A 243,793-nucleotide genomic window follows, 5' to 3' on the forward strand; every position below is an offset into this window, starting at 1 on the left:
GCGGTCCAAAGCTATTTCCTGCAGATCATTTATGTCTTCCTTAGTGAAGACAGAACCAAAGTAGTTATTCAATTGGTCTGCCATGTCCTTGTTCCCCATGATCAATTCACCTGTTTCTGACTGCAAGGGACCTACATTTGTTTTAACTAATCTCTTTCTCTTCACATATCTATAAAACTTTTGCAGTCAGTTTTTATGTTCCCTGCCAGTTTTCTTTCATAATCTATTTTCCCTTTCCTAATTAAGCCCTTTGTCCTCCTCTGCTGGACTGAATTTCTCCCAGTCCTCTGGTAGGCTGCTTTTTCTGGCTAATTTGAACGCTTCATCTTTTGTTTTGATACTATCCCTGATTTCCCTTGTTATCCACGGATGCACTACCTTCCCTGATTTATTCTTTTGCCAAACTGGGATGAACAATTGTTGTAGTTCATCCATATAACCATATAACCATATAACAATTACAGCACGGAAACAGGCCATCTCGACCCCTCTAGTCCGTGCCGAACACATAATCTCCCCTAGTCCCATATACCTGCGCTCAGACCATAACCCTCCATTCCTTTCCCATCCATATAACTATCCAATTTATTTTTAAATGATAAAAACGAACCTGCCTCCACCACCTTCACTGGAAGCTCATTCCACACAGCTACCACTCTCTGAGTAAAGAAGTTCCCCCTCATGTTACCCCTAAACTTCAGTCCCTTAATTCTCAAGTCATGTCCCCTTGTTTGAATCTTCCCTACTCTCAGTGGGAAAAGCTTTTCCACGTCAACTCTGTCTATCCCTCTCATCATTTTAAAAACCTCTATCAAGTCCCCCCTTAACCTTCTGCGCTCCAAAGAATAAAGCCCTAACTTGTTCAACCTTTCTCTGTAACTTAGTTGCTGAAACCCAGGCAACATTCTAGTAAATCTCCTCTGTACTCTCTCTATTTTGTTGACATCCTTCCTATAATTAGGCGACCAAAATTGTACACCATACTCCAGAATTGGCCTCACCAATGCCTTGTACAATTGTAACATTACATCCCAACTTCTATACTCAATGCTCTGATTTATAAAGGCCAGCACACCAAAAGCTTTCTTTACCACCCTATCTACATGAGATTCCACTTTCATGGAACTGTGCACAGTTATTCCCAGATCCCTCTGTTCACCTACATTCTTCAATTCCCTACCATTTACCATGTACGTCCTATTTTGATTTGTCCTGCCAAGATGTAGCACCTCACACTTATCAGCATTAAACTCCATCTGCCATCTTTCAGCCCACTCTTCCAACTGGCATAAATCTCTCTGTAGACTTTGAAACTCTTCTTCATTACCCGCAACCCCACCTATCTTAGTATCATCTGCATACTTACTAATCCAATTTACCACACCATCGTCCAGATCATTGATGTACATGACAAACAACAGTGGACCCAACACAGATCCCTGTGGCACCCCACTCGTCACTGGCCTCCAACCTGACAAACAACCATCCACCATTACTCTCTGGCATCTCCCATTCAGCCACTGTTGAATCCATCTTGCTACTCCACCATTAATACCCAACCATTGAACCTTCTTAACCAACCTTCCATGAGGAACCTTGTCAAAGGCCTTACTGAAGTCCATATACACAACATCCACTGCTTTACCCTCATCAATTTCCCGAGTAACATCTTCAAAAAATTCAAGAAGATTAGTTAAACATGACCTTCCAGGCACAAATCCATGTTGACTGTTCCTAATCAGACCCTGTTTATCCAGATGCTTATATATATTATCTCTAAGTATTCTTTCCATTAATTTGCCCACCACTGACGTCAAACTAATAGATCTATAATTGCTAGGTTTACTCTTAGACCCCTTTTTAAACAATGGAACAACATGCGCAGTACGCCAATCCTCCGGCACTATTCCCGTTTCTAATGACATTTGAAATATTTCTGCCATAGCCCCTGCTATTTCTACACTAACTTCCCTCAATGTCCTAGGGAATATCCTGTCCGGACCTGGAGACTTATCCACTTTTATATTTCTCAAAAGTGTCAGTACTTCCTCTTCTTTGATCCTCATAGTTTCCATAGCTACTCTACTTGTTTCCCTTACCTCACATAATTCAATATCCTTCTCCTTGGTGAATACCGAAGAAAAGAAACTGTTCAATATCTCCCCCCTCTCTTTTGGCTCTGCAGATAGTTGGCCACTCTGACTCTCTAATGGACCAATTTTATCCCTCGTTATCCTTTTGCTATTAATATAGCGGTAGAAACCCTTCGGATTTACTTTTACCTTACTTGCCAAAGCAACCTCATATCTTCTTTTAGCTTTTCTAATGTCTTTCTTAAGATTCTTTTTACATTCTTTATACTCCTCAAGCACCTCATTTACTCCATGCTGCCTATAACTATTGTAGATATCCCTCTTTTTCCGAACCAAGTGTCCAATTTCCCTTGAAAACCATGGCTCTTTACAATTTTTACGATTTCCTTTCAACCGAACAGGGACATAAAGATTCTGTACTCTTAAAATTTCACCTTTAAATGTACTCCATTTCTCTTCCACATCTTTCCCATAAAACAAACTGTCCCAATTTACTCCTTTTAAATCCTTTCGCATCTCCTCAAAGTTAGCCTTTCTCCAATCAAAAATCTCAACCCTAGGTCCAGTTTTGTCCCTCTCCATAATTATATTGAAACTAATGGTATTGTGATCACTGGACCCGAACTGTTCCCCAACGCATACCTCTGCCACCTGACCCATCTCATTTCCTAACAGGAGGTCCAGTACCGCCCCTTCTCTAGTAGGTACTTCTATGTATTGTTGCAAAAAACTATCCTGCACACATTTTACAAACTCCAACCCATCCAGCCCATTTACAGAATGTGTTTCCCAGTCTATGTGTGGAAAATTGAAATCTCCCACAATCACTACCTTGTGCTTACTACTAATATCTGCAATCTCCTTACATATTTGCTCTTCCAATTCTCGCTCCCCATTTGGCGGTCTATAATACACCCCTATAAGTGTTGCTACCCCTTTCCCATTTCTCAGTTCCACCCAAATAGCCTCCCTAGACGATCCCTCTAATCTATCCTGCCAAAGCACTGCTGTAATATCTTCCCTGATAAGCAATGCAACACCTCCACCTCTTGCCCCTCCAATTCTATCACACCTGAAGCAACGAAATCCTGGAATATTTAGTTTCCAATCACAGCCCTCCTGCAACCATGTTTCACTGATCGCCACAACATCATACTTCCAGGTGTCAATCCAGGCTCTAAGTTCATCCACTTTTCTTACAATGCTCCTAGCATTAAAATATACACATTTAAGAAACCCACCCTCTCTTATTCTCTGATTATTTTCTTTTTCTTCTCTCTCCCCTACATTTTGGGTCAGAGTGCTACCATTCTCTGCCCCCTGCTTCACACACTGACTGCTAGCTTTCCCAATTTGAGTCCCTCCCCCCAACCATACTAGTTTAAAGTCTCCCCAGTAGCCTTTGCAAATCTCCCCGCCAGGATATTGGTCCCCCTTGAGTTCAAGTGCAACCCGTCCTTTCTGTACAGGTCGCACCTTCCCCAAAAGAGGTCCCAATGATCCAGAAACTTGAATCCATACCCACTGCACCAGTCCCTCATCCACGCATTTATCCTCCACCTCGCTCCATTACTACTCTCACTGTCGCGTGGCACAGGCAGTAATCCTGAGATTGTTACCTTTCCAGTCCTTCTCCTTAACTCTCTACCTAACTCCCTAAATTCTTCTTTCAGGACCTCTTCTCTTTTTTTACCTATGTCGTTGGTACCTATATGCACCACAACCTCAGGCTCCTCTCCCTCCCATTTCAGGATTTCTTGGACACGTTCAGACACATCCCTGACCCTGGCACCAGGGAGGCAAACTACCATCCGGGACTCCTGTCTGCGTCCACAGAATTGCCTATCCGACCCCCTGACTATAGAGTCCCCTATTGCAATTGCCCTCCCCTTCTTTTCCTTACCCTTCTGAGCAACCGGACCAGTCTTTGTGCCAGAGGCCCGGCCGCTGTCGCTGCCCCCAGGTAGGCTGTCTCCCCCACCCTTACTCAAACATGAGTACTTATTTTCAAGGTGTACAGCCACCGGGGTACTCACCAGTCCCTGCCTCTGCCCATTGCCCTTCCTAACTGTGACCCAGTTTTCTGTCTCCCGTGGTCTTGGAGTGACCACCTCCCTGTAACTCCTTTCTATGACCTCCTCGCTCTCCCTGAGCAGACAGAGGTCATCGAGTTGCTGCTCCAGGTTCCTAACGCGGTCCCTAAGGAGCCCCATCTCGACGCACCTGGCGCAGATGTGGACGTCTGGAGAGCACTCAGACTCCATGACCTCCCACATCTGACATCCAGAACAGTAAACTGCCCTGGCCCTCATTCTCCCCCTTATCCAAACACAATAAAGCCTTACAATTACAATACAAATACAATACAAGCCAATCAGCTGCTTCCTCTGATCCTCGTCCACCAATCAGAGGCTTCCACCAATCAGAGGCTTCCACCAGAATCCTTCTCTGGAAGTGAGATGGAACGTTACAGATTTGGGTACACTTACAGCTGCAGGTAAGTCCTCCTCTCGCCAACGTGCAGTCTTTAAATGCCTTCCATTGCATATCCACCGCCAACCCTTTAAGAATCAATTGCCAGTCAATCTTTGTCAATTCACGTCTCATACCCTCAAAGTTACCTTTCTTTAAGTTCAGAACCCTTGTTTCTGAATTAACAATGTCACTCTCCATCCTAATGAAGAACTCAACCATATTATGGTCACTCTTGCCCAAGGGGCCACGCACAACAAAACTGCTAACTAACCCTTCCTCATTACTCAATACCCAGTCTAGAATATCCTGCTCTCTCGTTGGTTCCTCTCCATGTTGGTTTAGAAAACTATCCCGCATACATTCCAAGAAATCCTCTTCCTCAGCACCCCTGCCAAATTGATTCACCCAATCTATATGTAGATTGAAGTCACCCATTATAACTGTTTGACCTTTGTTGCACGCATTTCTAATTTCCTGTTTGATGCCATCCCCAACTCCACTACTACTGTTAGGTGGCCTGTACACAACACCCACTAGCGTTTTCTGCCCCTTAGTGTTTCGCAGCGCTACCCATATCGATTCCACATCCTCCAAGCTAATGTCCTTCCTTTCGATTGCGTTAATCTCCTCTCTAACCAGCAACACTACCCCACCTCCTTTTCCTTTCTGTCTATCCCTCCTGAATATTGAATATCCCTGGATGTTCAGCTCCCAGTCTTGGCCACTCTGGAGCCATGTCTCCGTGATCCCAACTATATCATAATCATTAATAGCTATCTGCACATTCAACTCATCTACTTTATTACTTTATTCCTTGCATTGTGACACAAAGCCTTCAGGCTTGTTTTTACAACGCTCTTACCCCTTATACAATTATGTTGAAAAGTGACCCTTTTGTATTTTTGCCCTGGATTTGTCTGCCTGCCACTTTTACTTTTCACCTTGCTACCTATTGCTTCTACCCTCATTTTACACCCCTCTGTCTCTCTGCTCACATATTTAAGAAACCCACCACCTCTTATTCTCTGTTTATTATTTTTTTCTTAATTCCCCCCTACATGTTGGGTCTGAGTGCTTCCCTTCTCTGCCTCCTGCCTCACACACAGTCTACTAGCTTTCTCTATATGAGTCCCTCCCCCCAACCGTTCTAGTTTAAAGTCTCCACAGTAGCCTTTGCAAATTTCCCCGCCAGGATATTGGTCCCCCTTGGGTTCAAGTGCAACCCGTCCTTTTTGTACAGGTCACACCTTCCACAAAAGAGGTCCCAATGATCCAGAAACTTGAATCCCAGCCTTCTGCACCAGTCCCTCATCCACGCATTTATCCTCCACCTCACTCGCGTGGCACAGGCAGTAATCCCGAGATTGTTACCTTTGCCGTCCTTCTCCTTAACTCTCCTCCTAACTCCCTAAATTCTCCTTTGAGGACCTCTTCTCTTTTTCTACCTATGTCATTGGTACCTATATGTACCACGACCTCGGGCTCCTCTCCCTCCCACTTCAGTATATCTTGGACACGTTCAGACACATCCCAGACCCTGGCACCATGGAGCAAACTACCATCCGGGTCTCCTGACTGCGTCCACAGAATCGCCTATATGACCTCCTAACTATAAAGTCCCCTATTACTACTGCCCTCCTCTTCTTTTCCTTACCCTTCTGAGCAACAGGGCCGGTCTTTGTACCAGAGGCCCGGCCGCTGTTGCTACCCCCAGGTAGGCTGTCCTCCCCCAACAGTACTCAAACAGGAGTACTTATTGTCAAGGTGTACAGCCACCGGGGTACTCTCTAGTCCCTGCCTCTGCCCCTTGCCCCTCCTAACCGTGACCCACACCTGCCTCCTGTGGTCTTGGAGTGACCACCTCTCTATGACTTCCTCGCTCTCCCTGACCAGACGGAGGTCATCGAGCTGCTGCTCCAGGTTCCTTATATGGTCCCTTAGGAGCCCCCCCCATCTCAATGCACCTGGCGCAAATGTGGATGTCTGGAAGGCTATCAGATTCCTTGACCTCCCACATCTGACATCCAGAACAGTAAACTGCCCTGGCACTCATACTCCCCCCTTACCTAGGATACAATACAAAGTACAATACAATACAATACAAACTACTGGAAGAAATCAGCAGGGATCTGACTTCCAATCACCTGCTCCCTCTTGTCCGCTTCCACCAATCAGCGGTTTCCTCAAGCCCACTTGTTTTGAAATGCGAATGGAACGTTGGAACGTTACAGATTTGGGTTCCTCCTCCCTCTGCGACCGCTCCAACAGCTCCTGGGCCTCTGTAAAAAACAAGCCCCGCGCTCGGGTTTTAACCCTACCGCTCGGACGTTGCTCCTCCCTCTTGTTCGTCATCTGACAGTAAAGTTGGGCATCAATGGCACAATCCACCAGCATTCTCAGTCCACCAACACAGCCTGGGCAACAAATCATGGGCTGGCTCGTAAGATGAACTACCATCTCTCATAAACTGATCTTCCCACCTAGCATGTTCTGGACCATTATACACTTTTCCAACAGAGTTTTCATGCAGTCAGTCTTAGAACTGTTACTGATTTATTTTTTAATTAAAGAATTTGCTTCAATGACGTTAGGTTTTCCCAATTGCCATCCAGTTACAATCATCTTTCTGATATCATTAAAGAATTCATAATTATCTCAGGGAGAAACCTTTGTTAAAGTAAACAAGTTGACAGAGGGAGTTGACAGTGAAAATAGGTTTATTTTCCTTAACACTGGCGTCATTCGTCTTGATATATTCCTCAGGGCAAAAATGAAGGGGAAGAAATTCCCAAAAGATACAGGAAACCATGCCAATCATGAGATGTTCGGTAACGGAATCATTCAGAGAATTAATCAGATTGCACCATTATTTCCAGAGAACTCTCCCAAAAGAAATACAACAACAAAAATCTGTCACAAGACTTTTGCGGCATTACTGTTTGTAGATTTCTTCAAAAAGCAATGTAGGTGGCTGTTTGACAATAGAACAAGTCATTGCATGCGAGCGGCTTGGTTGCTTTGAACAACATGACATGATACTCTAGAAATGTTGCTTCTTTTGAAATCTAAATTGCAACTCCCAGCAGGAAGTTCTGTCTATTCTTCATCTCATTATTGGATTTTTATTTAATAAAGTTGAGCACTAATGCAGAACTATGCAATAGGAATATAATTTTGGAACACTCATGTTAGCATAAATCAACTGTGGAATCTGCTGCATTGAAGGTCTCCAAAACCTGGGACATTTATAGCCCCCTTTTAAAAAGTAATAATATATTCAGTTTGTACGAGTACAAGAAGTATTGTGTATTTTGTCACCTATCAACGTTACCATTATGCATTTTTTAGAGTTAGTCATGAACAGACTTCTACATATAAAATGTCCGTTCAAATGTCGCCTTGCACCGTGCAGCAGGAAAGGTATGTTCAAAGCTGAATATTTATAAAAGTGAAAGCTTCAATTTTCCTGTGCCGAACTCTCAGGAAGTTAAAATAATCTTAGCAGGATAAGGAAGGAAATTTAAACAGGAAGCTTTCTTGCCGGATAACAAAATCCTGAGCCACTTATATGACCCATGATGGAAATGTGCATTTGTCAGTCGAGTCAGCAGAAAAATTATCATCGCTTGGAAAACAGCTCTGCAGCTGGCTTAAAAAATCAACACTAATGGAATGCTTTTGTTTTTCTAATTTACTTCCCATAGATGCAAACTTCCTGTTTGTCATATTTCATTTCTCAAGAATCTGATAATATAGCCGGCAGCTTTATACAAGGGAGGCACGGTGGCGCAGTGGTAGAGTTACTGCCTTACAACGCCAGAGACCCGGGTTCGATCCTGTCTAAGGGTGCTGTCTGTATGGAGTTTGTATGTTCTCCTTGTGACCTGCGTTGGTTTTCCCTCGGAGCTCCGGTTTCCTCCCATGGTCCAATGACGGACTGGTTTGTAGGTTAATTGGCTTTGGTAAAATTGTAAATTCTCCCTAGTGTGTAGGATAGTGCTAGTGTGCAGATATCACCAGTCGGTGGGCCAATGGGCCTGTTTCCTCACTGTATCTCTGAATTAAACTAAAATAAAGACAAGGCGCAAGATGCCTATTATCTGGTCCAGGCTTTTCTTTATCCTAGTGTAGGGCAATGAGATTGTAAATTACTAAAGTGCTGGAAATAGTTTATTTGTTTGAAGTTTAATCCACAAATTATGGATGGTACACCACTGCTGTACACCATACATCTAATGCCTACAGTGATGTGGCAAAGGAGATTTGCAGCTTCTAGCCTGGTGTGGTAGTTACATCAAAAGTTACAGAAAATAACTTTGGAATTTTCAGTATCGCCTATCGTTTTTTTGTATGCTGTACAATCAAATATTAGGGGGAAAAGATCAATTTTTAATGCTTGAAAAATATTGAGAAATGTATGCTTAGCATATCATGAATATTGTATTGATATGTGTGTAGGTCATCTGGTTTGCACAATAATTTATAGCAATGAAAAACATTTGTCATTAATTGTGCAAAATCTGTGCATACAGTACAAGGTCCTCATAAACTGAAGCAGGTCTTTCCAGGTGGATTGATGCCTGTCTGACTAGTTATGGGGAGCCTTGATTGGCATCAAGTGTGTGTAGGCCAACTGTGCTGGCTCCATTCCTGTTTACCATCTACACCGCGGATCTCCAATATAACACCAACAGCTGCTTTTTGCAGAAATTTTCGGATGACACAGCTGTTGTCGGCCTCATCAAAGGGGGCAATGAGGACGAGTATAGAGACATAATAAGCAACTTTGTGGAGTGGAGTGCACACAATAACCTCCACCTTAACACCACAAAAACCAAGGAGATAGTTGTGGACTTCAGGAGGGGGAGGAGGAGGACTCAACCAACACCAATCACCATTAAGGGCACTGGGGTGGAGGTGGTCGCTAACCACAGGTACCTTGGTGTGCAGCTTGACAGTGAGCTGGACTGGAAGGGTCATATGGAGGCGGTGTACAGGAAGGGACAAAGTCGACTGTATTTTTTAAGGAGGCTGAGGTCATTTAACATCTGCCAACCCCTGCTGTGCAGTGTCTACCATTCAGTGGTGGCCAGTGCTCTGTTTTTTGCTGTGGCCTGTTGGGGAGATGGCACCCGCATACCGGACAAAAACAGACTGGACAAGCTGATCAGGAAGGCCGGCTCAGTGGTCGGGGCTGAGCAACGAACGGTCCAGCAGGTGGCAGAGGCCAGAACTCTGAACAAACTGGGTTCAATAATGACCAACCCCACTCACCCACTCCATGCCCTGAAGGTGATCAAGAGCAGCATCTTCAGTCAGAGGCTGATTGCACCAATGTGCAAAACTGAGAGACATAGGAAGTCTTGTATACCAGCTGCTATAAGGTTATATAATGCGCATAAATAACTGCACTTTTTTTTCATTCATTGTATTTTAACTTGTATTTTAACTTGTATTTTAATTTGTTAAGTATGGAAGCTATTTGAGGAAATGTGTGGTGTTATGTCTGTCTTGAAGCTGTCGTGGCACTGTAATTTCCTGTAAAGGATTATTAAAGGTATAATCAATCAATCTGATGAGGGGTGAGATTCTTCCATTATCCTTCAGCCAGATTTCCCTTTGTGGGGTTTCATTAATGTAAACGTTCTTTTCCAATACAGTACAATTTCTAATCCAATATTTCTTAAAAGATCAATTGAATCAACACAAAGTTTGCTGTAAGTAAACTCATCTGCAGGTAAACTAAACTAGTCTCCAAATGCCTCAATCTGTAACTCAGCACCCACCTCTGGAACTGAATCCGTGACGTTGTACAGACCCACAGACTGTAATCCGAGTATAGGCAGTAAAATCCTCAAGGTGGTGTCTTGCAAGGTTGCATTCTCAGCCCCTTACTGTATTGCCTTTGCACTCATGATTGTGAGGCTAAATTCTGCTCTAGCTGCCTTTACAAGTTAGAAGATGACACCCGCATAGTGAGCCGGTTCTTGAACAATGATGAGACATAGTACTGGAAAGAGAAAGCAAATTTAAAACAACAACCTCGTCCTCAATGTTAGCAAAATGAAGGAACTAGTCATCAACTTCAGCAAGCAGGGTGTTTGTTGTACATCCCCCAATCTACATCAATGTTGTTGAGGCAGAGATGTTGAAAGCTTGATGTAACAAAGTTGAAAACTATCAAGTTTCTATCAACTATCACCAACAATTTGTCTTGGTCCAATTAATAATAATAATAATAATAATTTGTTTATAGGGACAGTGCATATTAATGAACATTTGCATGTAAATATGCGAGATTGTAGCCAATCAGTAGCTAATTTCCGTCTCTAGTCCCAGGCAAAGGTAGGTGAAGTGTCTTGCCCAAGGACACGACAGTACACACTCCAAGCAGGATTCGAACCGGCCACCTTCAGGTTGCCAGCCGAACACTTAGCCCATTGCCCCATTGCGCCATGTATAAGTGCCAGGAAAGCCTCTACTTCCTCAGGAGAAGAAGGAAATTTGCTTTGTCTCCATTGACGTTTACCAATTTCTATTGATGCTCTGTAGAAAGTAATAATACCTGATCCAAGATGGCGCCCAACCCAGGCAACAATTAGTGTGCTAGTCACGGAAGCGGTTCTGTAATCACACATCACAATCGCTCCACACTTTTAAATCTCTACCCCTACAGCATTTCTTACTTTAACTGTGCTATCTGTGCACTGGCTCGATTGTAATCATGTATTGCCTTTCCGCTGACTGGTTAGCACGCAACAAACACGTTTCAATGTACCTCGGTACACGTGACAATAAACTAAACTGAACTGAACCAATACTTTATGTAGTAAATGAAACATTACAAATAGTACTTACAGACTGTTGATCTTGCCATTTTTTCTTACTGTCGAATTGGCTTAATGTTATATTCATGAATGCAGCTATACATTCTAAAAACTCTCCTGTGGTCATACATTGCAAAATGCCAGTTAATTTCACAGAATCCAAGAGTAATGACGAGATGAAGTACAGGAAGGAGATAGAGAGATCCGTAACAATGGTGGTGCCAATACAACATCCTCTACCTCAATGTGTAGGAAAGAACTGCAGATGCTGGTTTAAATCAAAGGTAGACACAAAATGCTTGATGCACTCAGCGGGACAGGCAGCATCTCTGGAGAGAAGGATGGGTAGCGTTTTGGGTCAAGACCCTTCAGCCTGATGTCAGGGGAGTGGGCGGTACAGAGATAAAATGTAGTCAGAGACAGTAATTCTGATAGGAGAACTGGGAAGGGGGAGGGGATGGAGATACAGGGAAAGCAAGGGCTACTTGAAGTTAGAGAGGTCAATGTTCATGGGGTGCAAGCTACCCAAGTGAAATATGAGGTGCTGTTCCTGTAATTAGCGCTGGGCCTCACTCTGACAAGTGAGGCACGGTGGCGCAGCAGGAGAGTTGCTGTTTTACAGTACCAAACGTCACCCATTCCTTATCTCCAGAGATGCTGCCTGTCCCACTGAGTTACTAAGCATTTTGTGTCTACCATCCTCTACCTCAATGTTGGCTAAATGAGCATTGCCATTTGGACCATTGTGTCCCTCACCATTCTTTGTGACTGTCATTTCAATCAGATCCACTTCCTTTTCCTAAGAGTGCTGCCAATATTTCCACCTCAAGAACTTCTATCCTTTCCAGTGCTAAAAGTCTCCTGACAATTGTCGCTAAAGTAAAGCAGTTCTCTGATCTTTATTAGACCCAATGCTGCCAGCACAGCTTTGAGTGCAGAAGCATGGCAGTCAAGCCAGATGGGGGGTGGGGGTGGGGGGGGCTCCAGGTGCAGCTGAAACAATGGGGATGCCAGTTCCACACCTCTGAATCCTCAGGACACTTCCATCTAACGTTTAATATTTTGAGAACAAACTTGAACAGCTTCGAACAAGGCTGCTATTTCAAAGGAATACTCGAAGGGACTACTGTATTCTTTGTTTCACTGAAACATGCTTCATCCTTGACTTGCCTGACACTGCTATATATCCTGTAGATTTCTCCATTTAGCATATATCCTCAGGCAAGGGCAAAGATAGTAGGGTCTATTTTTTGATGACTGCTTCATGGTGCACTGATGTGCAATGTTAGCTTAATTTTGCTTCCCAGACCTGGAATACATTATCATAAAATGCTGTAATTTCATCCGCTGGGGGACTCGCCACTAACATTCTGTCCGCGTTCTACATTCCATCCTAAGTCAATGCCAAGGTGACACTAGATAAATTATACCTAGTGGTCAATTCTCTTGGACAGCAAACCCTGATACCATGTTCACCATCACCAGTGATTTCAAATTTTGGGAGCAATTATTCCCCAAACACCAATAGCATATTTTCTGCCCATGCAGGTTGTTAACACACCTGACCACTGCTTCATTCGTCAAGTCAAGAGTCAAGAGAGTTTATTGTCATGTGTTCCAGATAGGACAATGAAATTCTTGCTTGCTGCAGCACAACAGAGCATTGTAAGCATACAGAACAGTTCAGTGTGTCTATATAGCATAGACCATATATATACACACATAAATAAACAGATAAAGTGCAATAGGCTGTTATAGTTCAGAGTTTGTTTGATGGCGAGTTTAATAGCCTAATGGCTGTGGGGAAGAAGCTGTTCCTGACCCTGGATTTATGAGATTTCAGGCTCTTGTACCTTCTACCTGATGGAGAGATGAGTGTGTGGCAAGGATAGTGTGGGTCCTTGATGATGTTGGCAGCCTTTTTGAGGCAGTGACTGCGATAGATCCCTTCGATGGTGGGGAGGTCAGAACCGATGATGGAGTGGGCAGTGGTCACAGCTTTCTGCATTCTTTTCCGCTCCTGGACGCTCAAGTTGCCGAATGAAGCCACGATGCAACCAGTCAGTATGCTCTCTACTGTGCACCTGTAGAGGTTTGAGAGGATCCTCCTTGACATACCGATTCACCGTAATCTTCTCAGGAAGTAGAGGCACTGATGTGCTTTCTTTATAATTGCTACAGTGTGCTGGGACCAGGAAAGATCTTCGGAAATATGCATGCCCAGGAATTTGAAGTTCTTGACCCTTTCCACCATGTCCTGTTGATGTAAACGGGATTGTGGGTCCCTATCCTACCCCTTCCAAAGTCCACAATCAGTTCCTTGGTTTTGCTGATGTTGAGAGCCAGGTTATTATGCCGGCACCATTTGGTCAATCGGTCGATCTCTCTTCTATACTCTGAGTCGTCACCATCAGTGACTCATCCCATAACAGTGGTGTCATCAGCGAACTTGATGATAGAGTTCGCACTATGTTCAAACCCTCAACACTGATGTTCCTCGGTGTTGATTGCTCAGTCACATGTTCTACTCCCTGTACACCCATGACTGTGTGGCCCAAATTTAAACAGTTTAAGTTTGCCGATTATATCATCGGCATGATCAATAACATTGATGAGATGGAATACAACAAAAACGTTAACAACCTTGGGACTCAATATAAGGACAATGACCTAGTCCTTAATTTCAGCAAGATGAAAGAATCAGTTGTTGACCTGAAGAATGGTGGTGGGGCTTCAACCTAATCGGTTTGTCCCACTTAGGCGACTTTTTAGACGCTCCACGCTCGCCACATGATTGCCACATGCTCGTTGAGGGTCTCTGATGAGTCTCCTTCATGGTCGCGAGGAGTTCCTGCATTCTGGGAACTAGTCGCAGCCTCAGTATGGTCGCCGCAAATGTTTCAACGTTGAAAATTTTTCTGCGACTAAAAATTGGTCGCCATGGAGAAAATCGATAATCCTGTAGTCATAGATGCAGATGTAATGGGGCCGCCATGTAGTTATAGGTAGTTGTAGGTCGTTTTAGTTAATTGCCTTTGCTGACCGATCATTTTCATTGGCTCATTGGGGGAAAAAAACGTAAGCAGGAGTTTTGAGAACCAAGGATAACCAACCGGTAATGCTAAATGTCCGCCGAACTTCACAGCTGTGTACCTCTGGCTTATTAAAAGTTGTCTGGCTTCTCCACTCCTTTCCCCCCCTCTCCCCCCTTCTCTCCCCTTTTCCCCTCTTGTAAAGGACTTACCGTACACTGTGCTAGCCGTCTTAATTGCAGCGTCAACCTTCTTGTTCATCGCTGTGTGTGTCTGTCACCTTGGCTTTGTACCGTGTGAATTTTAGACAGCGCTCCCCCACTTGCCCTGACCTCGCCTTTGCGATGTGTTTATGTGTGTGTGTGTTCCACTCTGATAGTTGCCGTTCCAGTTTCCAGTTTTTCAGGCGGCTGCCGGCAACTTGACAGTCGCCGGCAGTCCGCTGAAAAATCGCCAAAACCCTGTCCGCACCATAGAGATGGTCGACAATTTCAAGTATTTGGTCATCCATGTAACTAGCAACCTGGTCTCTTTATGAATGAAATACATCAACATCTGAGAAGATTTGGCATGTCCACAAGGACTTTCTTGAAACTCTATAGATGTGCTATAGAAAGCATTTGACAGGATGTGCCTCAGCCTGGCTTGGCAACTGCTCTGCTCTTGATGCCTGAACCTGCAGCATGGTGACCTCAGATTAGTCCATCACCGGACTCCTCACTTCCTACACTTAAAGCCCTGTCCCACTGTGCGAGTTCACCCAAGAGCTCTCGCGAGTTTTTAAAAAATCAAACTCGTCGTAAGCACGTAGAATGAACGTAGCGGGTACGTCGGAGCTCGGGACGTCTCTTAGCGCTAACGGCAGGTACTCGGGAAACGTGGTAACTTGTGAAATTTTTCAACATGGTGAAAAATGTCCACGAGTGAAATATACTCGGGATGTAAAAATTTGATACTTTTTAACACGTAGGCGCCCTGACACACCTGGATAATAACAACTCCTACATCAGGTTGTTGTTCATCGACTTCAGCTCCGCATTTAATACTGTCATCCCCACCAGTTTGATCACCAAACTCAGCAGACTTGGCATCACCACCTCCCTCTGCAATTGGACACTGGATTTCCTCACCAACAGACCCCAGTCTGTTAGGATCAACAACCTCACCACCTCCACTCTGACACTGAACATAGAAACATAGAAACATAGAAAATAGGTGCAGGAGTAGGCCATTCGGCCCTTCGAGCCTGCACCGCCATTCAATATGATCATGGCTGATCATCCAAATCAGTATCCTGTACCTGCCTTCTCTCCATACCCCCTGATCCCTTTAGCCACAAGGGCCACATTTAACTCCCTCTTAAATATAGCCAATGAACTGGCCTCAACTACCTTCTGTGGCAGAGAATTCCAGAGATTCACCACTCTCTGTGTGAAAAATGTTTTCCTCATCTCGGTCCTAAAAGATTTCCCCCTTATCCTTAAACTGTGACCCCTTGTTCTGGACTTCCCCAACATCGGGAACAATCTTCCTGCATCTAGCCTGTCCAACCCCTTAAGAATTTTGTAAGTTTCTATAAGATCCCCTCTCAATCTTCTAAATTCTAGCGAGTACAAACCGAGTCTATCCAGTCTTTCTTCATATGACAGTCCTGACATCCCAGGAATCAGTCTGGTGAACCTTCTCTGTACTCCCTCTATGGCAAGAATGTCCTTCCTCAGATTAGGAGACAAAAACTGTACGCAATACTCCAGGTGTGGTCTCACCAAGATCCTGTACAACTGCAGTAGAACCTCCCTGCTCCTATACTCAAATCCTTTTGCTATGAATGCTAACATACCATTCACCTTCTTCACTGCCTGCTGCACCTGCATGCCTACTTTTAATGACTGGTGTACCATGACACCCAGGTCTCGTTGCATCTCCCCCTTTCCTAATCGGCCACCATTCAGATAATAGTCTACTTTCCTGTTTTTGCCACCAAAGTGGATAACCTCACATTTATCCACATTATACTGCATCTGCCATGCATTTGCCCACTCACCCAGCCTATCCAAGTCACCTTGCAGCCTCCTAGCATCCTCCACACAGCTAACACTGCCCCCCAGATTCGTGTCATCTGCAAATTTGGAGATGTTGCATTCAATTCCCTCGTCCAAATCATTAATATATATCATAAATAGCTGGGGTCCCAGCACTGAGCCTTGTGCTACCCCACTAGTCACTGCCTGCCATTGTGAAAAGGACCCGTTTACTCCTACTCTTTGCTTCCTGTCTGCCAGCCAGTTCTCTATCCATATCAATACTGAACCCCCAATACCGTGTGCTTTAAGTTTGTATACTAATCTCTTATGTGGGACCTTGTCGAAAGCCTTCTGAAAGTCCAGATATAACACATCCACTGGTTCTCCCTTATCCACTCTACTAGTTACATCCTCAAAAAATTCTATAAGATTCGTCAGATATGATTTACCTTTCATAAATCCATGCTGACTTTGTCCAATGATTTCACCACTTTCCAAATGTGCTGCTATCCCATCTTTAATAACTGATTCTAGCAGTTTCCCCACTACCGACGTTAGACTAACTGATCTGTAATTCCCCGTTTTCTCTCTCCCTCCCTTTTTAAAAAGTGGGGTTACATTAGCTACCCTCCAATCCTCAGGGACTACTCCAGAATCTAAAGAGTTTTGAAAAATTATCACTAATGCATCCACTCTTTCTGGGGCTACTTCCTTAAGTACTCTGGGATGCAGCCTATCTGGCCCTGGGGATTTATCAGCCTTTAATCCATTCAATTTACCTAACACCACGTCCCGGCTAACCTGGATTTCACTCAGTTCCTCCATCTCATTTGACCGCCGGTCCCCTGCTATTTCCAGCAGATTATTTATGTCTTCCTTAGTGAAGAAAGAACCAAAGTAGTTATTCAATTGGTCTGCTCAGCCCTCTCCTCTACTCCCTCTTCACCCACGACTGCGTCCCTATGTATGGCTCCAACGCCATCATAAAATTCGCCGATGACACCACGGTGGTAGGACTGATCAGGGACAATAACGAATCAGCCTACTGGGAGGAGGTCCAGAACCTGGCAGCCTGGTGTGCCAATAATAACCTCGTCCTCAACTCTAAGAAGACGAAATAAATAATTGTTGACTTCAGGAAGACCAGAGGTGGCAGACATACCCCCATCCACATAAACGGGACTGAGGTGGAGCGCGTCTCCAACTACAAATTCCTCGGGGTACATATCTCAGAGGATCTGTCCTGGTCCCTCAATACCACCAAACTGATCAAAAAGGCGCAGCAGCGCCTCTACTTTCTGAGGAGGCTTAAGAAAGTTCACCTGTCCCCCCAGATCCTGTCCAACTTCTGCCGCTGTTCCATTGAAAGCATCCTGACCACCTGGTTCACGGTATGGTACAGCAGCTGCACAACAGCTGACAGGAAGGCACTGCAACGGGTGGTGAAAACCGCTCATCACATCATCGGTGCCCCGCTCCCTGCCTTGGATGCCCTCCACCACAAACAGTGTCTGAGACGGGCCGGGAAAATCATTAAGGACCCTTCTCACCCTAACCATGGACTATTTGCCCTCCTCCCATCAGGGAGGCGGTACAGGAGCCTCAGGTCTCGCACAAACAGGCTGAGGAACAGCTTTTTCCAAAATACCATTACCCTGCTGAACTCACAGGCCCGACGCTAGCTATCTTTTATACTCTTTTATCTGTATATATTTATTTGCCTATGTACTAGTTTAATTCATCCACATTGTACATATTGTTTTAACCAGTATTTTTACTACTTTGCACTCTGATTAGATGCTAAACTACATTTCGTTGTACCTGTACTCGTATTTGTGCAATGACAATAAAGTTGAATCTAATCTAATCTAATCTAATACCGTAGTAGCTCGTGAGTTTACCGTAGTCGCTTGTGAGTTTACCGTAGTAGGACCTGGTGTCTTATATCACTATTGTATGTTCATGATGGAAATAGGATTACTCAGTATATTCAGTATATTTGAATTGTAGTTTTATGTAATCCACCCATAATTTCTGAGTTCCATTTCACAATATCTATCAGACATACAGAATGTTGCAAGGTAATATTTTGCCCAAACTCAGTTGTATCTTTCTATCTCAATAAATATGACAAAATATAGAATGTAGGTTATTTGTAATCAGTCACCCCATCCCAGAAACAACAGTACTTAAAGAAGAACATTTGTTTTACTAATTTACAAGCATGTACCATATATAGTCCGTTGATCCATATCCAGCAAAATGTTGTGATAATTGCATAAAAGGTATTATTGTCTAAGAAATTTGGTGTGGAATGATAATCCATCTCAGTACCCATTTAGGCAGCTGAGTAAAAGATTGGTCAAATGGTAGGTTCAATGAAGATCGGACGACAGGGATTGGGGGTGGGAGTGGAGGAAAAGTATCTATAGCTTGGGACTTGCCTAAATTAGTAAGAAATTGTGATGCACTGTTGAAAATAGGTATCATCCAGTCATAAAGTGTAACCGTTGATTTTGCAATGGAATCTTTGCACTGTAAAATTGCCCTAAACTGTACCATCAATGGTGCATCGACATAGGTTCACCTCCAACATCATTTTCAAACTCACTAATCTGAAAAATAAGTTTTTATTTATTCACAACAATAGGAGGGGCAGGCACCAGGATATGTTTGAATTGAAGACAGCACTTGTGCAATACTCTTCCTTAGAGACATCTCCCTGACTGGCTCCTGCCAAACAAGACTCAATGCACATCTGAAGGGTCTCTGTGAGTCTTGCATAAAGAACCAGCTTTCTGGAGATACAATTCTTTACCAACCAGTCCAGTTCACTCTGATACCCTGGAAGCACTCTTCCAATTCTACTCCCTTTAATCATAAAGCAGCATCTTGCCTGAGCTGCTGGAAGTGTGTTGCTTAAGATAAGTTCCTGCCTAAGTGACAGCAGCTGCAACATTTTGAAATAGTTCGAGAAAACAGAACTGAAACTGACAGCATGGTATTACACGAGGAACCCCAACCATGGAAACCCTTGCTATTAAAAATTGTGATGATCATGTGACTTAAAATAAATAGCACGAGGAGTGATACACGCCACTGTTTTAATTTCATTAAAATGCAATTAAGCAATTTCTAAGATGTTGATTTACCGAATAGTGAAATAATGTTCAGAATGGCCCAGAACTGAATTTTTTTTTTTTAAGTTTCATTTTTAACACCATATATGCCAATGACGAGGGTGGACAGTCTATAGTCTGACTCAAAAGAAAGAAATCAAAAGTCAGAAAATAGTCCGTTTAAAGAACAGAGGAAACAGACAGTCTCTTCCGTAAAAACAATAACAGCTATATCGAGTGTGTATCTCATTTGTGCTTTTGTTACCTGTTGAACTTGATTTGCTCAATATGCCCAACGTAGTTCCCTTGTTCTACTTTCCTGCTACCTCAATGCTGACTTGCACCAAAGTCCCACTCATTCGATTCCCTTGTTCCTGCCAAACAAGGGAATTGGAGTTCAGAAGGATGAGAGGATATCTTATTGAAACATATAAGATTATTAAGGGTTTGGACACACTAGAGGCCGGAAACATGTTCCCAATGTTGGGGGAGTCCAGAACCAGGGGCCACAGTTTAAGAATAAGGGGTAAGCCATTTAGAACGGAGCCGAGGAAACACTTTTTCACACAGAGAGTTGTGAGTCTGTGGAATTCTCTGCCTCAGAAGGCGGTGGAGGCCTGTTCTCTGGATACTTTTCAAAAGAGAACTAGATAGGGCTCTTAAAGATAGTGGAGTCAGGGGATATGGGGAGAAGGCAGGAACGGGGTACTGATTGTGGATGATCAGCCATGATCACATTGAATGGGTGGTGCTGGCTCGAAGGGTCGAATGTCCTACTCCTGCACCTATTGTCTATTGGTTGCTGGTTAACCAGGCCTCAATTTTAAAACAATCAGAGTTGGTTTGAAGGCATTGCATGATCTCAATGTTACCTCTCCATTTATCGTAGTCCATTACAACTGTTTGCTTGCTTTAAGATGCTCCTCATAACCAACTTGCCTGAGCACATTTTTACTGGTATATCCAAATATCTCCCTATATTACTCAATCAGAAAATATACATGATGTACTAATGGCCAAATGCAATCGATACAATTAATGGGAACAATTAAGTGGGTGAGGGAAATGGTGAACCATAAAAGATTGGTACAAAACAATTGAGTTAAATGGTCTCTTTCTGTGTTGTAAATTCAATGTAATTCTTTATAATTCTCTTCAAACTCCGCACTAAATATTTATTAAATTAACCCTTAATTATTCACTCTCTGTATCCCCGCCATTGACTTGAGAATTAAGGGACTGAAGTTTAGGGGTAACATGAGGGGGAACTTCTTTACTCAGAGAGTGGTAGCTGTGTGGAATGAGCTTCCAGTGAAGGTGGTGGAGGCAGGTTCGTTTTTATCATTTAAAAATAAATTGGATAGTTATATGGATGGGAAAGGAATGGAGGGTTATGGTCTGAGCGCAGGTATATGGGACTAGGGGAGATTATGTGTTCGGCACAGACTAGAAGGGTCGAGATGGCCTGTTTCCGTGCTGTAATTGTTATATGATATGGTTATATGGTTATGTTATTTCATGACATCAAGATGATCCTTAGTTGCTTATCCAGAATTATTGGGTATTGTAAATATTCTTTTGAGTTTTGCCTGAGTAATTCTACTGCTGAACACATGCTATCAGTCTATTTTAGGTTTTATTGTTTATAAAGAAATGGATGTACATATTCACAATAAGCTAGTTCAGTATTTTAACTGTGCATGCCCTGGTCATAGGTCACTCGAGATAAACATTCTCGGCAGCTGAGCTGCTGCGTGTATACAGACCTGCGTTTCATCCGTAGTCAGGATCGAACCCGGATCTCCGGCGCTGCAAGCACTATTGAATCGCTACTGGAGTTAGATAATATAGAACAAGTGCGAACGGGTGATCTTACTACCGTCCCCATCCCCTCCCGAGTGTCCCATCCCTGTCCGGGGGCAGCCGGAGGTGTCCGGGGTGACGGGATACCAGCCCGGAGCAGTGGCGGCCCCAGGCTTACAGCCAGCGTGGAGAAGAAGTGCTAACTCCAGCTCAACCCTGCTCCAACTCCCAAGGAACCCGTTCCCCAACGGGCCGGGGACCGCCAGTTGCACCTCTCGCCTATTCCCGTAGCTGTTGATTATTATACAGGGGCGTACCACGCACCCCTCTCCTGCATAACCCCCTGGAGGCAGATTTGTGAGCGGAGTCTCACTACCATCCCCGTCCCCTCCCGAGTGTCCCATCCCTGTCCGGGGACGGCCTGAGATATCTGGGGTGATGGGACACCGGCCCGGAGCAGTGGCAGCCCCAGGCTTACAGTCAGCGCTAACTCCAGCTCAACTCTGTTCCAACTCCCGAGGAACCCGTTGCCTGACGGGCTGGGGACCGTCAGCTGCACGTCTCGTCTTATTCAGTGGCTGTTGGTTAACCCCCTCAGAGAGAGAGAGAGAGAATGTCCTCCAACGCTGCCGGGAGAGGTTCTGCGGAATTCCAGAGTGTGGGTTTGTGAAGCGAGATAGAAATAAGATCGAATTAATGTTCATAAAAGAGCGACGCTTGTCCGCTATTAAGTTGACATTCATTAAATTCACAAGATTAATTCATTGGTAGAATACTAGACAATTTATACACAGTTTATACTGCCAGCGCTTCGTTCGCTTTGTCTTTATCATGAATGACAAATCCCATGATTCCTTGTGTTTTTTGGAATACTGAACTCGCTTATCTGCTAACTTTCTGAATCAGCGCCCAGCATTATAATAATAAGATGTCTCTGCTTAATTATAGGGACAACTTGAAGCTGTTAATGACCAAAATACATCCTCATTTCATCTTTGCCCTCCCAACAACGTTATGAATCAGCAACTCTGAAACTAGACGGACTGCTGGATATATTTCAGATAATTTACTTTTTATATTAAAAGGAGTATAACTCAAAAAGTATATATGTGAAAATGTGTGTATTATTGGACATTACTGTTGGTACAATAGATTTTTGAAGTGCAAGATTTGTCAACAATGAACTATGATTTAAATAGAGCTCTTAAAGATAGTGGAGTCAAGGGATATGGGGAGAAGGCAGTAACGGGGTACTGATTGTGGATGATCAGCCATGATCACATTGAATGGCGGTGTTGGCTCGAAGGGCCGAATGGCCTACTCCTGCACCTATTGTCTATTGTAACTTAAATTACATTAAATAAAATTCACCATTATGTATGATGAATATTCTTGATGATAATTTAAAAATTAGATCCAATTTCTTATTTTTGATTGTATCAGCAGTGGTGTCTGGAAGTCTCCAAGTCCCTATAAAACTGAATCACTAAAAACTGAATAGGCTGAAGTGTGACAACAAAGATTTGACATTATTGGGTGTTCAACACCTTATAATAGAAGCCATGTCGTTGGTATATACCACCAGAGCAAAATATATATGCAAAGCTCATTAATCCACCAATTTTTGCGTAAATTAATTACATCAATTCCAATTATGCAACTGGTATATCTGAGATTAATAAATATTTATTTCTGGGATCTCCTTTCTGTCAGGTTGTCTTTACATAAAATGCTTATGATACTTGGGCTTTCAAAGGCAACCAGTCCAAAAGTTCTATTTCCAAGTGTTATTACTTGAATCTCAATGTGCAGCTTTTTAATAACATTGGCTACCAATTAAAATCCTTACAATCCCAGCATGACACAAATTATGCATTGGGACCACACAAAAATAGTTAATGAGGTGATTTCATATTTCCATGCAATGTAGGCTCAATGGAACATAGCACAGCAAGTGATAGTATCATTGTGTTATAATAACATAGTTAGCCCAATTATTTAGCTTCCTCAGAATAAAGCATTCCCTTGAAAAGGTATTTTTGCAATAGAAAAATTGTAGGTTAAAGAATCATTTATAGATTATTACATGTATGCAAACAGGGAGGTGGCAAGCTATCTGGATGTATTTAAATTGTAAGCATAACAGGTACAATGTTACTGTGCCTGGAGTCACATCTGTTTCTGTTTTCTATCTCATTTGTAAATTAAGATTGCTCATTAAATGGATGCTATATAAATCCAAAGCAAAGTAATTGTATTTCTTCCATCTCATCTCAATTGAAAAAAAAATAGTGTTTTTTGCTATTGAAATTATAAATTTGCCATTGCATCATTTGTGCATGCATGAAGTAATGGGAGTTGAAAAAATAAATCATGTTTGTTTACTTTTTTCTCATATAAATTATTTAAGAGCAAATTTTATTCTGAATCTCAATTTTTTGGAGAATGTTTTGTGAATAATAAAAGGGGGAATTTCCATAACCTGGATGGATGTATAGTTTTGTACTTGAATTCCTACATACTATTTGATTTTCTTAATTCCTTGCTGTGCCAGTATGTTAACTTTTAATGATTCATAAGCGTCCTGGTCCCTCTAACCACCACCATCTTTTCATATTCTGCTTTTTAAAATATTTTCTAGCAAAGTGCATAATCTCACATTTTCTCCAAATTGTGTTTCATCTGCCGTGCCCATACACATTCATGTAGTCTGCTTACATTTATCCAACCCCCTGGCCAAACCGAAGATAGACAAAAATGCTGGAGTTACTCAAAGGGACAATTCAAGTTCAAGTTCAAGTGAGTTTATTGTCATGTGTCCCTGTATAGGACAATGAAATTCTTGCTTTGCTTAAGCACACAGAAAATAGTAGGCATTTACTACAAAACAGATAAATGTGTCCATATACCATGATATAAATATATACACACATGAATAAATAAACTGATAAAGTGCAAATAGCAGAAAGTGGTTATTAATAATCAGAGTTTTGTCCGAGCCAGGTTTAATAGCCTGATGGCTGTGGGGAAGTAGCTATTCCTGAACCTGGTTGTTGCAGTCTTCAGGCTCCTGTACCTTCTACCTGAAGGTAGCAGGGAGATGAGTGTGTGGCCAGGATGGTGTGGGTCTTTGATGATACTGCCAGACATTTTGAGGCAGCGACTGCGATAAATCCCCTCGATGGAAGGAAGGTCAGAGCCGATGATGGACTGGGCAGTGTTTACTACTTTTTGTAGTCTTTTCCTCTCCAGGGCGCTCAAATTGCCGAACCAAGCCACGATGCAACCGGTCAGCATGCTCTCTACTGTGCACCTGTAGAAGTTAGAGAGAGTCTTCCTTGACAAACCAACTCTCCGTAATCTTCTCAGGAAGTAGAGGCGCTGATGAGCTTTTTTGATAATTGCGTTAGTGTTCTCGGACCAGGAAAGCTTTTCAGAGATGTGCACGCCCAGGAATTTGAAGTTCTTGACCCTTTGATATAAATGGGGCTGTGGGTCCCCCTCCTGCTCCTTCCAAAGTCCACAATCAGTTCCTTGGTTTTGCTGGTGTTGAGGGCCAGGTTATTGCGCTGGCACCATATGGACAGTTGCTCGATCTCCCTTCTATACAGGCAGCATCTCTGGAGAAAAGGAATGGGTGACATTTTGGGTCGAGACCCTTCTTCAGACCAGAGTCAGGGGAAACGAGATATAGACGGTGATGTACAGGGATACAGAACACATGAATGAAAGATATCCAAAAAAGTAACGATGATAAAGGAAACAGGCCATTGTTAGGTGGTTGCTAGGTGAGAACTAGAATCTGGTGCGACTTGGGTAGGGGAGGGATGGAGAGAGCAGGAATGCAGGGGTTACTTGAAGTTAGAGAAATCAATATTAATACCACTGGGTTGTAAGCCAAACCTCTCAGCTTTGTATCTTTGGGTGATGGTATTGCCACTGAGCAGTTTGGTAGGGGGTTGCAGCAATGAGATCCAGCAATGATGAAGGAATAGTGATGTATTTCCAAGTCAGGATGTCGTATCAATTAATGCAGAAATTGAAATTGGGGATACGTAATCGACCAAGCTTGGAGAAGTATAGAGAGGACTACATTGAAATGTCCTGGTCATTTTCACCCCCAATATTTTCAGTATGTTGCTGTATTTCTCTCAGCTGGGACTTTTCCGAAATGCAAATTCCAATAACTATATATTTAAGCAATATTATTCTATGTGATCTTGAGAACCGGAATGGATGATATTCATTACGTGGTTGGTTGCAGTCAGTATCAGCACAATTACTATATTAAACTTTGAATCTTCAGATGTCCTGGTTCAAGCTAAAACTAAAGACAAACAATAACCTCCTCACACATTCCCCTGCAAGTGTCACTCCTTTAAAATATGCCCCTTCTTTGAACAAGCTCTTAAACATCGCATCTGAATCAGTTTCCATCTGATTACACTCCTTGAGGATGTTCATCTATGTGTTCAATTAATAAAACAACGAGATTGGGGACATTTCTTTTCAACCTGCCAAAGGAATTGGGGGTGTGGGGGGTGGGGGTAAACAAACATAATAGTTGAATGACAAATGACAATAGTGCTACCTTCCCAATATTTAACTGAAGGAAATAATGGGTTATCGGGGCTTTACGTAGTGACAGACAGCCTGACACCTTGCATGTCATTTAAATATTACACTGATCCCATCCACCTGGATATTCCGAATTAATAAATTAAGGATTTATCAACTAATTACAAATCAGGCTAATTACAAATCAATAATATTAGCCAACTCCGAAACACGAAGTGCTGAGCATTGGGATCCAAACATCATGGACAACTGGCCTCAGTTCCCTGCTCACATCTGGCAGTGCTCTGTCTGAACCAGGGGCCACAGAGCATTTTTGAAAGTGGGGAGGCTGAGCGATCACTGATCACTGGCCTTGGGGATATCCGACGAGGGAGTGGACCAACGGAGTGGGGGGAGGGTGTGGAGGGGAGGGACTTTTTGAACACAGTAGGGACTTTTTGAATTTTGATGTATTAAAATCATGTTTGAGTGCATTGTAGAAGTATGATTTCAATGTTTTTTGTTTGAAGTATCGAACCCGGCAACTACCTCGATGATATCCTGGTGGCCAGCAGCTCGCAGGCAGAGCACGTCTGGCACCTCCGCCTGCTTTTCGAACGGCTGCGCGCACACGGGTCGGTGATCAACCCCGCGAAGTGCCAGTTCGATTTGCCTTCCATTTCCTTTTTGGGTCAGAGCATCACCTGCCACGGCGCACAGCCGCTGCCCGAGAAGGTTGACGCTATCTGTCGCTTCCTGAGGCCCCTATCTGTCAAGGGCCTACAGGAGTTTATCGGGATGGTTAATTTCTACCACTGATTCGTCCCGTCAGCAGCCGCCATCATGCGGTCATTGTTCCAATGTCTGGCCGGTAAGGCTAAGGACCTGATTTGGTCCAAGTAGGCGGAGAAGGCGTTCGGCTGGCATGGGTTACAGAAGCAGGTCGCAGCATGGGCCCGCTCTTGCATCGCCTGCCAGACTTCCAAGCTACAGAGACATGTGCGCCCGCCTGTGCAGGATTTCGCTGTCCCGGACGGCAGGTTCCTGCACATCCATGTCGGGTCCCTTGCCGTGTTTGCGTGGGGCTACTCACCTACTGACTATCGTGGACAGGTTTACCAGGAGGCGATACCGTTAACGGATAACTCCGCTGAGGCTTGTGCGCGGGCCATCGTCTCACATTGGATCGCTCGTTTCAGGGTTCCTTCCGATATCACTACTGATCGAGGGGCCCAGTTCACGTCCTCCCTGTGGAGTGGTATGGCGCAGCTGTATGGTGCGAAGCTGCACCAGACCACCGCGTATCACCCAGAGTCCAACGGTTTGGTTGAGCGTTTCCACAGGCACCTCAAGTTGGCGTTGAAAGCTCGGCTCACCGGCCCCGATTGGGTCGACCAGTTGCCTTGGGTTCTCCTGGGCATCAGAACCACGCCTAAGGAGGACTTCAACGCTTCCTAAGCCGAGCTGGTTTACGGCTCGGTTTTGCTAGTACCTGGGGATTTTCTGCCCGTCCCCCGGGATCAGGAGATCCCGGCTTAGGCAGTGTTAGGTGACCTTCGCGAGCGGGCGCGCACTTTGGTCCCGGTTCCCACTTCCCGGCATGGTTCGTCCGCAGTGCATGTGCCTACTCTGTTACGGGATTGTGCTTATGTTTTCCTTCGTAGGGATGCTCACCGCTCGCCGTTACAGTGGGTGTACGAAGGTCCGTACAGGGTGTTGAGGACTGGTACCTCGACGTTTACGTTGGACATGGGTGGCAAGGAGGAGTTCGTCTCCGTGAGCCGTCTTAAGCCAGCACACGTCGACGAGGATAGCCCGGTGGCGGTGGCCACTCCGCGGTGTAGAGGACGTCCACCGGCCATTTTGCTGCCCTCTGCACCTGTTACCCCCAGTTATGTTCCACCGGTCCCTTCTGTTATGCCCGTCCCTCGTTCGCGGCGTCCCTCCAGTTCTGTTTTGCCGGCCACTACTGTTACGCTCGCCTCGCGACCTCGGACTACGCGTTCCGGTCGAACCGTCCGTTTACCCGTGCTTTTCCGTACTGTGGATTCTGGGGGTGGGGCCATGTAACAGCGCCTGCTGGCGCACGCACACATCGAACCCGGCGTTCGGAAGCTGCGATCATGTGACTCGGGCGGGGCTGCTTGTTTTTGCGCGGTTTTGGTTTCGCGCGGCAGTTCAGTGCTGACCACCATTGTGGCCAGACGTGTTGTGAGAGCCTGTGAATAAAAATACGTTTCAAAACTCAGTTGTCGTTCTTGTGACCGCCAAAGGGCGCACTTTTAGAAAGGAGGTGAGGAGGAAGTTCTTTAGTCAGAGGGTAATTTGTGGAACTCTTTGCCACAGAAGGCTGTGAGGGCCAAGTCAGCAGAAATTATTAAGGCAGAGATAGATAAATTTTTGATTAGAACAGGTGTCAAGGGTTATGGGAGAAGGCAGGAAAATAGGATTAGGAGACTGAGAAGACTCGATGGGCCGAATGGCTTAATTCTACTCCTATAACTTGTGAACTCGTTTGAACTTGTAAAGAGAGTTGCACCAAACAAATAGGCTTATTTTGCCAGAGCAAGTCTGGCCATTTGGAAACACAGATCATGTAATTTTTCTGGGACTCGTGAGTAATGATGTAGAAACCCACCCACAGTTAAACCCCCTTTTCACGGGGCGAGTTGACGCAAGATGTCACCAGAGTGAAGAGGTCGTGGTCCAGCACGAGTCTCGCACGATATAACGGCAGTAGATAAAGAGTTCCCACGGTACTCGGCATTTATGTTATTCGTGCGAGTTACTTGGCCGTTTCCCGAGCAGTCGCGTTAAATCTTGAATGAACATCGTGAACTACACGTGACACAAATGATGTAACTTTTTTTTTCACACACTATATATATCCTCCCTTGGTTGAATCGGCTCATTTGGAGACGTAGAGTGGTGGAATTAAATAGAACTTCAAGCATTGGATGTATTCCGTTATATTAAAAGTTCTGAACAGTAAATAGAGCCTGCCCTCCGCATTTAATGTGCTATTTCTTGTGCTTCTTGGATACCTGAGCACAAGTTGGTAAATACAGATGGCCTTTTTAAAGGCAAGCATTACAAGTGAGAATTGCCTGCCCTCATGCATAATTCTTTTTATGGCTCTTTAAACTTCAAACACAGAGGGTGTAAAAGCTGTCTGCGACTTTTTTACTTTGCAGCTGCAGGGCAGACAGACAGACTTATAAGAGAAGTTTAAGTTTACTGCAAACACAGAACTTTTACATCAATAGCAATGTATGTTTTAAAATCTTGGATAACATTAAATGGTTCTCCTCTTGATGAACTTATATATCGTTATATAAACTCACATGAGCACTCGGGAAACTCGGCAGCCTTCGTCTCCAGCAGGTTCCTTTTCCTCTCCCTGTTTCTATAATCCTCTCTGGATTTATCGTACAGAATCTCGTTAAATTGGAACCATTCTACAAGTTCCCCCTCTTGTTCCCTGGTGAAGTTATATGGCTTTACCTTCTGCCATCTTCCCTTTACATAAGCGTCTGTAGAGGCTATTCCTACAACGGCTACTGGGGAGGCAATCTGAATTGCACCTTGCTCACCCTCTCCCTGCTCCAAGGAGCCCACAGGCAGTGTTATCTGTGGCATCTCCTGTTGCCTCTCCACCTGTCTCTCTTGCTGCGTCTCCTCCTCATTCTCCTGCATGGCAAAAACATCTCTGACCCGCTTTTCCCCCTTCCTTTGAGATTTTCTGGGAGCCATCTCTGCAAGTGTTCCTGTTAAAAAGATTATCCAACAATGACAATTAGGTGGGACGTCCTCGAAGGACACATGTTCCCATGTGTCCTTTTGAGACCACCTTTTTTAATCACCTTCTGTCCCCTCTGTCCAGCTTCCGGGTTCACCGTTCGCAGGAGTTCCCACGGTACCCGCAAGAGTTATTACGGATATCGCACGGATATCGCACTGGCCACTACGTTCATATAATGTTGCAATACTCAACCACAAGTGTACAAGTCACTCTTGGAGAAATTCCAATTTTCTTGAATTTTCTCCCGAGTGACCAAGTTACACGATGACCTGCCGTTAGCGCTACGGTGGTCCACGGTGGTCCACGAATGCCGCACTGTTATCGCACGAGGTTCCCACGATGTTGAACTCTGGTTAACTCTTGCGTCAAGTCGCCCCGTGTAAAAGCCGCATTACATTCTCTTTGGGCACAAGCATGTTTTGCTCGATTGGACTGCTGAGCACAGCAACAGCACCCAGAGAGCAGGGCGACACCAATTGCAACATCACAGACTGCCTTTTGTCCATCGGTCAGGTCACGTGGCCCGGCGCCCAGGGCGAGCGAGCGTGCGTGCGTGCGTGGTGACGTCAGGTCGTGCCGGGGCGGGGCGCGGGTCTCGGGTGCGGATCACGTGACTCGTGGCTGCGATCGCGACGGAGAAGATGGCGGCGGAGAGGGAGCCTCCTCCGTTCGGAGAAGGGGACCTGGAGGGAGAGGAGGAGGAGGACGCGGACGCCGACGCCGAGGCCGAGTTCAGGGAGCTGGAGGCCAGCGAGGATCTCTTCGTCAGCACCACCAGCACCTTGGAGGTGAATGCAGGGTCGCGGGAGCCGCCCAGGCCGCCAGTGATGTACATTTTTAAATGATTTCTCTCTCCCTCTCTCTCCCCGACTTTCGTTTCTGGTTGACGGAGTCTCGTTGCGATCGACACCTCTTGCCGCTGATGTGACGATGCAGGTGGTATGGTGCTGCTGAGCGGGGACGAGCTGTTCATCGCGCCGCTTCCACTGGATTAACTAAAAAAATGGCCCTTTTACTCCAAAAAAAGTGAACGCGGTGAACTTGGCCTGAGCAAGTTGCACTCGCCAGCTGATTCAGCGGCTACTTTCTGTCAAAAATCACTCGGGACACCAGCTTGCATAAAAAACAGTACTTTTTGTACAGTAAGAGTAAACCCTAATGCGTAATCATAAGGCTGTGAACCGAGCAGTGATATGTCTACAAACATATATTCTCTCAATTTGTTAAAAAGAAATCCATCAGGTTGGGGATCAATAAACCTTTTGACTAAATCCAATTTTGAAATGTCATACGAAATCCTGTCAAGGGAGTTACTTTCAAGAGTAATTGGCAGCTTCACCATCTTACACCTTCTGAGGGGAAGTGAGAAACTTGGAACAAGTCATTATGTAGCTATTTTGTCAACACTTCTAAGTTTCCTTATTTGCTTTTTTAAAAAACTTCATTTCAATTTTGCAATCACAGCTAGCAATCACCTCAAGCAATTATTTTAGCATCAACAATTTCATTAATTTTGTTGCTTCAGACTTGGGCAGATCTGAAGTTTAGAATCCTCCCAGAGAAATATGGCAATAACTGATATACAACCAAAAATACGAGAATGTCATATTCTATATTTTACATTTAGTATACTTTTGTTTAAATGATTTATTTTGTAAGTTGATTTTAAAGTTGCCTACTCTTTGTTCTTACTCTTGCTAAGATGAACTATAGCGATTACTTGTTTGTGTGCCTGATCTTGTTCCTCCCCAGTACTTTCAGTGGCTGGGATGTGGTTGGTGTTGGAGACCTCAGTCTGAAGAAGGGTCTCGACCCGAAACGTCACCCATTCCTTCTCTCCAGAAATGCTGCCTGTCCCGCTGAGTTACTCCAGCATTTTGTGTCTATCTTTGGTTGGTTCTCTTGGTCCTTGGAGGTTTTAAACCTCAAGTAGTAAACAAGTAGTAAATGTTTTGTGTTGAAACTATTGAATTACACCAGTCAGCATGTAGATTTGACAGGCATTGGGGATCACAATGTTAATTTAGTAACAGTTTCAACTGCAAGTCAAATGCTGCTGTTGCACATCTACCTTGAATATAGGCTCAGGTGTTTTGCTGAGTCTATTTATGGCAATATCACTCTGGCAACCTGTTTCTACAAAGGCTAAGTCACGTTGCAGTCAATTTGGAGAGAGCTTTACTGCCGTTTAACATAATGTGTGCGATGAGAAGGTACTTGATGCCATTCATGCATCAACATTCTATCTCCAAACACTTCAGTTTGGTAACAACAATGTGTTGTTTGTTTAAAAAAAGGCATATTTTCCAACAAGTACATAATATACCTGTTGAGCTTTGGTACTGAAGCAGTCCATCAAATGTTATAGTCGTTCTATTGATACAGCAGTTGCAAGCAAGACTTAATTTTTAAAATTTGTTACCAACTTTGTACATAGTAAACAGTTCCAAACCTTATATAGTTATGCTTAATTTTATAATTGGGTTAGTATTCCTGCTTTATGTACCCAGCAGTATGAGTATTGAAGGTACACAAAAATGCTGGAGAAACTCAGCGGGTGCAGCAGCATCTATGGAGTGAAGGAAATAGGCAACGTTTCGGGCCGAAACCCTTCTTCAGACTGATGGGGGGTCTGTATTTCTGCTGTATTCCTGATACCCATCCTGAAAATTATATTATCTTTATGCTATGCACCAATCAAACATTTATTTCTCCAACTGAATGTATTAGTGATTTTTGTATTTGCTTCAAGATAGGTTTAAAAAAAACTAAGGAATGTTAGTCACTAATGTTTGTTGTTAGAGTGTGAAACTAATTAAAGTAGACACAATAGACTCATGGGGGCAGCTGCAATGATCCATTACAGATAAACAACTTGGATGTGTAGCCAATTTCGGAGTATGTTGTACGTTTTAACTCAACAAATTTATTTCAATTTGAGATTTGGACAATTACAAAGGAGGATAATAACTCTCAATTTTAGTGAAGTACTTGTTGCTCGCGGGGGCAAACAATTTACCACATGCTTGACATGCAAAGTTGAAGAATTTTATGAATTAAAGTACAGAATATTTTTAGCAACAGATTATTGTGAGGAGTCGACATGAGGTTTGTAACTCATAGCCCATCAGCTGAGAGTGACTGAATTTTTTATCAATTCAGTTATTGGCTGCTGGTTTGTATCTGATTCAATCTGGCATGCAAACCATCTGTTAAACAATGACTCCACAACTAAGCTAGTCCCTGGCCCATGAGCCTCAAGGGTAGTACTCAGAATTTTGTGTCTGTGAGCATGAAACAGCTTAGCAAAACAGATGGGCCACTAAAACCTTAAACTAAGTGTGGTGTCTATGGATCCCATGTTGGCTTGTTCACTCTAGAAAATAAGTAGTTCTCCATAGGGCGACACAATACACAATAGGTGCAGGAGTAGGCCATTCGGCCCTTTGAGCCAGCACCACCATTCAATGTGGCACAGCGGTAGAGTTGCTGCCTTACTGCATCAAAGACCCAGGTACGATCCTGATTATGGGTGCTTGCCTGTACGGAGTTTGTATGATCTCCCCGTGACCTGCATGGATTTTCTCCGAGATCTTCAGTTTCCTCCCACACTCCAAAGATGTACAGGTTTATAGGTTAATTGATTTGGTATAAATCTAAATTTTCCCTAGTGTATAGGATAGTATTAATGTACGGGGATTGCTGGTCAGTGCAGCCTCGGTGGGCCGAAGGACTTGTTTCCACGCTGTTTCTCTAAACAACCATTTTGACGGACAATCAAAGGAGACTAAAGTGATAATTTTTTTAAACTTCCGGCATATGTATTTAAAATGTGTCTCTTAACACAAGCTAAGCAAACGTTGCTGTATTGTGTTCATATAATCTTAGCCAAAATGCCAATGTGTTTTGGGTGCAAGATTAAAATCTCTAAAATATGTGTTTCACATTTTGCCATGTACATGGATAATGATTGGGATTTCCTGCCTCATTATATGTCAATAAACCATAATTAGCAAAACTTCCTTTGTACTCATTTGATGAAAGATTGTATTTTCTGGTCTGCATTAAGCTGATTTAAAAAAAAACATGTTTTCAACTTTAATGCCTGAATAAACTTGCTGATATGTTGCTCTTTCAGTCTAGTCCTTCTTCACCTGATCCTGCAAGTCTTCCAGCCGAAGATATAAGTGTAAAGTCAAATGGTCCCAAATCTGAAGTTTTAGTGGATGATGACCACGAAGACCTCTTTGCTGGTAAGACTGCTGCATTTTTTTTTTGTTCTCTATTTTTGGCATGTCTAGTGGATTTGGTCTCCAGTATGAGTTTGTGTTAGTTCAGGTGCAGTTTCCTCCTTTTTGTGGTTGCAATCTGAGCCTGAGGTGCAGAATTTAAGTGCTTGTCATCAGTGCCTGCAAATTTCATGTTGGGAACAGAACATTTACTTCCTGCGTTTTTGTTTTGTAACGTGGGACCAAGTGCAAAGGTATGTTCCGGTGTGTCCTTATTGGGACAGTTAGGTTTGAGAGCATGTTGAGGATTAGCTCATGTTGGAGAGGCGGGGTCCTTGTGTAAATTTAGAAAATAATTGAGCTGTTGCTTAAGTGGGAGATGATGGCTTTGCTAGGAAAGGTAGATGGGCTGTATACATTGGGACATCAGAATTTTGTTTATTAAACCTTCAGTTTACTTAGGCCTGAAAGTGGGAGGTTGGCCAAGAATGCACAGAATTCTTTCCAGAGTAAATTAGTTTTATGTAAGAGTTTTAGCAACATGAGCAATGAAGTTTGAGTCAAGTATGTTTTTTTTCATATGCACTGCAAGTTGACGGGAACAATGAAATTCTTGCTGCAACTTTAAAGGCACATTAGACACAACAACAAATACACAATAAATTCAGTTACTCTGGGTGTACTAGAGCACGATGGTGCAAAAACCAAAGCATATAGAGCAACCGTAGTGCAAAGTCCCTCATGGTGTGGTACTAAGAGAGGGTTGTGCTGGGTAATTCAAGAACTTGATGGAAAGCAACTGTTCTTGAACCCGAAGGTCAAGGTTCCTGGGCTTCTGCATCATCTTCCTGATGGTAGCAGTGCAAAGGGAGTTTGGACTTGGTTCTGAGAACTGAATCCAGTTATTTAGAATTGTCCTGCATGTCACTTTATAACTTACAAGTGTGGAAGCAGTCGCATTACCCTTGTCCACATGTATTCAAATGTTTGCACTTTTGGGGCGTTGTTAGCAACATGATACTTTTGATGGTTCTGAAGCTTGTTGCCCCAAAAAATATGCAATGATTATACTTGTCAGGCAAGACTCTGTTCCCTAAATGCCTGATACTCTGAATCTCTAGTTCTGTCTCTTACTTTATGCTTCAGTTAATCAAAAATGGACGCTTTAGATTCTTATGGAAAAATTATTTTGGACACATTAAAAAAAATGTGCAGTAAGATAATGCACCCACTTGGTACATATGTTATTGCTTTGGTTTAATCCCCAAATTGTAGGTTTTAGCATGACATATTTTTAATCAACTAAGGATTTGATCATTTTTGTCATAATTCCTACAAACCGGATGCTTTGATGTTTAGTTATAGGTCTTATTCATGGCTTCAGAGAATAATATCTAAAATTTTGATGCCATAGACAAAAGACAATAGGTGCAGGAGTAGGCCATTTGGCCCTTTGAGCCAGCACCGCCATTCAATGTGATCATGGCTGAACATCCCCAATCAGTAACCCGATCGTACCTTTTCCCCATATCCCCTGACTCCGCTATCTTTAAGAGCCTATCTAGCTCTAGGTGTGTTTGGTTTAAATTGGACATTCTATTTGAACCTTGCCATTCTGTTGTATTCACAAGTTGTTGTATTTATCGTTACTGTATGTTTACAGGTATGTTACTGTAAAATTCTGTGTATTTGCAAATATTGCCCTGAAAAATACTTGTTGGTAATGTCTTATCAAATAGTCAGTGTAGAAATCTGAACGCTGTTTACCTTAGAATTTGTAAGCAAACGGGTACAAATGAATAAAAGGGGAAAATAAATATGTTGCATTGAATTTGCCTGTGAAAATTTAAGACTGTAGTTGATAAAGATTTTGGTCCTTGCTGTGAAAGAACAAATGTCAATGTTGCACAGTTTACAGTTTAGTAGAATCAAAGTTGACTCGCTATCAAGCTCAAAAGTTGGGATTTTAAAAATTGAGTAACCGCAGACGTAAATGGAAGTTGTACAACATGCCACTGTTGATCTAGCTACCCATTTGTGTATGCTTTATACTCGATCCAACTATTGTACAAACACTCCCCGACTTGTGTGATAGGCGACTTACATAAACTACCACTAGCATAACAATTTACAATTGTATATAAAATCATGAGAGGAATCGATCGTTTAGATGCACATAATCTCTTGCCCAGAGTAGGGGAATCGAGGACCAGAGGACATGGGTTCAAGGTGAAGAGAAAAAGATTTAATAGGAATCTGAGGGGTAACTTTTTCACACAAAGGGTAGAACAAGCTGCCAGAGGAGGTAGTTGAGGCTGGGACTATCTCAACATTTAAGAAATAGTTAGACAGGTTTGGAGGGGTATGGACCAAACGCAGACAGGTGGGATCAGTGTAGCTGGGACATGTTGGCTGGTGTGGGCAAGTTGGGTCGAAGGGCCTGTTTTCACACTGTAGCACTCCATGGCTCTAATAGGTGGTCTTGTTTCCCGAATTACCTGTGTTATTGCAATGAGAGAATGGCAAAGGATTCCCGTCCACTTCCTAGAAATATAAGCATAAGCTAGGCTCGCTGCTCTTCCAGTTTTGGCCATTGTTGGTGCGATGCTGGGGAGGCAATAGACTTTAAACGTTGAGATTTAAATTTAAGCTTTAGATAATAGTCTTTCTGCTGATTGGCATATCAGAAATTGTCCATGGAATTTTATCCAAGAGCAAGCAGTGATATTTGCAATAAATGTCCCTGCACTGTTTTTCAGAAGCTACAGAAGAGGTGTCTCTTGACAGTCCCGAAAAAGATTACCTAAATTCTCCAGAACCAACTCCTGCTATTACCCCAGTATCTCCAACACCCGTTGCACCACGAGCTGAATTAAAAATGTCTCATCCAAAGATGTTTGAAGTATCCAAGGAGGAGGTATGACTATATTTATCAAAGTTATTGTAAAGTAAATCAATATAATATTGTGAACTGTCTCCATAGTTAATGCACTTTTTACACAAATTATTCAAGTGCATTTGCTGAAGTACCATTTTTTAATCACTGCAGAACGTAGTAAAATTAATCAATTTAAGTAGAACAATGCAATATTGGCAGGACATAATGGGAGCTTTGACTGGGTCACTTTGCTCCAGTTCTCCTGGCATTGGGTTCCCTTTTGCCAGTGATGAAAGGTTGGGCATAGGCTTTCTTTATTGAATCCTGTTTTTCATATATGCCAACACTGTTGAAACTATTGACAATAGTTACTGATTTTAATAACTGAAAAATGATATCAGGTTTAAAATAATGAAATTGTTCTTGGGTTAAGGGTTTGGGTTTCAGGAAACTTCTGGTTCATATTTTAAGCACTATTCAAAATTTTGAATGATGGCAAACACTCAGTTGTTGGCCTGTAGTGGTGGGTGTGATCTAATCTATTTTCCCCATTTGTTGTTTTTTTTGGAAACCAAGCTCAATAGTGCCTTTAAACGTTCCCTCTCTCACCTTATAGTTATGCTCTAATGTTGGACATTTTCACCCTGGGGGGAGGGATGATTCTGAATGTTTACCTTTTGCTATAGATTTAATTTAAAATACTTCTCTAGAGTTTCCTCTCTACCTCCAACATTCCAGAAAAAAAAATCCATTTATCTAACCTCTCCCTGTAGCAAACCCCCCCCCCCCCTAATCCAGGCAGCATTCTAGTAAACTATTTCTGCACCCTTACCGAAACCTCCACATCATTCTGCTCATGGGCAACCAGAACTGCATGCAATACACCAAATGGGGCTTAACTGAAGTCCTACAGAGCTGTATCATGACTTCCTGACTCTTGTATTCAATGCCTCACGTAATGAAGCCAAGCATACCATATGCCTTCTTAACCACCCTATCTACTTGTGCTGCCACCTTCGGTGAACTGTGAACATGGACTCCAAGATCCCTCTGCATTTCAATGATGGTACGGGACTTGCTATTCACTGTATACACCTTGCATTCACCCTCCCAAAGTGCAACACTTCGCACTTGCTGAATGTGCCATCAGGCAGGGTAATAAACTAGAGGAGCAGATTTTCAAGTACAACTGTCTACTGTTGGAGTCCTAGATATGTTTTCATGGTTTCAAGGTGAGTTTATTGTCACATGTACCAATTAAGGTACAGTGAAATTCAGATTGCATACAGTCATTTTATATCCAATATCTAAATGGTTGAACTATTTATCCATTAGAAAATGCAATCTTGGAATTTGACCACAGTTTTAGTTTGTGAATTTTTTTATGATTGGGGTAAATTGGGAATAGCTTTCTTCAGCTAACCTGGCTACAAACTACATGTTATTGCAACTTGAAATTGGTACTGCAACTGACTTGTTTGTACAATTTTATTTTGCTATATCAAAAGAATGAAATGAGTTTGCATCTGGGCTTGACCAACTTCACCTGGACTGGAGGTAAAATGGGAACTGGAGTTTCGTAAAACCCGTGACCAGTTTGACCCATTTCTTCACCAGTCAAGAATGTTTTAATGTCATATGTACCAAAACAATGAAATCCTTATTTGCAGCAAATTCTTACCTGCTGGAGTCTTTGATAGTAATGCTTACTGCCTTAAATGCATTTGTGGTCTGTTGATATGATTTAATGAATGTCCATGTTCTTAACATTTAGTTTCTATTGATGTCCTAAACTGCAACATTACTCATTTGGTATATAATTAACGCAATGTTATTTTTTGACTGGATTGATTTACTGTTGTTTACTCCTAGTTTGTGCTTCAGCCATGAGGACTGATTTAAAATTTGAATTGAGTTCTTAGTTAATTGTCCTTTTAAATCTGGAAACATTATGCTACGGTCATTGCATTTGTGACTTTTATTGCAGCTCGAGGAAGAGGCAAACGGAGATGTATTTGACATTCAAGTGTCAGTTTCTGACCCTGAAAAAGTTGGTAAGGATTTTAAATAATATTGTGGAGATATATGAGTATTTCAGAGCCTATCCCTTTCTGGACTTGAATATTTTGATTAGTTCTAATCTTAAACTCCGTTCTTCCCTGGTAAATTCCCCTCCTGATGTTTGTTTTTTGTATTCCTGCCACTTGATCTGCATTAATATTGTTCTTGCTGTTTTTCTCTTTTCTGGAATACCGTATTTCCCAGCAATGAAGACGCTATTTGTTTACCCAAAAATAAGGCACGAAAATTTAACTGCGTCTTGGAGGCCGAAGGTTAGGTTGTTAGCCAAGAAAGATAGACTTGGCTATCCCTCAGTACAGCGACATCAAGAGCGATGTTGCTGTACTGAGGGATAGCCAAGTCTATCCCTCATTGCTGGCAGCTGTTGGGAAGCGGCTGTAAAAGGACTGCGCCGATGGGGGGGGGGGGGGGGAAAGTGTTCCTTTCACAGTGTGTGGGGAGTCTGGCCCGGGTCAGTAGGGCCTGGGCTGCACAAAGTGGTTGGGCCGCCAGGGGTAAAGTTGCGGGAAGGGCAGGACCATTGAGAAGGAGGGGGTTGGGGATCATGTCAGCAACTTGCTCACTCGCCGCAGCGCTCCGGGCGCGGAGCCACCGCATTGTGGCCGGGGAGGGAAGTAGCTCGGGTAGCTGTGAGCGGCCGCCACCTCAGCGCCTTCTGCTGGCCCGCTCATATCTGTCCGTGCTCTCCGTCTGAACACCTATCTCTTACCGCTCGCTGGCCTCGCTCATGTCAGCCGCTTCCCGCAAATCCTTAAATTCCGACTGCCGCCGGGAGTAGGACATGGCCTCACTTGCTGCGCTGGGTGACACTGCATGGCATTCACTGCCCAGTCCGTGTCTTTCAAAATAAATTTGCATGGGGACATGCTTTGGAGATGTGTGGCGGTTGTTGGTCAATTGAGAATAACACAGAGAATAAGAATGCTGCTGTCTTGTCAACAGACACGCACAAAAGCAGTTGGTATTAGCTTTGAAATTCTCGTTATCCCTATTTTTGACCTGGCTCGGAGATCGGACAGTGAGGGGACCAACTCAAGAGCAAAAATCATACAGCGGAGCGGGTCAGCGGGCGATGGATAACCGGACAGCTTACTCCTATGTTAGCACGAGTAACCTCAATTGGTCCCTTGAACTAGTATTGTCATTCAATAAGATCACAACTGATTCAACGTGTCCTGGTGTGCTTCCGTTTTTCCCACCATCTCTCCACCTGCCGTCACCCTCCACCCCCCACCCATTCATTCAGAATGGAGGAGATCTGGAAGCCTTGGGCAAATTGAATTGTTACTTTATTTATTTGTTTATTATTATTTGTTGAGCGTGAGAAATTCTACGTCCCGCCAGCCTTTTTTCAAAATTTAGCAACTCAAAATGGGGGTGCATCTTCATTGCTGGGAAATACGGTAAATAGAATTAGGTTTATTAGCCTCTTCTATTGAGTGGGTTTTCACGGTGTATTTTCTCCTGCCCTCAGTGCTTTTCCACTCTTTCTCCACCATTTTATTTTGGAACCCATACCATTTGAATAATAATTCAAATTTTTGGTTTACTTTGGTTTCATTATTGTGAATCTAATTGTGTGTTTTATCACTTAGGTGATGGAATGAATGCCTACATGGCTTACAGTGTGTCAACTAAGGTAAGGTAATGGGGTTAATAACATGGCTGTTCAGCAGGGCAAGTAATAGATAAAGTGTTTGTGATGATTTTTGAAGCTGGATTGCACTGGTTCTGTACTAAACTACTCCCACTTATAATTGAACAACTTAGGCAACATGTAAACAACAAGATCAGAGGGCTCTCTGCCCATTGCGGTTGTTGGCAAAAATGATAGTTGAGCTCTGGGACATGTGGCTTGCAGCAGCAGTGCAGGATACCTATGGCATTAGTTAAAGGCTGATTACTAGTCTTGTGTTACATTGATTGAAATTAATTGCAGTGGCAAGAATAACAAATCTGGGTCAGCAGCTTTAATTGACTGGTCACTATAGGTCAGATGATTAATGTTAGGTCCTTGCAGAGCTTGTGGTCCATGATCTGGACCCATTGTAATGAACATCCTAATTGTCTGATACTTGCTATAACGTTGACAGCTATGTGGGTGTGAACTATTATTTAAAGGTCTTTTAAGCCAATGCAGCAAAACTGCTGTTTGAAAGTTTATATGTACAAATTGGCTCTTATTCCAAGATCTTTGTTTCTCTTTTGCCTCAGTGCCTGGGGGAAGGGAAGATGGGGAAAAAAAATCTAGGCCACGCCAATCATTTGGTTACTGCTCAATAGTAGCTCAATGTTCACTTTTAGACTACACTGGAATCTTAGGATGGGTTTCTGAGATGCAGATTGGGAATCATCCAAGGTATTGAAATCAGTGCAAGCAAGATTCATGTGTGACACTGACCTATTAAATTTGAATTGTTTTACAGAACTTTAATGCATTAAAATGTGGTGTAGGTGTGTAAAGCTTTCCAAACATAATGGCATCAACCATACCAATTGGAATGTTAGGGCAGTATGGAGTAATGCTGGATATTCTTTCATTATACAGACTACTTTATCCATGTTCAACAGCAAAGAATTTGCAGTCAAAAGAAGATTTAGTGACTTTCTGGGTCTGCATAGCAAATTGGCTTCAAAGTATATACATGTGGGCTACATTGTACCTCCTGCACCAGAAAAGAGCCTTGTGGGTGAGATCATTTATTCAATTTGATAATGTAATATCTCCATTTGAGTGGTTTCACAGTTCATTCTGGAGGCTTTATTTCCATTTTAATATTTGGATAAGATTATTTTTTGGGTACATCATGATCTGCTTACAGAATTAGAGGAGCAAATGCCCTTTCATGTCTCATCCTAGCTAGCCATATTTTAAATGATTCAACATTTTGTTTTGACTGAAATATTTTCGAGTTGGGGAAAAAAAGATACTGCTTTTAACTTTCTCACCAACTAAACAAGGATCAAACTACATTATTCCTTGAGGATTTTTTCTTGCAACTTTACGAAAACTGATCTGTTTTTTTTTAAGAAAGCTGTCTCATGTTTGAGGATAGAAAGCTGAAGCTGGACAAGTTCTTAAGGTGGCTCTCTAGAAAAATTGGCTCAATTTGCAACGAAAGTGAGACTATCTAGTAAGTCTTGAACCCGACAAACTTCCCCTTTTCCAGTTTTCTCAAGTCATTGAACGATGTCAATAAACTTAAATTCTGTTAAACATCCTAAGAGAAGTGTAATTGTGATTTGAATGACCTATCAAAAACTATAATTCACTTTGTGATTTTTTGAGATGAGAGGAGCTAATGGTCCAAATTCAATAAGTAAATTAACATTTTTTTTTCATTTAACCACGTAGCATTAACAATATTGCCACTTCAAACATAACCTTGTCTCAATCTTCACTATTTACTAAACTAGTTAAAAAATAATATATAATGCTCTGGTTTGCTGTCTGAGTTCTTGCGGGATCAGTTGCATAACCTCACTACACAGCAAAGCTTTCCTTTATTGCACTGTCAATTGAGGAAAGGCAGAATCCCTATCACCAGATCTTTGGTCAGCTATGATCATCGTAAGGGATGGAGGTGTGAGTGCACAATCTGAGCCAATATTTATTCAGGTGAAAAATAGAAATTTGATGAAATTGTAGATTGAAAGTTGCTGAAAATCTTGCTTATAAACCATGTTAAAGCTCATTAGGACGGTACAAACATCGTCAAAGGAAACATGGTTCATGTTTTTTTTTTTGTCTAATTCCCTGATCTAATTGTAATATCTTGCCAGAATCATTTGCCCTTTATGTCCTGGTTAACTGTTCTTTCAATGTTTACTTCAAGTTCCTTTAAGAAATTGGTTCTACTAAATTTTAGGGCTGTGTATTTTATAAACTGCTCTTGTTTCTTGTTCTTTCACATTTTGCAATTAAACTGGCTAAAATAGTTAACAGGAAATTTAAAAAAAATCTAAATCTGGTTGTCCTTGGAACTTCTCAGAAAATTGTCAATTGTGGTAGTTCTTTATCCTTCTAACTGAAATATTACCAGAAAGCATACTTCTGTCTTAAATATAGGTGGCAGCTCTTGTGTTACCAAAAAATAGGATGTATGGAATTGTTTCCTGTGCTTTATAGTGATTTTCTAAATTGGGCTCCTCAGTTGATGGTATATCAGTTTTGAAATTGGAATATGTCTTGTTCTGAAAGGCATGACCAAAGTTAAAGTTGGAAAAGAAGACCCATCATCTGCTGATTTTGTGGAAAAAAGGAGGGCATCATTGGAGAGGTAAATCAATTTAGAATAAATGTGTTAACTTTTTAAAGAATGCTGAATATGTCTCAATGTTGAAGACTTGTGTTTCAAATGCTTGGCATTCTAACTTTGTAGTGTATTTCATGTGACATTAACTGATTTGTAATTGCAACCCTCCATGATTGTCATCAAAAGATGACAAGTAACTTTCTCATTCAAGGTTTAGAAACTGGCACTGAGCCTCTGGATATGTGCAATTGGCAACAAATTCTCCTCCCTTTTGTCATTACCGTTCTTTTCCTTTCCTTAACCCTCAAGCAGTATAGCACAGGAACAGGTCCTTCAGCTCATGTCTGTGCTGAACTTGATTGCAAATTAAATTATTCCCTCTGCTTGCACATAATTCATACCCCTCCATTCCCCACATATTCATTTATCTATCCAAAAGGCTCTTAAATGCCACTATCTGCTTCCACTACCACCCACTTGGCAGCACATCCTCTATACATACCACGTTAAAAAAAAACCTTGTCCAGCACATTCTCGTTTAAACATAGCCACTCTCTCGTTAATACTATACAAGTCAAGTCAAGAGTGTTTTATTGTCATATGTCCCAAATAGAACAATTAAATTCTTACTTGCTGCAGCATAACATAATGTAATCATAATATTTAATATTCACTGGTGTTTAACATTTCCTCCCTGGGAATGGTTGGAAAAACTTGATATTTACTTTTAATAGTGTACAAAGGCTATTTTACCAAGGCATATATGGGAGTTTACCAAAGTAAGCAATATATTTTTTAGTAAATGGACAAGCTAAGTTTACACGGCACACGTGTTTGAAAATTAAACCATGTACTCTCAATGTGTTACTAGATACAGCTTTTGATCTGCAGTGTAATTTGATCTACTGAAATTGTTTTTTTGAGTTGGAAGTGAATTAAAGGATGCAAGTTAAATTAAACTTTAATCATGGTGACAATTTGCTGTTTCAATCAAGGACTGCACAGAAAAGCGAAACCTGTGTCAAAAAATCAAAACACTTTTTTTGGGGGGGGGGGGGGGGGGGGGGGGGGGGAAGGCAACTAACTTGACCAGCACACGCAGATCTGTCATTGCAGTATTTAAACTATTTGCCTGCAATAGTTAGAATGAAGGAATCCTGCATGTACTTTTTGAGTGCATTTCTGGCACTTTACAAACTTGTTAGAATCATAGTCATAGATTAATACAGTGTGGAAACAGGCCCTTCGGCAACTCGCCCACACCGGTCAGCAATGTCCCATCTACCCTAGTCCCACTTGCCTGCGCTTGATCCATAACCTTTCAAACCTGTCCTATCCATGTACCTGTCCAACTGTTTTTTAAACGATGCGATAGACCCAGCCTCAACTACCTCCTCTGGCAGCTTGTTCCAAACACCCACCCACTGTGTGAAAAAATGATGCCTCGGATTCCTATTAAACCTTTTCCCCTTCACCTTGAACCTATGCCCTCTGGTCCTCGATTCCCCAACTGGGTAAAAGACTGCAATTTTGTGTGAAAAAAATAATATTGAGGTCTATCGCATTTTGATAGACCACTTGAGGCTATGGCAGGTAGTAAATTCCAAAATGGCCCTTTTGAATAACAGATAACAGACAATAGAAAATAGGTGCAGGAGTAGGCCATTCGGTCCTTCGAGCCAGCACCGCCATTCAATGAGATCATGGCTGATCATCCCCAATCAGTACCCCGTTTCTGCTTTCTCCCCATATCTTTAAGAGCCTGTCTAGCTCTCTCTTGAAAGTATCCAGAGAACCGGCCTCCACCGTCCTCTGAGGCAGAGAATTCCACAGACTCACAACTCTCTGTGTGAAAAAGTGTTTCCTCGTCTCCGTTCTACCGGCTTACCCCTTATTCTTAAACTGTGGCCCCTGCTTCTGGACTCCCCCGATATCGGGAACATGTTTCCTGCCTCTAGCGTGTCCAAACCCTTAATAATCTTATATGTTTCAATAAGATCACCTCTCATCCTTCTAAATTCCAGAGTATACAAGCCCAGCCGCTCCATTCTCTCAGCATATGACAAGTTGAAATAGAAATATTAAGCTCTCACTTCCTACAACTTGGAACACTTAACAAAACATGCTGGTAATACTCAACCAATCAGGCTGCATTAACGAAGACCAAAACACTTAAGGTTCCTGAAAGGTGAATGACCTGAACTTGTTTTATTTTTTGAAGCCTTTATCTTTTCCATTTTCCTTCGGATATAAATGAAAACGACCTGGCTCAGCATTAGACTTTTGCGTATTTAGTTTATGTAAAATTGTAGTTGCCTCTGGTGAGAAAAGCCTGTTTTTGAACTATTGCTTTTTTCTATCCATGAATTTTAATGTAATTCAGCTCCTTGGCCTACTTTAATTTGTCACCTATTCGTGCACTTATAATGGGCCTAAAGCAATAGAGGGAGTTAAATGTTTTCATGGTAAGTATCTGAAATTGATGGACATTTAATGCGTATTTTTGTTTGGATTAGAATATAAATCTAGTTTTAAAGTTGCTATTGGAGGAGTCTGCAACATTTTTTAAGTTGTGATCAATTTAAGGAAATCTATTCAGCTTAAAGAATTTTAGAACTGTTTTAAAGGACGTGCTTTTTTTTGTTGGTGTTTAATTGTTAAATGAGAATTTGTGCTTGTAGGATACAGGCCAATCACTTTTGGGGCACTGTGTAGACAATATTACCAATGGTCAATGAAGGTTTCATTTTTGCTCTAAACCAATAATAGAAGCTCAAATTTATCATTTAATGGGGTCAATGTCAATCTTTATATTGTTTTTCAAATGATAATGAGAGCTTTGGGATTTGCAATATCACTAAAAAATGCAGCTTTTTATCCCCATGTGGGACCAAATTAAAAATTAATTATAATGGTTCAAAGATTAATCATACTCAATGTAATTTAGCTGCAAAACTTTGTAGTCTAGATATGAGACCTGTCTGGTATTTATCTTGACAGTTTGATGCATGATATTTTGTGCACCTTGATGCACAGAATAAAAATTCAATTTTAGAGGAGTCTTGACATTTCTCTGCCCTTTTTTTAAACCTGTTGATGTATCAAAAGGTCGAAGTCATTAATGCCTGCGTATTGTTGCCATCAACCAGAATGCCTTGCATGAAAATCTAATTCTTGTTTTGTATGAAGAATTGTCATTTGAAATGCAAACATTAGATTTGGCAATCTGTACTAATTATGGACATTTGGATAACTTGTGTAGATTTTGATTACTATTTGTCCAGAGTCCAATGGATGTTTGTCAAATTTTAAATTGCAGGTATCTGCAACGCACAATAAAGCATCCAACGTTGTTGCAAGATTCAGATTTGCGGCAATTTTTGGAAAGCACTGAGGTATGTAAACTAATATTTCAATGTTTTTAAATAATTTATCAGACTTTTGTTTCTGTAATCCCCAGGTAAACTAGTGCATCGTATTACTCAGGCACACATTGGCTCCGAATCCTGGAACTGGTACCGAAAATTGGTTGGGTGTGGAGTTTTGGAATTGTGTAAATTGGTTGAAGGTTATTGCTACACTCAAAATTGCCTGGGAAGTTTTTTGAAAAGTTGCATGTCCGCTTGGCCAACCAATATTTGTGTTATTGTGTAGGTACTAGACAATAACAATATCTGACCATAAATATCTGATTTGTGATGGGGGAAGAAGTTAATGGACAGCAAATGTTTTGTGTGTAAGACAATTTAGCGTGCCACAAAACAACTATTTTTCGACTGTGCCTATAGGTATGAAAACTAAGGTTTAGCACATTCTAAACAAGAAATCCTTATTTGAGAAAAACGAATTGTGAAGGAAAAGGCGAAAGTACAGAATATTCCTTGGCAAACTTTGGACTAAATGACTTAGATCTTTTGAATAGGAATAATATAGTTGTACATTTGTGCATCATATCACTTGTAGATCATATAGTTTTATAGTTGGACCAGTATTGTGGTTCTTAAGGTACAAGCTACAGTGGGACATTTAAAGACCAAATACGATATTCAACTTGGGAATGTTTTTGTCCAACATTGCAATGCTCTGGCTACTACAGGCGACAATATTGTTTTTTGCCCATGTCAATTTTTAAAAATGAACGTTAAGTGGTCAGATAGTCATGGAGTGATACAGTGTGGGAAACAGGCCCTTTGGCCCAACTTGCCCGCATCAGCCAACATGTCCCAGCTATACTAGTCCCACCTGCCGCATTTGGTTCATATCCCTCCTAACTTGTCCTGTCCATATACCTAACTGTTTCTTAAATGTTGGGATAGTCTCTGCCTCAACTACCTCCTCTGGCAGCTTGTTCCATACACCCACTATCCTTTGTGTGAAAAAGTTACCCCTCAGATTCTTATTAAATCATTTCCCCTTCATGTTAAACACATGTCCTCTGGTCCTTGATTCACCTACTCGGGGCAAGAGACTTTGTGCATCTACCCGATCTATTCCTCTCATGATTTTATACACCTTTATAAGATCATCCACCTGTGGTCCAAGGAAAAGAGTCCCAGCCTACTCAACCTCTCCCTATAGCTCAGGCAACATCCTTGTGAATCTTCACAAATTGTACAACTCAACGTGACCTCCCAACTTCTATACTCTTCAAGCGCGATTGCTTTGCCTGGGGCCACCAACAAAATATACTTTGGCAAAGACCTATGTAGAAAATGTTACTTTTTTAAATGCAAAACCTCCCTCAAAACATCTAGCTCAAATTGAAATTTCATTCATTAAAGGAACTTAATACTTCATAGCAATTCCTTTGTGTCATCTTTCCGTACGACATCTCCCACATAGGCAGCAATGATGCCAGACTCTGAAAAAGCAGATTGAAATAAATCATTGGGCAGAAAGAAGAAAAAAAAAGAATTGAGGATTGTGCTTACAGCCTGCTTTGAAAAAGGGCTTTAGGTCTACCTCATCCGATATCGCATTTGCCGTACTTCCTGTCTTTGTCTATTTAGATTTTTAAGTGCTACTGTCAGCACACCAGCAACTAAAACAAATTTTCCTCTTTAAACCTAAATAAATCTGACAGTATGGCGGTGTTTTAAGTAAAATCTTACCTGGGTAATACCAGATCGTCTCCGTGCACAATTAATTAAGCCAAGGTTGCTTTCATCCTAGGCAATCCTAGTTAACAGTGAATGCAGGTTTAATGCTTTGTGTTCCTTCTGTGTGGAAATAGGATTGGAACTTGTCTGTTACAAGTAGTAATACTATATTTGGGTGTTTTATAGGGTTAAGACGCCATTTAATCGGAATGCTTGAGTAAGCTGCAGTGTGAGCTTGTCTGTATAGAGAAATGCATAAGAATAGAAAATTGTGTAGTTCTCCTTTAACCAGATACCTCCAAGGCTTTTAACGGGATTGCACACCCTTATTTGTCATTCAATTCTAGCTGCCTCGTGCGGTTAGCACCCAGGCTCTAAGTGGTGCGGGCATATTGAGGATGGTGAACAAAGCCGCTGATGCTGTCAACAAAATGACAATCAAGATGAATGAATCGGATGCAGTAAGACCTGATATTTGAACTTGATTAATGAGATGAATTAATGAGATTTTGCAGTTCTTTTCTAAGGGTAAAAGACAACAGGATGGATGGCTATTTGCTTATTTTCCTCTGATTCTCAGTTAAATTGGGCAGGCTACGGCCACAATTAATTTGTTTTCGTTTAAAAGTGGTTTACTGGTGGTAACATAATTTGTAACGATTTGTTCTTGCTAAATTAACTCCATTCTTCATCTGACAGTGGTTTGAGGAAAAGCAGCAGCAATTTGAAAACCTGGACCAGCAGTTAAGAAAACTACAAAACAGTGTCGATCTTTTGGTCTGCCATAGAAAAGGTGTGTGTATTTTGAGTCTTCCACGACATTTTCATTTGAAATTGGAACAAGGCTACCGCGATGACGTTTACAAATGGTAGTCGGATACGAAATTTCATTGTAATGGTTTAAATTTAAATTGTTGAATAGTGGAGTAAAATTAGCATTAATGGTGACCATGAAATTACTAGATTGTTCTCCAACCCAATCGGTCATATTCATACAGTATGGAAATAAGCCCTTCTGTCCATCTTGTCCATGCTGACCAAGCTGCCCCACCGAAACTGGTACCTTTTGCTTGTGTTTGGCCCATAATCCCTCTAAACCATCCCTATCAATGTACCTGTCAACGTCTTTAAATGGTGTTCTTGCACTAGCCTCAACTACTTCCTCTGGTGGCTTGTTCATATATCCATCACTCTGGATAAAGCTGCCCCTCGGGTTCCTATTAAATCTTTCCCTAGGAACTTTTCATAGGAACTATGTCCCTAGTTCTTGATTCCTTTACTCGTGGAAAAGGACTGCATTCATCCCATCTATTCCCATCATGATTTTATACCTCTTGATCATTGGCGACTAAACATTTGCATCTCTTGACTTGAAGGCATGTTTAAAACGGTCCAGTGCCTTCATTCTCTTTGCCCAAATAGCTACTTGTTTTTCTCGCCACTGATTAAAATGTCCCATGGCACGAGGTTTATACTTTGAATTGTAACATTTGCAATCCTTTTGTATCTCCAAAGATTGTGGCTAGCAATTCCACAATTTCTACATAGAAATAGACGAAACTTGTTACGAAATGCAGGCCTTTACACTGCCTGCTTTTTGACTTAATTTAGTGTTTGGCAAATTTGACCTGGTACCAGTAATATAAAAGTTACTTCAGTACAGCAGTCATACTATCTGCCTCTGTGGATCTTTTAGATTTTTAATATCTTTCTGATCCAAGGAATTGAAAATGTAATTGTTGTCAAATTTTTAGTTTGATGTGTATTTGGGGACATGCAATAATTCTGCAAGTTTTTGCAGGCATTTTAAATTGGTTTTATTATTTGGCATTTGCAAATCACCTTTTTAGAACTCTCAGTCAACACTGCTGCCTTTGCCAAGAGTGCAGCCATGTTGGGTAACTCTGAGGATCACACTGCCCTCTCGAGAGCACTTTCGCAGCTAGCAGAAGTTGAAGAGAAGATAGACCAGCTTCACCAAGAACAAGCAAATGCTGACTTCTACTTATTTGCTGAACTTTTAAGTGATTATGTTCGACTCATCACATCCGTAAAGGTAAACTGTTAAGCAGATCTGGAATTCTAGTATTTTTTTCCAAGTTAGATCTGTAAGACTTAGTGAATGTTTAGCACAATCCTTTCATACCATTTTGAGAAACAATATTCATTTAACATCTAAGACTACAGAACAGTAAATCTTGACTGAAATTCTCTGAATAATTTGAAAGCTATGAAACAATTTGAAGAGGTCAGTGTAACTTTTACCTTGGGCACTGAACATGTTATGGAAGCTGGTATAGGAAGGAACTGCAGATGCTGGTTTAAACTGAAGATAGACACAAAATGCTGGAGTAACGGTGGGACAGGCAGCATCTCTGGATAGAAGGAATGGGCGACGTTTCGGGTCAGGTCTGAAAATGAGTCTCGACCCGAAACGTCACCCATTCCTTCTTTCCAGAGATGCTACCTGTCCTGCTGTTACTTCTGCATTTTGTGTCTATATCTTATGGAAGTTGGTGTTCAACGTCTGATTTTACCAATGGAAATTTCAATTACAGAACATATTTGGATTTGAGGAAAAACTATCCATGAATATTATGTTGGATTGACTTGCATAGGGAATTTCTTTGGGACATATAGATGGAATAATTTGGGACCGGGAGATACATTTTAAGAATATAATTTTTAGCTTGAATAACATCTCGTAAAACCTGGAACAGTATAGCACAAGAACAGGCCCTTCAGCCCACAATGTCTGTGCCACACATTGCCACGACCAACAAGAGTTACGAAGTACTAACAACTATTCCTCCATTCCCTGCATACCCATATGCGAAAACAAAAGTCTCTTAAATGCCACTATCTCATCTGCAGCTCCAGTTCCTTAACGCAGTCCGTAAGGACCTTCAGCTGAATACATTTACTGCAGGTCTAGTCCTCCTGCATCCCCTAAATTCCAATATCTTGCTGGAGGAGCATTCCAATATACAATCAGTCATCTCTCCAACACCTAAACCTTGGAGGAATTGCACAAGAGAAGACAGACTGTTGTTACCCCAGCTCGGCCCTCTGTCCAAAGCCTCTTGAGCCAAAACCTCAGTATTGCACGTACTCTCAAACATAGCACTTCATCGCATTCACAGCCACTCTGCAAAACCTTCCCTTTATTGGTTGCCGTGCCTCTCCCTGAGCCAGTCAAATAAATATTCCTTCATTTAAAAAGCCTCTTTCCAATCAAGCTGTCTCTCAGCTTCATCTTAAAATATATCTCAGCCAATTTAATGGGGAAACATAATCTGAAAATTGGTTAATTTATGGAGGCCTTGGGTGATTTACCCTAGTTGCAAAATGCTATTTTGTATCCCCATTGTAAATATTTTATATTTCAGGGTAGTTGGATAATCTCTAACCTGTACAGTGCTTTTAAGGCATACTAATTTAATTTTTAACGTGGGGGGGGTTGAGTAGGGTGTGGGTGTTTATTGAGTTGTGGCTCAAAGTAGTACCTAACAGTGTGGGATATGAACTAATTCTTTAAAATACAATAGTTTGCTTAAAGCATTGGTAAATAAACATTCATGTGTCCCAGCATTTATATTGTAACAAGTCTTATTCCTAGCCGTAATTGCTCAAAAAGATGAATAGTTAGAACTTTTTTAGTCCAATTGTCTGAACAATCTCAGCAGAGATGATAATTGTCTACTACTTGACTGCCCCATCAGGATTCATATGCTCAAGGGCCTGTCCCACTTGGGCGACCTAATCCGCGAGTTCTGGCGAGTTTGCCCTCGACTCATACTCGCAGCATGGTCGACACGAGGTCGTAAGAGGTCTTCGTAACTCTCCTTCATGCTCGAGAGTGGTCTCCGCGTGCTCGAGGCCTCAGCTAGGTCGCGGCGGTTTTTCCAATATGTTAAAAAATGCCCGTAAGTTTAAAAAAAGGTCGCTATGGAAAAAATCGATACTTTTTTTACTCTGAGGTTTAGTCGTCGTAGGTCGGCATGTTATTCGGAGGTAATCGAGGGTAGTCGAAGGTAGTCGTAGATAGTCTTCATCATAGTCGAAGTGAGGTCGAAGGAGGTCATCTTCACTCTCCACTATTCGGTGTCCGAATTTTCCCGAAGTTAGTCGTAGCTAGTCGAAGCTAGTCTTCAACATAGTTGAAGGAGGTCGAAGGAGGTCTTCTACATAGTCGAAGGAGGTCTTCAACATGTCATTTTTTCAAACTCTTCTAAACTCGCCAATTAGGTCATCCAAGTGGGACAGCCCTTTCAACCCATCAGCTCTCATACTAGTCCTGTCAGTTGCAGAACCTGTAAAGCCTGGAGGAATCAAGTCATCCTCAACCATGAAGGACTGCCTCGGAAAGAGTAGCAGTATGTTAAACTAACGTGCAATACAACTCTTGGTAAGATAGTGTACAGGTTGAAGTGCCCATTCTAAAAGGAGATTGGTTGTTCTTGGGACAGTGCCATAGAGAATTTAAGATTTGTTTTTACTTTAAAAAATCATATTCAACAAATTGACCTCTGCAAATTTTTGATTTATTGTTTTGAAGCTGATGATAAAAGTTGTGGGTAGAGGAATTAGGGTATGTTCTAGTTGTCATACTTTTTCCACCCTTCTGGACACCAGAAAAGACTGCTTGTTTGGTGTCTCTCGTGGTTTGGTCTTTATTGCTCTGTTTTAGCCTCTGTTTAACAGCTTTTATTTTGCTACTAAACATTTTATGGATATCTACCTCTTCTTTTGGTCTCACCTTAAATACATTTTGGTTAATCCTTCCGTTCCCTAATCTGGTTTTTCCTATTAAATTAAACATCGAATCTTTTCCTTTTCCATGCGAGAACAGCTCCCAGCTTTGCTAGTTTCTTCACATAACAAGAATCTGTGCTTCTTCACTATGACAAGTTGCCCTAAATTGTCCAGTGCTGCTGTTGAGGCCTGACCTGAGGTTTAATGTAACCTGGTGTTCTATCCCATCAGCTTTAACAGCTTCTGTCCACTTCAGGTTTGTATATTTGTTCCTACATTCCTTTTGATGTCCCTGAAGGTATTATAGACTACTGTATAATTGTTGGATTTCTCACTTGCCTTTACAAATTTAGGTTTTCTTAAACATTAAAGTTGCCTTCCAAATCTCAACAGCTTGTATTTTTACTGCAGGGTGTTTTTGATTATCGAATGAAATGTTGGCAGAAATGGCAGGATGCACAGGCCACCTTGCAAAAGAAAAGGGAAGCTGATGCCAAACTTCAGTATGCAAATAAACCTGACAAATTACAGCAAGCTAAAGAGGAGATAAGAGAAGTAAGTATATTTTCTATTTGAAAGAATGCAATATTTAAAGGGAAATCTAGGTAAGTTGCTTTATAAATATAATCTTGTGCTTTTTAATAAATGAACCATCCTCGCGCAGGCAGCCAAAAATCCGTTAAAGTTTTTTCACAGTAAATGCCAAAATCAATATATTACCCAAAAAAATGGAGGAATGTTTAATAATGAATTACGAGATAAATGAAACCTGGGCTTAGCAAGTCCACTGGTCCTTCACCGGGGTTCTAAATGTTGTGAAGGTATTGATTGTAGTAAACTGATCATGAGCAGGAGCTCAGCAAATATCAACTACATCTGGTGCTGTGGCCCTGTCAGTTATAATCCATTAATAGAATAAAGTTCAGTTTGTGCTATTGATGCTGGGTCAGAAAGACAGTTGGAAGGTTGGTTTGCTAATGGATATGCAGAAATTGAGTTGTAGGTGGATAAATCACCTGGTTCAGTTTAAATGCAACCTAGTTGAGAGATGCAAGCGAATGATAGAAATTGTGGTACTGGCTGGTACGGAAACATCTGTAAGAAAAAGAGTGGTACATGTGTGGAGAGGTGTTCATATCACTTCCTTTCTCTCAAAATAAAGGATAAACCCAGCATCTACAGGCCAGTCCATGAAACCTTAAACTTCCAGAAATGATCCAGGTCAAAATTAGCAGATGCTTCGGCAAATGTGAATGATTTGTTAAAGCAGGCATAGTGTTAGACTAGAGCTTTCAAGATGTTGGATAAAAAGGAAAATATATTTTGGAAGGTGGACTTTCAAAAGACATTTTTAAGTGCATTATGGTGGACTTCCCACTAAATTTAGGCTTGTGCAATAAAATAATTAGTAGAATGGATAAAATATTGGTTAAGTGAATGGTTAAGTGTTTTTTTCTTTTTTTGTTTGACCACGTCAATGTACACTATTTTACCCTGGACTAAAGTCTAATATTGATATGGAGGATGCAATTTCTAAATCTTCAGATGATGCAACCTGAAAATGTGCGAAATTGAAGATGAGCAATGGAGATAATTCCTGGCTGGTTGAAGAATACAATACAATACAATACAATTTATTTGTTGTCATTTGAACCCAGAGGTTCAACGAAATTTGGTTTCTGCAGTCATACAAACAAGAAGAAGAACCAAGACACAACACAATTTACACAAACATCCATCACAGTGAATCTCCTCCTCACTGTGATGGAAGGCAAAGTCTCATCTCTCCCCTGCACTCCTCGTTCTCCTCCCGATGTCAGTCAAAGCCCCCAGCGGGCGATGGTAAATAAGTCCCGCAGCAATTATAAAGCCGTGCCGGGCGATGCAAGGCCATGCTCCGGGTCGTGGTGTTGGAGCCCCCGGCGTGCGCTAACAAGTCCCGCGGAAATTATAAAGCCGCGCTGGGCGATGCAAGGCCACACTCCGGGTCTTGGCGTTGGAGCCCCCGGCGTGCGCTAACAAGTCCCGCGGCCATTTAAAGCCGCGCCGGACGATGTAAGGCCCCGCTCCGGGTCGTCCTCAACCCAGCAACTCGGGCAGGAGAAGTCGCCGTTGCGGAAGCCCCGAAAGGAGGTCTCCCAGCAGGGACCCGCGGGCTCCCGGTGTCACCGTCCACCGGGCCGGCAGCTGGAGCCTCCGAATCTCCGGGGTCGGGCCGCAGCAGCTCGCCACCACGGCTTCTCCCGCTCCGAACTCGGCCAGTCCGCGATGGTGGGTGAGTCCGCAGCTCCGCGACTGGAGCCCCAGGTCGTTCCGGTTGGAGGCCGCTCCACGGTGCTAGGCCCAAACGACAACGGAGACCCGACAGAGAAAAGGTCAGGTTCTCCGTGCAGGGGAAAGATTTTAAAAGTTTCCCCGCCCCCCACACACATACCAAGTTTAAAAAAAATAAAAACTACTTTCAAACAAGACAAAAAATTTAAAAAAGACAGACGGACTGCAAGAAGCAGATAGATAGAGCACATGTTTTTTGGTTAACATTAAATGTTTGCATGCACATTTAATTGGGAAAGCAAATATTATGTTATATTTTTATTGTAAAAGGTCTGGTGTATTAAATGCACAGCATTTGAGACCAACTTGATAAGCTGTCTCTAGTTTTGTGCAGAGGGACATAGGTGGAGGCAGTGCAGTGTGTTTCCATCAGTATGTTCCCAAGATAACAGGTTGTCATGAGGAAATACTTAACGGTCCCAGTATGCTTTTATTTTAAGGATCTTGCAATGATTTAAGGTAGATACAGAACATCTGTTTCAAGGTGGAGAGATTGAAAGGAAACATCCATAAATTGGGGATTAAATAATATATACTATTGGTGCCAGATTAGAGGGTGATGAAGGCTTAATTTCAGTTGATCTGTCTGGAGGGTAGTTAAAGTGAAGAAGATTGAGAGGAGGCACATAGAAATCTATTAGAATACTCAAAGCAGGAATAACGATTAATGTTAGTTGCCCTATAAGGAACGATTATTTGAAATCGCACTGCAAAGTTAATTCAGTTTTTACCTCTACATTTGATTGACCAAAATTTCCAACATTTTTGGATTTCCAGCATTTGCAGTTTTTTGCCTTTTTGATACTAATGTTTCACTTGATGGTGGAGACTAGAACTAAGATGCATTTCTTGGGATAAGTAACTGAGTATTTAAGACCCAGCTTTTTTGTCAGTGTTTTGAATTTTCTGAAAGAGAGATCTAGATGCTAAGTATTCAAGACTGAGTTTTGGATTACATCTGATCTATGGTATTGGGAATTGACAGAAATGGTAAGGATTGGATCAGCCTTAATTTTGCCAAATAAAACATCTGCTTCAGTTTTGTTTTGCTTATACATGGATTTTTGAAACTTTAAATCATTTGCTCTACATTTAACGAAGCTCAAGTTGTTTGTCCTTGCATGGAGAAGGTTTTAATATTGTGCAGCGAAATGGGAAGAAATAATTACCTGCTAATTTATTTTGGCAACTAGATACAACTTAAACTTTAGGACTGCGGTTAGGAAAGAACATTTTTCCTGCTTACATGATAAAACTTGTACCAATGCATAATTGAGTTAAAAAATAAAGGTCTGAACATTAGAACAATTTGCATGCTCAAGCTAAAACCCGTAAGAGCAGAATCCTAAAATAACAAACTTTTTTTTGAGAATGCAGTGTAAGTAAAATTAAGTGGTAGGAAAAGATATTAAATGGTCTTTAACTTGTATAATTTTTGTTTTGTTTTGCTTCACGAGGAGATTGAGGAGGTAGGAAGATTTTTAAACTGGTTTGAGTGATTGCTACAGCTTGTGTAAAATCATTTCAGTGGTAATGTACTTTGTAATTTTTTGAATTCTAGCTGATAGAATCATAATTGCAATTAAATCCAATTTTAAAATCAGTAACTTTTTTTGTTTAAAATGTTTGCAGTTAATTTCTACCCATCTTTCCCTGAAGCTTTTTTTGTGGTATGGTTTAACTGGTGCCACTACTTTATCTTGTCCAAAGTCCTAATTGAAAAGATTGTCAGTTCACATGCTGAATAGGAAGGATCAGTGTTCTTGATAAGATTTGTTTACTTTGTACAGAAGACCTTCACCATGTGTGCTTGGGTTGAACTTGTTTAGCCCCCTCGGTTGTGCACTCTCATGTTTGTTAAACCACATGTTGGAATTTGGTATAAAAAGTAGATATATCCAAGAAGATATATCCAAGTAGATGCAAATGAATGGCTTAACAAGCTTTTGGAATGTGAGGTGTGGAGCTTCGAGAGTTGGCTGCTAATTGGAAACCTGTTGCAGTAAGCAGTATGGAAATGTGAACTTTGTCAAATGGTGTTCAACTGACATTCTGGTGGCTTGCCTGACTAAAAGGGTAGTAATTTTATGGAACTGCTTTTGAAATCTGCCTAATAATGAGTCATTGTACTTTTCTATGTGCATTGACACTTGAGGTCGTGCAAATTCATTCATGATAAAGTATCTACGCTTTATTGCATATTTTAGTGAGTGGGTCTATTGTGGTTATGAGCTTAACTGATCTCCAATGTGCTTTTAAACCTGAATTTGCCAAGGAATTGCACAAACCAATTGTCCATTTGATCATTTGAGTATTGTTCTTTTTGCTCCAGAATAAACACATTGATAATTGATGTTTGTCAACAGGAAAGCTGATGGTGCAGCTTGCATAGGCACATTTGGATACTTCCAGAGGTGAAATATTTAACAATAATAAAATGCCATAATAGGTCAACCCATTTACTGGATTGCCTATTGTATCCAAAATTTAGCATATGTTACTGCCAAGTTAGCAAATAACGGTGTACGGGGAAAACTCGTTTATCCACTTGACCCCTATGGTCAGATAAAAGCCATTCAAAGTGCAAAAAGCAATTTGGGTGAGGTATGCTGGGACATGAGAATATTGGACATGAGAAATGTAAAAAGCCAGATTCTATCGTAAAAATAGTTCTGGAAATCAACTTGTACAATGTTCTGTACAGTAAGTTGTCAACTGTTCAAGCAGGACTATTGGTCTTCACTGTTAATGACTGCTGCACACTTAGTAAACCAACTTTTAAGTGGCTGTTGGAAAACAAATTACAATCAATTGGTTCCTAATTTTTATTATTTGAGTTGAACAGAATATCTGGAATCAGCTCTTCAGCATTCTCATGACCTCAAAATCGTGGTTTAGAGCAACATTTATTCAATGCTGGGGTCGTAGCAGGAGGTGGGTGGAAGGAAGTTAAGTAAGAACTGAATTTGGCTGGCAGGTGTACATATGAATGCGTTCCTTTAATGTTGCATCATTTGGTGTATCAACAACATACCTGTCACCATTTATTATTCTATAAACTGAATCCCTTTGCAATAGATAAAGAATAATTGAGGATCAAGTTTGTATACTGCTTTGTGAAAATAATAAGACTTACAAATGCGAGTCTGATAAAGAGAGTAATTGGGTTTGGGGAATAATGGTAAAAGTTGTATTCCTAATCTCAATGTGTGCTTATGCCTCCAACAATTCCAAACATTTTGTGTTGAATGAAGGTGAAGTCATTTTTGTAATTGAAACCTTTTAAAATGCTTTTTTTTACACTATAGCACTTGGGAATGACAATGGAGTTCAGTTTTCAGTGATTAGATTTGTTTTGCTATGTGCATTTAATCTGTGGGAGCTTTATCTGAACTATAATTGAAGTTGATATTTCTTAAATTCTGATCCACCAAAGACACCGTGGTTGTACAAATTCCCATTTTAAGATCCATTTAGCAGGTTTTGCGGGGTTTTGGATCTGACCATGGCTAAAGATAGGTGAAAGTATTCAAGTGGGTCATTTATTGGGGATGAACAAGGTTCTGTTATAAAAATCTGAATAAAAGGAGTATTTTAATATTGAAAGAATAAATAGATTTTGGGCTGCAGAATTTGAAGCTGAATTTGCTTTGGCTGCTAAAGGGATCTGACAAATGGTATCAAATTGAAATAGGAAGGAAGATGAGATATCAAAGATATAGAGCTTTGATCATTCCAGGCAAGTGGTAGTTTTGACATTTCATGCCTTTTACATTTTATAAAGCTGTTGTATTTTTATTGTCAATTAGCTTTTTATAAAATTATGCAACAAGTATTATATTCCTAAACATACTGGTTTTGAAGTATGAATCGGTGTGCAAATAATGAGCAGTGTTTTAAATTGTCTTGTCCTATCTATTATTTAATACTGCTAGAACTTCCAGAATCCAAACTTGTAGTGGAATTTTATGGACGGATCTATTTTAAAATATGACTTCATTTGGAATTGTATTTGGTGACTGGCTGTGCAAATGTACAACTTTCAAACATTGCAATATGTGTTGGTTTAATAGAACTCCATTGGTTTAATAGTCAGTAATTCAGTAACGTTATATATTGCACACTAAATTTAAGTCTGAATATATGCTTGCAACTAGTTGTCCAATTTTAATTGTTTTGTTTTCAATAAGATTCAACTAGACTTGCTGTAAGCATTTAGTGACATTTTGAATGCTTAGCAATATAACTGAATCGACCTTTAATTTAGTTCATAAAACGACAAAATGTGGAGTAACTCAGCGGGTAATGCAGCATCCCTGGAGAACATGGATAGGTGACGGTTTAGGACAGAACCTTTCACACTGGAGAAGTGCCCCAACCTGAAACGTCACCTGTCCATGTTCTCCAGAGATGCTCAGTTTAGTTTATTGTCACATGTACCGAGGTACAGTGAAAAGCTTTTGTTGACAATACACGATTACGATCGAGCCATTTGCAGAATGCTGCATGGCCCGCTGAGTTACTTCAGCATTTTCTTATTTTTGTAAACCATATCTGCAGTTCCTCAATATTAATTTATTTCCTTCCATTTCCAGTGGGAGGCAAGAGTTCAACAAGGGGAAAGGGATTTTGAACAAATCTCAAAAACAATTCGCAAGGAAGTAGGCAGATTTGAGGTGGGTGAAATAATTGTTTTGTCAGTTTAGTTGTATATAAACCACCATAAGCTGTTTTTGATCATCTTTCTCTTCTATTTGTAGAAAGAGAGGGTAAAGGATTTCAAATCTGTTATAATCAAATACCTTGAATCTTTAGTACATACGCAGCAACAAGTAAGTGAATCTTTTGAGATTCTAATGTCAGAATTATGAATTATCTGTTAAACATGAACCTGTAGTAGTTTGTCTTGTTGTGCTTGTTTTAAATTTCTTTGTCGACCTTGTTTGAATAACTTGATCCTTGGGAATATCTGTCCTTTTTTTACTTGTGTCAGGTGCACTGATTTTCAAATGGTTGTCTGTAAAGTCATAGTTAATGTATCTGCCACATGTTTAAAATCTGGTAATATATGAATACATTTTTATAATTCTCCATTTTCTGCAATGGTACCCAGTATTTTATGCATGCTTTTGAATATGGGGTGGAGGGATGAAATGGGGAAGAGAAAGGCAAGAAACTGAGCATTTCTCCATGAAGGCCAATTTAATTTGTGTGTGTGTATATCTGTCTTGGCATGCACTACTGGGGAGATTAAATGTACTAAAGTTATTCATTCCCACTGTCATCCCATCCAATCTTGCAAGCAAGAATTACTTCACTGTGAGCTCAAGTATTTGTATCATGAAAGATACAAGATTTGCAGTAAATTGATATGTGAGGTATTACACACTAATTTTCTAAATCTGATTTCTAATCTATTTAATTATTTTTCAGTTAATTAAATACTGGGAGGCATTTCTGCCAGAAGCCAAAGCAATAGCATGAAATTCCAATGAAATGAAACGTGGCCTGTCTCTTGTTTACAACTGGTTCCGAACTCGGCACTGACAACAATTCCAACATAACCACTATATATATTTTAAATTGTAATACGGCATTACAAAAGTGGTTTAATACGTTCCTCTTGCATTTTGTCAACCAACTGCATGGCCTAATCCAATCAGAATGAACTGGATTGTGGAATGAAATTCTGCAGTAGTTGCTGAATTGAACACTACTGTGCAGCTTAATGTTTGCCGTGAAGTGAATTGTCAGTGCTGGAACAGATTTTGCTGTAATAACACTTTCATTCTTAAGAGATCTATTACTGAATTTTCATATAACTAATTGTAAATTGTGAAACATAAATTCAGCATTCCTGTATAGAAATCATGAATTTTGATCTTTGTTACTATAATAAAGGGATATACTTCATCGCTTTTGTTGTCTTGTTATGTTTGTTTTTAAGTTTGGGCTTTCCTGATACAATTCAAATTGCTCTTCTGTTTTAAGGGTTCCCTGTGCTATAAAATGTTTTGAATCATGAAATGTTTACCCTGTATGTGCCCAGTCAGAGAAGTCCTTCAGAATATGGTTGTTGGGGCACTCAATCCAGTCCTGGAACATTGTTGCTGCAATTCCTTGGAACAAGCTCTCACTATATCGTTCTCATCAAGTTTCATGCTGTCATGATCGTGAAATGCTGTTATTGGCTTGGTCTAAGACTCATCAACCAACCAATCCTGTGGGAATACTTTTAGAAAGATCTGTGATTATGGAGAAAGATCAGTGCTTTACTTTTGAGGGTAATTTGGGTTTTTTTTCAAATCCATTTTTTCGGTTTGATGAATATCCACTCCAGCACTTGGTACCTTAAAACCAAATTGGCGAACATGTGTCTTTTTATGAAGAGCTTTTTGTATACCATTTGAATGGCAATCTAGTTCTGTGACAACCTCCCCTCCTCTTTTTTCCTCACCCCTGTCTCTCCTAAATCTACTGTACCCCGGAAAATTGAGTTGCCAGTCCTGCCCCTCCCTTAACCAGGTTTCAGTCATGGCTACAACATCCCAGTCGCTCGCACCTATCCATGCCCTAAGCTTATCTGCCTTACCCGTCAGGCCCCTGGCATTAAAACACGTGCAGTTTAAACCAACCCTCCTTCCTCGCTCTCCGCCTTTCAACTGCCTATTCTGTCCACTAACCTTTCCCACACCACCCTCCATACCAACTTCTAGCCTCTCACATGCCTCTGTCCTGCACGAGATCCCACTCCCCATGCCAATATAGTTTAAACCCTCCCGTGTAGCATTAGCAAACCTTCCAGCTAGGATGTTGGTTTAGGTGCAATCCGTCCCTTTTATACAGGTATCCCCTGCCCCGGAAGAGATCTCAATTATCCAGAAATCGGAATCCCTGCCCAATGTACTAATTCCTCAGTCACACATTCATTTCCCCTATCTTCCTATTCTTACCTTCACTAGCACGCGGTACCGGAAGCTACCCTGCAGGTCTTGCTTTTCAGTCTTCTACCCAATTTCGTAAATTCTTGTTGCAGAACCTCCTTCCTTTTCCGACCTGTATCATTTGTGCCAACATGCACAACAACCTCCGGCTGCTCCCCCTCATCCTCTTGAGGATGATGTGCAGCCGCTCCGAGACGTCCTGGACCCTGGCACCAGGGAGGCAACACACCATCCTGGAGTCTCGCCTACTGCCGCAGAATCCCCAATCTGCACCTCTGACGATGGAGTCTCCCACCACCATGGCTCTGCCTGACATCACGCTTTCCCGTTGAGCCTCGGCACCAGGGTTGGTATCACAGCCCCGGCTACCACTCAATCTTGTCGTGTTATCCACTCTCAAGGGGTGTAACTGGTAGGTACAGCCACTGGGGTCTTCAGCACTCCACATTTTCTCCTCTTTCTCACAGTCACCCACCTTTGCTCTTCCTGGATCCTTGGTGTGACAACCTCACTGTCGGTCTTGTCCAGGAAACTGTTGTTTTCTCAGATAGCCCCGAGGTCATCCAACTGCTGCTCCAATTCCCCAACACATTTATTGAGGAGTTTTACCTGGACACAATCTTTGCAGGTGTAGTTTCCAGAAGCACCAGCAGTGTCCCTGACTTCGCACATCCTGCAGGAGATGTTACTGTGTGGAATTCACTGCCTCAGAGAGCGGTGGAGGCTGGTTCTCTGGATGCTTTCAAGAGAGAGTTAGATACTCTTAGAGAAAGCGGAGGTAAGGGATATGGAGAGAAGGCAGGTATAGGGTACTGATTGTGGATGATTAGCCACGATCATATTGAATGGCGGTGCTGACTTGAAGGGCCGAATGGCCTACTCCTGTACCTATTGTCTATTGAAACACACTGTACCAACTTGTCTGCCATTTCTTCAGTGGACAAAAAAAATCACAAATTGTGAATCAAGTGTAACCTCGTCGCGAAGACTCTCAAGCCAAAGAATCACGCTTTACTCACCAAGGCACTTCACCTTAACAAGGCCACTCCGCTACAGCTGCACTGCTTTATCTGTTACCTAACCAACTACTTTAGGGATAATTTGTAAATTACTCAAACCTGGGTCTTTGGCGTCTTTTTTAATCTTCTTTCCTTCTGACTCACCTACTTCCATCCAATATGCACTCTCGCTGCTTCTGGCTGCTGCTTCTCTCTGACCTTCAACTCATCTTTTTTCCAGCCTTCCCCCTTGTATTACATTTAGATTGAAGGGTCCCAATGTAGATTGACCTGTTGAGTTCCTCCAGCAATTTGTTTTGCTCAAGATCCAGCAACTGCAGTTTGTCTCTATGTTCATCTTAACTACTTGTTGGACCTGCCTACTAATTGACAATTCAACAATAATATCCCTGTTCACACAGAGTGAATATGGAAACAACCCTGTGTTCAAGAAGGAACTGCAGATGCTGGAAGATCGAAGGTACACAAAAATGCTGGAGAAACTCAGCGGGTGCAGCAGCATCTATGGAGCGAAGGAAATAAGCAACGTTTCGTCTGAAGAAGGGTTTCGGGCCGAAACGTCGCCTATTTCCTTCGCTCCATAGATGCTGCTGCACCTGCTGAGTTTCTCCAGCATTTTTGTGTACCATGGAAACAACCCTTGAACTTTTGCTCACCAAAGATCCCATTTGCCAATGTTTGTTCCATATCCCCCTAAACCAAGAGTTCCCAACCTGGGGCAAATTTACCCCCAGGGGGTGAATCCTGCCTACCCAGGGGGTAAATGTGTTGATTCTGGATTATTACATATTTTTTCTCATTGACTGACTGTGTTTGGTTCTGGTGTACAGGTATCTTTTCATCTTTAGTTGTTCATAAATGTGAAATAACATTGTTATGTGCTATTAAAGTTGCCAGGGGTAAACGGGACAAAAAAGGTTGGGGACCCCTGCCCTAAACCTTCCCTATCCATGCACTTGTCCAAACATCTTAAATGGTATCGTACTTGGCTCAATTATTCCCTCTGGTACCTCATTCAATATACCCAGCACCCTCTGGTTGAGAAGGCTTACCCCCCTCCCCTCTCCCCATTAAACCAATGCTCTCAAGTTAATGATTTTCACAATCTTGGGGATTTCCCCCACGTCATTTCATGCTCCTCTTAAGATCACCTCTCAGCCTTCTGTGCTTCAAGGAATGTGGGTCTAACCTGTTTAACTTCCCCCTGTAGCTTATCCCGTCCTGGCAACACCCTGGTTATTCTTCTCTGCACTCTTTCCAACTTAATGGCATCTTTCCTACAGCAGGCCGTACCAACATCTTGTACAACTTCAACATAACATCCAACGAGTTCAGTTCAGTTTATTGTCATGTGTACAGGTACAGTGAAAAGCTTTTGTTTACCATACTCCATTCTCTGCCTGAACGTCAGCATGTCAAAAGTTGCTTTTACCACCCTAACTACCCACTTTCAGGGAACTCTGCACTTGTACTCCTTTATCCCTCTGCTCAAAAACACTTCTTAGGGTCCTCCCATTCATTGTTAAGGTCCTGCTGTGGTTTGGTTTGACTTGCTGAAATGCAACCCCTCACTTATTCAAATTAAATGATTTTGCTGGGCTCACTTGCTCAGCTTATCTTGATCCTGCCAGAATTCTTGAGAACCATTTTCCACTAGGTTTAGTGACATATGCCAACTTACTAACCATGCCTTATACATTCAAGTCAAGTCAAGTCAAGTCAAGTTTATTTGTCACATACACATACGAGATGTGCAGTGAAATGAAAGTGGCAATGCTCGCGGACTTTTGTGCAAAAGACAAACAACCAAACAACCAAACAAACTATAAACACAATCATAACACACATATTCTTTTACATAATAAATAATGGAAGGAAAAACGTTCAGTAGAGTTAGTCCCTGGTGAGATAGGCGTTTACAGTCCGAATGGCCTCTGGGAAGAAACTCCTTCTCAACCTCTCCGTTCTCACCGCATGGCAACGGAGGCGTTTGCCTGACCGTAGCAGCTGGAACAGTCCGTTGCAGGGGTGGAAGGGGTCTCTCATGATATTGTTGGCTCTGGAGTTGCACCTCCTGATGTATAGTTCCTGCAGGGGGGCAAGTGAGGTTCCCATAGTGCGTTCGGCCGAACGCACTACTCTCTGCAGAGCCTTCTTGTCCTTGGCAGAGCAATTCCCAGACCAGATGGTAATGTTCCCGGACAAGATGCTTTCCACCGCCGCTGCGTAGAAGCACTGGAGGATCCTCGGAGACACTCTGAATTTCCTCAATTGCCTGAGGTGGTAAAGGCGCTGCCTTGCCTTACTCACGAGTGCTGAGGCGTGTGATGCCCATGTCATATCCTCACTCATTCTCATCCAAACTGATAAAAGATTACAAACAGCAATGGGTTCAGCACCTATCCCTGAGAGAAATCCCGTCACGTGCATGCTGTCTGAAAACCGATCTTCCAGCACTGCCCTCAGCTTCCAACCATGAAGAAAATTCTGAATTCAGACTGAAGAAGGGTCTTGATTCCAAAACGTCACCAATAAAATTGTTAAAGGCCTTGTATTGAGCAGATTCATAGAGCTGCACAGTATGGAAACATGTTTGATTAGATACAAAGCTAAAGTGGGGTTAAAATGGTGACATAGTTTAGAGACTGGCTGCCTTGTATTCTGTACACATGCAGTAGATCCCAGGAATATGGGTTAACATATGATAAGTGCTTGACGGCGCTGGGCCTCTACTCGCTGGAGTTTAGAATGATGAGGGGGGACCTCATTGAAACTTATCGAATAGTGAACGGCTTGGATTGAGTGGATGTAGAGAGAATGATCCCACTGGTGGGAGAGTCCAGGACCAGAAGTCATAACAGAATCAAAGGATGTTCCCTTAAGAAGGAGATACGAAGGAATTAATTTAGTCGGAGGATGGTGAATCTGTGGAATTCATTGCCATAGAAGGCTGAGGAGGCCATCAATTGATATTTTGAAGGCAGAGATAGATAGATTCTTGATTAGTACGGGTGTCAGCGGTTATGGGGAGAAGGCAGAGGAATGAGGTTGAGAGGGAGAGATAGATCAGCCATGATTGAATCCAAGATCATAGAGCGGAGCAAGAAACTCCACTCCTACGTAATCCAACGTACTGAGGCGTGGTACGTAACGGAGCTTCACGGCCGCCATTTATCAATGCAAAATGCGGCTTCCGTTATGCCTCTCGCAGTGTAATCCACTCTATCATCTTTGGTGTAATCAGTGTTGTAGTGGAACAGTGTGTGATATAGCTCATCTATCACTTCACATATTTTAGTTAATTTTATTGTGAATGTTTTCCCCGTTTCTGCCCATTTCCCTCCCCAGCCCCCTCCTTTGCGCAGTTTCCCTTGCATTGTACTGTGCAGTTTCCCCAGTAATAGTGACGCTTTAAATCAAAGTAGCTTCTGATCCATGAGAAGGAACTTTATCTATTGATCTCTAACTTGCCTCTCAGAAACAGGCACACACACACACATATATTTGATTTAATTTTGATTTGATTTAAAGCATCACTATTACTCTCTTTATCTTATTTGTCAGATGATGTACATAAACCATAAAGGCAATTATCTATATTACTAAAAGTCTGTTCTTGACCGGTTTTGGCCATCTGTGCTGCGATTTCCGAGAGAACGCCGCCACCTACGGCCGTCATTTTTCGCCACCTTGCTCAGAGCCCTCCTCCGCCGCATGTGTGCCGAGGATTTTTCCCGTCGATTAAAAATGACAGAGATATTAATGTTTTCACAAAATTCCCCACTCTCTCTGCTGCCCCTGCTGGCGGCAGGGGGGAGGGACTATAAAACCAGGAAGTGGTGTGCCTCACTCACTCTTCAAGATGGAGGAAGGCAGAGGGTCACGTTTCTCTGAGCTGTGAATAACACTGAACACATGTCTACTCAAATGTAAGTGCCCTTAGTGGTTCTAAAATGCTTGCAGAATGTGTCTATTGGTTCTAAAGCTTGCAAAAAAAGTGTCTATTGGTTCTAAAGCTTGCAAAAAATGTCTATTGGTTCTAAAGCTTGCAAAAAGTGTCTATTGGTTCTAAAGCTTGCAAAAAGTGTCTATTGGTTCTAAAGCTTGAAAAAAAATGACTATTGGTTCTAAAGCTTGCAAAAAAAGTGACTTGGTTCTAAAGCTTTAAAAAATGCCTATTGGTTCTAAAGCTTGCAAAACAAATGTCTATTGGTTCTAAAATGGTTCATACTAGCGCTCCAGAAAGCCCCCCCTCCCCCCCCCCCTGGTTGGCTTGGCTTGGTCTTGAAATTGAAAGGCACTACTTACTGCAAATGGTGGCATGAAGTTGAAAGGCACTACTTACTGCAGATGGTGGCGTGGGTGCATTGGCTTGAAGTTGAAAGGCACTACTTACTGCAAATGGTGGCTTGGGTGCTTTGGTTTGAAGTTGAAAGGCACTACTTACTGCAAATGGTGGCATGAGGTTGACAGGCACTACTTACTGCAAATGGTGGCTTGGGTGCATTGGCTTGAAGTTGAAAGGCACTATTTACTGCTAATGCTGGCATGAAGTTGAAAGGCACTACTTCCTGCAAATGATGGCTTGGGTGTGGCTTGAAGTTGAAAGCCACTACTTACTGCAAATGGTGGCTTGGATGCAATGGCTTGAAGTTGAAAGGCATTACTTACTGCAAATGGTGGCATGAAGTTGAAAGGCACTACTTACTGCAAATGGTGGCTTGGGAGCTTTGAAGTTGAAAGGCACTACTTCCTGCAAATGATGGCTTGGGTGTGGCTTGAAGTTGAAAGACACCACTTACTGCAAATGGTGGCATGAAGTTGAAAGGCACTACTTAATGCAAATGGTGGCTTGGGTGCATTGTCTTGCAGTTAAAAGGCACTACTGTAAATGCACTTACTTCCTGTTTGCACTGTATATTGATTTTAGATAAAACGCTACCACTTACGGCTGTGATTTTTGGCCATCTTACTCAGTCCCCCTCCGCTGAGCAGGTGCAGAGAATTCTTTCCATCAATGAAAAATAAAAGTGTTATTAGTTTTTTTTTAAATGTTGAGAATCTCCCTCCTGTCAATCACTCCATGAAAGCCACACCTTTTCCGGTGGGGGGTGGAGGGGTTATAAAACCCGGAAATGTGGGTGTGGCTCAGTCTCTGCAAGATGGAGGAGGGAGAGGTCACGACTCGCTGTCTTTTGTGGCTGTGCACCCTACTTCAAATGGTATGAAACTGCACTTGAATTTGGTGGCCTTATACCCTGCTTGAAATAGAATTTCGTCAACTACCAGCCCACCAACCGTGAGTGAGTGAGTTGCCAGCACAACAGGCTTGATTGACTGAGACGCCAGCCCAAGAATCCATTTGGCGCACAATTTGCATACTAGCCCTCTGGAAACCAGTCCCTTCAGCCCATAACACCCATACTAGCGCTCCAGAAAGCCCCCCCCCCCCCAACTGGCCACCAATATTAGAATTGGTGGGGAGGTGGAATATTGCGTTGGATGACCAGCCCTCCTGTGTGATGCTGGGATCCAACGGGTCCTACTTAGTCTAGTATACATATAAATATATGCATATATATATATATATATAGATATATCACAAAGCTGCACACAAAATATGACATATGGGGTCAAATTTCAAATTCCTTGATAAGCACTTTATTGGGTTCATGACTAACATAGTATCAACAACAAATATAAGAAATGATAGAACATTGATGGCAAGTTTCTGACAATGGCATCAGAATACACAAATACAGTTTGTGTAACGGTTGTCGTGAGGTGTTCACCATTGACCTGGTTAGCACAGTAAATTACGTATTTCTTATTCCTTTCTATGTTGATGAAAACCACATGGAACAAATAAAATTGCAAACACCATTTCCACTTCATTCACCTGATCATGTCTTGGAATACTGCATCCATCTGAGTGGACACCGTGTATGATCTAAACGGTACATTTCCTTATGGATCTGAGTGACATAGATGGCAGATGAGGCAGTGTGTTGCTAAATTGAAGATTGGCTCAGTTTCTTAGTTTTGATGATCAATTTATGTTAAAAAAAATGTGATATAGATGTATATATACACACATATATATATATTTCGCTCCATAGATGCTGCCTCACCCGCTGAGTTTCTCCAGCATTTTTGTCTACCTACATATTTCTCTAGTTTCTTTCTTGTGATTTCCTCTAATTTGTTTAGCAACCTTTTTCTTTCAATCTATATATATATATATATGAAATAATATTGTGAATAAAATATTCATGAACACAATGTCAAAAAATGTTTCCATTCTTTCATTCTATATTAGCGTAATACAATGCAGTGCATACATACCTACATATTTAGATTCAGCCGATAAGTTGGTCAAATAACAAGGGGACCTTCCTGCTTTTTTTTTGAGACCTGGATTTTTAAAATGTGAATGTCTCATAACGACACATTTGTGGGTCAGCAGTATATTGCACCAACCCCCACAATTTCAAATAATTCTAAATTGAACTTCATAAACAAGGAAAATACTTTTTATTTCCGTCATTCACGGTAATATTTACATAATTTACATCATTTTGTGCACGAGATATACAGGGCTGCAGTATTTTGCATATCAGCTAACCAATGAAAGCGGTGTAAAATTCAACATATTTCAAACAATGATAGCCCCACCCCTTGCTTACCCCAAAGGACATTTCCAACATGTACAATAATAAATAAATCGTCATTTGCACAATTGTGTGTGGGTAACGGGAGGTTCCCATTTTTCCTCGAGTAACCTGCGTTGGGAAAACAGACGTTTCGGCGGGTTAGTGATGTCAAATAGCGTTGGAACTGCATTCCAATTTAGCCTGTTATTGGTTTGCTCGTTGGAAAACCGGTCAAATTCAGTGTTCAGAGCAAAGACGGCAGGTGGTTGACAAGTACAGTTCAGTGTAGGAGATCTTGTTGACGAGTATTCTGGACCCGCTGTTGACATCTGAAATTACAGAACATATCATATAGGATTAACTAATAAGGAAAAAAAATGATTATAACCATACCTGCAGAATGGATGATGTATCACTTAAGTGCAATTGCTTTCAGTTGTGGGGAGAGATTTTGCCTTTAATAGTCAATTTACCTTAAATGTGAGAGGGAGAGAGAGGAAGGGAGGAGGGTGGGGGGGGGGGGGGGGGGGGGGGAAGGGGAGGGGGGGGGGGGGGGGGGGGGGATGGGGAGGGGGAGGGGGGGGGGGGGGGGGGGGGAGAGAGGGGAGGGGGAGAGAGGAGGGTACGATGACACTTTAAACGCGCAAGCACGTCCATTCTGACCGCCGACGAACCCCCCACTGCACCCTTCTTCACGGCAGCCCTGTGATGTCTTGGCGCTGACAATTCGAGGGACCTAAACCGGTATAACACTAAAGAGCAGCCCCGGGCCGCTGCGCTCCCCAACTCGAATCTGAGCTTGAAAAATCTCGTGATGGGCCTGATGTGTCCCGCGGGCCATATTTTGGAGACGCCTGCCTTACAAGAACAAAGACAAAAATGTACAGAAGTGTAAATATTGATTACTTTATTATTGTGGTAAGAATAGATCTATTAAAAAAAATCTAATAACTTTCTAATGTACCCACAAACCTAGTTTCCCAATGACTATTGATGGGGGAACAGAAAATAAAATTTTCAGGACAGAATAATATCGACAGAAAACAACAATATTTCCTCGCCTTTCTGTGTTATTGGGGAACATGGAAACATAGAAAATAGGTGCAGGAATAGGCCATTCGGCCCTTCGAGCCTGCACTGCCATTTGATATGATCATGGCTGATCATCCAACTCAGTATCTCATCCCTGCCTTCTCTCCATACCCCCTGATCCCTTTAGCCTCAAGGGCCACATCTAACTCCCTCTTAAATATAGCCAATGAACTGGCCTCAACTACCTTCTGTGGCAGAGACCCTGAAGAAAGACTGGTAGGGTCATCTACATTGGCGATTAGAGCAATTTATAGCAGAACATTGAGCTCTGGGTGTAGATGTGGACACCATGACAATATCTAGGCCGCCCAGTAAAATGGCGCCAACAATCACCCACGAGTAGCGTATCTTGCTGCGCTCTGTGATCTTTGGATTGAATGGCGGGGTAGACTTGAGGGGCCGAATGGCCTGATTCTGTTCCTTATGAATGGCCTGATTCTGTTCCTGGAACTTGTGAACTTGTTGGAACGCGGCCGGAGTCGCAGCATTCCAATGACCACGTGACGCGGGCGACGACATTCCGATCCCAGGATCACGTGGCGCGGGGCGCGCTCACGTGGCCGCTCTCCGCTTTGCAAATGGCTTTTGTCTGCATCTGATCGCTGCTGCTGCTGCTGATGCGATCCCGGCGCCAAGAACTTGCAGCTGCAAAAGTGGCACAGCATTAACCCCTTCTCGCCTTCGGTGCACGGGTAAACACAAAAAGTTGCAGTCAAAGGTTTATCGTTTTTGATCCAGTGATTGCTATTGCACGGCTGGGAGGACCTGTGCACCATGCACCACACGATAGAAGTATCAATCCCGTCCTTCCGATATGAGGAGAGCGATCTGGAGAGAGGATACACGGTAAGCCGAGAGACACGTCCTTCCGGGGCCGCATTACTAGCTGATGGTAACTGCAAATGCTCTGGCTGCGTTTTCTCCTTGTACATACAGCTCATCGATACATGCCTGCCATTGGATCCACGGGAGGACGGCATTGTAGGTTTGGCCGGCACCGTGCAACCCAGAAGCTCTGCACTTACTAGTTATTTATTGAGTAAGAGCTTTTCACTGATTGTGTGGAAATAGTTGCAGTTTTACTTCCAGATCTTGCTACTTTTGCGGAATATAAACCATATATACTCATGCACCTGGTTAAGAACCATTTAGGCAGTTACGTTGGCAGGACAGGTTTAGAGGGATATGGATCAAATGTAGGCAAGTGGGGCTAGTATAGATGGGGCATGTTGGTCGGTGTGGGAAGATTGGGCCGAAGGGCCTGTTTCCCACACTAAGACACGATATATAACACACTCATATATAAATGAGTTGTTTTGCCGTGAAATTCCACTGTCTTTATTTCATTTTATTTCACAACATCAATAAAATCATTAGGTCAATGTTTCTCCAAATGTGTAATCCCAGAGAGTAGGTGGCCTGATGTAACCGTTTAAAGTCCCAGGCATTTTGTTTATTATGTCATATGTTTGAAATTTATTGAAAGTTCTTGCGTGGGTTTGATTATATTGAATAATCTGAAACTCACTCTATTGAATACCAGTTTTCTGTGAAAAGTTAACATTGTTTTATGAAATTTTGATACAAAGTGAGAATATGGCCTATGATTCATAATGAAACAACCATCGCCCAGTTAGAATTGGGTGGGGATGCATTACACATTATTACACATACTACTCTCAATGATAACCACACATACCAAGGCGTAATATTAAAGAAAATGTATTTTCATGCCTGTTGTATCAATATTTTGGTGTGGAGATGGACAAGAAAACAGCGTGCATCTTTCCAATGCTTGGTCTCTTTTGGTATTTTACTTTAGCTTAGTTGTTGTTGAAAATGCATTTTTACGAATGTAAACAGAATGGAATAGCAATTCCAGTCAGCTAAAGTCCATTTTTGAAACTAACTTTGGGCACTCGTCACACTGCATTTAAATCTCAATGCCGATAGATGAGAATGGATCATGAATTTCTTCAAATGGATCATGAATTTCTTCACTTTCCTTTCTACTGATCAGTCAGAGAGATATGTTGCGGCTCTTTCGAAATTTGATTTTACACGGGATAATATAATTTTCCTTTAAAAAGTGACGCTTCTTTGTCATTATGCTGCTCAACTCATTGCCTCAATACTAGTTCCAAACAAATATACCAATTGTTCTTGCTTTGACATATTGTTTGAACAAATTAAAATACCTGTTTAACTTACTGCTCTGGATTCTGTTACTTTCAGTTGAAAATCTTTCACAGAAACCTAATTGTAAATGCAAGACCCGAAGTGAACCATTGTTTCTGCTTGTTCTTGTCCCACCAAAGTTATTTCCACACACCTCGATTCCATCCTATCCCCCCCCGGTCAAATCCCTCCCTGCCTATGTCCAAGACACCTCACACGCTCTTCGTCTCCTCCATGACTTTCGTTTTCCAGGTCCCAATCCCTCATCTTCACCATGGATGTCCAGTCACACTACTCCTCCATCCCCCACCAGGAGGGTCTTAAAGCCTCCCATTTCGTCCTAGACCACAGAACCAACCAATCCCCGTCTACTAATACTCTCCTCCGCCTAGCAGAGCTGGTCCTTACCCTCAACAACTTTTCCTTTGACTCCTCCCATTTCCACCAAATCCAAGGCGTAACCATGGGCACGCACATGGGCCCCAGCTATGCCTGCCTCTTGGGTACGTGGAACAATCCTTGGTCAAGGCGTACCGTGGCCCTATCCCCAACTCTACCTCCGCTATATTGACAATTGCATTGGTGCCACCTCCTGCACCCATGCAGAACTCACTGACCATCCATTTCACCACTTACTTCCATCCGGCACTCAAATTCACCTGGACCATTTCCGACATCTCCGTACCGTTTCTAGACCTCACTATCTCCATCGCAGGTAACAGACTACTGACCGACATCAACTACAAACGCACTGACTTCCATGGCTATCTGGACTACACTTCTTCCCACCCTGCTTCCTGTAAGGACTCTATCCCCTACTCCCAATTCCTCCGTCTACCTGCTCCCAGGATGAGGTGTTCCAAACCAAGGCATCGGAGATGTCTTCATTCTTTAGGGAACAGGGGTTCCCCTCTTCGACTATAGATGAGGCTCTCAACATGGTCTCCTCTATATCCCGTAGCTCCGCTCTCACTCCCCCACTCATAACAAGGACAGAGCCCCCCTTGTCCTCACCTTCCACCCTACCAGCCGTCACATACAACAGATAATCCTCCGACATTTTCGCCACCTCCAACGGGATCACACCACTGGCCACAACTTCCCATCTCCTCCCTTTTCAACTTTCCGCAGAGACCGCTCCCTCTGCAACTCCTTGGTTAATTCGTCCCTTCCCACCCAAACCACCCCCTCCCCTGGTACTTTCCCTTGCAACCGCAGGAAATGCTACACTTGTCGCTTTACCTCCCCTCGACTCCATCCAAGGACCCAAGCAGATGCGGCAGATGTTCTCCTGCACCTCCTCCAACCTCATCTATTGCATCCGCTGCTCTAGGTGTCAACTGCTCTACATCGGTGAGACCAAGCGCAGGCTTGGCGATCGCTTTGCCCAACACCTCCCCACAGTTCGCAATAACCAACCTGATCTCACGATGGCTCAGCACTTCAATTCCCCCTCCCATTCCAAATCTGACCTTTCTGTCCTGGGCCTCCTCCATAGAAACATAGAAAATAGGTGCAGGAGTAGGCCATTCGGCCCTTCGAGCCTGCACCGCCATTCAATATGATCATGGCTGATCATCCAACTCGGTATCCCGTACCTGCCTTCTCTCCATACCCCCTGATCCCCTTAGCCACAAGGGCCACATCTAACTCCCTCTTAAATATAGCCAATTAACTGGCCTCAACTACCTTCTGTGGCAGATAATTCCAGAGATTCACCACTCTCTGTGAGAAAAATGTTTTTCTCATCTCGGTCCTAAAAGACTTCCCCCTTATCCTTAAACTGTGACCCCTTGTTCTGGACTTTCCCAACATCGGGAACAATCTTCCTGCATCTAGCCTGTCCAACCCCTTAAGAATTTTGTAAGTTTCTATAAGATCCCCCCTCAATCTTCTAAATTTTAGCGAGTACAAGCCGAGCCTATCCAGTCTTCCTTCATATGAAAGTCCTGACATCCCAGGAATCAGTCTGGCGAACCTTCTCTGTACTCCCTCTATGGCAAGAATGTCTTTCCTCAGATTAGGAGACCAAAACTGTACGCAATACTCCAGGTGTGGTCTCACCAAGACCCTGTACAACTGCAGTAGAACCTCCCTGCTCCTATACTCAAATCCATGGCCAGAGTGAGTCCCACCACAAATTGGTGGAGCAGTACCTCATATTTCGCTTGGGTAGTTTACACCCCAGCGGTATGAACATTGACTTCTCCAATTTCAGGTCGTCCTTGCTTTCTCCATCCTTCCCCTCCCGTTCCCAACTCTCCCACAGCCCTCTGTCTCCACCTCTTCCTTTCTTCTTCCCCCCCCCCCACATCAGTCTGAAGAAGGGTCTCGACCCGAAACGTCACCTATTCTTTCGCTCTATGGATGCTGCCTCACCCGCTGAGTTTCTCCAGCATTTTTGTCAACCACGGTGGAGAATGTTAACTTACTGTTAACTGTATTTAGCTTATTCCCATCCGATTTCCATGCCTGTTGTATTGATACAAGCATTTTGGTGTGGGGATGAATATTGGATTAGAAAGTGGAGCATCTTTCCATTCATTGTTTGGGAATTTGTAACTATTGTAACTCAACTCAACAATCTTAGAAGTTTGGGGTAATTTTTCTCAAACTATTTTCTTAGAAGTGCAAAGATGCACTGATTCATTGACCAGTTGTTGAGAAATACCGCACCAGGCTATGGTAATCTGATTTCACTGTTGATTGAATATGTCCTTATAATTTAGAGTACTACAGTGGCTTGCAAAAGTATTCATACCCCTTGAACTTTTCCACATTTTGTCACGTTACAACCACAAACGTAAATGTATTTTATTGGGATTTTATGTGATAGACCAACACAAAGTGGTGCATAATTGTGAAGTGAAAGGGAAATGATACATGGTTTTCAAAAATTTTTACAAATAAAAAACTGAAAAGTGTGGCGTGCAAAAGTATTCAGACCCCCTGAGTCAATACTTTGTGGAACCACCTTTCGCTGCAATTACAGCTGCAAGTCTTTTGGGGTATGTCTCTACCAGCTTTGCACATCTAGAGACTGAAATGTTTGCCCATTCTTCTTTGCAAAATAGCTCAAGCTCAGTCAGATTGGATGGAGAGCGTCTGTGAACAGCAATTTTCAAGTCTTTCCAGAGATTCTCAATTGGATTTAGGTCTGGACTGTGACTGGGCCATTCTAACACATGGATATGCTTTGATCTAAACCATTCCATTGTAGCACTGGCTGTATGTTTAGGGTCGTTGTCCTGCTGGAAGGTGAACCTCCGCCCCAGTCTCAAGTGTTTTGCAGGCTCTAACGGGTTTTCTTCCAAGATTGCCCTGTATTTGGCTCCATCCATCTTCCCATCAACTCTGACCAGCTTCCCTGTCCCTGCTGAAGAAAAGCATCCCCACAGCATGATGCTGCCACCACCATGTTTCACGGTGGGGATGGTGTGTTCAGGGTGATGTGCAGTGTTAGTTTTCCGCCACACATAGCATTTTGCATTTAGGCCAAAAACTTCAATTTTGGTCTCATCTGACCAGAGCACCTTCCTCCACATGTTTGCTGTGTCCCCCACATGGCTTGTGGCAAACTGCAAACAGGACTTCTTATGGCTTTTTTTCAACAATGGCTTTCTTCTTGCCACTCTTCCATAAAGGCCCGATTTGTGGAGTGCACAACTAATAGTTGTCCTGTGGACAGATTCTCCCACCTGAGCTGTGGATCTCTGCAGCTCCTCCAGAGTTACCATGGGCCTCTTGGCTGCTTCTCTGATCAATGCTCTCCTTGCCCGGCCTGTCAGTTTAGGTGGACGGCCATGTCTTGGTAGGTTTGCAGTTGTGCCATACTCTTTCCATTTTCGGATGATGGATTGAACAATGCTCAGTGAGATGTTCAAAGCTTGGGATATTTTTTTATAACCTAACCCTGCATTAAACTTCTCCACAACTTTATCCCTGACCTGTCTGGTGTGTTCCTTGGCTTCATGATGCTGTTTGTTCACTATTGTTCTCTAACAAACCTCTGAGGCCTTCAGAGAACAGCTGTATTTATACTGAGATTAGATTACACACAAGTGGACTCTATTTACTAATTAGGTGACTTCTGAAGGCAATTGGTTGCACTTGATTTTATTTAGGGGTATCAGAGTAAAGGGGGCTGAATACTTTTGCATGCCACACTTTTCAGTTTTTTATTTGTAAAAACATTTGAAAACCATGTATCATTTTCCTTCCACTTCACAATTATGCGCCACTTTGTGTTGGTCTATCACAAAAAATCCCAATAAAATACATTTACGTTTGTGGTTGTAATGTGACAAAATGTGGAAAATTTCAAGGGGTATGAATACCTTTGCAAGCCACTGTATATTCAAGGCTCCTCTATGTGATAGAGAACAACGGCTTTAGGTTCCGGTTGCTATAGTTACGGGTTACTATAGTCAATGTTGAATTCATCTGGCATTTCCAGTTTGGATCAGATCTGTAAGGATAAACATGGAAGAGATCAGGAACCTTATGTCCTGGTATCAGAACAACAAACAACCTAGTCTTGAGATTTTTGCTAACACAACAAAAAGCTTTACACTGTACAATAAACTAAACTAATGTCAACAAGAATTATTAGATTTTTTTAAATTGCTACTGTAGAGATGGCCAACGGCTTCAAGTTCGTTGACATCCATATCACCAGCAACCTAACCTGATCCCTTCACACTGATGTGGCAATTCAGAAAGAACTTTTGGCATATAGAAAGTAAGCATATTTACTTTGGTATAACCATATAACAATTACAGCACGGAAACAGGCCAACTCGGCCCTACAAGCCCGTGTCGAACAATTATTTTCCCTTAGTCCCACCTGCCTGCACTCATACCATAACCCACCATTCCCTTCTCATCCATATGCCTATCCAATTTATTTTTAAATGATACCAACGAACCTGCCTCCACCACTTCCACTGGAAGCTCATTCCACACCGCTACCACTCTCTGAGTAAAGAAGTTCCCCCTCATGTTACCCCTAAACTTCTGTCCCTTAATTCTGAAGTCATGTCCTCTTGTTTGAATCTTCCCTATTCTCAAAGGGAAAAGCTTGTCCACATCAACTCTGTCTATCCCTCTCATCATTTTAAAGACCTCTATCAAGTCCCCCTTAACCTTCTGCGCTCCAGAGAATAAAGACCTAACTTATTCAACCTTTCTCTGTAACTTAGTTGTTGAAACCCAGGCAACATTCTAGTAAATCCCCTCTGTACTCTCTCTATTTTGTTGACATCCTTCCTATAATTGGGCGACCAAAATTGTACACCATACCCCAGATTTGGTCTCACCAATGCCTTGTATAATTTTAACATCACATCCCAGCTTCTATACTCAATGCTCTGATTTATAAAGGTTAGCATACCAAAATCTTTCTTTACCACCCTATCTATATGAGATTCCACCTTCAAGGAACTATGCACGGTTATTCCCAGAACCCTCTGTTCAACTGCATTCTTCAATTCCCTACCATTTACCATGTACGTCCTATTTTGATTTGTCCTGCCAAGGTGTAGCACCTCACATTTATCAGCATTAAACTCCATCTGCCATCTTTCAGCCCATTCTTCCAAATGGCCTAAATCACTCTGTAGACTTTGGAAATCCTCTTCATTATCCACAACACCCCCTATCTTGGTATCATCTGCATACTTACTAATCCAATTTACCACACCTTCATCCAGATCATTGATGTACATGACAAACAACAAAGGACCCAACACAGATCCCTGAGGCACCCCACTAGTCACCTGCCTCCAACCCGACAAACAGCCATCCACCATTACCCTCTGGCGTCTCCCATTCAGCCACTGTTTAATCCATCTTGCTACTCCTGCATTTATACCCAACAGTTGAACCTTCTTAACCAACCTTCCATGAGGAACCTTGTCAAAGGCCTTACTAAAGTCCATATAGACAACATCCACTGCTTTACCCTCGTCAATTTCCCTAGTAACCGCTTCAAAAAATTCAAGAAGATTAGTCAAACATGACCTTCCAGGCACAAATCCATGTTGACTTCCTAATCAGACCCTGTTTATCCAGATGCTTATATATATTATCTCTAAGTATCTTTTCCATTAATTTGCCCACCATTGAAGTCAAACTAACAGGTCTATAATTGCTAGGTTTACTCTTAGAACCCTTTTTAAACAATGGAACAACATGCGCAGTACGCCAATCCCCGGGGACTATTCCCGTTTCTAATGACATTTGAAATATTTCTGTCATAGCCCCGGCTATTTCCACACTAACTTCCCTCAATGTCCTAGGGAATATCCTGTCAGGACCTGGAGACTTATCCACTTTTATATTTTTCAAAAGTGTCAGTACTTCTTTTACTTTGAAACTCATAGTATCCATAGCTACTCTACTAGTTTCCCTTACCTCACATAATTTAATATCCTTCTCCTTGGTGAATACCGAAGAAAAGAAATTGTTCAATATCTCCCCCATCTCTTTTGGCTCTGCAGATAGCTGTCCACTCTGTCTCTCCAATGGACCAATTTTATCCCTCGTTATCCTTTTGCTATTAATATAGCTGTAGAAACCCTTTGGGTTTACTTTCACCTTACTTGCCAAAGCAACCTCATGTCTTCTTTTAGCTTTTCTAATTTCTTTCTTAAGATTCTTTTTACATTCCTTATACTCCTCAAGCACCTCATTTACTTCATGCTGCCTATAATTATTGTAGATCTCCCTCTTTTTCCGAACAAGATGTCCAATTTCCCTTGAAAACCAGGGCTCTTTCCAATTTTTACTTTCCTTTCAACCGAACAGGAACATAAAGATTCTGTACTCTTAACATTTCCCCTTTAAATGTCCTCCATTTCTCTTCTACATCCTTCCCATAAAACAAAATGTCCCAGTTCACTCCTTTTAAATCATTTTGCATCTCATCAAAGTTAGCCTTTCTCTGAGAAGATTTGGCATGTGGAAAGTATTTTGACAACTGCTCTGCTCTTGACGACAAGCCTGGTGATGAATGCTGCCCAGGCCTTTATAGGATTGTCACTTCCTTCTATACAGTCCATCTTCACAGTGCATTGCATCAGGACGTTTGCAAGTATCGTCAAGAATGCCTATCACCCTGCCTGTTCCCGCTTCCCTCTTCTATCTTTTGGGAGAAGATACATGAGCTTGAAAGATCAGATGTCCAGACTTAGTACAGCTTCTTCCCTACAGCTATCAGACTCCTGAACCAATTGCCTCTTTCATGTTCCATTTGTTTAGTTTGGAGATATATCATGGAAAAAAGGCCCATCGGCCCACTGAGTCCATGCAGACCTCAATCACCTATTCTTAAATGTGCTGCCATATACTCTTAACTCTACCTCATTTATATATTCCTTTATTGTACTTATGGTTTTTTTTGTGCTATTTCAGCTCGCACCACAATCTGTGCACTATTCTATTGTTCTCTTTGTTATTCATGTCATTGTTGTATGTATTCTTATCATATATATCATATTTTATTGTTGTATCTATTCTTATATATACTGCAGTTTAACAAAAAAAATCTCATCTGATCATTTTTACCTCCTATGAATTATACCTCTCCAAACAGATGTGATATAGTTTAACAAATCTTCCCTCCCTTTCAACCTCAACAGATACCAGGAACGTTTATTTATTGGTAGACACAAAATGCTGGAGTAACTCAGCATCTCTGGAGAGACCCTTCTTCAGACTGATGTCAGGGGAAAGGGACGGGACAGAGATAGAATGTGGTCGGGGACAGTAAGACTGGTGGGAGAGCTGGGGATGGAGAGAGAGAGGGAAAGCAAGGGCTATTTGAAGTTAGAGAAGTCAATGTTCATACCGTTGGGGTGTAAGCTGTCCAAGTGAAATATGAGGTGCTGTTCCTCCAATTTCCGCTGAGCCTCACTCTGACAATGGAGGAGGCCCAGGACAGAAAGGTCAGATTGGGAATGGGAGGGGGAGTTAAAGTGCTGAACAACCGGGAGATCAGGTAGGTTAAGGCGGACTGAGCGGAGGTGTTCAGCAAAACGATCGCTGAGCCTGCGCTTGGTCTCGCCGATGTACAGAAGTTGACACGTGGAACAGCGGATACAGTAGATGAGGTTAGAGGAGGTGCAAGTGAACCTCTGCCTCACCTGAAAAGACTGTCGGGGTCCTTGGATGAAATTGAGGGGCGAGGTAAAGGGACAGATGTTGCATCTCCTGCAGTTGCAGGAGAAAGTACCTGGGGAGGGAGTGGTTTGGGTGGGAAGGGACAAGTTGACCAGGGAGTTACAGAGGGAATGAGCAGAAATCAGAAAGGGGTGGAGATGGGAAGATGAGGCCAGTAGTGGGATCCCATTGGAGGAAGTAAAAGTTTTGGAGGATTATATGCTGTTGGAGGATTCCTACACATTTATTTATTGAATCCCTCCTGGTCTCCACCCTTTCATTGACTTTGGTCTCAACTGCTGGATGTTGCTCACATTCTGAATTTATTTTTGCTTTTGATTACCTAAATTAAGTTACCCAATTGAAAGGATGAGCATCTACCTTTATATGTTATCATTTTCTTTATATTGACATCAACTATTTTATGTTATTAAGTCTACCGGGGACGTAATGTGTATAATACATGGCAATATCTTTTATAAATTAATTTCTAACCTAAACTCTTTTGTGGGTGATTCAGGACAAAATTTTACTTTAAGAAAGTAAAACTTTGTCCTGAATCACCCCACAAAAGAGTTTAGGTTAGAAATTAATTTATAAAAGATATTGCCATGTATCTGGATGTAACAAGAAAAAAAGAAGTATAAATCTCACAATAATTTACTGTTTGGTAAAATTAATAGTTATTCTCAGTACAGCATAATACATATCACGTACCATTTAACTGGTAGAAAATAACTGATTTACCTTTTTTGCCCTTACACACAGGAGTACATCTTGAGTTCTTAAACTTTATTGTGAAGTACTAATTTAAAGTAATTATCCCATTTGGTGATGCTGTAATCTTTCAGGTGAAGATATTCCCACAATGTTATTCAAGAGGAGGTTCCAGGATTTTAACTTAATAATGATGAATGAATTACAAAATATTTCCAAGCAAGATGACTTGGAAAGGAACCTGCTGCAGCTGGTGTTCACTCAGAAGATGGTTCTTGCCCCGAAATATTACCTATCCATGTTCTCCTGAGATGCTGCATGAACCGCTGAGTTACTCCAGCACTTTGTGTCCTTTAGTGTAAACCAGCATCTGCTGTTCCTTGTTTCTACAAGTGTTCCTAAGTGTTTGAAGCCCTTTTCCTTTCGCTTACAGCCCTAGCTTCCGACGCCAACCCTGGCTCGCAAGATGCACCAGTGAACATTTCTTCACCCACCCCAAGTTGACATGGTTGTTGTTGAGGCTCGAGTTGTAGCCCCTGGGGACAGCGCTTTCTTCAGGCTGCCGCCACTGACCGGATGCACTTGGTCACTGTGGGGCTCCTGCCCCTCTCACCAGCTTCTGCATCTTCCTTTCCCATAAAATAAGTGGAGGGACAGGTAGTGTAGAGAAAGCAGGGTCTCTGCAGAAGAACTTGGACAGGTTAGGAGAGTGGGAAGAGAAGTGACAATTGGAATACAGTATATTGTAGCAAAGTATGGAGCCATGCATTTTGGTAATAGGAATAAAGGCGTAGATTATTTTCTAAATGGGGAGAGAATCCAGGAATCGGAGGTGCAAAGGGGCTTGCGAGTGCTGGTGCAGGATTCCCAAAAGGTTAATCTGCAAGTCGAATCAGTAGTAAAGAAAGCAAACGCGATACTAGAATTTATTTCGAGAGGGCTTATATACAAATACAGGAATGTTATGCAGAAGCTCTATAAGGCCGCAATTGGAATATTCTGAACAATTTTGGGCACCAAATCTGAGGGAGGATGTGCTGGCTCTGGAGAAGGTCCAGAGGAGGTTTACAAGAATGATCCCAGGAATGAGTAGGTAGAATAGTGAAATGCTTGGATAAAGTGGATGTGGAGAAAATGTTTACACTAGTTGGAGAGTCTAGAACTGGAGAACATAACCTCAGAATTAAAGGACATTCTTTTTGGAAGGAAATAAGGATGAATTTCTTTAGTCAGAGGGTGGTGAATCTGTGGAATTTTTTGCCACAGAAGGCTGTGGATGCCAAGTCAGTGGATATATTTAAGGCAGAGGTAGATAGATTGTTGATTAGTACATGTGTCAGAGGTTATGGGGAGAAGGCAGGAGAATGGGGTTAAGAGGGAGTGAAAGATCAGCCATGATTGAATGGCGGAGTAGACTTCATGGGCCGAGTGGCCCAATTCTACTCCTATCACTTATGATCTTATGGGCGCGTCTTGTCCTCTCCGCACTCCACCACTGCCTCCTCCTCCTTCGCCCCGGAGTCACCAACATACTCCACCTTGGAAGATGTTAGCGACTGCGGGTGAGAAGGAGGTGGCGGTGGTGGAGGAGGAAGGGACAAAGTGACAGCCGACAGGTGGAAGTGGCAGCTAGTGAGAGGGGAGGGAGTCCTACGGTGAACAAGCGCATCATGTCGTTTGCATGGGCCTGAAAAAAGCACTGACGGCCAGGAGCTTCAACATGAGACGCAACAGACCAGCGGTATCGGCTTCTAGTTTTAAGGTGAAACAGCACAAAGAGCTTGAGTAACTCAGCAAACTAACTCAGTCTGAAAATGTGAGGTTTACAAAGAGGGAGAAGGTTAACACCAGAATGATTTTACAATGAAACGTTGTTAACTATAACAATAATAAATAAATAAATAATCGACTTTAGTGCTGTGCATGGAATTTTATATATATTTTAAAGTAAAGGCTGGTAAACATATTTAAAAACTATATTTGTAGCAGCAAAAAATTGAATAGTACTGTAGTCCATATATCATGATTTAAATAAAATCATGTTAATCTGAGCTATCAGCTTACATTATAAATAAACCACAAACAATTAATCCGTCACCATTAATGTAATTCTTGGTATGTGAATCCGTGGAATTCTCTGCCACAGGAGGCAGTGGAGGCCAATTCACTGGATGTTTTCAAGAGGGAGTTAGATTTAGCTCTTAAGGCTAAAGGAATCAAGGAGTATGGGGGAAAAAGCAGAATGGGGTACTGATTTTAGATGATCAGCCATGACCATATTGAATGGCGGTGCTGGCTACCTATTTTTCTATGTAATGGGTGTGATTCTATGTATAAATGTATAAACAAAGAAATGGCCAGAAAGTCGATTGATTTCATGGACAATTGATTATGGGCATTGTGTTGGTATGGCACTAGCCTTATGGTACACAAACATAGAAATATAGAAAATAGGTGCAGGAGTTGGCCATTCGGCCCTTCGAGCCTGCACCGCCATTCAATATGATAATGGTTGATCATCCAACTCAGTATCCTGTACCTGCCTTCTCTCCATACCCCCTGATCCCTTTAGCCACAAGGGCCACATCTAACTCCCTCTTAAATATAGCCAATGAACTGGCCTCAACTACCTTCTGTGGCAGAGAGTTCCAGAGATTCACCACTCTGTGTGAAAAATGTTTTTCTCATCTAAAGGATTTCCCCTTTATCCTTAAACAAGGAAAAAAAGACACAAAATCACCCGATACAGTAACTATATTTTCACAGTATTATAATGAATGGTGTTGATGTATGCCTGAATATTTATTTATTGTATTCCCGACTTGTTACAGAGATACAGAATCAGATATCACACTCAATGAATGGTTTTGATGGCTTTGAAGTATCAGTGGATGTTACATTGTTTCTTGTCAGTTTCATTGTTGCTTATCAATTTCCAAAGCAACTACTAAAGGGCCTGTCCCACTGTAGGAGGTAATTCAAGTGTTCTCCCGAGTTTTCCCCGTAGGAGTTCGTGGATGTCTCGTAGCGGCTCGTACGAGTAAAAAGTTTTTTTTTAATTTCATCACGATTATTTTTTTACTCGTGGAGATTTTTCACAGTCTTGAAAAAACGTCAAGAGTTTACGAAATTTCCCGAGTACCTACCATTACTCGTAAAAGCCGTTACGAGACATCCACAAACTCCTACAGACCCGCTACGGACATTCTCCGAGTTCGAGTCGGGAAAACTCGAGAGAACTCTTGAATTATCTCATACAGTGGGACAGGCCCTTAAGTAGTCTGTCACGGTGAAGCTGGCAGCCTATCTACTTAGGAGACAAGGTGTCTAATTACTGCAGGGGGATGACATGCAAACAGTAGAATAAAGGAACTGCAAATGCTGGTTTACACAAAATGCTAGAGTAATTCAGCAAGTCAGGCAGCTTCTCTAGAGAACATGGATACTTAACGTTTCGAGTCGAGACCTTTCTTCAGACCGAAGGGTCCCAACGCCTATGCAGAGATGCTGCCTCACCTGTTGAGTTACTCCAACACTATATCTGACATGTAAAAACTACTTTTTTCAAGACTGGTTCTAATTTGAATTTAATAATATTTATGGGATTCTCTCATATGAGTGGGTGTCCACAAGTCGGGTATTTGTAACTCAGCGAGGGCTTGTTTGATAATTATGACTCTTAGGAAAAAATACGTATTGCTTTCAAATGAGCAATGAAATTGAAATACTGAGGTTAGAATTAAACTCAAATTATTTTAAATAAATTATTCAAAATCTTGCTTGAAAGCCCCGAGATCAAATTCTGATGTTACAAGTATTCACTCAAATGAATGAACAGAATAATTGAAAATAAAGTAATTCCTTAACATTTGCTATAATTTAGAGTAACATATGGAATGGGAATAATGAATTATGGGATAATAAATCCACTCATTTGGCATCCCTTGAAAAATTAATCAATGATTTTTTAATACTTATTTTAATGGTGCTGTTGAGTACATGAGGGTAATTTTTAAATGAACAACAAAAACATTTTTATATTTAAGGTTTCTTATGAGAAATAGAGGTGAAAACAATCATGATAAATGTGGAGAAAATCAACTTTTGACAATTTTGAACATCACAAGCAATGATTGGAAAGGCGCAGTTCACTTCAGGTCGCACATAAAACAGTACGGCACTGGAACACTCCCTTTGGCCCACGATGTCTCCGCTGACCATAATGCCAATCGAAAATAATCCCATCTCCCTCCCATTCCCTGCCTGATCACATCTGTCTAAATGCTTTGTCAATATTGCTATCGTATCTGCTTCTTCCACTTTCTTTGGCAGGCACCAACCATCGTCTAAATATATTTGCCTCCGAAATTTCCTTTAAACTTTCCACCTCGCACCTTAAACCTATGCCCTCTAATATTGGGCCTTTGCGCCTTGTGGGGAAAAATAATCTGACAATCTATCCTGTCCATGTACCTCATAAGTTTATGTATTAACAAACATCATCTCAGTGATTCTAATAGCACGTCAGAATTTCCCACTCTGGATCTTAGGCATTTCTTTGTCTATCATGGCGCTAATTAATTTTGTTTTCCTTTAACTCATTCAGCAGACACTGTATTACTGGCAATGCCAGAAGTTATTGCCCATTCCAGAACCAGAGGCCACAGTTTAAGAATAAGGAGTAAGCCATTTAGAACGGAGATGAGGAAACACTTTTTCTCACAGAGAGTGGTGAGTCTGTGGAATTCTCTGCCTCAGAGGGCAGTGGAGGCAGGTTCTCTGGATGCTTTCAATAGAGAGCTAGATAGGGCTCTTAAAAATAGCCAGGGGATATGGGGAGAAGACAGGAACGGGGTACTGATTGGGGATGATCAGCCATGATCGCATTGAATGGCGGTGCTGGCTCGAAGGGCCGAATGGCCTACTCCTGCACCTGTTGTCTATTGTCTGTTCTCAATTACTTTGGAACTGAATGTCATGGAAAGCAATTTCAATGGGAACTTAAAATCAGGCTTGCTGCTGTGGGTCTGAAATGATGCATGGGTAAGAGCATAGATTCTCTTCCTCAAAGAGTATAAATAAGCTGAGAAGATAAAAATAATAAAAACCCAATGGTTCAGTGGCACCTCTACGATGCTAACATTTTAAATCCAGTTTTATTTAATTCAGTGAATTTAAATTATCCAGTTGAAATGAGGTTCAGATCTGATAAACTAGGAGCAACATACCTTTAATAAAGAGATGTCTATCTGCAAACGGGGAAACAGCTGCACACATTTGACAGCACAGCATGGTGGCGCAGCAGTGGAGTTATTTCCTTACTATGCCAGAGACCCGGGTCCGATCCTGACAGTGGCTGCTGTTTGTACAGAGTGTGTATGTTCTCCCCGTGACCGTGTGTGTTTCCCCTGGGTCTTCAGGATTCCTCTCGCACTACAAAGATGTACAGGTTTGTAGGTTAATTTGGCTCCAGCAATAATTGTAAATTGACCCTAATGCGTAGGATAGTGTTAGTTTACGGGGATCGCTGGTCTGCGTGGATCTGGTGGGCATAAACGACTGTTTACACGCTATATCTTTAAACTATTGCTGAAAGAGTTTGATTGAGGAGAGACAGGTTCTGGGGTTGAATGGGACAGACGATTGTGGGAAATGTTATTTACCTCAAAGTATTCTGCTAATGAACGATTAGTCTACAAATCGGAAAATTGCATAGAGTACTTCAGAAATAAGCACAAGATAATTCAGTTAAATTAAGATTTTGAAAAACCTACCTTTCTGATGGCCATTAACATTCGTCTTGGGCTGTGCATTTGATGTACCTCATGAAATGTACTGATGCACTAGACTTTTATTGAAACAATTTATATTTATGTTCTTCCCCTGCATTGGCCATTGTATAATACAGTGAGCTTTTGTTTCCAGAGGAGTGGCAAAGTCAATTGTGTGTTTAGTGGTTTAGTACGATTTATAATTACTTTGAGTTTCTTTGTGGCTCATAATGTTAGTGATTATTTTTGTGAACAGTTGTATAATTTTTACATTTTACTTCGGAGTCACGTTAGTGACTACGTGAAGAACCCGCCAGGGCGCATGCGGTACATATCGCTACACGCATTGCGAAATGACACGCGGGGTGGAACGACGTTCCCCCGCAGCGGCAAGTTTAAAAGCCGGGACCGACAGGTAAGTTATACTCTGCGGTCTTTAGTGTTCCCATATTGTTCTACAGGTGGGGATGCGATGGACAAATCGAAGAAGTCAACCAGAGCTGCGACAAAGCTGGCGGGGGAGGACCGCGGAGTTGCGGGCAGCCAGCAGCGGCCTGCGGCACAGGAATCACCCGTAATGGGATCAGCTGTGCCCGACTTCGCCCCCGCACCGGCCAGATCAACACCGCGGCCGGGCGGGAAGGCAAAACAAAAATCAAATAAAGTTGTTGACTCTGATGAGTCCGACTTTGAGCAGCCGCGAGCGGCCAGCGACCGTGAGCGTTGGAGCCGGATGGAGCGGCTTATGGAGCAAATGCTCCAACGTGACAGACTCTGGGAGATGGAGGCTAGTCACCGTGGGTCATATAAAACACCCACAGCAGCACCTTATGTAGGGCTGCACAGTGCATCTCCCTCGTCAGAGGGGAGTACTGAGGGTCAATTCTGGGCTGACCCTGAAGAGGGGTTTGACGAACAAACTTCAAGTGTGCAGGGGGTGCAGGAAGGAGAAAATCTACTGGACATGGTGTCCAACTACATACAGCCAGATTTAACTGGACGAAACCTTGAACAGAAACTAGCTGCCAGCATTGATGTCCTGTCATTTAAGCAGCTACAGGAACAGGCTGTGATGGACACCACTGCAAAATATTTGGCTCCAGGAAATTGCGTATCCCTGAATGTTCCAGTTGTGAATAATTGTATCTGGAAACACGTCGGAGCTGGAGGTCGAAGCCTGGATGTAAAACTCCAGAAAATACTAAAGCTTCTAACAGCAGGGATGACAGCCTTCGCCTACACAGTGGATGGGAAGGAAATGTCACAAGAGCAACAGGATGCACTGGCACTATTCTGCAATACGCAGTTTGAAATCAATAGCATGAGAAAGAGTGCCATCCGACCTGCCTTAAATCCGAAATTTGCAGGCCTGTGCAAACCTGGAGACACAAAGCCACCAATTTTATTATTTGGGGGAAACCTGTCCAAGCAGGTTAAGGAGCTCGATGAGGAGGCAAAAACCCATGGGCTCATAAAGGCGACAACAACAAGGACTTCCTACAGCCGAAGACAACAACCTTATGCACCCACCAGCAGAACAAGAGAAGCTGGTTGCTGTCTTCGGCTGTAGGAAGTCCTTGTTGTTGTCGCCTTTATGAGCCCATGGGTTTTTGCATTGGTTGGGGTGCTACCAATTCCATCTCCAGCTGTGGAGGTAGATGGAATGCACAGGAGGCATCATTACTACAGACACTGGGCATAAACTACCTGGAAATGTTGGGTGCGTTCTATGGCCTAAAGTCATACTGCTCTGGAATATATCACCAGCATGTTAGACTACAGATTGACAATACCACCGTGGTGGCATATATTAACCATATGGGTGGAATCAAATCGACATCATGTGACAATCTGGCTAATACAATTTGGCAATGGTGTGTCCAGAGAAATATTTGGATATCAGCTACTTACCTACCAGGTAATCTAAATTCAGTGGCAGACACCAGGTCACGCAAATTCAATGAAAACATCGAATGGATGTTGGATTAAAAAGTATTTGCTGACATTGTAGCACGGTATGGAACACCAGATATCGATCTATTTGCATCTAGACTCAATCACCAGTTACCAAACTATGTTTCTTGGGAACCAGACCCTGGGGCAGCAGCAACAGATGCGTTCTCGCTGCATTGGGGGAAATTGTTTTTCTATGCATTCCCTCCTTTCTGCCTCATCAGTCGGGTATTACGCAAAATACAACAAGACTCGGCGTCTGGTATTTTGGTAGTGCCCGATTGGCCTACTCAACCATGGTTCCCTGTGATACTCGACATGGTCTTAGAACCATGTATCACCATCCTGAAACGACCAGATTTACTGGTTCATCCCGTAACAGGGGTTAGCCATCCATGTCATAATACAACAAACTTATTAATTTGTAGAGTCTAAAGAAACCTCTACTGCAACTGGGACTGACGGACCGACATTGAACATAATCTCAGCGGCCCACAGACAGTCCACCAAAAGACAATATCTGGTATATATCAGGAAATGGGAGATATATTGTCACAGAAACAGCATCACCTACAGCTCGATGAATATAACGTCTGTTCTGGAATTCCTGGCAGGCCTCCATTATGATGAGGGGCTCAGTTACAGAGAAAGGTTGAACGTTACAGAGAAAGGTTGAACGTTACAGAGAAAGGTTGAACAAGTTAGGGCTTTATTCTTTGGAGCGCAGAAGGTTAAGGGGGGACTTGATAGAGGTTTTTTAAATGATGAGAGGGATAGACAGAGTTGACGTGGAAAAGCTTTTCCCACTGAGAGTAGGGAAGATTCAAACAAGGGGACATGACTTGAGAATTAAGGGACTGAAGTTTAGGGGTAACATGAGGGGGAACTTCTTTACTCAGAGAGTGGTAGCTGTGTGGAATGAGCTTCCAGTGAAGGTGGTGGAGGCAGGTTCGTTTTTATCATTTAAAAATAAATTGGATAGTTATATGGATGGGAAAGGAATGGAGGGTTATGGTCTGAGCGCAGGTATATGGGACTAGGGGAGATTATGTGTTCGGCACGGACTAGAGGGGTCGAGATGGCCTGTTTCCGTGCTGTAATTGTTATATGGTTATATGGTTATATGGTTACAGTGCCATTAACTGCGCCAGGAGTGCCCTTTCAACATATCTATGGCAAGCATCAGAGCGACATTCTGTTGGGACTCACCCCCTGGTAACCAAACTTATGAGGGGAATTTTTAATATCAATCCCCCTAGAACCAGGAACTCTCAAATATGGGATGTGAGCATAGTCCTGACATTGCTAAGGAACTGGTCTCCAGCTCCAGCTCTGTCCCTGCTAACACTGACACTCAAAACAGTCATGCTGATGGCCTTGGTCACAGCACAAAGGGTACAGTCGTTACATAAGTTAAGGCTGGACAATATGACTTCTTCAACAAGAAATATAACTTTTCATATTCATGAATTAGTCAAACAGAGCAGACCGGGATCAACAGGCCTCAAAATTGAATTTAGGGCATACCCTATAGATGATCGTCTCTGTATAATGAGACACTTATTGTTATATATGGAGAACACCAAAAACATCAGAGGCAATAAGATGGCACTATTAATCAGCCATAAGCAACCCCACAAAAAAGTGTCGGTTCATACTATTTCCAGATGGCTGAAACAGGTTTTAACAACAGCTGGGGTGGATACTAACATATTCAAATCTCATTCCACCAGGGCTGCAGCTACATCGGCAGCTACGGATTTGGACGTACCGATGGACCAAATCCTAGAGACAGCAGGATGGTCAGGGGAAAAAACGTTCCAACAATTCTACCATAAACCAAGATACAAGATACAAGATAGATTTATTCATCACATGTGCCAGATGGCACAGTGAAATGAAATTCCCATACAGCCATACAATAAAAAAAAAGGGACACAACACACTATAGGGTTTGACATAAAACATCCCCACACAGCAGAATCAAAGTTTCCCACTGTGTGGGAAGGCACCAAAGTCAGTCTCTTCCTCCATTGTTCCCCGTGGTCAGGGCCTCCCCGTGCCCTCCGCAGTTGCTGCTACGGTCGGCCTGATGTTCAGGACCGCTCGCCGGGGTGTTGTAAGTCCGACGTCGGGGCTGCGGGACGTCCTCAGCGGCGTGGACACCAGAGTCGGCCCCCTCCTACCGGAGTCGGCGGCTTCCAAAGTCCGCAGGCCGCGCCGGGTGGAGACTGCTGCTGGAGATCCTCTGCAAGGCGCCCCAGGACTCCACGATGACGGTCAGCGCCGCCCGCGTTGGAAGCTCTCCGCACCAGAGCTCCACGATGTTGGAGCAACGGCTCAACGCTTCGGAGCTCCAAACGGCGACCCAGGTAGGCATCGCCCGCTCCGCGGTGACTCCAGCGCTGCGCTGCTGCTGTAGCAGCCCTGGTCCGGTCCCCGGCAGGAAAGGCCGCTCCGATCCAGCTGGTAGGCTGCGAGGTGGGGGGCGAGGACGCGACTCGGAGAAATAGTCGCGTCCCCGCCAGGAAGAGACTGGGAAACGGTTTCCCCCTTACCCTGCCCCCCTCCCCCACATAGAAAAGTAAAAGTTTCCCCCAACACACGACTTTAGACTAACTAAAAATAAAAAAAAGATAGAAGTAACAGACAGGCTGTAGGTAGAGGCTGCTGCCAGTGCAGTGGTTAAACCTGGAACTTTTGTAGAATCAATTTTAGGTTCTGTAATATTTCACCCCATAAAATAGGGGCTATAATTTGTTGTTAATAAATTTATCATGGATTTCAATGTCGGATTCATGTTTAAACAGGTTAACACAATTCCTCCCTCAGTCAATTAAGGCAGATGTGATGCATGGACTCGTTTCCACGACATGTTATCTGTGATTTCACACCACTGCTTTGAAGAATGGCACGCATGCGCCCTGGCGGGTTCTTCACGTAATCCCTCAACGTTACTCCTCATAAAATAACGATCAAACTTCGAACTGGTAAGTTCTCGTTTAATCTTACTATTTTGCCTCCTAATTCTGATGAAGGTAGATGCTCTTAGAATTCTATGCACCATGCAGAAAGAAGGAAGGGCAGTTGGAATCTTTTCTGATTGCATGAAGAACTCTGCAAGCGACGTGTATATATATATTTTTTTTAAAGTAGGTAAAAGGGTGACTGATGATACATGGCAATGAACGTATTTGCGAGATATGTTATGTTTGCTATTGTGATCTTGTAAGGTCACAAACATGGAAGAATTCAACACTTTGAATCGTCATCATATGCAATCTGCTTCAAACGTTCTGACTGAGTTTATAGCTGCCCCTAAAATATGTTAAAAGTTACTTTGTACAAAATACATACTGCAGTATCACTATGCACCCTCCCTTTTTTTGACCTACATATTAGGAATTTGGAGAATTTCCTAATTCTCACCTTTTAGGATCTGATATTTTGCGGTATCATCTGAACTAATGAACGATTAAAACAATACCTAGCACTAATCAAAAATGTTGATTACCCAGTGGAGTGATCAATGACTTCTGGAGAGCATTTATTGATTATATATAATGCTTGTTGTGTGAAAAGTGATCAGACAATTTTTCACCGGAGTTTGCTGCCAAAGTGCTGTATTGACAGTGAGATTGTGCAACTGCATCATATATATCAGAAATACATTAAAATGTCAGTGCATCATACAAGTATTTGCTGAGTTACCTTTTAGGACTTTGCTAGATTTATGAATGGCAGAATGAAATAAAATGAGGGCTATAATATAATCCAACTCTACTATGTACATATGAATCGCGCGTTTAAATACCATCGGGCGAATTTGAACTCAAGTTACACAATAAAAAAAACATGGAGAAGATAGCCAGCATCAGTATTCTTTTTTTTTTTTTTTTTTTAATATTTTATTTTATTAGAAGTAAGTACAATCATATGGCACCAAAGTGCCTAATATATATTTTCATAATACATTTTATGTACAACTTCTTTTTTTTTTTTTTGTTACACTGAAAAAAGATTAGAATAAGAAAAAGAAGTTAGATAGTAAAGGATAGAAAGATGTGAAATATATAGTGTGTGAAAAAAGAAAACGAGTAAATGAAAAAAGTTGAGAGAGAGAATAGAGAGAAAAAAAGAAAAAAAAAAAAAAAAAAAAAAAAAAAAAAAGAGGAGATCATTATTTATAGTCTTGACCAACCCTCGTCCAGTCCTGAAACAGTTATTTTTTACAATTGTGTTGCACCATATGATTCCAAAAAAACGACGAATGGAGACCAACTCGTTATGAATTGGTCTGATTTATCCATTAGGAGGAATCGCATTTCCTCAAGATGAGCGGTGTCCAACATACTTGCAATCCACATTTTAAGCGTTGGTATTGATGTACCTTTCCAAAATTTAAGAATTAATTTTTTTGCTATTATTAAACCATAGTTAAGGAATAGATTTTGAGATGTGTTCAATTTATTCCCATCTTCCATTACGCCAAATATAATCATTTCAGTATTAGGTTCCATTCTTGTCTTGAATAATTTTGTAAATATTTCAAAAATATCATTCCAGAATCTATAAAGTTTTATGCAGGAGACTAAGGAGTGTGTTATAGTTGCCTTTTGGGCTAGACATTTATCACAAGTGGCGGATATATTTGGATAAAATTTGTTCAATCTTGTTTTTGAGTAATATAATCTATGTACAATTTTAAATTGAATTAAATTATGTCTTACATTAATTGAACATTTGTGAATATATATCAGGTATTTTTCCCATTTAACCTTCGTAATTTTTATCATTAGTTCCCGTTCCCACTCTTCTCTAAGTACCTCTGTCGATGGTAGGTCTATATTTAGAATACTATTATATAAATATGATATTAATTTTTGTGAGTCAGCTTCAATATTCATTGCCTCTTCCAATAAGTCAGGAGTTACTTTTTGATATCCTTGTATATATTTTTTCACGAAATCGCAAATCTGAAGATATTTAAAATATTGGTTGTTTTTCAATTTAAATTTTAATTGTAATTGTTGGAATGATAGTAAGTTTCCCATTTCATACATATCCCCGATCCTTCTAATTCCGAGACTTTCCCATTGGTTATATGTCTTATCAATAAGAGATGGTTTAAATAAAGGGTTATTCGCTATTGGCATTAACAGTGATAGATTTCTTAATTTTAAAGATAATTTTATTTGTTTCCAAATTCTTATTGTACCATATATAATTGGGTTCTTCTTATATATTGTGTTATTCAGTTTTTTTGGGGAGAAGAGGATCGTTCCTATATTACTAGGATGGCAATCCTCCTTCTCCATTTTTATCCATTCTGTCTGTTGGGTAGCACTATCCAACCAATAAATCATATTCTTAATATGCACTGCCCAGTAATAATACATAAAATTCGGAAGTGAAAGTCCCCCGACCTCTTTTGGTGAACTCAAGTTACACAATAAAAAAAACATGGAGAAGATAGCCAGCATCAGTATTCTTTAGGTGTCATTTTCAAAATCACATTCTGATCGATGGTTTCCTTTAAGACATAGACATTTGCTGTTCTTGATTGGTTTGGCCTTTGTCACCACAATCTCAAGATGCAATGCAAAGGAGGTCTCAGAATTTGGGATTGTCTTTTATATTCCTCACAAAGAGGTAATAATGTAGGCCCAATATTTGGTAGGAAGAGAAGAAAAAAAGGATTAACTGATTTCAGGAGGCTAATTCTAACTGGACATTCTGTGATATAATTAGAATGCAGTATCAATAACCAGAATTTCACTTCTTCATTTCTTCACAGCTTCCGGTATTAATTATCTTAGCATCTCTTTGACCACAATAAAAGACCATAAAAGCCACAGCAAATCGCCATTCATAAACCTCAAATAGACTGGCTGTGACATCACTATTGGAAAGGATGAGTTGCTTACATTAAAACGCTGAGGAAGGGTGTGAAGGAGGAATTCCTTTCTGTTACATTGAGCACCTTAGTTCTGGGAGGGCTGTTAAGTGTATACATGGTAACTGGCATTTGAAACATCAAATCCCTCCCACAATACTAGCAGGCATTTCAGATGCAGGCCATTATACGGTTGGATCTTCAGATTGTGTTTATCATGCGACTGCCATATTGCATGAAGAGGTTTGTTAATTTTTGCTTCACTGCACCGCTGTTGCTGCTTTCTGAGCAGAAAGATTATCTTGTTTATCTGGAATGAAAATGATACCAGGGTGTGTTGAAGAGAGAGATGAGAAATAATCCAGAAGAGTTACATCTGCAGATTGGAAATTAGAACAAATTGTGGGATGAGGGAAAATTGTGATGTAAGGAGAAGGACGAGGCTTGAACATAGCATCGCGTTCAAAGATTGCTGCACCACAGCTGGCCTTGGACTATGTCACTGCTTCCTCAAGGCCAATACCCTCTTCACTGAGGATGACCAGTTGAGTGAAACTTGTCTCTTATGTTGCTGTGATTATGTGCCACCTACTCCTGGAAAGGAGACGGAATGTGTTACTGAGTTCTACATAATACATTTAATTGAAAAGCAGAAACAAAGAACTACTGATGCTGGTTTATTTAAAAAAAGGACACTAAGTGCTGGAGTAACTCAGTGGGTCAGGCAGCATCTCGAGAGAACACGGATAGGTGACGTTTTGGATCAGGACCTTTTTTACAGACTGATTGTGAGGAAGAGAGCTGATGTTTAATTGACATGTGGATCAGACTTGGAGTAGTGGTTATTTTGTGATGTGGTGAAGTATTTGAATGTTGAGTTCTATTCTTAATTAGTCAGTGAATAATGAAGATGTATAGTCTTGAGCAAATAGTGGTACATTTAATGTGGGATTGAATTTGATTTGGTCATTGATCCTGACCTTGAGCATGAGGTTATTGGGACACTGATCCAGATCCCTGGGGATTAGTGAACTGGTCTCTCTTTCTATTGCTGTTTCATTGTTCGCCACAGGGGCCCTTTGGGGAGAGATCCTCTATCTGCCTCTCCACCTTGTCTAGCGAACCTTCCAAAAATACATCTGAAAATGTGGCTGCTTGTTCTCATCTGCATTCAAGTCAGGCGAATGCAGGGGCGTACAAGAAGTCCAGATACGATCTTGACGAGGCCATCAAAAGGGACTTTCACTCTAATCTGGAGGATGATGCGGATGTTGAGAAACTGTGACAGGGCTTGAATGCCATCGCCTCCTACAATGCAAAATCAGGGGGCAGCTCAAGCAACAGCGGAGCATCACTCTCTGACAAGCTCAATGTGTTCTACGCACACTTTGATAGGGAGAATACCAATGTTCCCCCTATGCCCTGATGGTATTACAGTCACAGTCTCAGAGGCTGATGTCAGAAGATCCTTCAGGGAGGTGAACCCTCGGAAAGCATCTGGACCTGATGGTATACCCGGTCGAGTTTTCAAAACCCGTGCAGACCAACTGGTTGGAGTTTTTGCGGACATTTTCAACCTCTTATTATTGAGGTCTGAGGTTCCCACCTGCTTTAAGAGGGCATCAGTAATACCGGTGCCCGAGAAGATTAAGGTGACGTGCCTCAATGACTATCGACCGGTGGCACTAACGTCTGTGGTGATGAAGTGCTTTGGGAGGTTGGTTATGGCGCAAATCAACTCAACAAGAACCTCGACCCATAAACCTGTCTATATCGATGGGATGGTTGTGGAGAGAGTCAAAAGCTTCAAATTCCTCGGCATGCATATTTCTGATGATCTTTCCTGGACCCAGTACACAGTTGCAATTATAAGGAAAGCACATCAACCTCTCTACTTCCTGAGAAGCTTACAGGGATTTGGTATGTCAGAGAGGATTCTCTTGAACTTCTACAGGTGTATTGTAGAGAGCATGTTGACTGGTTGCATCACGGCCTGGTTCGCCAACTTGAATTCCCAGGAGTGAAGAAGACTGCAAAAAGTTGTGAACACTGCCCAGTTCATCACCGGCTCTGACCTCCCCATCATCGAAGGGATTTACCAGAGTCGCTGACTCAAAAAGGCAGCCAGCATCAGAGACCCACACACTCATTTCTCCCCTGCCAACGGGAAGAAGGTACAGGAGCCTGAAAACTGTAAAGTCCAGGTTCAGAAACAGATTCTTCCCTACAGCCATTAGGTTATTAAACACTGCAACCTCAAATAAGCTCTTAATTACATAGACTATTGTTATTATTGCACTGTTTTTGTTTGTTTTTTATGTGTACGTGTGCATGTGCATCCATCTCTTGATTGCGTTTATTGGTATTGATTAATTATTGTGTCATGTGCCATATCCATTGGTTTCCTCCTTTCAGCTCCTGCAGAGGTGTATATACTCTCAAAGCACTGACAACTTCATCATAATTTCCTAATGAAACAAAGGTTAACTTTGAGATCCTTGGACTTAAATTATGTAATTATGTTCATGGTGGTGATATTGAATTAGGTCACAGAGTTTCAAATGCACCAGGGATAGAATGAATGAAAGAAAGAGTGCAGATTCTAAACATTGAATAAAGGTATTGGTATATTTTAGCATAGTTTCACAAAATGTAATCAAAGCTAAAAGAAATAGTGGAATGTGGAGCAGCAATCCCAAAAGTTAAAATTCCCCTTCTCCTTTTCTCACTCTAGCCCTGCATCGCAATTCTCTCTCGCAACTGCCCCAACAACTCCCCATGTTCCTCAATAACAAGCTAGCAAACAGCTAACAATGGCCTGTTTCCTTTATCATCATAACCTTTTTGCATATCTTTCATTCATTTGTTCTACAGTATATCTACGTCATCGTCTATGTTTCTCGTTTCCCATTCCCCTGACTCTCAGTCTGAAGAAGGGTCTCGACCCGAAACGTCACCCGTTCCTTCTCTCCACTGCCTGTCCCGCTGAGTTACTCCAGCATTTTGTGTCTAACTCCCCTTTGATTTTTTTTTTTTGCCAGGAGTAATTTATAATAACCAATAACTAATGGCATGTCTTTGGGGTGCGAGAGGAAGCCAGAGATAGCCTCGCAGAGAGAACGTGCAAATTCCACACAAGCAGCACCGGAGATTGTGATCAAACCTGGGTCCCTAAAGCTATGCAGCAAGAGCACCAGATGCTGCTCAATTGCTGGCTTATTATAACGACCAAAGTGATGAGTTTTGTTGTTTTGTTAGAGTGGAAGTATTTTCATTTTTATGTGTCAGAACAATACAGCCATGATGAGAGCATGAAAATCTTTGAAGGTGTTGCCGACAGGAGACAGATTCCAATCGCACTCTCTGCCACAACAGAGTAATGGATCCACAGTAGTTCATTTTAAAAGCTGAACAATGAAGCACCAAATGCTGAGCTATGTTTTTATCTGCTTGTAGCTTGGAAGTTAGCACTCCATTTGTCAAAAGAGTTTTTGCAATAACTTGATAATGTTATCATACCATGAGTGAATGGTGTTTGGACTGACCTCGTACGTTGCTAGGCTACCAACAGTACACAGAATTATTTTGTCCATTTAAAAAAAAATGTAAACTTGGAAAACATGTTCTCTTCATCTGCTCAGATCTGCTTATTTATCATACAAAAATGAACAATATTTTACCATGTTTTGGTCAATGACTGTATGACCTTGCATCATCACCAGTATCCAAAAACCCAGATAAGAACAGGAAAATAATAAGAGTACAAGAGAAACAGCAGTAATTATTTGTAGCTTGTCAAGTAAAACCCTTAGGCTACTGATTCATATCTGAGAAATCTGCACATTTCTACAGGCTAACCTTAGCTAACATCAGACAAATATTGGCCATGTTCTCCGACAGTACTGAAATTGCATCAGTTTGTCATGCATGCAGCCTTTGAACAATATCATTTGCTTGCAAATAGGTCCTGGTGAGAAGTCCCCAGATGCTTTCTCTGGTATCTGACTTCTGCCCTGTGATTTGTCATGTCTCTTTTGCTATCAGTGTACAGTAATTTTAATAGAATCTGATGGTTTGCTTGTGGGATAGAGGAATGTAGATTGTGTCAACCTTTCCCATATATATTGTGCTAAGTTTTAAACGCTGATGAAAGCTAAGCAGAACAGAGTGGAGGAGGTTTTCATTCAGATTGTAAAACTTTCTTTTTATGAGCTGATTGCATCCTATTCAATCACATTAAAGGAACATTCATGTATAAACTGTTAGTTTATATTCTTTTGTAGTGTGCCTTTTGAAAGATAGTTTTATGTTTTATCTGTTTCACATTCACAGGGCTGCTTAATTTTTTTTAAACTTTTCCTACATCATCACATGTTCTATATATAGCTTTTACTTTGCTTTTTTTTTCAACAGTAAGAAAGAACAATGCTTTGAAGCAGATCCAGGGCTGCAACTAGAATTCTGAGTGATACCAAGCAAAGATAATTTAATAATCACCAATTGCTTTTCTGTACTTTTATAGATCTTTTATACAGAATTCTTCACCAGAAATGTGGCTAAATGCAAAATAGAAACCTAAGCTTTTCTAAAATGCAGATGTATTGTAAAAGACTACACCTTTTCTTTAAGATCCAATCATTTAAAGTGCATCTGAAGCTGGTGGTAAGCAACGCAACAAGCCTCAGGTCTTGAGTTAGACTGAGGCAAACTAGATACTAGTTCTTTAGCCCTAGGAGTGGATCTGGTGGTGCGGCACCTTTGGGCTTCTGAGCTGTATTTTTGGGGGAGACAATATCACTCTTGTCTCTTTGCCATTCACCTGTCTACCTGAGTCCACGTTGTTATCTCTATATTGGAAATATAATGGCCGATAAATAACATTAAAAAAATTAGGTGTTTATGCTAATTTTGAGATGATATACTTTCTTAAAAAGGCAAACCTTTAGGCACTAGATAATCTTGAGGATATGACTGGGTTATGTGGATGCAAATCTTCAATTTGATTATGTCTCCAAATGGAACATCTGAGAAGTTCTCAAATCTCCTCTCACCTTACAGCTATGCCCTCTAGTGTTGGACATTTCCACCCCGGGGAAAAAGGTTCTGACTCTCGACCCTATCAGCCTCTCCTAATATTATATATTTCTATCATGTTTCCCCTCAACATCCTTAATGTGGTCGGTTAGAGGAACAGTGTTTTAATTATGGGGTAATTTGATTGCAAATATTTTCTTCCCCATTTTTGGTCAATAACCTCTTATTGCAATTATAAATGTTTATTATTCTGAGTTTGCTAATGTGAACTCCATCCTCCATCCTGCTGCTTGAGCTGCCTAATGTTCCCAGCAGTTTCTGAATTTTTGATTTCCAGCATCTGTTTTAGATTTTGAGAAGAGTAAGAGGGAGTAAGAATAGTAAAGAACTTAAGAAATGTAAGAGGTTTGTTTATCTTATCAATTAATGCACTGAAATCTCTGCACTTTTGTAATGAGCATACATGTAAAATGGTTAACCCAGCACCTTCGATCTTTTGTACAGGAATGGCCAATCATCTGGATTTTTGGATATTATTCCAATTAATAATTTAACAAACTTTTTTTCGATGACATTGTAATGACAGGTATTGTAATAAATTTTCTAGCAAACCTAGGAAGTTTACTTGAATCATGAGAAATTTGGTCCCAGTGTGTGTCAAGGGAGCACAAGAAACATCCAAATGCGTTTCATGGGAGCATAGGAACAGGTTCCCAGGTGTGTCGGAGGGATAGAAACAAAATGCTCGAGTAACTCAGTGAACAGGTAGCATCTCTGGATAGAAGGAATGGGTGTGTTTCCGGTTGAGACCCTTCTTCCGTGGAAATTTGGGCACGACCTGTCGAAGGGAACGTTACAATCAGAGCCCCCTTGTTTTAATGGGAGCACAGGGATCATGTCCTCTGTGGTAAATAGTGTGGGAATGGACACCCGATGAGCTGTATGTCAAACTGAGGGGCTTCCGAGCAATCAGATTATCAGACTTTTACTGTATTTGGGAAACAGAAACACATAAAATAATGGTGAAAGTAACTTGACCCTAAACAACAATGGTAAATTTGTGGAATTCATTGCCACAGGCATTGCCAGATTCTTGATCAGTAAGGGTATCGGGTTATGGGGAGAAATGGGATTGAGAGGGAAAGATAGATCAGCCTTGATTGAATGGCGGAATAGACTAGATGGGTTGAATGGCCTAATTCTGCTCCTATAACTCTTGAACTAATGAAGATAGGTAGAGTGTGAACAAATATTTTTATGTACTGGGTGCCCCTGGGATTTGGTATGGGGCCACTATTTATCTTCTCATGTATAAATTACATATACGTAGGTAAATATTGTAAAATATCCAAGTTAAATACAAGATTTGGCAATATAGTGAACTGGTTGGTTAACTTCATCTTCAGAGGATTGGCAATACACGTAGAGCATTTAGTTTAAAACGGATTACACAGAATTTTGTTAACTTTTTAAAACATAACTAGACGAAGTGGGACCCATTGGGTCCCAGTCACATGGGAGACCTGGTCCCCCAAAGCAACCCATTCCCCAACGCAATATTCCACCACTAACCCGTTCCCCAAATGCAATATTCCACCACTCACCAATAGCCCCCAACTGTGCAGGGATTAGAGTCTCCGTTTTTCGTTTGGCGACATCTCCGACTCCAGGCCGGTTTAGGCCGCTTCCGGTGCCTCCGAAAATTGTGTGTGGTTAGAGACTTCCGCCAGCCATGCAGAGCCTCCCTCAGCTCCAGTAAAGACGCGATGGCGCACGAAGGGGCGGAGTGACAGGAGAAAAGATCAATCGACGATTGGCAGGAGAGTAGATCGATCTGTGCACGCGCGATTTTAAAACATCGCTATCTATTACATTAGACCACCGATCGGAACGAAACTGGGTGCAATCACAGCAGAGGAGAACGGTGAGTAAGGTGGCGAAAAATCGTAGCGATGCCGCATACCGTTTTTGCGCATATAGAATGACCGCACAAACCGGAAGATAACAAGATCAGAGTTTTAGTACAGATTTGTCAGTCTGGGGTACTTCCTTTTAAAGTTTCATGCATTTGTAACACAGAATATTTGCACCATATCTTTATTAAAATGCCTTGTCTACCATTACAACAGTCTGATTGGGTTTGTTCCTTCAAGGTACATGCGCATATGGTAGATGGGGGATGATTGGAGAAGGTGCAGATATTGGAGAGAGACTGAGATGAATGGACTTCTTGTCAAGACATGGAAATAAAACAGTGTGGATTGTTTCCATATGGAAGGCTAATGGCATTTGCTCCAGTGGGAAGGTTGGATGTGGCCTGGATGAGGGTCATCCTAGTCAAAAGCCAGGCTGATTAATAGTTGTTCTCTCGGGACTGGCTGGCTGAATACAGTGGTCAGATTGGTTAGATAATGTCTGCTGTATCATTTGGTCTAATTATCCACTGGGAAGTATGATTGAATTTGCTATTCATATAATTGGGTTCATGTAATAGATATTCTTGATTACAACAGATCAATTATGCTAGTGGGATGATTGAGCAAGAAATTAAATTGGAGTGTAATTTGAAATGAACTACCTGTGCTTGGACAGAGGTGCAGTGGCATTTGTTTTGCATCAGACCTTTGTCAAATTTAGGAGTTGGCTCTAATTTAATCTGAATTTACCAGTGTTATTACACCTGATTTAATCAATTGACGAGGCGGGTTGGGGTTGTGTGAATATTATTTTATTTTGGCTTTCACTTTGTGTGTTTTTCACGTGGAGTTTGTCCAGTAGGTGTCAGCAACCTCAAATCCTTTTTCACGTGGTTGGCAGTCCACGCAGTAAGATGGCATTTTATGTACTGATTGTGCATGTAGCAAAATAGCTTTCAGTTTGCTAATAGACAATAGACAATAGGTGTAGGTGTAGGCTCGAAGGGCCGAATGGCCTACTCCTGCACCTATTGTATATTAGCAAACTGGAAAATCAGCACAGTGCCATGAACATGGTATGTGTAAAATGTCACCTAGACAGAATTGCTTACTATGATAGTTGATTATCACTGTGTAATTGAATTGTTTCTGTTATTGCACTTGGCTCATTTCATGGGCTTACAAAAATGATGAATTCTTAAGAATATTTGTGAAATTGATTATTTGCATTTCTTGCTTGCAGCCGAGTTACTCAAAGTTCACTTTTCAAAATAAAGGAAGGTTGGCACAGGGCCAACCCAACAAACTATATTTCTGGGGTGTTGGAACTCGGTATAATAGCAGATAATAAGTGTTAAACAATTTCCATTCATAAATTTTAGTGCACAATGCTTTATTTTTATTATTTTTCTTCTGGCTGTTTTCTGTTTGAATAATAGTGCAAATATATTACAGATCAGTTAAAATGGAAATAGAATCAGAGTTCTCGTTTTTTGATTTATCTCTCCCTGCTATTCGTAACTTTGTGCCTTTCTGAGTACTGGTCCTGAAATGGCATTTTTCTGCATCGTGGAAAGCTCCTTGACTGAGCCTCTGGGATTATGTTTTGTTTTTTGCCAACCGTTTCAAAGATTCCTATCAGAATGTGTTTCGTGGATATGTATCCATATCTTTTTTTAATTTTGCATTATTTGAGTGGCATGTTGGTGTTCCAGGCTACTCTTAAAATATGAGCCTCTTGACATTACTTTTGATGCCTGAGCTTAATAGTTATTGTGTGTATAAATAACAAAAAATCAGGCATTAAATGACAAAAAAATAGATTTAATGCAAATATTAGCAGTGAATGTTCTGCAATTAGAAATGCCAGTCAGACTAGCTTGCTTGAGCAATTTGGTTGGCATGGACATTGGGCCAAAGGGCCTATTTCCATGCTGAAAAGAATCAGAATAAATTTATTGGCCAATTATGTATACATACAAGGAATTTGACAGTGCTTTGCTTGCATATGGTAAAAACACAATATACAGCAAACAATTAAATATACTTTATAATTTAAACATGTGAAAAGAAAGTATCAGAGTAAAAAGAGGCTACAGACTTTTGGCTGTTGAGTAGAGCTACTGCTCATGGCAAGAAGCTGTTTTTGTGTTTGGCTGTGGTGGCATTGATAGTCTAGTCGCCTCCCAGAGGGAAGTACTTCAAAGGGTTTGTGGCTAGGGTGAGAGATGATCTTACCCGCTCGCTTCCTGGCCCTTGCAGTGTACAGTTGCAGCTGTACACTTGCAGCCAACAACTTTCTCGGCTGATCGAACGATGCGTTGCAGCCTCCGGATGTCATGCTTGGTGGCTGAGCCAAACAAGACCATGATGGAGAAGGTGAGGACAGACTTTATGATGGTAGGGTAAAACTAGACCATCATTGCCTGTGGCAGGTTGTGTTTCCTCAGCTGCCACAGGAAGTACATCCTCTCTTGGGCCTTTTTGACTGTGGAGTCGATGGTGGCCTCCCATTTAAGGTCCCTGGAGCTAATGGTTCCAAGGAACTTAAATGACTCCACAGTTGTGACTATAGTGTTGTTGATGATGAGTCTGAATTAATGACTCTGTCAACCTTTTTATAGTGTGTTTTTCCTGTGCGTACAGAAAAGTTACATATTCTGGTATACTTGTGTATTAGGTGAAAGTTGGTGAACTTTTAACTTCTCATGTATTTATCAATACAGTTCAATGCTCTTAGCCCTCCATTCATAATTGCGTGAATAATCCCTTCCATGTTGCTTCCTATCCCCATCTCACCCACACAGCCCAGTAGGTACCAAACCAATGGTTCATTAATCAGTTCCATGAACTAATTTTTTTTTTAATGGGTCATTACAGCATTTGAGCATGAATTGTATCTGACGCATAGAATTTTTAATTTTAGAAAGTGTGTCGAAGTGTGCACAATCTTTCCGGGCAGAACCTGTCTCACATCATTACATTGATTTGATTGATTTGATTTTATTAGGGACAGTGCATATTAATAAAACATTTGCATGTAATATGCAAGATTGTAGCCAGTGGCTAATTTCCATCTTTAGTCCCACACAAAAATAAACACATCCCAAACAAGGTAAAAAAACAAAAGACAAAAACAAAAACAAAACAAACAATATGGTTTAGCCTGCAGTCATAACATAGAATAAATAACAAACACTCAACACAGTTTAAAGTCCAAAAGTCATTGTCTCTTCCCTCCTTGCTTTCCCTCTGCGCTGAGGCAATCCAAGCCTCCGACGTTGTGACCCCGCCGGGTGATGGTAGGTAAGTCCCGCAGGCTGAATCCGAGCTCCGCAAACGGGCCGGTTCAAACTCCGCGGCCCGGGGCGGTCGAAACTGCCAAAGCTGCCATCCTCCAGTCCAGCGGACGCAGCTGTAGTTGCGGGAGCTCCGGAAAACAGAACTCGAGCTCCCGATGATGTCGTCCACTGGCCCACTGGCCGAGCCTCGGAGGCTCCAAAGTCGGGTCGGAAACCGAGCCGCACCGCAACCACAGCCCCGAAGTCGGCCAGGCTCACGTTGGTAAGTCCTGGCTCTGCTCCACAGCCTCCACAGCCTCGAGGTCGGTCGCAGTTGGAGGCCGCCAGCTCCGCGATAGGCCTCAGCGCAGACGGACACGGAGACGGGGGATACGGCAGGAAAAGTCGCATCCCCCCCCGAAGGAAGTGCCAAAAAACACACCACACCCACCCCCCCACACACACACAGCCAAACAAACCGCAAAAACAGGACAAACGAAAAACAAAAAACAGAAAAGACAAACGGACTGCAGGCGAGCCGCAACTGCAAGGCAGCGCCGCCACTCCCATGTGATGCTGTCTTAAGTTGCACTTATTTATCCAGTCTTGATTCAAAACATCAACTGTATTTTGTGTAGGAAAGAACTGCAGATGCTGGGTTAAAACAAAGGTGGAAACAAAATGCTGGAGTAACTCAGTGGGACAGGCAGCATCTCTGGAGAGATGGAATGGGTGACGTTTTTGGTTGAGACCCTTCTTCAGACTTCAACTGTATTTTCCATCATTAATACTACCTGAACCGCTGAGTTAGACAACAGACAATAGGTGCAGGAGTAGGCCATTTGGCCCTTCGAGCCAGCACCACCATTCAATGTGATCATGGCTGATCATCCCCAATCAGTACCCCGTTCCTGCCTTCTCCCCATATCCCCTGAGCCCTATCTAGCTCTCTCTTGAAAGCATCCAGAGAACCTGCCTCCACCACCCTCTGAGGCAGAGAATTCCACAGACTCATCACTCTCTGTGAGAAAAGGCTTACTCCTTATTCTTAAACTGTGGCCCCTGGTTCTGGACTCTCCCAACATTGGGAACATGTTTCCTGCCTCTAGCGTGTCCAAGCCCTTAACAATCTTATATGTTTCAATGAGATCCCCTCTCATAATTCTAAACTCCAGAGTATACAAGCCCAGCTGCTCCATTCTCTCAGCATATGTCAGTCCCGCAATCCTGGGAATTAACCTTGTAAACCTACACTGCACTCCCTCAGTAGCAAGAATGTCCTTCCTCAAATTAGGAGACCAAAACTGCACACAATACTCCAGGTGCAGTCTCACTAGGGCTCTGTACAACTGCAGAAGGACTTCTTTGCTCCTATATTCGATTCCTCTTGTTATAAAGGCCAACATGCCATTCGCTTTCTTCACTGCCTGCTGTACCTGCATGCTTACTTTCATAGACTGATGTACAAGGCCCCCCAGATCCCGTTGTACTTCCCCTTTTCCCAACTTGACGCCATTTAGATAGTAATCTGCCTTCCTGTTTTTGCTACCAAAGTGGATAACCTCACATTTATCCGCATTAAACTTTATCTGCCATGCATCGGCCTCCAAGTTCCTCCAAGTATTTTTTTGTGCTCAAGATTACAGCATCTGCAGTCTCTTGTGTCTACAGTTACAGGTATTTGTAGTTTATTTTGTTGTGAGATACAGTGGCTTGCAAAAATTTTCATACCCCTTGAACTTTTCCATATTTTGTCACGTTACAACCACAAACGTAAATGTATTTTATTGGGATTTTATGTGATAGACCAACACAAAGTGGTGCATAATTGTGAAGTGGAAGGAAAATTATACATGGTTTTCAAATTTTTTTACAAATAAAAAACTGAAAAGTGTGGCGTGCAAAAGTATTCAGCCCCCCTGATTCAATACTTTGTAGAACCACCTTTTGCTGCAATTACAGCTGCAAGTCTTTTGGGGTATGTCTCTACCAGCTTTGCACATCTAGAGACTGAAATGTTTGCCCATTCTTCTTTGCAAAATAGCTCAAGCTCAGTCAGATTGGATGGAGAGCGTCTGTGAACAGCAATTTTCAAGTCTTGCCAGAGATTGTCAATTGGATTTAGGTCTGGACTTTGACTGGGCCATTCTAACACATGAATATGCTTTGATCTAAACCATTCCATTGTAGCTCTGGCTGTATGTTTAGGGTCGTTGTCCTGCTGGAAGGTGAACCGCCGCCCTAGTTTCAAGTCTTTTGCAGACTCTTAACAGGTTTTCTTCCAAGATTGCCCTGTATTTGGCTCCATCCATCTTCCCATCAACTCTGACCAGCTTCCCAGTCCCTGCTGAAGAAAAGCATCCCCACAGCATGATGCTGCCACCACCATGTTTCACAGTGGGGATGGTGTGTTCAGGGTGATGTGCAGTGTTAGTTTTCCGCCACACATAGCGTTTTGCATTTAGGCCAAAAACTTCAATTTTGGTCTCATCTGACCAGAGCACCTTCCTCCACATGTTTGCTGTGTCCCCCACATGGCTTGTGGCAAACTGCAAACGGGACTTCTTATGGCTTTTTTTCAACAATGGCTTTCTTCTTGCCACTCTTCCATAAAGGCCCGATTTGTGGAGTGCACGACTAATAGTTGTCCTGTGGACAGATTCTCCCACCTGAGCTGTGGATCGCTGCAGCTCCTCCAGAGTTACCATGGGCCTCTTGGCTGCTTCTCTGATCAATGCTCTCCTTGCCCGGCCTGTCAGTTTAGGTGGACGGCCATGTCTTGGCAGGTTTGCAGTTGTGCCATACTCTTTCCATTTTCGGATGATGGATTGAACAGTGCTCCGTGAGATGTTCAAAGCTTGGGATATTTTTTTATAACCTAACCCTGCTTTAAACTTCTCCACAACTTTATCCCTGACCTGTCTGGTGTGTTCCTTGGGCTTCAAGATGCTGTTTGTTCACTAATGTTCTCTAACAAACCTCTGAGGCCTTCACAGAACAGCTGTATTTATACTGAGCTAAGATTACACACAAGTGGACTCTATTTACTAATTAGGTGACTTCTGAAGGCAATTGGTTGCACTGGATTTTATTTAGGGGTATCAGAGTAAATGGGGCTGAATACATTTGCGCCACACCACACTTTTCAGTTTTTTATTTGTAAAAAAATTTGAAAACCATGTATCATTTTCCTTCCACTTCACAATTATGCGTCACTTTGTGTTGGTCTATCACATAAAATCCCAATAAAATACAGTTACGTTTGTGGTTGTAACGTGACAAAATGCGGAAAAGTTCAAGGGGTATGAATACTTTTACAAGCCACTGTATAGTTTCTTCCGCTTTTTATTATGTACTAGACCACGTGCGGACCTGTTGGGCTCGTCCCCCAAGGCAATATTCCACCACTGACCCATAGCCCCCAACTGCGCAGGCGCGGTTGATGGGTTCCCGTTGTGACGCCAGAGATCCCCGTTGTGACGCGAGCCACTGCTGGAAAGTGGGAGCGCGACTGCAACGTTTTTATAGTTCAAAATGGCAATAACCTGTACAATATCAGATCAATGTGAACGCATCTCACTCCCTCTTCAATCCCTCCCCTATTCCCTTCCTCCATTATCCTCCCTCTCCCCACCCTCCACGAACCTTCCTCAGCTTCCTCCCATCACCTCTTCCCTCCCCCTCCTCTTCACCCTCCCTCTTTCCCCTCTCCTCCTCACCTCCCCCTCTCCTTTCCCCTACCCTAAGTCACTCACTCCCTCCATAACCCCTCTCCCTTCCCTACCCCATCCTCTCCCTCTATATAACCATATAACAATTACAGCACGGAAACAGGCCATCTCGACCCTTCTAGTCCGTGCCGAACACATAATCTCCCCTAGTCCCATATACCTGCGCTCAGACCATAACCCTCCATTCCTTTCCCATCCATATAACTATCCAATTTATTTTAAAATGATAAAAACGAACCTGCCTCCACCACCTTCACTGGAAGCTCATTCCACACAGCTACCACTCTCTGAGTAAAGAAGTCCCCCCTCATGTTACCCCTAAACTTCAGTCCCTTAATTCTCAAGTCATGTCCCCTTGTTTGAATCTTCCCTACTCTCAGTGGGAAAAGCTTTTCCACGTCAACTCTGTCTATCCCTCTCATCATTTTAAAAACCTCTATCAAGTCCCCCCTTAACCTTCTGCGCTCCAAAGAATAAAGCCCTAACTTGTTCAACCTTTCTCTGTAACTTAGTTGCTGAAACCCAGGCAACATTCTAGTAAATCTCCTCTGTACTCTCTCTATTTTGTTGACATCCTTCCTATAATTAGGCGACCAAAATTGTACACCATACTCCAGAATTGGCCTCACCAATGCCTTGTACAATTTTAACATTACATCCCAACTTCTATACTCAATGCTCTGATTTATAAAGGCCAGCACACCAAAAGCTTTCTTTACCACCCTATCTACATGAGATTCCACTTTCAGGGAACTGTGCAGTTATTCCCAGATCCCACTGTTCACCTACATTCTTCAATTCCCTACCATTTACCATGTACGTCCTATTTTGATTTGTCCTGCCAAGATGTAGCACCTCACACTTATCAGCATTAAACTCCATCTGCCATCTTTCAGCCCACTCTTCCAACTGGCATAAATCTCTCTGTAGACTTTGAAACTCTACTTCATTACCCGCAACCCCACCTATCTTAGTATCATCTGCATACTTACTAATCCAATTTACCACACCATCGTCCAGATCATTGATGTACATGACAAACAACAGTGGACCCAACACAGATCCCTGTGGCACCCCACTCGTCACTGGCCTCCAACCTGACAAACAACCATCCACCATTACTCTCTGGCATCTCCCATTCAGCCACTGTTGAATCCATCTTGCTACTCCACCATTAATACCCAACCATTGAACCTTCTTAACCAACCTTCCATGAGGAACCTTGTCAAAGGCCTTACTGAAGTCCATATACACAACATCCACTGCTTTACCCTCATCAATTTCCCGAGTAACATCTTCAAAAAATTCAAGAAGATTAGTTAAACATGACCTTCCAGGCACAAATCCATGTTGACTGTTCCTAATCAGACCCTGTTTATCCAGATGCTTATATATATTATCTCTAAGTATTCTTTCCATTAATTTGCCCACCACTGACGTCAAACTAACAGGTCTATAATTGCTAGGTTTACTCTTAGACCCCTTTTTAAACAATGGAACAACATGCGCAGTACGCCAATCCTCCGGCACTATTCCCGTTTCTAATGACATTTGAAATATTTCTGCCATAGCCCCTGCTATTTCTACACTAACTTCCCTCAATGTCCTAGGGAATATCCTGTCTATCCCCCTGCTCCCCCACTCCTCACCTCCCCCCATCCCACCCCCCACAATAAAAATTCAGTTGTGTATGTTTTCATTAAAATTCTCAATGCACCCTAGTTTTTCTGCTCACCTCCCCCCCCCCCTCCCCCATGCTTTGTGAGCAGCTACTCTTCTCTCCTCCCCAATCATTGAGAATAACCTCGGGTAATCACCAACGGAAAACCTGTGTGTGTCAATGTAACTGTTTAACCATTAGACAAGTAACCAGGTGGGTCAGGCAGCATCTCTGCAGGACATGGACAGATTTTGGGTCAAATCCTAAGGCTCATTGTAGTGGGGGAAAGAAAGGTGGAAAAGAAGTAAGGTTGGGACAAACCCTGGGAAGTGATAGTTGGATACAGGTAAGGGACTAGGTTGTTTGATTAGCAGATGGATGGACAAAGGCTAGAGATGAAAAAGAGACAAAAAAGGACTATAATAGACAAAATGGTGTTGATCAGGAGAGGAGGAAGGAAGAGCAGTGAAATGTTAAACCAGAGGGAGGGAGAAAAGATGGAAAGGGTGGGGGAGGAAGGGGGGAGGATATGGGTGGTCTTGGTGCATATCAGGGTCAGTAAATGGGAAGGAGAAGAAGAATGAGGTGGAGTCTTACATAAATGTAGAGAATTCAATGTTCAAACTAATTAAACATTTAACTTTATTTATTGTGTATCTATGGTCTATAGACACACACTTAACTTTTATCTTCCGTTTTGTATTATGTTTACGTATTCTGTTGTGCTGCAGCAAGTAAGAATTTCATTGTCCTATCTGGGACAAGTGACAATTAAACTCTCTTGACTTGAACTCTTTTTCTCCTCTTGCCAACCCACGATATCATCAATGACTGCAAATTACTAAAGTCATTTATTTGTTTTAAAATAAAAAATCTGTTTCTTTAAAACTTTTCAGTCTTTCTTTTGGTGTCCCAAGTTTTATTTTGGCATCTACAATTAGTTAGCATCATGAAAGAACAGTGATTTAGTATGTGACCAAGTCTTTGGACAAAGAGGAACATTATGAAGGCTGGCAAAGATAGACAAATAAAGAGATGGTAATTGAGAAAGAATGGCAATAAAACTAAGTTTCAAAGAAGCTAGTTTGTTAAAGTGCCATTTCACTAAAAATTAAATGTTATGTTCACATTGGTAATACTTAGCAGATACACCTTGGAAGAAAAGTGAAGCTTAAGCCATGTTTCATTTTTCCTTTATGCCATTGCAAAACATTATTTGCCCGTCTCGAATTTTCTATTCCAGTATACCTGTTGTGAGCAAAAATATATTTAATTATCTTGTGCAAAACGCAAAGTGATGGAGGAATTCAGTGGATGAGGCAGCATCTGTGGAGGGAATGGACAGACAACATTTTGGGTCAGGATCCTTCTTCAGGCTGATAGGAGTGGGGTGAGAAAGCTGTAAATAAAAGTGGAGACAGGGAAAAGCCTGGCAAGTGATAGGAGTGGGGGGGGGGGGGGGGTTGATTGGCAGATAGGTGAAGTAAGTGACAAAGGCTAAAGGTGAAAAGGGGATATAAGGAAAGAAGAGGAGGTGTAAAATGTAACACCGGAGGGAGGGTTAAGGGTGGAAGGGGACAGGTGGGATGGAAAATGGGGGAGAATTAATTATCTTGTCCAATTAAGATACAAAATAATTTGTCTGCCTTTTTATTAAAAGGAAAGGATGCCTTATAACAAGTTTGACTGTGCAATACCACATTTCAGATTTAACCTTTATAAGCTTTCAAAGAAGCTTATCTGTTTTGGGCAACTTTCACAAGATAGCAACAGCTAAAGGGAATAATAGAAGAAATCCATTACTTGGAATCCAAGCTTGCTTGTTAATTAAAGGCCGACTGTACAGAATGGAAAAATTGATTACTGGGTTGAGATGGCATATTGAATCATGGTTTGTCAAAGTTGGGAAATCTTGCTGGGAAGTAGTTTTTAGATGTTTATTAAGATATTTGATATTAAAGATACTCTTTTGTTTCCGTTCTTCCATATCCTCCTCTTGCACAGTTGTCTGTTAACTCGTTTGCAATTTACCAGTGATCACTAGACACAGTTTAGAGCCTTGGCTAGTTTTCAGTGTCATATTTTATCCTGTGAACAGAGTAGAAACAATTCCCCACACAATACTACAGTTAAAAAACAAAACTCTGCCTTTGGCTAACTGTTAGACTTTTTACATGACTGCTTTGCTAGCCAATACTAAGGTCAGAAAATCGAGATACTGCTATTTTGAAGTTATTGCTTTAAGTTGTTTCTTAATTAAATTGCAGTAGCTACTTAAAAATGGAAAGATCAGTACGTATCACTCAATCACCTGTTTTTTAAATGATTGATAATTTATTTTCTATTCAAAAAAGCTTGCCTATTGAATAGATGTTGACTATCATGTCCTGTCCTGGAGATGAGAAGAAATAGGGAGAATCTGTTAACCTGATTTTTAATTTTCTTTGGTCTGTTATCCCCAAATTATCTTCAATGTGTAACATATTGAATTTCATTATAAGCACATTATTTAAGAATGCAAAAACGTTGGCACTTTTGCAGTTTAAATAATCATTAGGCAAATTTGTACGTTGTGCATCAATTCCGTCATGTTTTTTACTTGTAAAATGTATGCTACATGCACTTATTCCCTTTCTCTGACATATGTAAAATGCACCTGTGTATGGAATGTGTGCTGTGTTTGTGCTTCAATGGAAATATGAATTTGGCCCCTGAGATTTCGTACATACTGCAAAGATGTCATAGGTCAGACTTGAGAGGGCTAAGACAAATTAGCTCTTTGTTTGCTGTAGTTTTGTTGCAAATAGAGGGCTTGTTTTTTGTGCTTTTGATATTGTTTTCTCCTTCTAGAATTCATTTTACCAAATGCCAGACGAGAATTCTTGGTCACTTTTATATCTAAAATCTTGTCCTTTTAAAGTCACATTAGTATTCTGCAGAATTTTACATTTCAGCCAAGGGTATTTCAGTCATGACACTGCGGCAGCTGACTTTAGGAGGCTGATATTTGTGACATATTGAAGAGGACTGTACACAGCACTATACATGCAGAATGATCAAGAGATCTTTCAAGTGATTCAAAAACTGGAGGCACGGGATAATGAAGTTGTGTTCCATTAAACTCTTGTGTACAGCTAAGCATAATGTCATCACCCTTTCTGTCATATCACCTCATCTGCAGGCTCAAATAGTTTTTTCTAATCAATAAGCAGTTTTCTGTGGCCTTTCACTGCTGCCAGATGTCATGAAATGATGTAAATGGGCATCAGAATAGCAGCTTGACAGCTTGCCTTTCCTAAGGAAAAAAAATCACTATAGATGATGCCATTGACAGCTTGCATCTATAATAAATTTGATGTTGTTTTTCAAAATATTATCGATTTTTTTCCCCCTTACTATGGTAGAAGCAGGAAAAGCAGCTAAGTTCTCATTAGAATACACTGCAAACCTCATTTTATGCTCAGCTGTCAGTAAATGAAGAAAATTTAAAAATTCCATCAGAAAGTATTACTGCAGACATTATTTTAAAGCTAGGATATTACTTTGTTGGGTTTTGAATTCATGCCTTTTCCCCAGAATATTGATGTACAGAATATTCAGAGGATTGTGTACTTTTTCTTTAACATTTTGGGTGATAAATTGTTTTTTTGATTAGTTAGGCGGTTGGATGCCTAACCACAGCAGAAAGCTTCATTGTGTTTTTTTCCACTTCTTTCCCAGATTCAAGATAGTGGGACCAATTGAAGCATATCAACTGCATGTAACTTAGTACAAAAACAGAAATAAAATTTGAATATACCAAGTTGGTTAAATAGCTATTGCGCTGATAAGATTCAAAGATCATGACAGGAGAAAACTCAATGCATAGCAGCGGAGGATAAAATACCATGACCTTGTGTATGGCAGATACAAAGAAATAAACTGCAACTGGACATGGAGGGTAGTGAAATTACAATGGATAGATGAAGATGCTATGGCAGCTTGAGATCAAGAAGAGGATAAGTTGAGTTTCTGGAAGACTATTAAGATGGATAAATCCCCAGGATCTGATGGGATCTAATGCAGGTTATTGAGATGTACAAGAGGGGAGATTGCAACGGGCTTGATGAAGATCTTTACACTCTCTCTAACCACAGGTGAGGTGACGGAGCACTGGAAAATAGCCAATGTAATTCCTTTGTTCAAGAAGGGAACTAGAGATAATCCAGGAAAATATGGAAATGAGCCCAATATTTCTTTGGGATAGAATGTACTAGCATTTGAAAGAGAATGGTCTAGTTGAGGTCAGTCAGCATGGTTTTGTCTCAAACATGTCATATGTTACAAAGTTCACCAGGGACGCCGAACATTTTGCAGCCCCGCCAACAGTCTGTCTGTTTTTTTGTCTTTTAATTTTTTTTAGTGCGTTTTAAAACGTGTAAATGTTCTCCGGTTTGTTTTATTGGGGGAGGGGGTTGGGGGAAACATTCTTTTCAGCTTCTTACCTTGCTTGAGATGCGATTATTTTCCGGATCTAGTCTCCGGTCGCTCTGTGGCCTACCATCGATGGAGCTGGGGGCTGGGGGCCTCCTCGGACTGACCTTGAGCGCCACCGCGGGGAATGGACTTAACATCGGAGTCGATCCCTTGCCTGGGATGGCTCCAACCGTGGCCTGCGGACTTTACCATCGAGCTCCAAAGAAAGCAGAGGCTCGACCAGCCCCGACGGGGGGTTCGATTGCCGGCGCGGGGGAGCTGACATCCCCCCGATGCAGGAGTTGATCGCCCCAACGTGGAGGGCCCGCCGCCGGCTACGGGTCATGATCATCCCGTCAACGGAATCTGAAGGTTTGAATGCCTTGTCGAACCTCATGAAGGACCTTTCTCAGAATGTTCTTAGAATGCATAAGACATTGGAGCAGAATTAAACTGTTCGGTCCATCGAGTCTACTCTGCCATTCGATCACGGCTGATCTACTTTACCCTCTCAACCCTGTTCTGCTGCCTTCTCCCCATAATTTTATACACCCATACAAATCAAGAACCTAACAATCTGCTTTAAACATACCCAGTGTCTTGGCCTCCATGGCTGTCGTGGCACATCGGATGGCTGTCGCGGAACATCCTTTCCACGTCCACTATCTTGGCTTTTTATTATGCGACCACTCACCTTTATTGCACCTGACACCAACCTGAGCTCATATCTGCTGGAGAGCAGGAGTGAAAATTGATAGTAGGAGACAATGCTTAAAGATTGCACCCAACGTTCTTTGGGAAGCATCTACAATAGTAAGTTGGAGGGAGATTTGAAGCGATTATTTGTGAAGGGAAAACGCGTATCTGATCAAGGAGGCTACTGGTTCCATAGTTTGGTCACAAGGAACTGCAGGTGCTGGTTTACAAGAAAAGAAAAGAAAGACGCAAAGAGCTGGAGTAACTCAGCAGGTTCGTCAGCTTCTCTGGAGAACATGAATAGGTGACATTTCGGGTTGGGACCCTTCTTCAGACTGATCGTAGGGATGGGGGGGGGGGGGGGATGAAATATAGTTTCCTTTGGTTCCATAGTTTCTTTCCTGTCTGAGATGTCAACCGTTGAAACATTGTTTTCAGGAGGAACTATGAATAATTATACGTAAAGATGGTCATATCATGGCAAATATTAAAATAGAACAAAATAAAATTTATTTTCACCTATAAATTGTGCCCTTTGAAAGGTCAAGTTTCATGTGGCTAATGCGGATGTCTGAATCTTTGCTTGATATTATCTTTGGGACTTGGAAGTATTCAGACATAAATTTCACCCCAGAAAATTGATAAAGCAGCTGCTGAAATTAGATTATGTGCAAGAAAAAAATTAAAACATTAGACTGGTTCTTTCACAGTTCATTTACTTTGAAGTGTGTGCGTGTGCGTGCGTGAAATCATCCTGAACTAATTTTTCCCTTCCCAGCCATGATCGTATTGAATGGCGGTGCAGGCTCGAAGGGCCGAATGGCCTACTCCTGCACCTATTTTCTATGTCTATGTTTCTATACATTGGCACAGCTTCTGGAATGTTTCATTTGTGAATAGAATCTTTCTCATTTGGCAGTTTTGTATTATTTTTAGTAAATTCAATGAGTAATTGTATTAATGTAACCAATCATTTATTTTAATGTAAGCTTTTTCGTTATCTTCTGGAACAAGCTCTTTTAACAGTGACTCATTAAAACATGTCAAAAATGTTTTGTCTGAATTGAAAATGGTTATAGTGAGTGCCTTGAAAAAATGTTTTGCTAAAGTTTCTGCCTGTGACCTTGGATATTAATTTGGAGAATTTCAAATGAATTTCTTTGGTGCTGAAGTGACTCTTAAGCAACCCATGCCAGTGGATATTTTTTCCTGCAGAATGTCTCATTTTGGGATCAGATGCATTTCTATTCACGGCCCTGTAAAATGAAAATCCATCGACTCTCAGGTTTAATTTGAAAGAACACTTTTTGAAATGAGCAGTTAACAGCTTGGGTCAGATTTGGCACCCTGTACACATCAACAGTAAAATATGTTGATCAGCATCCCAGAGTACTGACGGGAAGTGGTGTTACTGCCCATTCTCTGTCGTGCTGTTCCTGAGTCTGGTATTTATCACCAGTTCACCCCCCAGCATCTGGTCCAGATTGCTGCCTTTGAAAACTGAGAGAAGGAAGACAATGTCGGAGGATGGAAAGAATGCAAGGCGAAGGCCAGATAGGGGAACTGCAAGGGGAGGGCATCGGAATGCATGTTAAAGCAGAAATGTTTGAGAATAAAAAACAGGGACTAAATGTATGTGGAGACACAAGGAACTGCAGATGCTGGTTTACCAAAAAAGATGCAAAGTGTTGGAGTAACTCAGCAGGTCAGACAGCATCTCAGGAGAAAGTGGATAGGTGAAGAAGGGTCCTGACCCAAAACATTATCTAACCATGTTCTCCAGTGATGCTGCGTTACTCCAGCAGTTTTTGTCTTTCCGTTTACTAATGTATGTGTTGGCTCTTGGTTGCGTGTGCGCATAAAGGGAAAGTGGAATGGAAGCAAAAAAGTGACATTTAGAATATAGACTAGACTATAGTGACATTTAGAATATAGTCCCACCTCTCCACCAATTCCAATATTGCTGGCCAGTGGGGGGGTGGGGGGGGGGGGGCTTTCTGGAGCGCTAGCATGGTGTTGTGGGCCGAAGGGACTGGTTTCCAGAGGGCTAGTATGGACATTGTGGGCCAAATGGATTCTTGGGCTGGCAGTACAATGCAGACTCACAGTTCAATTGATTCAAAGCTTAGAATGAGATTCGTGGCCTCTCCCTCGCGATCTTGCAGAGTGACTGAGTCACATCCAGGCATCCGGGGTTTATAGTCCTGACCCCCCCCCCGGAAGGGGCATTACCTTAATCACGGTGATTAACAGGCAAGAGGATCTCAATGCTTTTTAAACACTCATAACTTTTTTATTTTTCATCAATGGGAGAAATCCTCGGGGCCTGCTCAGCGGAGGAGGACTGTGAGTAAGATGGCCAAAAATTATAGCGATACATGATAGCTTTTTTTCTAAAATCAATATACAGCCCAGACATGAATTGGTCAAGATGAGACTTTTAATTATATAGATAAGCAGATCTCCTTATACCTTTTGGAATGCAAATATTATTATAGTTTCCAGAGAGCCAGAATGAATCAAATGATTCAAAATCAAGTGCAAAGGGAAAGCTGATGATAAGGTAAAGAAGCCTTGGATGACTAGAGAGGTTCTAAATTTGGTCAAAAAGAAAAAGGAACCATGCCTAATGTTTAGGAATGTGTAGGAAAGGACTGCAGATGCTGGTTTAATTCGAAGGTAAACATAAAATGCTGGTGTAACTCAGCGGGACAGTGAAGAAAGCGAATGGTATGTTAGCTTTCATAGCAAAAGGATTTGAGTATAGGAGCAGGGAGGTTCTACTGCAGTTGTACAGGGTCTTGGTGAGACCACACCTGGAGTATTGCGTACAGTTTTGGTCTCCAAATCTGAGGAAGGACATTATAGCCATAGAGGGAGTGCAGAGAAGGTTCACCAGACTGATTCCTGGGATGTCAGGACTTTCATATGAAGAAAGACTGGATAGACTTGGCTTATACTCGCTAGAATTTAGGAGATTGAGAGGGGATCTTATAGAAACGTACAAAATTTTTATGGGGTTGGACAGGCTAGATGCAGGAAGATTGTTCCCGATGTTGGGGAAGTCCAGGACAAGGGGTCACAGCTTAAGGATAAGGGGGAAATCCTTTAGGACCGAGATGAGAAGAAACTTTTTCACACAGAGAGTGGTGAATCTCTGGAACTCTCTGCCACAGAGGGTAGTTGAGGCCAGTTCATTGGCTATATTTAAGAGGGAGTTAGATGTGGCCCTTGTGGCTAAAGGGATCAGGGGGTATGGAGAGAAGGCAGGTACGGGATACTGAGTTGGATGATCAGCCATGATCATATTGAATGGCGGTGCAGGCTCGAAGGGCTGAATGGCCTACTCCTGCACCTATTTTCTATGTATCTATGGAGAGAAGGAATGGGTGACGTTAGTGAGGGAGGCAAGTTAGGAGATTGGGAGACTTTGATGAAGATCTTTGTAACCTCTTGATTCAAAGGCAAGGTAAATCTCATGTCAGTGGTAGTAAATCTACTGGAGATAATTTTTCCGGATAGGATTTACTCGCATTTGGAAGAGAACGGACAGCAGGTCATGCCTTACAAACTTGATTGAGTTTTTTGAGGATATGATGAAGGTGATCGATGAAGTTAGGGTAATTGATGTTGTCTACATGGATTTTAGTAAGGTATTTGATAAAGTCCCTCATGGTGGTCCGACTGAGTGAATTAAGATTCATACGATACGATAAAACTTCATTCATCCCCGGAGGGAAATTGGTCTGCCAACAGTCACAACACACAACAAGGCACACAAAAGTTGAAATTAAAATGAAACAAAAAGTGAAGTGTTGGCTGGCTGCCTTCTGCACAGCGCCTTAATTGGAACGAACAAACGAACAAAGAAACAAAAGCAGGCTTATCCCCTGGGCAGAGGATTCTAAAACTAGAGTGCCCCCACACCCCTCTTCTACACCGGGTCCCCTTTTATTCTCCACCGTCAGGTCCTCCATTGTTCTTCATGGGGGTCCCCCCATGCCGGGTCCCCATTGTCTTACTCTACACCTCCCCCCCCCCCCCCCCCCCCATGCTCATCGACCGCTGATCGCGGGTCGATCGCAATGCCCCCCGCCACCGATGTTCAGTGGCGATCTCATGGGGTCGCCATGGGACCAATGGTGACTTGGTCGTTTGGGTTCAGAATTGGTTTACTCCCAGACGATAGAATGTTGTGGTGGAATGGTGTTATTCTGGTTGGAGTCTATGTCCAGTGGAGTTCAGCAGGGAACTATGCTAAGTGCTTTTTTTGAAATATATATAAACAACTGACATAAAAATAGATATAAATATGGACATAAATATAGCTGGATTGGTTAGTAAGATTGCAGGCGACACCAAAATATGGGGAGATGGAAACATTGAGGAAGATTTTCAAAGTATACAGCATGATGTTGATCAGCTACAGATATATGTTGAGATTTAGCAGATGTAGTTGAATTCATTGTTTTCTTTGGAGCGTCAATAGTTAACGGGAGACCTGATGGAAGTATATAAAATTATGAAATGTGTGGATAGGGTGGATGGTCTGGACATTTTTTCCAGGATGAAAATGTCAAATACTAGAGGCCATGGCTTTAAGCTGAGAAGGGAAAAGTTTAGAGGTAATGTGGCGATCAAATATTCTACCATGAAGAAGGTGGGTACTTGGAATGCGTTGCCAGGGGTGGTCGTGGAGACAGATACGATAGGGCCATTTAAAGCGTTTTTGGATAGGTAAAAAGATATGTAGGGAACAAAGGGATGTGGATCAGGTGCAAGCAGAGGAGATTAGTTTAACGGGATGATATTCACCATGGAAATTGCAACTCAAACAACAGATTATTGCCAATCATGTATTCAATCCATTTCAAGAGAACTTTCAAACTAAACCACTTCTCTGCTACGTGCTTTGAAAAGCTTTTTTAGCACTGTCTGCATCTTCAACCTTTCTTCATTCTTCATACCACCACAATCAATGTTTCTATCTTAACTCCTGTTACCTTTGCTTTTCTGCTTTCTGTCTTATTAAACATAGGCATTTTTATGTGAGGAGTACATAAAAGATAATTAAAGTAAAATTAATGGCCATTCCACCATGGAAGGAAAGGATATTAATTGTGCAACACAAACATTTTATTTTTGGAGGCAATGAAATGATGTACTTTTAACGTGAACTGCTACCAATTAATTTTTCTATTTAGAGGTTTCACGGTAAAAAGTCTTGACAGCACTATCTGTCCTGGGATCATTTCCATTTTTCTGCTGGAGATCAGAATCTTCTGTGTGCAGTTTTGACAAATTACTCTGATTTTTGAATTTGCACAACTATTTCATCCCAGTCACAGTGCAGGTACTAGCATTACAGGATCAGTGTTGAAGTAAATTGTAAGCACCAAGCATGTGAATTCTTGACCTATATCATAATTAGAATGTACCCAGGAGATGCACGAAACTGCAGGTGTGGTGATCTTGGGCAAAAAAAAAACCACCAAGTGCTGGAGGAATTCAGCAGGCATGATCTTTGGAGGGAATGACCAGACGACATTTTGGGTCGGGACACTATTTTCCAGTTTTTTTTGCTTAGAATGTATCTTGTTGTGATGACTTTACATGTGTCACTGAGTCATTACCGAACTATGACTATTTTGTTTTAGAAATTTGACATTTTTTGCTACCTTAGATTTTCAAATTGTGCTATGTAATTTTATTATCATTCCTTCGTCATCAGACTTGAATGTTATTGATAAGCCTCCATCTCACCTGGAAGGGCTGCTGGGATCCCTGGATGGGTGTGAAGTAGGAGATGTCGGCACAGGAATTCCATCTCCTTCATTGGCTGGGGAAATCCCAAGAATAAGCAGGTTTACCTATGATGAGCGTTTGTCGGCATTGGGCCTGTACTCGCTGGAGTTTAGAAGAGTGAGGGGGGCCTCATTGAAACATACAGAATAGTGAAAGGCATGAATATAGTGGATGTGGAGAGGATGTTTCCACTAGTGGGAGAGTCTGGGACTAGGGGTCATAGCCTTAGAATTAAAGGACCTTCTTTTAGGAAGGAGATGAGGAGAAATGTCTTTAGTCAGGGGGTGGTGAATCTGTGGTATTCTTTGCCACAGAGGGCCGTGGAGGCCGTCAGTGGATATATTTAAGGCAGAGAGATAGATTCTTGATTAGTACAGGTGTCAGAGGTTATGGGAAGAAGCCACGAGAATGGGGTTAGGAGGGAGAGATAGATCAGCCATAATTGAATGGCGGAGTAGACCTGATAGGCCAAATGGCCTAATTCTTCTCCTATCACTTATGACCTTATGAAAGTGCCGGACGAATAGGGTGGTTTTGGTGGGAAGAGATGAGGGAACCCAGGAGTTGCGGAGGGAGTGGTGAAGGAATGGGTGAAGGGATGGGTTTGGGAAGATGGTGCTGCTGGTGGGATCACATTGAAGGTGGCAGAAATGTCCAGTTTTGAGTTGGTGGTTAAAAATTAATACAGAGTGAAATCATAGGTTAAGTATTAAAGTCAACAATATTTGTATTTGGTCACTGATATACCAATGTACCATTATAATCCCATTAGCTTGATGACTGTATATATTGTCAAGCCACTTTTTTTTTCACATTGTACTGCAAACCAAAGGCATACATCTTTTTAAACAATATTAAATGGGAAAGTTGTGTTTTGAGCTCCAAGCCACCTCTTATTTCTGAATTGCACCTGTATAAAATAATATTCTTGAGAATGTTTGGCAACTACTTATCACTTTCAAAGTACTATTCCTTCCGTTTCTAAATGAACCTATTTCTGTTCCCCTCCTGCTTGTCTCGGAGCAACTTTTTGGTGCTTATTAAGACCTCCAAGATACAAGTAATTACAAAGTAATTGCTTTCTTGAATCTGCCTTTAATAATTACACCTAGGAAAGCTGTTCTGAAAATTAGAAAGGCAGAGACTAATGGAAAACTAGATTTTTCACTGAATTAGAAAGCTGGACAATCTATATATTGACAACATTTCAAGTTGAAAGAGATCAGGAAAACTGCTTTGGACTGTCCATGTGAAGAAGGAAACAGAGGCTTGATGTACAATGGCATGTACATTTTATGGAGCTGGAAATGCTGAAACAGACTTCATAGAACAGATAGCTTTAGCAGGATTGCCCGAAATGATAGCTGATAGAATGTAGCCTTGTCACAGACTAGAAACAATATATGACCAGAGGACCAGTCTGATATGTTTGTCTGCAAAAATAAAGGGATTATTTGTGTAATTATATGTATTAAAAGCAGGCAAATGTTAACAACTATGTTTTTATTTGATTTTTGAAAAACGTTCATAAATTTTTTCAAAGAAATTAATGCCTAGTTTTAAATATGCTTTTCAGTATCGTAATGATGATGATGATCAAAGGTGTAAGTGCAACTTTCTTATTTAATAAATAAAATGTGCTGTACAAAACATTACTTTTTCCATTCTGTACAATCTGATTTTTCACTGCATATCTGCCTATTTTTTTTAACGGACTTCACAAATCATGCTTTTTAATGCATGTTCTTTATCTCCTACATCTTCATTTATTGTATTATTTTTATTTCATCCACCAAACCTTTTTCCATTTCCCAGTATTAAGACGGATTAGAAGGCCTAACTAGATAAGGAGAAAAGTCTGCCAAAATATACAGAAATTTATCATTGTTTGAAACCTTTGGCTTTGAGTGTAAAATTTAGACTACATTAGATTTTCTTAAGTAATCATGGAAAGTTATATCACATAAAGAGGCCATTCAGCCCATTCAATCCAATGAAGCTAAAAGTAAATTCTAAATTTAGCATGGCAACAGTACAGCACAGGAAAAGGCCCTTCGGCCAATGATATACGTCAAACATGATGCAAAATTAAACTAATCCCTTCTGCCTGCACAAGATTCATATCCCTCCATTCCCTGCATAACCATGTGCCTAACTAAAAACCTCTTAGACACCACCATCGTATCTGCTTCTATGACCACCTATGGCAGTGGCTCCATGGCACCCACCACTGTATGAAAATACTTGCCCTGCAACTTCTCCCTTAAACAGCCCTCCTCTCTCCTTAAAGATATGCCCTCAAGTATGACATTTCCATCCTGGGAGAAAGGTTCTCGCTGTCTTCCCTATTTGCGTCTCTCATCGCATCGCAGGGCGGGACACTCCGGGATGGAGGGGTGAACGAGGAGTGGCGGCGACTGCCGTTGCCCAGCGAGAAGGGTGGTTCTGGTGCTGGAGTGAGGGCCGAGCACGGGACATGGGATGGGCAGAGACCGGGGCTGAGAAAGAAGGACGAGCCTGGGTCTGGGCTCAGGGACGAGCCCGGAGATGAAGTAGGCGCCTGCACTGGAGCCCAGGTGGCGGCCGAGCTGACGGCTGGAGTTTACAGCCAGGGCCGGGCCGAGTTCAAGGCCCTGGCGCTGTTCTACCACCTGGGCAAGTGCTGGAGCAGGGAATGGGAGTGAGGGAAGGAGGATGAGGGAAATGAGGAGGAGGGAGATGGGTGGGGAGTGGGGTGGTAGAGGGAGATGGGGGGGGGGAGGGGTGGTGGAGGGAGATGCCCCCTCCGTATCCACCCTCACTCCCAACCTCTCTACCGCCTCCCTCTCTACCCCCTCCCTCTCTACCCACCTCCCTCGCCTCTCCCTCTTTACCCTCCCCCCCCACTCTACCCCTCTCTAGCCCCTCCCTCTCTCTCTACACCCCTCCCTCTCTCCCTCTCTACCCCCCTCCCTCTCTACCCTCTCCCTCTCAACGGCCTCCCCCTCCCTCTCTGCCCCCCCTCCCTCTCTGCCCCCCCCTCCCTCTCTGCACCCCCTCCCTCTCTGCCCCCCCCTCCCTCTCTGCCCCCCCTCCCTCTCTGCCCCCCCTCCCTCTATGCCCCCCCCTCCCTCTCTGCCCCCCTCCCTCTCTGCCCCCCTCCCTCTCTGCCCCCCTCCCTCTCTGCCCTCTCTACCCCCCCCCCCCTCTCTCTAGAGATTGAAGAGGGAGGGTGAAGCGGAGGAGCAGCTTGCTTTTGGGGAACGGGTGAGTGGTGGAATCTTGCGTTGGGGGAGCAGACCGAACGGGTCTGCACTTGGTCTAGTAATTTTATAAAATTCTATCAGGTCTCCACTCAGCCTCTGACATGCCAGAGGAAACAATTCAAATTTGTTTAAAAGTCAATCTTCGTCTCATCTGTCCACAAGACCTTTTTCTAAGACTTTTGCCTCCATCACAGTGAGGATGTGCTTGGTGAACTCACTGTGGTGGATGTTTAATTTGTGTTTATTGTATGTTTTGTTTTTTATTGGTTCTGTGTATGACTGCAGGCAACATAATTTCGTTCAGACCAAAAGGTCTGAATGACAATAAAGGAATCTAATTCCATAGCTGTGGTTGCTCTTTTAGGTACTTCTTGGCAAACTGTAACCCGGCCATCCTATTATTGCGGCTAACCAGTGGTTTGCATCTTGCATCAGGCATGTGCCGTGAGTAATTACTCAAGGTAGGCAGTCAGTCGGATTTAAAAAAAAATCTTAAACCGCGCATGCGCAGATTGTTCTCTCCATAAAAAATAAAAATAAGTAACAATTCAATTTTCCCAAGGCTTCTAAATCTCCTTCAATTTTTAATTACTGAATGGGTGGGGGACGGAGGATGAAGGCAGGTGGAGAGATGGTGGGAAAAACGGGAGCACGTTGAATCAGTTGTCATCTTATTGAATGACAATATTAATTCAAGGGACCAATTGGAGGGAGAGTTCCTTTCACAGCGTGTGGAGAGTCTGTGCCAGGGGTTAAAGATGCGGGGAGGGCAGGAGTGTTGAAAAGGAGTGGGTCGGAGATCATGTCAGACTCACCGCTGCCGCAGCGCTCCGGACACGAACAGCAGAACTGGCCGCCATTTCCGGGGAAGGAAGCAGCTCGGGTGACTGCGAGCGGCCGCCGGGACCCGACAGCAGAACCGGCTGCCACTTCAGCGCCTCCTGCCGGTCTGCTCACCTCTGGCAGTGCTCTCCGTCTGAACACCTCTCACCTGCCGCCCGTCGGCTTTGCTCATGTCAGCTGCTTCCCGCAAATCTTTAAATTCCCACAGCCGAGTAACCTCAATCGGTCGCTTGACCGCGCTGTCGGAATTTAAGGATTTGCAGGAAGTGGCTGACATGAGTGAGGCCAGCGAGCGGCAGGAGAGAGGTTTTCAGACGGAGAGCACTGCCAGAGGTGAGCGGGGACCGGCAGAAGGGGCAGTCCGGTCCTGGCGGCCACTCGCAGCCACCCAAGCTAATTCATTCCCCGGCCACAATGCGGTGGCTCCGTGCAAGGAGCGTCGCAAGCGGGTTACTGGAATGATCAAGATCCCCTCCGTCACAACGCTCCTGCCCTCCCCGCAACTTTACCCCGGGCCAGACTCCCCAAACACTGTGAAAGGAGCTCTTCCCCCACCCCCCACGCACCTCGGGAAATACGGTATTTAGAAACATAAAGCACCAAGAAATGTACTTACCACATTATTGACACACAAACTCCATTCTTCTCTCTTTGTTTCCTAAGATACACTTAAAATAATGGCAATCCATATTTGAAAACCCCGCCAAGAAATTCACGCTGTGCATGCGCAGTGCTGCAAAGGCAGAATTTTAGCTGTCTTCAGCCCCGCTTGAAACTGACGGCTTGAAGCAGCGCCCACGGCACGTGGGCTGCACAGACCTTCGCATGTTACAAGTGCTGCGGTTGAAAGGCATGGAGAATTATGCCTACCTAAGAGATCGATCTCTTCGATAGGCATAATTCTCCCATGTCTTTACTATTTATATATTTATACTTCTGTCATCAGCTGTGGAGGTCTTCCTTGGCCTTTACGATCAGTAAGCTCACCAATGCTCTCTTTCTTCTTAATGATGTTCCAAACAGTTGATTTGGGTAAGCCTAAGGTTTGGCTATGTCTCTAAGTCTTATTCTTGTTTCTCAGTCTCATAATGTCTTCTTTGACTTTCATTGGCACAACTTTTGGTCCTCATGCTGTAAACAGCAATAAAAGTTTCCAAACATGATGGAAAGACTGGAGGGAAGATTATGTACTGAGAACTCTCTTTTACCTGTATTAGGGAGGCATTTAAACGCATCTGAGCAATTACAAACACCTGTGAAGCCATATGTCCCAAACATTATAGTGGCCTGAAATGGGGGGGGGGGGGGGGGGAACTATGTATAAACACAGCAGTAATTTCTACATGGTGAAATCAAAATGTATAAAAATATCCTTTCATAAAATCTGCCAATGTGCACTTTAATCACATGTGATTTTTTTTCTATTACAAATCTCAAATTGTGGAGCACAGAGGCAAATAAATAAATGATGAGTCTTTGGCTCTAACATTATGGAGGGCACTGTACTCTATAGAACCTGGAGGTAATGGTTCTCTGGTTCCTGCATCGTCTTTGTAATGATAGCAGAGAGATGAGTGTGTAGCCTGGGTGGTGTGGGTTCTTGATGATATTAGCTGCCTTTTAGAACACAGAACATAGAAATGTACAGCACAGGGACAGATCCTTCATTCCACAATGTCATGAGTCAGCACTTCATGTAGATCCAATACTCATGATGGACTGGACAATGTTCCACAAATCTCTGCAGCCTCCTTCGTTCCTGAACATTCAAATTACCGAGGCAGGTCATGTTGCAGTGATCGGTATGATCTCCACTGTCCACCTGTACAAAATCAATAGCCTATTTGGCAACATGCCAAATCTCCCCAACTCTGCGGAGGTAGAAATGTTAATTTACGTCCATCACAGTCTTTCTCAGCTCATCAACAAATTTCAATTCTTTCATTCAAACAAATATATGCTTCAAGAGTTCAATTATTACTTCTTCACCCCGTCTAACCGTGCCAGTTTTTGCCCTATCAGTCTTTCTCAGAACATCCAAAATGTGTACCACAGGGCAATGCACACAAAGTGGTGTACTGCTTTGTGTTACACGTGCTGATCAGTTTAAATTTGTCTGAAACTACATAAATGCTTCCTTAATTTAGATGGAAGAGCTTAATGCCAATCAGTCTCAAAGCTGCATTTAACCAAATCCAGTGTTACGAACCCAAGGAGCACTGAGGCTAAAACAAAAATTCACCAGCACCTAGAGACCTATCAGTCACTAAGGGAACAGATGTTGCCACTGAATCATCAGCTCTCTAGAACATTGCTGAACTAGTTCCTCCTGATAGCTTCCTCAGTAGCCATGTGTCCCAAATATGGTGCCCTGAAATTAGGGCACTATGTACAAACACAGCTGTAATTTCTACATGGTGAAACCAAAATGTATAAAAACACCCTTTAATAAAATCTGCCAATGTGCACTTTAAACACATGTGATTTTTTTTTTCTATTACAAATCTCAAATTGTGGAGTACAGAGGCAAATAAATGAATGATGGGTTTTTGACCCAAACATTACGGAGGGCACTGTAGGTCTAAAATGGAATGGAATTTATTAGTATAAAGGGGCTGTCCCACTAGGGCGACCTAATTGGCGAGTTTAGGAGAGTTTAAAAAAAAGTCATGTTGAAGACCTCCTTCGACTATGTAGAAGACTAGCCTCGACTAGCTACGACTAACTTCGGGAAAATTGGACACCGAATAGTGGAGAGTGAAGACGACCTCCTTCGACCTCCCTTCGACTATGATGAAGACTATCTACGACCACCTTCGACTACCCTTAATTACCTACGACTAACATGCCGACCTACTACGACCTACTATGATCTACTACGACTAAACCTTCGATTAAAAAAAGTATTGATTTTTTTCCATGGCAGCCTTTTTTTTAAACTCGTGGGCATTTTTCAACATGTTGAAAAATACGCCGCGACCTAGCTGAGGCCTCGAGTACATGGGGACTACTCGCGAACATGAATGAGAATTACAAAGACCTCCTACGACCTCGTGTCGACCATGCTGCGAGTATGAGTCGAGGTCAAACTCGCCAGAACTCGCGGATTAGGTCGCCCAAGTGTGACAGCCCCTTAAAAATACTTCATTGCATTTGCCTTGAGCTTTCAAGAACTTCAACGAATGTATGATGAGTGATAAGAGAAATAATTGTAGTCCTTCTATGAAGATTATAGTTTTATCTTTATTATTATTTCCTCTTTTTTGTTATTTCCAGAATGCTATATTCTGGGCACAGAATAACCACAAATTAACCATGACAGTGATAGGACATTTAAATAAAAAAATAACTACATCACATATCTATCTGTGTCTGAGCATCTGTGTGTGTACATTTTTGTGTTCTTGGATGCTTTGTCATAGAGTCATAGAATGATCCAGCGTGGAAACAGGCCCATCGCCCACACTGGCTAATGCTCCAGCTACACTTGTCCCACCTGCCAGCATTTGGCCCATATCCCTCTTGAGTAATGTCTTGAGTAATGTTTTCTTCAACACTACCCTGGGAGGCATTTTTTAATTTAGCATCTATTATTTCTATTTAAATGGGAAAAAACACAGATGCCATCTGGTGGTTGCAGTGTGTATTTGTTTTAATTGTTCAATAGTTTGTCCTGTTCTTTCAATACTACCAAATAAGAGAGGCAGCACAGATCCAATTATGCCTGTTTGTATTTCTCACAGTGTTTGCACTTAACTGTGGCAAATACCCCAGGGCTCTTGTCCTTTGCTGGGCCCTCTCTCCAGTGAGACACCACAGAATTGCAGAATGGCTGATAGAAAACTGGGACAGGGAGAGGTGCATGCCTCTCCCCTTCCTCCCCATGTATAGATCCTAACACAGATTCCAGGTGGAAGAAATCTACATCAGGAGGGTGGATCGGTGTTCCAGGTAGGCTAGGATGTCTTCATGATCTTATAGAATTTTTCGAGGATGTAACTATTAGTGAGTGGATAAGGGAGAACCAGTGGATGTGTTATATCTGGACTTTCAGAAGGCTTTCGACAAGGTCCCACATAAGAGATTAGTATACAAACTTAAAGCACACGGTATTGGGGGTTCAGTATTGATGTGGATAGAGAACTGGCTGGCAGACAGGAAGCAAAGAGTAGGAGTAAACGGGTCCTTTTCACAATGGCAGGCAGTGACTAGTGGGGTACCGCAAGGCTCAGTGCTGGGACCCCAGCTATTTACGATATATATTAATGATTTAGATGAGGGAATTGAATGCAACATCTCCAAGTTTGCGGATGACACGAAGCTGGGGGGCAGTGTTAGCTGTGAGGAGGATGCTAGGAGGCTGCAAGGTGACTTGGATAGGCTGGGTGAGTGGGCAAATGCATGGCAGTTGCAGTATAATGTGGATAAATGTGAGGTTATCCACTTTGGTGGCAAAAACAGGAAAGTAGATTATTATCTGAATGGTGGCCGATTAGGAAAGGGGGAGATGCAACGAGACCTGGGTGTCATGGTACACCAGTCATTGAAAGTAGGCATGCAGGTGCAGCAGGCAGTGAAGAAGGCGAATAGTATGTTAGCATTCATAGCAAAAGGATTTGAGTATAGGAGCAGGGAGGTTCTACTGCAGTTGTACAGGGTCTTGGTGAGACCACACCTGGAGTATTGCGTACAGTTTTGGTCTCCTAATCTGAGGAAGGACATTCTTGCCATAGAGGGAGTACAGAGAAGGTTCACCAGACTGATTCCTGGGATGTCAGGACTTTCATATGAAGAAAGACTGGATAGACTCGGTTTGTACTCGCTAGAATTTAGAAGATTGAGGGGGGATCTTATAGAAACTTACAAAATTCTTAAGGGGTTGGACAGGCTAGATGCAGGAAGATTGTTCCCGATGTTGGGGAAGTCCAGAACAAGGGGTCACAGTTTAAGGATAAGGGGGAAATCTTTTAGGACCGAGATGAGGAAAACTTTTTTCACACAGTGGTGAATCTCTGGAATTCTCTCCCGCAGAAGGTAGTTGAGGCCAGTTCATTGGCTATATTTAAGAGGGAGTTAGATGTGGCCCTTGTGGCTAAAGGGATCAGGGGGTATGGAGAGAAGGCAGGTACAGGATATTGAGTTGGATGATCAGCCATGATCATATTGAACGGCGGTGCAGGCTCGAAGGGCCGAATGGCCTACTCCTGCACCTATTTTCTATGTTTCTATGACCTATAACCAAGCAAATGGCAGCTGAGCCTTCTATCACCAGTGAAAATCCATGCAATGTGGAGTAACATTAGAAGAAGTATCATGACCTTGCAAGGTGAATCAAGATGAGAGCACTACTCCTTCTACCTGCCTCAGTTGCTTTGCTGAGTGGTGAGTTGATTTTGCTTCCTCTGGCAGGGGTTCTGGAACTCTGGCCCACACGGAGCCAGCAGATCCGTACCCATAGCCGACTTCCAAGGTCGACTCTGTGGGCGGTTATCTTGGCTCCTGGGTGACCATTCTGGGACCGTTGGACTCCTTTCTGTTGGACCGGCAAAACAGATATTCCAGAAAGGCTCTGGAACCAAGGGTGTTGAAAATTCGGTGGTGAACCTGTACCAGCATTGGCTCACAAAAATGCCTGCTCTCTGTAGATTTCTCTAGCCCTGGGGTTGCCTAATGTAGTACTCAGTGTGGTGCTTAAAGTAACATTAGTAATTTAAAGGTAGACAAAATTGCTGGAGAAACTCAGCGGCTGAGGCAGCATCTATGGAGAGAAGGAATAGGCGACGTTTCGGGTCGACCCTTCTTCAGACTGATGTCGGTGGGGGGGGGGGGGGGGGGGCGGGGGCGGGAAAAAGAAAGGGAGGCGGAGACAGGCTTGTGGGAGAGCTGGGGAGGGGAAGGAGGCAAAAAACAAGGACTACCTGAAATTGGAGAAGTCAATGTTCATACCACTGGGGTGTAAACTACCCAAGCAAAAAATAAGGTGCTGTTCCTCCAATTTGCGCAGGGCCTCACTCTGGCAATGGCGGAGGCCCAGAACAAAAAGGTCGGATTCGGAATGGGAGGGGGAGTTGATGTGCTGAGCCACCAGGAGATCAGGTTAGTTATTGCGAACTGAGCTGAGGTGTTGGGGGAAGTGATTGGCAAGCCTGCGCTTGGTCTCACCGATGTAGAGAAGTTGACACCTGGAACAGCGGATGCAATAGATGAGGTTGGAGGAGTTGCAGGTGAATCTCTGCCGCACCTGGAAAGTCTGCTTGGGTCCTTGGATGGAGTCGAGGGGGAGGTAAAGCGATAAGTGTAGCATTTCCTGCAGTTGCAAGGGAAAGTCCCACGGGAGGGGGTGGTTTGGGTGGGAAGGGACGAATTGACCAGGGAGTTACGGAAGGCGCGGTCTCTGCGGAAAGCAGAAAGGTGAAGAGATGGGAAGATGTGGCCAGTGGTGGAATCGTTGGAGGTGGCGAAAATGTCAGAGGATTATATGTTGTATGCGATGGCTGGTAGGGTGAAGGTGAGGACGAGGGGGACTCTGTCCTTGTTATGAGTAGGGGGATGGGGAGTGAGAGCGGAGCTACGGGATATAGAGGAGACCCTGGTGAGAGCCTCATCTATAATAGAAGAAAGGAACCCCCGTTCCCTAAAGAATGAGGACATCTCCGATGCCCTAGTCTGGAACACCTCATCCTGGGTGCAGATGAGGCCTAGACGGAGGAATTGGGAGTAGGGGATAGTCCTTACTGGAAGTAGGGTGGGAAGAAGTTTAAATGACGTATTTCAGAGGTAAGACATTTGCAAAACCTGGTTAAAAACTATTCAACGCAGAGAAAGTCCGTGGTCCATTAAAAAGGAAGGTCTGCAGATTTTTGCCTGAGCAGTTAATTGTACTCAGGTGGAACTGTGAGGTGGGTTATCCAAAAAAATCATAGGCAATGAAATGGTCTTGGATTATGTCCAGGGAGTGCATCCTTCTGTGTTGTATCCCACAATCTTTTACCTACTTGGCTGTGTTGATCTTCTACTGTCAGGATTGTCTTGTGCCTTCTGACGCCTCCATATCGTCTGAACCTACCCCTCATGACACTACCTAGAGCCCCTGTCCCACTTACGTGTCCTTGGCACGCTACTTACGCGACCTCGTGGTCGCGTTGAGGGGCGACGGTCCTGCGAAGGTCGCGCGCGATTTCATGCGTACGCACAGCCGTCTGGAGCGCATGACGTCATTTGAAGATAGACACGAAATGCAGGAGTAACTCAGCGGGACCAGCAGCATCTCTGGAGAGAAGCAATGGATGATGTTTCGGGTCAAGACTCTTCTTCAGTCTGAAAGAAGGGTCTTGACCTGAAACGTCGCCCATTCCTTCTCTCCAACGATGCTGCTGGTCCCGCTGAATTATTCCTGCATTTTGTGTCCATCTTCAATTTTCTTGGCCTCGCTCTGGGAGTAGAAGTGGGGGCGGGTCCAGACCGCAATGGCCGTGAGCCCCAGGCCGAGTTCGACGATCGTTTGCCTGCTTCTGCTGCTGTTGGAGGTGAGACGTTGCTTCGCGCCAGGGTCTTGGGCCTGTCCCACTTTGGCCGTCAGTTACGCGACAGGCCGTTGGCGCGTAAAGATTTTGTTCGCTACAAAAATTTCAGAGTCCCGCGCGATGTCGCGCACAACTACATACCCCTCCGCGCTTCTCAGTGGGACCGGCCCCGCGCGGCCATACGATGCCCGTGCGCCTCAACGTGACGACGAGGTCGCGTAATTTGCGTGCCAAGGACACTTAAGTGGGACAGGCCCTAAAGTCGCCCACAAAATTGTGTAGCCTCAGAGCAGCAGTGGTATTGAAATTTGGTTGGATTGTAACAGTGTAACAATATTTATACGTTGGAACAGCATCTGCTTAAAACTCCTAATGCGGCTTTTACACGGGGCGACTTGACGCAAGAGTTAACCAGAGTTCAACATCGTGGGAACCTCGTGCGATAACAGTGCGGCATTCGTGGACCACCGTGGACCACCGTAGCGCTAACGGCAGGTCATCGTGTAACTTGGTCACTCGGGAGAAAATTCAAGAAAATTGGAATTTCTCCAAGAGTGACTTGTACACTTGTGGTTGAGTATTGCAACATTATATGAACGTAGTGGCCAGTGCGATATCCGTGCGATATCCGTAATAACTCTTGCGGGTACCGTGGGAACTCCTGCGAACGGTGAACCCGGAAGCTGGACAGAGGGGACAGAAGGTGATTACATATTATCTTCAGTGGGATTGAATTTAAAAAATAAATAAAAATAAAGATTTACATCCGCATATGGACATCAACTTATTCATGAGTTATGTTAATGAGATTCAAGAAAATAACTATAATCTTTAAAAGGGACTTTAAAAGGGACTTTACTGAAAGGTTACGCATTTTTATGGTCCGTGAGATATTTTTCACATGTACTTCTTTGAGAGATACAGGTCGGAGTCCTCGGGTCCAGGGGTCCGGAATGCTACCAATCAATGTTGTGCAGAGACCCGTGTAAGGAGTGAACTGCACATGCTGGTTTAAACCGAAGACAGACACAAAAAGCTGGAGTAACTCAGCGAGTCAAGCAGCATCTCTGGAGAAAAAAAGCTGATGTTTCGGGACGAGACACATCTTCAGACTCAATTCCGATCAGGATGTCTGAAGAAGGGCTCCGATTCGAATCGTCACCTATTCTTTTTCTCCAGAGATGATGCCTGACCCGCTGACTTACTCCAGCTTTTTATGCTTTTCTTCCCAGATCTGACTTACCTGCTGAGTTACACCAACATTTTGTGTCCTTCTGTGCATATTAACCAGCATTAACCAGCGTCTGCAGTTCCTTTAGACATTACATAACTTCAGATTTTAGAGATATAGCGCGTGGGAACTCCTGCGAACGGTAAACCCGGAAGCTGGACAGAGGGGACAGAGGGTGACTAAAAAAGGTGGTCTCAAAAGGACACATGGGAACATGTGTCCTTCGAGGACGTCCCACCTAATTGTCATTGTTGGATAATCTTTTTAACAGGAACAATTGCAGAGATGGCTCCCAGAAAATCTCAAAGGAAGGGGGTAAAGCGGGTCAGAGATGTTTTTGCCATGCAGGAGAATGAGGAGGAGACGCAGCAAGAGAGACAGGTGGAGAGGCAACAGGAGATGCCACAGATAACACTGCCTGTGGGCTCCTTGGAGCAGGGAGAGGGTGAGCAAGGTTCGGCAGCCTGGCCAGCTGTTCGACCTTTAGACTTTCGCTTACCGCCGACACCTCCAGCCCTCCTTCTCATGGCCGATCATCGGTTCATGAGTTGGATGGGGTGCCGAATATTCTCCGGTGCCCGGGCCAAAACTCCTCAGCTGGCCCACCGGCTCGGTCAACGAATTGCCGTCGGCAAATTTGTCCCTTATTTTGACCCTTTGACCCTTATTTAGGAGTGAGAAAGTTGTCAACCCTAGTTGGCGTGGGCAAGTTGGGCCGAAGGGCTTGCTTCCGTGCCCAATTACTTCATGACTTTGCACAAATATGGTTAGAATTCTCAATTAATGCAGATAACTGTCTTGCTCTTCCGACCCCTGTGCATGCCTGGCACGCTTGCCAGATGTGGGCTTGGCGTGCAAGCGGCTGAGCAAATAGGGACCCATCTAGCAAGCCAGAAGGAGCTCAGAGGGTGGGTGATCCACCGAAAGGGTCACGTGGGGAGAAGGGGGGGGCGGTTGATTGACAGCGGAGGCGACCATTCGCAGGCAGGCGGCGACGACGTCACAAAGGGAGGGGTCGGGGAGGGAGCGGGCGGGCCAATGGGAGCGGGCGAGGTGGGCGGGACCATGCCCCCTTTGTTACTGTAGCGAGGGAGGAGCCGTGGGCGCGGGGGCAGCAGCAGCAGCGGCGCCGCGGCAACAACAACAACAACAACAACAGCAGCAGCAGCAGCAGCGGCAGCAGCGGCAGGAGATGCCTCTGGTTGCACTGCTTGTGCTGCTGCGCCCTGCTCTTCCTCCTTGTGACTCTGCAGGTCAGGCACTTTCTTGCTGCTCTGTCCCATTTGGAGACAGAGGCCCTATTGCCACCTCCCTACCCCCCTAGTCTGATCGGAGCAGATCACGGTGCAGGGATGGATCATCTGCGAGGCAGCAGTAAACACCCTCTCTGTAAAAGGTCATGTCCTTCCTTCACATCGTTTTTGCATTCACGTCCACGTTTTTAATGCAAGCTCCGAGTAAACTTGCACATTCCTGCCAATGGGTCTCTCTGCCCATATACTGCCAATGAACTTGCATTTACGTGGCGCCTTTCACCACCTTGGAAGATCATAAAGTGCAATTCGGCCAGTAAGTTAGGTTTGAAGCATTACAAATCAAAGCAAGTACTGGAATCACAGCATCTGTGGTTACTACTGGATAGATTAATAAAGGCACTCCCGTTATAAAAGTAAAACGAATTCACGAATTGAAAAGTTGACTGGTAAATGTGTGCACATGTAAGATTTTTATATGCATATGTGCAAGCTTCATCTTTATGAATAGCGCCTGGGATAAACCATAGTTTAGACATTTAAATGATCGCCATACAAAAGTTATTAATTTATAAAAACTATTTTCCTCCATTTAAGTTTCCCATTCATTTAAAATCCAGTTGCAAACATTTTGATGGCTACGTTGCAATTTACTTTCTTGCCATAATACAGAAGACATTTGAGCCGATTCAACCAAGGGAGGATATATATAGTGTGTGAAAAAAAAAGTTACATCATTTGTGTCACGTGTAGTTCACGATGTTCATTCAAGATTTAACGCGACAGCTCGGGAAACGGCCAAGTCACTCGCACGAATAACATAAATGCCGAGTACCGTGGGAACTCTTTATCTACTGCCGTTATATCGTGCGAGACTCGTGCTGGACCACGACCTCTTCACTCTGGTGACATCTTGCGTCAACTCGCCCCGTGAAAAGGCCCTTTAAAACTGTTGGATAAGTACAGAGCCAACAGCAAACATGTCTTCAGTACAAGCATGCTTTGTGCTTGTGACATAATTTGTGACATAATTGTGCTTGTGACATAATTTGACCTGGAAATACAGGTGCACAACCTTTTATCCGGAGTTCCGGAAACCGAAAAACTCCGCAAAACGGCCATTTTTTCCAGGATGTCGTCTGCACACCAAAGCTCGCGTTTGGCGCCAAACTTGACCCAAAACGACCCACGGTCAACCCAGGTCTGTACTACTGTAGCGGCTGCCTCCTCCCCGGAGACCGGGGAGACACTTAAACATCTGTAAATCATTGCTTAAATGTTAGTCAGTTAGTTTGGAGGGCTTTTATGTGAAGGGGGAAACTTTAATTCTTAGTCCCCTACCTGGTCGGAGAGGCGGGGAGCGGTCAATGCCTTACCGGGTCGCCGTGCAGTAAGCTCCGGAGCGATGTGGCCGCCGACTCCCAGCTGGGGCTGCGGGCGTCCGGCCGCGGGCGGCGCCTGTTGTAGCTCCGACCCCGGCAACTCTACCCCTGGCTGTGCGGCGCTCCAAATCCAGCGCGGCCCGCGGCCGGACGCCCGCAGCCCCAGCACCGCTGTGGCCGCCGACATGTTGTGTGTCGGCGGCCACAGCGCTCCGGAGCTTACTGCACGGCGACCCGGTAAGGCATTGCCCGCTCCCCGCCTCTCCGACCAGGTAGGGGACTAAGAATTAAAGTTTCCCCCTTCACCCCCCCCCACCACATAAAATCCCTCCAAACTAACTGACTAACATTTATGCAATGATTCCCCGGTCCCCGGGGAGGAGGCAGCCGCTCCAGACTTTTCAAGCCGCCCGCGCTACCTATCTAATCTACGCTAAAAATCTTCCATTCGGAAATCCGAAAAATTCCGAAATCCGACAAGTGTCCGGTCCCAAGGCTTTCGGATAAAAGGTTGTGCACCTGTAGTTATAATCGTTGTAAAATCCAGCATTATGTTGAACTAAGTTTGGTCAACAATCACTTGTGAATAAATTTATGCAAACTATTGGGAATCGATGAATGCGCTGAATGTTGTCAGTTGATTGTATTACTTAGGGGGAAAATTAATATAGTTTTATTTTAGCATTTACTCAATGATGAAATCACTAGGAGCCACAGTGGTACAGCTAGTAGGATTAATGTAGGATTGGTGTAAATGGGCAAAAGGATACAGTACTAGAGTGACTCAGCAGGTCAGGCAGCATCTCTGGAGAACATGGAAAGTGGCATATCGGGTTGAGAACCTTTTCCCGAAACATCACCTATCCATTTTCTCCAGAGATGCTTTCTGACCCGCTGAATTACTCCAGCATTTTGTGTCTATCTTTGGTTTAAACCAGCATCCACAGTTTCTTATTATTATATTTTGAGTGCTTAAACCAAATCTAGTAGTACGTTTTCCCTAATTGTAGCAGCACTGCAACAGAACCACAACCTGATCTCCCGGTGGCTCAGCATTTCAACTCCCCCTCCCATTCCAAATCCAACCTTTCTGTCCTGGGCCTCCTCCATGGCCAGAGTGAGTCCCACCGCAAATTGGAGGAGCAGCACCTCGTATTTCGCTTGGGCAGTTTACACCACAGCGGTATGAACATTGACTTCTCTAATTTCAGGTAGTCCCTGCCTTCTCCTCCCCTTCTCAGTTCTCCCTCAGCCCACTGTCTCTGCCTCTTCCTTTCTTCTTCCCCACGCCCCACCCTCACATCAGTCTGAAGAAGGGTCTCGACCTGAAACGTCGCCTATTTCCTTCGCTCCATAGATTCTGCCTCACCCGCTGAGTTTCTCCAGCATTTTTGTCTACCTTCACTTTTCCAGCATCTGCAGTTCGTTCTTAAACACAAGACTATAAAGTAATTAGAATCATGGTTGCTATGTTCTCCCAGTATTAATTGCATCTGAGCCTTTACCCAGGGTGCGAGTTGATTACTAACTTGCATTTCCTAGCCCTGTTTATTTTGCTTTGAGATCAGGTATCTTGGATACTTCTGAGGAAAGGACTGTTCTTCATTGCAGGAGCGTGAGGAAGATTGTGTGAGATGAAATAGCTACTCCACTTTACCTCTCTGCTGGTCACCAGCAGGAGGATGGAAAGGAACAGAGTTACATGAGTGTTGGCAGGGACTGATGATTTGTGCAGCAAAGTGTGATGGCGTATTGATCAGATCAAATTGTTGAGAGCTGACTGAAAAGTGATCCTTCTACAGCTGATATTCCATCAAATGTGCACCTTGCAGTGGTCAATTGGTGCAATAGCTCATTATGGTCCTTATTTGGAGTCTCATGAGAGATTACTGTTAGCTGGATAATTGTAAACTTCACATGCTGAACTGTCAAGCGCTCAATACATCTGCTTAACTATTGAATGGCATTTTGATCATGATGTTCAATGCTTTGGTCTTAACTGCTTCAGTTACAATGCTTACTGCGACCCAAAATATTGCTTATCCTTGTTGTCCAGATATGCTGCTTGACCCGCTGAGTTTTCCGGCACTTTGTGTCTTTTGCAGAGGAAGTGTGTTTTGTACAGCCATCAGTTAAGCAAGGGAGGTCAAACTGAACAGAGAATACAGATCACTGCTATCAAGGGAATTATGTTATATAGGATCAGAGAAGCATTCATTCAAGTGTAATATAGAGCAGGATGTAAGGACCTCCTCTCCCAGAAATATCACCAGCAGCCTGCAGCGGTCGCAAGTTGTTTGCTCCAGTGCAGGTCCCCGCACCGTCTTCTGCTTGGAACCCAGTTACCAGAAATGCAACAGGGCCAAATGCAGCAAAAGGGCTGTGTTACATCAGGATGGCAGCAACTGGCCTGTCAAGATGGCTTTTATAGCTAGTGACACCCCCTGCAACATTCAGTGGGATCAGGTCACTGAAAGTTTCTAAATACTATCAATGATTCCATCGTTGCCCGTGTAGTCAAACCTTCCATCTCCAGTCTGTTGGGAGGTAAATCTGGTATCCCAGTGAAGTCTATCCCTGGTACCCCTTCTTATCCCACCAGTCTTGCTGTTTCCATGCCTCGTGCCACTCAGCTGCAGGTCTACATGCTATACTTCTATTCTTAGCTGTAGCTTCATATTGCAAGGTGGTGCAGCATTTAGCATCGGACAATAAAGTCATCACGTCGGCAAGCATTGCAGAGCAAAAAAAACAGATGAAGGAACCAGAATCTCATTATCAAAGCACCAATGTTATTTTCCACAACAATTCTGGTGATTATCAAAGGTTCAAAGGTCTTTTATTGTCACGTGTACCAATTAAGGTACAGTGATATTTGACAATGGGGATCTTATCATAGCAGTGCTCAGCTACGCTTGAAAGACTAGGACCAGGTGTGGGGGGGGGGGGGGGGGGGGGGGGGGGGGGAGGAAGTAGGGCAGATGGCTTGTAACCTTAGCAGTATCTGTCATGTGAAAATACCTGCAGTTTGCTCTCCCTAAGAGTAGAGGTGTCATGTATGTTTCCCAGAGGCATGGCATTCACCATCAGAAAAGTATTTTGATGATTCAACCACCTGCATGCTAAGGGAGTGGAAATCCTTTTTGTTGAAAAGAATGTCCAGATTATTAAAGAGAAGTTTCATGGGCACATGTGCAGTCAGTGGCGGCCAGAAATGTTGACAAATCCCACTGCCCAACTTGTCACCTGTTCCACACTGAATCCGAAGAAGCAGAAATAATCCCTACGCAAGTGCAGTGTTTGTTTGACATGCCTTTAGCTGCTGGGAACTGCGTATATAAAAACCTGGCTGAAATCTGTTGCAGTCACTTGGAATGATCCTGTGGTGAGGAAATTGAGAGTCAAAGTGATCTCTATCGAGGGAACAGTCCAGGAACAGTTTCAGGGCAGCACAGTGGCACAGCTGGTAAAGCTGCTGCCTCACAGAGCTAGAGACCCAGGCTCAATCCTCGCACGCCTTCAGGATTTGGGAGGAAACTGGAGCACCCAAAGGACACCCACGTGGTCACATGAAGAATGTGAAAACACCACATTGACCGTGGGAATTGTCTGTGTGGATCGCATGGGTTTCCTCTGGGTGCTCCAGTTTCCTCCCACGTTCTAAAGACATATGGCCTTGTAGGTTTATTGACCTCTGTAAATTGTCCCTAATGTGTAGGGAGTAGAGAAAGTGGGATGATATAGAACTAGTGTGAACAGGTGATCGATGGTTGGATCTTTCAGTTCTGTTTCGTTTATTGTCACGTGTACTGAGGTACAGTGAAAAGCTTTTGTTGAATGCTATCCAGTCGGCATGGGGGGGTGGGGGGGTTGCTAGTATGGGTGTTGTGGGCCGAAGTGACTGGTTTCCCGAGGGCTATTATGGACATTGTGGGCCGAATGGATTCTTGGACTCAGTCCACTCACTCAAGGCTGGTGGACACACAATTCATTCACTCAGGGCTGGTGGACTCACAGTTTACTCAGGGCTGGTGGACTCACAGTTCACTCACGGCTGGTGGACTCATAGTTCACTCACGGCTGGTGAACTCACAGTTCACTCACGGCTGGTGGACTCACAGTTCACTCACTCACGGCTGGCGGATTCATCCAACACACACACACACACACACACACACACACAAACACACACACACACACACACACACACACACACACACACACACACACACACACACACACACACACACACACACCCTCCATCTCACACACGCACGCACGCACACACACACACACTCCATCTCACACACACACACACACACACACACACACACTCCATCTCACACACATACATACACACACACACACACCCTCCATCTTACACACACACCGTCCACTCACAGGAAACAAAGAGTAGGGATTAACGGGTCCCTTTCAGAATGGCAGGCAGTGACTAGTGGGGTACCGTAAGGCTCGGTGCTGAGACCGCACCTATTTACAATATACCTCAATGATTTGGATTAAGGGATTCAAAGTAGCAAATTCATTCCTGGTGGAGAATTATATTTCTAAAGTTAGAAGTTGACAATGACCCACACAAGAGATTAGTGTGCAAAATTAGAGCACATGGAATTAGGGGTAGGGTATTGACATGTATAGAGACAGGATGCCAAGAGTAGGAATTAACGGGTCCTTTTCAGAATGGCAGGCAGTGGCTAGTGGGGTGCAGCAAGGCTCAGTGATGCAACCCCACTTTATATTGTTATTTAAAATATATATTAACGATTTTGACGAAGGTTTTAAATGTAACATCTCCAAGTTTGCGGATGACACAAAGCTGGGTGGCAGTGTGAGCTGCGAGGAGTTCAAGTTCAAGAGTTCAAGAGAGTTTATTGTCATGTGTCCCTGATAGGACAATGAAATTCTTGCTTTGCTTTAGCACACCAGAACATAGTAGGCACGAATCCTGAGCAGATCAGTGTGTCCATATACCATTGTATAAATATATACACACATGAATAAATAAACTAATAAAGTGCAAATAAACAGATTATGGGCTATTAGTGTTCAGAGTTTTGTCCGAGCCGAGTTTAATATCCTGATGGCTGTGGGGAAGTAGCTATTCCTGAACCTGGTCGTTGCAGTCTTCAGGCTCCTTCCTGTACCTTCTACCTGAATTGAATTGAATTGAATCCTTTATTTGTCATTCAGACCTTTCGGTCTGAACGAAATGTCGTTGCCTGCAGCCATACATGTAATAATAAACAACACACAATAAACACAAATTAACAAATGAACAGTGAGTTCACCAAGCACCTCCTCACTGTGATAGAGGCAAAGGTCTTAAGGTTACTGTCTCTTCCCTCCTCTTCTCCCTCTGCGCTGAGGCGATACCCCACCAAGCGATGGTAAGTCAGTCCCACGGTTCAAGCTCCGCGGCCCGGGGGTGGTCGAAGCTGCCGCCCTCCAGTCCAGCGGACGCAGCTGCTGCCACGGGAGCTCCGGAAAACAGGCACCAGCCTGAGACCCGCGAGCTCCCGACGATGTCGTCCACTGGCCCACGGCCGAGCCCCGGGATCAGGTCGCCGCCGCCAGAACGCCGCCTCAGCCACCGGAGCACCGTCTCCGCCCCGCACCGGGCCGCTCACACGGGAGCGTCTCAGCCCCGCACCGGACTGCCCACACGGGAGCGCCTTCCAGCCGGGAGCCGGTCCGCCCTCACGGGAGCGCCTTCTAGCCGGGAGTCGGTCCGCCCTCACGGGAGCGCCTTCTAGCCAGGAGCCGGGTCGCCCTCACGGGAGTGTCTCAGCCCCGCGCCATCCGCCGTCACCAGAGCGCCGAGTCGTGCCGCTGCCTGAACGTCGCCGCAGCTCGGAGACGGCCAGCTGGCTCAACCTCCGGAGCCTCGAGGTCGGTCGCAGGTTGGAGGCCGCCAGCTCCGCCATTAGGCCTCAGCTCAGACGGGGAAGAGAAGGGGGATACGACAAAAAAGTCGCATTCCCCCGAAGGGAGAGACAGAAAACCCTGAAGGTAGCGGGGAGATGAGTGTAAGGCCCGGATGGTGTGGGTCCTTGATGATGCTGCCAGATTTTTTGAGGCAGCGACTGTGATAGATCCCCTCGATGGACTGGAGGTCAGAGCCGATGATGGACAGGGCAATGTTTACTACTTTTTGTAGTCTTTTCCAATCCAGACAACTTTTTGTAGTCTTTTCTGAGGAGGATGCTATGAGGCTGCAGGGTGACTTGGATAGGTTGCGTGAGTGGGCAGATGCATGGCAGGTGCAGTAAAATGTGGATAAATGTTAGCTTCACAAAAATGCTGGAGAAACTCAGCGGGTGGAGCGAAGGAGATAGGCAACGTTTCGGGCCGAAACCCTTCTTAAATGTGAGGTTATCCACTTTGGTGGCAAGAACAAGAAGGCAGATTATTTTCTGAATGGTGTCAAGAGAGAGTTAGATATAGCTTTTAGTGCTAATGGAATCAAGCAATATGGGGAAAAAGCAGGAACGGGGTACTTATTTTGGATGATCAGCCATGATCATATTAAATGGCGGTGCTGACTTGAAGGGCCGAATGGCATACTCCCGTGCCTATTTTCTGTGTTTCTATGTTCCTATCAGATATTGCGTTTCTGCTGTTGCTTTAGTTAAACAATATTTTCCAGCTATGATGTATTTTAGATTTGTTTTACTGATTATAGGCGGTCTTTCTATTTAATTGTTTATTCTTGACACTATTTAGGATGTCTGTGTATATTGGGTCAAGATCCTATTGATTTTTGATAGGAAGTGTAAATTTTCTTCAAACCAGATCCACTACAGTAAGACCATTTCACTTTAGAGAACACATTGCTTCTAATTATATACAACCCTAGGAGGAGGTATGGGAGGTACGAGGTCAATGCTGATTGATTAGAATATTGTACTGTGCTGTAACATATTGCACAATAATAGTTCCAACAAAAAAAGCTGACATTTGATCTTTTCAGGAAAGGTTTTTCTGTTTTTGTTAAAATCCTCTATCTGAAATATTCTCCACTTTTTTTGCAAGTCAACATATTTTTTGAATGGTATTCTTCAGCTGTTGAAACACTAGTACAAATTACCTGATTATGATGTATCATGTAACCAGAGAAAGACTCTTTGTTCGGAAAAAAAATCAATACTAAGCCTCTTGGAACAGCTTTTTCCCTTTTTGGATGTCCACGTAGAAGTGGTTTGGAACTGCTGATCCTACATTTTAGACCGACAGTGATTCATACCATGTTGCTGTCCATTCTGGTCTCTAACATACCTGAGGGCCCTCATCTGACATTTCATGCATGACTTTGGATAAGGTTAAGGAATCTTGGATTCAGGTTGTAGGTAGTGTGTAAATGGGAATATACCTTCACTGAACAAATCCAGTATATTCCCAGAGTGTGTCTATAATGTTACTATATAAATAAACTTATGACAATTTATGTAAAAGTACAGAAAATGAATTAAAAAATAAACAAAAATTGCGTGATAGAATACTTCGTAACAGCCAACTTCCCAATTGACCTTATTTAAGTTTCTCTTGCTATTCTTTGATGTGACTGAATCAGGTGCTGTCTCAGCCACTGTTGGTTGAATTATCTCAGATGCTGAAGGTTAGTGCTGGAAGCCAATTCTGCATGTGGCATTTGGAGGATTTATTAATATTACTCAGCAAAAATAAGCACTGAAACCAACATCTTAAATCTAAACAAAACAAAAATGAAGTTACAGTATGTGTAAGTTGACAATGGTATATTTGGAAAGAACATTAAAATGTATGACAGCAGACAAGAAGCAGGTAACACTTAAAGAATTAACATTTAAAGACCACAAAAAATACATATCCTTTCAAAAAACATAAAACATGTAGGAAAAGTAGTGCAAACATGGTTAACAAGAAAAACTTGCTCTTGTAATTGTAATTGTTAATTTGTTAATTTGTGTTTACTGTTGTTTATTATTATATGATGTATGTATGACTGCAGGCACGAAATTTCGTTCAGACCGTAAGGTCTGAATGACAATAAAGGGATTCAATTCAATTCAAGAAAGGAAAATATATATTATAATGTTGCCAATTTGAGATAGTTTCAGACATCAGCAAAGGAGATGATAAGGAAATCGGGATCCAACAATAATCTAGCTATAACATAAAAACAGACTGTAAAGGCTGAGGGTTTTTCATAAAGTAAGACCTGGAGAAATTATATTGGGAATAAAGAAATGGCGACAAAGTAAAACAAAATTTTCAGGACAGCCTTCACAATAGATTACATTTAAATAAAACCTTGCGGAAAATAATGGAAAACGAGTTTGGTAGGAAAGAGAAGCTGAAGAAACTACCATCAGTAAAGAAGAAGAAGCATCAGTGAAATTAATGGTGCTAAAAGTCAATAAATCTTCAAGATCTGATGACCTGCAACCCAAGTTTTTAAATTCTGCAGCTTTGGAGATTATAATACTCTGGTTGCCATTTTCCAAAATTCCTTTGATGTTAGCATGGAAGATAGCAAATGTTACAATGCTATTGAAGAAAGCAGGAAGAGAGAAAACAGGGAAGTATATAATAGTTACTTATTGTTTTCTCTAGAGCTTTGGAGGCCCAGGGAAGACATGATATAAGTATATAAAATTATGAGAGGCGTAAATAGCGAACCTTTTCCCCGGGGTTGGAAATGTCTAAGACTAGAGGGCAGAGTTTTAAGCTGAGAGGGGCAAAATTTAAAGGAGATGTGCAGGGCAAATCTCCTTTAGAGTGTGATGAGTGCCTGGGACGCAGGGCCAGAGATGGTGATGGCAGCAGATACGATGGTGGCATTTAAGAGGTTTTTGGATGGGAAAATGGATATACAGGGAGTAGAGAGATATGGATCACGTGACAACAGAGGAGATTAGTTTAATGTTGCATCATGTTCAGATTGGACATTTTGGCCCAAAGGGCCTGTTCCTGTGCTGTATTGTTCAATGTTCTATGTTATTCTGAGATTAAAGGCAGAAGAAATATTATAATTTATTTCTAAGGAGGTGATATTAGGGAACTTAATATCTGATGGGCGATGGTTTGCTCTCAGTGAATACAAGACATTTTGAGCACAAGAGTAAAGATATGTTACTAAATTTATAAAGAACTATGGTGAGACTATGCCCATGATATTCTCAATGGTTCTGGCCTCCCTTCTGAAGGTGTTACAAAGATTTGGCAGGTTAGATTCCTGGGAATGATAAAGAAGGGTCTCCGAAATGTCGCCTATTTCCTTCGCTCCATAGATGCTGCCTCACCCGCTGAGTTTCTCCAGCAATTTTGTCTACCTTTGATTTTCCAGCATCTGCAGTTCCTTCTTAAGCAAACTGAGTCTATAATTTTGTGATGGAAGTTAGGGAGATGATATTGAAATGTATAAAATTATTTGTGGGCTTGAGAGGATAGATGCAAAGATGTTATTTCCTCTGGCTAGGGAATCAAGAACCAGGGTTCACCATTTCAAAATAAATGGCTGGCCATCCAAGACTGATTTAAGAAGAAATGTCTTCACCCAGAGTGTGAACCCTAGGAATTCTCAGAGTATTCCTCGAGGGATGTGGAGGCTCAGTAAATTTGAGATGCATGGAAGAATATTAGGATTCAAGCTTAATATAGGAAAATGGTACAAAGGTAAAAAATAGGCCGCAGAGGTCAGAATGGTCTCCTCCTCCATTTTTCATGTTCTTATTATAGAATACTCTGAGAATCTTGGAACCATATTAGCAGATATTTGGACAAATGTGAATGGTGTGGTTTTAAGGATTACATTAAAAAAGGAAATAAGGTCACTGAGGTTTAGGAAGAGATTTCCAAAGCTTGAGCTATCTGAAAGAGCAACACTGGTTAAAGTGTTGATTATACACCAGGTCAGAATTGGAGGTGCAGACCTATTTTGGAAGTGTGTAGGGCTGGGGAGGAATTTGCTAAAAACTGGGATGATTTGAAAATAATAAAAATAATTCAAAATTAAGGTTTTATTCACAGGATTCTGTGTGGATTGAACAGATGATGAGTAAATGGCATGGTGCGAGTTTGGAAATAGACAAAAATTAGGTGCAGGAGTAGGCCCCTCGGCCCTTCGAGCCAGCACCGCCATTCAATATGATCATGGATGATCATCCACAATCAGTACCCCGTTCCTGCCTTCTCGCCATATCCCCTGACTATGCTATCTTTAAGAGCTCGATCAAACTCTCTCTTGAAAGCATCCAGAGAATTGGCCTCAACATTGGGAACATGTTTCCTGCCTCTAGCATGTCCAAACCCTTAATAATCTTATATGTTTCAATAAGATTACCTCTCATCCTTCTAAATTCCAGAGTATTCAAGCCCAGCCGCTCCATTCTAACAACATATGACAGTCCCGTCATCAAATGGACAACAGAGACTTGAATGAACTGTTACTTGAGGGTGGATTGTTACAATCCAGCCAGGAATGCATTGTGGTATTTAAATATAGATTGTCTTATTGAATGGGCTGAGGCATGGGAGAGTCAAGAAAATTTAATGGATGTGTGAGTCATGATCTCAGAAATGTAGAATCCTGCTATCATAAATCATTCTGCTCTTTCAAAAATTAAAAATACAGCAGACCTTTTTAAAGGAATATTTATGTTTCTCTTTCATCAGCAAATGCATGGAAGATATATGATGGTGCATAATACATTTGCATCTAGCTTCCTGTATGTAGAGTTATAGAGTCGTATAGCACAGAAACAGACCCTTCGGCCCAACTTGCCTATGCCAACTATTCTGCCCCATCTACACTAGTCCCACCTGCCAGCATTTGGCCCATATCCCTCCAAATCTTTCCTGTTCATGTACCTGTCCAAATGTCTTTTAATGTGTACTTATGGAAAGTCAATTAAATGTGCAAGATAATATTTTACAATTAAATAAGCACTGTTGGGATAGTTAGATAGGAAGTAACTAAATTTACCCACTATGAACAGCAACACAGACTTAATTAGTCTCTCTGTTCTTGGTTGCCTCTGTATAGAGATAAACAAATGAAGGGAATAGTTTTGTTTTAACACTTTCTTCTGCTGTGGTTGAATATTTGGATCTAATGCATGGAATTGACATATCCCATGGGTTTAATTTAATGAATCTGGGATTCATGATGTACTTTCACCTGGATGCAGAGCTGTCGCAGACTATTGCTCATGGGTAATGGAATTTTAAGCTACTTTATTTTCATTTGCCCCTGAGTAATTGTTATGTAGGGAAATATTTGTTTTATTCTTTGAACTTTTGTTTAATTTGGAGTTTGGGTCAAGCTATATCATTGGGTGGAATTAAGGGAGAAGTCAAATTATCTTGGATTCATTCATTTGGCAACCTTCTTCTCAGTATGAAGTCTATTTGTGTTTTAAGAAAGGAAGGAAAATAAGGGAAAAAACAGTTGCACTCCACATTAATTCAGCATTTGAACTACATAACTGCATTTGTATTTCAATTCAAAAGGTTGTGACTATTCGATTTTCAGCCAATTACGAAGTTTTTTATTTTATTGGATGATTAAGATTACTGGATTTTGCTTTCATTGGATTAATCACTGCTACGGCAGTACATCTGAAGATGGTTAATAAATGGATAGAGCTTAAACTAGAAATACTGTGATTGAGGGAGTACAGGAGGAAAGTGAGTGGAGATATTTTGCAGGGACTGTTCTAATTTTTTTATAAACTATTCGTAATTGATATTGTGGAGTTAATTTTTCAAGCACAAGCTTTGTCACATGTCAAGTGCAAGGAGGATTAATAATACCATTAATAATACTGGACAGATTAAATGAATGGGCTGGGCTTTGCCAAATATAAGATCAGACATACCAGAGAAATACATTTTAAATGTATATTTAGTGAAAGGTGACTGTTTGAAGAGTGTTTAAATGTGGTTCTTATCCACTTACATTTAAATTTTCAGCAAATATGTCTGTATGAGTGGGAATGCATCTCGGGATAATGTGTGAAACACTCAGTATTTTACTTTTAAAATGCATCAGAGTAATTCAGAAGTACGTGTTAAGAATGTTGCACTATTTATCGGTTCTTCCATATAAATTAAAGTATGAAATTCATTTTAAATATGAATCAGTTGGAGATGAACGAGACAAATGCAAAAATTGTCCACTGGTTTAGCTTACATGGGAGCAATGCAAGCCCTTGTAACCTCAAGGTCTCCTCTAACATTCTATAAAACTATGGCTGATCTGAACTTGGTCTCACTCCACCTGCCCACCTGATCCGCATAATGATTGATTTTCCCTGTACTTTACTCCAAAAAAATATTTTCAAATATATCCAACAGCTGTCTTGGAATGGACAGCTTTATGTCTTGGATCATAATGTCGCATGTGTTAGGAGTGGAATTAGGCTATTTGGCCCATCATCTCCACTCCACCATTCAATCATGGCTGACCTATCTCTCCCTCCTAACCCCATTCTCCTGCCTTCTCCCCATAACCCCATGAGTTAGATAAAGCTCTTAAAGATAGCAGTCACGGGAAATGGGGAGAAGGCAGGAACGGGGTACTGATTGTGGATGATCAGCCATGATCACAGTGAATGGCGGTGCTGCCTCGAAGGGCTAAATGGCCTACTCCTGCACCTATTGTCTATTGTCTAACCTCTGACACCTGTACTAATCAAGAATCTATCTATCTCTGCCTTAAAAATGTCTACTGACTTGACCTCCACAGCCTTCTGTGGCAAAGAATTCCACAGATTCACCACCCCCTGACTGATGACATTTCTCTTCATCCCCTTTCTAAAATAATGTCTTTTAATTCTGAGGCTGACCTCTAGTCCTAGACTCTCCCACTCATGGAAACATCCTCTCCACATCCTCTCTACCCAAGCCTTGTGGTAGCCTCCAGACGCTTGTTCGGAGGGAATATGCAACGTAACAGTTGCAACGTATTCTACACATGTTATCTTTTATTGCTGAAAAGAGTTGTGTTGTGCAAGAGCAAAATCAAAATTCTCTAATGCTTCAGTAGAAAATCTGATGTAAACAAGATAATTTGTCTTGTTGAAGTAGTGGGAATCCAAAATGGAGACACAAGAGATTCCAAATGTTGGAATCTAGAGCAAAAAGCAAATTGGTGGAGGAACTCAACAGGTTGAACAACATCTGTGGAGTCTCTTTGTATCGACAGATGCTGCATGACCCACTGTATTTCTCTAGCAGAGTGGATCATTTATAGGCTGAGAAAGTGTCTGCAGAGATAGTGAACTCCAAGACACATGTGCAGGAAATGTTTTAATCATCTGACAAAATTGGTAAGGATGAGTACAGGTTCCCTTTTAATAAATTTTCTAAACTACGAGGTAATAATTTTTTTCGCTCGCAACTCCACGACTGAACCAATCATTTTCCCTTATCAGGTGGCAAATGGCAAATATCTCAGCCCACACAGCGCATTCACATCTTGTTGCCTTCACAGCAGCCTTTGTTGTCACAGAAAAGCTATTGTGAAACAAGGAATTCCCCTGGTGCTTTCCTTCCTGCTTCGTGTTCATAAGTTATAGGAACAGAATTAGGCCATTCGGCCCATCAAGTCGACTCTGCCACTCAACCATGGCTGATCTTTCAGTAGACAATAGGTGCAGGAGTGGGCCATTCGGCCCTCCGAGCCAGCACCGCCATTCAATGTGATCATGGCTGATCATTCCCAATCAGTACCCCGTTCCTGCCATCTCCCCATATCCCCTGCCTCCGTTATCTTTAGGAGCCCTATCTAAGTCTCTCTTGAAAGTATCCAGAGAACCGGCCTCCACCACCCTCTGAGGCAGAGAATTCCACAGACTCACAATTCTCTGTGTGAAAAAGTGTTTCCTCATCTCCGTTCTAAATGGCTTACCACTTATTCTTAAACTGTGGCCCCTGGTTCTGGAATCTCCCAACATCGGGAACATGTTTCCTGCCTCTAGTGTGTCCAAACCCTTAATAATCTTATATGTTTCAATAAGATTGCCTCTCATCCTTCTAAATTCCAGAGTATACAAGCCCAGCCGCTCCATTCTCTCAGCATATGACAGTCCCGCCATCCTAGGAATTAACCTTGTGAACCTACGCTGAACTCCCTCAATAGTAAGAATGTCCTTCTTCAAATTTGGAGACCAAAACTGCACACAATACTCCAGGTGTGATCTGACTAGGGCCCTGTACAACTGCAGAAGGACCTCTTTGCTCCTATACTCCTCTTGTTATGAATGCCAACATGCCATTTGCTTTATTCACTGCCTGCTGTACCTGCATGCTTACTTTCATTGACTGATGAACAAGGACCCCCAGATCCCGTTGTACTTCTCCTTTTCCCAACTTGACACCATTTAGATAATAATCTGCCTTCCTGTTTTTGCTACCAAAGTGGATAACCTCACATTTATCCACATTAAACTGCATCTGCCATGCATCTGCCAACTCACCAATCCAGTCCAAGTCATCCTGCATTCTCATAGCATCCTCCTCACAGTTCACACTGCCACCCAGCTTTGTGTCATCTGCAAATTTGCTAATGTTACTTTGAATCCCTTCATCTAAATAATTGATGTATATTGTAAATAGCTGCGGTCCCAGCACCGAGCCTTGTGGCACCCCACTTGTCACTGCCTGCCATTCTGAAAGGGACCCGTTAATCTCTACTCTTTGTTTCCTGTCTGCCAACCAATTTTCTATCCATGTCAGCACTCTACCCCCAATACCATGTGTCCTAATTTTGCCCACTAATCTCCTATGTGGGACCTTATCAAATGCTTTCTGAAAGTCAGGGTACAGTACATCCTCTAGCTCTCCCTTGTCTATTTTCCTAGTTACATCCTCAAAAAATTCCAGAAGATTAGTCAAGTATGATTTCCCCTTCGTAAATCCATGCTGACTCGGACCGATCCTGTTACTACGGCTATTTCATCTTTTATAATTGACTCCAGCAACTTCCCCACCACCGATGTCAGACTAACTGGTCTATAATTCCCTATTTTCTCTTTCCTGCCTTTCTTAAAAAGTGGGATAACATTAGCTACCCTCTAATCCACAGGAACTGATCCTGAATCTATCGAACATTGGATAATTATCACCCATGTGTCCACGATTTCTAGAGCCACTTTCAATCCCATTCTCCTGCCTCCCCCCCCCCCCCCCCATATAACCCTGACACCCATACAAATCAAGAATCTGTCAATCTCCACCTTAAAAATATCCGTTGACTTGGCATGCCTTTCACAACCAAGAATGAAAATACTTGTATTTACAAACTACTTTTCATGGTTTCAATATCCCAGAACTTTACAGACAGTAAAGTAATTCTGAAATGTCATTATTGTAGGAAGTATCCAAGGTGCAATGAGATTCTGCCAAAATGAAGTGACCATAAATGAAAAGTCAACCTGATTTAAGTCATGGGTAATCTGTAAGCAGTCCTGCTTTTAACTAAAGAAAGTAGACAATAGTGCTGGGGAAACTCAGCAGGTGAGGCAGCATCTATGGAGCGAAGGAATGGGTGATGTTTTGGGTCGAGACCCTTCTTCAGTCTGATGAGGGGGGGGGGGGGGCGGGAGGAAGATAGAAAGAGGCGGAGACAGTGGGCTGTGGGAGAGCTGGGAAGGGGAGGGGAAAGAGGGAGAAAGCAAGGACTACCTGAAATTGGAGAATTCAATGTTCATACCGCTGGGGTGTAAACTACCCAAGCGAAATATGAGGTGCTGCTCCTCCAACCTACGGTGGTACTCACTCTCGCCATGGAGGAGGCCCAGGACAGAAAGATCAGATTCAGAATAGTAGGGGGAGTTGAAGTGCTGAGCCACCGGGAGATCAGGTTTGTTATTGCAAACTGAGCGGAGGTGTAGGCGAAGCGATCGCCAAGCCTACGCTTGGTCTCACCGATGTAGAGCAGCTTTTAACTAGGTTCTTTGCCTTAACGTGTAAAAAAAGAGTGTTTCCTCAACTATGGTCATTTGCAACTCCTGTATCTTATTCACTCTCTGCAGCAGAATAGGGTGCACAGCGCAAGAGAGGGGTGTGGGGCCAGGGAGTTCATGTAACGTTATCATTTTCTCCTGGTTGAAGAAGCAAGCTCCCAACATTAGTGACCCTCTTGAACAGTCTCTGATGGTGTATCAAATTGATGCTCCTCTGAAGATGGTGCTTATCTATGATTTGTGCCTCTGTGTACTTCATAGCAAATTCAACCAGTTTACAAACATTGTAATCTGTCAAGAGCTATTTATTACCCACTACCATGCAGCCCCTGTTCATGATATCCCAACTTTGGTCACTGAAATATTCTGGGGTAAAATTCATTGTGGAGAGGGAGAACCCTGTTGTAGCAATGTTACAAAATTTTGAGATTTTAAAAATCAAGTCTGCAATTTATCCCATCAGATAAAGCATAAAAAGAAGTTTAATTTGACACATAATTCACTTTAATATCTCAAGTATTAAAAAAGTTATGGCCATTTTCACTCGGAAATTGGCATCTTGTTGATTTTCTATGGACATAACAAAAAAGCTGTGATCGTGGACAGTCAAAAGCCCGTAACTTTCTTAAAAATTAAGAGAATTGAATGAAATTTTCAGTTATCATAGATTGATGCATTCTGAAACAAATATAAAACAATCTTACTTGGATGACCTGAAATTAAAGCATATAATTAGTTAGTTACCCAATTGTAGCTAATTCCAAACTTCAATTACTAGATCTAAACATCTGTCCATTTCTTAAGAAAAGATTGACATTTTTAAATAGCCTAAGTGTCCAAATAACATTCACAAAGAATTCACAATAAAACATGATTTTTAGATCTCATTTACATTAATTTATAGGCCAAATGGAAGGAATTTAGTGTTCAATTGCTGTAAATTAATGGCCATTTAAATCAGCTTTCGAGTGGGATCCTGTGGAACGCGCTGGTTTAGAACGTTCCCATTGCGGTAGATTTGTACCCCAAATGCCCAGAAAAATACTGTGGGATTTAATGGGGCCCCAAATTAGCTACTCGCAACATAAAACTTTGTATAAAGGGATCTTAAGAAGCCCTTTTTAATGTAAAAATAAACAACCTAACTTCCGTTGTCCCCTGTATGAGATTCTGCCCATGGTCGGCGGTCGCGGGTATAGAGGATAATTTTTAACCTATAATAATTAAATAAATCCATTAAATGTAAAAATAACTCCAGCGAACAAACCTCCAAGCGATTTTTCGTCAGCAACTAAGTAGACTGAACAACCTCGATTTGAACAGCCTAGCGGAAATCGCGTTTTAAACCCGCCCCCCTCTCAACGGCGCCAAAATCGCACACATGGGCTTGGACAGATCTGCAGCGACGCTTAAGGTAGGTTTTGCAACATACCTACCTGTTGTGGATGTATGATCATCTGCGCAACCATTTTTCGCACTGAATGGAGATTGACCTCATAACTAGATGAGAGGGGATCTTATTGAAACATATAAAATTATTAAGGAATTGGACACGCTAGAGGCAGGAAACATGTTCCCGATGTTGGGGGAGTCCAGAACCAGGGGCCACAGTTTAAGAATAAGGGGTAGACCATATAGAACAGAGATGAGGCAAAACTTTTTCACCCAGAGAATTGTGAATCTGTGGAATTTTCTGCCTCAGAAGGCAGTGGAGGCCAATTCTCTGGATGCTTTCAAGAGATAGTTAGATAAAGCTCTTAAAGATAGCGGAGTGAAGGGATTTGGGGATAAGGCAGGCACGGGGTACTGATCACAGTGAATAGCGGTGCTGCCTCGAAGGGCCAAATGGCCTACTATATGTCTATTGTGGCGGCTCCCAAGGGTCGTGCCACCATAGTGTCGAACCCCTCGGCACAGGAGTGGTTCAGTCCGGAGGCGGCCCTTAGCCGGAGGCTTTAAAGGCAGGGGTTTGGGTGCCATCTTCCTCTCGTTTGGTCTTCCCTACAACCGGGAGGAACTGAATAAAAAGTGTCTCTCAAAACACGACTTCGTGCTTAATTCCGAGACCCACGCACTACACTATTGTCTATTAGGAAATGTTTTGTGACTAAGGCAACACCTGAACAGAAGCAGGTAGTGAACATAGAGGTGTCCTGAGCGGCCATAGATGTACTTGCTAACTTGCAGAATTGAGATGCAGACTTCAGGTGTCCAACTATAAAACTAAATCTATTTTTCGCATTCAAGCAGTTAATAGCAGATATGGAAGGAAAAAACAGCTCAAGGATTGTAAGCCTGTCTGCTTTCATCCCGCTTGATGTGATTTGCATTTCATCATCTCTCTTCAACAGATCTTGTAGCCAGCTTCAAATGGGTTTCCACAGGGTCTGCCTTGCAAGACCTGGGAGGTTTCATGGAAACTTAAATTTCAGCCATCCAATCATCAGCAGCACCTTGAAGAGAATAATGGACCAAATAATAGTTTACAAGATGTTGTTTATCTTCTGCAATCCACGTCTCTATTGATCATTGCGACTTTCAAGTCGCACCGCTAAACAGGATCAAATGTTATGCCAGTGTACCATTTCTCAGGAGAAGACATTGCTTGGATAGAATCTGATCAAGCAGATTATATATGCTAGTGTAGCGACACCTAGTGGTGGGGTGGGGAGGTCAGAACCCTCGTCATTGGTCGGCACGGTCATGTGACTGCGGGGGTTCGTTCGCGGGCTTTTAGCCATTTATTCAGCGCTCCTCCCAGCGACAGGAGCTGTTTTTGTTAGCTAAGTCAGGCACGCGGTTTTCACGAGCTTTAGTTCATTTTCTTCTGTGAATAAAAATTACTTTGCTCAACCTGCCTGGTCTCGCTTCACTAGGTAGACACAAAATGCTGGAGTAACAGCGGGACAGGCAGCATCTCTGGAGAGAAGGAATTGGTAACGTTTCGGGTCGAGACCCTTCTTCAGACTGATATATATATATATATATGCTGTTGTGAAGGAATGTAAATTCAGATTTCTGAACTATACTTGCATGAATGCAGAAAATCTCATCATCTCGAGTATTAGGAGATGGCTAATTATTATTTTTTAAGTTTAATATCGGAAGTATGTGCTTCCCCAACAAAATTATTTCTACAGCGCCAATTTACAGTAGCATGAAGCAAAATGTTACTTTTTAAAATTATGGGATTCTCTAAGGGGCTTTGTTAGATAATTACCAAATATGCTGGTTGCAATAAATAATTGAACTTTTAAAAATATACCAAGGTCTTCATCATTTCATATTGTTGGGAGAGGGAGACGAGTAAACAAAATTAAGCAATGAATATACAGGTAGCATTCGAAAATGGAAAGCAATTTCACGCTTAAATTATTTTAACATTTTATTACTTTAAATCCTTTTATATTTCTTGTAAGTAATTTTTTCATTTATGATTTGCGTTAGGACATTGTGTGTAATGAAAGTGTTAAAACTTCTATTGGTTATATCTGTATTTTCTTTTTGCATGTGTGGAAGCTTTTTTTATTGAAATGTGATATTTTTAATATTATTGTTAAAATATTAGTTTACAAAATTGCTATTATGTAAGGAATAAAGTGGATTGACCAATCCATGTGATCTCCCCTCACTCTTTAAATATTTAAAAATATTTGAATGCTTCTGTGTTAGTTTTATTTTCAAAATAAAGATATATGCTCTTCATTTTGCAGCTCCAATACACAGTACCTGTGCTTTGATAGCTACTTTCTCCTATGTTCTTTATCATCCATTTTTCAGACAAATTCAGTGACCCTAGATTCAGGCAGTGACATAGTGCAGGGTATTAATTAGCACACCCAGAGGCTTGATATTCTGGCCTTTCGACCTTCCGCAGACCAGTGAAAGCAATAGAACCTGTCATATTTGTCTTGTAATGAAAATGAACTTTTGCCATCCTTCATTGTGCTAAAGCAGACTGAAAATGTCCAGCTGAGGTTTTTTTAAACAAATATATCTGTAGGTTAGAAGCAAATTGGCTTGCAGCAGTATTAGGTCTTAATGGTTTCTGTTTTTGCATAGAACAATAAAATGTAAACTTGTATTTTAGTGATGCACTCTACAATGTAATTTGATGCAAATTCTAGGTGTTAGAAATCTCAAATACAGATATTTGTCATGACACTGCAGGATGTCATAACCAATTTAATTTTAAGGTATTTTTTGTAAATTTGGTGTGACACACCTCTGTGCCCAAAATGATAAAAGTTTAAAAATAAATAAATAACCCTATAATTGATGGTGAATAAACTTGGTCATTGAACTTTTATCAATGTCATCATGAGCCGATGCTTCAGTTATGCAATACTGGAGACTTTTTAATATCATGCAGGAGCAGTTTATTGGCCACATGTGAAGATGTATTAATTCTGATTTACATTTTTTTTAAATTTTGTAGGTGTTTAAAATTGAAGTACTCATGAGTGGAAGGAAGCACTTTGTAGAGAAACGGTACAGTGAATTTCATGCACTACACAAAAAGGTAATTTCTGTCATTACTTCACAATCTTCATCTTCCCACCATCCCCACGCAAATTCTCCTCAACCTGGTATCTACTAGCTGTAGTTTACTGCTATAGGCCCACGAAACAAGTGGGATTGTTAATCATCAGCTGAAAGGGCATCCTTTGGGTATTTACCGAGTAAGCAGTCAGGTTTTGCCGGAAACTTGAATTGTCTTGAATTTGCCTCTATTCATCTGAAGAGTTCATTACTCACCTGGCAGTGCTATCATGGAAGGCAGCAGCTGCGATGATGACTCTTTGACTGCTGTTGATGGAAGGATTCTGCAACAAAATATTGTTCACAAATGCTGTTTTCTGAGCCGATGCTGAGTACAACATTTGTAACACTTTGGTTGGCCACAGTCCCAATTAATCACTGGACAATGTGGCCGTTTATACACTATGCTGCAGAGAACCATATTTTTGAAGATCTGTTATCTCTGCTACCTTGTTACGGGCAGTCATATGTACTCTGCACAGCAGGGATGGAAACCCCCACTGTTGAACGTATTTTGCACAGTTTTGTCAGTTGCTAGTACTGTATAATCGGAGTTGGCTCAAATGTATTCCTTAGAGATATTCTTTGCTTTAATTTTTTCCCCCTCCGAGTCATAATAGGCATAGATAGAACCTTTTTTTATCCAGTCCAGGCATCCAACGCATCAGACAAGATGCTTGCAGGGAGGTGTTTCCACTTCAAAACCCCAGCAATGTCTCTTAACCACAGCCTCATCTGAGCTCTCATTACTGCATTTTAATTAATTCATTTTCATCCTACATCATCAAAGTTTATGATTCTCATTTTGTGTCAAGATGTGATATTGTTGTGTGAATCTTTTCCACGAGATGCTGTATAAATTATGTTAGGCCTATGTAGCTGGCAAAGAAAATGCAATTTAACTCCAGTCATTCTGGTTGAATTTGAACCCTGATGTCAAAGGTGAAAGATGTGCGCTATTCAGTCCCCAGTGGACCACCCGTTTTTTGTTTCCAGTTTTTCATCTCTGTTAACGACATGCAATGCTGAACTAATAGTGAACAGAAATTGGGGAATAATGTTGTTGAAGTATAATAAATATTTTGAGTATTAACACCTGCCAGTTAAAAAATCTTGCATATTTATCTGCGGAAATCAAGTGATGAAATATATTTCCATTTTGTAGCCAAATAATGGACCACAATTTGCTGAAATGTTGGGGTGGATTTTTGGCAAGTGGGGATGAGGTGGTAGCTGAGATAAGGAAGGTCACAGCATTCATTTATAACCATTGTATCTGCATTTCACAATCCTTGTGCTCTTTTATTTTAATATTAACCTTTCTCTCAATTATAAAATAGATTATTTAGTATTTCTCTACAGTATACTAAACTCTAAGCTTACTTGTACTGCAATCTTTCATGAATTTCAACATATTTTGTTAAGCTTTCTAGTTTGGTGCTTTTGGCATGCTTTGATACAGTTCTCCTCCGATGCCTAAATCCATCTACATTTTATATCACCTAAGTAAGACACAAATAGTGGCCCCTGTGAACTGCCATTCATCGCAACTTGCCAACCTGAATGTTCACTACCTGAACTGTGTGGTTTTAGTGTAATTGCTTTGCTTTTATCTTAAATTCCCCTTTACTCTTTATGCCCAGCCTCTCTTGTGTTAACTTTACCAAAGCATTAAAAAAAATAATTTAAACCATTTTAGTGTCATGTCTTATGCTGTGTTTCTGGCTTATCCTCTGTCTGCTTCTGACTTGCCCTTTTATTTTTAAAAAGGCATCAAACTAGTTTGAATCCAAGCATGACAAATGGTAAGATGGCATGAAAGCTGACAAGAAATATAGTCAAAGTGATCAACTCATTTTCTCCAGTTGTAATTAATCAAAAAAAACCCCCCTATATTTAACTTTTTATATGTGCTGAGAAAAAGGTTTCTCATTTAAGTGATTTGATCATGTTATTCTGTAAATCTATGAACAAAATAAGAAGAAGCATACAAAATGAATATTTTAACAAATATCAACTTAAAGTGGCTTTAATTTTTGCTAATTTCTGCGACATAACTTTATTTTCTGAAAAGCTGAAGAAAAGCATCAAAACGCCTGAAATGCCTTCAAAGCACGTGCGAAACTGGGTACCTAAAGTCTTAGAACAGCGACGCCATGGTTTAGAAGCCTACCTCCAGGTAAACTCACTAAAAATGTTTTTTGAGTAGGCATCTTGCCTCATAAATCAAGGTTGCATAAATGTGTTCTGCATTGGGAGCTTCTTTCCAACGCGTGTAAATGAGCATTTGCGCTGAGTTGCCCTCAACGATATGTAGCCTGTTAAATACATCATAGGTTTCAACCCTCAATACATATTTCAGCTTTATTCTGTCATACACCTTTTGAATTCTGCTATGAAATATCGATTTATCAGATCACAGGGCACTTCACCGCGCAGAGTGTTGATGCCAAGAATTCTGACATACAGACTACACAAAGATAATGGCCCATTTCTGTCACTGTCATAGCAGTAAGAGAATATGAGGCCACTTAGACTTGCAATGTATACTGTTAGATAAACCAGTATTCCTTTCTGATCTGTTATAAAGCTTATTACCACATTATTATTATTATTATTATTATTATTACACAATGCTTTTGCTCTTATACAAAATACTAAACCATTGATCTTGTAAGTTTTGACTTTTTTTATTTTAATAATAAAATAACATTTATAAAAACAAAGAGAAGCAATTTGGAATAAAAACAATTCAGACGTGAAGGTTAAAAATGTCCAAAATGTGAATTACCTATGATCTGAACCGTATTTCCATGTGTTAACAGTCAGATGTAAATATAGCTCAGTGCAAAGATGTATGTAACGCTCTCTTTTTATTAGGAGGCTTCCGGCTGGTCATGCTGGTCGCCACAGAAGCAGTCTGCCGGCTACTCGCTCTCTGCAGGCTCTCCGCGGGCTGCACGCTCCCCGCGGGCTGCACGCTCCCCGCGGGGAGCGTGCAGGCTGCTCAACACTCTGCGCAGGCTGCTCAACACTGCGCGGACTGCTCAACACTCTTCACGGGCTGCGCGCTCCCCGCAGGCTGCTCAACATTCTGCGCCCCTTCCGCTTTTTATTCTCCTTGCCGCGTTGTTGAAAGCGGGTTCCGGAAGGGGCGGTTTTCACAAATTTAAACCTTTATAAAGAAACATAGAAAATAGGTGCAGGAGTAGGCCATTCGGCCCTTTGAGCCTGCACCGCCATTCAATATGATCATGGCTGATCAACCATCTCAGTATCCTGTACCTGCCTTCTCTCCATACCCCCTGATCCCCTTAGCCACAAGGGCCACATCTAACTCCCTCTTAAATATAGCCAATAAACTGGCCTCAACTACTTTCTGTGGCAGAAAATTTCACAGAGAATATCTTTTGTACTATTTCACCGATCGGAACAAAACTTATTTGACTTGCAGCAGAGGAGAATGGTGAGGAAGGTGGCGAAAAATCGTAGCGCTATGGGGGATCGTTTATGCGCAAATTTAATTACACCGCAGACTGGAAGTGGTCAAGAGGAGAGTTTTAGTAATAGTATAGATTTAATTGTCCATGGTTGTTTTTAATGATTTATGTAAAAAATAGTATATTTCGTACTAAATAATGAATTTGTCCAAGAAAAGGTCAGGATGATTTGCACTGCCAAAGGAAACAGCAGCTCTTGCTTCTTGAAGAATGCCCAGGATGACAAAATATCTCAGTGGCCTTTATAATACCATAAAATTGACTGTCGTGATGAAGCTGAAATGTAAAAGAATCAAATAACATTTTTAACCGAATTTAAAAGAATTTGAAAGACTAGAATAATTTTAAAAATACAACCTAGGCCTATTTTCACTAAATGTGTATGTCACTGGCAACGCCAGTATTCATTAACATCACTAATTACTCCTTGAGCAATCAGGTTGAGTTTATTGCCATGTGCACAAGTATGGTGAAGGGGTTACAATAACATTCTTGCTGGGGCAGCATCTTGGACACGTCGACTCAGACAATACACAAACACATAAAGTATGAAATGTGAAAAGAAAAGTCAGTAAAAAAAAAGACCAGTACAAAAATATGCAATTGGAAACAAATTCAGTGGTAGTGCAAGAGGTGGCATGTACTTTTCCATTACCAAGATAGGATAAAGGTTGTGCACATTGGTTCAAGAACCTGCTGGTTGGCGGATAGTAACTCTTCCCGAACCTCGGGCCTTTGCTCCTCTTGCCTAATAGTCACAGCGAAGTAGAGGGATGGCCCTGATGATGAGGATCCTTGATGATAGATGCCACTTTCTTGAAGAAGCACCTCGTAGATGATTTTAATAGAGGAGAACGCTGTACCTGTGATGGGCCAGAATGAATGCACCTTTCTCTGTAGTCTCTTGCATTCCTGTGCATTGGAGTTGCCGTACCAAGCCATGATGCAACCAGTCAGGATACATTCTTGCAGTGCATCTGTTGAGGTTGGTTAGAGTGTTTGGTGACATTCCGAATCGCTTTACATTGCTAAGAAAGTAGAGGAATTACATAGTTCACATATCACTTTAAGGCCAAACCACCTAAAAACGAGAGACCTTTTCCTCCCCTCAGTAAATCAGCAAATTTTCTATGATAATCACTACCGGAAATTATTATTACCTCATTATTACTGATATCAGTGTTTTCTTTAAATTCCCCTGTTCCAGTACTGTACTGGGATTCAAAGTTCCCTCTAGATTGGTGATCCCAACTTCTGAATTTGTGTCCAGTTGCAGCCACTCTGCTACCAAACCCTGGACGAAACTCAAAATTATGGCACTGTACTGTACCGACACAAAATATTTAATCTATTGCCAGTATTTTATTTTCAAAATCTCCCATGGTGGTATCTGATAGAAATTCTCAATACTCATTTTGTTTTGAAAGTCCTGTGTTACTGTTTATCTCAGTCATTCTGTTATATCCCACTTCTGTTATGCTGCCTATTTATATTTAAGGAATTGCTTCTGGTGCAAGGCATGGATGGTGTAGCAACAACTTGCATTTTATAAAGCATCTTTAATGTGAAAGACTCCAAAATAACACTGAGCCAATAAGGAGATGTTAAACCACATGGTCTGGAGGAGAGGGAAGGGAGTCATTTCAAGAAGTGCCTTAAAGAAAAGGGAGTGGCAGATTGGATTTGGGAAGGCATTCCTGTGGTTGAGCAGGTAACTGGGAGCATAACACCCAGACTTGAGACTCGGGTAAATTTGAACTCGAACAGTACAGCACAGGATTAAGCCCCTATGTGTTGTGCTTAGTTTAGAGATACAGTGCGGAAACAGGCCCTTTGGCCCACCGAGTCCGTGCTGACCAGCAATTCCTGCACACTAACACTATCCTACGCACACTAGGGACATTTTACAATTTTTTCAAGCCAATTAACCTACAAACCTGTACATCTTTGGAGTGTGTGAGGAAACAGGAGCACCCGGAGAAAACCCGTGCGGTCACAGGGGGAACGTACAAACTCTGTTCAGACAGCACCCGTGCTCAGGTCTGGGTCTCTGGAGCTGTAAGGCAGCAACTCTACTGCTGCGCCACTGTGCCGAACACAATGCCAAGATAAACTAATCTCACCTGCTTCCACGTGATCCATGTCCCTCCATTCCTTCCATGTCCATGTGTGTATCTAAAAGTCTCCTTTAGATAGGCACAAGCAAGGATAATATATTGTTTTGTACTCCATTGACTATCCAGTGTATCAGTCTTGCTGTATGTTGGTTGTTTTACTTTTAAATATATTTTGCAAATTATGCAAGAGTATTTTAATTGCATAAGGCTTTGCTTGAAATGTGCTTTCAATCACTGAGAAAGTTCTGGACGTGAATGGGTCTGCATAGGATTGAGAAGTATTTCACTGTGAGAGGTTATATGCTGGCAGTTCCTTTTCAAACCATCAGCCAGAACTACACATTTTCAGCATATCTGTTTTTTTACGGTGGGGGGGGGGGGGGGGGGGGGGGGGGGATAGTGCAGTGATGAGAAAATACATTAAATTATATTTTTGAATCCTTGCTAGTAAACAATTTGAAATCACTTAGACGATCAAAACCTAATTAGAGATACAGTGTGGAAACGGGTCCTTCGACCGAGCAGCAATCACCCTGTAAACTACTGCGATCCGACACACGAGGGCCAATTTACAATTTTTACCAAAGCCAATTAACCTACAAACCTGTATGTCTTTCGGATATGGGAGGAAACCAGAGCACCCGGAGAACGTACAAACTCCAAACAGGCAGGACCCATTGTCAGTATGAAACCCAGGTCTCTGGCTTTCTAAGGCAGCAGCACTACTGCCGTGCCACCCTGATATCCATTCTTTTCTGCAGCAATTCAGAGAGGAAAATGCTTTACTGAAAATAGTGTTTATAGTATTTTAAAACATTTAAAATTAATTATGTATTTTCTTCAAGGAATTGCAAAACAATATCTTAAAATATATGGAGTGCTAAATCTCTCTGAAAGTTCTTGAACACAAATACTTGCTATGAGAATGCAGGGTGACTTGGACAGGTTGTGGAGAGTGGGCAGATGCATGGCAGATGAAGTTTAATGTGGATAAATGTGAGGTTATCCACTTTGGTATCAAAAACAGGAAGGCAGATTACTATCCAAATGGCGTCAAGTTGGGAAAAGGGGAAGTACAACGGGATCTGGGGGTTATTGTTCATCAGTCTATGAAAGTAAGCATGCAGGTACAGCAGGCAGTGAAGAAAGCGAATGGCATGTTGGCCTTTATAACAAGAGGAGTCGAGTGTAGGAGCAAAGAGGTCCATCTGCAGTTGTACAGGGCCCTAGTGAGACTACACCTGGAGTATTGTGTGCAGTTTTGCTCCCCTAATTTGAGGAAGGACATTCTTGCTATTGAGGGAGTGCAGCGTAGGTTTACAAGGTTAATTCCCGAACTGGCGGGACTGTCATATGCTGAGAGAATGGAGCAGCTGGGCTTGTACACTCTGGAGTTTAGAAGGACGAGAGGGAATCTTATTGAAACATATAAGATTGTTAAGGGTTTGGACACGCAGAAAACATATTCCCGATGTTGGGGGAGTCCAGAACCAGGGGCCACAATTTAAGAATAAGGGGTAAGCCATTTAGAACGGAGATGAGGAAACACTTTTTCTCACAGAGAGTTGTGAGTCTGTGGAATTCTCTGCCTCAGAGGGTGGTGGAGGCTGGTTCTCTGGATACTTTCAAGAGAGAGCTAGATAGCGGAGCCAGGGGATATGGGGAGCAGGCAGGAATGGGGTACTGATTGGGGATGATCAGCCATGATCACATTGAATGGCGGTGCTGGCTCGAAAGGCCGAATGGCCTCCTCCAGCACCTATTGTCTATTGTCTACATTTTATTTTAAAACAATGTCGAAAGCAACATTTTTAACACTCAAAAATACTTTATAGCTGGTAATTGCCTCTAATTCAATAGTAATCATTCTAAATTGAGGTCATTACCATAGTATTTACAAACCTATTACAAAAACAAAAGTGTCGAAAGGCGAAAAGTGCTTAAAATCGCTCTTCCTGTGATTGTCGACTTAGTGCTGTTAAACAATATTAATGACTTGGATTGTCAGCATGTAACTGTGCTTTCCTTGGTACAAGTGATTTTATTGATCGATATGGATGCAGACCACAGTCAGATTACTCTACTCTGATTTTATCTGGGCATTAACTAAGTTTATTAGTACCAAAAGTATCTTTAGGTAGATCTAGATGATGATGTAGATTAAGAAAAGCAGAATACCATCCATCATTTTCCTTTGTGCTAATAACTTAAATCCATCATTGTTTATATCTGCTAGTTTCAGATCCCATTGTGTCTTCTGGCTTTTGGTAATGGCCTAAGTGAACCCCAGCAATTTTCCCTCCAGTGGCAAAACTCTCCACTCAATTGTCATACTGGTTTTTAATTAGAATTCAGAAGTGTAGGTGGTAGGAACTACTTCGGTTCTTTCATCTCCAGGCACATCTTTCTTTACCTGTCATGCACGGTGGTAAAACCATTTTTTTTTTTTAAAGTGACATAGTTTTGAAAAATAGCTTCTGAACCCCCAGCTCAGCAATCATTTCATATATAACACATTGCTGAATTCACAGATTTATGAGTTAGATGGTTCACTTTACCTGTGCTGCATTGACTGTAATCTATTTTCAATACATATAAATCGAAATTGCTCTCCTTTCCTTTCAAAATTATCATTCTAGAACTACAATTCAAATTAATTTGGAATGTCTATATTGTCATCTTCCCTGTTAAATGTTATGTATAAAAGGGAAAGCACCTAAAATCAGACATTTCAAAGTGTGTCTCATAGCAAAGTAAGCTGTTTCAGCTATTTCATATGTGTCAAATTTGCTTATCTTGACAGAATTTGCTGATCTGATGTATGATCCATGTAAGGCCACCTGCAAGAGATCCAGTAATATTTTTAGTAATCTGCAACAAATATACACAACAAATTTTATTCACTGCATAAATCTTTTTTCAATATTTTGTCTTTTTTCAATATTTTGTATAGAAAACAAAAGCCTCTTTGTTACATAGTTACATTGCAGATGCTTTAAGTTAATTAAAATATTTTTCATGACATACCTCTCAGCTCTTTTTGCCCAGTATTGGATTTTTTACACACAATTTCTAATTTTGTTTAATTTGCTTTTTCATTTTTATCTATGTTCTATATGATGTTATTGTTATGTTGCCCTTTAATTGAGAAGGTTGAACAATATGGCTCCCTAGTATCTTCAGATTATTAAATGGTGGCAAATTAATTTTACAATTAATACACCAATATAAGATTATCAAAATGATTGTCCACAGTTGTTTACCCCTTCTGAAATACTATATTAATAAAAAACAGCCAAGTATAAGTCAGGGCTGACAAGAAAACAGAGGGAAATTGTAAAGTTTTAAATGGCAGGCCAGTTTTCTACTGCTCTGGTTGTTCAGGCTGCCCTTTATCACGATCATTTTTCACCTGTTTATCTCCTTCTGTTATCAACTTTAAATTAAAATTTGTGCGAGACTGAGGGTGGTGGAAAATTTAGGAAAATTCTTGCTGGGTGTGCAGATCAACGAGATTACAGATGCTGGTTACTCTGTTGCTGTGACTCCATCCAGATTAAACAAAAGCGAAATACAATGAAGGTGGGACAGCTAAAAATGCCGTAAAACACTTGGCAGAACACACATCTGTGAAGTAAGAAACAATTGATGTTCAAGTCGAGAATATTTTGCCATTACATTAGAAATGTTGGTAATTACCGATATTTAAGTCCATAAAGAGTAAGGCAATCTTGGGATTGGATAGACACAAAATGCTGGAGTAACTCAGCGGGTCAGGCAGCATCTCTGGAGAAAAGGAATAGATGGCATTTCAGGTGAAGACCCTTCTTCAGACTTTCTTCAGAGCTTCAGAGCATCACATTGAATGGCGGTGCTGGCTCGAAGGGCCGAATGGCCTACTCCTGCACCTATTGTCTATTGTGTCCTGTTACATAATTATGCAAGTGCCTTTAGTACCATCATATAAAAAAAGAAAACTGCAAGGTCTGTGATAAAGCAAGTCTATTGCATCCAAACTGAAAAATAATAAAAAAAATACTATCTTCAACATTTGCGCAAAACTTTTGTGAATGATATGTATATAAAGAGACCATTTAAAGATGTTCTTAACATGTTTTAATATTCTCTTGCAAATATAATTCATAGCTGAAATAAAAACTGGACAACGTTGGACTTAACTGTCAGAGAATAAGCAATGTAGTCTGGAGAAAAATGCTTACAAAACCATTATATCATAGAACACTAATAACAAATAGTTTCCCTTCTCCATGAATAACAATAATAATCCAAAGTGACATCTTGCACCATTGATACCTTGAGGAGACCTCATGCTATTAGACTAGAATGTACATGGGAATCTAGTGGTTGGCCGACCCACTTTTTGGAGCTCTGCTCTCAGACTTGCATATGGAACACTAAAGCTTTTACTTGCACTTCCTGTTGGGCAGATGAACACCCTTGGTGCAGGTGTCGGAAAATTAGTACAAAGGCATCTGATAAATCTCACAGGGCCAGGCTCCTTCATGGAGAAAGTCTTGAAAGTCCTTCAGAAGGATGAGAAGCAGGTCTGCCTTCTCTTATGATGAGGATCACTGCACGGGAAGAGATGATGTGATGGAGTTTCTGACTCTGGGTTGGAAAAAATGTCATGTTACCTTTCAAGCATGGGCGGCACGGTGGCGCAGCAGTAGAGTTGCTGCCTTACAGCACTTGCAGTGCCAGAGACCCAGGTTCAATCCCGACTACGGGTGCTGTCTGTACAGAGCTTATATATTCTCCCCGTGACCTGCGTGGGTTTTCTCCAAGATCGTCCGTTTCCTCCCACACTCCAAAGAGGTACAGCTTTGTAGGTTAATTGGCTTGGTGTAAGTGTAAATTATCCCTGGTGTGTGGAGGATATTGTGAATGTGTGGGGATCGCTGGTCAGTGCGGACTCGGTGGGCCGAAGGGCCTGTTTCCGCACTGTATCTCTAAACTAAATGATGTGTGGACTTCCATTTTTATTAACCGTTGTCTGCATCATCATATTTCCAACACTATCTCAAACTGGCCTTAAATTACATACATATTCAAGAGATTATTTCTGATGATCGTTGGTCCATTTAACAATTTAATTTTGTGTGCTATTTTTGTTCATCTCATTAAGAAAGCACAATGTCCAGATATAAATACATGTTGCCCCAGTGGTCGGCTATAACATTTCAAACTGGTCTTTCACTCGAACCTTAATCGTAGAATAACATAACTGATCCATAACTCCCTGTTTTTCTTTTCTCTCTCATGTTTCCTAAATGGTAGTGTGACATGCACAATTTTGCATTCTAAAGGAATAATTCCTGAATGGCAATACTTTAGAAGGTTATGTGCAATCTGCAACGTTCTTCCCTATTTGCTTTAAAAATCTGGGATTGAAATACACAGTTTCTGTGAATCTGGCACTTTTTAGTGCTTTTATTTCCTTCCTCACAGCTATTTAAATCATGATAATTTTGCCACGTGTTGGTTCCTGAAATTAAAGTAGTTCCTACCAACAATCCAGGATGCTATTTTTCTCCTTTATTATAAATACTGACAAACAGCAATATGATGAATGATCAGCTGAAATATGACAGTGATCTTGATTTGGAGATGTTGTACCCGGAACACTGAGAGAATTTCACTGTTTTCCTTCAATAATGCCCTGGGACCTGTCACGTTTATCTGGGAGAGTGGAGGAGTTTTCAATTTAATGTCTCATCTGAAAGTTAGTGCCTTCAGAATTGCTGCTCTTCTGCTGTACAGCATTGACATGAAGGTGTGAATTACGTGCTCACGTCTCTAGAAATGGGCTTTGAGTGTATGACCTTAAGACATGGGACTGAGGGCTTGACCTTTTAAGTTGTTGCTGATGCATAAATGTTTAAAAATAAAACAACATTTCTCCTTGGGAATGCAAAATCATTAATTTGATAAAAAAAGAAACTGTGGAATGAACAAGATTAAACTCAGCACACTGATCCCACAAAGAACCATTCAAGCAAATGAACCACATAGTAGAAAATGAATATATAACAGCGTTGAAGGCAGGTTGGTCCATAACCATTATAATATTGATTTCTGATGCCTTGAACCACGAGGTAAAATACTGTAAGCTTAACAAGAGCACAATTGAAAAGCAAGCAGGTAAAGTTCAACTATCACAAACTTTTACATATATAAAAGCTCACCAGATATAAATGTTAATTATAACTGCTGAAAAGAGAAATCTTGTATCTTTAAATTTAAAAAAAAATCTGTCAAGCAAAAGATTGGTTTCATTTGCAGTTAGAATAAAGGGTCATATTCAATCCTGTGATACAGTTAATACACGTAATATACATAGTTTACATCACTTATTTGGAGTATAGGTGATTTCTGTAGGTACTGTTGGTATGCCTCTTTGATGCTGAAGTTATCATTGTGATCTGCAAAGTCATGCTTTTTATGGTAACCAATGAAGCAACAGCACTTATTTCCAAAGAAAACATTCCACGAAGATTTGTAATGTCATTGTTGTGGGCATTATTTTTGCCAATGTAGTTTTCTTCGGACGGTCACAGAAGAATGGTTTCATCAAGCAGGCCGAGTAGCCATTGCTATTGAAGATTTTTCATAAGCAAGCCAGGAAATAAAAAGCACATAATTTCAATATTGCCCAATATTTCAAACCTTGTACAGAGCAAAATATGAAAATGGCAAAATAAGCATGAAATTAAGTTTGATGCTGAAATTTCAAAGTGCTTCAGAAAATATAATAACTTGAAAGTATAAAATCCATACATTTTGAAATATTTACCTGAGGGAATTATATACCACATATTTAATATCTAAGTTTAGGATAGAGCATACTGTTTTGCTTTCCATATTTAGGGATTTGTTTGCAGTGCAGAGTAGGTTCACTACATTGATTACTGGATAAAGAGGTTAACATATTTTTTTTAAAAGAGTTTGGCCTATACTCACTATAGTTTAAAAGAACAAGAGGAGGCCTTATTGAAACATTAAGACAAAATTGTGGGTGAAAGACTGGGTAAATAGAGAGAGGAGGAAATGAAGTGGGAGATTTCCTGCAATTATAGAAAATAGGTGATGAAGATACTGTGATTCTGCATTGAGATATATTTCGATTGAATAATTAGGTGAAAATCTAGCACATGGATTTTAATGTGAGGTCCTGCGTTTTGTACGAGGAATCAGCAGGCATATCATTATCTAAAAGGAGGGCAAATGCAAATGAATTAAGTTCAGAGTTATGGTATTCTAAGTGCATGAATTGGATCATGTAAGTGGGTAGATTCAACAGAAGATGCTTAAGAAGGTATATTAACCTTTATTGCAAAGAGATGGAGTTTAAGAAAAGGGAGATAAACACAAAATGCTGGAGTAACTCAGCGGGCCAGACAGCATCTCTAGAGAGAAGGAATGGGTGACGTTTTGGGTTGAGACCCTTCTTCAGACTGATGCCATGAGTGCCATGGTACATAGATAAGGAAATGTATGGATAAGGAAGTGTAAGGTGTGAAAACAGGACAAAGGGAATGGAGATCAAGGGAAATGTAGAATAAATCATTGTTAGTTCGGAGAAGGTAACAACAAAGCAAACAGATAAAATGTTGTCAGAGACAGTAAGGTGGACAAAAACAGTAAGACTGGTCGGAGAACTGGGAAGGGGGAGGGGATGGGGATAGAGGGAAAGCAAAATAAGCATGAAGTTAGAGAAGTCAATGTTCATACCGCTTGGGTGTAAGCTGCCCAAGCGAAATATGAGGCGCTGTTCCTCCAATTTGCGCGGGGCCTCACTCTGACAATGGAGGAGGCCCAGGACAGAAAGGTCAGTTTGGGAATGGGAGGGGGAGTTAAAGTGTTTAGCAACTGGGAACTCAGGTAGGTTTAGGCGGATTGAGCAGAGGTGTTCAGCGAAACGATCGCCGAGCCTGCGCTTGGTCTCGCCGATATACAGGATATACAGAGAAAAGAGAGGTTCTGTTACAGTTGCACAGGATGTTGATGAGATCAGACTTGAAATTTTGTGCACTGTTTTGGTTCCCTACCTAAAAAAAAAAAAAAAGCATTGGAGGTTGTCATTGGATATTTACCAGGCTAACTTCTGGAATGAAAAGGTTGTGCTATCAAGACAGGAATTGATAGGAATCTGAGGGGTAACTTTTTCTACACAAAGGGTGGTGGGTGAATGGAACAAGCTGCCAGAAGAGGTAGTTGAGGCTAGGACTATACCATCACTTAAGAAACAATTAGACAGGTACATGAATAGGACCGGTTTGGAGGGATATGGACCAAGCGCAGGCACGTGGGACTAGTGTAGCTCAGACATTGTTGGCTGGTGTAGGAGAGTTTCCACACTATCACTCTATGACTCTAAGATAGACAAGACAATTTTGGTCAGTATTCCTTGGAGTTTAGCAAAATAAGGGAACTTGACAGGGTTCATGGTGTAATGTTTTCATTAGTGAGAGGGTTATGATATGAAGCCATAACTGCCATGTAAGGAGAAACCCATTAAAACAGAAGTGCATAGACATTTGGAGACACAATAGAAACATAGAAAATAGGTGCAGGAGTAGGCCTTTCGGCCCTTCGAGCCTGCACCGCCATTCAATATGATCATGGCTGATCATCCAACTCAGTATCCTGTACCTGCCTTCTCCCCATACTTCCTGATCCCTTCTCTCCATACCCCCTGATCCACAAGGGCCACATCTAACTCCCTCTTAAATATAGCCAATGAACTGGCCTCAACTACCTTCTGTGGCAGAGAATTCCAGAGATTCACCACTCTGTGTAAATTTTTGTTTTTTCTCATCTCAGTCCTAAAAGATTTCTCCTTTATACTTAAACTGTGACCCCTTGTTCTGGACTTCCCCAACATCGGGAACAATCTTCCTGCATCTAGCCTGTCCAACCCCTTAATTTTGTAAGTTTCAATAAGATCCCCCTCAATCTTCTAAATTCTAGCGAGTACAAGCCGAGTCTATCCAGTTTTTCTTCATATGAAAGTCCTGACATCCCAGAAATCAGTCTGGTGAACCTTCTCTGTACTCCCTCTATGGCAAGAATGTCCTTCCTCAGATTAGGAGACCAAAACTGTAGGCAATACTCCAGGTGTGGTCTCACCAAGACCCTGTACAACTGCAGTAGAACCTCCCTGCTCCTATACTCAAATCCTCAGATGGTCACAAATCTTTAAATTCCTTTGCCAATGAGAACCAGTGAGGCAGAGTTAATGAAAATGTTCAAGGTGGAGATCGGTAGACATTTTAAACAACACAGGAGCAAACAGATATGGGAAAGAAAGGAAAGTATTATTAAGGCTAAGACTGGATTGGTCACAATCTTATTGAATGGCAGACTCAAGGGACCAATTGACGACCTCCTGTTCCGGTTTCACATTTTCTTAACAGTGACCAATCTCAGTTCATTCAATTCTTAAAATTGGAAACATTTTGTGTATCTTAAATTTTATGAAAAGCTTAAAAACAAAATAATTTTCTATATTTTGCAGTGTTTGATCAGCTGGTAAGAAGTGAGGTTGACAGCGGTCAGTAAGGTAGGCAGAATAATGTGTAGCAAAAAGCCTTAAAATATCCTTAATTGTTTTTTTTTAAATATATATATTAGTTTGACTTGTAATTCAGCCTATATGAATTATTTTCTGAAATGTGGTCGTGAGTTATAACACTATAACCAGAGGATGAGTTGGTCTGTGCCATTTTCATGGACTGCAGATTCTATTTAAATCTACAATGTATTTCCACAGCAGCGAACCAAACTATTACTAGAATCAACACACATGAGCTATTAAACCTTTGTGACTCCACCATGGCCACTCATTATTCTATTTGTACTCAACTCAATCAAGTTTGGAGTTCATTGTGCAGTTACTATTCTATTTGCATTTGCTATTGTTAAGCTTTGGTTGACCTTCAGTTATTCTACAATTAATTGAATGCAATTAATCTGTTTCACCATTTGATGACTTGCTTATCAGATCAGCGAAATGTGGACAAATGGCTCACAGTAGAAAGGAGGTTCTTTTTAATTGGAGGTATCACGGCATTTACCTCTACCTGTGCTCTTATAATTAAGGACAATTTGGAAATGCTTTTTACGATTGTCTCCTTGATTGGTTTTGCGAACTATCAGATTCTATAAATAACAGTCTGCCCAACATTATCAGTCAGAATTTAAAAACAAGCCAAACAGCCAAATTACTTGCTGTGAGAAATGTTAACACAACTCATCAATTTTCCAATTGTTTTTTTAAATTTGTTTCACATGTATTGAAGGTAGAAGCCAGCTAAAAAAGAAATTACGCTTACAAAATGCACCTCAGTACTTCTACTTTCTGCAATTATAGTCTGGTCATGTCACCACGTCAACACTGGAAGGAATTATTTTTCTTGATTAAGCGCCTTCAGTTCTCCAGAGATGAAACAAAGCAAACAATTAATCTTTTGTATTTGTCCTCCGAAGCAACCTCAGAACTCAAATGCAAGATAGCAGAGGTACCTGTTAGAAGGAGACTGCAGTAATTAGACTTGGGCTGAAAATGAATGGGCTCCAGTCAAAGTCCTTAATCTGCTGAGGTTTTCTGGCAGAGGCAGGGTCACACTGGTAATGGACCCTGCAATAGAATTATATATATATTTTTTTAAATAGCTAAATAGCTGCAAAATAATTAACAAGGTCTGGGAATTAATGTGAACTGGACGATAAACAGCATTAATCTCCAGAGTTTACTGGTTACATTTTATTTAATGAAATTAAATTTGCAATTCCTGATTCCGCTGACTGAATCTGAACATTAATTAATTTAGCTATCTGTCCTTGCTGGGGTAGGGAGAAACCTGTACAGTTAGCCATACGGTCACAATTAAAATGTATATATTAATATGAACTAGTAATATAAGAAACAATAATGTCAAGCAGAAGAAATATCTTTATAATTCAAGTTACTATTTTAAAATGTTGTCATGTGTGAAATACATCAGTTATGCCTTATTTTCAAATTAATTTACTTTATGCACAATTACCGTATTTCCCGGCGTCCAATACGCTATTTTTTACTCTAAAATAAGGTCCGTTAAATTTACCTGCGTCTTGGAGGCTGATGGTTAGGCCGAGCAATGCCACTCTCGTAGCGACTGCTCCACAGAACCTGCCACGCCTTCGACCCTGGAACTGTGTGAAGTGGGAAGCGGCTGTAAAAGGACAGCGCCGCTGGGGGGGGGGTAGAGTTCCTTTCCACAGGCAGCGTGTGGGGAGTCTGGCCCGGGTCAGCACGGCCTGGGCTGCACAAAGTTGTAGACTTGGCTGGGCCGCCAAGGGTAAAGTTGCGGGGAGGGCAGGAAGGAGCGTTGAGAAGGAGGGGGTCGTAGATCATGGCAGCAACTCACTCACCGCTGCTGTGGCACTCCGGGTGCACAGCCACCGCATTATGGGCGGGCAGGGAAGTAGCCGGGATCGGACAGTGGAACCTGCGTCTTCTGCCGGCCCGCCAGCACAGGCGCAACCGGTGGAGGTGGTGGTTGGCGGGTAGCTACTGGGCGGATGGCTGGCTGCTCCGTCCCAGGCTCGCTCTCTCTGTCTGTCTCTCTCTCTCTCTCTCTCTCTCTCTCTCTCTCTCTCTCTCTCTCAATAAGGGTGCGTCTTCGACGCAGGTGCGTCTTCATTGCCGGGAAATACGGTAATCATGATTCTTGTGTCGGAAAGAACTGCAGATGCTGGTTTAAATCGAAGGTAGACACAAATTGCTGGAGTAACTCAGCGGGACAGGCAGCATCTCTGGAGAGAAGGAATGGGTGACGTTTCTTCAGACTGATGACGGTAGTGGGCGGGACAAAATTAGAATATAGTCGGAGACAGTAAGACTGGTGGGAAACGGCGAGGGGATGGAGTGAGAGGGAAAGCAAGGGCTATTGGATGTTAGAGAAGTCAATGTTCATACCGCTGGGGTGTAAGGTACCCAAGCGAAATATATGAGGTACTGTTCCTCCAATTTGCGCTGGGCCTCACTCTGATGGAGGCCCAGGACAGAAAGGTCAGTTTGGGAATGAGATGGGGAGTTAAAATGCTGAGCAACCGGGAAATCAGGTAGGTTAAGGCGGACTGAGCGGAGGTGTTAGACAATAGACAATAGGTGCAGGAGTGGCCATTTGGCTCTTCGAGCCAGCACCGCCATTCAATGTGATCATGGCTGATCATCCCCAATCAGTAACCCGTTCCTGCCTTCTCCCCATACCCACTGACTCCGCTATTTTTAAGAGCCCTATCTAGCTCTCTCTTGAAAGCATCCAGATAACCTGCCTCCACCACCCTCTGAGGCAGAGAATTCCACATTCACCACTCTGTGAGAAAAAGTGTTTCCTCGTCTCTGTTCTTAATGGCTTACCCCTTATTCTCAAACTGTGGCCCCTGGTTCTGGATTTCTCCAACATCGAGAACATGTTTCCTGTCTCTAGTGTGTTCAAGCCCTTAACAATCTTATATGTTTCAATGAGATGCCCTCTCATCCTTCTAAACTCCAGAGTGTACAAGCCCAGCTGTTCCATTCTCTCAGCATATGACAGTCCCGCCATCCCGGGAATTAACCTTGTAAACCTACACTGCACTCACTCAATAGCAAGAATGTCATTCCTCAAATTAGGGGACCAAAACTGCACACAATACTCGAGGTATGGTCTCACTAGGGCTCTGTACAACAACAGAAGGACCTCTTTGCTCCTATATTCGATTCCTCTTGTTATAAAGGCCAACATGCCATTCGTTTTCTTCACTGCCTGTTGTACCTGCATGCTTACTTTCATCGACTGATGCACAAGGACCCCCAGATCCCGTACTTCCCCTTTTCCAAACCTGACGCCATTTAGATAGTATTCAGCAAAACGATCGCCAAGCCTGCGCTTGGTCTCGCCGATGTACAGAAATTGACACCTGAAACAGCGGATACAGTAGATGAGGTTGGAGGAGGTGCCTCTGCCTCACCTAAAAAGACTGTCAGAGTCCTTGGATGGAGTCGAGGAGGGAGGTAAAGGGACAGGTGTTGCATCTCCTGCGGTTGCAGGGGAAAGTACCTGGGGAGGGGGTGGGAAGGGCCAAGTGGACCCGGGAGTTGCAGAGGGAATGGTCTCTGCAGAAAGCAGAAAGGGGTGGAGATGGGAAGATGTGGCCAGTAGAGGGATCCTGTTGGAGGTGGCAAAAGTGTTGGAGGATTATATGCTGTGTGCGACAGCTGATGGGGTGGAAGGTGAGGACAAGGGGGACTGTCCTTGTTGCGAATGGGGGAAGGGCGACAGGAGTGGAGCTGCGGGATATCGAGGAGACCCTAGTGAGAGCCTTATCTATAATGGAAGAGGGGAACTCCCGTTTCCTAAAGAATGAGGACATCTTCGATGATGTAGTATGAAAAACCTGATCCTGGGCACAGATGTGGCATAGACGGAGGAATTGGGAGTAGGGGGTAGTCTTTAGATGTCTTTTCATGATTCTTTATCCTTATCCTGATAATCAAAGGTAGGATTTCTTTGTAATTTGCCGTGTTGATGTTTATCCATTGAACTCATTGCATTTGGACAATAACAATAATTATTTTAATTCAGTATTAAACTGGTAATCTTAAAGAAGCCATAGTACAAAATATATAATCCTTGTGCATAAGGGTTTACTATGGGTGAGTGGTGGAATATTGCATTAGGTGAATGGGGCTCAACGGGTCCCACTTGGTCCAGTAACTTTATTTACATCACAGGACAATGGTGAGTAAGGTGAGCCAAATATTGTAGCGCTATCGTGTACCGTTTTGGGATCTCACACGCACGCATACAAACAAACAAACAAGATGAGAGTTTATGGTCTTGAGGATATGGCCTTTCTTTCCACAGTTCTTAAATGATACTCATATCATTGGTTACAATGCCTATGACGATCCACAAAGAACAGAAAAAAAACAAATGTAAAAAGCATGTTACTTATTTTAAATTATTCCAATATGTTACCTCTTCATAATACAGTCAATAACGTAGGCCAATACAACAGTGAGAGAAATTTGTTGTAACCCAATGAGGATCTTAAACATATTGGTACTGTATTTAAATCCAACAATTTCATTCAATCTTGTATACCCTTCATAAATATACATTAGATCATAATTTAATTTTTCTAAATATAGTTTTATAGGAAAGAGAAGTAGAATGGATCTTTTGGCTTCTCCTTTTGCCAACTAACATGCCATTTGGGTGAAGATATATGTGATCAATTTTAGCATCATTATAATCTCCTTTATAAGGAAATATATTTCTATACTCCACATGAGGTGCTCCATAAATCTCATATTTTCTGGCTGTTAGAATCAGCACCAGAAACATAAAACAAAAATGTTTTGTATCCTATGCCACTGCATGTGACAACAGAAAACAGACTTTTTCTCGTGCTGGTCTTGATGTCTTCTATTGGTCTTGGAGGTAATAGGAAGCTTAAGTGTAGTATATGTCATGTGATCTGCATAGATTTCTTGAACCGAAATGTCACCAATTCCTTTTCTCCAGAGATGCTGTCCCGCTGAATTATTCTAGCTTTTTGTGTCTATCTTCATAGATTATAGCAAGTAATTTCACAATATGCTAAGTCGTGAACTGATAAGAAAAGTAAAAGCTCTTGAGACTCCATGGAAAAGATAACATGGTATCAAAATTTGGCTCAGCTTTTTAGTGTAGCAGAACTAAGAAAGCTGCAGCCGCTCTGTTGTGTATGCACATTGTTCTGCAGGGTGCAGAACTGAATCCCAAACTTTTTAAAGTATGTGTCAATGAAATCCTTATCTTTTTAAAGTCTGTATGGACTTGAATGTAGGGGTTGTAGAATTGTGTGCACAGAAACAGGTCCTTCAGCCCACCACACCCTTGCTGGCCTTTGTGCACATCTACATTCATCCCATATGTTCGTATTTGGTCTTCATTCATACCTACTATGGTGCATGTCTAATTGTTTCTTAAATGTAGTGATTCTATCTGACTCCACCAACTCCTCCAAATATCAACCACTCTCTGTGTGTTGGGGGACTTTCTCCTCAAATGCCTTTTAAAACTCCTTCCTCCCACCTCAAACCTATGCCCTTTTGTGTTTGTTACCTTTATCACGGGGATAAGTGTGAAAAAGATTCTGATTATATTTCCTATTTATGCTTCAATATTTTGTATGCTCTTTCTCTCCAGGGGAAACAAGCCCAGTCTCTCCCCAAACTAAAGGCCTCCAATCCAGGCAGCATCATTGTGAATGCCTGCTACACTCAACTACCTCGTCTGGCAGCATGTTCCATATCACTGAGTGAAAAGGTTGCCCTTCGGATTCCTGTTAAATCTTTACCATCTCACCTTGAACTTATATCCTCTGGTTCTTGATTCACCTGCTCTTGGTAAAAAACTCTATGCATTCATCCTCATGATCTTATACACCTCTATTAGATGTCAGAGGTTATGGGGAGAAGGCAGGAGAATGGGGTTAGGAGGGAGATATAGATCAGCCATGATTGAATGGCGGAGTAGACTTGATGGGCCGAATGGCCTAATTCTGCTCCTATCAAAAGATCTTATGATAAGATAACCTCTCAGCCTCCTGTGCTCTAAGAAATAAAGGCCTAGCCTGCCCAACCTCTCCAAATAGTTCAGGTTATGGCAACGTCCTCATAAATCTTCTCTGCACTCACTCTAGCTTAATGACATTATTTCTAAAGCAGGGTAACCAAAACTGAACACAGTAGCCTTACCAACATCTTGTACGACTGCAAAATGATCTTCCAACTTTATGCTCAATACCCTGACTGATGAAGGCCAATGTTTCAAAAGCCTTCTTGAACGCTCTATCTGTGACATCACTTTCAAGGAACTATATACCTGTACTCTTAGATCCCCCTGCTCTACAACACTCCACAGAGCCCTGCCATTCCCTGTGAAGATCTTGCTCTGGTCTATTTTCTTCATCTTGAAGGCAATGTGAAACATATTTCCACAGTTTCAATTAAGCTTCACACTTCAATTAAGCTTTTTCAACAAGGAATTGAAATGAGATAATTCCAGAGACAAGTTAAAAATTATTCCCTTTTACATTGAGGCACAATTTGATTGAGTGGGGCACCTAGGAGCCCTTGTAAAATTGAAGTCACTGTGGAACTCAAAGCAAAATAAAAGTTGAGCTCAGAGTTGCAGCTGGAGCATAGGAAAGTGGGTGGTGGTTGGAAATCAGTCATCTCGGCTGCAGATCATTACTGCATTAAATCTTCAAGGCAGCATCTGAAGGCACGGCTCGGGCAAAACATAGAACATAGAATAGCAAGCTGTTTTTTTTTTAATTAAGTAGTATTCCAAGATACAATCTGGCAACATTTTAGTTTGGTTGATAAAGCTTAAAATGGTTTTATAATTTGTGCTAATAAAATATTTATTATTTGACAATGGGTTTTTTTAAAAACTATTTTAAAATAAGGTAAATTATTTGTAACATTATTCTATTTCCACTTTATACCAGAAGGAATGCACTGCAAGATGGAGAATCTAGTGCTGGATGGCAGTGATGAATGCAGTCTTGAACTCTGATCATGCTCATTTGTCATTGGCATGAAAAAGGTTAATCAGTGTTCAGTGAACAAGTTTGATTATTTATTTACAATAATTGTAGTGTTTGTTGGTTTTATCAAAGCACATCTCTGGATCTTTACATGTCTGTTAACAGAAGACAAAATAAAGTACTCAAGATTGCACAAAGATTGTATTTTTTGCCATTTCTTGTAAAAATACGTCAGATTATTGCCTGGGGTGCTTAAAATATGTAACGGGACAACCCCGGTAAGAAAAAATCAATTGCAATTCATATTTCATAAGTCTATAATTGCCTCTGAAAGTGCGGCGGCAGTTGGTTCAGAAGACTGCTTGTGTTTCGACTTTCCTGCCAGCTGTTCTGAATGACAGCAAATGGGAGAGCATATAAGGTTTACTTCAATTTTCTCCCCGTGTCTGTTAGTTTAAAGGTGTGGGAGCAGTAACTCGTAGAAAAACAGACACTCCACGCATAAATCTGTAGCATTCTGCCTTGACGCTACTACATGTTTTGTTTGACAAGAGTTCATCATCTGTGAAGTTATCGATTTGCCAGCATTTTAACCATCAAACTGGATTCATTTCAGTGACTGCAGATTCTTAAACAATCCTTCAGACATGCATGGGATCCAAACAAGTAGCTGTTTTTTTTGACAGCTGTTCAGAATCTGCTTACCAACCGAGAAGACTCGAACTTCATATCCTCCTTTAGACGGAGCTGTCACTAGGCTGCAGAAATGCTGCTTGTTTTATGGATTGCCATTTGATCAACAAAACTTTGGCAGCTTTGATTAACTTGACATTGAATTCAGCAGTACATTTATCACTTATGGTTGAGGTTTAGAAAATCTAATAAGTGGCAAGCAAATCCCTCCAGATTTGTACTTGATTCAGTACAACCAACTTTGCATGCAGTAGAAATTTCTGACTTTACAAAATACCCTGGGTCTTAGCAGGATTTTGTTTCCCAAGTCATAACTATTAAAACCATGTATTCAATGAAAAAAGTAAAATAAATGTACTCAGATCACTGACTATTGACTGAATAAAGATGGGTATCCATAGATAACTGAAAAAGATGCTGCTCGAATGGAAATGTAGAATAGTGAACTTTTGCTTTACAATACGTAGTAAAAATGTGCCAAGAAAAAGTGGGAACGTGCAAAGTAAAGATTATTTTAATTCAAGAGCTCAGTCAACTTCCACCAGGGACACTTCAAAGTTTAATGGGTTTGTTTTCAGCTAAGTAAAGGATTTCTAATTGAGTATGAGCTGATGTTTTTGCAAACCTATAAATGGATTTGAGTTTGTTCAGAAGTTCAGGCAAGTATTGTCCTATTGGAATAAAAGGCTACTTACTGCAGCAGGTCTCGAGAGAATTTGTTAGAGTTGATGTGTAGATACAGTATGGACACAGGCCCTTTGGCCTACCGAGTCCATGCCGACCATCGATCACCCGTTCACACTAGTTCTATGTTATCCCGTTTTGTGGCCCACTCCCTACACACTAGGAGCAATTTACAGAGGCCAATTAATCTACAAACCCATACATCTTTGGGATGTTGGAGGAAATTGCAGAGCATCTGGAATCCATGCATTCACAGGGAGAATGTGAAAACTCTACACAGACAGCACCCAAGGTCAGAATCAAACCCTGCTCTCTGGCGCAGTGAGGCAGCAGCTCTACCAGTGTCCTCCAACATTTGCTATTCACAACAAGGTTTAAGAGGATGATAATATGGATTTAGTTCCATCATAGTAAAAATTATCATCTTTATAATCAACTCATTCATTATTCAGTCTCAATAGAGTTATATCACTGAAGAAATGAAGACTGGATGTATGGTTTTTAATATTATTCATCGGCTACCTGTCAATTCAAAGTTTCTTTATGTTAAAAGGAGAGAGATACCACTTGTTTTCCCAGTCAACTTCCTCTGCAAACTATACTAGTTTTAGCCACCTTTTCCTTTCCTTCGTAGCCACAAGCTCTCTTACAGGGACCACAAACACAGACCATTATTTTTTTGTGTGTTTGTTTTACTATCTGAGTACTGTGCTTACAGGCATGTTATGCTGCTGCAAGAAAGAATGTCATTGTTCTGTTAACAGTACATATGACAAACACTCTTGACTTTTGACCCATAACCAAAGGGAAGACTTTAACCAGGTGGAGCATTATCTGAGAGGTCGAAACAGCTCCATCCAAGATAGCAAGAAATTGCAGCGAATCGTGGACGCAGCCCAGACCATCACACAAACCAACATCTCAGACACAAAAAGTTGGAGTAATTCAGCAGGACAGGCAGCGACTCTGGAGCGAAGGAATGAGACCTTTCTTCAGATGGTTTATCTTCGGTTTCAAGAGACAAGACAAGAGACATGCATCAATTGGTCCAGTGAAATTTGTGGTCACCATACAGCCATACGAATAAAAAAAGAACACAGAACACGATAGTCTTTAACACAAACATCCCCACTGAGCGGAATCAAAGTTTCCCACTGTGAGGGAAGGCACCAAAGTTCAGTTATCCTCCTCTGTTGTTCACCCGTGGTCGGGGCCTCCCGAGCCCTCTGCTGTTGCCGTTACGGGTGGCCCGATGCTCAGGCCCTCTCGCCGGGATGATGGAACTCCGACGTCGGAATGGGAGAACATTCTCAGCGGCTTGGACCACCGAATCGGCCACTGGTTTAAACCAGCATCTGCAGTTCCTTCTTACACATCCCTTCTATTGACTCCATTTATACCTCACTCTGCCTTGGCAAGGCCAGCAGCATAATCAGGGATGAGTTGCAGCCCGGCAACTCCCTCTTCACCCCTCTCTCATCAGGCAAAAGATATAGAAGTGTTGAAACACACACCTCTAGATTCAGGGACAGTTTCTTCCCAGCTGTTATCAGGCAATTGAATCATCCCACCACAGCCAGAAAGCAGTGCTGAACTACTATCTACCTCTTTGGTGACCCTCCGTCTATCCTTGATTGGACTTTGCTGGCTTTACCTTGCATTAAACGTTATTCCCTTATCACGTATCTATACACTGTATATGGCTCGATTGTAATCATGTGTTATTTTTCTGCTGACTGGATAGCATGCAACAAAAGCTTTTCACTGTACATTGGTACACGTGGCAATAAACTAAACTAAAATAAGATGTAGAGTCTCAAACAAGGAAAACATAGTTACAAGGTTAGGAGCAAACATTTAAAACTGTGATGTATTGGAATTCTTCTCGCTGCGCATGGTGGGTGGCTGGAATTCACTGACCTGGGCGGTTGTCAAGGCTAGATCACTGGAGGTATTGAAAGAGGGAGCAGATAAATGTTTAAAAGATTGGGGAATGGCATAGAAGACATCTGAGTCCTGGAGCAGATCAGCCATTATAGTGTTGAATGGCAGTGCAAGCTTGAGAGGCCTGATGGCCTACCCCTGCTCCCATTGTCTTGTGTTCCCTGCAATCCAAACCCCTTGACATAAGGGTCAACATTCCTTGAATCTTTCCTATTACCTGTATTTAATGGCCAAGGACCCCTGACTCTTTTGTGCTGTAACTTTCCATGGTATTTCTCAATTGGAATAGCACAAAAAATGTGTTATAGTGATGACGCAAATATATTTCACTGCTATTAATATATTGATGGTGACAGGCAGGTAAACTGTCACCAAGCTACCCTGTGCTATGTCATCAGAGTGCACTGGAGTATGGGAATAATATAAATTCCACAAAATATTACCAGAAGCTGCAGATACAACAGCTAGAGGGTGCATGATAGTCAACATATTCCTATCCATTATATAGTATATTTTAGATCTATTTTATACATTCAGGTATAATAATTTCCAAGGAAGAATTATGCATAATGACTTTGCTAATATCTCCACTGCTAAGCGACTTGTGCTTAAATCAGGCAAATGATTTTCATAATTCTGGTGGCTTGTTCAGCATTCTGTAGGAAATGAGTTGGCACCGACTCAATCAGGTCCTTGAGTGAACACAAATTTATGGCACAAAAACAATGCAATTCAGCATTAATCCTTCAATTTCATTTTGGACACCATAAAATAAAAATCAGAAGAAATGAATTGTCATCTGTTTGCAAGAAATGGTGCACAATTTAGTTTGTAAATAAGGAGCAGATATGTGTATACAAACTAGTAGCTTGCATTAAGTCAGCATCTTACACACACGAAGGCCTCCAGGTTTTGTTCTAAATCAGAAGGTATTTCTTAAGTGTTGACTTCAAACAAATATTATGAAACTTTTTTATTGTCAAATCCTGTACTCTTATTTCTGCATAGTTAGTTATCATCCTCTTCGTGCTGACTAGGAGGTCCTTAGAATACTACCAAGTGTGGTTTCAGTTATCTAATGTTGCTGTTCTAGCCAATTGTTTTTTTTTTACTGAAACAAGCTCTTTTCCCACTTTTTTATATTTGTCTATACTGGTTATTTTTTCTTAACTGGTCCGAGTAGTTAATATAAATAGTGAAGTTTATCATATCCAGTTAAGTTTTTATTGGATTCATGTATTCCTTTGGTGTTGAAATTTCTCCAGCCGTAAAACATTTAAGAACCTAACCTGATAATTCAAGTGAATATATTTTAGTGTAGATTTACTTCCTTTTGTGGCTTCCCTTGGATTTTCTTGATCCTTTGTCAATAAGTTTCCTTATCAACTTAATGACTTCCTTCTGCCCCTTTTTGTGGTCCTGTATCTTCTCTGATTGCTGCTAATCTTCCTTTTGCCCCTCCCCATCACTACCACCACTGCATAAACACCTATCATTTAAGTGATTTTTGGTTCCTGCCTCCTGGCAAGTCTGTATCCACATTAACTATTGGTTCACATTTAACTTTTTTCTATACTGAGAATTGTGGACCTCCTGGAATCAGCAAGAAAAATCTCTGATAACTTGAACATGTGGAGAGAAGCTATATAATAATTGAAAACGTTTGCAAAAGGAGCTTTTAGGAGTAGGCATGAGACTTGCATCCAAGTGTACTGAATGAACTATTCATTTTCTCTTTTCAAGATTCAAGAGACATTTATTGTCACAGGTACCAATTGGTACAGTGAAATTTGGGGTCACCATACAGCCATACAAATTAAAAAAAATAAAAATAAAAGAATTGCTATGTGAATCAGATATTTTTAAGAAGGTTGAGATGTTGTAGTGGCGCAGTTGGCAGAGCTGCTGTCTCACGGTGTCTTCGTCCTGGTCTCGGGTGCTGTCTGTGTGGAGTTTGCATGTTCTCCCTGTGACTGCATGGTGCTACAGTTTCCCCCCCACATCCCAAAGATATAGGTTTGTAGGTTAATTGGTCTCTGTAAAGTGCCCCTGTTGAGTGGCTGCAACAGTACAATAATACAGAAATAGTGTGAACAGGGGTGGACGACTGGCCAAAGGGCCTGTTTTCATGCTGTATCGTTCAATCAGTATTTCAATATCATTTGTTATTTCTTTAATCAGGGGCATTTTGGTTATTTGGTTTGTTCTCAGCTGTACTACTGGGTGGAGGCAGAATAGGTTGAAAATGTTTTAGTAAGAAATAATTTAGAAATTTATGATGTGGCGATAAAGCTGAAGAGCGTATTCTATAAGAGATCATTAATGGTATGTTTATACTGTGGTAAAGAGTGAAATTACCGTATAAGCAGAGATTTTGATTTAGACTCTCAGCTTGCATGCACGTTTCTAACTCATTGTCTTTGGTGATCAGTAATGTGAAATTGTCATCCAGAAACATTTCTACTTTTCATAGCACTCAAGTAGTGCTGGAAAAGCATATACCTTTCTGCAGCAGTCCCCACCTCTCTTCAGCTGCTGGATTTCCCAAGATCCTGTGTCTGATTATCAGTGAGGTAAAGATGTGGGTGCAGTGTGAAGGGTGAACATGTGAACCATTGTTAAACCTAGAACATCAAAATGAAATTGTAGCCTTTCAGCTTCAATAAAGCATTTAAATAATGTAATCACTTCCTACAAATTGGTTGGTTTCCTTTTTGCTTCTTCTCAATCTAAATGAGGGAGTGTTTGAAGCAATTTGTGTTTAGGTTGCGAGCTTCACATTTTTAACATGCCACCTGATTTAAAATTGCCTGTTTGTGGTGATTGAAAATTGACCCCATCATGTGGTACCCTAGGAGATTGTGTAAATCAAGGTCTATACTTCCCCATTGCATTGCTTCTAAATGTTGAGGGACATTGGCTGATATCTCAAATATGATGCAGGTTGTAGCTGCAGGTTCCATTAGCATTTATTTCTTATAAGGAGATACATTTGCTTCAAGATCATAGAAAGTAACAGCACGGAAGGAGACCATCACATTTACAATCTATTTTAAAGAGCATTTGTTCCTTTGTGAATGGCACCTGGGATTATTTACAGCCTGTTTGCGTGAACTTCCTTTGGACCTAAGAAAAGTGGTGGCCAAATATCACACCTATTGGGATATGAGAATCACAAAGAAAATGGCTGAAAAATGTCTTCAAGTGACTCTCAATTAATTCAAGGCTGTCACTATTCCATGAATATAAGATGATGGCATTCCAAGAACAAGAATCAATGCTAATTCAGATTATTAATACAATTCATAGACACAGATAATTACTTCCCTTTTGCTGCACTACAAACAACTTAAAAGTTAATTGATGTGAGAAAATGCTCACCACCACCAAGCCTTTTGAGGATTGACAACCCATGCTTTACTGAAGGTTTTATAGGTCCTTTTTAATAAAGTGTTACTGAAGTATTTTGAAATGCAGAAACTGCTTAAACACAATATTTTCAGATTCAAGTCTTGTTTAATAACATCCTGATTTCTCAAAATCAAAAATGTATCTTGCTGAGCGACTGAGCGCGGACATTGATTAACAATCACTTTGGCATCAGGGCTGCTCTCCAAATTCATTTTTTTCCCTTGTTTTGCATATTTTATTGATTTTAAACTGGTAAATGAGCATCATGTGGATGAAGTGAGGTTGAACTGTTTACACGTGCAAAAAAACCTTTCAATAAGAAAAGATGCATGGGTCATACTATCGGTACTATTTTGCTGCCCCAAGCAGATGGCATTCAGCTGGTATTGATTTCTTCCTGCAGTGGTGGAGCAGCTCACAGCTGGGCAAGTTCATTTCAATTTTTTTCTTCTGGTTGTGAGGAAGAGTAGAGTATCCTGCTACTCGCCTTATGTTTGCAAATCTTTGCATTCAATTGTAGCAATTTTTTTTAAGAGGCTTTGATGGCATTTTCTCAGTGGAGCTGACTTCATAATAATGCTTACCATGTCAGCACTTTTCCAAAGATGCTGCAGTTCAAATTGACTAAATCACTATTTCTTTTTTTTAAAACTATCCTCTGTTTAGATTGAAGAAATTCATACCATTTGATATTTCTTATGAATTGAAGAAATAATGACAGGGAATGCATATAAATCTGAGTTTTAATATATATTATTTCCCTTGCACGTGAACAAATGAATATAGATATGTAGAGTGCCATGATATTAAAAAATGAATTATTGTGTAATTTAGTCAATTAAACATGACAGCCTAGTTGCACACAGCAAGGACCTATTTGCAGCACTAATATAAGTGGCCAGCTAATTTATTTTTGCTGTGTTAGGACAGGCTCATTCCACCCTTCCTCTCACTCCACAATACCTGGTGTGGTGGGCTGAGAGGAAGGGTGGAATGAATTCAGTATCTCTGGTCTGGTTTTTCATCAAATTCATCCCCAATCCCTTTTCAGTACATCATGTCACCATGCTGCAGCTGGACAGACCTGATAGCTTAGATAATATTATGAAAGTCTGCTCCTTTTTGAACCTGAAGCAAATGCTTTCTTTTAGTAGCCCGACAGTAAGTCAGTGGCAGAAGAGTCAGCAGGAAATATAGGGGAATGTGATTCTTCTAAGAGTCAGAATAGACCCGATGAGCCAAAAGGCCTCCTTCAATGACATCTCACAAGGGGAGAATAAGAGAAAGATTCACTCTTTCATACATGACGTTCATCGGTGGGATAAATTACACAGCATCACTGCGGCAAAACAAGCCCACGGGCGTCAAACACTTTTGTACAAAATTCACAACTAGTGCCTTTTATCCAGGATAGAGGGTCAGCACTCATGTTTATTATGCAATTGTTGAACAGACCTCCCATTTTCAGGAGTGAGTTTTGGTGATCAGTGTTGAACGCATGTCAAGGCCTGTCTGCAGACAGGTACATAGGGTAAGTGCCTTGATGGCACATTATATCAATTTATATTGGATGATGCAGCCAGAGCTCACTTTTGATATCAGTTTCCACACACATCATCCAATTGTTTTTGAGAAGCTCCTGTCAAACACACATTATAGCAACATTCTTCATCTCCCTGCAGACTGAAGCAGTGCATCTGCAAGTTGAAATTTACATAATTCGAATGAAATCTAGTTTAAAACTTGCATTTAGTTTTAATGTTGCGGTAAAGCATTTTTAAGTAGTTAATATTTCTGTGATTTTTAAATGTATGGTATTGTGTTCAAATAAATGTTATGCAGCTGGTAAAGTTACATGCTGACTGCCAATAGAAAGAGTATACAGACATTTTCATTTGAAAATGGCGTCATTAGTATATTTGTGGACTTCAAAGATTGCAGAAAGCAGCACAGAACCAAATGCATTAACCCCAAGTACATTGAATTCCCCATGCCAACCGCGGCACTTGGTTCTAACTCGGCCAAGGAACCTGATGTTTAGAGTAATTAGTTTCAATGGGAATGTCAGCAGTAATCTCAGGAGCTTTCTCTGATCCCTTGTTTCTGATATGAAGAAAATTTCGCTAAGACAAAAAAATGTGGAAACATATTGCAATGTTGAGCATTCTTCCATGTGGCCTTGATCTCACGGTGACAGAAATGATGATGGAAAACAATGCATTAACTTAACCTATGGAAGTGCCAGCCCTTTAGTTCTTCTGGCTTCTTTTGCATCTGCTAGATTTACCAGCTGATTTTCTTTTTAGCTATTTTACAATCTGGATGCTGCGTCTTAGCAATAAAGGAAAGATAAAATGAGAGATGTGTCCACCTCAATCTATTATGTGAATTTATATTTATAATGATAAGTTGTACATATATAATAAAAAACAGTCAGCTCTGAATTACCACTACCTATCTGGGCTACTCCTCTAACTCGTATTGTCACACTGTTTATCTGACATCCAATATTATTGAGCAGAGGTTTTTTGCAGAAGACCAAAGTTATTGTTTTATGGGCATAATCATAAATTCAGCTCCCTGTCCATCTATCCAATTTCAGGAAATTATGTGGAGCTGAGCCAAACGGTTCGTAATCATGTTGTTGAGTTTATCACAAAGCTGAGTTATTAAGGCTGTTCCCACCTATATAACTTCAGCCTGCAGGACTCTTCTCTCAGTGCATCTGCTGCTGAAACCCTCGCCCATAGCATTATTACATAGAGACCTGACTATTCCATTTTTTTTCTCTATGCCTTCCTTCTTACGTAAACGTAACTTCTCCAAACATGCTACCATCTTTTAGCTTATCCCAAGTCCCATTTGTCCATCATACTTGTGGTCGCTGGCCTTCACCTGTGCTCATTTCACAATTCCGCATGTCTAAAACCATCATCTTTTCATGGTTCCTCCATGTTCACATTTCCTGCCACCATCCTCCAAACCTCCTGTGAACCCAATTTCTCCCCCATCCCACCCCACACATACTTACACTACACCATCCCAATTTCTGCACCCCTATCTTCTGGATCTTTGACCATCTTATTTTAGACTTTTATGCATCCCTGCTTTTAATTTCTGCATTTCAGTTATTTTGGTCCAAAGCAAAGGATTTCCTGCCTAAACCTTACCAATTCTCCATGCTTCTCTGCTCCTTTAAGATTATTCCTAAAACTGAGTGCCCTCTATCACAGCTCTGTCTTATTGCAGCTGCTATCCCCTCAACCCCTCCCTCCCCACAATTTTTATTTTTTTTATTTATTTATTTATTTTTTTTCCTCGCTTATTATTATTTATTTTCTCTTATTATTTTTATTTATTTATTTGTTTATTTTTAAATTATTGTATTTGTGTGGATGTGTACGTATGTGAGTGTTGTTTGTCCCCGGGTGGCGAGGGTGGGTAAGGGTAAGGGTTTTGAGGGTCGTTTACATACTGTTGTACAATTATGTCCTGATTATCGCTGTCTGTTGTCATTGTATGTATGCAAATTGCTGTTAAATTCAAAATTCAAATAAAAAGATTTAAAGTAGAAAAAAAAAAAAAATTTTTAAATAAGATTATTCCTAAAACCTACCCTTTTGGCCAAGTCTTTTGATAATCATTTCTGATGATCTTACTGTGCTTTGGCATTAATTTTTTGTCAAAGATATGTTTGATAGTACAGGTTCAAGACTGATTTTTTTTGGCACTCTTGGTTCCAGAGCCTTGTCAGATTATCCATTTTGCTGGGCCAACAAAGATCACATAATAATGATACAACAAGACACCTCTGACCCTCTAATTATACCCCTCCCGTGTCTCTAAAGCACCATGGACTGCTGGGAACTTGCATAAAACAAATATTAAATGTAAACTAAATTTACAGCCAAATTAGCATTTCTTGTCTGGGAGCCAGTTAACGAGTTCCCCTCGGAAGTGGGGGTTGGATCAGCATCTGCCCACGGGGCTGAGGCGCCACTTTCCCAGCAGAACTCCAGGTTGAACCCCACCAACCTAAGATTTGCCAAATCTGCTGAAAATGCAGTAGGGAGGGTGAGCTCACCGCCGACGTGGGCCTCTGAGAGGAGTTGAACGATATCGGAATAGCCCACCAAGGCTGCTGGTGGGCCAAGATACCAGCCCGCAAAGTTGACCTCGGAAGTCGGCTATAGGAACAGATCCACTGGCTCCGGCCGGGCTGGAGTTCCACAGTCCCAGCTGCAGGGGGTAAATTCGATCGGCCGCGGAAGTCCCGATGAGGTCGAGATCAGCTGCCTAACCCAGTTTAGGCGTCACATTTTTTGGAGCACTTCCAGGGGTGGGGGGAGATTTTAAATGCGCTCCGTATTAAAGGAGGTGCCGGGCCACCAGTTTCCGGGAAATCGGTGGTGTATTTGTATTAAGCTTCTTGGGGCATTTCATTATGTTTAAGTAATAATTATATAAAACAAAGTTAGTGTTTGTTATTTTCTGCTGTGTTTCTCCAGGCTGTTTTGAGTGGAAAGATCCTATAGATAATATATCTTGTTAAGTTTTTAGAATGGTGTTTAAATAAGTGTGAATGTAAATATGAACCCTCAAGATTGACCTTATTGACCAAATACTCTGAAAAATTCACTCGGATCTAAAAATTTAACCAAAAGTTTTCTAGGTTAGTAGTCAGATTGATCATTTATTTAAAGGTAGACACAAAGTTCCGAGTGGTGACGCCATCGAGTGTGGCAGCCTCGACTGCAGCTGTTCGTCCATTCATTCTTTTTTTATTTTTAGTCTGACAAAAAGTTTTGTTTTGGAGGACTTTTAGTCTTTTTATGTGGGGGATGGGGGGAAAGGGGGAAACAGTTTTCCACAGTCCCTACCTGGTCGAGGATGCGTCTTTCCTCCGAGCCGCATCTTCGTCCCTCCTCGCGGCCTACTACTGGATTGGCGCTGCCTTTCCTGCTGGAGACCGGCTAGAGCTTCAGCAGCGGCGCAGCACTGAATTACCGAGTGCCTTACCGAGGATCGCCGTGTTGGAGCTCCGGTGTGCTGGGACTGCCGACTTGAACACCGTGGAGCTGGAGTCTGCGGAGCATCCAGCCGCGGGCGGCGCTGACTCTAACATCGCGGAGCCTAGGATCTTTTGCCGAGGATCGCCAGTGTTGGAGCTCCGCTCAGCTCGGCCTGTGGACTTCGGTAGGAAGCGGCCGATTCGGAACTCCAAGCCACTGAGAGTGTTCTTCCGACACCGGAGTTCCATCATCCGGCGAGAGGGCCTGAAACATCGGGCCGTTGCGGCGACTGCGGAGGCCTCAATAGGCTCTGACCGCGGGTGAACAAGAGGAAGAGGACTGAACTTTGTTGCCTTCCCTCACAGTGGGAAACATTGATTCTGCTGTGGGGGGATGTTTTTATGTTTAATGTTAAATTCTATAGTGTTGTGTTTATCTTATTTGTGTGCTGCATGGTAACTCAAATTTCACTGCACCAATTGGTGTATGTGACAATAAATGTCCTTTGTCCTTTGTTAAAAATGCTGGAGTAACTCAGCGGGACAGGCAGCGTCTCTAGAGAGAATGAATGGGTGATGTTTCGGATCGAGATCCTTCTTCAGACTACTATTTAAACTGGTTAAGTCTACCGGAGGCTACAGTATCTGTATATGTAGCAATGGTCTTAACTCTTCAATTTTGGGGGGGGGGGGGGAATTCCCATGATACAATTATAAATTAATATTTATTCAAGTCTTCGCACAACTTTTGTGATAAAATAATTCACATATATTGGGTGAACTGCAGCTAAGGTATTTTTACAGAAACATTATCTTACCTGGTTACTGATGATATTTGCATGTTGAGTTGCTATCTTTCTACAATGTGGGAAGATTTGTGTGATGTTAAATGGATATTGCAGCACCAGATATTGAAAACTGTTTTGCACCAAACTTTTAGACCTGAAGTGCTGATGTTTGTTTTATCCTCAGAAGGTTAGCAGAGTTGTCTTGGCCAAGTTTTCAGTGAGATATTTGGTGTTATAATTGGCTCATGAAAAGGCCTGAGCCTAAATATAATGCCAGCATTCGATTTCCCAGTGTCCTCAGTGAAGATCTGTCACCATTTATGTTGACTTTAGTGACAATTCTCTTGCAGTGAAACTCGAGGGAAATCATTATACTGTTTATGCCTCTGCCTTGTCGGACAGAGTTATCCTGTGATATTTTAACGTATTTTCTCCCGCATGATGGCATCTAGCTGAGGTTAAGCCAGAACAAGTCCCTCTGTAATATGGTGACTGCATTTTACTCACTGAAACAGAAAAGAAATCTGACAATTAGATGTACAGAATGTCAGGGACGGGACATGTGCAAGTGATCAGTGACTTCCACAGGGAGAGGAGAGTTAAGCGGCTGATTCTTAACTCAGGCTTTCAGGGGGCAATGGTACAGAGAAATAAAGATCAATATGACAAAATTAAGGCTATGGTGGGGAAGAGGAACAGGAATCAATATTCTTTGCTTGTACCCTGTTCGTTTATCCCTTTTCGCTTATCTCTTTTCTCTTTCTTAGAATTGCTGAGATTTATTCTTAAATTGTTTCCCTTACACCTTGCACAAATTTAACTGGTTTATTAACATAATCAGCGATATATAATATTTTTCTTAATGTTTCCAAATATGATGTGAGTTTACGTGTGTTGTATCTGCTTTATGTTGTGATAAAGTGATTTGGTTCAACAGACCTGATGATATCCACAATAATGACGCTTTCATTTTGTAAAAGTTGATCTTTTTTCTCTCTCTCTTCAAATGTAATCTTTTTTACATCTTGAGAACATACTTTCTTGAACATATTTTTAGGTTGCTATATATCTGGGGTTTTTAGATGACACTACCTAACCATTTAAAATTAATTTTCTTTGTTTCTGTAACATTGCTTCTGTAACATTGCACCTCTTACCCTAAGCCACTATCTTCCAACAATCTCTACTAAAACCTTGCACTGTGCATAAAACACAGTTTCTTACAGAGCTGAACACTAGAAATCCTTAAAAATTGCAAACAATTACTTGGATATCACTTTTGTTCTGAAATTCAATATTGTAAAAACACTAGTTATGATCATACAGACTTCCCTGCAATAAATGGTAGTTCTTTTAGTAAATACTTACACTGAATACTTCCACCGCGATCTCCTGATCAGCCACTGTAACTACAGAAAATCGGTAGGAGCTCCAGATAGATGCATAAACAGGTTTACTGCTGAATTTCTGATGAATTTACAGCAGTTCATCCCTGGAGAGAAGTCCTTTTTAAAAAAATAATGGTATGACATTTTAGATTTAAACATTTTTCCACACAAAATATCTTCGTGAAAGTGTGAATGGGAATCCTACAATTGAATCATTACAAACTAGGATTAGGGAATACACAGAAAATAAATTTTTCATAATGCGACGACTGAAGCACAATCATGGATAGATTTTTGATTCCTCGCATTTTTTTGTGCCTGGGCAATAAGTCTGATTGGAATAGGTCAGTAAAATGAAGGTATTATAAAATTTACTTAGTGACATATTAAGATATTTCTGCAAGATATTCATCCGTGGCTAAATATATGATTGAGCTCATCAGTTACTTTCATTACTATAAAGGTATAAGTACTTGATGAAACATATATGGTTATGTGCAACAATATTAATTAAACTTAATTGAAGGAAATAATCCATTGCAATTTGTTGAAATGTATTAATCATAATATGTCGTAAACATCCATTTCTCCTGCTGAAATTACCAAAAGTCTGCAGCATTTCAAATGCGCAAAAGAGAGTGGTGGTCTCATTGATGATTTTTTTCTTTGTATTAGGCAGTGGGCAACAATTCTTAGACCAGCTCAATGTCATTTGAGTACAGATGGAGTATGTGACCAGTGCATTGTAAGCTGATCTGTCAAGCTTAACAAACAGCCCACCTTGTTAACATTCCTTAAATCCCACATTAATGACCCAAAGTAAATCCCTGAACACACGCCAGCTCCACTTTATCTTTGTTATCATGATGAATGAGGTTACACTCTGGAAAATAAAATAACAACCCATCCTCAAATAAAAAGAGGGGGGGAAACTATGTTTGCTTGCTGTCACTTTTCTATCATCTGAATGCCTGAAAAAAAAGCTGCTGTTTCTGTATTGTTTATGATTCTTAATGTGATAAAATAATAACAATGTTTGATACCATATTAAAATGGGTATTTTTTGTAACTATTTTTCAAGACATGGGCATCACTGGCAAAGCCGTCACCTATTGCTTAACTTAGACTACCCTTGAGAAAGTGGTGGTGAGCTAAATTCACTGCAGTCCTTCGCTGAAGGTATTTCCACTGTGGTGTTGAGTTGAGAGTTCTTGGATATGGACCCAGTGGTGGTAAAAAAAAATGATGGTATATTCTTCCTGCTCCTACTAAAGTTTGCAAGTTTACGAAGTGCTATTGCTGTATTTTAGACTTTAAAAAAATACCCATTTTAATTTGGCTGTTTCCACGCTGACTCAACAGTTAATCCAAGGCATCGAATCTGGTTTCAAGGGGGAGCCACTGAATTATAAGTATCCTGAATAAAGAACCAAGTGTGATGTGATGTCAATGTTAGGATGGCTTGCCTCAGCTTGAGTACCCGGACAGGATATACATGGACAATAAGGTCTAATGTTGATCCGATCATGCTGCTTTCTCACACCTGTGCCCAGCAGCTGGACCTATTTGTGCCTGTTTTCTATGCAGAAATCGCACCTAAAAAGAATTTTGCACCTGTTTTGAAATGTTGATGCCTGTTTCCTGTTGGTCCCATCAATTAGAAATCGGGACCTGACATTTAACCATTGTGATTTGTCCCAGTGCACAACCCGGTTTCCCTTTCCGTTAACTATGATGATATCATCAACATGCTTGGCATAATTTAATTACTTAACAGATATTGGATTGAAAGGTTGCAAATTTGAGCCCTTCTTAACTGACCGAGTAAAATGTCTACTTCATATTTACTGAAAGTAGTAAACCATGTATGAAATCGAGTGCCCCATTGGTGCACCATTTTTGTATGTATAAAAGCATGACATAAATTTTACAATTTGAACAGCCAGAGTCCCCAGTTCAATCCTGACCTCAGGTGCTGTCTGTGTGGAGTTTTGCATATTTTCCCTGTGACTGCGTGGGTTTCCTCCAGGTGCTCTGGTTTCCTCTCACATCCCAAAGACGTATTGGTTTGTAAGATGACTGACGTCTGCAAATTGCCTCTAATGTGCAGGGAGTGGATGCGAAAGTGGGGTAACGTAGAACTAGTGTGAACTGGTGATTGATGGTTGCCGTGGACTTGGTAGGTCGAGGGGGCTATTTCCATGCTGTGTCTTTCCATCAATCAATTTCAGTCGCGACAGATCTCTGAAAATCTAGATATCTGTGAACTGGTACCTGCAGCATAAAGAACACTTGATTTATTAGCCTCAAGTTATCACTGATCACAGGGAGGAGACCTTTCTCCACCATGGGGCATGCAATCCCTGGGAGATCCATGCACCATTAGCCCCTTACCTGGTCCTGTTCACACCCCCACACCACATCTCCTGCTTTCAATTCCATGATTCCTGCCATGGATAGATCCCTTTAAAAGTGAGGTGGCAGCTGCTCATCCAGCTTGCAGCGGTGTCCGTGAAACATACAGGTGTCTTTAATACTTGAACATTGGAATTCATATAATCCTCAAGTTATGAATATAATTAAAGAGCATGCCAAAAACAAAATCTTTAGCGTATATGATCTACAGAAAGTTCTAGAGCCTCATTGCTGAAGGCTGAGTCACTTCTGCCATTCGAGGCAAGGTTTATTTATTACCTGGAAAGTATTGTCGAAATGTATTTTTAAGATCTTTTTTTCATCCTTTTTTTTTAAGATAGACAGCATTTGAGGGAAAGAAGTTCTATACATGTTGTACTGTACAGCAACCAAATGCACTGATTTAAAAACAATTTAATTAAATGTTATTTTAATTTATTTGTGGAGGCCAAGTCAATGGAAATTTTTAAGACGGAGATTGTCAGATTCTTGATTAGTATGGGTATCAGAGGGACGAGGAGAAGGCCGGGAGAGTGTGGTTGAGAGGAAAAGATATATCAGCCATGATTGAATGCGGAGTAGACTTCATGGGTCGAATGGCTTAATTCTGCTCCTATGACCTATGAACTTTAATGTGGTCTGCAGTCTGAGGCTCCCCTCCCCAGAATCCAGAGATTCCGCCTGACCCACTGAGTTACTCCAGCACTATGTGTCTCCTCATGTATTAACATAGAAACATAGAAAATAGGTGCAAGAGTAGGCCATTCAGCCCTTCGAGCCTGCACCGCCATTCAATATGATCATGGCTGATCATCCAAACCAATACCTGCCTTCTCTCCATACCCCCTGATCCCTTTAGCCACAAGAGCCACATCTAACTCCCTCTTAAATCCAGCCAATGAACTGGCCTCAACTACCTTCTGTGGCAGAGAATTCCATTGATTCACCGCTCTGTGTAAAAAATGATTTTCTCATCTCAGTCCTAAAAGACTTCCCTCTTATCTTTAAACTGTGACCCCTTGTTCTGGACTTCCCCAACATCGGGAATAATCTTCTTGCATCTAGCCTGTCCAACCTCTTAAGAATTTTGTACGTTTCTATAAGATCCCCCCTCAATCTTCTAAATTCTAGCGTGTATAAGCCGAGTCTATCCAGTCTTTCTTCATATGAAAGCCCTGCCATCCCAGGACTTTCATATCCATTACTGGATCATTAATGAAATCAAGGGATTATAGTGTAAATGTAGGGAAGTGGAAGTGAGGGGGAAAATCAACCATGATGTTATTGAACAGAGGACTGGAATGGTCAATGTCTCCAGCTGTTTCTTTCAATCTTATTTGTCCATGATCAGTTTATTATAGAAACTCCATACTCATCAGTGAAACCTTATCTTATTAGAACAGGAAATGCAATATGCAGTAATTGATCACCAATTATTTTTTTAAATGTCTTTCGAGAATTGCAGATAAACTCATTGGGGCCTACTTGCAACTCCATTCTAACTGATTATTAACTTTGTTAAGTACATACATTACAGCTGGTAATTAAATTCATACTGCCAGTTGGATCATTTGCTTCCCCTGGTAGCCAGGTTACTGTACCAGTATTCTCAGGTGTTCTCCACTCCAAATACTGGCCTAACTTTGTAATCTTGGCTGGGCTTTCACAGGAAGGACAAGAATGTAGATCCATTGTCCCCCCAAATGTACTGACTCACATGAACACCTGTTATGATTACGGCACGATATGTATAATCAGTAACACTTGCATTGCTAATAAAGCCAATTGACGTTAAAAAAAATCTATAGATCAGTTATTTAGTTTCAAATCCCATGCATTTCAATTTAAATTTGTTTTCCTTTGTTTGGTCAGATCAATGGCATAGAAATCCAAATATTTTCATTAGCATCCAAGAAAATAGACTGAAAATTCTACTTCAGTATGTTTTGCATGCATTGTTGTTAATTTGTATGTCTTTTCACAGATCATTTTGATTGAAAATGAAGAACTGCCCAAGATATTCTTGGATTTTCTTAACATTCGTCATCTTCCTTCTCTGCCAAAAATCGAAAGTTGTGGGTAAGATGAGGACTTATTTAAAAATAACCCATCTAGAAAATAAAAGGCAAAATGATCTTTATTTAATTGCAATCCAGGGCTCAGTAATGTGCTGACAGCATAGATTGGCACATCTAACTTTCCACTCCATTGTAAAAAACATTCCATTGCAAAATACACAGCCGTCTGGAGCTGATGCTCTACAATGCTAAGAACTATGCTCTGCACTCGGTATCTTCCCCTTTGCTCTACCTATTGTACCAGAGTTTGATTTTATTTATAGGTATAGTATTATCTGATCTGATTGGATAGCATGCAAAGCATTTTTCACATGACAAAAATAAATCTTAAATCCTAAACCTGCAAGTGCTGCAGGAACTCAGCAGGTCAGGCAGCATCTAATTTTCTCAGACAACATTTTTTTTTCTGGTCGGGACCTTTCTTCATTCCGATGGGGTAGAGAAAGTCGGAAAAGGGTGGTGGTGATGGGGAAATACCTGGCAAGTGATAGGTGGATACACATAAGTGGGTGGGGTTTGATTAACAGATGGGTGGAGATAGTGGCAAAAGCTAAAGGCGAAAAGATGATAACACGGTGTAAGATAAGGAAAGAAGAATAGTGAGTGTAAAGCCGAAGGGAGGGATGTGGGTGGAAGGGGACAAGCAGGAGGGGAAAGAGGGAATTAAAAGGGAAATATGGGAGGGGTGAGTGAGGAACATGAATTTCTAATGCAACAAGTGAGCATTCTGTCTTTCAAAATTTGGACGGTAGCAATACATTCAAGGAGTTTCTAGAAAATAGTAAAGCCCCTGTCTCACGGTGCGAGTCCACCCACGAGTGACCCCGAGTGAAATAAAAAATCTAATTCGTAGTTGTCTACGAGATTCCAAGCTTTATGTTCACGAGTTTAAACGAGTTCCCACGTGTATGTCTAAGTTTGCCGTTTACTTCTCATTTCTGCGATGTACCAAGTACCTCTCCCGAGTTACTCTTGAGCCAACAACGACTACCGACGTGTGGAAAAATCATCACTTGGATAAAAATGTCATGCAGTTTTTTTTAAACTATAAAAAGCCTCCATGGACAGAACTGCCCCGATGATCAGCTTCTCCGTGTCTCTTATGTAGCTGCATGCTTCTCTTGTCATGTAATGAAACGCTTTTATCAAATCCTTGCCTATCATTGCTACAATGCAATAAATGGCATCTAAAGTACTTGGCTGTCAAAAAAAGCGCAAAACGTAAAGGTGTTTAAGAAACGGACTGCAGGGAGAACTTCAAAGCTTTTGTAAACCGATTAAATTCAGGTAGAAGTTGAACTCAAGATTTAAATCCCCTGAAAGTTAGGTTTCTTAACACAGGATAGATGTTCTGCCAGAACGGAGTTGCTGAATAAAATTGTCTCCCGTTTCTTGCATGACCTCGGCTTGCCAGCTTTATTTCACACTCCGTGATCTGTGTAAGTATATAAGTGTAAAATAATAAACTGACCAAGAAGGTCCAGTTTTCTCCCGTTAGTTTAGTTTAGAGATACAGAGAGGAAACAGGCCCTTCGGACCACCGGGACCGCGCCGACCAGCGATCCCCGCACACTAACACTATCCTACACCCACTATGGACATTTTTACATTCACCAAGCCAATTAACCTACAAACCTGTACGTCTTTGGAGTGTGGGGGGATCTCGGAGAAAACCCACGCATGTCACAGGGAGAACTTACAAACTCAGTACAGACAGCACCCGTAGTCGGGATCGAACCCGGGTCTCCAATGCTGCATTCGCTGTCAGGCAGCTGCACCACCGTGAATGAAGGCCTGTTTTAAGTATCAAATAGAGGAGCAAGAAGGTGATCAAGGCAGAGAATGTGTAGAGGCCAATGCCCAGGTAGTCCAACTCGCAGGAGTGCAGGTCCACCATGACGACGCCGGGGCCGCGGTGGGCTTTGGGGGAGGTGCAGGTGACATCGGTGACCAGGCGAGGGATATAGACCGTGCTCTGATCCATTACATGAACCACCTGGCGTCGCAGGTGCAGAGAAAGTGGTTGCCTCTTAGCCGCAGCTCCCGAAAGTGTTTGATGGCATTGTTCGGGAAACTGGAGGCCTGGATGGTCTTCAGGTTGTTGTAGCTGAGATCCAGCTACTGCAGGGAGGTCACGTCCCGCAGGAAGTCCTTGGTCAGCTTGGGGATCTGGTTGCGGGTGAGGTTGAAGATGCACAGGGTCTGGGTGCAGTTGGACAGCATGCGAGGCACCGTGTTCAACAGGTTGCTACTGAGGTCCAGCAGCTCCAACCAGCCTAGCAGGTAACGCCTGCCCCAGTTGAAGCTCCACAGCTGGTTACCGCTCAGCACAAGCTGCTTGAGTAGCAGGGGCAGGTGGTCAAACACGTTGTGCGGCATGAACGCGAGTTTCTTCCCCTAATAGTCCGCTGCTATCTATGTTCGAGAGGGAAAAATTGCAAAGGGCACGCACGGTTCCTCACCAGCGAAGATGCACACAGAATGCTGGAGTAACTCAGCGGGACAGGCAGCATCTATGGAGAGAAGGAATGGATAACGTTTTGGGTCGAGACCCATTACTTCTCCAGAGATACGGCAACGGCACAGCACAAAACCAGTCTGAAGAAGGGTCTCGACCCGAAACGTCACCAATTCCTTTTCTCCAGAGATGCCGTCTGCCCCGCTGAGTTACTCCAGCATTTTGTGTTTATATCCCATGGCTTATAATGTCACCTCACATTGTAAAATCATTATCTGAAGAAATGTCTCCTCGCTGGCTCAAACATAATCTATGTAGAACGCGCGTTTCTCTCTGCTTCATATACAGTACGTGGGAATTCCCTCAGTATGGTCACTTTTCACGCGTCCTGCCCGGTGTTAACCCTTCCCATCAATGCTTGAGCCCCCATCATAGCTCTGTACCTTCAGCTTCATCGGCGGCTCTCTCCCATCGAAAGTATCCAAGTTAATTTCAGACCCCTATCCAACCATCCATTCATTTTCCATTAAGATCTGACTAATCTTCAACATTTCACTTCTTGCACTCAGGCCAAACCCACGGTAGACTCACGAGTCACTACGGTAAACTCACGGGCCACTACGTTCTTACAACAAGTTTAAATGTTTCAAATTTTAACTTCAAGAGTAAATTTGACTCGTGGAAATGTTTAAACGTTTAAAAATTTTCAAGTTAACAAGTTTCCCGGGTTCCTGCCGTTAGCGCCGCGAGTCACTAAGTTGCGTCCACCAGTTCCAACGTTCCCGCTACGTTAATTGTACGTGATTACGAGTTTAATTTGTTTTAAACTCGGGGTCACTCGTGGGTCGACTCGCACCGTGAGACAGGGGTTTAAGGCTGGATATGGGACAGTTGTTTGCATCAAATCTAAGGCTGTAATGAGGATTTTTAAGGAATGTTTTTGTAGTTGCAGATTTGCAAGAGAAGTAACAGTTCCAGAGGAGAGGGAATTAGTAAAGACAGATTTCACCCAATCGTGTTGTGTAAAACCACGAGAAGCCTCATCAGAGTGGAAATAGACAAGACAATAGACAATAGGTGCAGGAGTAGGCCATTCGGCCCTTCGAGCCAGCACCGCCATTCAATGTGATCATGGCTGATCATCCCTAATCGGTACCCCATTCCTGCCTCCTCCCCATATCCCCTGACTCTGCTATTTTTAAGAGCCCTATGTAGCTCTCTCTTGAAAGCATCCAGAGAACCTGCCTCCACTGCCTTTTGCACACAGAGAGTGGTGAGTCTGTGAAATTCTCTGCCTCAGAGGGCGGTGGAGGAAGGTTCTCTGGATGCTTTCAAGAGGGAGCTAGATAGGGCTCCTAAAAATAGCAGAGTCAGGGGATATGGAGAGAAGACAGGAACGGGGTACTGATTGGGGATGATCAGCCATGATCACATTGAATGGTTGTGCTGGCTCGAAGGGCCAAATGGCCTACTCCTGCACCTATTGTCTATATTGTACTTTTTTTATTTCTATGAAATTAAGTGATTATTTGTGCAAGATCAATAGGAAGGTGTTCTCACTTGGGGAAGATGTCAGATGAAAGCATTTATAGGACAATTAAAAGTCTGCAGGAAAAACTGACACTTCATAACTTGTTAAACATCTGACATAAATAGTGACAAATACAATGTATTATATTAATGTGTCAAAATTATTTTTATTTTTAGCTCCATTGAAGACTATGAATCTGAAGAACTCAGGTAAGTCCCTTGTCAAAATGTTTGGAGATGCAATCTATCTAAAAGGGAATAGCTTAGAATTTACAGTCACTGGCAAAGTAATGGCATTTATTGCTGACCACTGGATCAACAAATAATTAACATTATATTTATTTTGATCAATGGATTAGTGATTAATTACTTCTGAGATTACTGGAGATTTTGCAATCTAGCATCTTTGGCATGTGATGCTCTTGGATCTGCTCAAGATAAGATTTTCATTAGCTGGATAACTATCTTCATTTTAAACTTCATAAAACAGAGCAATGGATTTAGGTAGAGTGTTAGTAATTTTCATCTGTATAACATGGTAACATACAAAATAGGTGCAGGAGTAGGCCATTCGGCCCTTCGAGCCATTCAATATGATCATGGCTGATCGTCCAACTCAGTATCCTGTACCTGCCTTCTCTCCATACCCCCTGATCCCTTTAGCCACAAGGGCCACATCTAACTCCCTCTTAAATATAGCCAATGAACTGGCCTCAACTACCTGTGGCAAAGAATTCCAGAGATTTGCCACTCTCTGTGTGAAATAAGTTTTCCTCATCTCGGTCCTAAAAGATTTCCCCCTTATCCTTAAACTGTGACCCCTTGTTCTGGACTTCCCCAACATCGGGAACAATCTTCCTGCATCTAGCCTGTCCAACCCCTTAAGAATTTTGTAAGTTTCTATAAGATCCCCCCTCAATCTTCTAAATTCTAGCGAGTACAAACCGAGTCTATCCAGTCTTTCTTCATATGAAAGTCCTGACATCCCAGGAATCAGTCTGGTGAACCTTCTCTGTACTCCCTCTATGGCAAGAATGTCTTTCCTCAGATTAGGAGACCAAAACTGTACGCAATACTCCAGGTGTGGTCTCACCAAGACCCTGTACAACTGCAGTAGAACCTCCCTGCTCCTATACTCAAATCCTTTTGCTATGAATGCTAACATACCATCGCCTTCTTCACTGCCTGCTGCACCTGCATGCCTACTTTTAATGACTGGTGTACCATGACACCCAGGTCTCGTTGCATCTCCCCCTTTCCTAATCGGCCACCATTCAGATAAAGTCTACTTTCCTGTTTTTGTCACCAAAGTGGATAACATCACATTTATCCACATTATACTGCATCTGCCATGCATTTGCCCACTCACCCAGCCTATCCAAGTCACCTTGCAGCCTCCTAGCATCCTCCTCACAGCTAACACTGCCCCCCAGCTTTGTGTCATCCGCAAACTTGGAGATGTTGCATTCAATTCCCTCGTCCAAATCATTAATATATATCGTAAATAGCTGGGGTCCCAGAACTGAGCCTTGCAGTACCCCACTAGTCACTGCCTGCCATTGTGAAAAGGACCCGTTTACTCCTACTCTTTGCTTCCTGTCTGCCAGCCAGTTCTCTATCCACATCAATACTGAACCCCCAATACCGTGTGCTTTAAGTTTGTATACTAATCTCTTATGTGGGACCTTGTCGAAAGCCTTCTGAAAGTCCAGATATAACACATCCACTGGTTCTCCCTTATCCACTCTACTAGTTACATCCTCGAAAAATTCTATAAGATTCGTCAGACATGATTTACCCTTCATAAATCCATGCTGACTTTGTCCAATGATTTCACCACTTTCCAAATGTGCTGCTATCCCATCTTTAATAACTGATTCTAGCAGTTTCCCCACTACCGACATTAGACTAACTGGTCTATAATTCCCCGTTTTCTCTCTCCCTCCCTTTTTAAAAAGTGATGTTACATTAGCTACCCTCCAATCCTCAGGAACTACTCCCGAATCTAAAGAGTTTTGAAAAATTATCACTAATGCATCCACTATTTGTGGGGCTACTTCCTTAAGTACTCTGGGATGCAGCCTATCTTGCCCTGGGGATTTATCGGCCTTTAATCCATTCAATTTACCTAACACCACTTCCCGGCTAACCTGGATTTCACTCAGTTCCTCCATCTCATTTGAACCCCGGTCCCCTGCTATTTCCGGCAGATTATTTATGTCTTCCTTAGTGAAGACAGAACCGAAGTAGTTATTCAATTGGTCTGCCATGTCCTTGTTCCCCATGATCAATTCACCTGTTTCTGACTGCAAGGGACCTACATTTGTTTTAACTAATCTTTTTCTCTTCACATATCTATAAAAGCTTTTGCAGTCAGTTTTTATGTTCCCTGCCAGTTTTCTTTCATAATCTATTTTCCCTTTCCTAATTAAGCCCTTTGTCCTCCTCTGCTGGACTCTGAATTTCTCCCAGTCCTCTGGTAGGCTGCTTTTTCTGGCTAATTTGTACGCTTCATCTTTTGTTTTGATACTATCCCTGATTTCCCTTGTTATCCACGGATGCACTACCTTCCCTGATTAATTTTTTTGCCAAACTGGGATGAACAATTGTTGTAATTCATCCATGCAGTCTTTAAATGCCTTCCATTGCATATCCACCGTCAACCCATTAAGAATCAATCGCCAGTCTATCTTGGCCAATTCACGTCTCATACCCTCAAAGTTACCTTTCTTTAAGTTCAGAACCCTTGTTTCTGAATTAACGATGTCACTCTCCATCCTAATGAAGAACTCAACCATATTATGGTCACTCTTGTCCAAGGGGCCACACACAACAAGACTGTTAACTAACCCTTCCTCATTACTCAATACCCAGTCTAGAATAGCCTGCTCTCTCATTGGTTCCTCTACATGTTGGTTTAGAAAACTATCCCGCATACATTCCAAGAAATCCTCTTCCTCAGCACCTTTGCCAATTTGATTCACCCAATCTATATGTAGATTGAAGTCACCCATTATAACTCTTTGACCTTTGTTGCACGCATTTCTAATTTCCTGTTTGATGCCATCCCCAACTCCACTACTACTGTTAGGTGGCCTGTACACAACTCCCACTAGCGTTTTCTGCCCCTTAGTGTTTCGCAGCTCTACCCATATCGATTCCACATCCTCAAAGCTAATGTCCTTCCTTTCTATTGCGTTAATCTGCTCTCTAACCAGCAACGCTACCCCACCTCCTTTCCCTTTCTATCTATCCCTCCTGAATATTGAATATCCCTGGATGTTCAGCTCCCAGCCTTGGTCACCCTGGAGCCATGTCTCCGTGATCCCAACTATATCATAGTCATTAATAGCTATCTGCACATTCAACTCATCCACCTTGTTACGAATGCTCCTTGCATTGAGACACAAAGCCTTCAGGCTTGTTTTTACAACACTCTTACCCCTTATACTATTATGCTGAAAAGTGGCCCTTTTTGATTTTTGCCCTGGATTTGCCTGCCTGCCACTTTTACTTTTCACCTTGCTACCTATTGCTTCTACCCTCATTTTACACCCCTCTGTCTCTACGCTCACACATTTAAGAAACCCTTTCCCTTTAACTCCATCCTCCACTATCCCATCCGACACCCCACCCCCCTTATTCAGTTTAAAACCACCCGTGTTTCGCCCACATCCATCTGAACCTTTCCCATCCCACCTTTCCAAGCATCTTTTAAATGGTGTTATGGTACCTGCCTCATCTACCTCCTCTGGCAGCTCATTCCATATACCCAGTACCCTCGAAATGAATGAGTCACTGACCTTCAGGATGAAGCTAAGTGGTTAGTTTATCTTTATTTCTAATAATTTTAATGTTCCCAAATAATTCCTTCTACCTCAAAGATTTTTTACTTGCAGTTTTTTGTATTTTGTGTGGGTCTTTGTTTCATTTTTATGACCATCCAGACTGTTTTAAATGCCTCAAATTATCAGAGATACTTGAAAATGGGCTTTTGATGGTGTCAGTCAACCTCACAGATGGAGCCTTGGGTTCTGCTGTTTGAGGCCCAGTTGCTGCTCATGGACCACTCCACTGAGTGATGCACGGAATAATTATGGCTGAAGGAATAACACAAAAGTGAGAGGATTGGGTGGTGAATGTATGTATAGGAGGCCATTTCAGATGCAGCACAGCCTATTATTTGCTTTATAGTCAAGACTTTTGAAATGTATTCTTGGCAAGATAAAACATATCATATAATGGGCCATTAAACCCATGCATATCATTCTGTTATTCAGAGCTCATCCAGCTCACATTTCTTCACTTCTCTTGAAACCCTTCTGGGTCCTAGACTTGAAATGTTTCATTGGCCCTGTATATACTGCCTTTGGAGGGAATTCCATTCTCACTGCCCTTTTGCATGGAAGAATTGCTTCCATCTCTAACTCTGGTTTTAATTTTTTTCTTCCATGTTCTGGGGTTCACCAGCAGTGGTTTCCCAGGGAATGCCTTTATCATTTAAAAAATCTCTGTTAGATTGTTGCTCAAAAAAATGCAAATCAAATTTATATATCTACTGTCCATGTCCCTTCTCACGTTTTGAGTGTTCCTAATAAAATTGTATCAATATTTATCTCCATTATTGGAGACTTTTTCCCACTGTTTAAGTTTACTAGTTACGTTTTTAATTGTGTGCCCTTTGATCCATTTAGTTATATTTCCTTTGAGGTAATATCCTGAATTCATCTTTGATACTATTTCATATATAGTGGAAGTACCTTTTCAAACATATTATTCAGCAAGCCTGTAATTTATGGCATATGTGAATCTTTAAGATATTTGGAAAATACATAGATCAAATGTATCTTTTTCATTATAAACTTAAGAATGGTTAAAATTATGTTAGTAACATCCAGTTGCCGCATTGGGCTCCTGGATAAATTGATAACCAAGCTCCTTGGATAAACACCTAGAGGATCACAAGGGAAAGGGAGGTAGGGATGGCAATGAATGGGAATTTATCTCCAGCTACAAATATTAAATGGGTGCAAGAAACGTAGCCACTATTGGTCCTGACCTCCACCGTTCCGTGGTGTTAATTATCCAAAGATGATTAGCATTTGTGGACAAAATTCTGACATGCCTTTAGCACTGGCAACGAGAGATGAATTTCCAGCATCATCTAATTGATTTCTCAGTTATAATATTTTCAAGATATTATCCATTTAAGAAAAATGTGGATTGTTCAATGAGTTTTTAAAAAGTCACTTGATTTAATGTTTTTAATTTCTATAAAAACATTGACAATGTCCACAGTGTGATCTGACAAAATTATGTTATTTGCACATCATACTATAAGATGAATGTGTTCACAAAATCGTACTCATGGAGACTATAGTGAAATATAGTGAACTGTTTCTCTTTTTATTTGTATCCAATTCATTATTTTGTAGTTTGAAAACAATTTGGTACATGTTGAACACTGCTTAATGTTTGCATTTCCAGAATACTGATATTCTTGTCCTTGACCTTTCTAGCAAACTATCCCACCAGCCAGTGCTGCTTTTCCTGAGGGATCCATACATCTTGCCCACAGCCACAGGTAATCAAGCCTGTCATCTGTTAACAGCTTTTTACTGTTTTAGCCGTTAAACCTGTAACATTTTGTGAAAATGAAACTGAAGTCTAGCATCAACCCACTAGATTAAGCCTTGGTTAGAAGCATTACTTTGATCTTCCCCACCATGCCGTTGAGCAAGGATACTTTGGCCTGGAATATTCTTAAACTGCTCGGAAACTCTGAAGAAGTTACGGGCTTTATCATCTTTTGAGAAGTGAAATAATGCAAATATGATTTAGTATTTTCTGTAAAACTATAACTGCAACCAAATTTCCCACTGTCTGGATGAAGAAACACATTTCATTAGCCGCTATCTATTAATTAAGATTTATCACCATTCTACTAGAGGTAAGAATATTACCACAATTTCATTCCTTTTAAGAAATTTATATTTTAGCTGTTGAATAAAACAAATTCCCCATTTTTCTTGGGAGCAATATTAATTTTCCACTTTTTTGATAGCTGATAACTATTCAATAAATCAAATAAATCATTCTCTGCAGCAATCTTTTGATTCTGGGAGGAAGTCTCTCAATCCACAACTTTGACTGTTAACTTATTTTTTTATTATTATTGAATGTAAGACCACAGACCTTACTAACAGTGGGGGTAAGATCTTAATTATGGAAATGCTCATGTCATTATTTTTTTTAGGTAACCCTTTTAATTCAGTTCAACTCCCTGTTTTGTTTCCAAGTCTTCCAGGAGGATATTACTGCTGAAGGTAAAAAGCGCATTCAGCGCTTTCGTCCCTGGAAAATATCCTCCGTCATTAAAAAACAAACAGATAAATGCATTCCCTGATAGCTTGTAGCAATTGAAACCATTTGTAAATCTGTCCATCATACCATATTTTGAAAATCAATTATTTCAGTTTCATACGGGTTATTTTCACATAAATCTCAATTTCAGTAGGTGTTTTCAACAGGCGTATCTTGAATGTACTCCTGATTCGCTATTTTGCAAATTGCTAATGCAATATAGATTGGTCTGGAGACTACTGGTTTACTCATCACCTCTCCTGAAAATAGAGCCGCGTCAGCAAGTTTCAACTTTGTGACATTTTGTCAATGTGGGACCCTTTGTGATCATATCTCTCTGTACTTTTAACACCCAGAGCTAAATAACATCCATCCTTCATCACTGAATATATCTAATTGATCTCAAAGTAATTCATCTGATTAGTATTATCTTCCACATTGAAGGACAAAGTACTAATAGAAATCCTGGTGGTGTCTCAATAATTTTAACACATATTTATTTTCCTGTAAGTGCCATGTAAAAAAAAATATAGTCACAGATAAAGATTGCGGAACAAATTTTAATTGTGCTGAAATTAAAGATACTGCATGGCTAAATATGTATGGTCTCTCCAACACATTTAGTTTGAGTTATTTGCTGCTCTATTCCTCCAGCTATTTCCATGTAAAGTCTTGGTCTCCTGGGGCCATTTTCAGCTGGAACTCCCATCAGTACTTCAGTCTCGCCAACCGGCACAGAAAAATCAAAGGATAGGATTAACCTGAACTGCTTTTTGACATTCATACTGCAGTCAATATATAAACAGTGAAGCAGCTGCTTTTGACCATAGGTTGAGTTTTGACATATATATGACATACATACATGCAGGAGCCATATAGGTACGTGGCACATACTCTGCCTATTTGTAAAAGTGAGTGGTCTAATCATACATCTTTAAAGCCCTTCACAAGTACCATCTCCACAAAACTTTGACTCATCACTGGAGAATGCGTGTTTCCCACCCCTCCTTCATAATAAGTAATTCAAGGATTTAGCCCAATAGTTCTTGTTCTGTAAATATGCAGCGGAGATTAGAGTTAGGGAATGATAGAGTGAGGAAACAGATTCCTCGGCCCAACTCATCCATGCTGGTTAGGTTTTATAACGGAGCTAGTCCCATTTGTCTGAGTTAAATCCCGCTAAAACTTTTCTATCCATGTACCTATCTAAATGTATTTTAAACATCACAATTGTACCTGCCCACCCTGTACATAAAGATAATGCCCCATGGGCCTCATTTAAATCCTACCCCACTGACTGTAAGCATATGGCCTCCAGATCTGGACTACACCACCCTGGGGAAAAGGCTGTGACCATTCAATACCTCATCCTCCTGTGCTCCAGGGAACAAGGTCCCAGCCTATGCAACCTCTCCTTGTAACTCATACTCTCAAGTCCTGGTAACATCCTTGTAAATCTTTTCTAAATTGTGTCCAGCTTAATGATGTCCTTACGATAGCAGGGTGCCCAGAATAATTCTTCAAACATGGTACAGTTCTAGCATGACATCCCAACTCCTGTATTCAATACATTGCCCAATGAAAGCACGCATGTCAAATGCCTTAATTACCCTAATTACCTGTGACACTACTTTTATGGAACAATGTGCTTAGAGTTTAGCGATAGTGTGGAAACAAACCCTTTGACCCATCGAGTCGACGCTGACCATCGATTACCCATACACTAGTTCTACATTAGACCACTTTCGCATCCTATACACTTCGGGTAATTTACAAAAGCCAATTAACCCACAAGCCTGCACATCTTTTTGAATGTGGGAGGAATGAAGAAAGACTGGATAGACTCGGCTTGTACTCGCTAGAATTTAGAAGATTGAGGGGGGATCTTATAGAAACTTACAAAATTCTTAAGGGGTTGCACAGGCTAGATGCAGGAAGATTGTTCCCGATGTTGGGGAAGTCCAGGACAAGGGGTCACAGGTTAAGGATAAAGGGGAAATCCTTTAGGACCGAGATGAGAAAAACATTTTTCACACAGAGAGTGGTGAATCTCTGGAACTCTCTGCCACAGAAGGTAGTTGAGGCCAGTTCATTGGCTATATTTAAGAGGGAGTTAGATGTGGCCCTTGTGGCTAAAGGGATTAGGGGGTATAGAGAGAAGGCAGGTACAGGATACTGAGTTGGATGATCAGCCATGATCATATTGAATGGCGGTGCAGGCTCAAAGGGCCGAATGGCCTACTCCTGCACCTATTTTCTATGTTTCTATCTATGAAACCAGAGCACTTGGAAGGAACCCACATGGAGAATGTATAAACTCTGCATGGACAGCATCCATAGTCTGGATCGAACCGGTGTCTCTGGTACTGTGAGGCTGCAGCTCTACTGCTGCGCCTATGTACCTGTAACACTTGGTTCTCTGCTCTACAGCTTTCTCCAGGAACCTTTTATTGAGTTAGTCATGCGCTGGATTGACTTACCAAAATGCATCACCTCACAGTTATATTCCATGTATCATTCCGTGGCACACATCCCTAATTGATCCAGATCATTTCATAATCTTAGATGGCCTTCCTCACTGTCCACTATACTGCCTTTTATTTAATTGTCATCTGCAAATTTACCAACTCAAATCATTGAAGTAGATAACAAACAGCTGTAGACCCAGCATAGATCCCCACGGCACCCCACTGGTAATAGGCCTCCAATCAGATGTTGTAACTCCTAGGTTGCATGTACATCAGGCTGAGCCGGATATTGGCTTGGACCTCCCACGGTCTTCACATTTGTTTCATTGCAGCAGTTTAAAGAAAAAAGTCACCATAATTGAGCCTGTGCCGGCAGTTTACCAGTAATATTGATCGTTGTCACGTGTTTCACTCTTGCCCGCCTCAATCATTAACTAATTATCGACCCAACAGAGTGATTATAATGACCCATTATTACATTATCGCCTATCTAATTACTACATTTTATTTAACTTCCGTCTTTTATTGTCACTATTGCAAATAGTTATCATATCAGCTCTTAGCAATGATGGCATTTCTCTGTGAAGCTTAATAGGCTTGTAAATAGTCAGCTCCATATCCTACACGTGTTTATAGCCAAATCTCACCAACACATATGGTCTCATTTAGTAAAAATCTTATTCCAGTCATTAATCCCTGGTAAAGTAAGGGAATGGTTTACAATATTATGACTTTTTTTTACATCCTTTCTTGTTGATAATAATTAATTGTATTATTCTCAATCTCTCTCCCTTATCTAGTTTATATACTGCTCAGCCGGCTGCTGCTTCTTGTGGGGTTAGAGCATAGATTAGTACAGCAGCAGAACATCCGTTCAGCCCACAATGTCTTTGGCAAACATGATACGTTCATCTCCTCTGCCTGCGTGTCTTCCCTATGCCTCCATACCCTCCATAACCACGTGCCTGTCTAAAAGCCTCTCAAACACTCTTTGGAAGAAATTCATGAGCATGTTAGTAGGCCAGAAAAATATTAGCCATGTGCAAAAATTGGATTAGTTGGGGGTTGTTTTCTTTGAAATAGAGTGGGTGGAAGGGAGACTTAATTGAGGTCTGTAAAATCATGAGGGAACTACCTAGAATCAATAGGTTCTGTAATATTTCTCTTAACTGAGGCAGGGGTCTAGATTTAAAGTAATTAGTCAAAGGATAAGAGGGAGACAAGGAAAAATAAATATCACATAAATATATGATATTTGAGTGCTCCAGTTTCCTCCTACATGCCAAAGAAGTGCAGGTTTGTTAGTTAATTGGCATCTGTAAATTGCCCCTGGTGTGTAGGGAATAGATGCGAAAGTAGGATAACAAAGAACTAGTGTGAACGGGTGATTGATGGTTGGCGTGGACTTGGGTCGGCTGAAGGACCTGTTTCCATGCTGTATCATTTAATTCAAAAGTAGTGGGTTGGATGATCAGCCATGATCATATTGAATGGCGGTGCAGACTCGAAGGGCCGAATGGCCTACTCCTGCACCTATTTTCTAAGTTTCTATGTTTTCTATGTTAGTGTGTTTTGGTAGCAACTGTACAATCTACTCTGCTTTTAAATTTAGTTCCACTGATTTCAGGCACAATAATGCACTTAGCCCTACCAATTGAGGATGAATTGCTGTACACTAGCACTATCCTACATACTAAGGACAATTTACAGAAGCCAATTAATCTACAAACCTGTTTGGCTTTGGAGTGTGGGAGCACCCAGAGAAAACCCACATGGTCACAGAGAGAATGTACAAACTCCAGACAGACAGCATCGAAAATGTTACCTATTCCTTTTCTCCAGAGATGCTGCCTGACCTGCTGAGTTACTCCAGCTTTTTGTGTCTATCTTCGGTTTTAATCAGCATCAGCAGTTCCTTCCTATACCTGTCGTCAGGATTGATCCCGGGACTCTGGCACTGTCAGGCAGCAACTCTACCGCTGCACCATTGTTCCACCCATATTTAGACCTGTCACCTGCAGCTTGAATTTAGGATACCACCGCTTCAGCACCACAGGCTCAGACTTGTACATTGACAGTGAAGCTCAGTACTGTTTATCCCTTACTCACATTATTGACAAGACCATGTGACCCCCAACTTCATGAGTCTCAGTGAATGTACAACTCAGGCATTGCTTTTCTCTTACTGATATTACAGTAATTGATTACTATAATTCTAATTGATTAGTATAATTATCACTTTTTTTGTAATTTCTCAGATGACTTCCCAAATGTAGTTGTTGAAGGTGTTCTACATGGTACATACTGCCCATACCTTCAAGTAAGGTAGAGTGGAATCTACACAGAAGACATCTCCGGACATTTAATCACAACTGTAACAGTTATTGGAGGTGTACATGTTTTTATAAGAAACTGTCAGTTCTCAGTGTTCTTCCTTGACAGTATATATACATTTTAAGGTTATTACTCCTTTTACTTTTAATTTCTACATTATTTGTTAAACTGACTTGTATGTATAAAGAAGACATGTAAATGTTTATCAATGAATGTGTGGCATTTCAGCATAAATCATGTGAGTATAAGACTAATTAATACCATGGAAATATATTTGTGCAATTTTAAAGTCAAATGTATTGCTTTGTTGAATGGAAAATATGTGTTTATGGTTTAGATGTATTTTTCTGTTTGAAAAACTCTAATCTAAAAACTCTAGTTGTAGATAAACATTTTAGAAGTTTTATCATATTTAATTGTGTGGAAATGAAAAAATATTTATCACTAAATCATATGATAGCCCATTTTACTTTTGTAATCTTATTAAGCATTTAATTGCTAAAATATTTCAATCTTCAGTAGATTCAATTATATGTAATAAATGCAAACACCACCAAACAGTATAAATGATTTCTGCTGTATTGATTTATTTTGATCACCTTAAAGTAAGTTTGGTGGCCCGGGATTCTGCACTAGAGACTTAAAGCAATTAACAAGTTTCTACAGCTATTTCCTTACTTTAAAATGCATGTTTTCACGATCAGTACAATTTGGCCCTGCACCTTTAAATTTGACTGATCCAATGGAAAATTCTATGGATGCAATTTAACATGTTTTAAAAACCATCTAAGGGCTTTTCTCTTCAGATCAACAGTTTTATGATCTCCGCATTATTTTGAATTCAAGCCATTTTTTTAGCTTCAGCATTGGTAAACACATGGGCCTTTAGCAAGTAGCACGAGTGCAAATGCAGTTTCAAATCAATTATTCTAGGCTCCAATTCTACTATTGGTGCGTCTAGTAGGGTTGGGTGCAAACACATCATCATCAGTTTGCTGCATGTGGATATTATTCATTCCTTAGACATTCCTCCTGGCTCCATAACTAACTGGAGGGACTCAAATAGAGAAAGCTAGTAGACAGTGTGTGAGGCAGGAGGCAGAGAAGGGAAGCACTCAGACCCAACATGTAGGGGGGAAAGAAGAAAAAATAAAATAAACAGAGAATAAGAGGTGGTGGGGTTCTTAAATGTGTGAGCAGAGAGACAGAGGGGTGTAAAATGAGGGTAGAAGCTATAGGTAGCAAGGTGAAAAGTAAAAGTGGCAGGCAGACAAATCCAGGGCAAAAATCAGAAAGGGCAACTTTTCAACATAATTGTATAAGGGGTAAGAGCGTTGTAAAAACAAGCCTGAAGGCTTTGTGTCTCAATGCAAGGAGCATTCGTAATAAGGTGGACGAGTTGAATGTGCAGATAGCTATTAATGATTATGATATAGTTGGGATCACGGAGACATTGCTCCAGGATGACCAAGGCTGGGAGCTCAACATCCAGGGATATTCAATATTCAGGAGGGATAGACAGAAAGGAAAAGGAGGTGGGGTAGCGTTGCTGGTTAGAGAGGAGATTAACGAAATGGAAAGGACATTAGCTTGGAGGATGTGGAATCGATATGGGTAGAGCTGTGAAACACTAAGGGGCAGAAAACACTAGTGGGTGTTGTGTACAGGCCACTTAACAGTAGTAGTGGAGTTGGGGATGGCATCAAACAGGAAATTAGAAATGCGTGCAACAAAGGTAAAACTGTTATAATGGGTGACTTCAATCTACATATAGATTGGGTGAATCAAATTGGCAGGGGTGCTGAGGAAGAGGATTTCTTGGAATGTATGCGGGATAGTTTTCTAAACCAACATGTCGAGGAACCAACGAGAGAGCAGGCTATTCTAGACTGGGTATTGAGTAATGAGGAAGGGTTAGTTAGCGGTTTTGTTGTGCATGGCCCCTTGGGCAAGAGTGGCCATAATATGGTTGAGTTCTTCATTAGGATGGAGAGTGACATTGTTAATTCAGTGACAAGGGTTCTGAACTTAAAGAAAGGTAACTTCGAGGGTATGAGACGTGAAATGGCCAAGATTGACTGGCAATTGATTCTTAAAGGGTTGACGGTGGATATGTAATGGAAGGCATTTAAAGGCTGCATGGATGAACTACAACAATTGTTCATCCCAGTTTGGCAAAAGAATAAATCAGGGAAGGTAGTGCATCCGTGGATAACAAGGGAAATTAAGGGTAGTATCAAAACAAAAGATGAAGCGTACAAATTAGCCAGAAAAAGCAGCCTACCAGAGGACTGGGAGAAATTCAGTCCAGCAGAGGAGGACAAAGGGCTTAATTAGGAAAGGGAAAATAGATTATGAAAGAAAACTGGCAGGGAACATAAAAACTGACTGCAACGTTTTTATAGATATGTGAAAAGAAAGAGATTAGTTAAAACAAATGTAGGTCCCTTGCAGTCAGAAACAGGTGAATTGATCATGGGGAACAAGGACATGGCAGACGAATTGAATAACTACTTTGGTTCTGTCTTCACTAAGGAAGACATAAATAATCTGCCGTAAATAGCAGGGGACCGGGGGTCAAATGAGATGGAGGAACTGAGTGAAATCCAGGTTAGCCGGGAAGTGGTGTTAGGTAAATTGAATGGATTAAAGGCCGATAAATCCCCAGGGCTGGATAGGCTGCATCCCAGAGTACATAAGGAAGTAGCCCCAGAAATAGTGGATGCATTAGTGATAATTTTTCAAAACCCTTTAAATTCTGGAGTAGCTCCTGAGGATTGGAGGGTAGCCAATGTAACCCCACTTTTTAAAAAGGGAGGGAGACAGAAAACGGGGAATTACAGACCAGTTAGTCTAACATCAGTAGCGGGGAAACTGCTAGAGTCAGTTGTTAAAGATGGGATAGCAGCACATTTTCAAAGTGGTGACATCATTGGACAAAGTCAGCATGGATTTACGAAAGGTAAATCATGTCTGACGAATCTTATAGAATTTTTCGAGGATGTAACTAATAGAGTGGATAAGGGAGAACCAGTGGATGTGTTATATCTGGACTTTCAGAAGGCTTTCGACAAGGTCCCACATAAGAGATTAGTATACAAATTTAAAGCACACGGTATTGGGGGTTCAGTATTGATGTGGATAGAGAACCGGCTAGCAAACAGGAAGCAAAGAGTAGGAGTAAACGGGTCCTTTTCAGAATGGCAGGGAGTGACTAGTGGGGTACTGCAAGGCTCAGTGCTGGGACCCCAGCTATTTACAATATATATTAATGATTTGGACGAGGGAATTGAATGCAACATCTCCAAGTTTGCGGATGACACAAAGCTGGGGGGCAGTGTTAGCTGTGAGGAGGATGCTAGGAGGCTGCAAGGTGACTTGGATAGGCTGGGTGAGTGGGCAAATGCATGGCAGATGCAGTATAATGTGGATAAATGTGAGGTTATCCTCATTATACCTCATTGGTGGCAAAAACAGGAAAGTAGACTATTATCTAAATGGTGGCCGATTAGGAAAAGGGGAGATGCAACGAGACCTGGGTGTCATGGTACACCAGTCATTGAAAGTAGGCATGCAGGTGCAGCAGGCAGTGAAGAAAGCAAATGGTATGTTAGCATTCATAGCAAAATGATTTGACTATAGGAGCAGGGAGGTTCTACAGCAGTTGTACATGGTATTGGTGAGACCACACCTGGAGTATTGTGTACAGTTTTGGTCTCCAAATTTGAGGAAAGACATTCTTTCCATAGAGGGAGTACAGAGAAGGTTCACCAGACTGATTCCTGGGATGTCAGGACTTTCATATGAAGAAAGACTGGATAGACTCGGCTTGTACTCGCTGGAATTTAGAAGATTGAGGGGGGATCTTTTAGAAACTCACAAAATTCTTAAGGGGTTGGACAGGCTAGATGCAGGAGGATTGTTCCCGATGTTGGGGAAGTCCAGGACAAGGGGTCACAGTTTAAGAATAAAGGGGAAATCCTTTAGGACCGAGATGAGAAAAACATTTTTCACACAGAGAGTGGTGAATCTCTGGAACTCTCTGCCACAGAAGGTAGTTGAGGCCAGTTCATTGGCTATATTTAAGAGGGAGTTAGATGTGGCCCTTGTGGCTAAAGGGATCAGGGGGTATGGGGAGAAGGCAGGTACAGGATACTGAGTTGGATGATCAGCCATGATCATATTGAATGGCGGTGCGGGCTCCTGCACCTATTTTCTATGTTTCTAACAGCACTTTGGAGACAACCCCCACTCTGGTAAAGTCCCAACTAAAGAGATGGAGTGAGGAACCCTAATGCAAGCAGATAAAGCAGCACCCCAATAAAAGTTAATTGCTGTAGATTCATTATTTGCTAATTGAAAAAGAGACCTCATTATATGTTTGTGTTAAGAACTTCTTATAAAGGATTATCAACATTCATTTCCAAGCAGCATGCGGGGGGTCTGCCCCCTCCCTCCCTCCCTCCTCAGTGTGCCCAAAGAGCCTCCTATCCAAGTGTTTTTGGAAAATGAGTACCTCAATATTTTCTGCTGAGGCTTCCATTGCAGCACCTGAAAACTATGGAAGTTGTTATATTATGTCATGTTTGATACCACGTTGGAGTCATCACCAAATGGTTTCTATCACCAGTGTGTGCTCCTCTTTGAGAAATATGTGTAAGTTGGCCCCTGCTGATGTGTTCAGGCATGTGAACAATGCAACTTTGAAATAAGTGCATTAATGTTGTGGATTGCCAGCACCAGTCACAAGTAAGAGTTAATCGCGTGGACGCCCATGTCCATTTTCCTTTGCTGCCTAGTTTAGGATCCCTGGTCTTGATACCTGTGGTCAGCAAGGACTGAAGTCACTTCTTCCCATTATATGGTAAAAGTAGTTCCAGAATAACCTATTTGAAGATTTTGATCGCTTGTTCTATGAGGTAATTTTGTGATGCCATAAGCTATATAACTGAAAAACACAGAGGTAAAACATAAATATTTAATAGGCATAGTGGATTTCTCTAGCATCAGATTTCTCTGCAATAGTAAACACTTAGAATTACAAATTCATTCCTCAAAAACACCATGTATGTCAGAAATAACAACTGTAAGCATGGACAAAATTAAAATTCATTCCAATTTCACCAGTTATAGATTCATAGCAAGTTAAAGATATAATACATATTACTTGACCAGCATTACATTCTTGCATGTATGCAATAGCTCTTAATAACTTGATAACAATTCAATTTCATTTTGCGAGATTTGAGAAGTTTTCAATCCAACAGTTAATGACTTTTGGAATTTCTTTAATTTCAATGCTTAGCTGAGAACATTTAACATTATAAAAGATCTGTTGACAAAGATTTTGGAAGAAGCAGGTATTATTTGTGAAGTTGCAAAAAGATTAGCTACAATGAAGTGAAGAGCATTGCACAAAGCTATAAAAAAGAACAGAACAATTCCTCCTTTATTGGGCAAGAAGGAACTGCAGATGCTGGTTTAAACCGAAGATAGAACAAAAAGCTGCAGTAACTCCGCAGGACAGTCAGCATCTCTGGAGAGAAGGAATGTGTGATGTTTCGGGTCGAGACCCTTCTTCAGAGCTTATTGGTTTGCTCTGAACATGGGTTCAGAAATTTGCTAAACTTGCTTTAATCTTCACTGAATGTATCACAATGGTGGGACTTGACACTGCTCCTGTTGGAGTTGGCTGGTAAGGCAGCAATGACCAGATTCTTGGTTTAGTGGACCAAGCCCAGAGAGCTCTGATGTGTCTGAACCAGTGGGGAAAAACGGATTCCTATAGGTACAATTGAAGAAGCATTGCAGTTGCTCTCAGCTCCACATTCAGGTAAGCTACTTGTCAGGATTTGCACACCATTACATCTCTGGGCTATAACCCAGGAAATATCCATATCACCTTTCACTCAAAAAGTTAGATAGAAAGAGGGAATTAATGTTTTGATACATCACAAACATAAATTTGATCAATGGAAGCAAAGACTGTCATTTTTGCCCATCATCTGTTATTCCGAAGAGACACCGATGTGCTGCCCTGTTACTCATCATCATCCACTTCAACCACAAAAGGTTCTTTGACATCTATTTTGCCACTGTTTACTATCACACAGTCCTGGAGCGGTCGATTGTCGCTGTTTGTTTCCTGGAGTTCTATCGCATGCACCACAGGCTAGAAACACAAGAACATAGTAATAGTCTGGGAGATTTATTAAATTTACTTTTTAACAGTTGGGTTTACTGCCAGAATTCTGTATGCCACAGTTATGAATCGTTTACTGATCACCAGCAGAGTTCAGCTAGAGGTCATTTTTGCAATCTTATGAAAAATAATGAATGTACTGCATGATTAGTATTATCGAAAGTGTGTATTATCCACACTATGGTATGGACCAACTCGTTTTTAAAAAGGTCAGCATTATTTAAACATTATGTTTTTGCAAAAATTCAGTTTGAGCCAATACCATATTGGAAGAAGCAACTACTCATTGGTGTGGAGATGATTTCTACTAATTTGATTGATTATGATAACCACAGGGTTATTTCATTCATTTACGTCCTTAGAGTGGGGGAATGGAACCGAGTAAATTGCTCTTCAGTAGCTACCAAGCATTTGATGGACTGAATGATCACTTGTGCAATAACAATTCTATGCTGTCCAAAAAAAACATTCAAACTAATATATTGCCTTTTTCTATCCAATTCAATCTTTCTACAGTGTTCTTTACCAAAATAAATCATAGATACTAAGGAAAAGTTACCATTCCAGCGATGACTTTTCCAAACACCACGTGCTTCCCATCCAACCACCGGGGTCTTGACAATGAAATAAAGAATTGGGAGCCATTTGTATCTGGTCCTGAATTGGCCATGCTGACCCATCCAATTCCATAGTGTTTCAGCTTGAAGTTCTCATCTGGGAACACCTTTCCATAAATGCTCATTCCTGGAACATGAAAGAGATGAGTGTAGTGGATAGTCCAATGTACATTAATGTGTTTAATTTGCAGATAGAAATAGCCATCCAGACATCTTTCTAACCTTAAGTGCTATGTTCTTATAATTTCCCATTTCAAACAAAATATTAAGCAGATACAATAAGAGTAGATAAAATGTAAAAATTTAAATGTCACCTAGAAATGTTTCCATTCATTTGCATTTAAACAATGGTATCATCCTAATGTTGTTCTTAAAATCAAATAAAGGTACAGTTTTAAATTGTGAAATTCTTCCAACAGCACTACAGCATTTCAATGTAGCACTGCAGCGGGTCAGTTTGAGCACATACTATGTTATTCATCTCTTGCGAGATTTCAGTGCAGCTACGACTTAACCTCAAAGCTATAACCTTGGTTGCCAGCCCCTAGTAGGATATCACCATCAGTGCTTTCGCATCTACTGCAAAATGAAGATGTATCAAGCAGGATGGCACAGCTGGCAGAGCTGCTGCTTCACAGCACCAGAGACCCAGTTTTGATCCTGATATCAGGTGCTGTCTATGTGGAGTTTGCATGTTCTCCCTGTAACCTCTTGGGTTTCATCCAGGTGCTGCGGTTTCCTCCAACATCCTAAAGCCATGCGAGTTTGTAGGCTAGTTGACCTCTAAATTGCCCCTAGTATGGAGAGAATGGGTGCAAATGTGGGGTAACAGGAACTGGCGTGAAGGAGTAATCGACAGTCGACATGGACTCGGGAGGCCAATGGGCCTCTTTCCCTGCTGCATCTTTTAATGAATCAACACTTTAAGAAATGCAACAGAGAAAATGTTCTCAGAGCACAGGCTGGAAGAGAACAGCACCCTCTGCATGTTCTTTGTTAGAGAGTGCCAAGAGAGGTTTGTGCACTCATATAGTGTTAATCTTTGCAATATTTGTGGAGGCCAGCAGTATTCGAAAATCGCCCCATTCACTCTGTTTGCTTCTCTGGGATTAAGAAAAAGTAGATACTGTCTGCTTTTCTTGGCAATGGAACTTAATTGTCCAACCCTAGTGAACTAGCACCGATCAATGACTGCAGAATGGAATGGCCTGAAACAAGATAGCTGACAATGACCACTGCCTTGATGTTCATGGAAAAACAATGCACGCCATGTGTCGGATTGAGGTCACAGATCTCGGGAAGAATTAATTGGTGAAGCCTAACCTGTGTAAACATTGCTGTTCAGAAGTCTAGCCATGAGCTTATAACCCTTGGTGAACTAGGTGGAGTCCTTCAACTTCATGGTCTAATCTTATGGTCCTTCTCCATGCAATACATCAAGAGAAATGTGAATAGGCAAATCCAAATGGGAAGTAAGTTTTAACTGTAAAAATAAAAGTATTGAAGATGCAAGGAAGGCTCAGTCTTGTGTGAGCAATGTGTCGAGTAAGTAGTGAGACTTCAGAATGACATTGATCACCCTGTCAAAAAATGCATTTTGTTGATCCTTTTAAAGAGCAGTTTCAGTAGTACAGGCTTAGAAAAAGCTGGTGTTCTTCATATTATCAAGTTTGAAGATTCCTGCAGGGATGAATTTGCAGCATTGCAACAGTTTGAGGACTTTAGTAACGAAGAAATGTTTCTAATGCTGAAGAACATCCAACTGGAATGTTGAGTTGAATCTCCATCTAGTCACGAAGAGGCCCAGAAATGGGTGAGATACTGTTCTAATCTAGGAAAAGCTTATTTTTTAAATAGCAAAACATTATTTTGTTTTGGCATTGTGAGAAATAACTTCTTGACTGGTATGCCTTAATTCTAAGAACTTCTAAAATAAAACAAGTTGAAAATATATAGTTCTGTCTTACTTTGATAATTAACTGTCTTACCACAAGTAAATCATTACTGATATCATTAAAAATGACAAACTGAAAACTATTAGCAGCATTTTTACAATAAACTATGAACAATTGGGGAGTCATTACCTCCTTTCCCATCTCCTGAAGTGTAATCACCACCCTGTATTAAGAAATCCTTAATGACACGATGAAATATGCTGCCTTTGTAACCATACCCCTTCTGCAAAAAAAACATGAAAATATTATGAAATCTTTCAATTAGTTATCCACGTTCAGATGTGTCCTGAATTCATTTTGAAGGGAAACAGGATATATGGTGTGCCCAAAATAGGAAATGTTAAATAAAACATTCAACAATATATGAATTTACATGTGAATAAACCTAATAAACATTTTTTTTTCAAACTGCTTGCTCTCTATACTTTTTCCTTTGAAGTAAAATTCTAGGGAAAATTAAAGAAAACAATCAAATGCAATCTGTTACCAATAGTGCGGAGAATATAATAAACAAATGCAAAACTAAGTTGGATTTCTCCCTGCCCAAAGAGAATATGGAACCTGAAGATTTAGGAAAAAAACAAAAAATGCTACTTTTGGAAAAAACACACCTGGATTGTGTTTCCCTTAGCAACCTGTCCTATGTGCCCTCTCAAGTACAAGTGAAATGCATGCCTCACGGCATAATTCCAAATTCTCTCACACTCCTGGCCAAAAGTCATGCTTCAGTGAGCATCAGTAAGAATGGATCATCCAGTTATTTGTCTCCTTGCTATTAGCAAGAATTTTCTGCATGCAAATTAAATGCAACATTTCAAAAAAATAGCATGGGTGAAAGAGGATTAGACTATGCAGAGTTAACAATCATACTCAGATTGTTGCTAACTAACTATCTTAAAATTTAAATTGCATCAGTAAGAAGACAGCTGGTGCTCTGCTGCAGGTAGAATGTGCATTTCTCAATTTCATCAATGCACTTTAATCTTATGTATTAAACACTTTTATAAAATGCTCACAAACAAATCTTCAAATGTTTCAAATTGTGAACCACGAGATGCAAAGATTAAAGTCAGGGAAAGGCACAATGTGCTGGAGCAATTCAGCAGGTCAGGCAGCTCCTCTGGAGAACATTGACCTCAACCTGAAACATCTCATGCCAAGTCAAGTCAAGTTTATTCGTCACATACACATACGAGATGTGCAGTGAAATGAAAAGTGGCAATGCTCGCGGATTGTGCAAAAAAACAAACAAACTACAAACAGAATGGAACAGAATCACATATTCACATATTACATATTTGTGGGAGGAAAGAAAAAGGAAAAAAACAGCAATTTAAAAAAACAGTGAAATGGTTAAGTAAAGTTAGTCCCTGGCGAGATAGGAGTTTACAGTCCTAATGGCCTCTGGGAAGAAACACCTTCTCATCCTCTCTGTTCCCACAGCATGGCAACGGAGGTGTTTACCTGACCATAGCAGCTGGAACAGTCCGTTGCTGGGGTGGAAGGGGTCTCCCATGATCTTGTTTGCTCTGGAGTTGCACCTTCTGATGTATAGTTCCTGCAGGGGGGCAAGTGTAGTTCCCATAGTGCGTTTGGCCGAACGCACTACTCTCTGCAGAGCCTTCTTGTCCTGGACAGAGCAGTTCCCAAACCAAATCCTCAGAGACACTCTGAATTTCCTCAATTGCCTGAGGTGGTAAAGGCGCTGCCTTGCCTTGCTCACGAGTGCTGCAGCGTGTGATGTCCATGCCTATCCACAGTATCCCCATTTATCTTCAATGGTGTGTACATTCTCGGATGATGTGCCCTCCTAAAGTCCACGATCAGCTCCTTAGTTTTTTTGATATTCAAGAGGATGCTGTTGTCCTGACACCAGAGTGCCAGATCAGCCACCTCCTCCCGGTAGGCCTTCTCATCGTTGTCTGAGATCAGGCCCACCACCACAGTGTCATCAGCAAACTTGATTATCGAGTTGGAGCTGAACCTAGCCACACAGTCATGTGTGTACAGGGAGTACAGTAGGGGGCTGAGGACACAACCCTGGGGCGATCCTGTGATCAGGGTGAGGGACTTTGATGTATTTCCCCCCATCTTGACTACCTGGGGCCTGGCGGTGAGAAAGTCCAGGATCCAGGCACATGGGGGGGGGTATTAAGCCCCAATTCCAGCAGCTTCTCGGCCAGTCTGGTGGGGACTATCGTGTTGAAGGCTGAACTGAAGTCTATGAACAGCATCCTCAAGTAGCCCCCCTTCTGGCTGTCAAGATGAGAGAGAGCGGTGTGCAGAACCTGGGAGACCGCATCGTCCGTGGATCTGTTCGGACGGTATGCGAATTGTAGCGGGTCCATGTTGCGAGGGACATGTCCATGTTCTCCAGAGATGCTGCCTGACCTGCTGAATTACTCCAGTAAATTGTGTTCTTTTATGCATGAACAAGCATCTGCAGTTGTGTTTCTACATTAAAATCAGGGATTTTATATTTAACATATTTGCTAAGTTGTAAATAATTGCATTAATAGTCCAAGCATAACAAAATTTCTTGGCAATTTACACTGATTTAGCAGTTCTACAAGTTAAACAGTTAAAGTAAGCTATTTTGTTATATGTTCCTGAAAGCAAATCCAGACAGAGAGCTGAAGGGAGATGAAAAAGAGAAGATAATAGACATGGGGTGCTGTCAAACACGGTAGCGGGCATGGTTTATCAAGTCTTGAGATCACATAAAAAGTCATGACAATTGGTTCTTGCCTCGGAATTGAAGTATGTTAATGTGAGTTATGAAGTGGGACATAAAAACAAAGTGGAAAAATAAAAATGAGAATTCTAGCTTAAAATCAGAATGTTAGGACACAGATTTTCTCAATCTCTTACAGTTTTCTCAGCAGTCTCATTTACAGTATGTCTATGGGAATTGTGGCGAGGTGGCCTGGTACGTTATCACAGAGATGGAGTGAGGAACAACAGCAGGGATAAACATCCCAATCACTCCACTGTATTTTCTTGTGCATTGTTGTAAGCAGCGGAGCATCTGCTCTCGGGTGGAATTTTATGTTCTATGAGAAATACATGAAAAATCAGTGCACACAAATGACAAAAATATTACTGAAGCTTAAAGCAATAATTTACTTCAATCTATTCGCTCCTATTGGACTTTAAACCTCGATTAATTAGGAATTCAGTCTTTCATGGAGCCTGGGTATAATAAAACTTTGGGCTGTGGTTTGACAACTGTTGTGATATTTATGGCTATTTACTAATATTTTGTGGGCTTCTATGAGATTGCCTGGAATTAGCTTTATCATCGGTCTAGTCCAGCCCTATGCTTTGCTGCAACCCTTACTCTAGCACTCAGGCCTGAAACATCACCTATTCCTTTTCTCTAGAGATGCCGCCTGTCCCGCTGAGTTACTCCAGCATTTTGTGTATATCTTCAGTATAAACCAGCATCTGCAGTTCCTTCCTACATAAAATTTAACTTAGCTACCTTCTTAATTAAGGTCACTATGGCTGACATAAAACTGAGAGATTAGATACGAGGTCTACCCAGCTCCTTAGCTCAACAATGGATTGAATATTCCTGGACTCTATGGCAAGTCCAGGAGCAGAGTAAGGGGCCAGATATTCCCAACCCCAATGCTGCAGTGTGGAAGTTTGGGACTTGCACACTGCAACAAGCTCGTGATTCCCATCCACTGTCTGGCCATCAAACATGCTCTGGCTTAATAATTTTACCACAGAATTGATGGAGTAGCAGTGAAAATAACAAATTTTGGAATTTAAAAACTATCACATATTATGTATACAATTGTATGTTACCAAGGATTGAACAAAACAGAAAGAAGGAATATCAGAGAATAGCATGCACAAAGTATGAAGAGTGGCTAATATTTTAGGAAGGTTGACACAAAATGCTGGAGTGACTCAGCGGGACAGGCAGCATCTCCGGAGAGAAGGAATGGGTGACGTTTCGGGTCGAGACCCTTCTGCAGTCTGAAGAAGGGTCTCGACCAGAAACGTCACCCATTCCTTCTCAAGGAAAGCAAGGCCCCTTGGGCAACAGTGACCATAATATGGTGGTCTGAAGAAGGATCTCAACCTGAAAAGTCACCCATTCCTTCTTTCCAGAGATGCTGCCTGACCCGTTGAGTTACTCCAGCATTTTGTGTCTACCTTCGATTTAAACCAGCATCTGCAGTTCTTTCCTACACATAATATTGTGGTATTCTGCATTAGGATGGAGTGACATTTAATTCAGAGACTAGGATCCTGAACTTCAATAAAGGAGACTTTGAACGTATGAGACAGGAAATGGCTAGGGTAGACTGGCAAATTATATTTAAATGGTTGCCAGTGGAGATGCAATGGCAAAGATTTAAAGACTGCATAGATGAACTCCAGAAATTGTTCATCCCTGTCTGGCGAAAAAATAAAACTGGGAAGGCGGCTCAACCGTGGCTGACAAGGGAAGTCAAGGATAGAGTTAAATCCAAGGAAGAGGCATATAAATTGGCCAGAAGAAGCGGCAAACCAGAGGACTGGGAGTAATTTAGAACTCAACAAACTTAATTAAGAGGGGGGGGGAAAAGAGCTTGAAAGAAAGCTTGCAGGGAATGTAAAAAATGACTATAAAAGTTTATTTAGGTATGTAATTAGGTAGCATTTTTCCTGAGGAGGCGCTGTCCTGAACGGCTGCCTGTCCTGCAGCTGTCCGGTTTTTTTCACTTCTTTTAAATTATTTTTAGTATGTCAAAGCGTGTAGTCAGGAGGTCTAATCTTTTTATGTGTGGGGGGTGGTGGGGGGGAAGGGGGAAACTGCTTTTCAAGTCCCTACATGGTCGGAGGGGCTGCCTTCCTCCGAGCAGAGCCTTCGACCTGTCCTCGCGACCTACCAGCGGGTCCTGGAGCGACGTTTCCCTGAGGGGACCTGGCCAGAACCTCGGCTTTGGCGGCAGCGCAGCACTGGAGCGCTGTTGCGGAGCGGGCGATGCCTTTCCTGGGTCGCCGCGCTGGAACTCCAGTATGCTGGGACCGCCGATAAGAACATTGTGGAGCCGCAGTTCTGTGGAGCGGCCAGCTGCGGTGCTGAACTTTACATCCCGGAGCCTGGGATCTCTCACCGAGATCGCCAGTGTGTGGAGCTCCGTCCGGCGCGGTCTGTTGGCTTGGAAGCCGCAGTCTCCGGTGGGAAGGCGGCCGTTCCTGGCACCCCAAGCCGCTGGGGGTTCTCCCGACGCCGGAGTATCATCACCCGGTGAGAACATCGGGCGCCGTGGCGGCGACTGTGGAGGCCTCAATAGGCCCGACTCTGGGTGGACAAGAGGATGGGGACTGGACTTTGTGCCTTCCCCCACAGTGGGAACTACTGTGGGGGGATGTTTTTGTGTTTTGGTGTTGAATTTCTTGAATGCTATGTTGTATTTTTATTAGTGTGCTGCAAGGATATCTGAATTTCCCCTGAATAAGGGGATTAATAAAGTCTAATCTAATCTAATCTAAATGGAAAAGATTAGTGAAGATTAGTGAAGACAAATGTAGGTCCTCTACAGTCAGAGACAGGTGAATTTATAATGGGGAAACAAGGAAATGGCAGAACAGTTAAATAAATACTTTGGTTCTGTCTTCATTAAGAAAAACACAAACAATCTCCTGGAAATACCAGGGGACCAAGGATCTAGTGGGAGGGAGGTACTGAAGAGAATCCACATCAGTCAGAATATGGTGTTAGGTAAACTGTTGGGACTGAAGGCAGAAAAATCCCCAGGGCCTGATGGTCTGCATCCCAGAGTACTCAAGGAGCTGCCCCTAGAAATCGTGGGTGCATTGGTGATCATTTTCCAATGTTCTCTCGACTCTGGATCTGTTCCTGTGGACTGGAGGGTAGCCACTTTTTAAGAAAAGAGGGTGAGAGAAAACGGTGAATTTTAGACCAGTTAGCCTTACATCAATAGTGGGGAGGATGCTGGAGTCAATTATTAAAGATGTTATAGCCGTACATTTGAAAAGCAGTGACAGGATTTCTTGAGGATGTAACAAGTAGAATGGATAAGGGAGAGCCAGTGGATGTGGTGTATCTGGACTTTCAAAAAGCCTTTGACAACGTCCCACACAAGGGATTAGTGTGCAAAATTAGAGCACATGATATTGGGGGTAGGGTATTGATATGGATAGAGAACTGGTTGGCAGACAGGAGGCAAAGAGTAGGAATTAACGGGTCCTTTTCAGAATGGCAGGCAGCGACTACTGGGATGCCGCAAGGCTCGGTGCTGGGACCCCAGTTGTTTACAATATATATTAACGATTTAGATGAGGGAATTAAATGTAACATCTCTAAATTTGAGGATGACACAAAGCTGGGTGGCAGTGTGAGCTGCGAAGAGAATGCCATGCGGCTGCAAGGTGACTTGGATAGGTTGGGTGGGTGGGCAGAAGTATGGCAGATGCAGTATAATGTGGATAAATGTGAGGTTATCCACTTTGGTGGCAAGAACAGGAAGGCAGATTATTATCTGAATGTTGTCACATTAGGAGAAGGGGAGGTGCAACGAGACCTGGGTGTGCTTGTACATCAGTCACTGAAAGTAAGCATGCAGGTACAGCAGGCATTGAAGGGAGCTAATGGCATGTTGGCCTTCATTGCGAGAGGATTTGAGTTCAGGAGCAAGGAGGTCCTACTGCAGGTCCTGGTGAGACCGCACCTGGAGTATTGTATGCAATTTTGGTCTCCTAATTTGAGGAAGGACATTATTGCTATTGAGGGAATGCAGCGTAGGTTCACCAGGTTAATCTCCGGGATGGCGGGACTGATATATGATTAAAGAATGGGACGTATTCGCTAGAATTTAGAAGGATGAGAGGGAATCTTTTAGAAACATATAAAATTCTTAGATGATTGAACAGGGTAGATGCAGGAAAAGGTTTCCCGATGTTGGGGGAGCCCAGAACCAGGGGTCACATTTTAAGAATAAGGGGGATGCCATTTAGGACTGAGAAGGGGAAAAAAACTTTTTCACCCAGTTGTGAATCTGTGGAATCCTCTGCCACATAAGGCAGTGGAGGTCAATTCACTGGATGATTTTAAGAGGGAGATAGATTTCGCTCTTAGGGCTAAGGGAATCAAGGGATATGGGGGAAAAGCTGGAATGGGGTATTGGTTTTCGCACCTATTTTCTATATTTCTATGTTACTCTAGCATTTTGTATCTAAATTCCATTCAAACCAGCATCTGCAGTTCTTTCCTACCTAAATATTACAGGAAACCTGATTTAAAATCAAATTATAATGCATTAGTTGAAATTTAAGATGGCAATGTCTCACCTGTCGTGTTGCTAGAGTGATAAAGTTTGACACAGTCTTTGGAACAACTTTACCAAATAAACCAATCACAATCCTTCCCACGTCCTTACCATCAACTTGGATATCAAAGAATACCTAAAATCATAGAAAACCTTCATCAGTCTTACTTTACAAATAAATGGAATGAATATGACCTAAATTCATTATTTCTTTATGCTGAAATTTTGCTCAGTGTTAATTTGGAGCTATTTTGGTCAAAGTAGTACAAGTTAGACTATTTTAAATACTGCTGCATAGATTACCTGATTCGTTTTTTTTAACAGATTAATCCATTTAAACAATTTTGAATCACAGGGGGTTGTTTTTCCTCTTTGAGTGTAGACATCGACATAGACATAGAAAATAGGTGCAGGAGGAGGCCATTCGGCCCTTCGAGCCAGCAACGCCATTCATTGTGATCATGGCTGATCGTCCCCCATCAATAACCCGTGCCTGCCTTCTCCCCATATCCCTTGACTCCACTAGCCCCTAGAGCTCTATCTAACTCTCTCTTAAATCCATCCAGTGACTTGGCCTCCACTGCCCTCTGTGGCAGGGAATTCCATAAATTCACAACTCTCTGGGTGAAAAAGTTTTTTCTCACCTCAGTCTTAAATGACCTCCCCTTTATTCTAAGACTGTGGCCCCTGGTTCTGGACACACCCAACATTGGGAAAATTGTTCCTGCATCTAGCTTGTCCTGTCCTTTTATAATTTTATATGTTTCTATAAGATCCCCCTCATCCTTCTAAACTCCAGTGAATAGAAGCCTAGTCTTTTCAATCTTTCCTCATATGACAATCCCTCCATCCCAGGGATCAATGTCGTGAACCTACGCTGCACTGCCTCAATCACAAGAATATCCTTCCTCAAATTAGGAGACCAAAACTGTACACAATACTCCAGTTGTGGTCTCACCAGAGCCCTATACAACTGCAGAAGAACCTCTTTACTCCTACATCGAAATCCTCTTGTTATGAAGGCCAACATTCCATTAGCTTTCTTCACTGCCTGCTGTACCTGTAAGCCAACTTTCAGTGACCGGTGAACAAGGACGCCCAGGTCTCGCTGCACCTCCCCCTCACCTAACCTAACCCCATTGAGATAATAATCTGCCCCTTGTTTTTGCCGCCAAAGTGGATAACCTCACATTTATCTATATTATACTGCATCTGCCATGCATCTGCCCACTCACTCAACCTGTCCAAGTCACCCTGCAACCTCCTAACATCCTCTTCACAGTTCACACTGCCACCCAGCTTTGTGTCATCCGCAAACTTGCTAGTGTTGCTCCTAATTCCCTCTTCCAAATCATTAATATATATGGTAAATTTATAGGTAGGAATCCATAACATTTGCAAAACATTTTTTTGCAGAAAAAATATATCAAGATCTTTCATCAGTGTGGCCTCTTTCAATCAAAGTGGTCAGAAAAACAAGGGAAAAGCACCTTATCAATGACTCCCACTTGGAAATAAAACCTGGATTATTCATACCCTAAAATACACTTTACAAAAAATTACTCCAGGTCAGAGAAGGAAGGTTCTGTATTTCTATTTAAACAAAGGAATTTTAAACAAAACACCAGGTTAAATTAAAACATGTCCCAATCCACGCCCCATCTCATGCTTTGGGGTTATACTCGTGTCTTTGATTTGTCTGCTTTTTAAGCTAATGTAGAGGTTTTGCTAATTTTCCAATTAATCATTTGGAGGCTGGGCAGTTTGGTAAACTTTGATAATCTATGAAGATTCCAAATAAATTGACAATTCAATATCTGAAACAGTCTTTAGAAAATCTTAATGCTACTGGTTGATACAGTAGACCATGTCATTTCATCTTCCCTTGCCAGTTGTAACTCTTTCCAACTTCCATCAATATCCTCACCATGGTATGTGCCCTCCATTGGCTGTATCGCTTTGAATAGATGCTGTTTGACCTGCTGAGTGTTGCTAGCATTTTATTTTTATTCCAATTTCCATGGTCTCTACTTTAAAACATTTCAGAGTTCCATTTTCAACCCAGCACTCCCAGTAGCATTTTTGATGCATTGTTTAATAATGCAACTGGTAGTGCTGGGTCTAAAGTGAAAATATGAAACATTTTTTGAGACCAAGTCATTGGAATTTAAAAAAATGCTGGAACCTGAGATTAAAACCCAGTGAACATACCCAAATAACATTGATAATTCCGCCATGCTAGATTCTGCCTTCTGCATTCATAAATTGCTTAAATCCAATAAATGTAACTTTGTTCCAGTTTCTACTTTAGTCTTGATGTTTCTGGCCAATGACTCAGCCAACCCTCTTATTTACATGAAGCATTTATCTCTCCCTCTTCTCTGCTACTTCCCTCAGTTTGTCTTTTTTTTTTAAATTAATCTGTTATTACCCATGATAGGCACATAATGCCAGAGCACCGAAACACATTCCTTGTCTCCAGATATGCTGCCTGTCCCGTTGAATCACTTCAGCATTTAGTATCTATCACTGGAATAACTCAGCGGGTCAGGCAGCATCTCTGGAGAAAAATAATAGTTGATGTTTTGGGTCTGAACCCATGTTTGGGTCAACAAATAGTCCCTTGCCAGTTCAAAATAAATAAGTAAAAAATATACCTTTGCCACTTCTAATGTCAAATCTGACCCTACTCTAAAAAAATTAACTTTGCACTGTTTAACTATACATTCCTCTAAATTATTACTTTAGATGTCTGCCACATTATATCTTCAATAATAGTACTATATTCTTCCTTCCCAGGACCCAATATTCCATTACCCCATCTGTCAGCTTGACATATTATTCCTTTGTCAGTAATAATTTTTAAATGTTGTTAAACTATGCTCCCCTACTATTCCTTCGACCACCACGTCACTTTTAAATGAAGTACCATGAAGCAACTACAAAACTGATAGCACATATATCAATGCATAAAGATATGAAGGAGAGACACAGCACATAATGATAACAATTTGGTTTATATTTTTTGCAATGGTATTCCCATCTGCTCCATTGCCATGAGAGAATGCCAGAGAAACTGTAGAGTTTCACCATCACAGTAGAGTTTTCACTACACTTCTGTCAAATTTACTGCAAAAAATTCTGAACATCTGAAAACTAGCAAAACAATCTTCTTCCAATGTCATCATTAAATATAAAAGGAACTTATTGGACTGTGCAGACGTGAAGCCAAGGCAGTGGATGAACAAATGCTCCCTAGAGAAGATTGCAATTCAATTTTCAAACTGTATTAACATGTCAATCAAGTATAAATGTAAGATTGTTTTAATGAATATTTAATTGTACTATAACAAGGCACTATTAATCAAATGCTAATGAAACATTTAATTCTCTGGTAATGATTGTAAAAGGTAAAAAAGTATGAAACTCAGCAGACTGCAACGTGAGTCAAAAGCACGAAGTGGCACATGTTTTAGAATTCTTTGTTACTGCACATAATGTACAGCAATACATAGATTCAAAAGATTGGAAACTGGAACATGCTTTTTCGAGCCATGCAATTCAATTGTTCTGAGAAATTAAGCATATTTTAAAAATCATACTCTTTGGATGCCTAAAGCTGTGATTTTCATCTTGTGTCTTTGGTGCTTTTGATTTACCAATGCATGTAGAAGCCCAGTCATGTGCATTTAAAGATTTCAATATTGCCATTTCCATGAATAATAAACATCCATAAGAGAGCCATAGGATTTGCAGGCCATGGATAGAGTTATACAGCACAGAAATGGGCCCTTTGGCCCTACTCCTCCATACTAAATAAGATGTCTATCAGGGCTAGTCCCATTAGCTTATGTAAAGCCCCTATCTCTCTAAACCTTTCCTATCTACGTGCTGTCCAGGTACGCGTTTAACATTGTAATTGTACCCATTTCTACAGCTTTAACTGGCACCTCCCTCTGTGAATATTGCCCCCCACCTCCCCTCCCCATGTCCCTTTTAAACCTTTCAATAGACAATAGACAATAGGTGCAGGAGTAGGCCATCCGGCCCTTCGAGCCAGCACCGCCATTCAATGTGATCATGGCTGATCATCCCCAATCAGTACCCCGTTCCTTCTCCCCATATCCCCTATCTTTAAGAGCCCTATCTAGCTCTCTCCTGAAAGTATCCAGAGAACCGGCCTCCACCGCCCTCTGAGGCAGAGAATTCCACGCTCACAACTCTCTATGACAAAAAGTGTTTCCTCGTCTCCGTTCTAAATGGCTTACCCCTTATTCTTAAACTTTGGCCCCTGGTTCTGGACTCCCCCAACATCGGGAACATGTTTCCTGCCTCTAGTGTGTCCAAACCCTTAACAATATTATATGTTTCAATAAGATTCCCTCTCATCCTTCTAAACTCCAGAGTGTACAAGCCCAGTCGCTCCATTCTCTCAGCATATGACAGTCCCGCCATCCTGGGAATTAACCTTGTAAACCTACGCTGCACTCCCTCAATAGCAAGAATGTCCTTCCTCAAATTAGGGGACCAAAACTGCACACAATACTCCAGGTGTGGTCTCACTAGGGCCTTGTACAACTGCAGAAGGACCTCTTTGCTCCTATACTCGACTCCTCTTGTTATAAAGGCTAATATGCCATTCGTTTTCTTCACTGCCTGCTGTACCTGCATGCTTACTTTCATAGACTGATGAACAAGGACCCCCCAGATCCCGTTGTACTTCCCCTTTTCCCAACTTCACGTCATTTAGATAGTAATATGCCTTCCTGCTTTTGATACCAAAGTGGATAACCTCACATTTATCTGCATTAAACTTCATCTGCCATGCATCTGCCCACTCCCCCAATCTGTCCAAGTCATCCTGCATTCTCACAGCATCCTCCTCACAGTTCACACTGCCACAGCTTTGCATCATCTGCAAATTTGCTAATGTTACTTTGAATCACTTCATCCAAATCATTGATATATATTGTAAATAGCTGCGGTCCCAGCACCGAGCCTTGCGGTATCCCACTAGTCACAGCCTGCCATTCTGAAAGGGACCCGTTAATCCCTACTCTTTGTTTCCTGTCTGCCAACCAATTTTCTATCCAAATCAGCACTTATCCCCCAATACCATGTGCCCTAATTTTGCCCACTAATCTCCTATGTGGGACTTTATCAAATGCTTTCTGAAAGTCCAGGTACACTACATCCACTGGCTCTCCCTTGTCCATTTTCCTAGTTACATCCTCAAAACATTCCAGAAGATTTGTCAACCATGATTTCCCCTTTGTAAATTCATGCTGACTCGGACCGATCCTGTTACTGCTATCCAAATGTTCGGCTATCTCATCTTTTATAATTGACTTCAGCATCTTCCCCACCACCAATGTCAGACTAACTGGTCTATAATTCCCTGTTTTCTCTCTCCCGCTTTTCTTAAAAAGTGGGATAACATTAGCTACCCTCCAATGCACAGGAACTGATCCTGAGTCTATAGAACATTGGAAAATTATCACCAATGCATCCACGATTTCTAGAGCCACTTCCTTAAGTACCCTGGGATGCAGACCATCAGCCTTCAGATCCATCAGTCTACCCAACACCATTTCCTGCCTAGTGTGGATTTCCCTCTCACATAAAACTTACGTACTCTGGAATTGATTCCCTCCCCTGGAAAAAACACTGTGACCATCAACCATATCTGGTATTATTAAACACTACAGTCACCCCTCAGCCTCCTTCTGTCTACAGAAAAAATACACATTACTGTGTTTACATATTCCATTGTGTACTGCAAGCAAGAATGTCATTGTTCTGTATGGGAAATATGACTATCAAACACCCATGACTCTTCAGACCCAGGTTCATGTCTGAAGGGTGCCAACCCAAAACGTCGCCTATCCACGTTCTCCAGGCAAGACTCACTAAGTTACTCCAGCACTTTGTGTCCCCAAGTTAGTGATCCCTATACTCCCCAGCACCGTTTATTAGATTAGATTAAACTTTATTAATCCCCTTATTCAGGGGAAATTCTGATGTCCTTGCAGCACACTAATAAAAATACAACATAGCATTCAAAAAGAAGTTCAACACAAAAACATCCCCCCACAGTGATTCCCACTGTGGGGGGAAGGCACAAAGTCCAGTCCCCATCCTCTTGTCCACCCAAAGTCGGGCCTATTGAGGCCTCCACAGTCGCTGCCACGGCGCCCGATGTTCTCGCCAGGTGATGGTGCTCCGGCGTCGGGAGAACCCCCAGCGGCTTGGGGTGCCAGGAACGACCGCCTTCCCACCGGAGACCGCGGCTTCCAAGCCAACAGACCGCGCCAGACGGAGCTCCACACACTGGCGATCTCAGCAAGAGATCCCAGGCTCCGGGATGTAACGTTCAGCGTTGCAGCTGGCCGCTCCACAGAACCGCGGCTCCACAATGTTCTTATCGGCGGTCCCAGCATACTGGAGTTCCAGCGCGGCGACCCAGGAAAGGCATCGCCCGCTCCGCAATAGCGCTCCAGCGCTGCGCCGCCGCCAAAGCCGATGTTCTGCGCCGCCGCCAAAGCCGATGTTCTGGCCCGGTCCCCTCAGGGAAACGTCGCTCCAGGACCCGCTGGCAGGCCGCAAGGACAGGTCGAAGTCGCTGCTCGGAGGAAGGCAACCCCTCCGACCAGGTTGCCTTTGGGTATGTGACTTGTATTCCATTCCATTCTCACCACCTATCAAATTCAAACACAATTCAACATGCCACATTTCCAAAACCTGATACATCAGGACCAACCAACAAAATTCACAATGAACCACTAAGTTGCTCCTCCAATTTACTTACCATTGCCAATGGCAACATCCAACTTATGAGACACATGCCCCAACTCCTGAACCAATTCTCTGACTTGACCATTGACCATATCTCTCGCACAAGTCTGGATGCAGTGTTCCAACCCGAAACATTGACCATCCCTTTGCCTCCTCAGATGAATACCTGACATGCTAAGTTCCATCAGCAGTTTGTCCTTTTTTAGAAACATAGGTGCAGGAATAGGCCATTCGGCCCTTCGAGTCAGCACTGCCATTCAATATGATCATGGCTGATCATCTAAAACCAGTACCCCGTTCCTGCTTATTCCCCATATCATTTGATTCCTTTATCCCTAAGGTGCATAAACACATATGCACCTTAACCATGATAAACCACACCAAGGCTCATTATAGTAGCATTAACAAAATTAGTTGGGAGGTCATGTTGCAGTTGTATAAGACGTTGGTGAGATCGCATTAGGATATTGCGTTCATTTCTGGGCACCATGTTATAGGAAAGATATTGTCAAGCTTGAAAGGGTTCAGAGAAGATATACGAGAATTTTGCCAGGACTAGGGAGTGTGAGCTATAGGGAAAGGTTGAGTAGGCTGGGTCACTATTCCTTGGAACGCAGGAGGATGAGGGGTGATCTTATAGAGGTGTATAAAATTGTGAGAGGAATAGATTGGGTAGATGCACAGAATCTCTTGCCCAGAGTAAGGGAATCAAGGACCAGAGGACATAGGATCAAGGTGAAGGGGAAATGATTTAATAAGAATCTGAGGGGTAACTTTTTTACACAAAGGATGGTGGGTGTATGGAACAAGCTGCCAGAGGAGGCAGTTGAGGCTGGGACTATCCCAATGTTTAAAAAACAGTTAGACAGGTACATGGATAGGACGAGTTTGGGGGGATATGGACCAAGCGCAGGCAGGTGGGACTAGTGTAGCTGGGCCATGTTGGCCGGCGTGGGCAAGTTGGGCCAAAGGGCCTGTTTCCTCACTGTAACACTGTGTGACTCCATGACACCAAGCCACATCAGGAGATTAGGTTGCTAACCAAAACCACCAAACAGGTTTGTTTGAAGGAATGTCTCAGAAGAGGAAAGAATAATAGCAAGACCTAGAGCTATAAGGATGGAATTCCAGAGCACAGGCCCTTGACTAATGATGGCAGGATTCCAAATGAATCGCAATCAAAGCTGGAGAAGCTCAAGACCTCGGGCTTTGAGAAAATCACCTACTTTTTAGGACTGGAGGAGATTACTGATATGGGGACCCGTGCAGACTTTAAAACCATGGTACTACTTAACTTCAGCGGTAATTACAATTTAACATCCCAGTGGAACTCAGGCTTAACATGACTCGTTATCACCTATCCTGCAGCCAACAATGGACCATTGTGGGCTCCACCTTTCCTTGATCATCGTTTCTTTTTTGCACATCTTTCATTCATTTGTTCTATATCTCTCTATATTACCGTCTATATCTCTCGTTTTCCTTGACTCTCCATCTGAAGAAGGATCTCGACCCGAAACGCCACGTATTCCTTTTCTCCAGGGATGCTGCCTGGACCCGTTGAATTAACCCAGCTTTTTGTGTTTAACATGTTCACTGTTTGTTTTACACGAAGACAATGTACATTCAGCGGAGATTTACACAATCGTGTGTTGATGGCATCTACCCAACCAGCAAATATCGCACAATGTAGATAAAAAAAACATTACCCGCAGCAACGCCTAAGTTTTCATTTCTAACTCCATAGCAATATACATACTAGTGCAAGAGTTTCCTCTCAGTTTTGCTAAACTATGTCCCAGTACCATCCGCACTCGTGTCCCTCATTCCCATATCCAATCACTCTGGTATGCCAATGCTGATTGGAAGATAGCGCTGGCTTTTGCGAGGCATTGGGTGGATTTGCCATCAATCTGTCCAGCATCAGCGGGGTGGGCTGAGTTTGAGTGAGTGAGTGAGGGGCGCTATTTTGCTGCCTGGGTCGGCGCCGCGTCCTGGCCGTTCTTTCACCAGCATCGCTTACACCCACCTTGGCTGTTACTTTCGGACCTCGCTTCCCCGGTGTCAAGCCGGTGCTGTAGTCTAGAAGGAAAAGGGCGAAGAGAATGAAAATCGAATGCGATCTCATCCTGTGTAAAATAAAACTTTTTGCCTGTTTCTCATAACGTCGCTAACACACACGCAGTGGACGTGGCTCCACCTCCGGCTGAGAGAAGCAAACAGCGGCAGCGATGTGGAGAAGGAGATGTCCAGCCCTTTCCGGACACCCGGGCACAGCGGGTGGAAAGGCTCCACCTTCAAATTCCACGTCTGGTTCATTTTTGTTCCAATATCCGAGTTTTCCTCCCCACACACACACACACTACAGACAGGGGAGTTCGTCCTGATTCCCTGCTTTATCTTTCTTCCTACGAATCCAGTCATCTTGCGTGGGACCGTTCTTGTACTTCGCGAACAGTTGGACGGTAATAATATTACACCCAGTCTAATAAATAAAAACTAAATTATCACCAGTGATAGTATAGAAAAAAGTTACGGCATCTTCACTTTATAATAATACAACAGTGGAAAATGTGATAATGAATGAAAATTGTACATTTCTAGCTCATTGTCAAAAATGCTAGCGAACACTGTTATAGTTGCCGCTTAGTCAGCGGCTTCCTGGATGCGTTTGAATGTATTTAGAGATTATAATATTACTTTGTTTTAATAGGTGATGTCTGAAATGGTTGATACAAAAAAAAACTGCCAACTTTCAACAGAAGAACGTAAATTCTGCCAACAGAAATATAACGGAAGTGTAATTTGAAACTCGTCCATTCGGGATACTTGACTGGAAGTGAATAAGTTATCGTCCATGCCCAAGTTAGGTGGACCACGGAAATTCAATAGAATTGAATTATTTTAGCAGTGTGTTTCTCTCGCTTCTGGCACCCTTGTGCGCGTAGGTAGTAAATTGTAATTTAGGGCAATTATTACAATTTAAACTTACATTTAAGGATCTTTATGATTATAAAACGCCCCATCAAAATTACTGATTGTTTCTAAACTATAAAGTCACACTGAATATATCACATAATTATATTATCCAAGTCCGTCGTTGGCTCTACAGATCTTTAGGATACCACTCGCCATGAAATAAGCAAGTCCTGTAAGCCTGCACCGCCATTCAATAAAATATAATTGACCCTCAGATTGCAATGCAATTGCTGAAATATCTCGCAGAGAGAACTGAGAGTAACGTACATCATGGATTTACATTCCAAATGTTTGATTGTTAGAATTGTCACCGGCATTCCCAGATCCCCGGCGGTAACTTCCTTTCCAAAAGCCACTGGGAATATCGGCCGATCTACTGCCGAAGTTGCGAAGGGAATTCAGGAGAACTTTAGGACGGATTTCCTTTGGTGGAGGAACCACTAACACTAACCAACCCGTCGCAATTTAAATATAGAAAAATAGGTGCAGGAGTAGACAATTCGGCCCTTCGAGCCAGCACCGCCATTCAATATGATCATGGCTGATCATCTAAAATGAGTTCTCCGTTCCTGTTTTTCCCCCATATCCCTTGATTCCATTACCCTAAGAGCTAAATCTAACTCCCTCTTGAAAACACCCAGTGAATTGGCCTCCACTGCCTTCTGTGGCAGAGAATTCCACAGATTCACAACTCTGTGGGCGGAGGTGTTTCCTCATCTCAGTCCTAAATGGCCTACCCCTTATTCTTAAACTGTGACCACTGGTTCTGGACTCCCCCAACATCAGGAACAATTGTTCTTGCATCTAGCCTGTCCAATCCTTTAAGAATGTTATATGTTTGTATAAGATCCCATCTCTTCCTTCTAAATTCCAGTGAATACAAGCCCATTCGACCCATTTGTTCATCATATGTCAGTCCTGCCATCCTGGGAATTAACCTAATGAATCTATGCTGCACTCCCTCAATAGCAATAATGTCCTTGCCCAAAATTGCACACAATAATCCAGGTGCGGTCTCACCAGGGCCTTCTACAACTACAATAGGACCTCCTTGCTCCTAAACTCAGATACTCTCGCAATAAAGGCCTCCATACCATTAGTTTTCTTCACTGCCTGCTGTACCTGCATGCTTACTTTCAGTGACTGATGTACAAGCACACCCAGGTCTCATTGCACCTCCCCTTTTCCTAATCTGACACCATTCAGATAATAATCTACCTTCGTTCTTACCACCAAAGTGGATAACCTCACATTTATCCACATTATATTGCATCTATCATGCATCTGCCCTCTCCCCCAACCTATCCAAGGCACCCTGCCGCCTCATAGGATCCTCATCGCAGCTCACACTGCCACCCAGCTTTGTGTCATCTGCAACTTCCTCGTCTAAATCGTTAATATATATTGTAAATAATTGGGGTCCCAACACCGAGCCTTGCGGCATCCCACTAATCCCTGCCTGCCATTCTGAAAATGACCCGTTAATTCATACTCGTTGCTTCCTGTCTGCAAACCAGTTCTCTATCTATGTCAATATCCTACCCCCAATGCCATGTGCTCTAATTTTGCACACTAATTTCTTGTGTGCAACCTTGTCAAAAGCTTTTTGAAAGTCCAGATACACCACATCCACTGGCTCTCCCTTATCCATTCTGCTCGTTACATCCTCAAAAAATTCCAGAAGATTAGTCAAGCATGATTTTCCCTTCATAAATCCATGCTGACTTTGACCGATCCTGTCTCGGCTTTCCAAATGCGCTGCTATAACATCTTTAACAATTGACTCCAACATCTTCCCCACTACCAATGTAAGGCTAACTGGCCTATAATTCCCCATTTTCGCTCTCCCTCCTTTCTTAAAAAGTGGGATTACTTTGGCTACCCTCTAGTCCACAGGAACTGATCCAGAGTCTAGAGAGCATAGGAAGATGATCACTAATGCATCCACGATTTCTAGGGCCACCTCCTTGATTACCCTGGGATGCAGAGCATCAGGCCCTGGGGATTTATCTGCCTTCAGTCCCAACAGTTTACCTAACACCATTTCCTGACTAATGTGGATTCCATTCAGTTCCTCCCTCCCACTAGATCCTCGGTCCCCTGGTATGTCTGAGAGATTGTTTGTCTTCCTTAGTGAAGACAGAAGCAAAGTACTCATTTAACTGTTCTGCCATTTCTTTGTTTCCCGTTATGAATTCACCTGTCTCTGATTGTAAGGGACCTACATTTGTCTTCACTAATCTTTTCCTTTTTACATATCTAAAGAAGCTTTTCGAGCCAGTTTTTATATTCCCCGCAAGCTTTCTTTCATGCTCGTTTCTCCCTCTTAATTAACCCCTCTGTTGAGTTCTAAATTTCTCCCAGTCCTCCGATTTGCTGCTTCCTCTGTCCAATTTATAGGTCTTTTCCTTGGATTTGACACTATCTTTGATTTCCCTCATTAGCCATGGTTGAGCCGCCTTCCCCGTTTTATTTATTCGCCAGACAGGGATGAACAATTTTTGGTGTCCATCCATGCAGTCTTTAAATCTTCGCCATTGCATCTTCACCGTCAACCCTTTAAGTATAATTTGCGAGTCTATCCTAGCCAATTCCTGTCGCATACCTTCAAAGTCTCCTTTCTTTAAGTTCAGATCCCTAGTCTCTGAATTAACTGTGTCACTCTCCTTCATAATACAGAATTCCATCATGTTATGGTCACTGTTGCCCAAGGGGCTCTACATAACAAGATCGCTAACTAATCCTTCCTCATTGCACAATACCCAGTCTAGGATGGCCTGCCCTCTAGTCGGTTCTTCGACATATTGGTTTAAAAAAACCCATCCCGTATACATTCCAGGAAATCCCCCTCAGCGCTGCTACCAATTTGATTGGCCCAATCTATATGTAGATTAAAGTCACCCATGATAACTGCTGTACTTTTGCTACACACATCTCGAATTTCCTGCTTGATGCTATCCCCAACCGCCCTATTGCTGTTTGGTGGTCTGTATACAACTCCAACAAGAGTTTTCTGCCCTTAAATGAGGATTAATGACACCAGGTTAGAGACAATGTCAATATAGTTAACATGCACATAATTATGATTTATGATAGAAAACTATAATGACGATTTACGTGCACCACATGTCCTGGATTGCTAAGAAATGTGAAAAAAATAGTATTTTTACATTTCTACTAACTCCACCGAGGTGGATTTCGGTCCATCCCCACACCCCCTCAAATTATTTTAGGAAATATTACAAACATGTGTACTGGTGTATAAGGCAGGGGTGTTAGTATACAATTATTTCTTTCTTTTATTTATTTATTTTTTTTAATAATTATTTTTATTAGAAGCAATTGTACAAAGATAAAACATTCGGCATCTAAAATTATACAATTATTGTACAGCTTCATTTTTAGCCTTATAAACTGGTTAGTATATAATTAGAAACAAAATTATGAGTATCAGATATTAGACATCAGTTAGTCTGGGATAGTAACTGGTCAATATTGATAGTGCTGATTACCACCATTTTCATTTGAAGTCATATTTAGATGACATTATAAGGTGTGATACATTTACTGAAATGAATGAAACAAAATATAGTTGAGGTGCCTTTAAACAAAATTAACAGCATTAACATTTTTGGTTTGCATTAATCCATCTGTGGATTGTGCTTAGCTATGTCATCGGATCATTAACCTCACATTTATCCACATTAAACTTCATCTGCCATGCATCTGCCCACTCCCCCAACCTGTCCGAGTCACCCTGCATTCTCATAGCATCCTCACCCTGCATTCTCATAGCATCCTCCTCACAATTCACTCTGCCACCCAGATTTGTGTCATCTGCAAATGCTTGCAGGTGGGACTAGTA

The 243,793-nt window shown here is 41.9% G+C and overlaps 3 protein-coding genes across 7 annotated transcripts; 2 read left to right on the forward strand and 1 right to left on the reverse strand.

The window, feature by feature from the left end:
• Positions 1 to 30,295: 30,295 nt before the first annotated feature.
• snx2 (sorting nexin 2) lies at positions 30,296 to 61,280 on the forward strand. Of its 3 annotated transcripts, none has more exons than XM_033017502.1 (16): positions 30,328 to 30,520; positions 33,871 to 33,985; positions 36,721 to 36,878; positions 38,827 to 38,893; positions 40,517 to 40,560; positions 41,470 to 41,611; positions 43,123 to 43,201; positions 46,497 to 46,572; positions 48,624 to 48,737; positions 48,976 to 49,069; positions 50,127 to 50,332; positions 53,443 to 53,586; positions 56,823 to 56,834; positions 59,961 to 60,041; positions 60,126 to 60,197; positions 60,799 to 61,280. In XM_033017502.1, the coding sequence occupies exons 1-16, from the start codon at positions 30,374 to 30,376 to the stop codon at positions 60,847 to 60,849; spliced, it is 1,602 nt and encodes a 533-aa protein (XP_032873393.1). In that variant the 5' UTR covers positions 30,328 to 30,373; the 3' UTR covers positions 60,850 to 61,280. The 3 variants fall into 3 exon arrangements, with proteins under 3 accessions (XP_032873395.1, XP_032873393.1, XP_032873394.1); XM_033017503.1 differs by having other exon boundaries at positions 56,826 to 56,834; XM_033017504.1 differs by lacking the exon at positions 56,823 to 56,834 and having other exon boundaries at positions 30,296 to 30,520; positions 60,799 to 61,277.
• Positions 61,281 to 71,595: 10,315 nt separating this feature from the next.
• Positions 71,596 to 214,651, forward strand: snx24 (sorting nexin 24). 2 transcript variants are annotated; one of them, XM_033017505.1, is made up of 7 exons: positions 71,596 to 71,919; positions 158,210 to 158,293; positions 160,388 to 160,492; positions 198,842 to 198,936; positions 203,101 to 203,133; positions 208,443 to 208,507; positions 214,013 to 214,651. In XM_033017505.1, exons 1-7 carry the CDS (start codon positions 71,848 to 71,850, stop codon positions 214,081 to 214,083), a joined length of 525 nt encoding a protein of 174 aa, XP_032873396.1. In that variant the 5' UTR covers positions 71,596 to 71,847; the 3' UTR covers positions 214,084 to 214,651. The 2 variants fall into 2 exon arrangements, with proteins under 2 accessions (XP_032873396.1, XP_032873397.1); XM_033017506.1 differs by lacking the exon at positions 158,210 to 158,293 and having other exon boundaries at positions 71,604 to 71,919.
• A 4,401-nt stretch (positions 214,652 to 219,052) lies between these two features.
• Positions 219,053 to 239,239, reverse strand: ppic (peptidylprolyl isomerase C). Of its 2 annotated transcripts, XR_004411341.1 has the most exons (6): positions 238,979 to 239,239; positions 230,177 to 230,290; positions 222,992 to 223,085; positions 220,850 to 221,034; positions 219,998 to 220,260; positions 219,053 to 219,420 (listed from the first exon to the last, which is right to left on the reverse strand). XR_004411341.1 is itself a non-coding variant. In XM_033017507.1 (5 exons), the coding sequence occupies exons 1-5, from the start codon at positions 239,075 to 239,077 to the stop codon at positions 220,129 to 220,131; spliced, it is 624 nt and encodes a 207-aa protein (XP_032873398.1). In that variant the 5' UTR covers positions 239,078 to 239,239; the 3' UTR covers positions 219,053 to 220,128. The 2 variants fall into 2 exon arrangements, 1 of the variants encoding a protein (XP_032873398.1); XM_033017507.1 differs by having other exon boundaries at positions 219,053 to 220,260.
• Positions 239,240 to 243,793: the final 4,554 nt, after the last annotated feature.

Source organism: Amblyraja radiata, chromosome 3 (genome assembly GCF_010909765.2).
Source record: "Amblyraja radiata isolate CabotCenter1 chromosome 3, sAmbRad1.1.pri, whole genome shotgun sequence".
Classification (NCBI taxonomy): Eukaryota; Metazoa; Chordata; class Chondrichthyes; order Rajiformes; family Rajidae; genus Amblyraja; species Amblyraja radiata.

Bases quoted from the DNA above. Each gene is read 5' to 3' on its own strand.
- ppic (XM_033017507.1), bottom strand. From the start codon at position 239,077: ATGAGATCGCATTCGATTTTCATTCTCTTCGCCCTTTTCCTTCTAGAC. The intron at 223,086-230,176 runs GTGAGACATTGC...TTTTTTTTGCAG, and splicing joins TCACTCTAGCAACACGACAG to AAGGGGTATGGTTACAAAGG. The intron at 221,035-222,991 runs GTAATGACTCCC...TTCATGTTCCAG, and splicing joins TTCAGGAGATGGGAAAGGAG to GAATGAGCATTTATGGAAAG.
- snx2 (XM_033017502.1), top strand. From the start codon at position 30,374: ATGGCGGCGGAGAGGGAGCCTCCTCCGTTCGGAGAAGGGGACCTGGAG. The intron at 43,202-46,496 runs GTAAATCAATTT...TTTAAATTGCAG, and splicing joins AGGAGGGCATCATTGGAGAG to GTATCTGCAACGCACAATAA. The intron at 60,198-60,798 runs GTAAGTGAATCT...ATTATTTTTCAG, and splicing joins TAGTACATACGCAGCAACAA to TTAATTAAATACTGGGAGGC.
- snx24 (XM_033017505.1), top strand. From the start codon at position 71,848: ATGCACCACACGATAGAAGTATCAATCCCGTCCTTCCGATATGAGGAG. The intron at 71,920-158,209 runs GTAAGCCGAGAG...TAAATTTTGTAG, and splicing joins ATCTGGAGAGAGGATACACG to GTGTTTAAAATTGAAGTACT. The intron at 208,508-214,012 runs GTAATCAAGCCT...GTAATTTCTCAG, and splicing joins CATCTTGCCCACAGCCACAG to ATGACTTCCCAAATGTAGTT.